Genomic DNA, 288,358 nt, shown 5'->3' with positions numbered 1-288,358 from the left:
ACAGCTGAAAGGAAAAATACAAAATGTCAAAGTGATATTAAGATGACAATTGCTCAAGCCAAATATTTGTCTAAGTAAAAGAGACAAAGCACTAAAGAAGACATCCTAAGATATTTGAAGAGAAAAAGAAAAGTTAACTTGTGTTGTGTAATGGACAAGTCACAGGGACTTGGATTGTAAAATAAATACCCTGGGTAGATTGGGGATGAGTGGAAGGGAGGGAGCAAGATTTGAGCAGAGCCATGGGCAGAAAAACCTCATACTGGCTTAAATCATAATGCATAAGGCAGAGCCCCACATTTTCACCTGGAAGCTGAGAGCACATAAATGGAGATGAATCGGGGCAGTAGTTACTTGGTATAATTGTGTGCTCTTGGTTCAAAACCTTCCCAGAAATAAGCTACTTTCATAAAGTTTAATTTACATCTTTGTTGCTGCCCAGATTTCCTTTTGTTTTATATTTCTGACTCAAAGTTAATAAAAATCACTTTCTCTCAACATTCTGATCACTTCATCACAAATTGGTTCTTCGTTAGAATTAAATTCAAACAGTAGCACATCCCTTTTTCAGGTTTAGTGGGGGTAGTTTATGGTTTCTCAGATGGATCAAATTGGGAACAAAGGAGAAAGATAAGGATGAGAAGGAAGAGAATAGAAAATAATCTAGACACAGAGAGAAGAGAGAGGAGTCACTTTTCAAAGTGAACAGGTTTTATAAATTAAGGATCTTTAATAACAAAGGTATGTAGATCTACAAATTTTGAAGAGGAATTGTCAAAGTCCATGGACAACTAGTTGGGAAGCAATGTTCTACAGTTACAGTTTGCTAAATGGACCTTTACTAGTCTGGATGACCTAATGGAAAACATCCATTAACTAATATGACCAAGTTCAAGATGGCTAAGTACAGCTCTGGCATTTCTCATGAATAGTAGTCTCAAAACATAATCTAGCTGATGAGTAGCAATAATTTTGTTTTCAATGTGTTGAGTGGAAAAGCTATTTAATGCCCTGTGCCCTCTAGGTCTTAACTCTATGGGATGATTCCTACTAAATATCTTGCTGACAGGTCACCATCATGATGTAAGTCTTCTTTGCTCTCATGTTTTTTCTTCTCTGCATCTTCAAAAATGTTTCATCATCTTGTTTTCTTTCTAACTGTGGAAATAGTGACACAATTTAATTACATGCTTATCAAGAAGTTACATAAGAAAAACTGTTAGAAGCAGCCATGCTGCTGGGTTATTCATAGACATTCTATATGTAAATATATATATACATATATATATATATATACATATATATATATACATATATATATATATACATATATATATATATACATGTATATATATATACATATATATATATATATATATATATATACATAGAGAGAGAGAGAGATCTATATATATAGCCACATACCTATACACACATATACATACAAACACATACCTATGTATACACATGCATGTGTATATGTATATTTGTGTTATATATGTATATATGTGTGTATATATGAAACATAATTTTTAAAGACTGGATCTACATAAATAAAAAAGAAAAACCATCGTGATCCAAACAGAACTTGTATCATTTCAAGTGACAAGGGAGTCTCTTGAATCTAATTAACTTATATATACATATGTGTGTGTGAATATATTACACATACATCATGGTACAATTTGAGATTCTAAATGCTTTTTACTATTTTGAGTCATTAACATAACACTCAGTCTCATTATTTTACTCCCTAGCCTGATAGCCTAATTTCTTGAATTCATATGGTAGTATACTCATTTTTTTAACATCAATATGTACGTTGTTTGACATAAATTTGGAAATAGCTAGGGAAGAAGAAAAAAATAAATTAGGCTGTAACAAAATATACACTATTAACAAGGATTTATGGGTTAGGCAAGGCAGGGCTAGAATCCTCCTTCTATAAGTTGGGCTGAGCAAATTTCAGTGATACAAAGCCATCAAGCCTAGTTTCTTTGGTAGCTAGGAGACTGGTTCCTCTTCTCTCATTTAAGTACCATTAAACATACAAGTGGCCCCATAGATTAAGTATATGCCCAATTATTTACTGGGATAGCACAAAGGAAATGGGACATTATAGAAATTAGGTATTATTTTAATAACAGCAAACCTTTATATTTCCATAATACCATTAAGACTTACAAAGAACTTTGACTCATCAGTCCTCTGAGAATAAACTGGCTATGCAAGTATTATTATCCTTATTTTACAGATGTTGTTTTGTTGTTCAGTCATGTCCAAATTTTCCTGACCCCATGTACCATAGTACTCCAGGTTCCTCTGTCCTCCACTGTCTCTCAAAGTCTGTCCAAGTTCATGTTGATTGTTCCCATGAAACTATCTATCCATCTCATCTTCTGCCATTACTTTTTCCTTTTGTCTTTAACCTTTTCCAACATCAGGACCTTTTCCAATGAGTCCTGTCTTTTCATTATGTGATCAAAGTATTTAAGCTTCAGCTTCAGTCCTTGACTTGCCAGTGAATAGTCTGAATTTTTTTTCCTTTAAGTATTGAATGATTTGACTTTCTTACTGTCCAAGAGTCTCTCCAAATTCTTCTCCAGCATCAAAATTTGAAAGTATTAATTCTGCTGCACTCAGCTTTCCTTATAGTCCAACTCTCATAGTCATACATTGCTACTAAAAAAACCCAACTTCGACAATACAGACCTTTGTCAGCAAGATATCTTTGCAATTTAGCATGCCCAGATTTGTTATGGCTTTCCTTTCAAGGAGCAAGTGTCTTTTAATTTCGTGGCCACAGTCACCATCTGCAGTGATCTTTGAGTCCAAGAATATAAAATCTGACACTACTTTCATTTCTTCTCCCTATATTTTCCAGGAAGTGATGGGATCAGTTGCCAAGATCTTAGTTTTTTGATCTTAACCTTCAAGCCAGCTTTTATTCTCTGCCCTTTTACCCTCATCAAGAAGCTTCTTATTTCTTCTTCATTTTCTGCCATCAGAGTGGTATTGTCTCCCTATATGAGACTAGAGATATTTTTTCCTGGCAGCCTTAATTTCAGTTTTTGATTCATCCAGTCTGGCATTTTACATAATATGCTTTGCACAGAAGTAAATAAAAAAAGGTGACAATATGTACCTTTGTCACATTCCTTTCCCAACATTAAACCAATCAATTGTTCCATATTCAGCTCTAACTGTTGCTTCTTGCCAACATACATACTCCTCAGGAGATAAGTAAAATAACCTGGTACTCCCATCTCTTTGAGAGCTTTTTTTGCCACATTTTTTTTTTGTGATCCTCATACTCAAAGGCTTTATTGTAGTCAATGAAGCAGTAATAGATCTTCCCATCCCCAAACTCCCTTGCTTCCTCCATAATCCAGTGAATGTTGGCAATTTGTTCTCTAGTTCGGATAACATTTCTTTACTGATCAAGTTTGCTCTTTCTCATCAACCAAATTGTTCGTGTGATGACACTTGTAGAAGTAGAAAAATAATTTTGTAAAAATACAAAAGTAAATGGTATTATTAAAAAAATGATGCTGGTCAACCCAAGGAGAAAGTATATTCAAATGTAAAGATTTACTAGGGAAATATTCCTAAATTATACAAATTAGGAGTGGTCTCTGTGGAATGAATGAAATGGGTTATGCTCTAAAGATCATAATTCAAAGGATCTCCTATTATATTTACATGGAGGTTACTCCTCTGTTACTTCCATAGAGAAGGGGCCAGCCATCTTCATCAGTGTCAAACAACTCCAACTCATAGGTCATGTAAACCAGTCTAGTTGAAGTAGCAAAGCAACTTTAAGGAGAGAGTGAAGTCAACATGTGCCAGGCAAGTCAAAACCATCTCCTGGTACCATTCCCTGTAAGACTGTATTGGAAACTGCCTAGAATCTATAACCCAAGGTTCTTGGGAATTGTAAAGTGATTAACCCAGTGCCTGCAGCCCTCATCCTGGGAAGTAATGCTTTGGAGATACACCCTGGCAAATTATTTCTGGAATTACTATACCATAATTCCTGAGAAACCAGCAAAGAAAGTGCTTGTCACCATCATCCTTGGCACTGTCAATGGTTCAGCATCAGAAACTGATATGATTTTATCAGTGAAAAATCACATTTACTTCTGTTGTGCTGCTATACCTTAAGAATTGTGGGACATTTCCATCTGAGTTAAAGTTGAAACCTTTCAGGTGCGTTATCTCTCCCATTAGAATGTGAGTTCCTTCAGAGCAGAGACTGTCTTAATGTTCTGTTTGTATCCCTGCTGCTTGACCCAGTGTTTTGCACATAGTAAATGTTTAATAACTACTTTATTCATTCATTAATTCCTTGAGGCAGATTGTAACTCCTTTATGACCAATAATTTCTTCTGTTTCCATGGAATCCAAATTTTAAAAACAAATAAATAAAAATCACCACTTGGAAGATGCACTTCTGATAACAACTTAAGTAGAATACTCAGATGATAGAACATTTTTCTCATGCTGGATACATGCTCAGATTTCTTTCCGCTTTGGTAAGACCTGCCAACAATTATATATTGCTACATTATGATAAGGCCTCAAAACAGAGTTTTTAAAGATTATTGAACAATGAATATTTAATTACTAGCACAATGTTTCAAAGCTCAGGTTTAGGGACAGGCATATGCATTTATAAACAGATAAAATTCATTTAAAAAGTAACTACACTATTCAGAAACTATATACTAAAAGTTCTTTAAATGAATTTAAACTTTTGAATTTTGTTTATATTGCTAATTCACCTAGGAAAATCTTTTATCATAGGTAGAGAAAAATTCAACATGACCCATAATGATTAATGCAATATTTTGAATTGCTGAATTTGGAATTTATGATGTTGTACTGAGCATGAATTTTATGGCCTTATTACAAATCACATTCTCCACTAATTGAAGAATGCAGTCTTATTCAATGGAATGAGGATAGGATACAAATAATATGAGTCATTGCTGCCTTTGAGTCTGTCCTTCAGGTTATTTTATTTTTTCAAATTAAATGTTTTAACTTAAGTAGACATCTAGCATAATGTGAATACCTCAAAACCTAGATACAGGCAGGTGTCCTTAACTATGTTAATGCACAAATGTTCCAAACACATTTTTTTTTTTTTAAACATCTTGGCTCTACTTTATTCACCATCTTTTGCTAGAATAAGACCAGAGTGGAATCTAATTTCAAAATTAGTTTTCATATTACTTACACAGTTCTCTTCTATTAATTCGAGTGGCAAGCAGTAAACCTGTATATGTGTGTAAGTACACACACATATGTACACATATACATGCATACATATATCTGTGTGTATGTATATATATATATATATATATATGAATGCATGCATGCATACATACACACATACTATACATAAATATAGAGGTATCCCCTCCATCTTGTCCTGACCCCTTTTGGATATTCCTCTCCCTTCCCAAAACAGGACATTCTCAATGTCTTAATGTAGTTTAAAGCTTTTAAAGCTTAAACTTAATGCTGTTAAAGTTTAAAACTGCACAACACTTCAGGGACACCCTGTATCCCTGTCTGAAAATTTTCAGCTTCTTAATTAGTGCCCATTTTATAGTGATATAAGAAATGGAAAAATGATCAGAAGCATCCGAGTAAAGTCCAATCTCGCTCTATAAAACAACTGACCTTTCTGTGCTGCTTTCTCTGTGTCCTCAAAATCACCTCACCCAAGACCTTGTTTCAGAGGTATCCTTCACAAGTCTTGAGATCTGGTTGTTTTCTAGTCCAAGCAGTAACTATAATGCTAATGTGTCTTTGCTGTCCCCCCCCCTCTCCCTCATCTTGATAAATGTCTATAATTAGATGGTTTCCTGGTGTGAGGTAAAATACACCCATCATAAAGGGCAATTGCTCCCAACATTAATACATTAATAGCCAGGTCACTTTTTCTGTGGATGTGTCATCTCAAAAAAAAAAAAAAAAAAAGACGTGGTAGCCTGGGTCAATCACTTTCTTATTAAAAGTCTAAAGTGTGTGAGTGTGTGTGTGTGTGTGTGTGTGTGTGTGTGACAGTCCTGATCAATGAAAAACGAGGCACGTTGATTGCTTCATTTAGACCATATTAAAATCAGTAAATCATTTAGATTTTGTTACCTACTGCACAGTGAATTTATCAATAAACATTTGTGAAGTACTCGCTATATACTGTGCTATGTGAAGGGGATACAAAAAGAGGCAAAATAGAAATCCTGCTCTCAAGGAACTTACAGTTTAATGGGGCAGAAAACATATGCACAAATATGTAAAAAGCATGCATATACAGGATCAATAGGAAACAGTTAACCGAAGGCACTGGAATTGAGCTGTTGGAGAAGATTTCCTGTGGAAGGCAGGATTTTAGTGGAGATTCAGATGAAGCCAGGGAGGTCAGTTGTTGGAGTAGAGGAGGGAGAACATTTTAGGCAGTGGGGATAGCCAGAGAGAATACTTGGAGCCCAGGGATGAAGAATCTTATTTATGGAACAGCAAGGAGGCAAATGTCACTAGATAGAAGAAGACCTATCTGGAAGTAAGGTATAAAAAGACTGGAGAGGTAGGTGTGGTTGTGAAGGGCATTTTGTATTTGCTACTGATGGCATTAGGAAACCACTGGACTTTAAGGAGATGACGTGATCAGACCTGCATTTTAGAAAACAAACAAACAAACAAGGAAACACTTTAATGACTCAACAGAGGATGAACTGAAGTGGGGAGAAACTGGAGGTAGGCAAACTCATCATATGCTATTGCAATAATCCAAATGTTAGGTAATAAACATCTACACTAGCCTGGTGGTACTGTCAGAGGCATGTTCAAAAGATGTTTCCAAGGTGAAATTGATAGCTCTTGGTAACAGCTTGGCTATGGGCAGTAAGACATAGTGAGGTGTCCAGGATCCAGTTTGAGGGACTGGAAGTATGATTTTGCCCTCTAGGGCAGGTGGGGTTGAGTATTTTGGGGGAACGATAATGAGTTCTGTTTTGGATATATTGGACATCAAATTTGAAATGCCTGAAAGGCAGCTGGAGATATGAGATTGGAGGTTGGCATAGAGATCGAGGAAGGATAGGTAGATATGAGAATCATCAGGATAGAGAAGGTAAATATCCTTGGGAGTTGATGAGATCAGGAAATGAAGTAACATAGAAGAGAGGGACCATGACAGAACTCTAAGAGATAGCTACTATTAGATAACATGATCTGAAAGAGTATCCAGCAAAGGAGACAGAAAAGAACTGGTCAGACAGGCAAGAAGAAAACCAGGAGAGAGTAATCCAGAAAACTCCCATAGAAGAGATTGTCAAGAAGGAGAGAGTGATCAACAGTACTACAGGCTGCAGAAAGATAAAAGAGAATGAAGAGTGAGACAAGGTCGTGGAACTTGGCAACGAAGATATCACTAATGACTCTAGAAAGAACAGTTTTTGGGGAAAGATAAGACTAGGACCTAGATTGTAAAAGCTTAAGAAAAGAGTGAGAAGAGCAAAAGTGGAGGCAGCTATTGTAGATGATCTCTGAGAAGTTAACAACAAAAGGTAGATGATATATAGGGTAATAGTGTGGGTGGAAGGAACAAGTGAGGGTTTTTTTGTTTGTTTTTAGGATAGGGAGACATAGGTTTGTTTTTTGTCAGTAGGGAATGAGTCAGAGAGAGAGAAAAATTGAAAATAAGTGAAATATGGGGATGAAAGAGGAGCATCCTGTTGGAGGAAATGGGATGGAACAGGATAACTTTAATAAGTAGAGAGGTTAGCCTTGGAAAGGCAGAAGGCCACTTCATTATGTGAGACAGATGTGAAGAAGGAGAAAGTAGCAGAAAGAACCTGAGTTATAGGACATGAAGAAGGAAGAAAAGGGAATTCACAGTGAAAGCTTCATTCTCTAACCCTTTAACTTTTTTCTGTGGCATTTTTTGAAATGACGAATCTTAAATTTGGTAATTTATTGTAAATTTGTGAGTTTTTTCCTGCATTGAAATTTTCATGATGCAATATTGCATTATGTAACTGTATAGTATCCTGTTGTAAACAAGTCATTACACACACACACACACACACACACACACACACACACACACACACACACACACACACTCATTCCTGCCATTGCATGAACTTCCTGACAACTTGCTACACATTCACCTGCTAACACTTACTTGTTAAGTTCTGTTGAGGGACTTGATCACTGATTGGTTATAACTTGAATTTTGTGTGTTCATTTGGCTGAAATTGGTTGACCTAATAGCTTATGAAAGCTGAGTAGACTAAGGTTTTGCGGGAGTAGATTGAAGGAGAATCTATGTGTTGAAGTTCCCTAGCATGAGGACAAGAGTTAGGAAAAAGTAAAGAATTGTGAACCAAATATAGAACTCACTGAGGAAGAAAGGGGAGTGGTCTAGGGTCTACAGACAACAGCTACCAGTATTTGGGTGGTAGAGATGATTAACATGAACCTCAAAGGAAGAAAGGCTACTTGTTGATGGAGGAAGGGGAAGAACCTTGAAGTGGCAATTGGGAGCAAGAAGCATTCCACTTCCCTTGCCTCTAGGAGAATGAATAAGTTCAAGAGAATTAATGAAGGTACAGGTAGTACTAAAAAAGGGTTGCCCTGGGGGCTGTGTCATCAGGGGGAAGCTAGTTTCCTTCAAGAGCTAGTAGATGGAAGGGGTGGGAGAAGAAAAGAGTTTAGATGAAGAGAAACTTGTACACTATAGAACAGGTGCTCCAGAGAGTGTATTGGAAGGACTGGGTGGAGTCAAGAAACTTTTGAGTGGGAGGGTTGAGGGGGATGGGAAATGGTTTTTAGATGATGATCCACAGGAGTTCCTAGTAAGTGGCATATGAAGAGTATGACCAGGTGTCAGAATATTCATTACTGAATCAAGTGCCCTATTCCTCTCCTCTCAGAAGGCAGGTACAACAGGAGATGGGAGGTTTAAATTATAAGGGAGGGTTGCTGTTTTTTTTTTTTTTTTAGTTTATTTTTTTGCATTGGAGGCTCTTCTCATCCCATTTAAGAGAATGTGTTGTCACTTGCAGGTGGAAGATGCCTTTTAATGGTACAGAGGGAAGTGGTTGATTTGGGGCAGTTAGAAGATGCCTGGCCCAGTTCGTTGTAGTTTTTCCTCATTTGACCTAGCAAGGATGGAAGGCTCAGGGTGCAAACACACTCACAGTCCAAGGTCTTCTCACCTGAAGAGGCTGGCCATGAGGCAGCAGCTACAGGAAATGGGATGTCAGCACTGTTACAGGCACTGCAAGTCAGTCAGATAATGAGCACTTATTAAGTGCTTACTATGAGTAAGCCACTTTGCTAAAAACTAGGGATACAAAGAAAAGCAAAAACGCAAACAACTTGCAAACAATGCTATATGTACATAATATATGCAGTGCATATAGAAACTAAAAAGAAATATTGGAAAGGGTTACAGGATCATACGTTTAGACTTGAAAGTGACCTTAGAAGGGCTGAATCTACCCCCACCCCCAAAGCCCAAAGCCAGATAGCAAATTGAGCCATAGATTGGTTAAGTAACTTGCTCTGGATTTCCCAACTAATCAGCATCTAAGAAGGATTTGAATCCAGATCCGACTGATTTCAGACACATTGTTCTATCTTTTATACCACAAAGTCCCTTACCTAAAACAGCTAGGCTTCAGAGAAAATGAGAAAAATGCACATGAAGCAATTTTTCCACAATTTAGTAAAATTGAGCGCCTAATTATATGTCCCTTCTCATCTGAATGTTCAATGACACAGAAAATTCTCAGAAACAGTCTGTTAAATCCACAACAGTTAAAGCGAGTTCAGATTTATAGTATTTACTACTAAAATATGAAGAAATAAGAAAGTTACTTAGTATTCCTATTCCAATAGGGAGACACCAAAATTCATTAATATTATTGTTCTTTTCCCGAGTTACCAGCAAACAACATAAACAATGTAAACTTCTTTCTAATTGTTGCTCCCTGACTCCCCAACCTCTCATGGTCTCTACAGTTGCAGAGAATTATGTAGAGGAGCCTGGATTTATCTGAGTACTGAACATACGTAGTTCCAACTAAAGCTAATTAGTTTCCTGAATTTATACAACCCAAGTCCAAATCCTTGCTTGGATTCCTGCCCTTATGTACATCAAGTCACTTCCCATTCTCCTCTGACCCTATGATGTTGGTAAATGTGAGGCATTATCCTTGTATCTGTCCTTCAGACATCAGCCACACCCTCAATTCAGTTGTTTTTTATTGAAATTTGCATAGTCTTACACATGCCCATTCAACCTTCAGTGTTTTGGCAATTAAAATCTGATTTCATCTACCTATCATTACCTAGGTTCTTTTATCTTGGGTTCAAGTTCTGGCTGTTTTACCTGTATTCCACTGGTACTCCACTCTTGTCCCTCTTGTAGCTATCCTTCCATACTTTCCGCCATGTAGATGTCTGTTAGTTTCTAAGATAATCAATTTTGTTTTTTTCCTGTCCCATCTCCTCCTGTAGTCTAGAGATGATATTTTTAAAATTTCACATTATTAACATGAAACAAAGAACAGGATATGCCCTCTTGCTTCCATTCTGATTGTGGGCCATTCTTTTCTTACATTAGGCCTTAGGGTAGAAGAGATAGATAATTAGAAAGATGGTTAATCAGGAAACAGAGAGAGAGAGAGGGAGGGAGGGAGGGAGGAGGGAGAGAAAGAGAGACAGAGAGAGAGAGAGAAGAGAGAGACAGAGAGGAGAGAGACAGAGAGGAGAGAGACAGAGAGGAGAGAGACAGAGAGGAGAGAGACAGAGAGGAGAGAGACAGAGAGGAGAGAGACAGAGAGGAGAGAGACAGAGAGGAGAGAGACAGAGAGGAGAGAGAATTTATTGAATACTAAATCTGTTAAACGCTACGTGCATTTATTAAACATTATAATGTTCTAGACATTTTGCTAAGTACTAAGAATACATATACGATAAAGAAAAAATCATCTTCACCTTTAAGAGACTTCCATGCTAATAGAGAAAGGGAACACATTAACAATTGTAGAAAGTTGGTGTGAGGGCTCGAAAACTTCTTTGGTGTCATGGTAGGGAGATGGCTTAGGTGATATGGAGGGTCTGGGCCTTAGTACGCTAAGGCAAAAGCTCATTTACTAGAGTCTTGGTTTCCAGGGACTATGTCCAAGACTGAGGTAGAAGGAAGCTGAGGATGATAGCTAGAGGACAAATGTCATGGGATAGTACTGACTGAGAAGTGGTTTGGATTAACTTCAGTCCCAGCAAGATAATGTAAAAGCTCAGCATTTCTTTTTTCTCTGAGGCATAATCATCATCACTATCCTAATAATAAATAAAATTAAATTACATATTATTCTAAATAATAAGAAAAAGAAAATATTAATATTAGTATATCTAGTTACTAGCTTTTGGACAGGTTGTTATAAATTAAGTGACATCTCAGGAATAGAAATCTCTAGTCTTCAGATGCAAGTCCTAGATACTATTCATATTGCAACAATTCAAGCTGATGGTAACTGAAGGCTAAGAAGTTTGAGTTAATCAATAGTTTGTGTCAAATGGCCTGGATGTTTGGGTTTTCAGTAGGGTTGTTAAAATGATACCTGCCCAGACCTAAGAAATGTTGATGTGGGTGAATGACTCCAGAAGACTTTCATCAGTTTTCAGCGTGATAGTCATCTGATCCAAGGTTCCCATACATAGTATGATTTGAAGGACTCTTCATACTATATTTATAGGTCATTTCCTAGGTAGAGAATGGCTAGGAGTCCAAACAGAACATACCCTTACCATACCATGAGAGTCTCTATTTAGACTTTAAAATTGTGTTTGAGATAATCTACGGTGCAAATGAAATTAAGAAAAGAAATTTAAAGTAAGAGGGTAGAGGTTTTAGGGCTGTAGTCTACAAGGGAGTATGTCAGTTTATCACTTGCAACAAAGAAGGGGGAAAACATTTACTTAAATAAGCATCTTTTTCCATGTTCCTATGTTATTCTAATAAAATATTTTGCTGCAAACTTATTCGAAGCCATAACTGAGCACTGCAACTTTATAATGCCCATAAAATCTATTAAGTAATATTTCTGTCTCTAAGTCTTCTTTAACCTAAGCCCTTCAGAAAAATGAGTTGCTTTTTTCTAAACTTACCTTCTTCTCAAGACACTTAGCTCAGCAACCTCTGAGTCCACTAGACGTTGACTTTAAAGTTACTTCCTTCAGCTCCACCATTAACAATATTGGCAAATGAAAGCTTATATAAACACCTGAATAATGCATCTTGTATAGTCATTAGTTTACAAGTTACAGGTGTCCAGCTATCAATCAGCTTTCACTCTTTGCAAATCCTTCTTTAGCTTCTGAGCTTATCATGGGTATCTCTCCTTGATCAGAAGGATATGCAGAATACATATGCCTCACATTTTGTAATGTATTATATGTGCTTTTGAAAAACAATTCATATCTCTCACAGTGTTTAAACTGATTCCTAATTTTTACACAACTTCTTTCTGGTGACTATAAATTCAGGAATTCTTATGTAATCATTCTCTATTTTACGTTATATTTATATCTAAATTTTTAATAGTATATTATTCATATGGTCATAATATCTAAGTTATAGAGGACCTTGGAGGTTTTCTATTTCAACTTGACACCAAATCTGGTCCTATGTGGGCTACCCGTAACTATCATTCAAAATGAAATCTATTTGACAATCATATGAAAATATTTGAATGAATCTATCATCTCATTGATTTGGGTAATCCTTTCACTAGTACAGACCATAGCTCAATCTTGTCTGTCATGCCTTTCAAACTCCTTCATATCATCCTAAAACCTCCAATTTTCCTTTCCACATGCTAGGGGCATATTGTATCCCTTTGTGTGGATACACATTTGCTATCTTCCTGACTAGGTCCCTTATGCACTGTATCACTAATTCATTGTGGGAAGAGAGGGTGTCATAGTAAACCTGGAGTCAAGAAGACTTGAATTCAAATCCTTCCTCAGACATATACTTGCTTCATGACCCTGGGTAGTCACTTTTATCTCTCATTTTCAGGTTTCTTATCTATAAATGGGAACAATAAGAGCACTTGTCTTACAGAATTGTTACAGGGAGCAAATGAGATAAACCAAGGACTCCTCATCATTGAAGGAAATAAATGCCCAATTTCAGTTAGAGGAAAAGTGATCATGAAGATTTAAAAAACAATACAAATTCATGATCCCCTTGAAATCTAACCACAGACCCTTAGGTTAAGAATTCTTGATTTAAATTCTTTTAGGCAATTGAATAATGTATTTGGAGCAGGAGTTAAATGTCATTGAATATATAGAGAGAAAGGGCTATAGGGGCTATCCCATGGAAAATGTACTGGGTTGCCCTAAACACTTCTGCAGAAATGTGTTCACTTTGGAGGGGCTTATTGCTTTGAGATGATAAAGCAATTATTTACTAGTCATTTGATTTTTTCCAACCCATGATAATGGGGTGGGAAGACTGCAACACAGATACAATAGATAAGATTGTCCATTCGGTGAGTCTTAAAAAAAAAAAAAAGGGATGGTCTTCTGTCTTTCTCTTCCTTTAATTCTGACTTCCTTTGGCATCAACTTTTGGATGTTCCATGAGAGGCAAAAGAAGAGTTGCTTCTCTACCTCAGAATTATGGTGACTGTTCCCACATGGTGTCTAAAGCCAGGATTAAACTATAGGAAATCCAAGATGGTGATGTCCAATCTTGAAGGCATTCTTGTAAATATAAGAGATTGGGAAATCCTGGATTGTCATCTGGTGCTCACTGCATTGAAAAAGATGCCTTTTCTCCATCAATGATAGTTCTTCTGGAACAAAAAGTTGACCATTGACAGGAAGATGAGGGCAAACCCTAGCCAGGCTGGCCAGAACACAAAGGCAAGGAGGGAACTCCTTAGGGCATAAACAAGATGTTATGTTAAATACCTATTAAACAGTAGTGCAAATTACATCATTCCTTGCTGTTTCAAATAGGTATCTGTAAGGAGAATATATGATACTGGTTTAAAGTTGCTGCTGTTTGTTTTTCAGTCAGTGCACACTTGTATGTGTTGCATGCATATACATATTAAGAATTTATTTTAGAGGAAATGAATAGTTTACTTATACCTGTTCAACACTGTACATTAAAAATCTTTCAGCTGCACTCTTCTGGGCTGCTCCATATGAGACAAACTTTAGCTTTAAGTAATTCCCCTTGAGTTCCCAAGGTGAGTAGATGGAGAATTGAGCATTAAGAAGAAGAAAAGGAGATTTTTCTTCTTTGTTTAGACTCCGGAAAGACTAAAACTATTTTGTGTGTGTGTGTGTGTGTGTGTGTGTGTGTGTGTGTGTGTGTGTGTGTGTGTGTGTGAGATAGCCTTCTTTTTCCCATCCAGAAGCATTTGGTAATTTTTACACAGTCATTCATACACACATACACTGAAAATAATTATACAGAATTATGTATCCATCCATCCATCCATCTGTCTATCTATCTATCTATCTATCTATCTATCTATCTATCTATCTATCTATCTATATCTATCTTTCTCTGTCAATTCATCCACCATCTCTCTTTAAGTCACTGAGTGAATTATGCTCTGAATATTCTCTTTATAGCTTGTAAAGAGTTAGGAAGAATGATCCATTCACAGTTCCTAAAGGAAGTATAAAGAAATATTTATATTTCACTGCTTCTTATGGAGGTATAGAGAAATTTTTATTCCCATCAAATTGATGGAATTCTAGAGTGACTAGTCATTATGTGACTGCAAGATAATTTGTACCCCTAGTTGCCTATATGAAGCCAGACTGTTTTGCAGACAGAAAATACCTCCTAAGAAGTCAGCACAGGTCAGTTCTTAGAAATGCTTCTTATAAGGTTCATCAGACAAAGGGATTTGTTTCTCTCCATTCATTTCTTCCTTTATGTCAGTATTCAGTAAGGCAGAATCATTTCTGGGAATTAAGAGAGTGTTAGCTCTCAGTCGAGAGCTGACCTACAGAAAGGAAGTAGGTCCAGGGAGCCCAGCCAAGTGACCTACCTAGTAGGAGTTTGGCATCCAAGGAAGGGCAGTATAACTATACCATGGGAAGAAGAAGGATATTAGGATGATGAAGAATTAGAGGGATAAGTTTCATTCAAATGAGAGTTCATTGAGGGCAGGAGCTATTTCTGTCTTTCAGTGCAACCTCAGTGCTTAGCAGAGTGACTGGTACATTAGCAAGAACTTAATAAATTCTTGTTGACTGACAATTCTTTGACACATCTGCTCCCTAAATATGTACCTCTACATTAGTGTATTCTATGTGTATATTCATTCTTCCTAGTGATGCTATGTGCACATTGAAGAGGCATCCCAAGTTTATGGAAAGGGAGGGGTGAAGTTTCTATTTGCAGAACTACAGAAACCAATCACATTTCTCTGGCTGAAGAGTTAGCCAATTTTCAATATTCAGCACCGAGCTCTGAGCCAAGCACAGAGAAATTAAGAGAAAGATGGTCCTTGTCCTGATGGGTCTTACAGTCTCAGGGGAGGATATGACACACAAAATGAGGCAGAAAAAGTAAGGATAGTGGGGAGCAGGGAACACCAGGGGCTACCCAGCATGGGAACATCTTGTTTCATGGAGTTGAAAACAGGCAGAGGGGCAGATACAAAGTGGAAGGAGCAGAGAAACCAGTGTCTTCTCTCTATAAAGGAAGGCATTGGGAGGAATTTGATAGTCTGCTCTCCAACCCTCTAATCAAACAAATGGTAAGTTAAGGAATAATGAGTTTATCCTGTGCTCCCTCCCGCCCCCACTCCCATCTTGTTAGGAGGAGTTGAAACCAGGGAGAGCAAGCAGCAGATGCAAAGTGGAGTGAATTTTAGGAGTGTGGAACTATGGAGGTTATAGTCATTCTCTGGGGAGATGGATGAGAGAGGTATGTTATACTTATATATACGTATTTGTGTGTGTGAGTGAGAGTGAGAGTGAGAGAGAAAGTGAGAGTGTATATCCAATGGCAACTAGCAAATTTAGTAAAGTCAGGTGAAGGGAATGAAAGCGATGGATAGCAGTCTCTATACTCAATATTAATCTCTTACCATAAAAGGCTAAAAGTGGGGCAAACAAAATCTATTTTGAGAACAATGACAGTCATATTAAGGGAGTGTACAGTACAGCTCATTTTCAGAACAAAACTATACATTATATAATTTATATTTGTCTATTGTTTAGAACTTAATTGGATGATTATTCTAGGCCATAGTTAACTTAGACAGAAAAAAAATTGGTTTACAAATCAGAATGTATCTGGCTGCTAAAAACCAATCTTTACCCTTCATATTTCTTTCTCTAGTCTAATCTTTTCTTTTTTTTTCCTTAATGCGTTCCATGACTTATTTACTTATTTAGGCACAGAACAAAAGATAACATTTGTGTGACTTTGTGTAGGCCTTGTGTGTGGATATTAGTTCACTGTTACTTAATAGATATGGAAATGCACCATGGACACTGTAGATACTGCTCATTTTCCCGAGGCACTTAGAATTTTTATGGCTGCTACCTATTAAGTCAGGGTCAAAGGATTGACATCCAGAGAAGCAATAAAATGGAACTAGTTATAAATGATCTGCAATGAGAAGAAGAGAAAAAAATATAGGAAGAGGAGAGAAATGACTGGTAATTGGATTTTGCTTGACTCACTGTCATGGGATACAAAATGGGCAGCTGTTAGGTAGCTCCTGTTTGCATTGGTTGATTGATGGAATATGTTAATTGACAACCCAAGGCAGCAGGTCAGTATCATCCTTATTAAAAAGAAAGGTGGGAAGCACACTATAAATAGGTAGAAGCTCAGCAGATTGGAGAATTTGCACCACCATTGTAACGGACAGATGTGGCAAAAACACAACGTAATCCAGTAAATCCCAGTAACAACTGGCCATAGATATGCCAAATGGGACAATGCCATGGTATGCCCTTGCTGACAAAGCTCTACTGGCTCTTTATCCTTAAGGTAAAAAAGAAACTCCTCTGACTGGACTTCCAAACCTTTCACAATCAGGCTCCAACCTGCTTTCTACTGTGTTGCTCTCTTTCCCACCCTCTATGTTATGTGAAGGAACTGGCACCTTGGTTAGTCCACCTCCTGTTTCTATGCATCTGCACAGCCTGTCTTCTGCATATGGAATGTGCTCCTTCCTTACATAAGTTTCAGAGAACCCTCGATTTGGTTCAGGGCAGCCTTTCACTAGAAGTCTATTGTGAGGCACTCAACTACGAGTACCTTCATCCCAGGAAATTACGTGATTTATATTTTATACTAAATTTTCTGTGCGCAGATCACTTCCCTCCATTTGAATATAAGTTCCTTGAAGGATGAAGTTGTTTTAATTTTGGCTTTTTAGTGCCTAGAATAGAGCATGGAAATTAGATGATAGTGACTGAAGTCCTTTGAATTAAATTGTTCAGTAGACGCAACGCTGAGACTTTCATTTCCAGGAAGCATTTAGGAACAGAGGAATTTTGAAGTAGTCTCTTGCCAGTGTATTTTATTTGTATTTCTGGCCATGATAACTACAAACTATGTAAGTAATTACATCAGAAATAGTCTCTTTTTTTAGAGGATGAGAAAGGCATGGGGGTGTGCTGTCCTACTCTCCAGATTATTTGAAAGAATAAAGCCTCTTTTGGAAAAAAAAATGAGAAAAATTACCTCAAAAAGAAAACAAAAAAGAAAAAGAATTTGAAGTAGCAGAAAAGAATATTAATCTGTGTGAGGAGGGCAGAAGAACACAGGAAGAAAGAAAAGATACTGTCATAGAAATAATTTAATGAACATCTGAACAGAAAGAAAAAAAATAGTTCTTTTAAAACATGTAAACCTGTCATGAGGGTACTAGAAAACTCTCCCCTCTTCACCCCCTCTCCTTCTCTACCTTCTGATGCCCAGAAATGAATCAGACTTATAGGAAGCTAATATGAGAAAACAGGTGAAGGAGAAATAAATCCTCTCTCTTTGATGAACTTTGTTAGAAGCGTTCCTAAAAGCTGACCTTTTGTGATCACTTATTAGAAGTTGTTTTCTGTCTGCAGAGCTGTCTGGTTTCATGCAGGCAACCAGCATTACACATTTCTCCCCATCCTTTCTCTTTTGCCTCTCCCTCCTCCCTCTCCCCCTGTGTTTCTGTGTGTGTGTCTCTGTATAGCTGATCAATTATTGACATGCTATAATGATAATTTGAGTCTTCAAAAGATGAAAGAGAAAACAAAGAGAATTGTTACTTTTGACTTGAGCCTCACCACAAAGGACAGAACTGTTTGATGCCTAAAGTATCAAAATATAAAATGCAGGGTTTCCTACTCTAAAATATTACAAGGTAAGTCCATGAAAGAGGAATGGGAAATTTCCAAAAATGAATTTTTGATGGTGCAAGCAGAAGCAATTCTGCTAAGAACGAAAAAAGGGAGCTGTTGCTCAAACAGGCCAATGTGGGGATATGCATACAACTCACCAAATTACTTTGATTTTTAAAAGACTTAGTTTTTAAAAGTTGAAGAGAAGGGTTTGTAACAGCAGGGATTTTATATATATATATATATATATATATATATATATATATATATATGTACACACACAGATATGTGTGTATATGTGTATATACACATGCATACACGTATATTTGTATGCATGTATTTATATATGTATACATACACACGTATGCATACATATGTATCTTTTATATACATATGTACATATATGTATGCATGTGTATGTATGGTACAGTTCTCAAAGAATTGTCAGTTCTGTATTTCAAAATTAATTCAAAGTGCAGTACAGTGGGTTTTGCTGTAGCTTCTCCAACCAACCCTGAGCTATCATGCCTGTGAATCATGTCCATGCCTTCCCTTCTAACTAGAATACCAATTCGTCCCTGTCAAGAGATTACCATGCTTGCTTTTTTCAGATCACATTCCATTTAGATTCTTTCAACTGGATGCAACCATTTCCTCCCTGATAATATATTATGCAGTCTTTTGGTTCTTAGCACATTTCCTACTGCTCCCCCCCCCCCCCCACATTAGGCTTATTTGTGTACTTATCTTATTTTTTCTACTTGAGATAAGGAACTGCTTGCATCCTCCAACATGTCTATCACAATGACCCATATAGTATCCGCTTAAATGATCACTGAAACTGAATTGAATTGAACATTTTAGCTAACTCATCACTCCTTCTGTTTATAAACTTAATTCAAGATGTTATATAGAGCAAGCTTTAGGGAAAAACAAAACTTCAATCACATCAGATAATTTTCAGTCTCTAAATTTAGCTTTAATTTCCAAATTTTTGCATTGATCAGAAGCTTTTTATTATCCCTCTATATTTACTTTACCTTTATTTGGGGAATCAGAATTCCTATAATTTCTGTTTTTTTTTTTTTAAGCAACATTTTCAGAGCAACATTTTTTTTGAATATTTTGATGGTAACCCTAATTACCTTTCTGGAAAACAAAACAAAATATTTACCTGGGACTGTACCTTGTAATGTCCAAAGATCTAAAGACCTGGTATCTTTTTATGCTTTTAATGTACTTTTTCCCTTTCCATTTAGCTCAAATAAAGTGGAAAAATGCACTCCATTACTATAAATATCTAAGATGCTATGTAGAACCTCAGAGCAATCAATCAATAGCTGCTGAGACAACTCTACTTCTATAATTAGTCCCATTCAGTAACTCACTCCATCTTTATCAATATTCAATTACCATTGAATATTTCTTTGGAAAATTCTAAAATTTATTACTGGCAGACCAATTATGATTATTTTCCTTTTCCCTTTCCCTTTTAAAATTTAAATAAATGAATTAAGAAGCACTTATATGACAATAATTTTTTTTAAAAAAAATGTTAGGGATATGAACAAAAAAGTGAGATAGGTTTTTGCCCTAAGATTACCTAAATGGAACTAGAGGAAAAAATTTATGGAAGATATGATGAACACAAGGTGTTTTGGATTGGAAAACCATAGAACACTAGGATGTTTAATTTTGGGTATTGCTTATTAATTCATTTTTTTGTGTTTTTTCTTTTAATAGATTTGAGATTTGATTGTTATTACTTCCCTTGATATCATTAACATCTTATTTCTCCAAATGAATTTTATTATTTTGTCTAATTTTATACCAGTATAATTTAGACAATATCATCATCTTCTTATATTTTGGCAGAATGGAACTAAAAATGTTGATTATCTCTACAATTATTTGTTTCTAATTATTGTTGTGAAAATGGTTTTATATTTGTATGTGTATAAATTCTATCCTGGATTTGGTCAGAAAATTCATAAATATTTAATGGATTTTGTTGTTGTTATTTCAGTGGAATTTTATTTTTGATCTCTTCCACTTCTGTTGCTATGCCAAACAGTAACTGGAGTTGACATCTTTGATTAGTCTACATTCCTTGTGGGAGTCAAATATTTCCTTACTAGTTGGATACACTGGTATTAAATAATCATATTAATAGTTAGAACAAAGGTCTTTAAATAAAAAGTCTTTCTTTTCCTATACATTTTAAATGCATGTATGTAAGTGCTTTATTTTGAGAAAAAATATTTTTTCAGCCTCTGCTTATATTTTATGACTTTTATTGCAGCCCAAGCTATGACAGGGTTTACCATGATGAAAAGATTTAGAGTGGAGATAAGAAACAGTGTTTTTTTTTTCTTCCTATTGCACAAGGTCTTATCTAGATAACTAAATGTGAAAAGACTTATCACAAGAAGACTAGAGGTGATGAATTATTTAGCTATGAAAGCAGCTGAAACAAAGAAAATTACAAAATAGCCCTTGATCTTATGTGGTCTACTTCTGTTTCTGCAGATGACTACAGTTTTTAAATTACACAGTTTTTAAGCTATCAATAAATTCTAATTGAACTAGTTGTATTCTGAATGTGAGATCCATGTCCAGCAAACAAGGAGCTTGAAGGGCTGAATCATATAAATTTTTATCTTCTCTTTATAAATGAAACTAGAAGACAAAAAAAGAAAGTTAGTTAACTGAAAGAATGACTCACTGGTTTTCCTTGAAGACAAAAATAAATTTCAAGTAGTTAGGTTTATTATATTAATAATATATAATAATTACATATAGAGAGATTTTGTTGTTTAGTCATGTCTAATTCTTTGTGACGCCTTTCTGGGATTTTCTTGGAAAAGATTCTGGAGTGGTTTGCCATTTCCTTCTCCAATTCTTTTTGTAGATGAGAAACTGAGGTAAACAGGATTAAGTGGCTTGTCTAATGTCACATAGCTAGGAAATGTCTTGGGTCAGACTTTACCTCCAGTCTCCCTGACTCTAGGCTCTGCTCGTTATTGCATCACTTAGCTGTCCATGGTATACAGATTTATAACAGGACTAAAGACCTTGGAGATCACTTTGTCTCAACTTCACAGGCAGTGAGGTGGCTTTGTGGATTTGGAATCAGGGGTATCTGAGTTAAAAACCTTCCTACAGCACTAGTTCTATGATCTTATTTAAGTCATTTAACCTCAAGCCTCAGTTTCCTTATGTGGGCAATGAGGAGCTGGGTACTGATTAATTCTAAGATCATTTCCAACTACAAATCCACAATCCTATGAAATTTAGATACAAAGGCAATAAGAAACATTATTTCAGGGAACACTTGGTCACTTCACGTACCAGTGGTCATGATAACCACTGGAGAAAAACAAAGCAAAACAAAACTACCATGCAAATGACTGGAACTTATCTTTCAATATCTGTTACAGAGGATGAGAAATAAAGACATTTTTTATGAAGAATCTGATAAGAGACTCCGAATTACATCAACTTTCATTTGAAGTTTCGAATTGACTGCAGTTGAAAAAATAGCCATGGGGAAGATGGCAAAGACTATATCAGAAAATATGGTTCATGACTCAGTGACAAGAGAGGTGAAAGGCTTCTAAAGCTTTAAAGAGATATCTCACACCTCCACACATCACAAATACTCTGAGAAGAGGGTTAGGAGGCATATGATGTGTAAAGCACCAAGTAAGACTCTCCAAAAAATCAAATTGATTTCATCTTAATAGATGGGAAATGACCATTTGCTGATGTTCCAGCCACTCATGAATCAGTTGTTTATGTTCAGTTAATTAGAGCAAAAATAAAAATCAATACCAAGGTCATATGATCAGCAAAATGGTAAGGTTGTTTTCAGCATATATTTTCAATGTAATAATATGAACAGATGGAAATAGGTGCCAAATGTACAGTAATTAAAAGTGAATCAATATGGATAGAAGACTGAAGTATTATATAAAGTAAAAGCTGTACAAGTTACACCAGAGAAGTGAAATATTTAACCATCACATTTACCCTTCTCACTTGCATTCCACCTTGCATGACAGGCTTAGCCAGCATAGGTAATCTGAATGACTTGAATATTTGGGGCCGTCTGTTTTTGCCTCCAATAGCAGTGACTCATTCTGAAAATTTCATTTCACAAGGATGACAAAAAATTAGTTCTACCTAGCAATACAAATGTATACAAAGAGGAAGCATCATGAATCTGCATGTATGGGTGGGAAAGGAGTGTGAACACAAGACATAGTAGACCCAGTTCTGGAAAGGAGGAAGAAACTTCCATGCCCACAAGAAAAAGAAATAGATAAATATTTCTATTCAATCTTCCTCTATATGGAGTTTACTTAGAGCAAGGACCAACTCTGGCCTCCAGATCACACAAATGAAGGTAGCTGAGAACATTCACCCTTACGGGTGAAGCTGATCATCATAGCTCTCAGGAGAGAGGATGGTGATGAGATTTTTACTAGAATATAAGAAAAATACCAAAAGATAATAATAACAAAAAACGGGTAAATATAAACTTAAATTTGAAGAAAATAAATCTAGGTTGAGTTTCATAAAGATAGAAGAAAAAATAAGATTAAAAAAGGTTAAAAAAGATATTATCAAGAAAATACCAAGTAATTCAATTCTCTTCTATGCCTTATTGTAACCCTTATTAAAAGTTTAAAGAACATACATCACCAATTGAAAAAGAAAGGTCAAATAATACGAACAGACAGTTTTCAGAAGAAGAAACTAAAGCTATCTACAATCAGGTGAAAATCTAAATTACTATTGATTAGAGAAATGCTAGTTAAAATAACTCTGAAGCACCACTTTACGTCTATTCAATTGAATAATATGACAAAAAAGAAATATGTAAATGTTGGAAAAGATGTGGGAATACTGGAACACTAATACATTGTTGGTGGAGTTGTGCATTGATCCAATCATTCTGGAGAACAATTTGGAGCTATGCCCAAAGAGCTATCAAATTGTGCATACCCTTGATCCAGCAACAGCGTTACTAGGTCTGTATTCCAAAGAGATCATCCCAAAGGTAAAAGGACCCACATATGTAAAAATATTTATAGCAGCTATTTTTATGGTGGCCAAGAATTGAAAATAAAAGGATGCTCTTGAGTTGGGGAATGGCTGAATAAGTTGTAGTAAATGAATGTAATGAAATCCTATTGTGCTATAAGACATGATGAGCAAACATTTCAGAAAAGCCTGGAAAGACTTATATGAACTGATGCTGAATAAAGTGAGCAGAACACAGTAACATCAACATTGTATGATAATATATTTTATAGACTTAGATCGTCTCAGCATTACAATAAGCTAAGATAATTCCAAAAGACTCATTATGGAAAATTCTATCCACATCTAGAGAAAGAACTATGGAGTCTGCAGATCAAAGCATACAATTTTCTCTTATTTTTCCCTTTCTCCTGTTTCCTTTTTTTTTTTTTACCTTTTATTCCTATTCTTTTTTCACAACATGACTAATGTGGGGATATATTTATTATGATTATATAGCTTATCTCAGAATACTTGCTGTCTTTGGGAGGGGAGATGAGAGGGGAGAAGGAAGGGAGTATAATGTTAATTCATGTTAATGAGAGTTAGAGATCTTCCATGACCATTAGTAGGCCTCATATACCTTTTGTTAATTTCTAATGAGACACTGTGTCCAGTGTGTCATGCTCTCTGGCTCTGAAAAGTGAAGTTTTTGCTTTGGAAGAAGGTTCATGTGCCTGACGAGACTGAGACTGTGGGGATCTGTGCCTTCCCCGCCTCCTTTGAAAACCCAGAAGTTGTTATGTTGGTGTTTCTCTCTCTGGCAAATATATATATATGCACACACATATATATACATACATATATATACATGCATATATATGTGTGTGTATATGTATATAAGTATATATGTATGTGTATATATACATACATATACACACACATACATATACATACACATATATGTGTGTGTGCATACATATACACACATACCCACATACATATATATGTATATATAATGGTTAGCCATTTAGATCTGTCTGTTAATTTGTAATCTATGATGTATGTATTGCTTCTGATTAGACAGTTGGAAGCCCTGTCTGTTGGTCTTTATTTCTCTGCCTTTATTTCCTCTATTGGTATATGTGATTAAAGAAGATTGTTTATCCCTCAAGTTATTTTCCTTTTAGAAAAAAAAAATATCAAAGAACCTATGCAGTAAGCCCTTCTGTTTATGCCAGAGTGTTTGTCGCTACAAGGAGGGAGGGAGAAAAACATTTGGAACTCAAAATCTTTTAAAAGTGAATGTTAAAAACTATTTTTACATGTAATTAGAAAAAATACTATTAAGTGGGGAAAATGAAATAAAATAAAGAACAAATAAGAAAGAACAAATGTATTGACAAGGCACAAAATAGTTGTAAGAGGCTAGCTATTCTGTAAATGGGAAGTAGGAGGGAAATATATTTAGTGGGAGGTAGCAGAAAAATCCAATGGAAAGCTAATAAAGTTGAAAAATGAAAGCAGGAGACAGAAGGGAACTGGAGATACTTTTATCCTCAATTTCAAAATGAGCAGAGAAGTAAGAGTGATTTCTTTAGTCTTTAAACAAGCTTTTAAGAGGGAAAGTGGGAAAGTATAGCAAGAGCAGTAAAGGGGAAGGATTATACAGGATTGAAAGAGAGGCAACTAATTCAATCGCAAAAAGGGAAATAATAGGGGGTATCAAAACTAACATTCCCATGGTAGGCAGGAGGGTAGGAGTGAGTACTATTTTCTCACTTATGTCTGTAGTGAGAGACAAGAGTCTCATATGTTTCTGATTTGACAGGAATGCATGACACAGCGGTTTACTTTGTTTTACTTCCCAGGACTGTATGTCAGAGTAGGAAAAGGTATGTATGGGCTCCTGAGTGTAGCTTCACACACACTTATTAAGCACCTATTCTTTCCCAGGCACTACACTAAGTGCTGGCAAACATGAAAGTAAAACATTCTCAGTCCTCAAGGAGTATACATTATTTTGGAAGAGATACTATATGTGCATATGTATATGTACATGCTATATGCATATATGCTAAATACTTTTTTATTAAATACAAAATGTATTTGAGGTGACTATTGGGTAGAGAGAATTAGTACTTGAGGTGTATAGAAAAGTATGTAGAACTTGGCATTTTAGTGAAAAAAAATGAAAGAAAATAGGAATTCTAGCAGGTAAACATGAGGAGACAGTGCATTTCACTCATGAAAAGGCACTGAGAAGGGCAAAGGATTGTGATGTATGAAGAGCAGTATGGAGACAAGTTTGTTGGGACTATGGCATGTGTGATAGGGCATCATATACACCAGCACTAGTATATATACACACGCAAATACATATATATCACTATATGTATATGTTTATGTGTATGCAAAGGGATCCATATAATACTGTGCATGTATATGTATATATACAAACACACATATTTGTGCATATATGTGTACTAACATATATACATGTGTTTCCTTTTATTTATTTATTTATTTATTTAATTTAAGTTTTCAACATTCATTTTCACAAAATTTTGAGTTCCAAATTTTCTTCTTATCTCTCCCCTCCCCCCACCCCAAAATGCCAATCATTCTAATTACCCCTATCACCAGTCTCCCTTCCCTTCTAACATCTCTCCCTTCCCTTATCCCCATCTTCTCTTTTGTCCTGTAGGGCAAGATAAATTTCTATACCCCATTATCTGTATTTCTCATTTCCTAGTTGTATGTAAGAACAATACTCAACAGTTGTTCCTAAAACTTTGAGTTCCAACTTCTCTTCCTCCCTCCCTCCCCACCCATCCCCACAGGGAAGGCAAGCAATTCAATATAGGCCATATCTGTGTAGTTTTGCAAATGACTTCCATAACAGTCATGTTGTGTAAGACTAACTATATTTCCCTCCATCCTATTCTGCCCCCTGTTTCTTCTACTCTCTCTTATGACCCTATCCCTCACCAAGAATGTTGACTTCTAATTGCTCCCTCCTCCCATTACCCTCCCTTCCATCATCCCCTCAACCCTGCTTATCCCCTTCTCCCCCACTTTCCTGTATTGTAAGATAGGTTTTCATACCAAAATGAGTGTGCATTTTATTTCTTCCTTTAGTCAAATGTGATGAGAGTAAGCTTCATGTTTCTTCTATCACCTTCCCCCCTTTTCCCCTCTACTGAAAAGTCTTTTACTTGCCTCTTTTATGAGAGATAATTTGGCCCATTCCATTTCTCCCTTTCTCCTCCCAATATATCTCTCTCACCGCTCAATTTCATTTTTTAAAAGACCTTATTCAATTCACCCTGTGCTCTCTGTCTTTCTGTCTCTCTCTGCCTCTGTGTGTGTGTGTGTGTGTGTATGTGTATGTGTGTGATCCCACCAACTACCCAGATACTGAATAGTTTCAAGAGTTACAAATATTGTCTTTCCATGTAGGAATGTAAACAGTTCAACTTTAGTAAGTCCCTTATGACTTCTCTTTGCTGTTTACCTTTTCATGCTTCTCTTCATTTTTGTGTTTGAAAGTCTAATTTTCTTTTCAGCTCTGGTCTTTTCATCAAGAATGCTTGAAAGTCCTCTATTTCATTGAAAGACCATTTTCCCCCCTGAAGTATTATATTTAATTTTGCTGGGTAGGTGATTCTTGGTTTTAGTCCTAGTTCCTTTGACTTCTGGAATATCATATTCCATGCCCTTTTATCCCTTAATGTAGAAGCTGCTAGATCTTGTGTTATCCTGATTGTATTTCCACAGTACTTGAATTTCTAGTTGCTTGCAATATTTTTTCCTTGACCTGGGAACTCTGGAATTTGGCCACATTGTTCCTAGGAGTTTCTCTTTTTGGATCTCTTTCAGGAGGTGATCGGTGGATTCTTTCAATATTTATTCTGCCCGCTGGTTCTAGAATGTCAGGGCAGTTTTCTTTGATAATTTCATGAAAGATGATATCTAGGCTCTTTTTTTTTATCATGGCTTTCATGTAGTCCCATAATTTTTAAATTGTCTCTCCTGGATCTATTTTCCAGGTCAGTTGTTTTTCCAGTGAGATATTTCACATTATCTTCCATTTTTTTTTCATTCTTCTGGTTTTGTTTTGTGATTTCTTGGTTTCTCATAAAGTCATTAGCCTCCATCTGTTCCATTCTAATTTTTAAAGAACTATTTTCTTCAGTGAGCTTTTGAACCTCCTTTTCCATTTGGCTAATTCTGCTTTTGAAAGCATTCTTCTCCTCATTGGCTTTTTGGACCTCTTTTGCCAATTGAGTTACCCTATTTTTAAAGGTGTTATTTTCTTCAGCATTTTTTTTTGGGTCTCCTTTAGCAAGGTGTCGACCCACTTTTCATGCTTTTCTTTCCTCTCTCTCATTTCTGTTCCCAGTTTTTCCTCCACCTTTTTAACTTGCTTTTCAAAATCCTTTTTGAGCTCTTCCATGGCCTGAGTCCATTGAATATTTATTTTGGATGTTTGGGATACAGAAGCCTTGACTTCTGTGTCTTTCCCTGATGGTAAGCATTGTTCTTCCTCATCTGAAAGGATGGGAGAATATACCTGTTCTTCAAGAAAGTAACCTTCTATAGTCTTATTTTTTTCCATTTTTTGGGCATTTTCCCAACCAGTTATTTGACTTTTGGGTCCTTTTTCAAGAGTAGGGTATACTCTGGGGATCTGTAAAATCCCATTTCCTCCCAAGTGGCACAATCAAATGTGTACACTTGTCTGGGAACAGAGAGAGATTTTTGTGCCTCGAATCTTAGGAGAGTTTCCTCTTCACAACCACCTGGCCTCCAGTTCTGCCAAGTCAGCATTGGGGGCTGAGATTCAGATAAGCTGGGGGGGCAGGGCTGTCATTCAGTGTGAGATAAAGATCAGTTACTGCAGGGCCTCTACACAGGGCTAAAGTAAGAATCAGCTGCTCAGTGTCCCCAGAGATTTTGCAATACAACAATGGATGCAGGCTGCTGTAGGGGCTGCTGTGGAAGCTGCTGCATCCTGCCCAATGTGGCCTCTGAGGAACGCTGCTGCTGTGACTGGAGATTTTGCCCCTGAGCCCTGTTTGTATCCTCCTCTCAGAGCCAAGCCACACCACATGGTAAAGGTTGGGCTGTGTTTCGCACTGAGTCCTGTGCAACAGACGTTTCTTGTTGGCCTTTCAGGTCAGCCTGGCCTGGAAATCTCTTCCGCTCTGTTGTTCTGTGCCTTCTGCTGCTCTAGAATTTGTGGAGAGTCTTTCTTTTCAGGTATTTTATGGGCTGTGGGGGAAGAGCTAGTAGTATGTGTGTCTTTCTACTCTGCCATCTTGGCTCTGCCCCTCTATACATGTGTTTCTTGAGTAGAGAGATGACATGATTATATTTTAGAAAAATCACTTTGATACTTTTGTATAGGATAATTGAATAGGGAAGAGACTTGAGGGTAGCGAGACTGATCAGGAAACTATTGAGATAGTTCATTCAAGATTTGATAAGAGCTTGAAGTCAGTTAATGACTCTGTGGGTGGAGAGAAATGGAATAATAGCCATGAGAAGTTTGGGAATTGATTGGTTATGTGGGATGAGTAAGAATAAGCAGTTGAGGATGAAATTGAGATGGTTAATCTGAATTTCTATTAGGAGGTGAGTGATGGATTCTTTCAGTTTTCATTTTCTTCTCTGGGCTTAGGATATCAATGCAGTTTCTCCCCTCCCACCTCTCTCTCTCTCTCTCTCTCTCTGTCTCTTTCTATCTCTCTCTCTCTGTTTCTCTGTCTCTGCCTCTGCCTCTGTCTCTCCCTCTCTCCCTCTCTCTCTATCTCTGTCTCTCTCTCCCTCCCAGCTTTCGTGGAATTTACCTCTTAATTGACCTTTACTTGATCTATTTTCCATGTCAGTTGTTTTTTTTTCCATGACATTCTTCACATTTTCCTCTGTTTTTTCATTCTTTTGATTTTGTTTCATTGTTTCTTGGTGTTTCATTGAATCATTAAATTTTACTTGTTCAGTTGTAATCTTTAAGGAATTACTTTCTTCAGTGAGCTTTTGTGACCCTTTTTCTATTTGGCCAATTCTGCTTCTCAAGAAGTTCTTTCCCAGTTTTTGTTCTTACCCTTTGACCTGTTCTGTTTTTTAAGATGTTATTTTCTTTCATAATTTTTGTGCCTTTTTTGCCAAGTTGTTGACTCATTTTATTATTGTATAGCATAACTGTTATTGCTTTTTCCCAATTCTACCTCTACCTCTCTTATTTCATTTTAAAAATCCATTTTGAGTGCTTTCAGGAATTTTTTTGGGTCTGAGACAAATTCACATTTTTTCTTTGTGGCTTTGGATGTAACTGTTTTTACTTTGTCTTCTTCTGAGTTTGTGTTTTGATCTTTTCTTGCACTATGGTAACTGCTACAACAAGGATTTATTTATAGTTTTTGGCTGAATTTTTCAGTATAGTTCTTGACTTTTAGCTGTATGAAAAATGTTGGAGTCTGTTCTTGGGGTGGAAGGAGCATGGTCCCCAAAATCAGATTTTATGTGTTTATAAATGTTCTAGGAGTCTATAGGTGATATGTTCTAAGGAGATCTGTGGTGGTCAGTATTCTTTTGGCTTGTTTTCTGGTCTGTGAGCAGCCACATGTACTCTTTGCTGCCCTAGAACTGTGACTACGGTCTCTACTCCCCTAATGCCACATGATTTGATATTCTATTACTTGTCCTTACCCTGGGAATGTGACCCAAACAATTCAACAGCATCCTGCACTCAATGCTAACAAAATGTTCCCTGTAATCTCCTTCTGATCAGTTGTCTGACCCCCTTTACCATCTGGGGCTGGGAGCTCTGAAAGCCCCAGCTGCTAGTTCAGTTTCCCCCAAGACTTGCTGCTGACTTATGAGTGTGGCCTGTGATGGATCCTGCTCCACTCTCACCAGAGTGAGCCAAAATTTTTCTGCAAAAGTAGGTTGTCTTGGGCTGCAAAATTGTTTCACCATCATCCTTTAATTATTTCTGCTACTCCAGAATTCATTTTGATGCATCATTTTATAATTGTTTGGAGGGGGATTTGGGAGGGCTCAAGTGACTAAGTCCCTGTCATTACTCTGCTATCTTGAATCCAGCCTCTAAAGACCTTATTTCTCAAATGCATAAAAATTGAGTCAAATTTATAAAATTTATAAAAATAATTTTATATGTGAATTATAATTTATAAAAATAATTTCTAATAATTTTTAAATTTTAATTAAAATATAAAAGTTATAAAAATAAGTCATTACCTAATTGATAAATGAATATGAACAGGAAGTTTTCAAAAAGAATAAATCAAAGCTATTGATAGTCATAAGAAAAAATGTTTTAAATCCTTATTAATTAGAGGAATGTACCACCTCACACTTATCAGAAACAAACAACAAACAAGCTGAATACAATTGCTAGAAAGGATGAGGGTGGGGGGGAGAATAGATACCTTGATGAACTGCTGGTAAAATAGTGAACAGGTCCAATCATTCTAAAGAAAAATTTGGAACCATTCCCAATGGGCTATAAAACTGTGTATGCACATTTACCCAGCAATGCCACACTACTTTGTCTATATCCCAAAGAGATGAAGAAAAAAGGGGAATGAACTTATGTGTGCAAAAATGTAAGTAGTGGCTTTTTGGTCTTGGTAAAGAATTGAAAATTGAGGGAATTCTCATCAGTTGGGGAATAACTGAATAAGATGTGGCATATGATTTTGATAGAGTATTATTATATTATAAGAAATGATAAAGGGATGATTTAAAAAACAAACAAACAAACATGGTAAAAACTTTATGAACTGATTCAAAGTTAGGTGAGAAGAACCAGGAGTTCATTGTGCACAGTAATAGCCATGTTGTAGTAATAATGAATTATAAAAGATTTGACTACTCTAATCAATAGAATGATCCCAAACAATTCCAAAGGACTCATGCTATCCACCTCCAAAAATGCTATCCACTTCCAAAGGAAGAATTGAAGAACTCTGAATGCAAATTGAAGTACATTTTTCTCACTTTATTTTTCTTTGTTTTTAAAAAATGTGTGTATGGCTAATATGGATTTCACAGAGATAATTGATATCATATCACTTGCCTCCTTCATTGCTATGAGAGGGAGTGCGAGGGAGGAAGTGAGTTTGTAAATTAAAATAAAAAAAAAGGATTTTGCAAATATATAATAAGTTATTTTTTTAAATTGCCATTTAGAGTATTTTATATAATAGTAGATAGCTTTAATTTCTTCTTCCAAAAATTGACTTCATATCCTTTGACCATTTATCAATTGGGGAATGACTCATATTCTTATAAATTTGACTAGATTCTCAATATATTTTGGAAATGAGACGTTTATCAGAGAAAATTGCATCAATTCCCCACCCAAATTTTCTGCTTCCCTTCTAATCTTGGCTGTATTGGTTTTGCTTGTGCAAAACCCTTTGTTAAAAAAATTTAATATAATCAAAATCATCCATTTCATATCTTGTAATGTTCTCTATCTCTTGTTTAGTCACACATTATTCCCTTATCTATAGATCTTATAAGCACAATGTTCCATGCTTCCCTAATTTGAATATAATTTCACCCATTTTGTCAAAACAATATACCTATTTTGACCTTAGTGTATCTGTGAGATCTGGATCAGTTTCACTCAATCTATACTACAGCACCACAATCGGTGCCCATACCTCTCAACCATCAAAAAGAGGTGAAATTATTTTGAATGTGCACTATTAACAAAATAGTGAAGTATAAAATACATTTCAGAAAGATGTTCATTTTTAGAGTTTGAACATAATTGTATTTGTTCAGTTAAGTTTCATTTAACAGGAAAATTAATCTATGTGGTATGAATTCCCTAGCTCTACTCTATAGGCAATTTGATACAATACTAGATTCTAATAAACCATTTTGTTAATGTATTATGGAAAATTAAAAAAAAATTACAGAAGTAGAAAGTTTGGAGCTTGGAGCAAGTTTCAATTCTATGCACAGATGCTGTAAAATCTCTAACCAGTGAAGAGTAATAGTTTTATTTTACTTTAATAATTTGTTCCCATTTGATAACCATATTATCAATATACTAAAATCCAAATGCCAAATTGAAAGAGTGAAGAATCTTTTACAAAAAATTTGCAAAAGTAAAACTTTTTTTGTGCATACTGGGGAAGAGGGATATTGCAATTGCATACAAGAACAAATGTAGTTCAATTATGAGAAAATGATGACAAAAACTATTTTTCTTTAGACAGATTTCTTCTGTCTTTTTGTCATTTACATCTGTAGTAGCTGTAGTAGTAGTTGTAGAAGCAGCAATCGTGGTGGTGGTGGTATTCATCATATAATATTCTAAAATTTACAAAGTATTTAATATTTATTTTCTCATTTGAGCTTCACAGCACCCTTGTGAGGAAATAGGCATTATTTGCATTTTTCTTTTCTTTTAACAGATGAAGAAATTGAGGCTCAGAGACATTAAATCACTTGACCACAGTCACACAGTTAGTGTTAGAGGCAAAATTGAACCTGTATGTTCTTGGCTGTATATATTCAATATTCTATGCCACTCTTCTTTCCCAATGACAGCAGAAAATTTCTGTTCTGCTTGGATGTATAGTTTATTAACGAAATAAAAAAATCAACTTGATCCACCTACTTTGGAGTTTTTCTTTTTCCTTTTTTCTTTGCTTCTGTTTTTAAACTCTTGCCACATTTGCACTTATGTCAATTGATAAGAGAGGTAGCATGAAGTAGTGGGGAAACTGTGGATGACTCAGAGCATTAGGGTTCACATTTCACCTTTGTCAAGCTCCAGGACCTTAGGGAAATCATTGAATCTGTCTGGAACTCCTTCCTTATCCTTGAAATGTGAGATTTGGAATGCTCTAATGTCTCTTTAGCTTTCAATCTATGATCCTAGAGGCCTACTACAGAATGGTTTAAAAAAATCCTGTTCTTGTGAATTAATTTTTTATTTTATTCTCTGTTTATTTTTTGTTTTTTTTTTTTTTTTTTACTCTATAAAGCCACTTTTCAGGAAATTATTTATTAGTTGTAGTTGTAAAGGAATCATTATATATAACTTGAATTTTTTAAACTATTATGTTTTTCCAGAAAGGGCCAAAATTTTTTTGGGGGGTGTACAGTTGGATAAAAACAAAACAAGATGACAATAAGAACAAAATCCACTAAACTTGAGACAGAAAAATGAGTGCTAGTGTCCCAGTTGTGACAGCTTGCTAGGGCTGTGACCTCAGTCAAATCATTTAACCCTTAAGTATGAGATTTTTCATCTGGAAAAATAATCACAATTATATGTCTTGTTCCATAGAGTTGTGAAAAGAAAATGTTTTGTGAGTAACAAATTCTACATACAAGATAGATCATCAAAATAAGGTGTGGGAGGGAAACCTTGTAAATTATTTAAATGCTTTCAAATACCTATAGTTGTCATTTTATAATCCAACAAGAATATTTGATAAAAACCCTATTCATTCAACATTGTCCTATCATATTACTCATCACCTTCCTGACAACATTGTCCTCTTTGAGAATGAAGGACAAACAACATCCTATTAACATCTCTTTAACACTCTTGCAATAAGTAGGTACCACATAACTGATAGAAGCACATACATGTTTGTTTTTTTTTTTTTTTACCAATAATGCAATCTGTAATGTACTTAAATGCTAAACATATTACATTCCAACTATTTACAATTTCCCATTTTAATGGAACTCTATTTCAATAGTGGCATTTTAACTTTTGTTCAATAATACAATCCAAATAATTTAGTATTGGAGGGTGGTGATTTATTGTTAACCAATTATTCTGTGGAAATTTTTTAATTAACTCACTTAGAAATGGAAGGATTTAGAATGATCTTATGTGGGACTGAGGAAAGGATTCACATTGAATTTGGCTCTTTATGTAAAAAATACAATGCAAATTTCAGCTTTTTCTCTCTTGCTTGGCCTCTTCCAGTCAGTAGAGTACCTTTTAGTGCAGGCTGTGATGTAAAGATAGCTAAGTCTAAGAACTATACCACCCACAACCAATCATGAAAATGGCACAGAAATAGTATCACAGAGATCTGAATCCCTGAACTCCCTGAAAGGGGCTGACCTCAAGTTTCTGAGAAACACACACTTTGCCAAGAAGCATAACAACAAGGGGCCGAAGAAGATTCAGGCCAATAACATCAAAGCCATCAAAGCCAGAGCAGAGGTCATCAAGGCCCTGAGCACCAAGGCCTCCAAGACCAAGCTCCTGAGGTCCAAGATCCCCAAGGCCAGTGCCCTGCGTGCTGGCCATAAGATTGGCCACAAAGCATCGAGATTCTAGCATTGACATCAAATGCCTCAGGATCATAAAGTCTGACTCTAAAGTTGCCAGAACCACTCACCCCAAGTTTACTCAGCCCACTGACCCTAAGGCTGCCAAACCCATTGACTTCAAGGCTACCAAGGTGACTGACCCCAAGGCTGCCAAGCCAACTAACCCCAAGGATACCAAGTCTGCCACTAAGGTCAGTAAGTCTTATCCCAAGGCTACAAAATCTTGTCCCAAGGCAGCCAATGCCATAATGCCTAGTGATTCTAAGCCTGCTAAGCCTACTGACACCAAGCTTACCAAGTCCAACCCCAAAGATGTGAAGCTAAAGCTGCTAGTCCCAAACCTTCAAAATAGATGCTTCAGGACAGAAGGATGTGTTTAAATCCTAAACCACCATTTTTTCCCCAGTCACAGTATGATTATTTACTATTTTGTACAAATAAAGGAAGTGGTGAGTCATAAAAAAAAAAAAAAGGAAAAAATCTCAAAAGGAAACACCCAAGTCAGGTCATTACTCTTCTAGTAAGCTTTTATCTAGAACCCATCGTGTGAAGCGAGATTATAGTCATTGCTATTATGGGAGTACATAAAAAGGTAAAGAAGTCATAAAGCCTATTTTCAAAGAATCTATGTTGAACTTACATAATAATTTACAATACAACTGGTAAGATATAAATTGAGTCCCAAGATTAGGATCAAAGGGTTTAGATTTTGAATTACAGTATTTACAAAAAGAAATTGTGATGGAATCATGATCAAGGGAGTGACATTATTTTAAAAACACTGAAGAATATTAACTGAGATTGGAGTAGAGTATCACTTTAGAGAGGTGATGTCATCTAAGAAATTCCTATAAAAATGTGTGCAAGGGGTGATAATTGCATTGTCTAAATTCTCCCTATCTCCTGACCAGAAAGAGGTTAAAAGAGTAGAAGGAAAGGGGTAGAGAGGGGTCAGCAGCAGTCTGAGTTAATGCAGGCTGACTGACAGAAGTTTAGGCTGTATACACAGCAATGACATCAAAGGCAAGTTGCTCAGTCTAGGGTCAATATATTATGGTGGTATAGTCAACAAGAGTGAATAAGTAAGAAATAAGGGAGTAGGAAGAATAAATTTGGGGCCAAGACCCAGGTTAATAAAACAAAATAATGAGAAGCTTACAGGAAAGTCCCATTCTCAGGCAAAGGATTCTAATAATTTGTCAATTCAGCATTCCCTTGATATTATAAATTGCGATATGTTGGCATAAGCCCAATCTAATGCCAATATTCCAGATGTGGCCTAGGTATGAAAAGTCTCTATTTCACTGCCTCCTGAATGGAAGGCAGTTGTGTTCAGATGGCATAAGATAACTTCAGACTAGAAATTGCAAAAGGACAAAACCAAAGATATCATTGGAAAAGAATTTTAAAAAATGATAGCTCATTGGATGTGAGGAGTAAAGGAAAGAGAGACAGGTGAACAGATGTAAACTTAGATAAAGAGGAAAGTCATGAATGAGTTCCTGTTTATTTTCTATTTTCCATTCCATTGGATCATAAGTTTTAGAGCTGGCAGAGACCCTGGAGATCACCTGCTGAAACCCTATCATTGGATTGATGATGAAATTGAGACAAAGAGAGATGAAGGGTTTTGTCAAAGATCACATAACAAACAAGTATGAGGGAAGATATTTCAATCCAGATCTCTGAAACTACACTCAGCGTTCTCCTCAGTAAATATCATGGCTAAATGGCAAACCTCATTCCCATCTCCCTAATCTAAATAATTCTTTTTGCTAGCATATGCTAGCATATGTTTTATGTGTTTGAGAAGTTAAATTTTCAGACCTTAGATGACATATAATTATCCAGAACTTGACTAATATTAGTATTATCAGATCAATGTCACCAATAATATTTTTATTTAGTTTTGTTTTATTTTGCTTTTGCTTAGCTACAAGAGTTAATTTCCACATATGTCACTTAGTTGGCAGTACTGCACAAGCCATTTCTTCTTTATAATTCTGAATACCACCGACCCTCAGCTACTGTCGACATCATCTTACCCCTTGGCTAGGGCTAGAGCCTCCCAATTGGTCTCCCTGCCTCCAACATCTCTTTTTTGTAAACCATCTTATTGATTGCTGCAATTGTGTTTCCTAAAGTACCATTTTTATACTACAGTATCAAAAATAGAAGTACACCCTCCTCATTGCCTGTAGAATTGAGTCAGTCTCTATCTTGTAACAAATAGAATCTAGTGTAATGCAACCTTTTGAGCTGCTTTATTGTTCACTTTTCTCTTACACAAATGATGTATCCAGTCTTGCCAATCAAGTCTACTGAAAAGCTTTTTATGCTCTCAGGTCTCCATGGTTATATCTTCATTTATTTCCTCTCTTACCTACATAGCCTTCAAAACCTCCCTCATAAAGTCTGTATAGAGTGCTTCAGACTCTGCAAGCATTTCTCTCCCATGCAATCAAAATGGTCAGTAAGTACTACAGCGTAAAAGAGAAGTCAGAGAAACTGACTTCAAATCCTATGTGGGTTACCTAATACCTATGTGACCCTGGGCAAGTCACTAAACCAATCCCAATCTGGTTTCCTCATTTGCAAAATGAGAAGGTTGAACTCCTTGGTATCTAAGGTGCCCCCTGCTAGAAAGCTAGGATCATAATTGCTATTTTTTTGCTTTAGGCTTCTCCTGTATTTTTTATTATTTAACTCATTGACATTCTTTAATGATTAATGCTCATTCACTGACAACTATTGTTTTAGTGTCCATTGTATTTCAGACCCTGTGAATGGCAGAAAGAGGAATAATATATTAATCTTTTCTCTCCAGGAACTTCTGAACCAGTGGATTTTTAATAATAATTTAATATTGAAATTATAATTCACTTTTATATAGGACTTAAAGTTTTATAAAGTTCTTCCTATCAATTAACCTGTGAAGTAGGTAATATAAATGTAATTATGCTTATTTACAGATAAAAAAACAAAATTAAGACTAGAAGAGGATAAGTGGTTTGGTGCCAGAAATTTGCCTTTTTGGAGAGTTTTAGAGATATTATTTTTATTTGTCCTCTCCCACCACAAATTTGTGAAATAAATGGCATGGGCATTATTTCCTTTTCAATGATGAATAAACTTTTAAGTTTAGTATTTATTATTATTTAAGAAAATTTTAAGTGATTTGTCCAAAATCCTAGGTAGGAAATGAGAGATTTTTAGACTCAGTGGAAGGTTTCTTAGTTAATCTTGTATTTTTCCTTTCTCTATACATGTTGGGAATAATCGAAATTCATGTTCTAGCAATATTTAGAGAGCAGAGGTAATGGAAAAGATAAATGAAAAGGAAGAAAATGGGGGGCTGTATGCCTGGCAATGTGGTATGTATTGGTATATTGCATATAGATACAAGCAAGATAGTTTCTGCCCAAAGGAGCTTGCTTTATATATATATATATATATATATATATATATATATATATATATATATATATATGATATAATATATATATGAGATTGGTGGTCCAGAAGAATGTTTTGGTAGCATTGACCTAGTAACCTTTGTAAGATTTGAGGATCCCCAGCCCATCTAACACTGACAAATTTGTTCCTTGACAGAGGCTCTGTCTCCTCCTCAGGATCCTAAATGCAGCCCTGGGGAATAGGGATAGGGGTGTGATTGAGGCAATTCTAACCAGTTTGCAGGAACAGATTATTATAAGTATATATATATATATATAATGATATACATATAATACATATGCTTAACATATATATAAGCAGAATATGTTTAATAATATGCATGTATATATACACACATATGTATATATTTTTCCTCCCTTCAGAGTCTGATTGTTAAACATTTACCAGTATACGCCTGTATATTTCTATAAATATTACATTAGCTCAGCAGAGTACAGTAAAAGGCACAGGGAATGTTGTTACTACGTGACTTCAAGTCAAAGATCTTTGTCAAATTTATAAGAATAGGAATCTTTCCCCAACTGAGAAATTATGAGTGGATATGAAGAAGCAGTTTTCTAATGAAGAAATTAAAAGAATTCATGGTCATATGAAAAAATCCTCTAAATCATTACTGATTAGAGAGATGCAAATTAGAACAATCTTAAGATATCATTTCATACCTATCAGATTGGCTAAAATGATTGAAGAGGAAAGCAACCAATGCTGGAGGGGATGTGGAAAAATTGGAACTGTAATTCATTGTTGGTGAAGTTGTAAACTGATCCAACCACTTTGGAGAACAATCTGGAATTATGCCTAAAGAGTTATTAAGCTGCCACTACCCTTTGACCCAACAATACAATTATGAGGTCCATTTTTCATGATGATAAGGGAAAAAGAAAAATAGTCTACATGTTCTAAAATGTTTATAGCAGCTCTCTTTGTGGTGGCAAGAACTGGAAATTGCAGGGATGCCCATCCATTGGGGAATGGCTGAACAAGTTATGATATATGATAGTGATGGAATACTGCTGTGTTATAAGAAATGATGAGCTCATTGGTCTTAGAAACACATGGAAAGACTTGCACAAAATAATGAAGGTGAAATGTATGGAATCAAAGTAACACTGTATATAGTAACAGCAATATTTTAAGAATGACTTTGAGTGAACAAAACATTTTGACTATTATAGATAGCCAGATTAACTACAAGGGACATGTAAAGGTACTATCTTCATCCAGAGGAAGAACTGATAAATAGAAGTATAGAGTAATTTTATACACACACACATATGTGTGTGTATTTGTGTTTGTATGTGCATATGTGTGTATTAGTGTCTAGTGGTAGACATCTCTAGGGTGGAAGGGAAAGAAAAAGAGGAGAAAAATGAATAAATAAATAAATATATTTAAGTGGAATAGCAAGTTCTAGATAATAGATTTTCAATTTGTTATGGAAATTCTTGTCTCATCCCAATAATTAAAAATAAAATAATTTTTTTAAAAGTGTACTCTCATTTTCTGCTCAGTAGCCAGTTGAAAAACATCTCTTCTTTGCCCAGTTATGGTATCAAAACAGTCAAAATAATTGTCCATGCGATGAACTAGGGAGGAGGGCTCCACTAATAAGCAGTTATGTTTTTCAGGAAGAAGAATCCCTAGTCTCTTACATGTGGAATGGCAGTAGGAGGAGAATGCTTCATGTTTTATGAAGATGAGACTTAATTGATAAAGTCTCCTTTGCAATTTGATTATTGTTCTTAGAGCTACAATAGGAAAACAGAAGGAAACGTGTATTTGGAGATGAGGAAGGGGAAGTATTCCCTCTTTGGCATGCAACAAAAATGACCAGGAATTAGTGGTGGATCTGAATCTAGGCTACATATGATAAATATGAGAACTTGTAGTGAAGTGGAAGAAGGCTTGGGGGTGAGAAAAAGAGAAGACTAGAAAAAAATGAAAAAAAATGAAGACAAGAATTGGGAAGAGAATATGAACCTGTGATAACCGGAAGTATGTAAATTCATAGAGTTAGCACCATGATGCAAAAAATTCTAAGAAAATGTGGAAAATTGTTTATCTTGGAAATAACCATATTAAAGGAAGTAGTGAAAATATTTGTTTATCCATTCATCTATGCATGTAGTACTCAAGTAATTTTAAATAGTCATTAACTTATTTTTAGGACATTTATTATAATCATATTTACTAAGCACTAAGTACTAACAAAATATGTATCAATCACAAATCAATATCTATCGTGTTGTGAGGCTGAATATCAGAGACAAGAAGTATATTTTCAATAGCAAATTATTATCACTATACCATAAATGTCTTACTTAGCAGGATAGATTTTGAAACACTTTCTTCCTAAGTGGTGAGTATGTTTTTTAAAAAAGTTTAGGTTATTTTTGGGGTAGACTTTTAAAATTGGACTGCTAAACTTTTAATGTATTATTTCTATCATTATATTAGTAGATCAAAATCAGGGTTTATTTTTATAACAGTAGAAAAAATGATCTATGGAAATAAAACGTTGATTTTAGTAAGCCCGAAAAGAAAAAAAAAATCAGGGAATCTATTGGCTAGGTTTGAGTAACTGTCTAGAAAGGTATCACATTCTTTACACATATGTTGCCAATCAACTAGTCTTTGAGAAATAGCTGTACTTCTGCTTCTAGGACTGTATCCCAAAGAGATTATAAAAATGGAAGACTCATATGTACAAAAATGTTTATATCAGCTCTTTTTGTGGGGGCCAAGAAATGGGAATTGAGGAGATACTCATCAATTGGAGAATAACTGAACAAGTTGTAGTATATGAATACAAAGGAATACTATTGTACTACAAGAAATGATGAATGGGTGTACTTCAGAAAATCCTGAAAAGACATGAACTGATCCTGGGTGAAGTGAGCAGAACTAGGAGAACATTGTTCACAGATACAGCCACAGTGTGAGTTGACTGATTTTGATATGCTTAACCCTTCTCAGCAATGTAAGGACCTAAAATAATTCCAAAGGACTCAGGATGGAAAATGCCATCCACACAGTAAATGTTGAAAATTAAAAATTAATAAATTAATTAAAAAGAATTAAAAAAGAGAAATAACTATACTAAAATCTAATGGAGGGAGATGTAAACATTTTCCGTGCTAGTAATAGTAACAAAAAGTCAAGTAAAATTTATTAAAATTGAATGCATACTAAAAAAATAGTGCAATTAAAAAGCTATAATCTGTGTTTAAGTAAAGAGTAGCAGCTACATGAATATTAAACTTGGGTGTAAATGCAGTTGATGTTGGGGAAAAAATGATAGACACTACAAGTACGAATATTCAAGTTGTACTGAAAATAAGGAGAGATCAAGCACATTCAGGGAAGTATGGCACAATCATCTGCCTTTTGATCATCTCTAATTGGATGTTATATAAGCATTTCAAACTCAGCATATCCAAAACAGAACTCATACTACCCCACCTTTCACCCTGCAAACCTGCTGTCTTCTAAATGTACCCATAACTATTCAAGGATCAGCAGGCTCAAAACCTTCATGTCATTCTCAAATCCTCACCCTCACTTAAGTCATCTAGCCAAACAGGTACCAAATAGACATTTCTTACCCACAAATCATGTCTCACATTTTCTCTCCACTCATGCAATCAGCATTTTAATCCAGCCTTTATTAAATTTCAATAGCCTTCTGAAATCTTTAAAACTCTCCCCACTCTAATCCATTCTCTATGTAACTGCCAGAGTGATTTTTCTACAGCTTATATGCCCATGTCAACCCCCATTCAATAAACTCACAGGGTTCCTTATTAACTCCAGTATCAGAACTAGAGTCCCCCCACACTGAGTCCCCTGAATATAAAGTTCATCATGACATGATCCTTTCCTACTATCCCAGTCTTCTTGGACCTTTATTATCCTTCTGCATCCTGAGGCAGCCACACTGGCTTTCTTACCACTCCTTTATCACAGCCCCCAATCTTAAAACTCCTTGTCATTTCACAGATTATGCTCCCCTTCTGGAATGTTTTCAATCCTTGCCCCGCCCCCCACCTCCCTCCCCATCCCACCGCATCCTTGAAGACTCAGCTTGTGAGAAAAAATTCATTTGGACTCCTTACTCTATTCCAATCAACATCAATCAATTTGGTATGATTCCACAGGGGTAGTGATTATAAGTTCTGTCTCTAAATGTTACAGAATTCATGTCAGAACTGTGAGGTGCAGATTGTAAGATTGCTTGTTTAATCATAGAAAGCTAACCAGAAACCCTCCACCCTTGTTTTTCCCTGTCATAGTGACCAAGTCTAGCATGATGAATGTGACTCAATTACATGCAAAGTCTTCCAATTTATTTTTGCATCTCCAGCACAAGCAGGTGACCATTTTATGACTCCTTGGTCAGTGGAGATGCCCCATGTTTCACGCAACCTATAACATATATCCCCTCCTGATGATATGTCATTTTGTGCCCTCAAGAGGAAGGTCTGTCAACAATTGAGATTCTGTATTTTACTATGTATCTTTTGTATTTGGGGGTATCAAACCCTATTAAACCAAAGAACTGGCAGAAGATGGCATCTCAGACTGTGAGAAATATCTGAGGTCCATTTCATGAGAAAGGACACGGACCTTTTCTCTGTCTCTGTCTCTTTTACTGTAGCTTGGGCACTTTTAATCCCTGCAGCTGAAGCTCCCCTTTCTCAAAAATATTTCATCTATTCCTTTAGCTGCAAGTGATTTCTCCTTTTATATAATCTCCTACCTACTCTGTATATATTTCATACATCTCTAATTATTTACATTGTATCCCCCATACCAATATCATCTACCAGAGACCTGATAATTTTTTGTGTGTCTATGAGTGGTAGAAAGGAATTAAGATCTGATTAAAAGTACTTAGGTCATTGACAGCAATGGTCACTGATAACTAACTTCACTTATGTTCAGTTAGATCATGTCTGAGACTGTGATTCTGAGGCCTCTGCCTCACCTAAAGACAATGAGGAATGAGGAATAGGGAGTACCTGAAAACGTCATTGTTCTACTAGTCCATTCAGGCATAAGAGCCTAATTCCTGAACTTTAGTCTCAAAGGAACGAATCCTTATCCCTTTCTGGTGAATTTTGCTAACATTCTCTATTTTTGTTTTCTCTTCTATAAAATGACAAATTTTGCTAGCTCATATCTATGGACTCTTCCATTTCTACTATTCCATGAGGTTCATCCACAAATTATCTTGATTCCTTATCAGTTAACAAGCATTTATTAAGCACCGACATTGTGTCAGACACTATGTTAAATGCTGAGCATATGAAGAAAGGTAAAATATACTTTCTATTCTCAAAATATTTACACAATATTTTTAGTGGCTAAATTTAACAATTTAATTAAAACCTAACAAGTTCTACAACACATTAGGAAGAAGACATTTAAATTCAAAGGAAAAGATATTAAAACAAAGTAAGACTTATCTGCATCATCTAACAAAAGGAGGAAGGGAAAGAATATTGTATTTCTTTTTTTCTTTAAATTAATATATTTAATTTTGATTTTCAACATTCACTTCCTTAAGCTTTTGATTTTAAATTTTCTCCACCACTCTCTCCTTGCCCCTCTCCAAGACACCAAGCAATCTGACAAAGGCTCTACATGTAAAATCTTGTTAAACATATTTTCACATTAATCATGTTGTGAAGAAGAATTAGAATGAATGGGAGAAACCATGGGAGAAAAAAATACAACAAAAAAGAGAGAACAAATGGTTGCATTCTTTTTTTTTTTTTTTTTCCTAAATGTGGTTAGCATTTTCTATCATGCATCTTGGAGTTGTCTTATATGCTTGCATTGCTAAGAAGAGCTAAGTCTATCAAAGTTGGTCATCTTACAGTGTGGTTGTTACTGTGTACAGTGTTCTCTTGTTTCAGCTCATTTCACTCAGCATCAGTTCATTTAAGTCTTTTAAGATTTTTCTGAAGTCTGCCTGCTTTATTTATATATAAATTTATTTCTTATAAATTTCTTATAGCACAATAATATTCCATTATATTCATACACCACAACTTGTTTAGTTATTCGCAATTGATGGGCATCACCTCAATTTCCAATTCTTGGCCACCAAAAAGAGCTACTATAAATACTTTTATACATGTGGATCATTTTGCCATTTTTATGAGCTTTTTGGGATACAACCCTAGAAGTGGTAGTGCTGGGTCAAAGGGAAAATTTACATAATTTCCACCAATCGCTCGTGTTCATATATGTGTCTATAACCAATGTACATCACAAATTACAGAAATTGAACAGAAATAGTTGTTTCCTTATTGAACAGAAATAGCTGTTTCCTTTACAATTTCTTGAGTGTCTGGTATAAATTATGAGAAGTCAGAAATTGGTGAGATCCTTAGGATATAAATGTTGGCTGATATGTAGGTATATATATATATATTCTGTAGTTTTATGTTTATATCTTTTCTAACAATAATAATGGCTAGCATTTACATAATGCTTTAAGGTTTGAAAAGCACTTTATTAATATTAACTCATTTTACCTTGTAATAGGAGATTGGACAATTGGGAACAGTCCTTAAAGTAGGCTTACACATGCTTTTGCTGGTTTCAGTGTTTAGATAGTGTTCAGTGTTCTAGATAATTTCTTCCTGATTCTAATGAAATTATATGTGATGGTTTAGTGGGCCTGTTTCTAGTCATGAATGACTGAAGGGTTGATCCTATGATGTGACAAAGAATTTTCTAGTTGATTGTTGACAAATTTGTATGTTATTCAGTTGGAAATGAGTATGTACATAAAGAGCGATCTGTCCCTCCATCAGCCCTTTTGTTTCTTTTCCTTGACATAAGTATGGCAGGACTACTGTGAGCTGCCAGGTGAGGGGAAGAGCTACTGCATTCTCTCTCATTCCTTTGCCATGTGTCTATGAGTACATGTCACTTTCATTTCTTTTGTGTTTATTGTCTCTTAATCTTAGGTGTATGAGTATTCTGCGAGGACATTAACCAAATATCTGAGAAATCAATTATAGGTCCTATAAGCCTTTTCTTCTTTAGGCTAAAACTTATTCATTCAATTCTTTTATGTAATTGTCTGTAGATCTCCAAATATAACATCAAATTTTGCCTCAATGTATTGCCCAGTTTGCTAATATCCTCCTTTAAAAATGACTTTCAAAATTTATCAGAGTGATACTACTAATAATGAATATTGTGAAAATTATTGTGGATAAATATTGTTACATAGTTGAATTGAATTTTATAAATCAACGTCATAAATATAGAATAGGGAAAGAGGAGAAGAATGGTCAAACAATATTTCATATGAAAAAGAAAAAAAGAAAACCTCCGTATGATTTAATAGTGTTGCATGACTAACAGTGAAGCTAATGGGATCTTAGGATGCATAAAGAACTTTATACACACTTATAGAGTACTTTAAGGTTTGCAAAGCACTACAGTAATTAGGTCTTTTATTCTCACAACAACCCTGAGAGGGAGGTGCTTTTATTTCCTCTATTTTTCAAATGAGAACACTGAGGCAAACAAATCTTAAATTATTTACTGAGGCTCACATAGTTAATAAGAATCTGAGACCAGATTAGATCTCAAGTCTTCCTGACTCTGGTTCCAGTGATACAACCAATTTCCCAGGACTTAGTGCATTGGAACTATAACTCCGTCTGGACCTTATTTCTGTCTTTATGCATTGTAACATCCCATCAGCTCTGTTACCAGTGGTGTTTATTACCCATAGTTTATTCTTTTGTGCATAGACAGTTGATACCATGAGTTTATTGCTAACCCTCCTCTTGGATATTATCTTCTGTGAATTATGGCTCCTTTCTGACTATTCTTCTTCCAAAGAAGAATGCCTGCTATTCATTATGGCATAGGGTTTGGTGGATATATGAAGGCAGTCTGTTTTTCTTTCCTTAACGTTGTTAGTTTAGAGCTCTCTTGATGAGAATCACAAGACTTTAGGCAAATATATGTTCATCAAACCATGTCGTTCCATTGCTTGCCAAAAGTCCATAATTCCTATATTTTAAGCTGTCAGAAAGGATTGCACACCATTGTCCACAATGGTTCACTTTCCAGTACTTTTTTTCTTATTATCCATAGGGAAATAAGTATCAGGATAGTATATATAAAACACTGGACTTGGAAACATTGGAGTCAGAAAGATTTGGATTCAAATCCCACTTCAGACACTTACTACAGCTAGACCTCAATTAGTATGAATAATGAATCATGTGGTTGTGTGCATTCATTCAAATTTTACACTATTCAAAGATCTAATTATGTAAATATGGTCATTGGTCCCAGCTCAATAAAAATATGTAGTGATATTTTCAACAATGTGATCACTTTACAGGATTTGAGACTTAGCTCTATTTGTGCAGCCACAGGCAAATCACCTAACATCTCTGGACCTCAGTTTCTTCATTTGTAAAAGAATGAGGATGGACTTGATTATCTCTGAAGTCTCTTACCATACCATGACAAGTTTTTGATCATAGTATTCTTTACATATTTTCTCAGGACTTTAACATCCTTAGAAATGTCTTCTTGATTCCATTTGGAATTGTCATTTGTTTCTATGTATCAGGAATTGAGTTCGTGAGTCATTGAGGGTGGATGCTTTAGTTTTGATAGGACTTGCGGAATCTCTGCATTAGTTCCTGGTTATATGTCTCAGGACATCAGCAGAGTTTTCTATTGTTCTTTACCAGGTGGATGAATTTGAATCAAGGTAATAGACACCTTGTTATCTCTCAGCAGTCACCAAGAAACACTATTGATTGCATCTTTCTCTGTCCTTTATTGAATGATCTCTTAAAGCTGCTTCCTCAATTATCGAAAGAGACGCATGCCTATTTCTTTGTTTCAAATGTTCTTTCCTTCTTTCTTAATGTCGCATTCTAACCCTCTAGCTCCCTGACAGAATTGAGGATCCCTTTCTTTTTTTATGTACCATTTTCCCCCTCTATGTTATTCACTTGAAGTAGTTTTTACATGCTTTCAAGGAAAACTGCATTCCTCCTTTTAACACAGAGAGTAGAGATGTGATGCTGTAGCCTTTTCTGTTCTCATTCTTCTCTTTCTTCTTCTTCTTCTCCTTCTCCATCTTCTTCATCTTCTTTGTCTTCTTCTGCTTCTCCTCCTCATCCTCCTCCTTCTCCTCTCTCTTCCTGCTCTTTCTCCCTCTCCTCCTCCTGCTTCTTGAAACATAGCAGACTTTAAAAATGCAGATGTAAAAATCCCTATTTTCTCCATCTATATTGCAAGTGAGACCCTCATCATTCTATTTTCCTAACTCCTCCTATCAAATCATTTATTCACTCCATTCTTTCAGTGCATGGCAGTTATAGTTTTTTCCTAATGCTTTATGTATTTGATTCAAGACTTAATGAATATTTTGAGAGATTGTTCAATATTGTTGAATAGTCCATGATCTTGAAATCTTCGACAATCCTTCATCAGCAATTAGCAGCTTCCTGAAAAAGTTGCAATGTAAACAGAAACTTCCAACAGCTATTGTTGGCATGGATGTCTCAAACAGGGTCCAATAAGCAGCCACTTGACATTTCTTTATGGATTATTTATGCCTTTTCACTGATAGGATGTCAGAAACGTCCTTACTTCTTTGATCTTCTCAGCCACTACTACTCTTTAAATTTCAAAGGAAAAATTGATACATATGTGTGATAGAAAACAACAGAATATACTCATATGTGTCAGAATGGTAGTGACTGCATGTATATATGTGTGAAGAAAAGATTTGTTTTTACTACTTAATGACTCATGATGAATGTATGGTACATTTAAGGCTTTTGAACTAATTTTAAGGATTTAGATTTCAAATACTAGACAAAGGTTAATACTTTTGAGAAATATACCCAAATACAAGAAGTCAAAACGTTAGGCCTAAAGGCCTAATTCCCTTGCAATTTCAATTTCTGACTGACAAAATATTAGATTTAAGCAAGTGCTGACAACCTACAAGTACAAAATAAATTTCACTTAAATTAACTCAGAAGGACATGTAGAAACTAAGCTTTTTTTTTTTTGGCAATTAATGGATGATAAGAACGCTATTCTAAACTCAACTGTTTTAAACTTTCTTTTCCAAATTCTCTCCCTTCCACTACTGATTGTTGAAAAGGTAAGAAAAAAAATTATAAATATGTAAGTCACATATAGCATTAGCCTTCATTAGCCATGTCCAAATATGAAGAAAATATGAATCAATCTGCACTGTCATATTCACAATTAGGATTGCTAATTGTGTATTTTTGTCTTAGTTTTTCTTCTCTTTTTCCCTGCCCCCTCTTTCAGAATCTATTTTGCTTCTAAATATTTTTCCCTTAGCTTATCCTCCCTATAATTTTCCCTTTTTTTCTGTTAACTCCTTTCACTCCTATTTTTCTGTAAGATGTATTTCTGTATCCAAATGTGTATACATGTGTACTATGCCCTCTTTGATCACTTCACATGATAGGGAGATTTAAGTGTTGGACCACTTGCTTCTCTCCCCTGGCAGAGCCTAACTTTTAACCAAGAATCATAATGAGCACATACAAGAAAAAAATTAACTTGCTAGCTTCTGTCAGTAAAATACCAACTAATCACCAGAACTCAGTGATGAGATCAGACCAGGAAACCAGGTTAGATGAACTAATTCCTGCACTCATCTGATCAAGAGGCAAAGAATAAAAATAAGACTGTACTGAAAATCTAAAATTGTTATTTAGTTAGACAAAACATTTACAATTTGACCCAACAATAATAGGCCTGTACCTTAAAAATATCAAAGTTAAAGCAAAAAGATAAATATGTACAAAAATGTTTATGTCACCTCTTTTTTTTGGTGGCAAAAAATTTCAGATTGAGGGGGATGTCCATCATTTGGTGAGTGGCTAAACAAGTTGTGCCATATAATTATGATATAGTACTATTGTACTACATGAAATTGGAAGGAGAATGGTTTCAGAAACAGACATGGGAAGACCTATACAAAATGATGCAATGAAGTAAGTAAAACAAAGAGAACATTGGAAACAGTAACAGCAATGTTGTAAGGATGATCAACTGTGAAGACTTAGCTACTCTGATCAATTCAATGATCTAAGACAACTCCAAAGGACTCATGATAAAATAAATTCTGTCCACCTCCAGAGAAATAAGAGATAAACACTGAGTACAGATTGAAGCATAATTCTTCTCTTTTTCTTATTTTTTTTTGCTTTCCTGTAACATAGGTAATAAGATAATTCCTTCGTTTTACATTCATAACTGATTTCATACTACTTCTTTCTTAGTGGATGAGGGAGGGGGTTGGAGGGAGGAAGATCATTTGGAACTCAAAATTTGTAAAATAGAAAATGTTAAAATATATAATATTTTAAAAAAGAAAAGATGAAACTATTGTATAAGCATTGTAGACAACCTACAAAGGAAATAATAAAGACTATATTGTAAAGAAAAAAGTGAAAACACAAGATAGTACTCACATAGACCATAAGTTTATCTGTAGATAAGAAAAGACATCAATTTAAGTGTGTAGCAATAAAAAGTAAATAAAAAAGAAGATTAAAGTAAGAGTTCAAAGAAATAGAGCTGTATGGATATTAAACATATGGTGAGTGATTTTATGGTATACCCTCTGGGTACTATTGAAAAACCCACATGTAATCTGATCACTTGTCCCATCTGGAAAATCACAAAGCTTCAGGTTAGTTGCTGTGTACTTCAATGCATCCCTGCAAAACAATTTGAGTTGTCACATTTTTTCCCCCTCATTAGCATTCTGTATCACTGCCAAGAATGGCATGGGGAAAGTACAGAGAGTGAATACCTAATAATTGTATTGCGCTCTGGAAGTGCCTCTCAACTGTTGTTGTACGTCTCATCTAGCCTTCTTACTGGGTGTTTTTTTTTTTTTTCCGGAAAGAAATACTTCTTAAAATATCCCTTTGTTGTTGTACATTCTTAATATGTTTAAAATTATGTGTAAAAAGTAGATAGGCTTCGGTACTACCTCCTGCCTCTAGATAGATTATAGTATTACTAGATGAACTGAACGCAACAAATAAATGAGTAGATGGGAATATAGTTACAAGGACAACTGTATGACCTTTCCATATCTGAAACTTGAAATTATGCAGTGCCTATGAAAGCTTTCATGTAAAATAGAGGAATATCTATGCTGAAGTATTTGGATCAATTGGATGTTTACAATAATTTAGTGATTTGTGTTTACTTGGAGTAGGAGAGCTAATGATTGATTCTATTTTGATTCAATTTGACAAACATTCATTAAATTATCTAATAAGTATAGAGCATTATGCTTGATTCTAAAGAAGGGAATAATAATAAAGGCTCGCATTTATATAGTTGTCGAGGGCTTGCAAAGTGCTTAAGTATACATAAATACACACATTGGGGCAGTTGGGTGACACAATGGATGGAGTTCTGGACCTGGAGTCAGTAAGATCTGAGTTTAAATCTAGTCTCAGATACCTACTAGTTGTGTGACCTGACCAAGTCACTTAACCTTGTTTGCCTCAGTTTCTGTAAAATGAACTGGAAAGAAAACGGCAAGCCACTCCAGTGTCTTTGCCAAGAAAATCTCAACTGAGGTCACAAAAAGTCAGATGTGACTGAAACCACAGAACAAATGCACATATTTGAAACATAGCAATCTCGTGAGGTAAGTGGTAATATTATTGCCATTTTTAATATATGAAAACTGTTTAGTGGTGCATTCAGTAGGATATAATTAACAATGATTTCATGTGGGATTGGAATATATATTAGGCTGACTTCCTTTCTAGCGCTTTCTAGCTCATCATCTCTTTTATCATGAAGCTTCCACTCTGGTAAATGGGATATGGCAACTTCATGAAACATAAATGTCTTTCTTTTCTTTGCTCTTGAGAAAGCATCAACATCTTGCAAAATAGAATGGCCCTGCTAGAGCAAAAAAACCTGTAGAGTGGAACTGGAGTAAAAATAATGATACTGCTGCTGCTGCTCGTTATAATGCTGATGGCTAACATTTCTATAACACTTTAAGGTTTATTCAGTGCTTTACCTATATTATCCCATTGTGTCTTTACAATGATCCAATTGAGTAGGTATTCCTATTATCTCCACTTTACAGGTGAGGAAAATGAGGCTGAGAAAAGTTAAATTTCTTATTTGGTGTTACACACCTAGTACATTTCTGAAATAGATTTTTAACTCAGCCCTTCCTGATGCTAAATCCTGAGCTCTATCCATTAACCCGTTATACATTAGTCAATCATATGAAGATTAACTTAATTATATAATGATATCTAAATAGAAAATTTAGTCCATTAAGTATTTTCTTGGTGAATTACTCAAAATTTATGCAATATAGATAGGTAGATGACAGACATATCCATACATGTATAATTAAACACATAGGCTTTAATCTGTATTTATATATGTGTTTTGCATATATATGTGTGTAAAAAATCTATATGTTGAGACAGATTCTATTGCATCCCAATGACTGTCTTTGATATTTTTGTTAAGATACTAGTGAGTTGAAAGACAAACCTGTTTGGCTAATAGAGGTTGTACTACCGTGGTAAAAGTAGTCTTTTTTCCTCAGAGAAATAGTTTTGCCAGGATAAGCAATGCTTCTCCTCCAAAGACTTCTAAGGAAGCTCACCCAACGGGACTCATTATTTTCTTCCTTTTAAAACACATATTTTTATCACTAGAAATGCAAATGGAAGTCCACATGATAAGTAGCTTACATAGTGGATGGGGAGTTTGGAAATGTGACTCCTATCATCTCCACACTAACTTCTACAGTTGAGGTCAGCCTTGGAATTACTTTGTTTCAATATCTTCTTGTAACTGGTAGGAAAAAGGATTAAGATTTGTAAATATAAAATTATCTGACAGGAAAAGAAGGTTGGAATTTGTCTTATCTCCAAACTACCTCTATCTTCAAACTTTCAAGAAAGTTGGTATAGTTATAAATGATAATATGCTCAGAAAACAGATGTTTCTTTATAAAATCATAACTGTGTATAGCACAAGTAAAGAATGAACACATGCCACTCTAAGAAATTGTCAGCAGGATAGTTTCAGAAAAGCCTGGAAGGACTTAGATGAACTGACGCAAAATGAAGTGAGTAGAACCAGGAGAACATTGTGCATGGAAAAAGCAGTATTGTAATGATGATGAAGTATGAAAGACTGACTCTGATCAATATAATAATCCAAGATAACTCCAAATAATCCATGATGAGAAATGCTCTACACCTCCAGAGAGAAAGAATTGATCAAGCCTGAGTGGATATTGAAGCATACTTTTCATACAAAAAATAAAAACAAATTATGTCATATTTTTGAAATTGCAGACTCTCAAACTTGGAGGGGAACCTTCATAGGTCCTCTTGTTGAACTTATACCCAAAGAAGAGTACCCTTTATAACTATATCCATGAGAAATGGTCATCCAGCCTCTCCAGAATGCATCCTCTTGAAGTAACCCATTACACATTTAGTCAGTTCTAATTGTTAGGGAATTTTCTCTATATAAATCCTATAATTGTTTCTCTAGAATTTCCAAACATTATTCTGAGTTTGCCTATCTGGGGCCAGCTAGAAAAGTATAATCCCTCTTTCACATAACAATGCTTCAAATACTTGATGGTTACTAACATTTCATATTGTTTTCTCTTTTGCATCCATCACTACTTCCTTCAACTAGCATTTGCATGGCAAAGTATAAAGTTCTGTTACCATTCTGGGCATTCTCCTCTGGATTCAGTTAAATTATCAATCTGCCTTTTAAAATGTCATATGCAGAACTGAACACAATACCCCAGATGTGGTATAACTAGAATACAGTATATCTGTAGTGTATATTGTAACTGTAGTGTACAGTGTATGTACAGTCTATCATACTATATATGACCTAATGCATTCTATATATTCTTCCTTTCTTAATGGAGTTAAAGAAGACCTTAGTTTTTTTTTTTTAAATGATATATCTTCTAGTGAATCATATCATTCAGACTGAATTTTTATTCCGTTGAAACCTAAATATCTTATTCATAGGAAGAAAAAAAGACACCCAACTATGGACGCGCTACCTCATGCTAGTGAAACTGATTTTTTTTTTTAAACTCAGGTATAGCCCTTTGCATTTATCTTTTTAAAATATCACCTTAGTTCTCTAGTGTCTCTAGATATTTAGGGATTCTAATTGTTTTATCCAACATGACAATTATCCTTTCCAGTTTCATATGATCTAAAATTTGACATCATGTCTTTTAAGACTTTATCTAAGTCAACATCTGCAATGTTGACACCAACAGGCCAAGGCTAGATGCCCATGGCATTGAATAAGAAATCTCCCTCCAATTAGACAAGAGCCGATTAATGACTACTCTCTCGGTCCAGTCACATAATCAATTTTAAAGTGCCCCAACTATATTATAATCTTGCCCTTCTCTTTCCATCTTGTCCATAAGAATACTGTGAGGGCCCTTGTCAAAGCCCTTGCTAAGATCTAGGGATAATATATCTACAAAATAGATATGCTATGTCTACAGTGCTCTATTGATCTGCTCATCTAGTAATGCTGCCAAAAATCAAAATTAGGTTAAGCTAAGATCAACTGTCTGGGTTTCTGATTGTGGTAATACTTCATTCTGGCTTGGTGAAAAGTAGATTGAATTTTAGGTTGGAAGTCAAGAAGGGTTGGGTCTGAATTCTATCTCAGTCACTAGAAAATGCTGTAAGCTTCCTAGGCCTCAGTTTCCTCTTCTGTAAATAAGGAAATTAGATTTAATGGTATTTAAGGGCATTTCCAGTTCTAAATATATTCCCTCTAGTTTTAAATGAATCCATGTTGACTTCATTACTATCCTTCTGAAATGCTAATAAATCATTCCATCAACAACATATTAGAATTTTGCCAGGAACCAAAATTAAGCTTGCTGCCCTATTGTTTGTAGACTCAAAGGATAATAGGTTTAGAATAGGAAGAAACATTAGAGGCTTTAAAATCCAACCTGATGATTTTGTATGTGTGGACACAGCCACAGAGAAGTTAAATAACTTGTCCAGGTTCACAGAACAAGCAAGCATCTGAGCTGGTATTTGAATCAGAACCTTTCTAATGTTCAGTCTCTTCACTATTCCACATTACCTTCCTCTCAAATTTGTTTCTTTCTGAGGTTTCTCTGTAATGAGAGGGTATATGCCTTTTTTTTCTTTACAAACTTAAAAGTGCAATATAAATCCTACTTATCAATTTTGGAAATGTGGACAGCATTTGTCTCATTCTTGTCCTGGGGCCATTCCTGTCTTCTATGAACAAATTAACTCTTGACCAAGTGCTTTTTGCAAGGAAATAACTAATAAATGAAATCTGTTTGTTTATATCCAAATAGTCAGGTGTTGAAATACTCATTATAACAGGATATAGTGTCGTGCCTTTTAGAATGAATGAGACAATCTTAAGTGAAACAGAAACATTCTTTTGCCCTCCCTATCTCAAATCAGAGTTTCTAGAAAATGAACCTCTAGGAAAACCAGAGTTCTGAATACTTTTCAGAAGGAATAGGTATGAGCACAGTCAAGAAGACAGAGCAGCTATTTCTGAAACAAAAGTAGCAGTTATTGTAGATAGATCTAGACAGGATATCAACCTTCCTCCCGCTTTGAGGCTGCATGCAGGTAGTATGTAAAAGCAGGGCATGGCCTGGTCTCTGGTCTCTTATGTGGCTTATTGTGATTTTTAATGTTAGAATAAATAGCACCCTGTGACATTTCGATTCTGGCAGAGCATTGTGGTCTAGCCTCTAGAGAGACTAGTTAGCTGGGTAGACATTCCTGTGTTTGTCTATGATAAGTACATTTCTGGAAACATCTTAAGCCTTAGTCTGGGCCACAAACTGTTTAAGGTCTCAAAAGAAGAAAATATCAAACAATTTGTATGAGGATGATGCTTTCTTAGAAGATCAGATATACCAATGTCTTCCACATCCTTTCTGCAGAGGATTCTGGGGAGATGGTAGAGTAGGTCAGAAAATTCCAAACTCTCAAGATTTTCCCCCACAAAAGAGTAAAAAAACACCTTAGGGAGAACAAAGTGTGGGTGGAGATAAATAAGATAGGGACACAACTAGCGTCTTCCTGAGACAATTTGAGATCAGAAGAAAAGTCTCAGGATGAGGTTTGGTCCCTGTGAAGAATAAACACCTCCAGGTTAGGGTCCCTTTTATCAATTAGGGGCAAGTCCTGGGGTTACTTGGTTTGTCCCCAGGCACAGGGACTTTCACCCTCATAAGGAGTTGGGTCTTTGAGCTCAGGAAGATTGAGAGAACTTCTGCTGATAAGGAACACCAGACCCCACTGTGTTGTGAAGAGCAGTGGGGATGACAAGGATCCAGTACTCATTGAGTACAGAAGCAGTGAAGCAGAAAACCTCTGGCTGCAGGCACTTATACCAGTTGGAGATTTCCCTGTGGTTCCAGGCTAGAGGGGAGAACTGAAGATCTGGGGCAAGAGGCACCACTTCCCCTGCCTTAGGATTAGAGGTGATTGTAAAAATTAAGCTATTACACAAAACAATATGCACAGGCAAAGGAGAAAGAATCCAACCATAGAAAGCAGTTATAGTAATGGAGATGACCAGGATTCATGTCCAGAGGAGGATATTGAAGTAAAGAAATTTCCAAAGAGTAATGCTGAATGGTCAGCAGCCCAAAAAGAATACTTAGAAGATCTTTAAAAAGAGTTTAAACACCAAATGACAGAAATGGAGGAAAAACTAAAGAAAAAAATAACTCAAGAAAAACAAGAAGGTTATGAAAGGAAAGTCAGCCAATTAGAAAAGAAAATCTAGAATCTTAAGGAAGAAAATGACACCTTGAAATTAGAATTGGGCAAAGTGAAGCTAGTGAAATTATAAGAGATCAAGAAATAATTAACAAAAATATGAATAATGAAAAAATGAAAGATAAAGTGAAACATCTTATAGGCAAAATAACAGATTTAGAGAATAGATCAAGAAGAGCAAATATGAAAATAATCAGACTAACTGAAAGTTATGATAAAAAAAGAATCTTTATACAATAATATAAGAAATAATGAAAGAAAATTGTCCTAAAAAAATAGAACAAGGGAGGAAAGTGGAAATAGGAAAAAAACCCATTAATCGCTACTTAAAAGAGACCCTATGAGGAAAACTCAAACAATCAAATTCTGAAACCTCCAGCTCAAGGATAAAATATTAAAAGCATCAAGATTAAAATAATTTAAATATAGCACTGGTACAATTAGTCTCATGCAAGACCTAGCAGCAGAGATATTAAAGGACCACAGATGTTGGAACATAATATATCTAAGAGCAAAGGAACTAGGGCTCTGTAGAAAATACCATATCTTGCAAGGTTAAGCATTATCCTCAATGAAAAAAAGAATGAACATTTGATAAACTCTCAGACTTTCAGCATTTTGTTAAAAAAAAAATCCTGGACTTAATAGAAGATTTGACATGCAAGAACCAAAAGAAATATAAGGTATTTATAAAGGACTGACTATAAGGGATTCATAAGGTCTGACTGTTTACTTATATGTGTATATATATATGTGTGTGTGTGTGTGTGTGTGTGTGTGTGTGTGTGTGTGTATACATATATATGTCTAAGGTTCTTATTAATAATTGAGTAGCTCATAAGTAAGACCAGGGAAAACCTGAGTAGAATATGAATTTAAAAAGTAAAACCATTTAGGAACAGTTAAAAAGAGTAATTGTTTTATACAAATGAGATGCAAGTGGAAGAATTGATGCAGAGGAATTAGATGGGGGTGGAGGGTTGGTAGTTCTGGTAACCAGCTTTCGTTGGAAATGAGTTTAAGAAAGAACAATACATACATATTTAGGAGAATATAAAAGTCTTCTAAATTTAGAAGAAGTAAAACAGTAGAGGCATAGGGAGGGGGGAGAGGAAAAGGGAAGTATCTTTAGAGAGGAGGGAGAGGGAATAGGTAAAGGGGGGGTATAGAAGGGTGTTGAGATTTATGAGAATGGGAGGATATGGGAGAGGTCCTTGGAGGGGGGTGGGTAAGTAATAGAAGAGCAAGGTAGTGGGTGGAAGTTAAGTAGAGGGGGCAGGAGGGATGGGAAACAAGAGATATGCTTAAACATAAACAAAGATCAGGAGTAGAATATGTTTGAGTAAGTATATGTCTATATATGTATGCATATATGTATATGTGTATGTATATATCTATAGCTATAGAGAAACATATCTAAACTTTATTGCAGACTTCTGGGAGGTTGGGGGAGAGGAAAAAGAATGAAGTAAAAAGAAATACACAGAGAACAAAAAAATTCCCAAGGAAGCAAAGAAAAGATGGACAATTTTCAAGACAAGTATTATTTATCATATAGGCTTTCTTGAAATGAAAATTTATTGTTACCCAATTTGAATCCTCTCTCATATTCTGCTATGCACATGACATGCTTTTATTTCTCTTTAACTTTGTATTTAAGTTCCAATATTTAACTTTTTGATACGTTTTTGGTTCTTTATTTTTCTATTTTGTATTTGTGTTCTGGCATTTGAGTCATACTTTCTGTGTCCTTAACATGTCCACTGTATGCACTTCATCAAAAATCATGAGATTCTGACATAGAAGAGTCTTAGACCACTGCTTATGGCAATGTTAACCCTCTATTTAACATGAAGAAAAATATAACATAGAATCCATCCATCAGATATTTAAAACACACGAGCACTTGGAGTGTTCCCATTGCGTGAATACCATACCTAGACTTCTGATTGAGGGTTTTCTTTTCAATCTACATATTTTTGGCTTGGTGTAATGAGTTCAAATTAATTAAAATTATAGTGAGCAGTGATTTGCTTTTTAACTAAGCTATCCATTTTTGTTGTCCTTACTGTGAATAGACCATGGATTTGAAGGGGGACTGGCCTCATCAACAGGCATAGAATTCCATGACTCAACCTTATCCACAGGAGTATTGCATAGCTGTTTGGCCAGAATTGACTTTCAAATGCTTTGTAATTCCTTTTGTTGTCCTATGGTAACATAGTGAGTGAGAATGTTAGAAACTGTTGGTGACACTAATTCTGTTTGGATCTCCTAGATCAGAAGTGTCAAACTCAAGGAGAAACAGGACCATTTAACTATACATAAGAATCCCTCTGGGATGTATATTCACTTAGAAAATCATAAATTAACATTATTTCCTAATGTATTCTTATTTATTTTGTTAAATATTTCCCAATTACATTTTAATCTGGTTCTGACCAAAGTTAGGCATGTTGTGATCCCCATTGCAGCCTGTGGGCCATGTATTTAACATCTCTGTCCTAGATGACCTGATAATCAGAAGTTGAAGAAGCATACCAGTCCTGCCCTTGACTAAGAGAACAGTACAATTTCTTCGTTTTCCACTGAACATGAGAGAAGGCATATTAATTTTCCACAGTCTCAATATGTAATTAAAATAAGCAAATAGTATGACTAAATTAAAGAACATGTAAGATATTTCTAGTAAATATTGGTACTTATGTTATTCTTTTTTTCCCCAATTGCTGAATATAAATTTTAGTCCAAGCCTGTTTTCATTGACATTAAGGACGATTTTCAATCTTTATTTCTTTTTATAGGCAAAGATTAAACCTAAAAGTTGCTAAACTATAAAACCTAACCACTGAGCAAAGAAAGTGAGGTGATCTTGATTTTAGCATGAATATCACTTCTACCCTGTTAATCTGATATTACCCTGCAAATATCAAAGTGCAGAGAAAGAGAGAGAAGGGAGGTAGATTGGATTTTGGGGGGTGAATTGGTTACTTCCCAAATCTACACTAATCGGAGTCCTAATTGTAAAATCCCATGCCTCGCACCAGCCCATGATTACTTACAGAATCTCAGCTGCATTATTTCTTCACTTTAAGAGGATTTAATTTCATTATATAGACACAATACTTTCCTGTCTGAAATGGAGCTTTCAGATTTTGAATGGACATACTTTTATTTGACACTGTGGCAGAATATGATTTTGAGAATAAGAAGCACTCATATAAACACCAGCAAATATTTGAGGAGGGTCACAATCTGTGAGCCCCACATACTTACTGTAATGTCAGAAAACTCTCCACTCAATCAGATCATTCAAACAGTTACTCCCTTGGATTTCAAATGACAGTGGACTTTGATTTGTCCTTGGAGTAAAAGAAGCATTCATAGCTGTTCACAAGGAAGAAACTCATTATGAGATTGAAAACTAATTCAAAAAGGAGAGCACAGACAGTTTTGAGAGACTCATCTATTTGCTCTGATTAACAGTAAATAGAAAATTTGGTTTCAAAGGAAATTCCTAAATAGAAACAGTGAAGTGATGCTGGGACAAAATAAATGCTAATTTTGCAGTAATTTTCCTTCTCCTATGTTATTTCGGCTATCTGAAATCCCTTTTGTTTGCCTATTTAATTCAATTCATTTGAATAATCATTTATTAATTGACTGCTATATACCAGGAACTGTGCTTGAAATTGGGAACAGAAAGGAATCCTTTCTCTCAAGGAGCTTATATTCTCCTGGGGGAAACAACATGTCCATACTTATGTACATACATACATACACGTATATGCACATATACATGCATGTGTATATATGTTTATATATCTGTATCTTTGTATATACATGTACTGTGTATACATGTATATGTACACAATATGCCCATGTGTGTATATATACATATATGCATATACACGCATATTTTAAATGGAGGGAAGATATTAATAACTGGTGAAAAGAGAAAAGTCTTGTAGAATGTGGCAATTGAAAATAGAAGGAAGAGACAATTTATGAAGCACTGATGGAAAAAGAGTACATTTCAGGCATGTAGAAAAGCCAGTGCAAGTGTACAGAAATAGTTGGATCACAGAGTATAGGATGTATGAGTAGACTAGGTAAAGGCATGGAAGTAGGAGAAAGAATGTATGGGATTGGAATGTATCAAATGAATCAAAGGAATATGCCAAATTCTCTAATTTGATTAGAATGTAGAATGGATAGGTCTATTAATTTATTAGTATATTTCTTCTTATTTAATGTATATAAATTCAACTCATCATTGTTATCTAGTAATATAAAATAAATGTTTGAACCCTCTTGCAATAAATCAAATAACAATTTCACTGTAATAACTTTTAAAAGGTATACAGAGAGAAAAAATAGAAAACAATTTTCCTTAAAAGCTACCTTCGAAGTCTCTATTTGGCGAACAATGATTAGTCCAATAATGAGTTGAATGTAATTCAGAATTTGTGTCTTTAAACAGGAAGGACAAATCCCCTCACCTTACAAGCTCAATGTCATTCAACTGGTAGGCTCTATCTTTATTAAAAACCTAGAAATGTCACAGCAAAAAGAACGTCCAAATTAATTACTGCAATCTTAGTAAAGTTTAGATCTGGTTAGAAGAAAGGTCAAGTTTAGAATGAAATGTCCATGTCATGATCTCATTTTCTGCTTGTGATACAGGGAGAGGGGCAATGTGACCTTGAAGTTGCAATAGTGACCCAGCTATGAGCGAGAGTGAAAAAAGAGGAAGGGAGGCATACATATAACCTAAACACGTTCATGTTTGCATTGCAGATCTAAAGATTGTGACAGGAAGGGGAAAAAAAAAAAGCTTGAAAGAGTGGTTAAAAAATATTAATTATTAGAGATAAGCAGTGTTTTGTGATAATATTTAAAGAAACTTATTAAATACACTCACAAAGTTTCTATCGATTTCTCTTCTTCCCCCCCTGCCTTGTGGTTCACACTGGTGACCTATAAGAAAAACACAGGTATAATTCTTTTCAAATCTCATCAGCTGTTAAAGAGACAGAAAAGCATGCCTTCTACTTTGCAGTAGAATGGCAGCTAGGTGCTGAAGTGGATAGAGCACTGATCCTGAAATCAGGAAGACCTAAATTCAAATTTGGCCTTATAAACCTATTAGCTATGTGACCTTCAGGAAGTCACTTCATTGCTATCTGCCTTAGTTTCCTCATCTGTAAAATAGAAGTAACAATAGCACCTACCTCCTAGGGTTGTTATAAGGATAAAAGGAGAAATATTTGTAAAGTGTTGTATAGGCCTTAAAGTGCCATATAAATGTTTCTTACTATTATTAATAATATTATTCTGGGATGGTTGAGGATAGACACACATGCATGTAAATCTAATGCCCCCCCTAGTAAACATTTCTGCAACCCCCAATATTCTTCTTTCTATATATTTTAATGTATTATATATAAGGATGGATGGATAGACAGATAGATATAATTGTTTTTGCTCTTATGAAGTACGCTCCCTGCAAGAAGGGATTGTTTCATTCTTTGTCCTTGTTTATTTACTGTCTAGCACAGTGTTTGGCACAGAGCAGATGCTTAATAAATACTGGTTGATTGACTGGTTGTTTTCTTTAGACTAAGCTTTTTTCCACTGATGTTTTTATTGCAAGAACTCAAGTTCTTTAAGCATTTCTTCTATCTCTTCTGGATGTTCTCTAGTTTAGCAATGGATTCTTTAAAATTTGGTACCTAGAACTGATCACAGTACTCCAGCTATGGCATGACTTGGGCAGAATACAAATGTATCCATCAATCCCCTGATACAGGCTACTGTGTCCATTTTGATACAGCCTAAAGTCACAGTTAACTACCGCATCATTGGATCATAACAGGATCGTAGATCTAGACCTGGAAGATACCTAAGAGGTCTTGTGGTACAACTCCCTCCCTGCCACATCACACTGCTGACTCTGGTTACACTTGTACTCTACCAAAACCTATAGGTCTTTTTCAAATGAACTGCTATTGTCATGCCTTGCCCATGTAACACTTGTGAAGTTGAATCTTTAACTCAAATGCTGACTTATTTACATTTTTTTCTTAAATTCCAACTAAATCTGACCTCACCCATCAAGAACTGTAGATATCCTTACTTAATTGGTTAATATATTATCATTTCTTCCTAAATTTTTGTCATTTGCTTTTTGATAACTGTGAAATCTCTGCCTTCATTGCAGTCATTCATCAACCCACTAAACAGAACAAAGATAAGATCAAATGTCTGGGTCATTTGACTACTGAGACTCCTTTTAAATTGACATTTAACCATTTGCTCCACTTTGGATGAAATCATTTGATCGTTTCTGAATTTACTCAAAGGTAGTACCACTTGTCATGTGCTTTTCTAACTTGTCAATAAGAATTGTATCAGAATAGCAATGATGACAAAAAAGGAGAATGAGAAATGTTGCTTGTATTGTAGAAAACAAGGACAGTAATGCATTGTTGGTTGATCCATTAAAGAGCTCAACCACTTTGGAAAACAATTAGAAATTATACACAGGAGATATTGAAAGGTGCATGCTTTTGACCCACTTATATCACTACTAGACCTATACTCAAAAGACATCAAGAAAAAGGATCAGTCCTATATGTATAAAGATATTCATAGCAGATCTTTTTATGATGGCACAAAAGACAAAACTGGAAACTAAAAATAGGGAAGGGATAAATAAATTGTGCTGTAAGAATGTGATGACCTGTTATTGTTCTATAAGAAATAAAGAAATAGATGATGTGAAAAAAAGACATGGAAAGACTTACTTGGATTTTTTTGCAATGAAATAAGTAGAGCTAGAAGAATAATCTATGCTATCACATAAATTTATAAAAAAATAACATTAATGAGTACTGATAAACTGATGAAGAATAAAATGAACAGAACGGGAAAACAATTTCTACCATAACAACAATGCTATATACATAAACAATTTGAAAGATGTAGGAAATATAATCAAAATCATTACCATACATATTCTGAGACCAATGATTAATCCATTAGATTGTAATTTCCTTGAGGGAAAGGACTGTCTTCTGCCTCTTTCTGCATCTCCGAAAAGTAGCACAATGCCTGGCACATAGTAGGTATTTAATAAATATTTATTGATTGATTGGTTGATGAGGTATACTCTCTATTACAAAGATGTGAAAAATTTAAGATATGGAATTATATATATGTATACATATATATGGATATGTATATGAATATAGTATCAACATATTTATACGTATGTAACATTTTTTTCAAAGTGCTTGATTTTATTTTAAATGGATATGCTTTGATTGCAGAAGAAAGGTCACCAATTCTCATTCTAGAAATTATCCTCTAACTCTGAGATAAAATATTTGCTTTGTGTTATCAAATACCTACCTTTTAAAAGCTGCCGGATTAGTTCTTGAAGCTTCAATAGTGATAAATCCCTAAATATTGGCAACTAGAATGGTTTTGAATATTTAATTGTTTGTGTCTCAGTAAGGATCCCATGTTGTGATGGAAGGGATATAAATATCACCCACAAAATGCAAGATAATAAGGAACATTCATTCAGAAAATTCTGCATGGTAGAACATTTTGTTTCCATCAGTATAAGGCTGATATGTCTGTTCTAACCAAAGGCATATCACAGAAATGAAAATCAAAAATCCATATTGAGATTTCGTTCTTAATGTAAAACAATGAGAATTATAATTACAGATTGCAAGGGCAGGTGTCATCCTAGATGTATTGTAAGAAATAATTAGTAAGAACTTGGCTTTTTTTGTTAGGTTAAGTATAATATTAATGATATTATTGTAATCTTGAATAAATTAAGACAATTCAATGTCTCTTTGGAAGAATTAAATAATACTATTTATCTGAAATATTTTTTGTCCAGGTATTTAAAAAGTAATCTTGGAAAATGTATTAATATAAAAATTTTGCAGCAGGGGTGGAGATGGAGAGTCCAGTCAATTACTGGGTGTGTTATATGCAAAATTCATGGTTAAAGGTTGACCTGGCTGACATCTAAGTTATTTTCAATGCTATATGAGTCCATAATATCCACGTGTATCTATAAGTCTTATTAATGTTCATCATTTCTGGTTAGTTCATTCAGTTGGTTAAAATATTGATGAATGGTTGATCTGATGCTGAGACAATAAAAGCAAGAAAGTCATGGGGACTGACAGAAAGCTAAGAAAAAACTTGAGAGCAGAATACAACCTTTGAGAAGAAAAATAGGATCAATATTTAGTGTTGTAGTTACTTTACTTTTCTGTATTATCCCAGAATAATCAGGAATTATGAAACTGTCCCCACCCCTTAGTCTCAGGTTAGATGGATATATACAATAAGTTTTAGTGTCCCCACGCCTTCTTTTCTGTCTTTGCTTTTTTATCTGATAGTGGCAATCTCAATATTCGCTGTCATTTCTGTGACATGAGAAATCCTTGTGTCATAGTCATAGTATTCCCAAGTCCTATGCCATGAAGGCTAGGCTAGTTTTAATGTAAACAGTATTCAAATTGTCCTTATGTTTTAATTAGCTCAGGGGACTAAGCCTGGGGCCATTATCTAGTTTGCTAGGGGGTTTGTATGAAAAGAAAACAAAACAAAAATCAACAAACAAAAACTCATAACAAGGGGAAAAATCCTTCTTCAGTCTTCTGATGAATTACCATGGGTAACATAAGGCAGGAGAACTATACTCAGCTGAGTCCATGTTGCACCCTTGTTGAATGAATGTTTCCTTGCAGTGACTTAGTAAATTTCCCTCTGCTAACCATTGGTCAGACTACATATGTCTCATTTAATTTCTTTCCCTGACCTTAGCTACTAGTGTGATTTGAGTCATTCTAGACTTGCCACTTCCTGGAGAATTGGAGCCCAAGTGACTGCTATGTTTAAACAATGTCTGAGAATTTTCTTCCTTATTTTTATTTCCACCTGTAGTTTTATTTCCAACTGTTCTTTTACCTTCTGCTTTGAACTCTAATAAACATTTAGAGATCAGCTGAACATTATATAGAGCTTGAGTTATGGAAAATAAAAAAGTATAAATTATTACAATATGAAGGAGAAGGAGAATTCTGCATTGTTTTATCACAGTAACCCAGATGTGGCAGTGATGTCAGAGGACATCTATCCCCACCTCAACTTGAACAGAAGGGGGTGTGGTACAATGGAAAGAGCACAGACACTGAATTAGGGGGACTTGGGTTAAAATATCCCTTCTCGTGTTCTCTAGGCTCTGATCTTGACTCGCTAGATATTATGATGCCACTAAAACTCCCTTCCCCTTGGAAGTTCACGCCATCCTTAGACATCTTGTTTTGATCTGAAATTTTGTTATATCAACCTAAATATGTTTTGCTATGTTTAATAATAAAATTAATTTGCATTTCTTGAGAACATACCAGATGATAATTTGAAAGCAGGGATTATCTGACTTTTTTATTTGAATCCCCAGTGTTTAGTTCAGTGCTTTGCATATAGTAAATATTTGATAAATGCTCACCCCTTTCAATTATTCAAATGTAGTGAGCAGTGACTATGGGCAATGGGAAAAAACAAGCTTGGGATTAAAAAATCTTGGGAGAAAGTTCATAAAAGGAATAATCCGCACACAGTTAGTGAGAGATCATGTGTACTTTGATATTATGGCTGTGGCTATGTCAGTATGAGCACACTCTCTACCAGGGCAGATTGCTAGCCCTGTAGGATGTAGCATACAATATTCTAGAATTGTTGAGATAGTAAAAAAAATCATCGCTACGTAGCCTAGTTAATGATTAACTTCTTCAAACTGGGATAGGCCCTTCTGAAGGCAGCAGATGTCCATTGAACTCATGGTTGAAATATTTTGGCTTGGTCAATCCTGTCAGCTTTTTTTTTTTTGCTCTTCTAGAAGAACATTTGAGCACTCAATGCCATGTCCATGTTATATAGAGATATGAGAGGAGGATTTACCTTATATGACCTGTAAACTTATACTTATTTTGTGTATATTGAATTTTAGATGCAAAAAATGTCTTCTTGTATTACCCTAAATGGCACTAGCATGGGCACAAAGAGTTAATGCAGCTGAGGAAATGAGTGATTTTCTTCTTAGCTGCCAATATTATATTTTCTCTTCCATGTTTTTAATAGGATGGTAACTAAGACTTTCTTTTCTATGTAGGTAGAGTTTAACTAGTGAGTAGCAAAGCCACAAGATTTAAGATTGTTATAGAAATAAAATTGAGATGTTTTGTTGATAACTTGTCCCTATGTTTAAATCATTTATTTTCTTCTTCTTTAGACATATTCAACTGTAATCTTTACAAAAGTCATGTCAGTTGTTTTTAAGTTCCCCTAAATTCCTTAAGATGCTAACTGGCAGTGCCTAATGGAATTGCTACAGATAAGTCACTTCTTACACAGCTTTTCTGCTAGGGCTATTTAAAAAGAAAATAGATCATCATAACAAGAATGTTATATTATGTTCTATCAGAGACAGTTCATGTAATTTTCATTCTTTAACAACACAAAAAATACTTGCTTGTGATTCTTTCCTAATAAATGTAATTTGCTACTTGTACTGTATATCATTCTAATTGCAACCCTATCTCTTATGCTAAAGACAGCTTCAAACTATTGGTGAGAGGGGGAAATTCTCTTTCATGAAAGGCTTTAATTAGGTAGCTGCAGTTGTCTTTGTTGTTCAGTATGTGCCTTCCTTTGAAAGCACAATACTCCAATTCTTCAAGTAATCATCCTACCTGCTTTTCTATCTGTAATTTCCCTTATTCTCCGATTTTTCTAAAATTGATGGTGCTTCTATATGTCCCTTACCTCCAAATAGCCTACCTGTAGCTAAATATTTTAACTTTCAAGCCCATCTGTTAGTAAATGCAATGAGCCTCCTAAGCACATGAAAATAAAAATCCATTACAAATGAAAGACCTTCTAATATATACACATACATACACCCCCCCCCTCCCACGTACAAATACGCACACAGAGACATGACAATTGCACAACTCCAGAGATTTGGAACTGAAGCTTAAAAGAGTTTGACAGTGAAGTTATTGGTATGAAATGTCTAATGTAATAATAGATGAAGATAAGAGGAAGCACAAAGCGATAAAATAGCATTTTTTTTTGGAAACTGGGAAAAATGACTATCATTTAGTGTTTGCTACAATGCTTAAATTTTCATGATTGCAACATCTGAAGCTTGTGGTATCTCACTGGGCCTGGAGAATTTACTTTTAGAACATTTTCTGAAGGGGCTGTAAGAGGCACAAATACCTGGTACGTAGGGAACACTTACATACTTTTCCCCATTCATCCATTCATGTATTCATCTAGAGAACACCAATTTTTTCTTTCAGAAATTTGGTATACAATTAATACTATTGATTTTTTTCATATGTTCAAGTGCTTAAAATAGCTTTTTCCATATTACATATCACATAGATTACAAAGAGGAGAGAAATGAGAGGAAATCAATTATAAGGCACATAGTTGGTACTTAATACATCTTTGTTACTTTAGTTTCTTAGATACAACCATAACCTTCCTTCTCTTTTAATTCTCCAAGTGAAATTATCATTCTACCAGTCATGTAGTCTCCAAATCTAAGGGACATCTCCTTGATACCTTTCTCATTCCTCATTGGTCATGAAGTCCTATCAATCCTTCCTTAGAGAAGTTTTACGTATTGATATATTCCACTCAGTGCTGCTAGATGGTATAGCAGATAGAGCAATGGACCTGGTGTCAGGAAGATTCATTGGTGAGTACAAGACATTAATTGTGTGGTTCTGGGCAAGTCACTTAACCTTGCTAGCCTAAGTTCTTCACATGTAAAATGAACTGGAGAAGGAAATGGCAAACTCTTCCAGTATCTTTGCCAAGAAAATCTCAGATAGGGTCATGAAGAGATGAACATGTCTGAAAGACAACTGAACATCTTCCATTCAGGACAGCTAAGTTGCACAGTGGATAGAATACTGGGCTGAAAGTCAGGAAGAATCAATTTTGTTAGTTCAAATCTGACCTCAGATACTTACTAACTGACCCTGGACAATCACTTAAGCCCATTTGCCTCAATTTTTTCATCTGTTACATGAGTGAATGAAATGGCAAACCACTCCAATATTTTTCCCAGCTGTTGCTTAAGTGTTTTTTCACTCATTTCCATCTCTTTGTGACATTTTGGGGGGATTTTCCTGCTAAAAAAATTGGAGAAGCTTGCTATTTCCTTGTCCACATCTTTTTACAAATGAGTAAAAAGAGACAAATAGTGTTAAGTGACTTGCCCAGGGTATAAAGCCAATCACAGGCAGCACACCTGAGAACTGCTGCTCTGAATGATTTCAAGGGTCCAATTGCACAGTTTAATGAACTCTCTATTTAGCAACAAACTAGGCACTGTTCAATAAAGTCATGATATTCATAGCAACATCCTTAAGTAAAACACATCATTCAATCCGTATCAAGTGTCCAAGTAAAGTCCTTTTTCAAGTACCCCACTATTCACCCATAGGTCACTGTAAGAATAATCTTAATTGACATCGAGTGTCCAAATAAACTCCTCTTTCATCTTAACTTGAGGTTGTTTTCCAAGTCCCATGACTCTTCCTCTGTGGGCTGACCACTCCCAACTCTCAGCTGGATTCACACATAGGCAGCTCTCTATGGCCTGCTCCATGTCTCATCTCATGGGACCTGCTCCACTCTGCAGATTCTATCTCCAAGAAAACAAAGCTAAGCAGGGCAACAACAATACTCACACACCACCAGCATCATCATGTCAATTCATTCATAAAAAACCAACAAACAGGACTTGTGTCTGAGAAATTAACACAGGCGAACAGACAGGACTTTTTCCCAGCTATCAGAGGTCTTCCTCTCCTCTATCAGAGATCTTCCTCTCAGCTATAAGAGCTATCAGGGCATCTTCTTCTCTGCTACCAGAGGCTTCCTCTCAGCTGTCTTCTTCTCCATATTGGCTCTGTTCACATCTGCTTCTCTCAACCTTGGCTGTCTTTATATACAGTTCTAGTCATCATCTGATTGGCTATAGCCCACATGTATCTGATTGGTGAGAACCCACTTGCACATGCCTGATTGGTTAAAATTTTCTCTCTCTCTCTCTCTCTCTCTCTCTCTCTCTCTCTCTCTCTCTCTCTGTCTCTCTCTTTCTCTCTCCAGATATATATATATATATATATATATATATATATATATATAATTAATCCAAGGGAAGATGCAGTCAGAGGCATTTGATTGTCTAAAATGACAACTAAAGATCCTACTTTGCTTGCCATTACAGAAGGTCACACAGATAGTGAGTATCTGAGATCGGATTTGGACTCAGGTCTTCCTGATTCCAGGTTTGACACTCTATCCATTGTGCTACCTACTTGCCCCTTAATATCTTTGCCAAGAAAATCCCAAATGGGGTCACAAAGAGGTGAAAAAAGACTGAACAAATCTTCCACTCAAACTGACCCAGTTCAACCTCCTTTATCAAGCTTTTCCTATATTGTATATTGCTTTGAATCTTAATTTTATCTTTCCAATAAAACTACAAACTTCTTGAGTGTGAGAGCCTTCCCTTATAAATGTCAAGCATCTTCCATGAGGCTTGGAACAGCACTTAGCTCATTGATCTGTAAGTGCCCCTCAAATGCTTATTAATTGATTTATTAGCTGTTGTTGGCCAGTGTTCCCCAGTAAGATATTTAACCATCAGTGCGCCTTAAAATCTTTTACCCTGTTTTCCATAACTATAGTTACTTAAGTTTTTATTGGTCATCACAATGCGCAGGCACAAGGCTACTTTCCAGGGTGCTTTGCTACATTTTTGTATGTCAAGGATTTTTAGTAATAGAAATGTAATTGAACCAGAGGTATAGTGGAAATGAGACAACAGCTGGATAGTTATTGTGCTATATTATATTCTACAAACACTGAGTATCCTAGGGAAATCCTGCTTAGAATGAAGAGTTGTGGATATGCATTGATCTGTGGTGGCGCCGCAGCAAGGAAAGCATAAAAATTGTCTAAGTATACAAATTTATGGCTGCATCAATTTTAAAAGCTAAAGCATAGTTGTTTTTTAAAGTTCTACAATAAAATTTTAATTGATTTACATGACCTCCTACCCACCTTTCTCCCTTCTTACCCTAATATGTTAGTTTTCCCAAATTAGTATAAGAGAATGATTTATGAGATAAATCAATATATAGCCTCAAAGAGACTGGACTGGGACAAGGAAGGGAGGAAATTTTCTTACAAAAATATGTTGATGGACATTACGCACTGTCACTTGCCATGTGGATCAGAGGGTTACTGTCCAATGTGGACTTCAGCTTTTCACATTTCTTACAAATTTGTTACAATCAAACTGTCTCCAAAGGTTAAGGCATTAGAAGCAATTCATGGAATCACGCCAATAACAGCAATAATAGTAACAATAATAATAATGGTATTTATATAGTGTTTTAAGATTAGCTAAGCCCTTTATATGTTATCTCATTTGATCCCCAGAACAGTTCTTGGCAGATACATGCTATAGTTCTGTCTACTTTCACAAATGAGAAGAGTGAGGCACAGAGCCTCTAAGTGACTTGACCAGAAACATGAAGTAATTTAAATGCAGAGTAAGAGATCCTAGACATGGCAAATATGGGAACTGATTTTGCATAACTATGCATATTTATTACATTTTTTTTCTTTTTCCAGTCTTAAGAAGATGTCGTGGAGAGAAAATAAATGATTATTTATTGAAAAAAATAAACACAATCGACTACTTGATTTTCCCCAGTTTCTATTTTTCTTATATCCCTACATTTAATATGATCCTGCCACCATAAATGCCAAGTCCTCCCCCACTGAGTCTCCCATCAAACACTGTCCATTCCTCAAGGAATATTTCAAATGACATCCCTTTCATGGAACTTTTCCTGTGCCTTCCCCCACTAGTCGGGAGTAACTTCTCCATCCTATGTGTTATTGTTACATTAGGTCAATTTCTGCTACTATTTCCTATTAAAAATAGTCTAATATGAGATTGTGAGGGGGAGAGGATTCTGTGAAGATGGCAGAATAGGTCAGAAAATTCCAAGCAAGTCCCCCCACCCCACCCCCTGCCAAAAGAGATAAAATATCACCTTAGGGTGAACAAAGTTCAGGTAAAAATAAATAAGAACAGGAGCACAGCAGGGGTCTTCCTGGGACGTGACATCAGAAGAAAAATCCCAGGAAGAAGTTAGGTTCCTGTGAAGAGTAAACACCTCCAGGCTAGGGTCCCCTTTAATAACAAGCAGAAATACTGGAGTTAGTTGGTGTGAGAGGCTACCTGGCTGAGCCACAGGAAATTTTACCCCTGGGATAATGAGGGGAATTGGGTGTCTGAGCTGGGGAAGATTGAGGAAACCCCTGGTGACAAAGAACACCAGCTCTAACTGTGCTGTGAAGAGCAGTGGGGGTGAGAAGGGATTAGCACAAGCCAGGTGAGAACAGAAGCAGTGGGGCAGAAAGTCTCTCACTGAAGGCACCAACAGGAGGTTGGGAATTGGGCTTTAGCTCCAGGCTGGAGGAGAGAATTGAAGATCTGGGGCAAGGGGCAAGAATCCAAACATAGAAAACTATTATGGGAATAGGGAAGAATGGGGTTCATCTTTAGAGGAGGATATTGAAGCTAAGATAGTCCCTTCTACCCCAAAGAGTAATGTCAAATGGTCATCTGCCCCAAAAGAATTCATAAATGATCTTAAAAAATATTTAAAAATCAAATGACAGAGATGGAGAAATAAATAAGACACAAGAAGAAAATAAGAATAATAGAAAAAAAAAACAAGAAAAGATTATGAAAGGGAAGTTAACCAGTTAGAAAAGGAGTTCCAGAATCTAAAGGAAGAAAATAACACCTTGAAAATCAGTATTAGGCAAGGCAAAGCCAGTGAAATCATAAGATATCAATGAATAATTAAACAAAATATGAATAATAAAAAATAGAAGAGAAAGTAAAATATCTTATAAGAAAAACAGTAGATCTGGAGAACAGATCAAGAAAAGAAAATATAAAAATAATCCTATGAACTGAAAGCTATGACAAAAAAGAATCTTGAGACAATAATACAAGAAATAAAGAAAATTGTCCTGATGCATTAGAATAAGGTGTGTGTGGGAGGAATAGAAATAAGAAAAAATCCATTGATCATCCTTAAAAGAGATCGTATGTTACCTAGAGAATCCCAGAGATTCAAGTAAAAAATTACTAGAATTAATAAACAACTTTGGCAAAGTTGCAGGGTACAAAATAAACCCACACAAATCTTCTGCATTCCTATATATTAGCAACAAAGTCCAACAGCAAGAGATAGAAAGAGAAATCCCATTTAAAGTTAGGGTAGACAGTATAAAATACTTAGGAGTCTACCTGCCAAAGCAAACCCAGGGATTATATGAACACAATTACAAGACACTTTTTGCACAAATAAAGTCAGATTTAAGTAAGTGGAAAAACATTAGTTGCTCATGGGTAGGCCGTGCTAATATAATAAAAATGACAATTCTACCCAAATTAATATACCTATTTAGTGCCATACCAATTAAACTATCAGACAATTACTTTCTAGAGCTGGACAAAATAATATCAAAATTCATTTGGAAAAACAAAAGGTCCAGAATATCAAAGGGACTAATGAAAAGAAATGCTTGGGAAGGTGGCCTAGCGCTACCAGACCTCAAACTGTACTATAAAGCAGCAATTATCAAAACCACTTGGTATTGGCTAAGAAACAGAGAGGTAGACAAGTGGAATAGACTTGGCACTCAAGATGCAGTAGGCAAGGAATATAGCAACCTTCTGTTTGATAAACCCAAGGACCCCAGCTTCTGGGATAAGAACTCATTGTTTGACAAAAATTGCTGGGAAAACTGGATAACAGTGTGGCGGAAATTAGGCATAGACCCATACCTGACACCGTACACAAGAATAAAGTCCAAATGGGTACATGATTTAGGTATAAAGATTGATACCATGAATAAACTGGAGAAGCAAGGAATAGTGTATTTATCAGATCTATGGAGAAGGGAAGAATTCTTTACTAAAGGAGAGATAGAATGCATTATGAAATGCAAAATGGATAACTTTGATTACATTAAACTGAGAAGTTTTTGCACAACCAAACCCAATGCAACCAAAATCCGGAGGGATGTAGTAAATTGGGAAAGAATTTTTACAGCTAAGCTCGGGGATAAAGGCCTCATTTCTAGAATATATAGAGAACTGATCCAAATGTATAATCATACAAGTCATTCCCCAATTGATAAATGGTCAAAGGATATGAACAGGCAATTTTCAGAGGAAGAGGTTAAGGCTATCTATAATCATATGAAAAAATGCTCTAAATCACTATTGGTTAGAGAGATGCAAATCAAAACAACTCTGAGGTACCACATCACACCTATAAGATTGGCAAACATGACAGAACAAGAAAATGATAAATGCTGGAGAGGATGTGGGAAAGTTGGAACACTAATTCATTGTTGGTGGAGCTGCGAGCGCATCCAACCATTCTGGAGAGCAATTTGGAACTATGCCCAAAGGGCTACAAAAATGTGCATACCCTTTGACCCAGCAATATCGCTACTAGGACTATATCCCCAAGAGATCATAAAAATGGGAAAGGGTCCCACATGTACAAAAATATTTATAGCAGCACTCTGTGTAGTTGCCAAAAACTGGAAGTCAAGGGGATGTCCATCAATTGGGGAATGGCTGAATAAATTATGGTATATGAATGTAATGGAGTACTATTGTGCCATAAGAAATGATGAACAAGAAGACTTCAGAGAGGCCTGGAAGGACTTATATGACCTGATGCTGAGTGAAAGGAGCAGAACCAGGAGAACTTTATGCACAGCAACAACCACAGTGTGTGAGAGTTTTTTCTGGTAGACTTAGATTTTTGTAATAACACAAGAACTTCTTACCAAAAAAAAAAAATCCCAATGGAGGATCTCAAGGCAAAATGCCTGCCACACTCAGAGAGAGAAATATGGAAGTCACTCACATATTGTAGCAGATCATGTTTGTGTATGTTTATGTGTTTGTGTATCATGTTCTGATTTGTTATATGATTTCTTTCATTTATCTTAGTCTGACTACATAGCATGACTATAGTGAAAATATACTCAATAGGAAAGTATATGTAGAATCTATACAGAATTGTATGCAGTCGTGGGGAGGGAGGGGGGAGTGGGGGGTAGGTGGGGGGGATAAAATCACAATTGTATGGCAGTGATTGTTAAACATTACAAAATAAAAAAAAAATTAAAAAAAAAAGAATATTTCACTTCAGACCAAAAAAAAAAAAAATTATATTGGCTTTACCTATCCAGGATCAATAAATATTACTTCAATTACTCACATCTGAGTTTATTTCTATAAAGTGTTTTATGTTTATGTTCATATGGTTCCTGAGTCTGTTTTTGCAGGTATATTGTCTGGGTATTTTATATTGTCTAGGCATTTTAAATGATTAAAAACAATATTGAATAATAAAAAAAAAAAAAGAGATCGTATGAGGAAAACTCATGGGTATATTATAGTCAAATTCTGAAACCCCCAGCTCAAGAACAAAATATTAAAAGCAACAAGAACAAAATAATGTAAATACGAGTGTGCCACTATTAGAATCACACAAGAGACATTAAAGGACCACAGGCTTTGGAACCTTATATATTGGAGAGGAAAACAACCAGGACTCTAGCCGAAAATACGCCAAACAATGTTAAGCACAAAACTGAATAGAAAAAAAGGATATTTTATCAGTTATCAGACTTTCAAAACTTTGTTTAAAAAAACTGAACTTAATAGAAGATTTGGCATACAAGAGCCCAGAAGAAATATAAGGTACATACCAAAGACTGATTACAAGGGATTCAAGAAGGACAGACTGTTGACTTTTTTATATACGTAAAAGGCAAAACTTACGTCCAAGATTTTTATTAATAACTGGGTAGCTCATAAGAAAAACTGGGGAAAACCTGAGTATGATATGAATTTTAAAAGTAAAGCCATTTTGGAACAGCTAAAAAGAGTAATTATTTTATACAAGTGAAATGTAAGAAGAAGAATTCATGCAGAGTAATTAGATGGGGGGAAGACTTGTAGTTCTGGTAACTTTTCATTGGGAATGGGTTTAAGAGCAGAAAATACATGTATATTTAGAAGAGTATAAAAGCCTTCTAAATTCAGAAGAAATAAAATGGTAAGGTGATAGGGAATGGGGAGAGGATAAGAGAGGAATCTTTAGAGGGGAGAGTGAAGGAACAGGTAAAGGAAAAGGTGGGTATACAGGATTGCTTAAATCAATGGAAATGGGAGAGTAAGGGATGGATATCTGGAGGGCAGGGTAAAGGAATAGGTATGAGGGGATATAGAAGGGTGTTTAGATTTATGGGAATGAGAGGGTGGGGGAGGTATCCTTAGAGGGGTGTAGGCAAGTAATAGAAGGGCAAGCAGGTAGAAGTAAAGTAGAGGAGGCAGGAGGGATAGGAAACAAGAGATATGTACAAACATAAAAATAAAATTCAGAAGTAGAATGTGTTTGGGAAAGCACATCTATATATGCATATGTATATATGTATATGTATATATCTATAGCTATAGAGAAATATATCTACACCTAATTGTAGCCTTTGAGGAGTGGGGTTGGGGAAAAATGAATAAAGTAAAAAAATGCACAGCACAGAATAAAAGAAAACTTACAAAGAAGCAAAGAAAAGATGGATCGTTCTCAGCATGTAGCAGTTATCGTACAGGGATTCTTGAAATGAAAATTTCTTTTTACATATTTTGAATTCTCTCATGTTCTACTATGCACATGATATGTTTTTCCTCATTTCTTACTTTGTATTTAAATTCTTGCATTTAAGTTTATGATATGTTTTGGTTTCTTTTCTCCATTCTGTAATTGTGTTCTGGTTTTTGAGTCTAAAGTAAAATTTTAAAAAGTGAGATTGTAAACTCCTTAAGGGAATGAACCTTGTTTTGTTCATTTTTTTTATATTCTCCATTCTTTCTAGAAAAAAAGCATCACATGTAGTGATATTCAGCAAATGTTTGTTGAATTGAATTTTTATCAGGGACCAAAGCTGCAATAAAATTGTCTTCCTTAACCAGAAGTTCTGAGTTGACTTTTTGCACTCCTAGTCTGTCCTTTGAAAATTGGTGGAAGTCTAGAGCAGATCAGTTGTTATGGTTCTTCAGGTATTGTGGGTGATTATGGTTTTATAGCTATAAGTATAGGTTGCATGAGAAAATATATATTTCCTGTAAGCAGCTTTACAACACAGAAAAAAATGATGAAATTTGACGTTACTTAATACTAGATTTGATTTTTAAATTTCTGGTTGCAAACTCATACCCTGCTAAGCTGAGGAGAGTCACTAAATAGTAAACTTCCTAAGGGCAGGAACCATGTTTTATTTAGCACTGTGCTGTATGTACATTTGTATATATGTATGCATGTGTGTATGAATATATGTATCTGTCCATCCATATGTCATCTATCTCTCTTTCCATCTATCTATAGATTCATATATTTTAGTAAAATAGCTAAATTTTATTAGCTTTTATTTGTGAAAAGTCCTCTATTACTATTCTCTTCCTCTACCTTTTCTGAAATATCAGTGCAAAATATTATCTCATGCATAAGGAATTCCATGAAAGACCTCTCCTACAGATCTACAATAAAAACTCAGTTTAACTAATAGTATGCCATACTGCAGAATTTGGTAGAATATGTTTAATTGTACAATTTTATTAATGCTTGACTCGATAGGTAATCTTATTCCAACTTTCTAAAATGCTATTTACATTCATTTCAGCAATATTCTAATTTGTGTGATTTTTTCCTTTTTTCTTTTAGTCACCAAAGGCTCATTTGACTACAGGCATTTTTAAAGGTAAAAGATGAATTTGTTTTTTAACAGTAGCAAATAGCTTCAGGATATCTTAACCTATCCAAAAAAGATTTCCACTGCAATACGTTCTTCTGCTGAATACTAATAGTAACTAAACAAAACATTTCTCTGGGGGCACTGACTGATGATTATCAACTGAGGATTTGTTGACATCTTTAAGAGCCTTATTTTAGTCCTTAGTTCTCCAGACTGTTAATGATAATTCTACATTTAAATAAAGAGTTTTATTTGCCTCTAATGATCCTAACTTGTAAATGCAGCCATTGTAAATAATTTCACAGGATGTGTTGCATTTCTCCTTTCTTCATCTTCTTTTTCCTTGATAGTGGAAAGAACTCCACAAAATGAAGTTTTGCATGCTACTGATAAATGAAAACCAGAGCTAGTTGTTCCTACAAAATTGATATGTTCCCAGTAGATATTTAATGTTAGTAAACAATAAATCTGAACAACTTGATGATTGCATTTTGATAAGCCACAAAATGTGCTGTTTAGTTATTGCAAAAAGTTGGAGTTAATCAATGTTGCTTAATTCTTATAAATAAAGGAATTAAATAGTTTTTGATGTCACTTCACCTATAAAGGTATTACTACACCAGTTTCCAAAGTATCAACTTTAGGTTCACTTCCTCAGGGTCTCCAATGTAGATGCACTACGGGTCCATGTTAGACCAACAATGATTGTGATTCAGATCTTTTATTAAAATTTTAATCAACATTAGGCACTTTTTCGATTCAGTATCTTTTGTCCATGTGTTGATCTTTTAAATCTTAATGAAAACAGCCATAACTGGTTGAGGAAGGGGCTACCAGTATTTTGCCCATGAAAGGGAAAATATAAACGGAGAACAAAATTCAAATTAGTACTCCACCAAAATAAAAAGAGGTGAAGGGAGTGAGCCCATATCCTAGGGGAAGGGTGGAGAATTACGGAGCCTGAGATTCTGGGTAGTTGTGAAAAAAAAAAAATGAAGAACCTGTTCTTTCTCTTCTCTTCTCCTTCTGTTCCATGAAGAAATTCCCAGTTTGCACTTCTTAGTCCTTCTTGGCAGAGCACCGTTTTCCTTTGCTCTTTTCTGCACAAATCATCCTGTTTTATTTGCCATCTAGAACTTTACCCAAGCATGAAGAACTGATAATCCTAGTGTCTCCTTCTCTCATGCATACTGTCTATGGTAAGGAGCCTCAGAAAAGCCCCTAGTGTGGAGAAGAGAAACACAAAAACTTAAAATTTGTGATTTGCACCATGTGACATCTGAGGTTCCTTCCTACTCTGAGTAGCTAGACTCTAACACAGTTATTCATTCTGGATCCCACTTACTTGAATTGTTCTGACTTTACTTCTTTTATTATTTTCACATCATGAGTTATAGAGTTGACTTGAGGGCTTTCATGATGTTAGTCATGAACAGAGGTTGCCCTGGGCACTGGAATTGTTAGTTTTGGTTCTGTAAAGTTATGATTCTGTAAAGGAACACATTTTTACTTTTGTTTCTTGTGCCACCAAAAGATATATTTGGAGAGATTGAGTTCAGGTACTGTTTCACTTGTATTCAAATCCTTTATTAATATCACTAGTGAAATATCCACAATGTCTACAGAAGATGAGAGCACAAAATATATAGTCAATTATTTTCACAGTTGAAACTATGGTTTCACGATTTTGCTAAAATTCTGATCTGCTGAATGAATGAGTTGGATCACTCTGAACATTCATGAAATTCCAGAAAGATACATTAAAAGGCAATGTCAAGGACATCAGTTTACCTTTTTAATTCTAATGAGTATACCCTCTGATTCTATCTTAAAACAATGTATTTCTGACTTTTGGCTTTATTGGAAATTCAACAATAATTCAAGAGTTTGTTTGTTTTTTGTGTATGTGTGTGTGTGCGTGTGTGTGTGTGAGCGTATTTGATAAGGGTGCCCTAAATACTAACACAGCATACAAACTCTCTATAACTCATTAGGTCATTTTTTAATAAATTACTTTAACTGAAATTGACATTATTCTACTGCTAGTCTGATAATGAACATTGTCCAATTTAGCAAAGCTGGTCATTTGGCAATGGGCATACACTCCATCAATTGGACTATGGGTGAAGCTTTATCAACTGGTAGCACTTAGAAAAGCTTGCCTTGACTGAAGAAAGCCTTTAAAAAACCAAGTCATTTCCACTGAAAGATAAGCATTAGAGGAAGGTTTTATCTGAGGTTAATCTGCTGTCAATAATGGACAGACACAATGGCAGGCTTCTGGAGCATGCCAGAAATGTGGCAGAGGACTAGACACTCTTCCCCATTCTCATGACCTATCAATCCTCTCCAAAATGGAATTAAGCATAAGATATAAAGCAATTTCAGCTAACTCCACTACTACTCTGACACCAAGAACACTGAGTAAAAACACAATGAGATAACACTGAAGAAGGCCTATCCTAACCCCTAAGAAATTCCCTTAGTACTCCACCTCTTTGCATTCCATAAGAGCAGCCCAAGTTGTTGCAACAATTTGCAAAAGAACCTTTTCCCTTCCTTCCCTTACTTCACTGTCTCTCCCAGAAACCAAATGATATTTGCTATGATGAAGACAGAAGCATGGCAGTGCTCTGTACTACAATAGTGTTTAGCCAAAGAACTGATAATAGATTTTGGATCTTTTCCTTCATGTAAGTCTGGTGAATCCATATTAAATGATAAAAGAAAGGAAATTCAAATAGCATAAGATTATTTTGAATCCACCAGAAATCACAAGAGAGAAGATAATGTTTCAAAAAGTAAAAAACTCAGGATACAAATCAAGGTGACATATTCTGCAAATCTGACACAGATCATTAATGGGGGAAAAAAAGGTGGACATTCAATAGAGACATCAAAATATTCCTAGGTAGAAACAAGATGTGAACAAGTCATTTGCTTTTCAAACACAGTGGACAGCAGAAATACAAGAAAAAAGAGCAAACAAGGAACAGAATGGTGAGACTATTAAAAGGTTTTCTTTCTAAAAGCATACATGAAGAAGTATGAAAGCATAAGTCAAATAGAGGGAATTACAAAAGATTCTATAATTTTGATTCCATGAAATTGAAGAGTTTTATACAATAAAATTAATGTTCCCATATTGAGAAAGGAGATGACAAATGGGAAAATTATTAAATGTAATACATTTACCTTGTATTTGGTATCATATTCATATACATATAAAAACAATTCACATGTATATACATATGCATTTATATGTATGCACATATGTATATGTGTGATAAAAATCCAATCTCTAAAAGATAAGTGGTCAAAGGACATAAAAAAACACTTCTGAAAAGAATAGCAAACTATTGACAATCACATGAAAGAATGCTCCAAATTATTCATAAGAGAAATACAAAGTAAAACAACTTTCACTTTCATCTCACACCTGGGAAATTGGCAAGATGATGAAAGATAGGGATAATCAATGTTGGAAGAGCTGTGGAAAATAGACCATCTAGTGAATTGTTGATGGAATTGTGAATCAGTATAACCATTCAGGAAAGCAACTTGGAATTATGTAAATAACATATTCATACTCTTTCATCCAGAAAAAAGGCATTCATACATATATGGGTGTATGTATATGTATATGTGTGCATGTATATGTATATATGTATACATATGTATATATGTGTGTGTATAAATGATTTTTGTGATAGTAAATAATTGGAAACAATTGCAGAAATAGCTGAACAAATTGTGATACATGAATGTATAGGTGTATTACTATGCTAAGAGAAATGACATATTTTGATAACAGAGAAGCATGGAAAGCTCTATGTGAATTTATGTAAGTTAAGTAACCAGTCAATAAAGGAACATATATATATGCAATATCTACAACAATGTTAATGGAAAGAACAACTATAAGAAGTGAATTGTTGCAAAATTTCAAAGTACAAGCATAATTTAAAAGAAAATATATCTAAACTCTCTCTCTCACACACACACACACACGCACACATGCACACACACACGCACACACATTACTCCTTTGCAGATGTGGAAGATCCACAAGCATTGTGTATTGAGCTTTTTTTTTCAAACTTTTGAAGTATCAACCAGGAATGCTGATTTTTCCCCTCAAAAAAACCCACAAAACACAGCACCATTTGTTATATGTAACTGCTCTCTGGAAGAGGGGGCACTAAAATTTATTTTTTTAAAGGGTAAAATAAAAATGAGCTCTTGAATACCTAGTTTTCAAAATGCTGGGACTCTAGGTGGCATTGAGTCATGGATGAATTGTTTGTGAAAGCTACGACTGAGAGGATCTTCTGTAAATCTGAGATAATAGAGAATAGGCACAAGAGAAAACTAATCCAGATTAGGGATTAGACCTGGAAGATTATGCTCATATTAAGAACTGGTAGATCAAGAACCAACGTGACATAAATGAAATTGCATCTAGGTACAAATACAGAGTTGGAAACCAATCACATGTCTGAACCGGATAGACGAAGTAGAGTCAAGACATAAATGAATAGTAAAAGTCATAGCAAATAGTGGATCAGAGCAAGGGAGCACAAATCTGGCCAGTGGAATAAAGAGGATGGTCATAAATTCAGTTATATAGCGGCGAAAAGGACATGACAAGAAAAGTAGAGGAAAGCACAAGACAACAGAAACTGGAGAATTTGAAGTTGAAAAAATAGGATCAAATAACAAAGATTTTTATATCTGAAATAGATTTTTACTTCTTGGCCAAGGAATGTTTATATGGCTCCTATTTGGCCCCTAACTAATCACAACAGTCAGTATATACCCTTAGTATATCCTAGGTGTAACAGAACTAGGAAGGACCTTGGTAGGTGCATTTCTTACTTACCTCACAATAAAGAAGCTAATAAGGTCAGGACTGGAAAACAAGTTTTCTCTCAGTAGAGAGAGTGTTAAGGATCTTTTGGAAGAAATGGAGGGGAAAGAACAGGGAGAAAAGAAGGTGACATTTCTGCCCCTCATACCTACCCCACACCACACACACACACACACACACACACACACACTCGCACACGCACACGCACACGCACACACACATACACACATCATTCTACACTATTAAGCAGCAAACTGGGCAACTAAGGATAATAAAACCTGCAGTCTTTTATGAACTCACACTTCTTCAGAAGACCATGAGAGAGAAACTTTAAATGAACATATTTATGACTTTTTTTGTTTAATTTTAAGTTGGATCTGGAAAGCTGAAAGACAAGAGAATTTAGCAGTCCTTGCTGTGCTCCTTGCCTAGTTCAGTTTCTAATTATCTTTCAAAAAACTATCCTAAAGACTGTATTTGATGTATCTAGACTTATTTCTCAAAAACATCAGTGGTTGACCCTGTCCTTCCCTTGCCTCACGTCTCTTTGCTTGTGGCTTGAGGGCATCAGACAGTTTAGAGAGACATACAGGAAGGGACCTTTTTTAGATCAGGAATAAGGATCTACTTCCAGCCTAATGTTACAGCCTTTTCTTTCTCATATATCATCACAAGCTATTTCATAACTACACTTCCATGGGCAAAACTGCCCTCGTCGTGGGCCATTATCAATAAAAATCTGCCTCAAAGACAGGAGCTTAATAGTGACAATTTTATTTTTCTTCTTCAGGCAATTTGGGCAAGGAGTTCTAATAGGCAGATTCTGACAGTTTCATTCTCCTAGGTGGGCACTGATAATGTTAATCCTAGCAATGATCCATACATGTTTATATTTCAAGCCAAAGTTATCAGTTAGCCCTTCCCCTTTGAGCCTAAACAATATATGCAGTACTTCTATGAACAAATCTCTAAACTGGGGCAAACCTTTCTAAATAACATGACTGTTTTGATATTGAGATCTGTGAATTCAGAAAATTGAAATTAAATATTTAAATACAACTAAATTAAAGATCCTACCCCTTTAAAATGTCCTCATACTACTTATGGGCTATGTTGTAGACTCTGTTAATATTTTATATGTAAATATATTTCATTGTCTTCTCAACTATTATTCCAAAAATGGCAAAGTATTTATCATTCTCCACAGCGGTATTCTTGAAGGTTTCCCATCTGTTCGTCAATCTTAGCTGCTTTTCTGACTCTTATGACCTTACTTGGCATGTCTTTGTGTCTAAAACTCTCTTGACTTTTAGCATTGTTTATTTAACCCCTTTCAGTAGTTATTTTTCAATGTTTGTTGATGTAACTCCTCTCATTCAGTTAAAAAAAAAGACTTTATTTTGAGTGATATTTTGCCCAAATGCATAGATGTCAGCTGCTTGTAGTAGCAAATTAAGTGGTGATGAATGTGTTAGGTAGGCCTTTGAAGTAAGTGGGGAAGAAATTCATATAAAAATACAGTATGTACTTTTATTGATTAATTACAATGATTTAAAAATCAATATTTAAAATATTGGTGGAATCAACCAATCATTAGGGATCCGTGTTAGAACAAGGCCTGAATTATATAATAATCAATCTAAAAGTTGACCTATTATAATTAAAAACGTGTGGAGAAATGGGGAGGAGGGGTATTAGTTTCAGCAATGTAATGATTTATTGGCTTTCACTGTCACAAATCTTAGCTGATGTTCAGCCTAAGGCTGTGCTTTCACAGTATAGGAGATGAGCAGCACATCACACACAGTTGAAAAGTAAAGATTTAGCCAGTTGTTTCACTCACCTGACAATTGGTTTAAATACCTCTTTTTTTCCAAGTGAATTGAATAAACTTATCAATTAACTTAGCATCTTTCAACAATCCCATGATCTTTGATCCCCAACTTCATTAGATTATTCATACCATTGTATATTGTGTCCCCCCATTCTCCTTTTTTCTGTTGTTGCTTATTTTATAATTTATTTGTTGCCTATTCAGGTTAGGCATTCTTATTCCAGTTCAGATGTCTGAAAGAACCATTTGTTTGAAGTTTCATTTCCCCCTTTCCAAATACGTTAATATTTGTAATCAGCTTTTCTATGTTCATAACCTTGTGTCTCATTTTTGTGTGCTGTATATATGATTTGCTCATTTTAAAAATTGAATTCAACTATATTCTGAACTTAGGTCTCTATACTTTACTTAAACAAAGATTCACTGAGATATCTTGGCTTAATGATGGCCATTTTATATGGTAGTCCTGATCTAACAATTATTTTATTCCTGATTTATCTCACTTATATTTTCTTAGTGAACACTTACTATAAATGTAGAGGCTAAATACATAGACAATTTAACCAATTATAACAGTGATACTGGGATTTAAAAAATCAGTGATTTATCTATCAATCAATTATTAGTAATCATTGATTATATAGGTTCAATATCACATGTACCAGAAATTAGAACTGATTTAAAAAAAAAATGAATCCCCTTGGTTTTTACACATTCAATTTTATGTATTAATTTGATAAGATTCTTTAATATAGATGGTTTTTAAATTGTTCTTAAGGTGCTGTTTTCTGAAGAACTTTTATTTTGTCATCCCAATTGGACTTAAGCTCTTTTTGTGATGTCGTCTATTATTTTCATTACATTCATGTTGCATAGCTATTATGGTTTGACTATATGATTTCAATTCAACAAGTATTTATTGAGCTCCTACTGTATGCCAGGGATTGTGCTAGGTATTGAGATGTAAATGTAGCTAAGGAATGGTCAATAAACCCAATCCCTATAAGCTTGCACAGATTAAATTATTGTACTTAGCTGATGTAATTTTCCACATCCAGGAAGCTGATGGGGATCTTGCTCCTGGAAGAGTCATGATGATTTGTAATGCCAGTGCTTTGGAGAGACTTTGAAGCATGGGGAGAGATTCTGTAACTGATTCTGATCTGTTATGTACATGATGGACAACAGCTTCTTTGATTAGCTTCAGATGCTTACCAGAACTAGGGTTCTTTTCAAATGTCTTAGCTGGCCTTGGAATCAAAATCTCATTTTCTGGATTTTTCTCCTTACTGAGAGATAGTGTTATGATAAGAATGATCTTGGGACCTTCCCCTGAGAGGTCAATGCATATTCCTGTGAATACTGGCTTCGGTTTCCCAAGGCCAGGAGAGTGATCCTTTGGAAGTATATTCCTGAGAAGTTTCTGGAGAGTTTTAAAGCATCAGTGCCCTGGGGATTGATGGGTGACCTTAAGGTCCACCTAGTCCAGTGTCACTGAGACTAGGTTTATCTAGCAGCAATGCTATTTCTAGATGTGAACTTGTTGGGACTAGTGCTATGTAAAAATTGTTCTAAGAGTAAACTCATTTCCTCCAGAAACACTCTGAAGTGTTAGAGGAAAAATTTATATTTTTGTTACGGCTATGTCTTCTAAATAAATATTCATTTGTAAAAGCTAATTAATGTCAAGTGGTGAAATAGATAGTTGGCCATAAGGGGAACACACTTTGAATGACTGCTTGATCTTGACACCAGTGCAGAAGAGACACCATATCTCCCCAAGCATACCCATAATCCTAACTAATCCTGGGTTAGACATAGTAGCCTAGATCTGCAGTTGTGAGCTAGAACATATTTCCTACATAAAAACAAAAATAAAATAGGGCTTGTCCTCAAGGAGCTCACATTCTACTAAAGGGGAGAAAAACATGGACATATAAGTATTTGCACAATATAGAAAGATTGATACAGAGTACTTTTGGAGAGAAGAAATGTGTTAGCATCTGATGGACCACAGAGAAGAGCTGACATTGGAGCTGTGCTTTAAGGAAATTAGGCATTCTACAAGGTGAAAGTGAAAAGGAATAGGATTTGTAACTAAGGGAAAAGGTACAAAGGTGAGACATGCAATATGTATGGAGAATATCAAATAGCATCTTTTTGCTGGGGCATTGTATGCTGGAAACATAAATTAAAAGTAGATAGGAAAAGTCTTAAATATTCACCAGTTTGTGTTTCATACTAGAGGTGACAAGGAACCACCGAAGCATCTTGAATATAGTAGTGACATTAGGGAAGTGACAAGTATATGGAGGATGGATAGGAGGAGGCAGAAACTTGAGGCAAGGAGACCAATTAGAAGGCTATTGTGATAGTCAAAGTAATGGGTATTAAAGGTCTAACCTATTGGGTTGAGTTTAGGGGAAATAAACATAAGAGATTTCATTGGTGAGTTGGTGGCAGTTACGCCAAACCACTGGAGAAGGAGATGGCAAGTCATTCTTGTACCCCTGCCAAGAAAACCCCAAATAGGGTTACAAAGACTTAGATATGACTGAGAAAGCTGAACAACAACAAAAACTCAAGACTGTGCCTTGCTTCACATCCAGGAATCTACCCTAGCCATCTTGCCATACCCTTTGCCTCTACTAGTCTCTTCATTTTTTTCAGCACATCTAGAACAAAGGAGAGAAATAAAAGGGTCCCCAGACTGAGGTGAAGTTAATTTACTCAACTTTAGAACTTCAAGCTAAGCTGTGTTAATTGATAAATGATTAATGCAAACTCAACTAGTCTACTATATCTAGCCAAGTCACCCCAGAGTAGCAGAACAGATCACGTTTCATATCCTGTCCACTCCAACCATCTTGCTATCTCCATCCTGACACCTACATATTCATCCTGTCTTTTTTTCTACATTCAGTAATCAAATCATTATTACCATGCAGCAACTCTTCCTGAAATTTGTGTATTAATTGTTTATCCTATGCTTATATTCATCATCTCAGTTATTCCTTAGGCACTCCCTTTATTGACCTCAATTCCCATATATATGTTTTATCTTTTTAAATTATAAGTTTCTTGAATGTAGAGATGCCTCATTTTTGTATTTCTGTCTCCCAGCGCTTAGCACAGAAACCACCACATTAATACGTACTTAATAACGTTTTCTCATTCATTGAATTAATTAAACTTACCATCGGATTCAATATATATGGTGCAGGAGAGTAAAGACTTGAGGATGATTATGAACTTTGCAAATGTGGGTGAATGGAAAGTTTTCACTGACATCAAGAGAAATAAAGAAGGAGGAATGGGTCAGGTTCTTAGAGAATATAGAGTGTTTTAGTTTGGACATTTTTGAGAAAGGCTAAATTTCTCTTTGAGACTTGTACAAAAGAGGAGAGGAAGGAGGAGGATGTTGAATAATTTGAGACATAAGAGTGGTAAAGAGAGGGAGCTCCTAATGGACGCCTTTTTTTGGGTAGCAATGTAAGTTGAGGCTTTCTATTGGAAGGTACAGAAAAGACAATAGTATAGGTAACTTCAGGAGACAAGAAAGGAATAAAGCAGCTGGAATTGCAGTGTAGAGAAGAAAATAAGATTAGGAAGGAGTGAAGCATAGTGAGAAATTATAGAAAGTCAGAAGAACACGCTCAGAGGAATTTCAGAGTTTGGGATAATGTAAACAGAACACTTGTGGGTGATGAGACTGAGGACATGTGAATAGCTTGGATAGAGTGGAGGTGTAGGTAAATGTGAATTCAGGAGTATAATGAACTGGGAAGCCAATGTATTTGAGAGGACATCAAAATATATCTTGACATCTTCAAGGATAAGTACAGGAAGTTAGGGTATCATTCTGGGACAGATACAGTTAATTTCAGTCGAGTGATTCAGTCTCAGGACTGGCAAACAATGAAATACACATAGAATATGTATGAAATTTATATATACAAGTACAGATAGATATAGGTATAGATTTATAATAGGATTTAAAAAGATAAAATTACATTAAAAATAGATTCTGACCCTCTCTGCCACAGGCAATAATACTGAGTTAGAAAGACATATGTGGTAATAGATTCTGCCAGATTGCATGGACAACAACTCCCCATAGGATGACTTTTTATCCTTCTAGCCTTCTGGACCAATCAGATTCTGAGAATAGCCTCTGTATTTCCTTAAAGGGGAACCATCCAAGCCCAAAACATATATTTGACCTGCTATGTATGGGGAGGAATATTGTGAACCAGAAATAGAACTCTTTTTCTCTCTCTTTTTTAGTCTTTCAGCAAGAGATAAGTACAACCAAGATCAGAATAGAATGATGAACAGGATGGAGTGTATCTTGAAAGAATAAGGTATATGGATGGAATTTGGAAGTAGTAAATGAGGAATAAGGAGTAAAACCTCTTCTTCTCTCAGCATGTTATGTGGGGCATGAGAAGAGTAGCTTACAATATTGCTAGGGTAGCCAGAGATGCATTGTTTTATGCAGGAAGCGAGATTTCCACAGTTACAAGAAGGAGGAAAGAGTGGAATGAGTGAAAAGGTCTAATACAAAAGACAGTTTGTTGATAATAGAACACGTATTCAAGAAAGTACAATGGAAAGGAGAAGGAAACATAGATATGTACATAGAAGGGTAGTGCTGTATGAAATGTAAAAGTAAGAGGAGAAAATATATATATTTTAATGACCAACTTTCAATTGTCAGATTGCAAGGGTTCGGAGAGAAGGAGAAGAAGCTTTATTAGCCATAAGAGAATAGTTTATTATACTCTGCTCTGCAAACAGCTTCTTAGCCCCAGGAACAAGCTAGGGGGTTTATATAATTGATTGGCTTCTTGGTTCCACATGGTCTGAGAGGAGAGTGTGTGTGTGTGTGTGTGTGTGTGTGTGTGTTTGTGTGTTTTCAAGGTCTGGACCTGTGCTTTTATTAGCATACAGACTTAGCAGTGTGGAATTAGAAGAATCTTGCTAAGGCAGAACTTCATCTTATCTGTAATACATAGTTTTAGAGAGCTACTTAAGGCACTGAGTTTAAGTGAGCTGTCCAAAATTGCACATTTATTTCAGGGGGAGGACTTGTATTCACGTTTTTTACTCAGAGCACATCCATCCTACCATGCCATATTAATGTATTCCTAGAATATCAAAATTTTCATTGATGGTAGAATTATTTTATTTTAAATGTACCTGGAATATTTTTTCTTCATTAAACCAGCACTTGTGTCATTACCTTTAAATTACTGCAGTGCCATATTCATTGCTGGATTGGGACTCTACCTAAAGTTACACCTGAGATTATGCTGTACCTAAGGTATTTAGAGATGTTTAGCAACAATGTGTACAATAAGCGATGGGAACATTTCTTAACTAAAGAAAAAGCAATAGAAATACCTCAATACAGTCCATCAGCATTACTCTCTAATTTAGCATTAATGTTTTCTAAGTTGTTTTCTCTCTTGAGCATCCTGTGCTTTGAGAAACAATTCCTAATCTAAATAAGTTACACAATGACATTCCTGACCATTTCAGTTCTCTGAAACATGTCTCTATCCAAAATAGGGTTTATCACATCTCTCCATTTGGATTCATTTATAGGTTTCCTTCTTGTGCCATTTTCTTCTTCTTCCTAATCATTAATAAAGATGTTTGAGTACCCAGATCTGAAACCAGCTTTTATGGAACATGATTGAAATTCTCCTTTAAATGCATGGAATCCCGCTCATACAACATTTCTTATTTAGTATGTAGAAGACAATTTTTCATTGATGGTATGGCACTTCTATCTAAACTAATTTGAGCTAATTTTGCAGGTGTAATGAGGGCCTACCAGAGAAGATCTGTTCCTGGTTTTACCCAATTACATGGGAGCTTGGAGACTCATTCATTCATTCGTATATGTGTGTATGTATGCATGTGTGTATTTATTTATTTATGTTATGTGGGGCATGAGAAGTCAGGGCTAATGGACTTGAACTTTGAAATTATGCTGAGTCCCCTTATTGGCTATAGAACCATAAGAGCTAGTGACTATTGACTTCAAAAAGGAGTGAGCTCATCTTCAGGTCTGTTTTCATTTCCAATCATGTCAAGGTCTTCAAGCTGTTGAGGTCTGCAGGTGAATGGATGGTTTGTTATTTCCTCACTTCAACCTCCACATGGCCATGAGTACTTGGTATCTAAAGCACACGTCCTAAGCAATCTGGACTCTTAAATTTGGGCTGCCCTATTTCTGTTCATTACTGATCTTAGTTGAACTAGTACCTATCCCACAATGGATATGTGTAGGCTTGGAGATGGTCCCGTTAGTTCAAGATATTCCAGATATTCTGGGTCCCTATAGATCAGAGTGAATGAGTGGTATAGGAAGAAGTATTTGGCAACTATTCTTGCACTCATGGAGAGAACGCCCACTGATGAGAAGAGTGACCTATGCCTTGCTGTTAAATTTCACATATATAGAAAGAATTGGTAAGACAGTGCAGGAAGGAGTCAAAATGCAATTTGCCTAATGAGAAATCCCACAAAGTGCCTTATATTCTGATGGAGTTTAAATATTTCCCTTTGAGAGTTAACCTAGATGGCCTCCAAGACTATATTTAGTGTTAAATCTGTGATCTCACTAATTTGCCTTTCCCTCATTGGCTTTTTGAATCTTTCTTAGTTGCCCAAAACATTTCTAAGAAAAATATTTTGACAAAATAAACATGAGAGTGGTTAGCAGAGACCTCTCCTGAAATTGTAGTGACAGGATATACACCATTGTTTTTCCACTTTTAAACATACATGTGTCAATAGAGAGGGATGTGATCAACTCTCTCCAGTTCAGAAAAAATAGCATCATATCAGTATTAAATATGGCTTCCAAATACCAATTTGAGGTCAAATAGCCAAAGAACTAAATCAGATGGTAAACTTTTGATGAGAGGGACATAACACCTGGAAGAAAATACTTGTTCACCAAGAAAGCAGCCTTCTATAGTCTTATTTTTCCTCCATCTTTGGCTATTTTCCCAGCCAGTTACTTGACTTTTGAGTCCTCTGTCAAGAGGAGAGTATACTCTGGGGACCTGTAAGTTCTCAGTTCCTCCAAGATGGTACAATCAAGGGAGAGGAAGAATTCCCTCTTCAGAGCCTTCACCAGCTCTACCAGTCAGTGCTCCTCCTCACCCCAGGGCAGCTACTCAGGGCTGAAACCTGATCAGCCACTAAATTCCATCAGGATCTTTAAGTTGAGGGCTCCATAAATGAATACTGCTGCTACAGTGGCTGCTGCTGCCACGGTCAGACTGCGTTCCCCTTTTACCCAGGTGAAAGAACTTTCTCACTGATTTTTGAATCTGTCTTTGGTGTTTGTGGGTTCAACAGTCTGGGAACTGCTGCTGCTGTTGGTGCCCTGAAGGCTGCTCCAGTCCTGACCATACCACGCCACGTGGCTGAGGTTGGACTGCACTCCACTCCGAGACTGGTGAGATAGACCTTTCCTCTTGGCCTTCCAGACTGCCTTGGACTGGAAACCTGTTTCACTCTGCTGTTTTGTGGCTGCTGCTGCTCTAGAATTTGCTTAGTGTCATTTTTTTACAGATATTTTATCGGCTATGGGGAGGGAGCTTCTGCACGTCCATCCTTCTACTTTGCCATCTTGGCTCCACCCCACCTTGGGATTTTCTTAAGTCACATAGCTATTAAGCAACTGGTTAAGGTTCATATAGTTAATGTTCCAAAGACAGGCTTTTGAACCAAATCTCTCTCTGACCCCAAATGCAATTTTTCTCTACTATGTCACACTACTTCATAACTGTTTTATAAAATAATTTTTAAAAAAATTATTAGTTGTAAAACTATGTATGCCAGCTCACCCCAAGAATTACTTAAGAAGAAATCCAATGATTTAAAAAAAAAAAAGAATGTTGGGGGTGGAGCCAAGGTGGCTGAGTAATAGTGGGGTTACTTGAACTCTCCTCCAAACTCCTCCAAATACCAGTAAGAAATGACTCTAAACAAATTCTAGAGCAGCACAACCCACACAATGACAGAGTGAGACAAATTTCCAGCCCAAGAAAACCTGTAAGGTTGACAGGAAAGGTCTGTTCCACTAGTTTGAGAGAAGAGCACAGTCCAGCATGGGCTGCACCAGCATAGGCAGGGCCAGAGCAGGCCTCAGGGGACTGAATCACTGGCAGCTGTGATGATTTCCAGACTTCTCACAATTCCCACAAGTGCCAAAGACAAATTAAAAGGTCAGTAGGAGGTCAGTCCTGATTGGGAGTGGAGTGTGGTCAGGTCTCAACCCCAGAGTGGCAGCAGTGGCAGTGCCAGCTCCCAGAGCTCTCAACCCACAGACATTGGGGGGATCAAGCTGCTGATCAGGGAAGGAATACAGGGATCTCTTTACTGATGTTGAGACAGGATTCTCTTGCTTTGCCAGTACCTTAGTCTGGGCTGTATTCCTGGGTGGTGGTCTTGGGGCAAGGAAGAGTGCTGGTGTGGTGTAGTTTGTGGCAGTGGTGGAAAGGGAATCTTCCTCATAGTTTCAAGTCAGAAAAAAGTTCTTGTGATCACTCATAGACCTGAGCCCAGGCCAGGAGAGGAATAAATACCTCTCCTATGATCATTCAACCTTGGAAGAGTTGAAAATTTACGGGTCCCTAGAACTATCTCTGAAAAAAGCAGCACAAAATCCCTGAAGTTTTGGACAGTCCACCCCGTACACTGGAACCTAAGACCTGCTTTAACAAAGAGCTAAATTGTCAAGTAATTAGTTAGAAAAATGAGCAAACAGTGGAAAACAATATCAGACTATAAAATTTTTCTTTGGTTATTAGAAAGATCAAAATATACACTCATAAGAAGACAACAAAGTTACAGCTCCTACATCCAAAGCCTCCACGAAAAATATGAAGTGGTCTCAGGACATGGAAGAATTCAAAAAAGATTTTGAAAATCTGGTAAAAGAAGTAGAGGAAAAATTGGAAAGAGGAAAGAGTGATGCAAGGAAATCTTCAAAACCAAGTCAACCACTTGCTAAAAGAGACCCAAAAATACTGAAGAAAATAACACTTTAAAAAAGAGACTAAGGCAATGGCAAAAGAGATCCAAAAAAGCAAGAAGGAGAAGAATGCCTTAAAAAAGCAGAAATGACTCAATGGAAAAAGAAGTTCAAAAGCTCATTGAATCCAATAATTCCTTAAAAATTACAATGGAACAAATGGAAGCTAATGACTTCATGAGAAATCAAGAAATTATAAAACAAAACCAAAAGAATGAAAAAATAGAAGACAATGTGAAACATATTATTGCTAATAACAAATGAACAAACAAACACACAACTAACCTGGAAAATAGTTGCAGGTGAGAAAATTTAAAAAATTATTGGACTACCTGAAAGTCATGATATAAAAAAAGACCCTAGGTATCACCATTAAAGGAATTATCGAGGAAAACTGCCATGACATTCTAGAACCAGAGGGTAAAATAGGTTTTGAAAGAATCCACTAATCACCTCCTGAGAGAGATCCCCAAAGGAAAATTCCTGGAAATATTATAGCCAAATTCCAGAGTTCTCATGTCAAGGAAAAAATATTGCAAGCAATCAGAAGTAAACAATTCAAGTATGGTGGAAACACAATCAGGATAACACAAAATTTAGCAGGTTCTACCTTAAGGGATCATAGGACTTGGGATATGATATTCCAGAGGTCAAAAGAGCTAGGATTAATACCAAGAATTCTATACCCAGCAAAACTGAGTATGATAATAATAAAAAATATACATTCAATGAAATAGAAGGCTTTCAAACATTCTTGGTGAAAAGACCAGAGATGAATAGAAAATTTGATTTTTCAAACACAAGAATCAAGAGAAGCATGAAAAATTCACAGGGAAGAGAAAACATAAGACATTTAGTAAAGTTGAACTGTTTATATTCCTACATGGAAAGATGATATTTATAACTGATATTTGTAACTCATGAGACCTTTTCTAGTATTAGGCTCCTTGGAGGTAATACATACATACATACACACACATATATACACCCATATGTGCATGTGTGTATGTGTACGTGCACACACATACACATATGTGTATACATATGTACATATATATGCATGTATATATGTGTGTGTGAGTGTGTGTGTGTATAGAGAAACAGAGGCAGACAATGAGACAGACAGAGATTGAGAGACAGAGGGCACAGAGTGAGTTGAATATGAAGGAATGATATCCAAAAAATAAAATTAAGGGGTGAGAGAGAAATGTCCTGGGATAAGGAGAAAGGGAGTGGTAGAATGGGGTAAATTATCTCACAACAAAGAGGCAAGAAAATACTTTAACCCTGGAGGGGAAGAGGGGGGAATTGAGAGGAAATGGGTGAACTTTGCTCTCATTGGATTTGGCTTAAGCTGGGAATAATACACAATTGCTCATGAAAATCTATCTTACCTAAAGGAAAGTAGGAGGGCAAGGGAATAAAAGAGTGGGAGATGATAGAAGGGAGAGCAAATGGGAGGAGGGAGTAATAAGAAGCAAACATATTTGCAGAGGGATAGCATCAAAGGAGAGAATAGAATAAATGGGGGGTGGGATAGGATGGGGGGAAATAAAGTTAGTCTTTCACATGCCTCTTATGGAAGTATTTTGCATGACTACTCATGTACAACCTGTATTGAATTGTTACTTGCCTTCTCAATGAGGTGGTTGGGGAGGGATGGAAGTGAGAGAATGTGGAACTCAAAGTTTTAAAAAAAATGTTAAAAATTGTTTTTCCGTGCAACTGGGATATATACACACACATACACACATACACATACATACATATATACATCTGTATACATATATATGTATGTATATATATATATATACACACACACAAGAAAATAAAAAGAATAGGGATAAAAAAGACATGGGGGTCAAGAGAAGGGAAGGCAGATGGGGAGAAATTTAATTGGAATGTATGCCATCTTGGGATAGGGAGAGGAAGAGATGGGAAGAAAACTTTGAGCTCAAAATCTTGTGGAAGTGAATATCAAATACTGAAAAATGAATAAATTAATAATAATGATAAAAGAGTAGGTGGTAGTATAACCAGGGATTACTCACTTTGTCCCAAGTGTCCTTAAGGAAGACTAAATAATGCTAATAGTTGTTTTTGCTGGTTTATGATGCAGATTAGGAGAGGAGAGGAAAATAAAATAGAACATGATGGATATGTAGAGTATTAAACCTGTGGATTACTAAGATGTCACTCAATGGTACGTCTTTGGTTTAAAGTATTGCTATAAATCTCAAGCATAGCTCTCGTCTTACAAGGTATGGTTTCCTCATATCTCCAAGAGTATTCAAGAGTGGTTGATTTTCATTTCATATAAAAATCAAGTTCTATGACAATGTATATTTTAATTATGATGTAATTTGAGTTTATGTAGAAAGAAAGATGATTATGCATTGGTTAAGATGTGGCTTGAGAATTCAGATGAAACTGAGATAGAATAAAATAAGCAACTTGAGGGGGCAACTGCTAAACCAACTTTTGATCAGAGTTAGTTCTTCTTTCATTTATCCTTGAGTATTTAAGTATTTGGGATGCTAGGTGACTTCAGACACTTGCCAGCTGTGGGATCCTTAAGTCACTTAACCGTGTTTGCCTCAGTTTCCTTATCTGTAAAATGAGATGGAGAAGAAACGGAAAACCGTTCCAGTGCCATTGCCAAGAAAACTCCAAATAGAGTTATGGAAAAGTGTGCAAGAATGAAGCAACTGAATGATACCAATTTAACTATTACATTCTATCTGCAAAGTCAAAGAGAAATTGTTTTATAGACTACTACACTGATGGACTAGAGAAGATATCCAAAGTACCTGATTATTTCTTATTAAACATATTTACTTAAGATTAAAAAAAAACAACTTTTTCCTGAGATACTCATACACGTTTTTTTCTGATAAGTTATTATGAAACGTTTCATATCAAGTAGAGTGTAGAGTACTTTCAAATTTCCTAAGTATTCTATTACCTGCTTTTTATCAATATACATTTTTGTCAAGCTTCATTACATTGCAATCTCCCTATTTTATATTTTCATTTTTCTTATTAAAGACAGGTTTTAAAAATGACTCTAGTAACTTAGCTGTTTATGTAATCATCAATTTTGTGTCTCTTCATTTAATCTTAGTAAGCCTCTTTTCCCTGCTACCCTTTTCCCCCACATGTATTTGTAAAAGTCTGTTTTGTTCATCTAATCAATTTTACTATTATTAAAGTTTCTGATTTTGTGACTAGGCTCTAAATTTTCATCTTAGATAACTTGGTGTGCTTTTTATACGTGACATTTGAACCTAGATACCTGCAACCCAATTTCTAAGTAGACACACTGTAGTACTATTTTCATTAAGTCCTCAGGAACTCTTTCATTAGGTCCTATAATAGTTTAAATGATTCTCTACTAAGGGTGATGTCATATGGGGAATATGCCCAGAAATTTGGTGATATATGGTGATATATATGGTGATATATGGTGATAAAGTGGTTTAAGACTCTACTTAGATGTAAGGAAGGATATAGAGAAAAGATGTCCAATAGATGGCAGTTCACAGCAGTCCCAGGGATAGTGGAACCAAACTAAAATGTAATTGGGAAATATTTAACAAAATAAATACAAATAAAAGAGAACATATGTAATAATAGTGTGTAGTTTTCTGTCAGTTCGTGCCCATAGAACTCTTTACATAAAGTTTCATGGTCTCAATTTCTATTGAGTTTGACATCACTGGTCTAGAGAAAGATTGCATAGCTATATAAGTCAGAGTAATTTTCCTAAAGAGTGTCTGACCATGTCACTCAATGATTTCCTGTAAGGTTAATGGGATATAAGATCTTCCTCTCCACCCCCACCCCCACCCCGTTAATAGGCCTTACATAGAACCCTGTCCCAGAGTCAATTAGGCTCTGGACCACAGGAATTCCCACACCTTTCTGGTTAAGTGCTGATACTAAGCCAATCAAGTGTAAGTCTTTGAATGGAAACTGTACATATTGTGTTGCTTGGAGGAATAGGGGTGGGAGGAAAGAGAAGCAGGTAGAGAGAGAAAAGGGTTGAGGTAAGAACTTGCCTAGGGTAACCTGCTTGCAATGTCTATGTTCTCTGGATTGGTGATGAGTACCTTACTAAATCTTGCCTTCTTGTATGCTAATAGAGATATTCCAAATATTTTGGTTTTGTCTTGGAGGACGAGAGCTTATTGTATTTTATGAACAAACCCTGAATACGTGTGCATATTCATAGCCACTGATATGGATATTTCATTGGTGTTATACTTCCTAATCTCCTGTGGTTTCCTGCTATCTCTGGTATCAAACATAATTGCCTGTTTCCTTTACTACCTCTCCCCAACCTCCCTTTCCAGTCTTACTATGTTATGCTCTTCCTACACTCTATAGTCTAGCTAAATTGTCTTTCTTGCCTTTCCTCATTTGCAGTATTTGTGTGTCATACCTACATATCACACTACACTCTGTTCCATGCCTATAATTCATTGTTTTCTTCCTCTTAGAATCCTTTTTGCCTTCACAATTACAAAGAAACCTTTTTTCCAAGTCAGAACTGATCCTCCCAGCTACTGATTTCCTTCCATTTTCAATTGGCTAAGTATTTATTTTTAATTCATTGTGTATAAACTTATTGATGTAGATATTGTCATTTTCTATCTAACTCTCCAATATAAAGTACTTGAGAATTGGGATTTTTTGTTTTTGCTACCTTGTCCCCTCTGTTCCCTTCCTCTCCATTCCCTTCCCTTTCTTTACCTTCCCTTCCCATCTTTTATTGATATCTAAAAGGTTGAAAAATTATGATGTTCAATATGATCCCATTGTATTGTGAAGTCCACACAATAATAAAATACTTCTCACACATTTAGTCGTACTATACCCACCCTGGTGCACATCCTTATTATCTCTTATGCAGACTACTATATTAATCTCCCTTTTGGTTTCCCTGTTTGTCACTCCTCTTTTCTAACCCAACAAAAGTGACAAATTGATAGCCCTAAAGACCAGGCCAGGCAGTCACTCCTCATCTTAAGAAATTCCAGTGGCTTCCTATGGCCTCTAGGATCAAATAAAACATATATGTTTATATTCCCAAGAGATCATAAAAATGGGAAAAGGTCCCACATGTACAAAAATATTTATAGCAGCACTCTTTGTAGTTGCCAAAAACTGGAAGTCAAGGGGATGTCCATCAATTGGGGAATGGCTGAATAAATTATGGTATATGAATGTAATGGAGTACTATTGTGCCATAAGAAATGATGAAGAAGAAGACTTCAGAGAGGCCTGGAAGGACTTATATGACCTGATGCTGAGTGAAAGGAGCAGAACCAGGAGAACTTTGTGCACAGCAACGACCGCAGTGTGCGAGAGTTTTTTTCTGGTAGACTTGGAATTTCGTAATAACACAAGAACTTCTTAAAAAAAAAAATCCCAATGGTGGTTCTCTAAGGCAAAATGCCTTCCACACTCAGAGAAAGAAATATGGAAGTCATTCGCAGAATGTAGCAGATCATGTTTGTGTATGTGTATGTGTTTGTGTATCATGTTTTGATTTGTTATATGATTTCTTCCATTTATTTTAGTCCGACTACATAGAATGACTATAGTGAAAATGTACTCAATAGGAAAGTATATGTAGAACTTATACAGAATTGTATGCAGTTGTGGGGAGGGAGGGGGGTAGTGGGGGGTAGGTGTGGGGGGAATAAAATCTCAATTCTATGGCAGTGATTGATAAACGTTAAAAATAATAAAAAAAAGAGAAAACAAAAAAAACAAAAAAAATATATATGTTTAGCATTTAAAGTCCTTTGTGATCTGACTCCATACTATATTTCTCAGCTAATAATGCATTACTGCCCCTCATATTTGCTATATTCCTGGCAAAGTGTCTCATTGATTTTTCCTGCTCATGATATTCTGTCTCTGTGCCTTTATAAAGAACATTCTCTCTCTTTCCCTTACCCTCTCTCTCCCTCTTTTTCACCCTCTCCTTCTCCCTCACTCCCTCCTCCCCTGGTCCCTTTGACTTTACTGCTTAACTGTTTGGAACCCCCAGTTCTCTTCAAGACTCAACTTGTGTCTCCTTCTTCAAGAGATCTTTTCTTATTGTTAGTATATGTCCTCTGAATATGAAACTTTTAGGAATATATTAATTAAGGTTTATTCCAGATTTCTCCAGTAATGGATTCACTTATTTTCTCAAAGTATTCCTCCTCATCAGATGTTTATTGGGAAACTAATAACCTATAATTGAATTATTTGTATTTTTTCATTTCAATTTTATCTTAAAATGTGTGTACCCTTCTTAACACTTTAAATATCCAGTAACATTTGGAAGTTGGTATATTTTTGGAAGGATTTAAGAAAATTTCATGAATTTTAATGTTGACTATTGCTATAAAGCATATTTTAACAACACATTAAGAGACTCTCTGTGAATTATCTCTAGAGATTAAAAAAAAGATATGGTGGCATAGAAGTTTTGCCAAGGAACATTACATGCCTGTTCCTGGCTCCTATTTTATGCACTACTATGCAAAATTAAGCATCCTCCTGCCAAAAAGATACAGGTGTGGAACTACATCTCCCAGTCTGTTGAGCTCTTGATGTTTGCATCAGAAGGTTATATCTTATTTTAGAACAAATACTGACAGTATATAACACAGAGGAGTAGGATGTTCTTAGAAGAAGGAATTAGAAGGGAAGCAGATGTCATATGATTTATATATTTTAAAAAAAGGGGAGTGGATGTATATTCAGGTTCAAAATTTTTCAATGCATTATTGGGGGCAGTGCTCCAGATACACATGTTGAGTGTTGAAAAATGGATCTTAAATACAATCTGTAAAACCTGCACAACATTATGCTAGTTCATCGGGATGTGTGGAAAATCAATGTTTCTAAAGTGACTTGCGCTTTATGTCCTGCCAAGTGCAATTATATGGGATGTTATGGTATTTTTGAGAAATAGCATAAAAACACACCACTCTAGGAGAAAGGATGGGTATTAATAATAGATGCTGACACAAGGAATGAGGAAATAGCCATATCAGAAGCTGACACTAATCTAAAGGATAGCTTGATGTGTCTTTGTCTGAAAAGTCAAATAGTTCAAATGCCAAAATGATCATTTACAAATTAATTTAACTCAGCTCTTAAAGAGATATTTCCAAAGTAGAGCTTTCTAATTATTGGACCTTTCAAAGATATCATACCACGTACGTACTGAAGGAATTTATGGAGGAATATTTTTTGAGCACCAGCACAATGAAAACCACTGTTTTAGGCAATAGATGTCTTATTAAGTTGTTTAGGACAATATCTGCTTTCAAGTAACACACTTCATAGGAAAGATATTATATGGAGAAAAATTTGTGCGGGGCTGACACAACAAGAGCTTATAAGTGATAATTCATTTGTGCTACAGCATGGAGCACAGCTAGGGGAGTGGAATGAGATAAGCTGGAAAAATAAGGAGGTACCAGGTTATATGTGGCTTGACAGATGAAGGAATGTAAAATTTACTGAACAGGTGACAGGGAGACATTGAAAGGTTTTGAGCAGGGAAGTACCATGATCAGATTTATGCAAGACACTGCAGGGTACTGCTGGAGATGAGGGATTAGAGTAGAAAGAAAGTAGAAACAGAAATGACATAAGGAAAACCCAGAAAATGTTGGATATAGTAATAGCAATAATGCTAAAAAACTACCTCTAAATGACTAAACTGTCTGAGAATTACAAAGTTCAAATCAATTATAAAGGGCTTATGAAGGAAGATGCTATCCATCTTGAAAGAAATAACTGATAAATAGGAGTATGCATAGTATGGTTTTACATATTTATATTTCTGTGTCAAATGGTGGCCTTCTCTAGTGTTGGATTGGGAGGGAGAGAGCGAGGGAGGGAGGGGGAGAGAAAAACAGCTTGGAACTTAAGATATAAGAAAAAATAGTAATTTAATTTTTTTAAAAAGCCATTTGGGATAGTCAGATAGATCTGAATAAAACTTATACTGGGGCAGTGGAAAACTGGACAGAAAGGGAGCAACACATATGAGAAGCATTGTAATGATAGAATCAATGGATGTTGGTAACTGGTGTCACGGTCTCTTTTTTTTTTTTTTTAATTCTTTCCAACGTTGACTTCAGAAATTGTGAATGAGGTTTTCATTGACTGAAGAGTGAATGCAGAAGGAAGACGAGTATTTTTTGGGGGGTGGGGAGAAGAAAATAAGTATTTGGGATTATATTGAGTACAGGTTGTGGTAGGGCATTTAGAAAACAACAGTAATTAAATATAGGTTTCTCTAGCTAAAGGCTTAATGGTATAAGCATAGAAATGGCAAATGGAGTTTTGAGAGACAAATGTGAATGAAAATGAAAAGAGTGTAAGGACATAATAGAAATGGACAGTCATAGAACTTGAAAAGTATCTGATCTACTGGAAAAAGAACAGAAAACCAGAAAAATAGAAAGAGGAGACAATTTGGAAAGTAGGAGCTAGAGAGTGTGACATACCTGAAGAAGCTAGGTGACAATATCCAGAAGGAGGGATAATCAATAGTACTCCAGAATGTTCAAAGATAGTTAAGCCTAAAAATAAAATATATTGAATTTTGGATATGAGGATATCATTTGTGACCTTTAAGAAAGCAGTCTCAGGGCAATAAGAGCAAAAGTAAGTGTATGTATTATGAATATTATAAATTAAAACATTCAAAAGATGAGATAAAATCATTTTTAAAAAAGCTTACTGGAGGGGTGGAGCCAAGATGGCGGAGTGAAAGCAATGACTCACCTAAGCTCCTGGACAAACTCCTCTGGATATCTCTGAAAGGAGAATCTGACCAGACTTTGGAGGTGTAGAATCCAGTGGGTGACAGACTTTGACAGATTCGGAGCCCAGGTTGGACTGGAAGGTCCACGGGAAGGATCTGTTCCGCGGGGGTGAGCCTCAGCACACAGCGCAGCGTAGTCAGCACAGCAGGGCGGAAGCGACCTGAGAAGCCTGAGAGTGGCGGGCGAAACCAGCAGAGCAGGAGACAAGCCAAACCGAGCCGGTGAGCGCCAGATATCAGCGCAGCAGCCCTTGAAACCTTCAGCCTGAAGACTAAACTTCGGTAAGTCACCTACTGGAACTTCCGGGAGGTAGGATGGCGGAGTGATCAGTAAATGCTCTCTCCTCCCCCCTGATGACCATGAAAGAACCATAAAATTCTCCCCCAGATAAATCCTGGATCAGCGGGAACAGCAGAAGGGGGCAAATAGTCTCATAACACCAGAGGCTAGAAAAATAGCAAAGGGGGATTCTTCTTACTGTGGCGGAGGCGATCTGGAAGGACAGACGACCCAGGGCAGAGAAAATTCGCACTGAGACCCAGGCAAGCCTCAGAGCCGGGAGACAAGCCCCAGGAGGGGCGGGAACACGCATTAGCTTCTAGGTGGGCCCCAGCCCTCCAGAGGAAAAGGGAAGACAATAGGGAAGCTGGGATCACCATCCCCTGACCTTGCCTTTGCCTCAGGTCAGCTGAGGAGATCTCCTGAGACCAGACCACCCCTCCCACACACCTAACAAGCTAACCCCAGGGTTGATCTGGGAAACAAAAAAAAAAAAAAGCCTGCTTTTAGCCTAGACACACATCAGCTCACCTTAAAGATCTGTACCTTCTGACTGAAAGAACCAGAAGCTACAACACTCAGCCAACATGATGAATTGGAAAAAGCAGACGAAAAGTGAAAAAACCATAGAATCTTTCTATGGGGATAAGCACCAAAACACAAACACCAAAGAGGTCAGAGCTGAGACTGTGCTTCCATCTGAAACCTCAGATGGGACTATGAATTTCTCGCAAGCACAACTAGATTACCTGGAACATCTGAAGAAGGATATAAAAGAAAAACTGGTCAATGATTTTAAAATTATAAAAAAAGAATTCACTGATGAGAACATCACTCTGAAAAAGAAAATTGAACAAATGGAAAAGGAAGTTCAAAAATTAACTGGAGAGAATAATTCCCTAAAAGGAAGAGTTAATCAAATGGAAAAGGAAACCCAAAACCTAATTGGGAAAATTGATCAGATGGAAAAGGAAACCCAAAACCTATCTGGGAAAATTGGTCGAATGGAAAAAGAAGTACAAAAATTAAATGGAGAAAATAGCTCCTTAAAGGGAAAAATTGGTCCGATGGAAAAGGAGATGCAAAAGATAACTGAAGAAAACAATACGATGAAGATTAGAATTGGGCAAGTAGAAACTAATGACTCAATGAGGCAATAAGAATCAGTCAAACAAAATCTAAAGAATGAAAAGATAGAAGAAAATGTAAAATATTTAATTGGAAAAACAACTGACCTGGAAAATAGATCCAGGAGAGAAAATTTAAGAATTATTGGCCTGCCAGAAACCCATGATGAAGAAAAGAGTCTGGACAATATCTTCCAGGAAATCATCAAGGAAAACTACCCAGAAGTACTAGACTCAGAGGGCAAAATAGTCATCGAAAGAATCCACCGTTCCCCTCCCAAAAGGGATCCCAAACTTAAAAAAGCTTACTGATACTTTTGCTAGAGCAATGTGACTGAATAGAGTTTCTGTTTTTACATGATGGTTTAAATCTTTATGACAAAACAATTTAAAGATCTGGTTATTAGTTCATTGTATTTTGTCTAGTTTTAATGACTGTCAGTTGAAAAAGTTAGTTGCTAAAATATGAAGACTGAAATGGGATATATACATCATTAGCTTGGCTTACAAGGTCATGTTATGTTATTTTTCAGTCCAATAACACTGAGCAGAAAGTAACCTTAAAGTCACAATATCCTGGGTTCAAGTCCTGATTCTAGAGCATAATAGTTGTATGACCCTGGGCAGGTTACTTTATCACTCAATGTTTTAGGTAACTGTCCAAAATTATAAATTTCAGAGAAAGTGCTTAGATACGTTAGTAGAGAGAGTTTCTTTACTTGAGATCTGTATTCCAATTAAATTCCAGATCCAGTCCTTATCCCTCACTTATTCACCAACTATACAAAGATTTTCTGTTGAAATTTGATTAATCAGTTTTACTCTTTGATTTTCAACAATTGTTAACTCACCAAGGGGTGCTGCATGTTTCACATTTTTACAGAATGCATTTAAAAACCAATGAGTCCCTTCAAATGGAAAATGTTAAGCAGATTAGAGAATATTTCTAAGTTATTAAAGTTAGTAAATATGGAGATTTCTTTTCATGATGGGCAAATGCAAAAGTTTTGGTTAGAAATGGTAAATAATAATGGGAACAGTTTTGAACATGCATTTGCAAAATGCATGGGTTTCTTTTGGCAAAGCTTGTTTGTCCAATGATTATTAAAATGTCACATTTACCTTGAAATCACATATTAAATGCGTTTATTTATTTGGAGGGAAATATCTGTTAGGTAGAATACTAATAACAACCAGTAGTCATCACAGTAAATCCACAAAATTTGGGATATTTATCTTTTTCTAACATAGAAATGCATTATTCATCCTTGGATGACAACTTGTTAAATAATTTTGCCACAATATATACAGCCAACTTCCTATCTCAATGAAAAGTATTGTAAAGATCCCATTATTTAAACTTTCTCTCTTCTTTTTATAAAATAGACTACATTAATCATATACTGTAGCACTTTCTGGAATTTTGGCTCCAGCACCTTTGCTGCAGTGTCTTGTGTTTGAATGATGCAATAAATGAATTTCATGTGTGGTGTTATCTCTGTAACTTACTCTGGAAAACAATGACTCCAACAATGGGCACACATACACTTTTTTCCATGAACCACTGCTTTTATTAAAGAAATTGTTCACTGTTGACTATATATCTTCTTTCTTCCTTTCATCTGGTAGCTCATAAAAAAAGCAGTTCTTCGTGCATTTCATCATTGAAACAGAATCTAGCAAACACTATAAGCTGAGGCATGTAAGGAATAATTTGTAGTTTCATTCAACTGTGGAGCAAACCTCGCACACTGTAATTTGTTCTAACTCCTGTTTCTTCAAATCTTCAGCAATGTTTTCTGTACACCTAACAATAGTGTTTTCTCACAAAGGAATGCATTTTTAGTTTGTCACCATATTTCTTCCTATGTATTTTTTTAGCCATTTTTATTTCATGGTAGGAAGAATGGTGTTTAGTCAACACTATGTGACAGCTTTGTGCTATTAAAAAAGAAAACCTAAAAGAGGCTTTGAAATATTTGTTGTTAAATTTAGGGAAAATTTGTCAAGTGTCAGACTGGGCCATGATTTTCTTTGAAGATATCTGTCTTCATTCTCTACATGCTTATTGTTAAAATGAGATTATTTATGATGGCTTAATACTATCGTAACTTCATATCTCAAGGCTCAGCATATACTTAATGCGAGGCTCAGCATTAACAATAATTGATTTAATTCAATATTTCAAATAATATTCCTGATAATTTTGAATTTTTTTGATTGTATCTTGCCAGGTCTGATTAGATTGCCATGGATTTTACCTGGTAATGATCTCATACCAGGAGTCAGAGAAGTGCTGGACAGTGCTCTGTTATTTTCTGGTTCACTCATGTTCACATTATTGCTATTATCTTCAGTTTTGCAGTAGAATTGTGGGATTCTTTTTCGTAGACATGCATTTTGAGTAGATTAATTTTGTAAGGAATAGAGAACTGGACCTGTGACTTTATTTACAAGGAAAACCCTGGTTGAAGAAACTGCCTCCATCAAAAGAGGTCAGCAGTTTCTTTGGAAATCACTCTTAGAGTTGCCTAAAGTACTGAGATGTTAGGTGATTTGCCAAGAGTCATACAAGTAGTATATTATGAAGCAGAGCTTGACATAAGATACACACCTGCTACTCCATATAGAAAATATAGTAGTTACTTCTTATGACGCAAAATTTCATTGAGTAATCCTCTTGGATACATGTGTTCCAACTTTGGAGACCATTAAATTAAGAAACTGAGCTAATGGCAATATGAATGTGAATAAAGGAAGGAAAAAAATGGGGGAGGGGAAGTCTCATGTATAGATTAACTGTGTCTATATCCATAAACCATTTGAGCTTTCAAACTAAAACTGAAAAAAATTAAATAAACTGAAAAGATACATTATTTAAATTTTAATGATTAAAGCTATTGGTGGGGCAGAATACGGATATTGACATATAAGTGTGGGCTCAAATCTAGTTCATATGTGAGAATAGCTTTGTATACATTATAGTTAAGTTTCAAAAACAGATTATTTTCCAACCTTAACTGACTAATGTCAAACCCTCTAATCCGTATTGTATTATTATTATAGTGAAAGGCTTTAATAGTTACAGTGTTCAGTAATGCTGATTTCTGAGGACCTTTGATATCACCTAAAAGGTTTTCCTTGGCATCCAGCTGCTCTCTCTGTTATTTATTTGACATAATTGCCACCTCTCAGGAACATGGTGCTTGCCAGAATAAAATTGGATGTCAGCTGTGGCAATTTGCTTTTGTGATTCTTCAACTTCCACTGAAATCACTTGTACTGAATACTACTGTAGTTGAGGATTATACCAATTCATTCATTCACCAAATATTTATTAAACACCTACTATGTGTAATACCTATACAGAAACTGTGGAGGATAGAAAGAGTAATAAAAAAATGTTTGCCCCAAAGAAGCTTAAACTCTTATAAAGGAAATAAGTCATTAAGTAATTATAATTAAACACTGAGAATAATAAATGCATGCAAAATCAAAGTACTATGAGAGCTGGAGGGCAGGGAGGTCACTTCCAGGTGGGGGAGATCAGAGAAAGATTCATGGAACTGTAATTGGCAAAGTTTCCAATGTAATCCTGAAAGATGACTAGGATCAATTCAGGTTTAATAATTATAATTTATTAACTCTCAAAATCTATTAATGGATCAATGAATGTTCAAGGTTAATTGATGGTGCATGAATGTTCACCTTGATTACAGAATGTTCTTCATTTGTTCCTTATGATTAATTTATATGTGAAAATGATTATTTTCTTTTCTCACCATATTTATTCCATATAATACTCACACACACATATTTCTCTTCCATTTCTAAAGTTCAAAACTTTTATGCACTTCTAGTCAATCATTTACTTTTCTCTATTATCACTGATTTTTTTTCCCATAGGAAGTCTTTTATGTGTAGTTTTTGGTTGTAGGGTCAATGATCTGATTATATCCAGGCTGGACTCATTGTCTCTACATCTACCCCTTTCACCCTCTTCCAAACTCTCTACAATATGGCTTCCAACTTCATCATTCCAATGAATGATAACTTTAAAAAAAAAAGAATTATTATTATTTTTTTTAGTTTTCAACATTTACTTCCATAAGATTTTGAGTTTCAAATTTTTTCCCTATCTCTCCCCTCTGCCCAGCCCAAGTTCTTACAATTCAAATTACACCTTCCCAAAATCTGCCTTCCCTTCTTTCACACCACTCCCTTCTCTCATTCCCTTCCCCTCCATTTTTGGAGGGGATAGATCTCTGTACCCCATTGCCTTTATGTCTTATTTCCCAGTTGCATGTAAAAACAATTTTTAACATTCATTTTTAAAACTTTGAGTTCCAAATTCTCTCCCTTCCTCCTTCCCTGCCCATCCCCACTAAGAAGGCATGCAATTTTATGTAGGTTATATATGTGTACTCATGCAAAACACTTCCATAACAGACAGGATGTGAAAGACTAATTATATTTCCCTCTATCCTATCCTGCTCTCCATTTTTTCTGTTCTCACTTTTGATCCTCTCCCTCCTCAAATATGTTTACTTCTAATTACCCCCTCATGCCATTTGACCTCCCTTCTATCATCCCAGACACCTTCTTATCCCCTGCCCCCCTAGTTTTCTGTAGTGTAAGAGATTTTTGTAACCAATTGAGTGTACATGTTATTTCCTCCTTAAGTCAAATCCTATGAGAGTTAGATTCATTCTTTCCCTCTCACCTCTTTCCTCTTCCCCTCTATTGAAAAAACTTTTTCTTGCCTCTTTTATGTGAGAGATGGTTTACCACATTTTTTTCTTATTCTCTTGTTTCTTACATCATTATTTCTTATATCAGCAGCATAGTGCGATAGAAGCTTCCTGTTGACTTCCAGAATGTCTTGGATTGGAGATTTGCTTCATTCTGTCATTCTGTGGGTTCTGCAGCTCCAGATTTTGTTTAGAGTAATTTTTACAGGTATTTGGCTGGGCTTGAGGGGAGAGCTCTAGCAACTCTCTGCTTCTACTCTGCCATCTTGGCTCTACCCCCTCTTTTCAAAATCACCCATGGCCTTTTAATTGCCAAATATGATGTCCTTTTCTCAATTCTTATCCTTTTTTTAAGTTTCTGCAGAATTTGACATTGTTCACCTTTCTTTCTAGATATTTCCTCTTTTCTAGGTTTTCTTTTGTTCTCTTTCTACTTCTTTAACCATTCATTATTACTATACTTTGCCATATCCTCATCTGTGTTATGGTCCTGTACAGTTTGGGGAACTTACATTTGGGACACCTTAGAAACAAGCTATATTAAATTATATTTTGGAGACATTTTTGCATTAATCTATGTGAGGACAAAAAGCCAAAAACAGGAAATTGAGTACGTAGTTCCAAGTCCTTAGAATCATATCCAGGCCTCTGTCAAGGTCACCCTCAGATTTTTATCTTAAATTCTCAGTTTCCTTCAGCCCCGACAAAAAGCCAGTTGCCAAGTCCTGTTGATTCTACCTTCACATCATCTTCTGTATCCTCTTCTTTACACTCATACATCCATCACTTTAGTTCAGTTCCTAGTCACCTTTTACCTGGATAATTTACATAGCTTTTTAAAAATAGATTTTCATTCTCAAGTCTCTTCTTTTTCTAATTTCCTTTCTGTACAGTTTCCATTGCACTGCAGAGTGTGGGAGAATTACGAATAATGAAGTGTAAATAGTAGGATCATAAGTTCATAAGAAAATCACAGATCCAGAGCAGAAAAAACCCTGGAGGCCATTTAGTTTAACCCTTTCATTTTGTAGTTGAGAAACATCATGAGCCCCAGTGACTTACTCAGTATGACACATATAGCAGCAATGGTAAAGACTTGGATTCCAGAATCAGTCCTCTTCCCATCACGCCAGACACCTATTATTTTTTTTCCCAATTCTTTGGTACCATAAAAAGTGCTGTTATGAATATTTTTGTACTATCTTTTGCATGACTGTTCTTCATGTAGCCATGCAAATCTGTATTACAAATACTTCATTTTCTAAATATTCCCTAACCTTACCCCTTGGGTAATATATTCTAAAATTTATCAAGGAACCAAACTAAAGCTTATAGATTTGTAGTAACCAGACTGTTTTTTTTTTTTTTAAAAAAAGTGTGTGTGGGGATGATGTCATTTTGTCCTTTTCTAGCTTTGTGGTGCTTCTGCTGTCTTTCATGAGATTTTAGAGATTGGTGAGAGGGCTTCAGCAATGACATTGTCCAATCCCTTAACTTCTCTGAGTTCATCTATGAAATGTGAAGAAGAATACTAGCTTTATCTTTTTCACAGAATTGAAAGGCTCCTATAAAATGGCATAGAAGAGAATGCTTTGTTATCTATATTGCAATTAGTGTGTCTCAAAAATCATTATCTATACACATATGTACATATACATACATACATATATACATATAACATTTCTCAAGGTTTTTATGAGAACAACTACTGGTTTAGATAAGTATCATTTAGTATTAAAATAATAAATAAATATGAGAAGGATCTCTGATTTAATTAGTAAATGCTATGTAATTTCATTGGCTTGGAGAAAATGAAGGATCACAAGTATGTAACTTAGCCCTAGAGAGGCATCATGGAATGGACTTGCCCAGGATCACAAAACCAAAAAGTATTGCACATAGAATTTTGGATTCAGGTTTTCCTGATTCCAAGCCCCATATTTTATCCATGACACAACACTGCCCATCAGTAAAATTCCAGAAAAAAGAACTTATTCTGTACCTTTGAAGTTCCATAAAAATATAATCTTTCTTAATGAAGAGATAGGAAAGGATTTGAGAGGTCTTGGGGTTTTGTTGAAATTGCTGCATACATAAGTAGATGTTTGACTATGATCTTGATTGCTTTTCTCTGAAAGCGTGGAAGCAAGGGAAATTTAAAAATATATATATATATTTAGTTTACAATATTCAGTTCCACCAACTTTAAGTTCCAAATTTTCTCCCCTCCTTTCCCTCCTGCCTGCCACCTCCCCAAGACAGCCTTGAATCTGATATAGACTTTCTATATATAGATTCACATTTAACAGATTTTCACATTAATTGTGTTGCAAAGAAGAATTAGAATCAATGGAACTGACTATGAGAAAGAAGAAACTAAACAAAAAAGAGAGAGAAAACAGTTTTTTTCAATCTACATTCACATTCCATAATTCTTTCTCTGAATATGGATAGTATTTTCCATCATGAGTCTTTTGGAGTTGTCTTAGAATCTTGCATTGCTGAGAACAGCTAAGTCTTTCAAAGTTAATCATTGCATAATGTGACTACAACTGTGGACAATGTTCTTCTGGTTCTGCTCCCCACACTCAGCATCATTTCATATAAGTCTTTTCAAGTTTTTTCTGATGTCCACCTATTCATCATTTCTTATAGCACAATAATATTTCATTATATTCATATACCACAACTTGTTCAGTCATTCCCCAATTAATGGGCATCCCCTCAATTTCCAATTCTTTGCCACCACAAAAAGAGCTGCTATAAATATTTTTGTATATGTGGATCCTTTTCCCATTTGTATGATCTCTTTGGGATACAACCCTAGCAGTGCTATTGGTGGGTCAAAGGGTATGCATATTTTATTAGCCAGCAAGGGCAATTTTTCAACTCGGTATTTCATCCATTGGATGTGTATATATCCACTACCTCTAATTATAAGGAAGATATGAAGGCCATGCCTGCTTATATTATCTGAATCTTTATGATCCCCATGGCCATTACAAAGAGAAACCAAAAGAAAAACCTTGATGATGAAATAAATCTTTAATAATTTTAAGGAAACACTCTTGTCTTTTTCTATAGATTACCTCATCCCCAGCTTAAACAGCTTGCTTTATATGGGAAGACACCTGCCAGAAGAGGAACAGGATGTTTTGTTTAGTGACCCTAGGGAGTCCTGATCAGAGAGTTAAATTTAGTTGTTCAGAGCTATTTGTCATTGTCTCTGCTATCAGACTAGGAGTTCCCTGAGAGCAGGTACTATATTTTGTCTTTATTTGTATTCTGAGGACTTAGCATGGTGCCTGAAACGCAGCAGAAAATTTGTAATTTGTTAGTTGACTGATTGTCAATCCAATGCTAATCTTATTTCTATTTATTTTAAAATGAAAACTAAAAGCACACCTCATAATGTACGTCTTTGCAGGAATCCCTATCTAAATTGAGAGTGGAGTTGTGAATTCATTTAGAGGTGCTTTTGTATAGATATTACCACTATTTTCAGCATTGGTTGATCAGTAATTTCAGTCATGTTTGACTGTTCATGGCCCCATTTAAGGTTTTCTTGATAGAGACAGTGGAGTGGTTTGTCACTTCCTTCTCCAATTAATTTTACAGGTGAGGAAACTAAGGCAAATAGGGTTGTGAGTTGCCCAGGGTCATATAGCTAGTATCTAATGTTAGCTTTGAATTCAGACCATCCTTACTCTAGACCTGACACTTTAGCTATGCTACTTAATGATGAAGGACAGAATGTAAAAGCAGAATAGAATGTAAAAAGAAAAACATCTTCCTTAAATTAATAACATTATTAATTCTTTTCTTTTACAAAGTTTGGACTTCTGCCAATAATTTCACAGAATTGAGACCAGGGAAGCACCATGGAGAAGATCTAATGTAGGGAGGGGAACCTGTGGTCTCAAGGACACATGTGGCCTTCTAGGACCTTGGGTGCAGTCTTTTGACTGACTCCAACTTTCACATAGCAAATTCTTTTATCAAGATTTGTTGTGTGAAGTTTGGATTTCAATCAAAGGGCCACACTTGAGTAATTAGAGGGCCACATGTGCCATCTGGGCCACAGGTTCCCTGATATAATGTTTCTTACTGGTCAATGGAGATATTAATCTCCTTCCTCTCTCCCCCTGCCAAGGATCAAACAACTTGTCCCAAATGAAATAGTTTGTTAAGAAATTTACATGACTCCTAGAGGATTGTTTTTTCATTTGTCCTCATGTTGTCACCTGAGAAAGATTTTTTAGAGTCTGAAAACACTCTGATTTGGTTATTACTGGTTAAAACATTTCTCCAATAAATCTGCAAATTTATTTATTCAATTATGTAACATAATTTTAAAAAAATATAATCTCAGTGTTTCTCCTTTCATTTCTTTTAAGATGCAGATTTCCTAGCTGTTTTAATTTGAACTATTTTCTTTGGCATAATCGTTTAGAATATGAGGATGCTGCTCCCAATTAATCTAGCAAACTCACGCCAATGTTAAAGCTTTAATATTTAAGTCAGCATTAATTATTTATTTAATGTGTGCTGCAAGGATTAGTAACATCACTAATAGTCCTAAAGCCCTTTTGGAACATTCAAATTAAAAGTGTTCATACAGAGTATTATTTTTTCTTTTCCAAACTCATCTATTGGACTTCCAAAGATCAGGGATTTCAAACAATAATGAAATCTTACAGCTCCAAGAAACCTCAAAAATAGTATAGCTCAGTGACCTCATTCTATAGATGAGAAGAGAAATAGAGCCACTTGTTCAAGGTCATATAAATAAGAGGGAGATGGTCTGGTACTAGAACATGTGTACTCCTGATTCGTTTTCAAATGTTTTTTGAATTTGTGGACTCTACACAGAGTGATAGAAAGTATATTGTATTAGAAGTTAAAATGCTCAGAATTCAATTCAATAATTCAATTCAATAAACATTTATTAAGTGGCTACTATGTGTCAGACACTGTGATAAGCACTGGGAATACAGATAAGAACAGGAGAGATGAACCCTGCCCTCAAGGAGCTTCCAAGAGGAAATGACAATGAGTACCCAGAGTAAGGGTATGGAGTTCCATGGAGGCAAACCAAGCAGAGTTGCTGATGGAAAATGGAGTTACCTGGAAGGTTATGAGGCTTAGGGAGGAGCTTAGTGCTTAGTCCTCCAGCCCTTCAATCGGAGGGGAAGGGGCAACTGAGAGTAAGTTAATGAGATTCAGGTGATCAGCTTATCAGGAAATGGAGCATGATATACCACAGAGGAGAAGCCCAGAAGAGCTGCTGATACCTTGGTTGCAATTTTAGTTGTGCTATTTCTAATTTTGTGTCAATGAGCATATGACTTTGCCTTTTGGCTTCTTCCATTTCTTCATTAATAAAAAAAAAGGGGATTGAAAAAATGATCAAGTTCTTTCCAGTGATTCTGAACAGGACACAAGAAGGTTGAACACAGAAAGGGGATTGGATAGGGGGTGGGGAGGATACTAGCATGACTGGGACAACTTAGGGACTTGGCAAAGAAGAGACAAAAATTCTAATCTATGGCAAGGTATGGCAAAGTCCTGGACAATGGAATGGATTCATAGCCTGGATAGCTGGTACCTATCTGAAAAGTTTGACTGCCATGCTTCTTTTCATTGCCTTAGAGTAAACCCCACACATAAATTATGGGCCAAAAGAAATCATCAAACACCTGTATACCTTCCATCATGTAAGAATGACTTCAGTGCACATTCATCTTTTTATATCACATGATGAATCAAAGCTACTTATATGTGAAAAGTAAAGTTTTGATTTATTAAAGATTTGAGTTCCTTTCCCCCTGCCCCTATTTTATTTGTCATGTAAAGTGGACAAATGTTTCATGGAATCTCAAATTTGAAATGGAACTTATGTTTCTAGTTCAGGGATTTGTTCTGTAAAATTTGGATTCAGTCAAAGGGCCACTCGAGGACCAGAAGGCCACATGTAGCCTCGAGGTTGCAGGTTCCTTAGTCATGATCTTGTCCATATTCAAAATATGAATATCTCCTACCCACAGACAAATAGTCTAACCCAACCTACAATCACTGCTCCTTGGGGAGGTACATTCAATTCTGGAGTAATTGAATTGGTAGGAAGTTCTTCCTTATATTGAATTGAAATCTGTCTTGCTGATTTTTTAGTTCATTTGGTCCTTATTTTGCCCTGTGATACAAAGCAGAATAAATTTTATCTTTTTTCTAAATGAAAAGATTCCTAATACAGAGGTACCTCCATCTGAGGAGGATTCTCAGGGTAGATATCTTTTCATTTCCTACCTGGCTATGCTCAGTTGGACTTCATCATTCCCCCTCTCCCAATGCTTCCCCCTTCTCTTCAGCTTCTTTCTATGTGTTGTCTTCCATCATTAGATGGTGTCCTAGAAGGCAGGGATTGTTTCTAGCATAGTGCCTGACACATAGGAGGCACTTAATAATTATTTTTTGACCAACTGAGGACAGCCTCATGTGGGGAAAAAGAACCTTTTTTCTCCTATTAAGATTTAGATTCTTTTAGGACAGATAACTTTCCATTTTGTCCTTCTACCCCTAGTGCTCAGCACACTGCCTAGCACACACTAGGAATGTAAGTAACTACTGAGAGCCTGCCTGCCTATCAATGAAACCAGTTCCAAACCTACCTCTGACATTTGCTGGCTAACTGATCCTCAGAGAGTCAGTTCTCTCAGCCTGATTTTCCTCATTTCTAACCTGGGAAGGATAATGCCACCTATTTGACAGGATTGTTGTGAAGATCAAATGAGATAATCTCTAGGCAAAGTGCTTTGCAAATCTTAAAGCTAGCTATTACATTTGAAGACAGTAATCTTATCTAATCCACTTTCCCTGCTTTCTGTTGGATTTACATACAATGATGCAACTTCCATAATGGCTATTACATTTATTTAACCAGTCACCTCCCTTCAGAACTTTATGTATTAGTACTCTATGCATTCAGGAGTAAATGGTGTTTACTTCATACATCAGGGATCTCTGATGATAACATTGTAGGCATTCCCACCATTCATGCAGTTTGAAACCTCTCTGTAGTTTATTCAGTTTATATAAATTGCATACTTGAAAAAGGCAGAAACATTTGTGCTATATTTTCCCTCAATGTCTCCAGAAAGGTACGTGGGCAACAGCTGTAGAGTCAATCCTTGCACAGGCCCATACTTGAATTTTTTTTTCTCACTTGATAGGACGTTAAAGAGCTTGGACACCACTGGATAACCCAGGGTCACTACCATATAGTGATATGATATCAGAATCAGAATTTAATGGAGTCTATAGGACATGTTGTCATTCAAATGGCACAGTGGTAGAACAGCTGCGCTTGGAGTCAGGAAGACATGAGCTCAAATGGAGCCTCAAATACTTCCTAGGTATGTGACCTTGGGCAAGTCACTTAATCTTGATCAGCCAAGGGAGAAAGAAATGGCAAACCACTCCAGTGTCTTTGCCAAAAATCCCCAGGGAGAGATGTTCATTGGGTCAAGAGTCAGATGCAACTGAAATGACTGAACAGCAACATAGACCATGTGAGGTGATTTAAGGAATTTTGTCAAATGTTGTAGGAACACACCAGATAATAGCCTAGCACATTGTGACAGTTTAAAATCATAGCCTTGTGTGGGATGTGAGAGTCATAAAATATAAATGTGAATCTTAATGGATAAATGTACAATAGTTAGGGTACTCAATATCCACTCTGAAAAATTAGTGGTTGTTCAGAAATCTGGTCCTATTCCAGGAGGGGGAGTTTTCAATTATCAGAGGATAGATCAAATCCAGTGATAATTTAGTGTCAGCACATTTCTGACTGAAAGGTCTCTCCCACAAAGCCCCTGACAAGGTCAAGGCATTTCTTTCTGTGCTGTTTCCTCACAATTGATTTCCTTCCTCACTTTGCATTTTCTGGTAATTAATATATCTTCCCCCCCTTTGAATTTGCCTCAGTGCACTTTTTTTGCATGTTTTCTCTCCTTCAAATTCTTCTCTCTCTATGTAGGTTCCAAGAAAAGAAAGTCATGTCACTACATATATTGAAATGCAGAGCTCAACACAGTTTTCTGCAATGATTAAGGTAAAATATTTTTACCTAAGTTTTGCTTTGGAATGCTTTAAGGAAAGATGTTTTATGGGAGCAGGATTGTCTGAATAATTGCTTTAATTTACTCTATTAATTTATGTATATGGAAATGGCCTAAGTTACTCAAACCTTGTATCTGTATTTCCCTGATTAGAACTTTACATTGTAAGTAGCATTATATTTGGTGCCCTTGTTAATATGTATAGTCAAGGTCCCTTGTATTTTTTTTTAAATAGGTAAGCATGTTTATCTCAGAAGTGACATGAAGAACTGTAGCTAGCAGTTCTGATACATGTGAGATAACATAAAATAGGCTCTCAGGCATACATCTTAGAATCAACCCACAAATCAGCTTTTTTTCATAATTATTTGTTTTCAGGTTTCGAAAATCACTTCCATAAGTCTTAAATTTTCTTCCCCTCCATCCCCCCTCCCTCCCTGAGATGTCATGCAAGCTTATATGGGTTCTACACATACATTCTTATTAAACACATTTTCACATTAGTCATGACAAATCAACTTTTTTTTAAAGGCAAATTTTATTATGGGGGAGTAATGCTTGAGAGAGAACTCCAGGAATAAATTCCATAGAGAGAGTAATTCAAAGTACCATCCCTTGGAAAGGAGTTAGAGATCTTGGTGCTATGAGGGAGTAGGGAGGACTGGGACAGGATGGATCATAGTTAAAGTGCAGGAACAGTGAGAGGAAATATATAAGCTGTTAGTTTTCTATTTTAAATAATTATTCTTGTCATCTAAATACTAAATTCATTTGTTTCTACTTGTGGATGTATTAAAATATTATCAGTAACTTTTGAATTTAAGAACCTTTGACAAAGGCCAGATTATCCTGCTTGGTTTTTGTACAGAAAAAAAAATCTTGAAAGATAAAGCCCACAATTGAGAAAAATATTCAAATAAATTGAATTACTCAATTAAGATGGGTAGATTGAGTAGCAGATTTGTTTGTTTATAGACCAATGGCTAGAAAATTCTGAACATAAATCAAGTTTCCTCTAATAAAGACCTGCTCAGATGTTGGTCATGGTAAATGACTGTGGGTTCTCAAAGGCAATATTGGCAGAGTACAAGCTCAAGTAGAGATTACCAAACTGGAAAAGTTTTGAGTATGAGTCCAGACTGCATTTCTGTCACTCAAATATCAACAAAGTTAAGCTTGGAGAGACTGATCACTTGCCATGTGATGATTTTTTATTTAGCTTCAATGATTCATGAAACTGTGTGATAAAGTCTGGAGGGATCATAATGTTCATAGGCTAAAATGTGTACCCACCCGGATTAAATCCTTGAATATTTGAATAAGTGTAGTCACATGGACCATAGTGAATGTTCAAAGCCTCCAGTGAAAGGTAACCCAGGGAGTGCAATGTCAAACCTTGCCTCTGGCTGAAATTCTTCTTCAGTATCTCTGTTCATGGTATGACTATTCACTCTGATGAAAAGTTGTAAGAGTTAAATTCTTATGTCTCTTACAGAAGGCAAGTGTGTTACCTAGTCTCAAAGTACTTTTTTGCCTATCTATTATTTATTCAGAAGATGCTAGAGAATAAGATTTGTCTTAGAGACAAATCTTATTATAGACCGTTGGCAGATAATCATAGAGATTTTGTATGAAAAATTTATCTGAATTCACAGAGAAACTTTTTTTTTGGAAGTTAAATGGTTTTAGTCAAAGTTTCTTAGAATGGGCCCAGTTTCCACTTTAACAAACTTAAACACCTCCACATGAATACCCTAGTTAATTTCTTCCTCCAGTCTTTGATTACTTTTGTACATTCATGCTGTGCTTACTCTACAGCATATTTGGATGAAAAATGAAAATTTTTAGTTGATTCAGAAAAACGGTGGGATATCTGTAATGACTACACTGAATTAGTCAGTTTCAACTGTGATCTAATGGAATGATTTTTTTTTTTACTTAGGACAATTTTTAATCCCACTAAGATGACTCATTCAATGAAATTGCCTCTCTTCTAGTCTCTGTGTGATTGGTTCCTAGTTTTGTTGAGTCTCAATGGATAAATTTACGTTTCTTGCATCTTTCTTTTCTTATTTTTCTATAATTCTTTGTACTTACTATAAACTCGTAGTTTTAGTTTCCTGATCAATGAAGAATGTGTGTGATTTAAGATTCTTTTTTTTTTTTTAATTAATTTTTTTATTTTTTTTAATGTTTAACAATCACTGCCATACAATTGCGATTTTATCCCTCCCCACCCACCCCCCACTACCTCCCTCCCTCCCCACGACTGCATACAATTCTGTATAGATTCTACATATACTTTCCTATTGAGTATATTTTCACTATCGTCATGCTATGTAGTCAGACTAAGATAAATGAAAGAGTCTGTATAACAAATCAGAACATGATACACAAACAGATACACATACACAAACATGATCTGCTACATTATGTGAGTGACTTCCATATTTCTCTCTCTGAGTGTGGAAGGCATTTTGCCTTGAGGTCCACCATTGGGATTTTTTTTTTTTTTCAGAAGTTCTTGTGTTATTACAAAAATCTAAGTCTACCAGAAAAAACTCTCACACACTGTGGTTGTTGCTGTGCATAAAGTTCTCCTGGTTCTGCTCCTTTCACTCAGCATCAGGTCATATAAGTCCTTCCAGGCCTCTCTGAAGTCTTCTTGTTCATCATTTCTTATGGCACAATAGTACTCCATTACATTCATATACCATAATTTATTCAGCCATTCCCCAATTGATGGACATCCCCTTGACTTCCAGTTTTTGGCAACTACATAGAGTGCTGCTATAAATATTTTTGTACATGTGGGACCCTTTCCCATTTTTATGATCTCTTGGGGATATAGTCCTAGTAGCGATATTGCTGGGTCAAAGGGTATGCACATTTTTGTAGCCCTTTGGGCATAGTTCCAAATTGCTCTCCAGAATGGTTGGATGCGCTCACAGCTCCACCAACAATGAATTAGTGTTCCAACTCTCCCACATCCTCTCCAGCATTTATCATTTTCTTGTTCTGTCATGTTTGCCAGTCTTATAGGTGTGATGTGGTACCTCAGAGTTGTTTTGATTTGCATCTCTCTAACCAATAGTGATTTAGAGCATTTTTTCATATGATTATAGATAGCTTTAATTTCTTCCTCTGAAAATTGCCTGTTCATATCCTTTGACCATTTATCAATTGGGGAATGACTTGTATGATTATACATTTGGGTCAGTTCTCTATATATTCTAGAAATGAGGCCTTTATCCCCGAGCTTAGCTGTAAAAATTTTTTCCCAATTTACTACATCCCTCCGGATTTTGGTTGCATTGGGTTTGGTTGTGCAAAAACTTCTCAGTTTAATGTATTCAAAGTTATCCATTTTGCATTTCATAATGCATTCTATCTCTTCTTTAGTAAAGAATTCTTCCCTTCTCCATAGATCTGATAAATACACTATTCCTTGCTTCTCCAGTTTATTCATGGTATCAATCTTTATACCTAAATCATGTACCCATTTGGACTTTATTCTTGTGTACGGTGTCAGGTATGGGTCTATGCCTAATTTCCGCCACACTGTTATCCAGTTTTCCCAGCAATTTTTGTCAAACAATGAGTTCTTATCCCAGAAGCTGGGGTCCTTGGGTTTATCAAACAGAAGGTTGCTATATTCCTTGCCTACTGCATCTTGAGTGCCAAGTCTATTCCACTTGTCTACCTCTCTGTTTCTTAGCCAATACCAAGTGGTTTTGATAATTGCTGCTTTATAGTACAGTTTAAGGTCTGGTAGCGCTAGGCCACCTTCCCAAGCATTTCTTTTCATTAGTCCCTTTGATATTCTGGACCTTTTGTTTTTCCAAATGAATTTTGATATTATTTTATCCAGCTCTAGAAAGTAATTGTCTGATAGTTTAATTGGTATGGCACTAAATAAGTATATTAATTTGGGTAGAATTGTCATTTTTATTATATTAGCACGGCCTACCCATGATTCTTAATCATAAAAACGAAAGGGGAGAGAAGAAAACTGAAAACATAAATTATTATTTAAGAAATAACAAATAAGACAAAGAAGAGACATAGGTGTCCAGGAATGCACAGGTGATATCTGGAAAAAAGAGACAATAATTGTTCACAGAGCTTCAGGAGTTTATACACCAATATGCAGAATATTTGTAATAAACATGAAATGAAAGAAAAAAAGTAAATGAGTCAGAGAGAAACAACTGAGTTTACTTCTAACAAGTTCTAGCTAAGTGACTCTGTATAAATCACTTACTCTCTCTGATTTTAGTTTCCTCGTCTGTAAAATGGATATAATAGCACACTACTTCCCTCAAGGAATTATTACAAGGAAGACATTTTATAAACTTATCAGTACAATAAGAATGTGAGCTATTATATCTTAATACAAGAAGGTAAATTACATCACCAAGACAATGTCATGTAAACTGCTGGAATAGAGCAATAGAATGATGTATACTTTATGGAGAAGGAATTAATTAGATAAAGGGAGAATGGAGTAGATCCCTTGGAAATGATCAAATTTTCACTTCATTCATACAAGGATATAAAATAAAGCATTAGCACAAAAAGTTGAAATTGTCCTGGCTTATATTAAGTAACATTTAACTTGAATATGATGCTATTTAAGTAACTAAGGGCAGAAAATATTATAAGGAACAAAGAACACTTATTTAATCATTAAGCTGATTCTTTAGAAATAAGTATTTTTAATGAGAACTTTAGAAAAAAGTTTTTGCACAAACAAAGCCAATGTACCCAAGATTGGAAGGAAAGCAGAAAGCTGAGAAACAATTTTTACAGTGTCTCTGATAAAGGCCTCATTTCTCAAATATATAGATAACTGAGTCAAATTTATAAGAATATAACCCATTCCCCAATTGAGAAGTGGTCAAAGGATATGAACAGGTAGTTTTCAGATGGAGAAATTAAAGCTATCTATAGTCAAATGAAAAAAGTGCTCTGAATCACTATTGATTAGAGAAATGCAAATTAAAATGATTCTGAGGTACCACCTCATACCTATCAGATTGGTAAATTTTACAGAAAAGAAAAATGACAAATATCGGAGGGGATATGGGAAAATTGGAACACTAAGGATCTGTTGGTGCAATTCAGTCTTCTGGGAAGCAAATTGGAAGTGTGCCCAAATGGCAATCAGACGGTGCATACCCTTTGATCCAGCAATATCATTGCTATATCTTTATCTCAAACAGATAACAAAAAGGGGGAAGGACCTATTTATACAAAAATATTTATAGCAGCTTTCCATGACATCAAAGAATTAAAAATTGAGGGGATGCCCATCAATTGGGAAATGTCTGAACATGTTATGATACATGAATGTAATGGAATATTATTGTGCTATGAGAAATGATGAGCCAATAAATTTCAGAAAAATTGCAAAAGATTTACATGAACTGATGCAAAATAGAGGGAGGAGAATTAGGAGAACATTGTACACAGTAACAGCAACATTGTATGATGATAAATTATGAATGATTTAGCTATTCTCAGTGATACCATGATCCAAGACAATTTCAAAGAACTCATGATGAAAAATGCTATCCATGTCCTGAGAAATAACTGATGGAGTCTGAATTCAGATCAAAATATATTATTTTCACTTTAAAAAAAGAGAGAAATACCAATTCTTATATTTCTAAGCGAATATGATGGGATCTTGAGTTCATGTCAGTGGAAAAAAATGAATTTGACAACTCATGTTATTGAATAAAGTTGTGATGCCTTAGCCTAATTGTCCAGGATAAATGGATAAATAGGGGAAAAATAAAATGAGATAATATTTGTGAAGGAAAGAGAGAGAGAGAGAGAGAGAGAGAGAGAGAGAGAGAGAGAGAGAGAGAGAGAGAGAGAAAGAGAGAGAGAGAGAGAAACGAACATAACACAACACTTTAGGAGGACGGTATTTGGCTTGAAAAATTGGGATTATATTGTTTCTGTGGAAAGATGATCCAATTTTCAGCCAGGATAGTGGCCATAAATTCAACCATAATTTTTGTTCTCTACTTCAGCAATGCCTTCTCATACCCTGTGACCTTTTACCCTCAATGATCAAGTCAGACCTATACGAAAGTAAAGTTTAACATCAGACATACAGATTAATTTGAGAAATACTTCAAGATTCAATCTGATATGAAGCATCTTATCTGTTGTCGCTAGTGGATTAAATGCCATGTTCTTAGTTAACCTGGCCTACAACCTAAATTGTCTTTGACTCTTCCCTCCATCTTACTTCCCACATCCTATCTATTTTAAATTAAATTAACTCTATCATCTCCATCTTTATATCCATCCCCTCTCTTCTTACTCAATATAATTATACTGGTTCAAATGCTTATCATGTCTTACCCAGACACCTGAAATAAACCCCTAATTTTTGTCTCCAGTCTCTCCTTCTCCCAAGTCTATGCTCCATCATGTTGCCAAAGTAATTTCTTTTTTTAAAATTTTTTAAATTTTTTTTTAAAATTTATTTAACTTTTAACATTCATTTTCACAAAACTTTGGGTTCCAAAATTTCTCCCCATTTCTCCCCTCCCCCACCCCAAAACACCAAGCATTCTAATTGCCCCTATCACCAATCTGCCCTCTCTTCTATCATCCCTCTCTTCCCTTGTCCCCATCTTCTCTTTTGTCCTGTAGGGCCAGATAACTTTCTATACCCCATTACCTGTATTTCTTATTTCCTAGTAGCAAGAACAGTACTCAACAGTTGTTCCTAATACTTTGAGTTCCAACTTCTCTTCATCCCTCCCTCCCCACCCATTCCCTTTGGAAGGCAAGCAATTCAATATAGGCCAAATCTGTGTAGTTTTGCAAATGACTTCCATAATAGTTGTGTTGTGTAAGACTAAATATATTTCCCTCCATCCTATCCTGCCCCCCATTTCTTCTATTCTCTCTTTTGATCCTGTCCTTCCCCAAGAGTGTTGACTTCAAGTTGCTCCCTCCTCCTATTGCCCTCCCTTCCATCATCCCCCCCACCCTGCTTATCTCTTTATCCCCCACTTTTCTGTATTGTAAGATAGGTTTTCATACCAAAATGAGTGTGCATTTTATTCCTTCCTTTAGTGGAATGTGATGAGAGTAAATTTCATATTTTTCTCTCACCTCCCTTCTTTTTCCCTCCACTAAAAAGTCTTTTGCTTGCCTCTTTTATGAGAGATAATTTGCCCCATTCCATTTCTCCCCTTCTCCTCCTGATATATTTCTCTCTCACCACTTAATTTCCATTTTTTAAGATATGATCCCATCCTATTCAATTCACTCTGTGCTCTCTGTCTCTCTCTCTGTGTGTAATCCCACCCACTACCCAGATACTGAAAAGTTTCAAGAGTTAAAAATATTTTCTTTCCATGTAGGAATGTAAACAGTTCAACTTTAGTAAGTCCCTTATGATTTCTCTTTGTTGTTTACCTTTTCATGCTTCTCTTCATTCTTGTGTTTGAAAGTCAAGTTTTCTTTTCAGCTCTGGTCTTTTCATCAAGAATGCTTGAAAGTCCCCAATTTCATTGAAAGGCCATTTTTTCCCCTGAAGTATTATACTCAGTTTTGCTGGGTAGGTAATTCTTGGTTTTAGTCCTAGTTCCTTTGACTTCTGGAATATATTCCACGCCCTTCGATCCCTTAATGTAGAAGCTGCTAGATCTTGTGTTATCCTGATTGTATTTCCACAATACTTGAATTGTTTCTTTCTAGCTGCTTGCAATATTTTCTCCTTGACCAGGGAACTCTGGAATTTGGCCACAATGTTCCTAGGAGTTTCTCTTTTTGAATCTCTTTCAGGTGGTGATCTTTGGATTCCTTGAATATTTATTTTGCCCTCTGGTTCTAGAATCTCAGGGCAGTTTTCCTTGATAATTTCATGAAAGATGATGTCTAGGCTCTTTTTTTTAACATGGCTTTCAGGTAGTCCCATAATTTTTAAATTGTCTCTCCTGGATCTATTTTCCAGGTCAGTTGTTTTTCCAATGAGATATTTTACATTATCTTCCATTGTTTCATTCTTTTGGTTTTGTTTTGTGATTTCTTGGTTTCTCATAAAGTCATTAGCCTCCATCTGTTCCATTCTAATTTTGAAAGAACTATTTTCTTCAGTGAGCTTTTAAACCTCCTTTTCCATTTGGCTGGTTCTGCTTTTGAAAGCATTCTTCTCCTCATTGGCTTTTTGAACCTCTTTTGCCAATTGAATTAGCCTATTTTTAAAGGTGTTATTTTCTTCATCATTTTTTGGGTCTCCTTTAGCAGGGTGTTTACTTGTTTTTCATGCTTTGCTTCCATGTCTCTCATTTCTCTTCCCAGTTTTTCCTCGACCTCTCTAACTTGATTTTCAAAATCCTTTTTGAGCTCTTCCATGGCCTGAGCCCATGGTATATTTATTTTGGATGTGTGGGATACAGAAGCCTTGACTTCTGTGTCTTTCCTTGATGGTAAGCATTGTTCTTCCTCATCTAAAAGGAAGGGAGGAATTATCTGTTTACCAAGAAAGTAACCTTCTATGGTCTTATTTTTTTTCCCCTTTACTGGGCATTTTCCCAGCCAGTGACTTGACTTCTGAGTTTTCTTTCCACCCCCACCTCGCCTTCAGTGTTTGAGGCCTGACATTCAAATGCTGCTTCCCAGCCTCAGGGCTTTGGGCGGGGGCGGGACTGCCATTCAGTGTGAGATTAAATTCAGATGCTCAGGTGGGGGCATGACTGCCACACAGGACTCAGTTCCCTCAGGGTGTTTATGCAGAGACCTTCAACAATGGATCTGGGCTCTGGCCTGCTTTGGGAGCCCCTGTCTACCGCCTCCCCTGCTGCTGCGTCCCGAGGGGGCCCGAGCCACAGGGACACCCCACTCCTCTGTTGGCCACCCAAAAAGACTCTCTCACTGAGCCTTGTCACCTGTGGGTGGAGGGACCTGCGTGGCTGCTGGAGATTCTGTCCCTGAAGCCTGCTGGGATCTGCTCCTCTCGATGCAGCATGGCCAAGGCAGAGCTGGGCTCTGCTCTGGGTCCAGTGCGAGACAGACCTTTCGCGTCAGGTTTTCAGGGCTCTCTGGAACAGAAATCTCGTCTGCTTTGTTGTTCTGTGGCTTCTGCTGCTCCTAAATTTGTTGGGAGTTCTTCTTTACAGATATTTTATGGGCTGTGGGTTTCGGAGCTAGCATATGTGTGTCTTTCTACTCCACCATCTTGGCTCCTCCCCCCACCAAAGTAATTTCTTAGAGCAGAGAAAATTGTTTTCCTGTTGGAAACTCTTTAGTGGATCCTCATTGGCTACAGGATAAAATGAATGTAATAGAATATTATTGTTTCACAGTTCACAATGTATTGATTCACAACATAACTGAAATCACTCTGTTCAGTTTTATTTTATATTGCTACTTCTGCAACACTTTACATGGCTGCAAAATTGGACTATTGAGTTTTCCCAGATCTTTTCCTATCTTTTCTATTCTCTATATATTCTTTCACTAAAGCCCAGGGTGGATGTTGGGTTGATCGAATTCTCATCTATATTAAATTGCATTTCAGGTGTTATTTACCTTTAACAAATATATTCTACCTGATCTACTGTCTTATCATTCACTATTGAACAATTTTTATTGGTTTGTCTTATTTCACCTTACATTTATTTGCATAAATGTCTTGATCCTCTAATGCAGGCTGTCCCAACTTGTATGCCTGTGGGCTAGTTGCAGCATGCCAAAGAATTTCCTGCAACAGACTTTGTATGTGGATGAAATCCTTTGGCTTGATGTGAGTAGCCCAAGGGCTACAAGTTGTGCAGGACTGCTCTAATAGTTTGCTCTTAAGGACAGAGAATATATTCCCTTACTTAAATCTTTTTCATCCACAGTGATTAGCACATTTTAAAAACATTTGTTGAATTGAACAAAGATAGGATCATTTATCAGTAAATATGAATTAAAATCTTTCTATCTACCTGCTCATAAGTAAGTGTATATGCCATGCCATGATGATTTGTGTGATCTACATTGGGACTTTTCCTGAACAGGAAATGTACCCCTTCCCACTTAACCTCCACGACCCTGTTCCAGTCAAATAACAAGAAAAACAAAACACATATATACATACATATAAATATGTATTTATACACATATACTTATATGTATATACACATAAATCTGAATACATGCAAATAGATATCTACGTATGTCTATCTATTTGCATTCAGCTTTATTTTCTGTTTGCTTTTAGTATGACCTGCCTCCTCTCTTCACCTCCTTTTTTTTAAGCTACCTTCCTAAATTACTGGGTAAGCTGGGGCAAAGGGGATAGCTGTCATTAAATCCACTAAAATCATCTGATTTGCTGTATCCTTTAGACTAGCTCAGCCTGCCATGATAGACTACATAACAGATTAGGGGAAAATGCCAAAACAAAAGACTCCAGTGAAATCACGCTTTATCTTATTTGAGATATTCAGGAGTTTAGAGAAATAAAATAATCAATATATAGTTTGATTGGGAGAAAATAAAAGGAATGGAAGATATCACCAAAAAACAAACAAAACAAAATTGGGAAAATAGAGAAAATCTAAGGGAGAAGATACCTCTCTTCCCAGAAAGTTGGAGAGAATCAGGAAAATTGTCGGAGAAAATAAAAATTAGAAACTTCTTTTTCTTTATAAGAGAGGAAATGTTCTTTTTCCTTCTTGCCCACTCCCCAAAATAAGACTTCTTGATAAATCACATTGGCTCTAAATCCTATTGATGATTTTTTTTTGCGTTCTTTTTACTGTTGGTGAGGCTAGAAGTAGTAGAATTCTATCTAAATGTGAGTCTTTTGAGGGGATGGACTGTTTGCACTTTTATTTTTGCATCTTCAATACCTATCTCAGTAGATGATTCAAAAATAAATATTTGCTGTTCTGCAGTGGCCAAAGTGAACAAATATATCAAGGTAATGGCTAGTCAAAAGCCACCAAATGTGATTTAGCACCATACTTTATAAATATCATTTTAAAAATGTGACAATTAAAATAATATGTACAATTATGAGTGATGAAATACAGGTTTTATCTACTATGCTGTGGGGAAAGGTTCATGGCATTTTTCTGAGGCTTGACTTGATAATGGTAAGCACCCCCTCTCTTGACAAATTGAATAGGAAGGTGAAGAAAGATGATGCCCTAATGCCCACCTCTGCATACATTTTGTTTATGCTTTTTGCAAATTCATGCTAATTTCATAGATAGAATTGTTCAGTTTGATGGAAGATAAGTGAAACAGATGGCATATGCATTTATTAAAAATCAACAAACCTTTCATATAGTGTAGCTCTTGGTTCATTCTTTAGGATTTGCATTTTAAATGACTAGGGATCTAGTACACCAGCATGGAACCTCATTAAGAAAGATATATCTTCAGGTCTCTACCTGAAGGGAGAGAGGTGATTTTTCTACCTCATATCCCTCAGTTTAAGTACCTGCTGGCTTGTTTTATCTCTACTTACTTGAAAGTTGTTTTTTTTTTTTTTTTCCCAGCCACATTAATGCAGCTGTTAACAATAGAAAACGGATGGAATACAAAATCAGGCTTTTAGCTACATCCTAAAATAAACATACTAGAATATTTTCATTTATGAAGTTCCTGCCTTTTCTTTGGAAGTGTGTCATCTCTTCGTGGTTAACCAAAGATCTTCACTTGATGCTAAAGGAGAAAGGGTAAACAAATCTACATGAGTTAGCAGTTCATTCTGGGAGCCCAACATTTGATTTTGCTTTTAAGCAGACATGGTATCTTTAACTACTGCTTTGATGCAAGGTGCTGAGAGCAATGGGGGAGGCAGAGTCCATCCATTCTCTCTATACTGTAAATCAGGTGCGATGTAATAATTAAAGCATAATCAGACCATCCTCCTGCTGCTTTCCCAATCAATATTCAAGTAATAATAGCTTTATGGATTAAATAGCAACTTGCAACAAAGTTAGGTAACTACAACATAAAAAAACCCCAACCATATTGATGTGTTAAAGAATTAGGTAAACTTAGTCAATGAAGCAGAGCATCTCATTCATATTAATCTCCAGCAGGGCCCTCACAGTTCCAGTCATTGATCAAATCATTTGCTTGCCTAAGTATTTTACTTCCCTCTGTGCAGTCTCTCTTACCTCTTTATTGGAGCTGGACTGTCTTCCTTGCAGATGCTCCTTGGTCTTTCTCCCCCTGGAAAAATTCCTAGGAAGAGACTGTAGAAAAAATATCTGAGCCAAAGTGGGAAGTGATGGTGGTGATGGTGGGAGGTCATTAGACCCACAGCTTGGTTATCCTCATAATGCTGAGTTAATCTAAAACAGTGAAATTCGCATGAAATAGAAAAAAAAGTATTCTGTCATCTCCTCATTTTTTTTCAGTTCTCCTGTATTATTCAGGCATAGAAATCTCCTTGATTTTAAAGGAATGAATCAACTTTGAAGAGCAATATGAATGACTAGTCTTGAAGGCTTATGCCCGTACAGGGAAAATAAAATCTTGTTAACTGTAACTTTTTTTAAAGGCTGCAGTCCCTCTTCCTTACCTTATCCTTACCTCTAGTGGGTTTGTAGCAGGAAAGAGTATATTTAAAAGTTTAGGGGAAATGAGTTCAGGGAAAATAAATCAAACAGGAGAACAAGTTCTCAACTATTTTCCACCATTGTTACAAATACATCTCAGAAGATTGAGGGAGTGTTTAGTTTGATGAAAATCTGGGAGTTTTGGTAAGTGGTAGAAAGAGAAGCTTTCAGTGTGTGAGGATGAACATTCTAGTCCTCCAGGAGGAGAAAGGTTATTCCTGTCCTCTGACAGCTAGACAGATTAAAAGTCAGGCTAAAACTCTTATTTAGTGAAATTATTGCCTCAGGCTTTGGGGATAATGTGGACAAAAGTTGCATTGAACGCATAGATGAGTTGTTCTGTGTCTCACTAAAGATAACATTCACATTGATGACATCAGAGATCATTTGACTGTTAGCCGTTGCAGATAAAAGCAGTCACAGAATATGATAATCACAAGAAATCTTAGAGGTCAATTGATCAGCTTATTCATGTAGCATGAATCCCCTCTACAACATTCCCGACAAGGAGCTTCAGGCAGAAGACTTTCTGTAACAGAGAGTTTATTTCCTGAGTAGCAGTCCATTAAAACCAAATGTTTTACAGGTGCCTTTTCCAAAATTTGTCATTTACAGATACATCCCTGTCTTGATAGGGATGTATAAATATGCATTGACCTGCTCCTAACAAATACCCAGTGGGCCAGAGAGAAAGCAATTAAGCAAAATTCAGCAGATATGAGGAAGATATCTAATAGCATCTGTTTGTAGTATTGCACATCCATAGTTCTTTATTTCTCCAGTCAAGGGAGGGTGGCCCATTTCTGAATCTCTTCTTCTAAGCCAAGACTAGCCATTACAATATTCAGGTTCTCACTTCTGTGCTCATCCTTCGTTTTCGAAGAAGACCATGGCTTCAGAGAAATGGAGGCCAAGTCACCCTAGTGCATCCTGGACCTTCTCCAGCCATCCTGATGAATATCTGGTCATTGGATTCAGATGACTCTGGAGGAGAAGTGAGGCTGGTGACCTGCACAGCCCTCCCTCACTCAAAACAAAGTCAAGTATAAGTCATGTCATCATCTTTTTGATGACATGACCTTCTTTGAAAATGAAGGATGAACACAGTCATTACAAAAATAAAGCATTCTGCTTTGTTTTATTGTTTTTGTCATTACATTATTGCAGTCATGTGTATTATTTTCTTTATTCTGCTTATTTTTCTTTGCGTGAGTTCATGTATCTTCCTATATTTCTCTTAATTTCTCCATTCTAGTCCTAAATGGTTCTAATTGTAAGGAAGATATTCTATAGAGCTGAAATTCGTCTTCCTGTAATTTCCACCTTTTGCTTTTACTTCTACTCTGGGACCAAGATGGGGGCAGGGGACGTATAATACTTCTTCTATTGTAAATCGCTTTACATATTTGAAATACCACTTTCTCAAGATTCTGGGAAATCTTCTCTTCTCTTTTACTCTCACTTTCTTCTTAACTCTCATCAGACTGGTTTTTGACCTTATCATTCAACTGTTCCCTCTAAAGTTTCCAATGATCTCTTAAGTGCCAAATTTGGCATCCTTTTCTCAATTCTTATACCTCTTTACCCTGTGTGCCTTTTCCATTTTTCCTTAATACTTTCTGTTCTTGAGGATTATTCAACCTACTTCACTGAATAGTCATCCAGAACGTTCCCATGAACTTTGGGGTTCCCTCAAGGCTCTTCTCAGGGTCCTTCTCTCTGCTCCCTCTTTGCTATTTCCTTAGTGATCTCCTGCCCATGCATTCAATTATCATCTCTTTACAATTGATTATTAGATCTGTTTGTGTAGCCCTAATCTCTCTCCTGGTTTGCACCTTCATCTGCCTTTTGGATATCTTATACAAGCTGTCTCATAGGCATCTTAAATTCAGCATGTCCCAAACTACACTGCTTATCTTTCCTCTCAAACCTTCCCCTCTTCCTAACTTTCATATTATTGTGGAGTATACCAGTATCCTCCCAGTCACCCAAGTTTCACAATCTAAGAATCTCCTTGCTCTGTTCATTGTCTCCCAAAGACCACATCAAATTAGGCATTAAACTTTATCAATTCTAACTTGATAATGCCCCCTTATTGTATACACCACACTATGATATGAGCCAGGGGTGGGGAATCTGAGGCCTTGAGGCCATGTGTGGCCTTCTAGATCCTTGAGTGCAGCTTTATGACTAAATCCAAGTTTTACAGAACAAATCCTTTTATTAAGAGGATTTGTTCTGTGAAGTTTGGATTCAGTCAAAGGGCTGCACTTGAGGACTTAGAAGGCCACATATGTCCTCAAGACCACAGGTTTCCCACCCCTGGTGTAAGCAGAGAAGATGTGCTTGGACAATAGCCTTCTCCCATTTGCGTTCTTCATCCACTCATCTGTCAATTTGATCTGCCTAAAGATCTGATCATGTCACTGTCATTCAATAAACCTCAGTGGCTTCCTATTACCTCTAGGATCAAATATAAAATTTCCTGTTTGTCATTTAATGTCCTTTGTAATCTGGCCCCTTCCCACTTTCTGATCTTCTACTTTACTACCCTCCATGTACTCTGGGATCCAGTGACTGAGACCTCCTTGCAGTTCCTTGTACCTGACACTATATATTTTGACTCCAGATATTTTCACTGACTATTCCCCCTACCTAGAATATTTTTCTTACTTAAGGTAACCTCTGGGCATTCTCTCAAGTCTCAACTAAATTTACACCTTCTGCATGAGACCTTTTCTAAACTTCTTTTATTTTAGTACCTTCCTTCCCTCTCAGATTATCTCCAGTTTATTCACTCTGTATCTTATTTGTATATGGTTTTTTGTACATCATCTTTCCCAAGAGATTTTGAGCTTCTTGAGAGCATAGTCTGATTTTTTTTGCTTGTTTTCTTTCCATTGTTTCCTCAATGACTGTCATGTCGAGGGCACTTAATATATCCTTGTTGATTTGTTGTTGACTCTAGGCTGAGTTTCCCACCTCCTTTGATTTATTCTTATGTGACACAGCTAGATCCTCTTCCTCTGGACATACTCTAGCTTCTCAATGTCCTTGTCTCCATCTTCTATTAGTTTAAATGCTTCTATATCAGATCAGTCTATCTCCTGGCTGACTACATTTTTTCTGCTCTCCTTTATATGTCTTTCACGGTTTCCAATGAACCCCTTTCAAGCATTTGAACATTAAAAATTGTCTTTTAATTGTGAAGATATAAATACAAAATGGTATGATTTAACAACGTGTAAGTTAAATCTCTTAATTTGGTCAAATTAGGATCCCACTCTTTGGTGTCAATATTATTCCCGCTGATGCTGATTACAACCTCACCATGATTGAGAAGATGGTCTTAAAGAGTTCCTGTGGCTGAAAAATTAATCAACCAGCTGCAAACCTGGGGAAAAGCAGGTGAGAAATTAGCTATGCTAGCATTTGGAAAACAAAACAAAACAAAAGATACGTAGTCAGCAATTGAGACCACACTTGAAAGCTTTCTAACTTAGCAAAGCTTGTCAGAACTTATGCCCTGTTAGAATAGCTTCTGAGACACCAGGGTTGCCAACAAATTACAGTGAATTTGCACTTTAGTGAGGTAAAAAAGATAGTGATCTCCCAACATCTGCAAGTCTTTTAGCTAGAAATTTCTTGGTATGTTTGGCTGAATGGATATAACCAGAATCATTGAGTGCAAGTTATAAGGAGACAGATTTCAGCCCAATTTAAGGAAAAATATTAACAAGAATGAATAATAGACATTCCCTTAGAACTTTAAGGTTTGCAAAAGATGTAAAAGTACCCCTACCCAAAGGAGTACTCTTCCCCAGTTCAAACTCACATTTGGGGTGTAGTTTCCTCAGAGTGGTGACTATCCTCAGGTACTTGGGTACTTTGTGGGTCCAGACTCTTAGAATCAGTTTATATCTCTCCAATATTAAGGTTACCTTTATAATCAGCCATGATGCACAGTTAGTCCAAATCAAAGATATTTATAAACTAAGATGTCCTAATAAAAATGGTAGCTATGAAACATTTGACCCACAATCCTAAAGTACACTTTCCCGTAAATATAGATTATTATTCATCTTTCATTTCAAATAGGACCAGTGACATCATGGGGTGACTTCTTGACTTGCTAGAGAATTGGATTCAAATGAGGCAGAGATGTACAAAGTCATCATTCTCACTATTTCTTTCATGGTCATCAAAGTCCAGTGGTAAGACAAAAGTCAATATGATTGGCCATGGCCTGGGAGCAGTGAAAGACCTTGACATCTCTCATGTCAGACCAAACTCTAAGTTATTAACAAACTTTAAGTGCTCCACAGCACCTGCTTTAGTCACCTTCATGGCTATTGGAACAAATTGTTCTTATTGATCCACCCTGCCAGGAAAAGTCTTCACATGGTTGGGGTAGACATCCCAGCAACTCCAATTCACCAGCATGTTTGAGCTCTAGTGGTTTCCCTCAGTCTGGCTTAGCCTATGTGCCAAGATGGTTTTACCAGGGTGTTACAGCTTCTTGGAACCACAGATGGGAGTTGAATGCCAGATGGACATCACAAATGGATGAACAGCCATGTAAAAGGCTTGGCAGTCTCTCATACCAGAGGCTCTAGTCCTCCCTTGAACACCATCTACACTCGAAAAATATAGATAGCATCAGTGGGAAGAGTGGGTCCAAATGTCAAGGACACTGGTAGTGAGACTCGTAGAAAGAGAACATATCTGCCTAAGGCAATTCATGTTTCTATTACTGCAGGTTCCTGATGCTTTTTCTTTCTTCATCATATCCTTACATTGTTTCCTCCTGCACTCAGTGCTTTGGCTGAGTGATTCGCTCATTTAGATTCAATGGTTCAGCTTTTCACCATAGCTCGACTTGGACTTCTAGAGCTTTTTTTCTATGACTTAATCCTCTGTTGCTGGGGATTACACTCCTTGAAGTCATTGTTACAACTATCACCATCCCTTATAGAGATGATTTCTTCTGTTGGATGAATAATTCTACTGACGATGTCATGACTAATGGGACTGGAGTAGAGAAATCCATTCCTCTCTTTTCTGCTCTCTGATGAAGGGCAAAAAGATGGAGAACACTCCACAAAAGCTATGTCAGCCCGGTATTGATAAGTTTAACACTTTAGTGGTCAAGAACGTATGACCAAATCAGGAATACTTCTTCATACTTCATAAAAGAATAAGTAGGTATAGAGCAAATATTAACATCTAATTATCTCTGTTGTCTATTCCTTGCTTTCTGTGGTTACTTCAACTGAGCTGAGGGAGGGGTCGACTCTTTCCTCTCTGACTGCACATAGATTTACTCATTTGATTCTCATATCATCCTTTGATATAATTACTAAACGTACTATTATTTACATTCTACAGAAAAGGAAATGGAGGCTCAGAGTGATGCTACCATGATTCTACCATGAACCAATAATTTCAGAGACAAGATTGGAATGCAATTCTCTCCCAACTCCAAGTCCAATGTCCTGTCTTCTATATCATGTTGTCTTTCATTAAACCAATACAGAAATCAAAAGTACTTCATACCTACTTATAGTTTGTGTGTGTGTACACTCTCTTAAACAGGGATATTCATGACTTCCCTGTCAATGAAAGTGTTTAAGAAGAGATTAGAAGACTACTTGTCAGACATATTGTAGACAGAATTAATTGTTTGGAATGGCTTGGTTGACTAGTGCTGTCCTTTCTACCTTTATTTTTTCCATCCTAATGACATTATCAGATCTTTACTTTCAGGAGTATATGGATTTGAGAGGAAAGAGAATGGAGTCAGGAAACTAATGTAGAAGTGTTTTATAATAGTTCATGTGAGAAGTTTAACAAAGGAGCTGAGTTAGGTTTCTAGCAGTAGGAATAGAAAAGGAACATATGAAAAATGGATGAAAGAATGAAAAGACTTGGTCGTCTGGGAGAGAGTACATTTAGAGGAAATCAACTAGTTTAATTCAATGTTATTACAAAAACAAACAAACAACAAAAAACCCCTTTTAAAATCCAAATGAGAAGTATTGATAAATAATGCTTGAAAAACCCTTACATGCAGTTTCCAGTGTTTCTAAAAAAAGGCCAATAAAAATTAATTATCATAAATGTGGTTTGCAAAATTGATATTTAAAGCTTGTTATTCATTGATTTTGACATATAATCTCAATCAAATACACATTTTCCTTGCATTTGGAACCTTTGAACTTCTGTTCTTATAATGAAAGCATGAGGTTCTATCAAGCAGGTCATGTGCAGTAATAAGAAAAATCCTGTATATAAATTATTTCTCAGTTAGAAAATTACAAAAAAAAATGTCAAGTTAGCCTTTGTTAAGGGGCACAGCAAGGAAGTAGAAAAGGTACCATGGAAAGTTCAGGTGTTTTCTGCTTTCTTTTGTTTTTCTGCTTTCTTTAATGTGGCAAATATTTCCCTAAACTAGAGCAATTGTTTATTTAATACAATCAATTTTTTAATTAATTATTTAATACAACAATAGAGCAATTCATTTTTTAATACAACACATATTTAGTGAGATTCTCTGTGCAAGAGATTGTTTACAGATCAAAAGGAGAGTGAGGAATTGAGAGAATACGAAGATAAATAAAACTTTTCCTTACTGTCAAGAATCTTCTAATCTAGTAGAGGAGATGAGACAAGCTCATGCATAGCCATAGTCCAAGTCAGAATATTCAAGTACTTCAAGAGAAAGATAATGTGATAAAAGGGTTCAAAAGAGGGGATTCTCACAGAAGATGCAATGGTGAAAAAAACAAACAAAAACGGTTTTATGGGAGAGGTACTTCAAATATGGATAAGGTTTTAGCAAGTACACATAAAAACAATTAGCAAAGAGATGGAGGTTGGAGAGTACAATGAGTCTTAGGTACCAGTGAGAAATGCAGCTTGAAAAGGGAAAAAAGATATTAGTGGAAGAAGAGTCAGAGAAAGGCTGAAAAGTTTAGTTACGTGTTGCATTATGGAGGCATTTGAATTCCAGGCTGATGACTTTCCACCTCATTTTGCAAGTATCAGTAACCGAAGAGCAGTTTTCTTTCTTTCTTTCTTTCTTTCTTTCTTTCTTTCTTTCTTTCTTTCTTTCTTTCTTTCTTTCTTTCTTTCTTTCTTTCTTTCTTTCTTTCTTCCTTCCTTCCTTCCTTCCTTCCTTCCTTCCTTCCTTCCTTCCTTCCTTCCTTCCTTCCTTCCTTCCTTCCTTCCTTCCTTCCTTTCTTTCTTTCTTTCTTTCTTTCTTTCTTTCTTTCTTTCTTTCTTTCTTTCTTTCTTTCTTTCTTTCTTTTTTTAACAAGGTAGCAATGGGGATGCCAAAATAAACACCATGCTTTAAGATTAATTTGTAGTCTGGCAGCCTTGTATAAGATAGATTGCAAAGGAAAGAGGCACAAGAGGGAAGAAGAGTCAGGAGGTTATAATGATACATATAGATTACATGAGATATTATAAGGGCTTGAATGAGTGTAGAGGCAGCAGTAAGCTGGTTTATAAGAAAACCCTAAGAAGCAGGTTTTGTTTGTTTTGAATAGATAGAAGGATGGTGGAAAAAAAGGTAAATGCTGCATTTCCCCCCATTTCTTTTGGGAAGAGAATTTGGAGGTGTTTGGCAAATTCACCTTGGGACTATTTTTCATTGTGCTCTGCAGAGTCACACAGCTGATCTGAATTCAGAATGAGCTTTGCTCCTGGCTCTACTGTGCAAGCTGTGGAGCAAACTAAGAAGCTGATCCTGATGGAATTCATTTCCCTTTAGGATACTTCAAGGGAGTGAAAGTCAAGGGACACTAGGAAGTTGAGCCTTTTGAGTCACATACTTTTTGTACTGTACTTTGCATAAGAGAAAGCTTATGCTGAACTTCATTAATATGCAGGTAAACTTGAAAGTTAAGTGGATATCTATTTGGCAGAGCAGCTAGAACTCCTTTATTAAAAATGACTGAATAATGAAGTGATCTCTGATAACCATGAGATTGTCACATGATTGTCTTTGCAAACTTCCTGATTTAGGCAGAGATCTTAATATTGAGATAATAATAATGATCATATTTATTTATATAATTTATATAATGTTTTCTAATTTATACATTGTAAAAGACTGTATAGTGTTCAAGTGAAATCTTTTTTCAAGAGAGCATACAATTCAGAACTGGAATTCCACCTTTCTCAGCTTACTGCATGTCACTTGTCTCCGCACATGCTACATTCTGCACAGACCAACCAGCTCCTTGTTCCCTGCACAAGACAATCTCCCTAAAATGTTTTGTATTTACTTATCTGAGGTCAGTGTCCACCCCCTCCCTGCCTCCACCCCAAGACTTCAACTTCTTTTATATCAGGGACTATTTCATAACTGTCTTTGTATCACTGTCCTTTTGTACCTTGCACATGGTAACTCATTAACAAATATATCTTGAAATAGTATGTAAGTGTGAAGTTCCATCTGTACTCCAAGCAATCAATTAATTGGATATTAAATAATTTATCTGAGTGAAAGAGAGAGGGAGAGAGAGAGAGAGAGAGAGAGAGAGAGAGAAAAGAAGAAGAAGAAGAAGAAGAAGAAGAAGAAGAAGAAGAAGAAGAAGAAGAAGAAGAAGAAGGAAGAGGAGGAGGAGGAGGAGGAGAAGAAGAAGAAGAAGAAGAAGAAGAAGAAGAAGAAGAAGAAGAAGAAGAAGAAGGAGGAGGAGGAGGAGGAGAAGAGGAAAGAGGAGGAGGAGAAGAGGAAAGAGGAGGAGGGAAAGGGACAGAGGAGCAGAGCAGGGAGGAGAAGTAGTGGGCTTGGTTCAACAATCAGTCGAGAGATGGAGGACTCCTCATCCTGGTTAGGAAGCACCTCAAGGAAGCTTATACTTGCACCTGTAAAGGAGCAGATGGGAGTGATCCCAGAGGGCTCAATTAATCTGCAAACATCTATTATGCCCGTACTAGGTGCCAGACACTGTGCTAAGTGCTAAGGATGCAAACAAAAATCAAAAACTAGCTCTTGCCCTCAAGGGGAGGCACCATGTGCCTAAAGAGATCCATATGAGATAGATACAGAATAGATGGAGGGGGGCATTAGAAGGGGAGGTCATAGCAACTAGAGGGGCTGGGAAAGGAAAATTGTAGCTCCTTCCATCCCATATTGAATATCCGATCCATTTTAAGGCATACTGTAATAGTGTAATGACATAGGGATAGACTGATTTGCATGGCACAGAAAACTTTCTTATTTTTAAGCACATTCCATGAATGTGTTCAAAAATCTGTGATCCTGTGACTGAGTATGATCTGAAAATGGTAGGCTCTTAATTAAGCCAATAGGATATAAGCTTTAAAAAAATGCTGGGATTCTGATATATATCAATGCAAAATGCAGTGATAGGTGCCCTGTGTTGTTGCAAGGAAAAATTCTTTGTGACTCAATTTGGGGTTTTCTTAGCAAAGATACTAGAGTGCTCTTCCATTTCCTTTTCTAGCATATTTTGCAAATGAAAAAACTGAGGTAAACGGGGTTAAGTGACTTTCCCAGGGTCACAGAGCTAGTAAGTGTCTGAGACCAGATTTGAACTCAGGAAGATGAGTCTTTCTGACTCCAGGCCCAACACTCTATGCATTTTACCACCTAACTGCCCCATTAAATGTCATATTAATCCTTTTTTATTAAACATAAAAAGATATATATGTATATACATACATGCATATATGTATATATACATGTGTGTGTATCTTTTTTGTTAATTTGTCCTTCATACTGCCCCCCTCCACATTAAAAAACAAACAACAAAAAACCTGAAAAATCAAATCTCTTAACATATGTCTGCATAGTTCAGCTAAATAAATTCCGAAAATGTAACATCCTTGAGGCAGGCACTGTTTTATGTTTGTCACTGTGTCCCCAGTGACTGGCAAAGGGCCTGACACACAGTAAATAGCATTTGATAGGTATTTCTTGATAGTTAAACTCTTATGATTCTAATAACCTCAAATAAATATATTAATTACCAGAAGTGAGGAGGGGTGGGAAGAAACCAGGCTTTACATAAATGAAAAAACAGTAACCCCATACCTCTACTCCCAGGTCAACTGAGAGTATGCTACACTTCAAACAGAGTTGTGCTCCTGTTCGAGTTTTTCCTTCAGAAATACAACTATGTACACATAGATGGAATTCCAGTTATTAGAGCTTTAATGAGCTTAGGAAAAGCAATGTCAAAACAGATTTCTAAGCATATCCTGAACTTCTGAAGTTTCATGAAAGATTTAAGAAGGCTATTGGACAGATCCAGTTCATTGGGGGAATTTACTTATTATTTTTGTGAGAGGTCAGGCACCTTTAGCTATTTGCTTGCTATGGTACATAAGCCCTGTTGTGAATCAAAGGAAAGGGGATAATTAGGTCAGTGGGGAAACCTAACCATGTCTACTTGTGAGAGGGAAGACAGCAGAGTCTGAGCTTTATGATCTACTTCCCAAGTCAGTTCTTAGAGCATGGAGCTACAATCCTTTACTTTATGAATTCAAGACCTTTTATAGAGAAAATTGAACATGGTATTGGGAAGGTAACGCAACTTCCTTTTAGACCTCTCCTAGATTATTGTTTTGGCTGAAATAATGACATTAACATTATTGAAATGTGAACCTATAAATCACGTCAGGAACAACCCTCTTCTCCCTCCCGTCCCCAGAAAAAGAAAAAAAAAAAGAAGAAAAAAGAGGGAACCAGCTATTGTTTCTTGCCCAGGGTCATCAGAATGCTTAATACTAATAGCCTCATAAGCCACCTTAAAAGGTTTCTTCTGACCTACCATTAATGAATGCCTTGGTAAGGTTTATTGTTATATTCAAACTCATATTTAAATTGCCTTGGTAACACTTAAAGCTTTAGTAATAATTTATCTAACAAGAAAATTACATATTTTTTAAAAGTACCATATATTCTGTTGCCAGAACTAATCGTTGTTATAAGCATAAAATCAATTAAAGCTTTGATCCCAGGACAGCAGAAAGAACCTTGGATTTGGATCCACCTTTTCCATTTATTATGTGCAGGAACATGGATAAGTCATCTAATCCCTCTCAGCCTCAGTTTTCTCATCTGTAAAAGCAGGATGTTGAACTGGATGATCAATAAGAGAACTTCTATCCTATGATTCTCTGAAAAGTAAGAGCAACCTTCTAAAAGGAACTCATCACAAGGAGTGCAACCGAAGAATGAAAATAAGACCTTTCTTCCTTTGACCCATTTGGGATAGCCTCTTTATATCCTAAAATCAGAGAAACTTAAAAAACCACCAAGTCAGATGATTTCCCTCCTTTCAAAATTCAGGCACTGGTTTTCAAAGTACTTCATGTACTTTGCAATTTAAATCTTGTGTAATTTAAACAAGAATCCTGGGAGGTGGTCATAGCAGATATTTTCATGCCCATTGAAACAAACAAACCAACCAACCTGAGCACCAATGTAGTGAAGTGACTTGACAAAGTTTACACAGCTGAAGTCTTTGAACGATGACTCCGGGTTGGCTCTCCTATACCATGTTGATTCTTTTAATTATTTTCTTTCTTAAAAGGAAATAATATATTGGGCTCCATTGAAGAGGATTAATTGATAGAAAATAAACAGCAAAAACTAAAAGCGCCTCATAATGTGGAAGTTTCTCTTAGCCAGCTCCTCAGGCATAAAAACTGTGATGCTTGTGGTCATTTTCTATAGGCTGAGCTTGTTGGACATGTACTGTCTTTTGCTAAGCCCTGGGGACCACTTGTCTAAGATGCTAGAAAGTCACTCCTTCCTAGTATCCTTGTTTATTTTGGCAACATTGGACCAGATATTCCTCACATTTCACAATACATGAGACTATACTCCCTGGTAATTGATTTATTGATAATTGTGGTTATAGGCATGTAATGAAATGAAATTGATTTGTATTCAATAATTATAAAGACATTTAAAACATCTAGACATACCATTCTGCTGCACACACAGAGATACCCACTAATGCATACTAGTACACAGGAATATACACACTTGTGCTTGTTACTTGACAACAGTAGCCACAGCAACACCAACAACAATGTCAACTTTAGATCCATTTAGCCAAAAAGAAGCATTTTTATTAAGGGTTTTTTGTGTACCAAGCACTTGTGCTAACCATTGAGAATACAAAGGAAAAAAATCCCTACTTTTAGGGATCTAACTTTGTAATACGGGAGAAGACATGCAAATGACTCTATATATGTTAGATAGATAGTAAGTTGATCTATTTATCCATCTAGAGATCTCTCTTTCTTTAGATATAGGTAGCTATTGATAGAGTTCTATAGATCTACCTATTACAAAGGGAAGATGATCTCACATTTTGCCCCATTTACACATTTGCTTTCCTCACAACATCTCTGTGTGGTAGTTAATGCATGGATCATTATTATTTTCATTTTGTAGAGAAGGAAACTGAAACTCAGTTAAATGACTGCCAGTTATTTAACTAGTCCTATAGCTAGCAAATGATGGAGAGCAGATTCATCCCTGTCTCCTGCTTCTGAAGTCAGCACACTTTCTATTACCTAAACAGACCTCTAAATGACTTGTCCAAGGTCACATCAGAACCAGACCTTGAAACCAAGCCTGTCTGACTCCAAATTTAGTATCCTTTTCACTACAATCTGCTTCCTATACCATATCTCCTCATTCTTCCATTGAAGGACCTTGGAAATTGAACAGGATGTGGCTGAGAGAAATCATTTGTAAGAACTGGGAAAATCACACCCCAATAAGTGTTTGGAATAATTTCACCCAGGAGCTAAAACACAATAGGGATGTTTGATAAGTTCCAGAATAGTGCGGAGTGTTCCCTTGGATAAAATTAAACAGACACACACACACATGCACACACACACAAATGATTGATACTTAAATAGCATTTTGAAATTTACAAAGTATATAATATGCATGGGCTCACTTGCCCAATTATAATAAACTTATGAACTATGTGGTGAATGAAAGCTGAAATGACCAAAGGTATAAAGGTTGGCACTTCCAAGGGTTTTGATTTATTAAGCAATGCATGGCAACTGCTTAACAAAATGTGACCAGGCACTTTCCTTAGCTTACTGCTAAAGCCTGAATATGGAGGGAGATGGACTTTTGTACATCAAAAACAATCAAATAAGACCAATTAATTAAAAGGAAACAATATAACATTAGGCAATCTGATTTCTAATTAGATGAAAGATTAAGGACTCTCCAAATTGGGAGGGAGAGAACAAACAGATACAATTCCCGGAATCCAGAATAAAAGAGGTGTCCCAGTTCCCCAAGTGTCTGTGAACAAATACAACGACTGAGGCCAGTTTCAAGATACAACATATGGGTTCATAAGTTGTATAATTGTGGGAAAACTCCGTGTATCAACCTTTGGATCTGACTGAGTTTCTGGTCAGCATAATATAGGTCTTTAGTTAAGGGTCTCTAAACAGCAGATAGAGGTGGTCCAGCTTCCCATCTACATGGAGCTAGATTCAAATAATAAAGTAGGGTTTTCACCCAGTTCTCACAATTAAATAGTTTTCTCACGAGACTGAAGTTGGACTAGACCCATAATAGAAAGGGAACTGAACTAGTTCCAGAATTGAGTTGATAGGTGGAGTCAGTGTGATAAATTCAGTTTCCACAATTATTCATTTGCTGTCCTAATCCACTAAATTCCCTCAGCTTCCACAGTTCTTATTATCTCCATTTTTATTATTTTATTTTATTTTGGGGTATGGACTTCGTGATTTCATGAATGTCTAGAACTTCCCCCACAGAGACTCTTTTCACCAATGCAGACTGGTGACTCCTGTGTAAGTTAAAGTGTCTAAGTCATTGAGAATTTAAGTAACTTTCCCATAGTTACATAGAAACCATATGTCATATATAAGACTTCAAACTAGTTCTCCCTTTCTCTAAGGTAGGTTCTTTATCCACTGTCAATATGGCTCCCTATTCCCATTTGCAGATGAGGAAACCGAGGCACAGTGAGGTTAAGTGACTTGTCCATTGTCAGAGCCAGTGAATATCATAGGCAGACTCCAATAAAAGCCTTTAAATCAGTCAGTCAGTCAATCAATAATTTCTTTTTTTACTGAACACCTTCTATATTCCAGTCATTTGGGGATTCCACAAAAGAAAGTTCCATTCATTGTTCACTGGTCAGGTGTGAAAGAGAGTTAAAGAAATAGAATTTATAATAACAAAGGACAAAAGAATTTGTAGTATCTGTATTTAGATTTTTAGAAAAGTGATCCTCCTGACATTAGAGAAAGGAGCCTGTTTCTGGACAAGTTTTTGGGTAGCCATAGTTGGATAGTAACAGTGGTTGAAGGCAAATTAAGGTTTTTGGTCCTGTACCATATAGCTAAAATTGTGGTGAGGGCAACTGTTTCTCCCTGTCAATTGCAGAAAACTATTAGAAAGTTTTCATTTGGTGGTAGACACCTAATGGTAAATAAAGTTTCTATCCTGACCCCTTCCAGCCCAAAAACGGAGTATATTTTTCTTTGATACTGAGTGACTGGGATAGAAGCACATCTGAGAATTCCGTGGTCTTAGGAAAATGGAACTGTAGAATGAACTAGCACAGAAGTCTCCAAATTTTTGATTATATAATCTTACTAAAATAAAATAAAAATGAACACATAGCTCATAGCTTTTTATTTAATATTTACTTATTAGCAAATCACACGCAGGTATTGCTATACTAGTAATCATATACATTATAAAACTGAGATAAAGATGAAATAATATTGAATTCCAGAATCTATAAGGAGCCATTGGAGTTTATTGAGCAGTAGAGTGACATAGGGACAGAGGTCACTCTGGTTTATTCAGGAGCTGGTCGATAGGCTAGGTATCTGGTTGACAAGGACAGCAAACCTTGACTTAATAGTTGCGGTGGGTATGTCTATGCTCTGGTTAAATGATAACTACCCTGAGAACCCAATGCCTAGTGCAGTCATGGGGGTGAAGGACAGAGTACAAATGGGGAGGGAATGGAATGTTGATCAATGGTAATAGGTAAAAAAAAAAAAAAAAAGGAGCAAGGTTAAATTAGAAACAAATCATGGTTGGTTTTCAAAAGGAGGGTAGAATTTGATTTACTTTCCTGGCCATCAGATCAATTGATCACATAGCCCTCAGGATATGTATACAGCACCAATTTGGGGGTCCATAAACGAATTTCACTAACAGACATTATTATTCATAGAGCAAAAAGCAACTGAGATACACCTGAAATCTTCTATGGAGAAGTAAGAGTGAGAGAAGATTCAAGAATATTAAACAATGAGGGACGGGAAAATGAAGTCTTTAAGATAAAGGGAACCTGGATTTGAGTATTGCCTATGTTTCCTACTACCTATATGATCTTCAGGAAATCATTTAACTCGTCTAGATTTCTGTTTCATCATCCGTAAAATGAAAGAGACCTTTAAACTCAAGTCTTTCCCATTTTTAAATTCTGTGATCACAAAATTTGGAGGAAAATGCCCCCTTAAGAGCACAAATGTAAAAGAAATAAAAATGTTTGAGCTAGTTGAGATTTTTAGTTTCCATATTCTTTCTATAACTCTAGGAGATACTAGTGTTCCTCCAGATTAAATTTGGGTAGTAGGTGATGCAGTGCTGGATCTGGAGTCAGGAAGACGAGTTCAAATCCTGATTCTGATACTAACAAGCTGTGTGACTATAGACAAGTTCCTTCACCCTATTTGTCTCAGTTTCCTCTTCTGTAAAATGAAGAAATAGGATAGAGGAAATAGAGAAGGAAATAGCAAAGTACTCCAGTAACCTTGCTAAGAAAACTCCAAAAAGAGGAGATAAAGAGTCAGGTACTGCTGAATAGCCAATTTAAGCTTAAATTTCATATTTAACTTGAAACTACATAACTCATGTGCTTACTGTTCCCTAGGATTTTTCATCTAATTTTTTGTGCTTCAGCACTGAATTCTTCAGAGATTAGATGGCCACTAATCAGAAATGGAGATGTTATTGAGATTCTTGCCCAGGTACAGGGTTGGACTGTGTGGTCTTTGAAGATTCTTTGAACTGAGCATCTCTGATCTCACTTGCTTATACTGGTAGGTGGTATAGTTGATGGAGTACTGTGTCTAGGGAATGGAAGACCTGAATTCAAATGTGACCTCAGATTCTTACCAGCTTTGTGACCCTGGGCAAGTCATTTGACCTATTTCCTTGAGTTTCCTCAGCTATAAATGCAGATAACAGCACTTATCTCATAAAAGCACTTGGCACATAGTAGGCTCTTTGTAAATGCTTATTTCCTCTCCTCTCTCCCCTCTGTTCACAATTTCACCTAGCCTTGTGAACTGGAGGCTTAGCTAGATCCTTTTACTTTTTTATTATTCATTTTCAAAGTGAGTCAGAATAATGATCAAAATCATTTTCTTTCCCCTCTTCATGACGTTTTTTTATCCTTTCGTAAAAAGAGCTGCTTGATCCATTATGTATTTACGCATACCCTAATTCTATGTAGGGCATATAAATTCAAAGGATAAATTCCATCAGTGGCCAATGGTTTCTGCTAAAGCTTTCCATCATTATTTTTCAGACCTTTTCCTCATGACAAGAAATAAATTTAAAAAAATAATTAACCAGTTTTTGAACAGGTCTTGGTGTGTGTTTCTTTGTGAATTCTGAGAACAGCTTTCTAATAAGGTTTTGGCACCATGTACAATAATTATTTCATATGTATTCAGCACTATCCAGAGCCATCTCAGAATTTAGATATTATGCCATTTATCTTAGATTTCCTACTTATTTCATAACACGGTCAGCACAGGGAACTATAATGTATGCAATCAAGTGAACAACCTATAGGAATTCTAACTTCAATCCAGCTCTACAGCTAGAGAAACCTACAGAGCTGCCAATTTTGGGGAGCTTTTGAGAGAACAGACAGCTTCCCATTTTTAAATCTTCCAGACAAACAGCAGTAAAGCAGTTAGCCAATCACAAGTGAAGTTCCTTTATTTTGAGAACCAATATGGTGTATAGCTACCTCCACCCCTCCCTACCCTGGTGATATTTCTGTCTTGATTTTTCATGAAATGTGATTTAACCTTGTGTTTGGCTTCCTAGAGATGGAAGATGATAAACTCCTCACTTTACTTTACTTGGTCCTGGAGCTACTTTTAAGCATTTGACAACTTGTGCTCACAGCTTGATATTTGTTATGTCTGGAGTCAGGATATAATACCTCCTTTTGAGGGATTTATTGCCTGCAGCATCTATAACACTTGGGCAAAATGAGGAGCGATATCATCGGAAGCAATCACTCCTCTTGCCTATCACCACAGGCAAGGATGTTGAAAGAAGAAGCTGGGCAATCTTGGGATGCTCAGAATGTTATTTTTATTTTGCATTTTTATTGGGCATGGACAGTGTTGGAGGAAGATTCTATTGTCTAATATAGCTTTGGGATGTTTCCCCCTAAATGAAGTAAAGGCAAACACAAAGGGACAGGCTCAGAAGAATAAAATTGTGATAAATACAAATAAAAGGAAAACGTACAAGAGAACAGTGTCTGAATAAAAGGCAAGCATGTGGAAAATAAGTAATGAGCAAGGTTTATATTGGGGGGGGGGGTGAAACAAGAAAAATGCCAACAAATAATTTTCATTTCTTTTATATAACTGTAATTAATTATAACTGACATTTGTACAGCACTTTAAATATCTTCTTTCATTTGATCCTTATTACTTTGTGAGGTAGGTGCGATTATGACCTATATTTCATAGATGAGGAGACTGAGGCTCTGGGATTTTAACTGATTTACCCAAAGTCACAAAAAGTCCAGTTTCTGAAGAGGGACTTGAACCCATTTCAGTCTTTAAGCGCTTAGTGATAGTCCATGTCCAGCTGTTCAATCAGTTATACCATGCTGCCTGTCAAGAAAAACAAACTGTAGAGAGAACATCGTAGGAAGACAATAGGTAATAGAGAAGTAAAAAAGGCACTGAAATGAGAGTCAGAAGGCTTGGATTCTCTTCCTAGTTGGTCTACTTCTACTGTCTAAAGTGAATAATTACCCTTGTGGCTTCAGTTGCCTCATCTATAAAGCAGAATTATCAGATGATTTCTAAAGTACCTAAAAGCTCTAAAACTTTATTATGCAAGTATGTTTTATTTAGTTTTTGACTGACATTAGAGTTCAAACACTTATATTATGGACACATTTCTGAAATCAGGTGGTACTTGGGTTTACCATAGATAAATAATGCTGTCCTAGATATGTGGGCATGCATAATCCCTGTTGTCAAAGATTTTACAACTGAATGGCCTTTAAAGTATAACATGTATACATATAGATATTTGTGAGGGTGTGTGTGTGTGTGTGTGTGTGTGTGTGTGTTCCAACTCAACTTCACTCTAATTCTCTGGACTTTTTTTTAACCTTGTTCTATACCTCCCTCTCCCATTCCCAGCTTCCTTTTATATGTTATCTTCCTTCATCAGAATGTAACCTCAATTAGTTGTCTTTGTTTGGGTGTATACTTGTATTTTCAGTGTTTGGTACTGTGCTTTATCTAATCTAATCTAATCTAATGTAAAAAATCCATTCAGTTTATAATTATTTACTGGACAGTGGTATTAAGGAATATATGGTGGAAGATCACAGTATAGGGATATGTGAATTAACTAGGGCAAAGTAAAATAATTTAATTTATTTGCTTAAAGATTAAATTTTATAACATTTTTACATCTTTATAATTTTTTTTTAAATTTTGTATATCCTGTTGCTATAATCCTTGTTTTAAATGTTTTGGCATTGAATTCACATGTTTTGACACATACCATTTAATTATTCTTTGTGAAGCCACATATCACATGGAATAGTAAGTGTGCTTTTAACTAATAGTCTATTTTTCTAAGTCTATCCTTGATTATGACCTTCAGGTTTTCAATGAGGTTCAAATCCGGGGAGTTCCTATGCTACTGAAGCATGTTTATCTATCTCTCTATTGAATAAAAGACCTAACCCTTCATGACGTGGCACAGTACAAGGAAATATTATAGTATTCTGTCTCCATTTGGGAATTTCTCTAAACTCCCACTTTCTCAATATTGAAGCTACCTTTCAGGGTTTTGTCTGCAATCAACTTTCTCTCTCTCTCTCTCTCTCTCTCTCTCTCTCTCTCTCTCTCTCTTTCTCTCTCCTCTGTCTTTGTTCTGTTTGAATCTGTCATATGAGACTAAATATATCTATTTTACAAATTAATATTTTAACCTATAATCAATAAGCATGTGCATATGTTAATGAATAGAATTTTAAAAAGTCATCTAAAAGGAGAGTAGATTAAGACACATTTGGAGAGTTTGAGAATGAGTGGAATTGAAAAGATATGAATTTAACCTATGTCTCAAAATATGGTTTTCAGGTTCTAATATAATGCCATATTCTCTACATATGATGCAAGTCAAAAGTGAAAAATGAATTTTATTTCATAGCATCTGTATAACTGATTTTCTTTATTGAAGATCATTGAAACTTACATAAGCTTCTTTTTTTTTTTTGGTTGGAGAAATGTACACTTATCTTTATTATATCATACTACATTATGCCAGATTCTTTCTTGCTAAGTAACCCACTTTACTTTTATCTTCATTGCATAATATTTAATTGACTTTAAGTAATTTATTCAATATATCTATCCTCCTAAGTACTATCATTTCAGTGCCTCCTAGATTCATCTTTTCCACAAATGTGATTAGTGTGTTCACTACTCTGTCTTCTAAGTCACTAATGAAAATAGATTATGCTATTTATCTCTTTATACATATTTGTAAACACACTGTGAATGAGTTATTTATATTTCTATATAATGTTCAGGGCTTCACATAAGATTGTTGTATGATTAGTTCTTGAACATAATGGTGATCGTTACTGCAATTAGTTTTAGTGTTAATAACGTTACCCCCCTCATTTCTATAATGAATGTATTTTAATTCAACTTGCGAATTCAATAAAATGCCAGAAATAATAAACAAAGAGATATGTTGCACTGAAAGCCTACAGGATTTTGTCTTTGTTTTTAGATATTCAAAGATCATGACGTTGAAACCTACATGACTAAAAAGTCGATTGCCTTTGTGCTCATAACTGTGTAGCAGGTTGCAAGCTTATTTAGGGTAGAGGCCATGCCTTTTAGAACTAAAGAAAGGATGTATATTCAAAATACTTTATTCATCTTCATTTAACGGGTGCCTAATAAATGGCTAATGATCAATTGATACTTACTTTTATATTTAATCAATTCTAGAGAAATTCCATTGAGAAGAAGAGTTTTTAAACTTTTACCTTTCCTTTTTTTTTACTCCACCCCATATAAATAAACAGAAAAACAAAGTTGTAAATGTATACTTGTGTGTGTGTGTGTGTGTGTGTGTGTGTGTGTAGAAATTGCAATCATAGATTTTAAAGGATATCAACATTTAGCATAATAAAGTTAATAGAAATTACAAGCTATTTTATGCATTCAATTCAGTATGAGTCAATTTTTATAGGTAGGTAACTGTGACTCTGTCCGTACACCCAAATACTTTACATTCTAATAAGGGAATATGCAAAAATATTTTGGGAGAGTTAGGTGGTAGCTTAGCATGATGCCTGGTACATAATAAGTACTCATAAATGCTTTTGATTGACTAATATGTAATACCTTTTCATGATACAATTTAATACAATACCTGACTTTCAGAGCTTAAAAAATGAATACATATTGCAGGATTATTTTAGGTTTATTATAATTTATAAATTTATCAAATTAAATTAATTAAATAGTTAATTAATTTAATTCTCTATTACTGAACTAATATATTAATTATATTCTCAACATAGCTCAAAGAACTTGGAATTTTATTCTAGAGTCAAAGTTGTCATAATCTTAAGGATTTCTTCTTATTTGTTAATAGGTGTATGATCTCATTGTTGAGATTCTTTCCTACATTCTCATTCTATATGATTTTTGCCCATCTTTCCATTAATCCTTGATAGATTATCTACCCAATGTGCTGAGGACTTCTTTTTGTCTTTTGTAATGTCTTGTGGATATCAACCAGTACAGCACTTGAGTTGTCAACTGATTTATCCTTTACTTTTGCTACATGACTCACATACATCCCTTTCATGTCCATGATGGTATCTTTTATGGCACTTCTAGCACGAAACTTAAACTTAAAATTAGATTAAGTAGACAGTATTGATGTATGTCAGGAATTTGCCTTCAATCTAAAACGCCTGCATTTTCTAGTATCAATGTACATACAGGACTTGGTTTCGAAGTTTAAAATAACATATACATTGTCAACACATTTATATTTTTTCCTCCTAAATCATGAGAAAGGTATAGGACAATTAGCTCATTATACATCAAAATGAAAAAAAAATCCTCCCATATTTCACCTGAACAGGAAAACATGCACTAGACTAATATAGAGTAATAGTAGCTGATAACAACAAAATTCATCTGGAAGAAAAAAAGGTCAAAAATATCAAGAGAATTAATGAAAAGAGAATACAAAAGAATGTGGTCTAGTAATACTGTGTCTCAAACTATATTATAAAGCGGCAACCGTAAGAACAACCTGGTACTGGCTGACAAATAGATTAGTAGATCGATGGAATAGATTAGGTACACAAGACACAGTAGGCAACCACCACAATAAAATAATGCTTGATAAACCCAAAGACCCCAGCTTTTGGGATAAGAACTCACTATTTGACAAAAATTGCTGGGAAAACTGGAAAACCATAGGACACAAACTAGGTATAGACCAACATCTTATACCGTTTGTCAAGGTAAGATAAAAATGCATACATGATTTAGGCATAAAGGGTGACATCACAAGTAAATTAGAAAAGCAAGGAATAATCTACCTGTCAGATCTTTAGGGAGGGGAAAAATTCATGACCAAACAAGAGAAAGAGAGCAGTACAAAATGTAAAATACATAATTTTGGCTATATTAAATTAAAAAGGTTTTGTACAAACAAAACCAAAGCAACCAAGATTAGACAGACAGCAGAAACGTGGGAAACACAATAAAAAGTAGTGACTGTTAAAATTTCTCAAAAATACAGAGAACTGAGTCAAATTTATAAGAATACAACACATTACCCAATTGATAAATGGTCCAAGGATATGAACAGGCAGTTTTTAGGTGAAGAAATAAAAACTACCTCTAGTCCTATGAAAACAAAAGCCCTAAAATACTTTTGATTAGGGAAATGCAAATTAAAAGAACTCTGAGGTACCATCTCACACCTATCAGACTGGCTAATATGACAAAAAAAGGGAAAATCTTAAGTACTGGGGAGGATGTGCAAAAATCTGGCCACTGATGGTAGAGTTGTGAACTGATCCAACCATTCCAGACAACAATTTGGAAATATACCCAAGGGCAACCAAATTGTACATATCTTTTGATACAGCAACAAGACTACTAAGTTTGTATTCCAAAGATCCAAAAAAAATGAAAAGGAGCTACATGTGCAAAAGATATTCATAGCAGCCCTTTTTGTGGTGACAAAAATATTGGAAATTGAGGGGATGCCTATCCATTGGGGAATGGCTGAACAAGCTGTGGTGTACATCTGTAATGGAAAAATTTGGAACTCTAAATCTTATAAAAATGAACGCTACACATTTTCCTGCCATGTAACAGGGGAAAAATAAAACACTATCAAACATTAAATAGTAGTAGCTGATATTATCTATCAATCATCTACTTATCTATTATAGAGAATAAAACTGGACAATATAGTTCACAAGTTATAGCAAATGATGTATTTAATATTGTGTAATATGGGTTGCCTGAATTTTTACTTGTGAATTTATTTTCAAATTCTGAAAGCATAGAAACTTCTATAGTATGTGAGAATTATTTTTACTACAGTATTTTTTCAGAGAATAAATATTCTTCATTTTATATTTGATATTATACAGAGTTTATACATATAATATTTTACATATAAAGAGTTTATACATATAATATTTTAGTAGTGATATGTGCAGCTTGTACTTCCTCACCATTTTACATGAAATTTTTATGTTTTAATAACATTAGTTTAGAGAGAAAAGTTTATCCAGTGAAATGTGAATTTTAAGGCAGTTTTTAAGCTTTCTGCTTCATATATGAAATTGTTTTCTATTTATCTAGAAGTATCTGGGGAAAACAAGTTAACGTTTCATTGCCCTACAAACTCCATTTTTAATGTAGATTTCTTCCCTGGAAGTCAAGTTGACTTTCTGATACAAGGAATTTTAATAGACACATGTTTATTGGAATGAGAAACAAGCCTTATAAATTTGCTTTGCTGTTAATTTAATCTATCCATATTGTAGTATCTCCAACATTGAGAGAGAGAGAGAGAGAGAGAGACAGACAGACAGACAGACAGACAGACAGACAGAGACAGAGAGAGAGAATTTGACATACTGATTGGAAGAGTAGCCCAAGAAGAACTGGATTCAGGTTCTGACTTTGACCCATACTACTTATAGGACTAACACTAAGTCACTTAACCTTTCAAAGGCCAAGATTTCTCTAGCACTATGTTTTTGAAAGTGAATTGAGGATTCTAATGAACAAAAAAATGTTTCCAGTAGTCATGAAATTACATGTCTAGACAAAATAATTAGGTTAAAACTCACGTAAGCTGTCTACTTGTGGAAGGGGAATACCTTTATTAATAATATTACAGCTCCTAGGAACAAAAATCAAGGAAATGGGTGCCATATAATTACAGAATCAGTAGAAAGTAGCCTTAGACTGACATTATATAAATGCATGTTTGAACAAAATTATAGCTCCTTAATATTTTTCTATGTGTTTACTCAGTGAAGGGAAAACTTCTTAAGATTGGAGAGTGTTGATTGACTAGTGAACCAAGTGCTCAATAATTTAAAATTAGTTATCCATTATTCATGGGAAGTTTCTTCCTGTTTATCTTCAATTCACAAAAGGCAGGGATTTAATAAATCAATATATTTCTAGGATGCACTTTGTTACATCTTTCTTTTGGAACATTTTATAATTCAAAAATATTAGATGTACTTTTTTCCTCTAAAAATGCATTAAAATCTACTGTTATTGAGATTTCTATGTTAGACCCTTACAAATATATTACAATTGGATGATTTGATGAAGCAGATTTTCATGATTATTTCTAAAATGTATATTATCAAATTCTAGGAGGAAAAGTATAGATTAAACATTTAGAAACTTATTTTAGAGGTAAATTCTGAGATACCTTTGCAATTAACAGTTACCAAGCAAATAAGCAAACAACAAAACCTTAAACCCGGCTTTGATATTGAATTTATCTCTCTCATCATGTAACTCATTCCATTAATAATGTAGCAATGAAATGTGGTTACATCCTGGCTCCATTTCCTATTCAGATACACCAGCACAGTGATGTCATGCTTTCAAAGACATATGTTATAATTCCACACCCCCATCCCTTAAAAACACCACAAACATTTCTCCATTCTTTCTGAAAATAATTTTCAACTGATATGAGAATGAGATACTGCAGATATTCTCTCTCTCTCTCTCTCTCAGTCTCTCTCTTTGTCTTTCTCTCTGTCTCTGTCTGTCTGTCTCTCTCTCTCTATCTCTCTCTCATGAACCCACTGCCTCATTCCCTTTTTCTTTTTTTTCACTCTCTCTATCTCTGTTCTCTTCACAGCTTAACCAGTTAGTTCATTGTTTATCCCTAACTCTATTTTCAATATCTTTCTTTTACTTCCCTCAGGGAAAGATCCAACTCAAAAGTCAATTATTTACAATATAAGACATTGGCCAATCAGAATGTAATGCTCCCACTGATAAGAGCTGGTCCTCATGCTGAGCCCATTATCAAATCCTTTCTATTTCTTAAAGTCATCCTATTAATTTGTTATTACAGTTACACTGTGTCCTTTGCACAGACTATGTTTCTTTCTGACTTCTGCCTTTGTTAATCAGATAGCTTTCCCCTTATTTCTCTGATAATTTTATTTTCCAGAAATGACAAGCTACTGTTGGTTGGGGGTGGACACTAATAGATTTTGTCTTGGCTTTATTACTTTTTGTGAAATGGAGATTGTGTAGCAATATAACACTGATATGTCCTCCATTGAGGGAGGCTGTTTATTTCTTACCATAATATAATAAACTTCATTCACTTGCTGCCACTTGGCTTTTGGTAGTAGAATATCTCATTTCTACTACCTTATTTCAGGCTTGCTTCTGCAAGAAATATATGGTTTGTGAGGTTTCCTTTAACACAAAAACCTAAAGAAATACAATTACACATACAATTACATGTTTGATATTAAATTAAGTTGATAGAGTTTAGTAACAGCTTTATACTATTGATTTCTTTGATACACTTGGATATCTAAAGACAAATAATGTGTAAAAATTTCTTGGTAGTCATACAGGTGGTTCATAAAGGGACATTGGAATAAAAAATAATGACAAAAACTAATGAAAATGGTCAGAAATGGAGATTTGTAAGAAGCATTATTTATATAGCCTGATGGAGAGGCAACAATGACATCTGAATACAAAGAAGCATCATATACAGATATGATGACAAATTACTTAATGTATACACTGGCATTTTTTAAAATAAATTTTTAAAATGGCTAAATATCACAAGAGGAAAGATAAAAATAATTTATTAAGGTCATTCAGCATGCATCATTATTCTAGATGTCAACAAAGAATATTTTATTGGGGAAGGTGTAGATAGATTTTGTCTTGGGTTAATTATTTCATGCTTATTATTATCGTTTTTGTGAAGTGGAGATTATGTAGGAATGCATTTTAGCATTCCTTGCACCAAACATTGAACTAAAATCTTGTTTTACATTCTTTTGCATATTGTTGATTCAGAAGAAATTGTTTTCCACATTCCTGTTACTTAACAAAATTCACAGTGGCCCATTATATCATCTCCCAATTGGGCAAGACCTATCAAAGCTTGGGCTGTGCTATTACCTGTGCCATCATAGGCATAGGGAAGGTGGCTTGGTTGAAGAGTAGCTCCTGTAGGTTTGCACACCGTCATTGAAATGAGATGATGGCACAGAGGTAAAGAATAGACATGTCCAGAGAACATGCATGAAGACTCATTGGAAGAACACAACTGACCAGGGCATTTTACACATCTCATGCTTCAGAACTATCAATACCTTCTATTAATATGATCATGATGCCTTGTGTTCTTCTGTGATGCTCTGTATTAGGCATCATGTAGTCTTTTTTGGGATCTCTGGTTCCTGAACTTCTCTATGGTGTTATCATAGCTTCCCTATTCCCAAATCCTCCTGTTCTACTGGAGCAAAATGAAGCCCAGAAAAGTTGCCTCTAGTTGGTGAATGCACAGTCAATAGTGAGGGACCTAAGGCTCAAATTTTGACGTTTTGATCCTTGATCAGTGCTCTTTCCCAAACACCATTGATGCTCATTATTTTTCAGTGCCTCTACCATCTTACTCTGCTTTTCTGCCAGTCTTGGCATAGGCCAATGTAGTTGTGTTTTTCCAACTTTTAATCACCTCTTATTGGTTCTTAGTTGCCATCTTCCACAGGTAACGAGCTCATTTCTGTTTCAATCAGCAGTGCTTTTTCCCACCTGTCCTATATTTTCTAGCTCTGCAGGTTATTCTGTGTAGAAAGTCAGAGAGAGAGGCAGTTATATAGAATCACTGGAGCCAGGAAAGGCTAAGCTCTCCCCTAAATATGTGACACTCCTTGCCTCTAACCCCCAAGGTAGCTTTGTCCCAGGTACTACCACACGGGCATCTGCACTCAGATCTGAGGCTTAGGGACTAAACATGAACTCTATTGAAGAACCAGGTGACTCATATTTTTAAAAGAGTTACAGCAGTCTAGGCTGCAGATATTTGTGGAAACTCAGAGTCTCTTTGTTAGGGATCTATTCGTGTTTTTCTCTGAATCCTAAAATCACCTCTGCATGTGGTGTTTCCATTGACTTCAAAGGGAGCTCCAGGCTGGGACAGATAGGCAGGGTGCAAGGGAAAATGAGAAAAGGGCCCCAAGGTGGCTGAAAGTTGCATCCATCTAGGTCTGCAGCTTTGCTACCCAAGAAGAAAGTACAAAGAACAACAAGGACAGGTGTTTGAAACAAAGTGAAAATAAATGAGGGGATAGACAAGGGGACATAAAAGGGAAAGCAGGGTTTGTTGGGTGAGTGGGGTTGTATTTTATGTATTCTTGTCCCAGTTTTTAATGTTTTTCACTGACAAAGCTTTATAAAGGTCCTTTCCTCCAGTCCCACATGATGCTGATAGGGAAGGGCAAAAAATCATTGTCAGTGATAATATTTATGTGTTAGATGTTCAATTCTAGGGGTAGTTATGTTACACAGGCAAAGCTGCTTCTTTGTTCTTTATAATTAGGTTAAATTATTCTGCATTTTGCAGCTAAATTCTTATTGTTGCCTCATTTCCTAACTCTGAATAGCTTGCTTAATTATGATAATAGGCATTACATTCCAGTATCTACAGAAACCATGAAAAATTTCAAACTTCATTATCAAAGGCATTCTTTATATCCTGAGTGAAAAGCCTACATGGGTCAATAAATCTGGGAAATTACACACACACACGCGCGCACACACACACACACACACTCACTTATCACACAGTCTTAATCACATGCACCTCTCAGTCTCTAGCATTTTGTATAATGAATTATTGGTGGGCATAGAAAAGTATGGAATGAATGGTCTCTGGCACCCTATAAATCTTTGCATTCTGATATCCTGTATTAATTTACCTTCAGGAGAATCTGCCCAAAGTCTTTCTTATTGGAAGCACTTGCTACCAAAGCAAGTACTGATACATAATAGAATGAAATAATATGTAGTAATAAGTATATATCCTAAAACCTATTTTATTAACATGCTCAATATAGTGAGGAGTAGTGATGTTGCTGGTTTTAGATGTGAAAAATTTGATCTATAAAGGTGGTCCAATTGTACAATAAGTTGTTTAACCAGCCTTTAAGAACCTGTCCATATATATCAGAAAAAAAATACAGAATTTGGTTAGTCTTGTCAAATTATTTCATCCTACCATCATAATCATGGATATGAAAATCGTAGTAGATTTAGATATATGCACAGAAGCACATGGTGCACGTCACCTCTTTTGAACATGAAGAAAAAAACAATTTGAGCATTTGAATTAGTTTCATGATGGCCTATGCAAATCAGTCAGCAATGTTAGTTAAAGATATAGGTTGTGCAAAAATTTTTTTTTGCCCAGATTAAAATGATGAACTTTTACAATATGTTCCAGATTTTAGTTAGAGACATATCAAGACATACAAGAAGAAAATATATGTCTTCATTCACTCTATCAGAGAGGAAAACATTTTCTTACTCTTATTGTTTATATTATTAATTTTATAAGGGAAGCATAAACAGATAGATGTCCAGTCATATGATCAAGAAGCTTTAATACAACTTCTATTAATAAATTGTAAACTCCTTGAGAACAGATCGTGTTTTGTGTTCATATTGGTACTCCTAACCCTTAGCTTAGTCTCCTATATACAGTAGACAATAAATGTTTGAATTGGATATTCTTAAGAGTTTTGATATTGTAAAATATAGTATTGATGTTGTAACTTGAAACATGAAAATTTTGCATGCAAAATGATAGTCAGATGAAGTAAATAAATGCCCTTCTGGTTCAGTTAAGAAAGTAAGAGTAGAATAGAGGTTTCTTGACCTTCCCGTTCTTCCACCCAAACCTGTTTAGTATTCCCCTAACTTCAACACATTCATTTCTCTAGATAAATCTGCTTCTTGTTGCATGAGGAGCACTATGAAATGAGGCTACAGATAGACAGAAGTCACATTTTGGAGAGCCTTAAATATGAGGCTAAGGATGTAATATGGATAATGGGAGCTACAGAGGTTTATTGAGGAGTGACATGGCTATTCCTTAGGAAGATGATTTGCCAGCTTTGCAAAGAATGAAACAGAAAAAGAGATAAAAAATAAGTATTTATATTAACAGACTATTTCAGTATTTTAGTGTTTCAGTTGAAAAGTTTATTTTAAAAAGAAGTCCTAACTAGGCTAGTGGCTATGTCTGAGAAGAGAAATAACATATGTGAGAAACATTGAGGAAGCAGAATAAATGAAAGCAATAAGCATTGGTGAGTGCCAACTATGTATCAGGACTATATGCTGAGGCTACAAAGACAAAAATGAAATGGTTACTGTCCTCAAGCACCTTGTTCTTCTTGTTGTTTGTCCTTTGTTCTCAAAAAGGATCAAGGGCTTCAGGAGGGTGATGTCTTGACTTGGAAGTGAATTGGATTTAAGTGAGGCAGAGCTGTGCAAAGTCATCATCCTCACTGTCTCCTCCAGAGTCATCTGAGTGCGGTGGCAAGATGTAGATCAGAACAATTGCAGATGACCCTGGATGCGGTAGAAGACCTTGACCTTTTTAAGCTAAGGTTTTTCCCAGGTCTCAGTTTGTCTGAGGCAACACCCATTCATTCATTTAAGGCTAGGTAAGAAATGAGGCAAAAGATGGGTAGCTTGCACACTCAAAATAAAAAAAAAAAAATCAAACTGGGAGGGGAATACCCTCAGGGTTTCTGGCCAGAACAGAAACAATTGCTATTTATTCTCACTCTGAGTCATCAATACCCAAACAGTGACCAGGTAAGTCATGGGCTGGGACATATTAACGACCAAACAGTTCATTCCATAAACCCAAATCACTCTAACTCTTACTGTTTGGCCAATAGCAAGCACCTTGTATTTTACTAGGAAAGACACATGGTCTCAACGAATTGGAAATGACTGAAGTATTGAACAATAACAACAAAATATGTACAAAATAATAACCAAATTATCATTAGGGGAGGAGTGGAGAAGGGAAGGCACTAAAGGAATTTTTGATTCTAAATCAATTAAGAAAAGATTCATTATAGAAAGTCAAACTTAAGTTATTAGAAAAACTATGGGTTCAAAAAGACAGAGGATAAGAGGGAAGAGATTCTAGGTATTAGGAATACCAGCACAGAGCTGAGAGATAGAGTATCATATGTAAGAAATAGCAAGAAGGTGAGTTAAGATTGAATTTAGAAGGAAGGGGAATAATAAATTTTTAAAAAATAATTTAAATTTAGTTAAAAATACTGGAAAACTCATTTGGGGCAAATCTGAGGGCTTTAAATATCAAGCTAAGACATTTATATTAGTTCATAGAGACAATAGGAATCACTGGAGTTTAGAATAGAGGAGTGATTTACACCTTAAAAAAATCACTTTGGAAGTTGTGTGGAGGATAAATGAGAAATTTAGGGAGATACTTAGGTCAGGGAGACCAAATATAAATCTCCTGTGCCATTCCAGAATAAAAAAAGTTATGATATGTAAAAGTTGTGACCATGTGAGTAGAAAGAAGAGGACATATTCAAGAGATGCTTTGAAGTCGTAAAATGAACAAGAACTGGTAACATTGCTTATATGGGGTGACAGTCTTCGTGAATGATGATTCTGAGATCGCAAATGTGGGAAGCTGGAAGGGTGGTGATACCCTTAAGAGAATTAGAGAAATCCAGAAGTTTTAGAAGAGGGATGATTAGAGTTCTGGGAAAGGGAATATATGGAGTTCACATTGGAATATTTTGAGTTTGAGAAATCTATGCACTGTTATATTCAAAATGTTCTTGATGAACTTGGTGGTATAGGCCTGGAGTTTGAGAGAGAAACTAGGGTTGGATATATAGCATTAGTTGGCATCTGCTTATATACAATAATAAAACTTCAGGGATCTGATGAAGACATCAGGAGAGACTGTCAAAAAAGAAGAGAGTGTAGGACAGAGTCTTCAGAATTACAGACAATCAGAGCACATAGCATGAATTAAAGAAAATGAGACTGAGAAACACTCATGGAAAGAAGAATATCTATGAGGGGAGGGTGGTCAATAGGTAAAATTTAGTAGAACAGGCAAAATGGATGAGGATTGAGGAAAGTCCATGCGATCAAGAGAACAATGGTAATTTTTAGTTGAGAAGGGATGACACTATAATATTGCAAAGGGTTGAGAACTGAGTGAAAGGAACCGGAGTAAAGGCAATGAATGTGAATAGTTTTGTTTTTTGCTTTTGGAGTGAGCTGAAAAGGAATGAAGAGTTATAGGAGGCCCCAAAATTTATGGCAAATTTAAGTGAGGGTTTTGAAAGATCCTGGGGAACATGGTGAGGAAGTTTAGGCAATAGAAGTATCTCTGGAGGCGCTGTGGAGGAAACAACTGCAGATATTTATTCTAAGCCCTGAAGCTCAGTCCTCTCTCTCCCATCTTCTCTTGGGGTAAAGCTTGATTTGAAAGCAGCAAGAAATAGTTTGAGTGGCCAACACTCAGGGCTAAAGGACTTCTTTCTCACTTCCAATGCAGCTTTTCTTTTTCAGTAGGTCACAAAATTTCAGGGATATGTTGTGAGTTCTGAGAAACTTTGAAGATGTTGAACCAAGAAAGTAATACCTCTGTACTAGTCCAGCTCCAAGACTGAACACATTTACCTCTGAATCTATTAGGAAAGATGTCTCTCTTTATTTGCTGCACCTCCCCCCAAAGCTATAAACCTTGGTGGCAGTAGGTCACATAGCAGATGGAGTGTTGAACTTGGAATCAGCAAGACCTAAATTTAAATTCTGCCTCAGACACTTACCAGTTGTGTGAGCAAATCACTTAACCTCTCTCAGTCCCAGTTTCCTCATTTGTAAAATAACGTTCATGATAATATTTACCTCACAGTGTTCTGATGAGAAACAAATGAGATAATATATAGAAATAAGATAACAAACTTTTAAGTACCATGTAAATGCTAGCTTTGAGAGAAGTAAATAAAATCAGAAGTAGAGAAAAAAAGCTCACATATATGGTTAAATTTCAGAAAAGTTGTTTCTCTAGGAAGTGAAAAAAATCACTTGGACTCAGAATAATGAGAGGTGGTAAGAGATGGACATAGATACTATTTATTTTTGATTTATGGAATGAAACAAGCATTTCCAGAGTGCAGCCAAGATGCTGAAGTAACTGCATGGATTTTCTACAGCTCTACCCAAATCTAGTCAAATATCTGGAAAAAATGACTCTAAACAAAACTGCAGAACCCACAGACGGACAGAGTGAAGCAAGTCTCCACCCCAAGACAGCCTGGAAGGTTACTGGGAAGTGTATATTGCTTCAGACAAGGAACAGAGTGCAGTCCATCGTGGGCCACATGGGCACAGATGGGAACTGAACAGGCCTTGGAGGAACAGAATCTCTCCCAGCTGTGGCAGCTGCCAGACTTCATGACCCCAAAACACAGAGGACAAATTGGAAGGTCAGTGGAAATACCTGGTGTGAGAGAATAGAGTGGTTAGGCCTCAGTCCCAGGGCGACAGAGTGGGTGGAGTAGCTTCCTGAGGAGGAGCTAGCAGCAGGGGCAGGGGCAGCAGCAGTGGCAGAGACTGTTTCTGGAGCTGTAGGCGCACAGATTGTGGGGGTATCAAGGGGCTGACAGTACACCATCCACCCCAACTGGAAGCAGAAAATTACCTTGACAAAGCACTCAAAAGTAACATAACTACCTGGCAAAAGGAGGAAAAGCCAGAAAAAGAGTCAGACTATAGAATCCTAGTTTGGTAAAAAAAGGAATACCAAAGTATACCAACAGAACACATCACAGTCAAAGCGTCCATATCCAAAACCTCCAAGAAAAATATGAATTGGTCTCAGGTCATGGAAGAGCTCAAAAAAGATTTTGAAAATGAAGTAAGAGAAGTAGAGCAAAAACTGGGATGAGAAATGAGAATGATGCAAGAAAATCTGGAAAATAATTATAGGAGGATGAATCAGAGAAACGTGAAGTTGCTATTTGTTGAAACCAACATGTGCATAGTAACTCTCTCCTGTTGTCGATGTTGATATTGTTGAGTTATTTCTGTCATATCCAACTTCTCACCACATTAAGGTTTTCTTGGGAAAGATAATAGAGTAGTTTGTCATTTTCTTCTCCAGCTCACTTTACAAATGAGGTACTGAGGCAAACAGGGTTAAATGACCTGCCCAGGATCACCCAACTAGAAAGTGCCTAAAAGACAGATTTGAACTCAGGAAAAGTCTTCCTGACTCCACATCCAGAACTGTATCCACTGTGCCACCTAGATGTCCTCTACATCATAACTAATATGTAGTCAACCAAAATCACTTAAAGAGACCATTATCTTCCAATACAGTACCAAGACTCCACTTAGTTGGTCCTAGGTTAAGGAAAAATTGGAATTAAATCTTCCACATAGATGCTGTTCCTCCAAACCAGATGTTGTCCAGGGAAAGGGATAACACAACTCCTGGGAAGCTGGAGGATATACAATTGGAACTATCTCAATCATAACCCTCCAGAGCAGGACACCCGAGGGTCCTAAGTCCTTCAGGGAGATAGGCATGTTTTCCTAGACATATGTGCAATTGGGGAAAAGTGGCTCTTTAAGGGCTTCTAAACACTTGATATCAGGGTAGAAGCACCTCTTCATATCTGGAATTTCCAGGATGGGGAACATACTCTTCTACAGTATGTTAATATTTACTTTTGGAAGATATGTACAGCAACTACTTGGTGGTGTGCTCCATATTCTCCCACCCCCAATGAATTTGTTCTAGGCATCAACATTCCTAATGATGGCTCTGGAAGTCATTTTACTTCATGCATTCTGGACACAAACTTGGTAATTCCTTATAAATGTGTAAGTGCTGACTCCCCAGAATCCATGGTCCACAATTCCACCACCCCTCCCATCTTGGGTCCTGTGATGCTGATCCAAATGTATTTCAGATCTATTGGAAAGCACCACTCGCTTATGTTAAAACAATTGAAGATATGGATTTAATAAGAACTAAAATGAACTTGGATATGATATTTGACGCCTCAGGGAAAATGGATTTGTAAGCTTTCATTTGAAAACCTTGGAATAAAATGAAAATATTTCAAACTTCATTTTTTCCTAGTTACAGTCACACCTTTTGATATGTTACTATGTTTTTATAGTATATCATCTTCTAGTTGCAATTTCCTTAGTGACTGTGCTGGATATAACCCAGGGTAGGAGGATGGAGTTATCAGATAAATAATTTAACTGAGCCTGAAGATTTAGAGCTCCGTTCACAAATATTTAACTTTTTCATCCAGTTGTAGTTTAAATTAAAGTGCACTTTATACTACTTTTATGCTTCATAATGTTTCAAAAAAGGTGAAATGGTTCCCTCATATAGATCCATTTTAAAATAATATACTGGAATGTATAATATCCAAGACATTTCTAATATATGGTGAAAAGATGATTCTGAGGAAAATATGTATTCCTTTGTTGAGGAATCATTTTATTTATTGCACCATTTAATCAAGAAAGTTATAAAGTTCAAAATTATAATCTAACAAATAGGAAAGTATTTGTAGGAAGATTAAGTTTCCATTGTGGACATACCCAAATATTATTATCTGTTTAATGCTTGCTGATAGTGGTAATGGATGTGGAATATAAAGTGCTGTTTACTCTTTGTCATTGAGACATGGCTAACGTATCATTTTGGTAAGTGCCATTAAATACCACTGGTAACATTTGTTGTATAGGTTTTCCTTTCTTTATAGGTTTCATCCTCATATATTTTTTCTGTGAAGAGCAGAGATCTACCATGTAGATGACATATATGATTCATTATTTTTAACTTATATTGAAAGGAGTGTAATTGCTTATTTAATATATAACTCATGTTGCACTGCCTATCAACTTATCTTAGTCTATACAGTACAGAAATAGTTGATTATCAAAATTTACTATTCAATATGTCTTTTATTTTAATTAAAAACTCATTGAGAAGTGGCAGAATAAATAATGGCATATTAACATAAGGAAATATAATTGCATTGTAAGAAATGATGAAAGAGACAATTCTAGAGAATCTTGTATAATATGAAATGATCAAGAGTGAAGTGAACAGAAATAGACAAATTAATAACATGGAAGCAACATCGAAAAAAAAAAACTTTGAAAGGTTTAAAAACTCTGACATAAGCAATGAACAAGCATATTTCTGTAGGACCCATGATGAGACAGTGTTGTCCACAAGCTGATAAAGGTGATAGACACTAGGTAAAGAAATATATGTTTTGCATATTCATTTTGTTTGATTATGCTTATTTATTACAAGGAACTGTTCTTCCTTTCTTTCTCGAGGAATTGTGTTGTCAGGGGGAGTTTTAATTAGCAATTAGAAATAATAATTCTTCCATAAAAAAAGAGACCCATTGTAATATTTTAATATGTGGAAAAAAGTATAGAAGGAAGTACAGGCAAGGAGAGTAGTTTTAAAAATAGCATGTAGAATGTAGTACATACAATTTTAAAGCAAATGGTATCAAATTGAAATGTTGTTTCATATAAAATTAGCTTGTGTTCTACTTTAGATATAGAAATGCTTGATTTTTTTGGGGGGTGTTTTAGTTCTGAATTACTTAAAAAAAGAAAAAGTTAAAAACAACAACAAAGAGTAGGATGAATTAGAAAGCTGCACACTTGTCTATTCTTTCAGGTATGTTTGACTCTTCTTGACCCCCTAGACAATAATGTACTGGACTTTTTCTAGTTTCCACCATTTCTTGAAATCTGTTTGAGCTTGTGTTCATTACTTCCATGCCTCTTTCTATCCATCTTATTCTCTGCTATCCCATCTTCCATTTAGCTTTAATTTTCCCAGCGTCAGGGTCTTTTCCAATGAGACCTCTCTTCTCATTATGTGGCCAAACCATTTGAGGTGCAGCTTCCATATTTGTTCTACCAACAAGTAGTCTAAGTTAATTTATTTAAGTACTGTCTAATTTGGGTGGAGCCAAGCTGGTGGAGTAGAAGCAGATACCTGCTACAGCTCTCCCCCCAAATCCCTCAAAAAACCTGTAAAATAACTCTAAACTAATTCTAGAGAAACAGAAGCCACAAAATGATAGACTGAAACAAATTTCTAGCCCAAAACAATCTGGAAAGTCGATGAGAAGGGACTATTGCAGCAGGTTGGGAGCAGGATACAGTTCAGTGTGGGCCACACTAGCATGGACTGATCTGAAGAAGACCTTAGGGGCCTGAATTGCTGGAAGCTGCTATGGATTACAGACTTCTCAACCCACAAATGCTAAACACAGCTTCAAAGGGCAGGGAAGGGTCTCTCACCTGACTGAGAGGGGAGAATGGTCCAGGCCCAGGCCCAGCCCCTGCCCTGGCCAAGCCCCAGGGCACCTGCAACCACTGCTAAAGCAGAGGCTGCTTCTGGAGCCCTCCATTTCACAAAGCTCAAAAGTCAAGTAATTGTCTGGGGAAATGAGCAAATGGGGGAAGAAAACAAACTATAAAATCTTACTTTCTCAATTAGAGGTATTTTCTTATGTGACATCTTAGGTGACAAGGATGATCATAACATATAGTCAGAAGATAACAAAGCCAAAACTTCTCCTGCATTGAAAGCATACAAGGAAAATATGAATTAGTCCCAGGCCATGAAAGAGCTCATAAAGGATTTTCAAAATCAAGTAAGAGAAGTAGAGGAAAATTGGGAAGAGAAATGAGAGTGATGCAGAAAAATTATGAAAAATGAGTCAACAGCTTGCTAAGGGAAACTTAAAAAATTGCTGAATAAAATAACACCCTTAATATTAGACTAACCCAAATGGCAAAATTGATCCAAAAAAGCCATACAGGAGAAGAATGCCTTAAAAGGCAGAATGAGCCAAATAGAAAAAGAGGTTCAAAAGCTCACTCAAGGAAATAATTCTTTAAAAATTAGAGGGGAGTCTAATGACTTTATAAGAAATCAAGAAATTATAAAACAAAGTAAAAGAATAAAAAAATAGATGACAATATGAAGTATCACACTGGAAGAACAACTGCGCTTGAAAATGGATGCAGGAGAGATGATTTTAAAATTATTGGACTACCTGAAAGCCATGACAAAATAAAAGAGGCTAGACACATCTTTCAAGAAATTATTAATGAAAACTCCCCCAATATTCTAGAACCAGAGAGTAAAACAGAAATGGAAAGAATCCGCTAATCAACTCCTGAAAGGGATCCTCAATGGAAAACTCCTAGGAATATTGTAGCCAAATTCCAGTGTTCCCAGGTCAAGGAGAAAATATTACAAGCAACCAGAATGAAACAATTCAAGTACTGTGGAAACACAATCAGGATAACATAGGACTTATCAACTTCTACCCTAAGGGATAGACAGGTTTGGAATATAATATTCCAGAGGTCAAAGGAGGTAGGATTACAATCAAGGATCATCTACCCAGCAAAACTGAGTATAATGCTTTAGAGAAAAAATGGCACATCAATGAAATAGAGGACTTCCAAGTATTCTTGCTGAAAAGACCAGAGCTGAATAGAAAATCTGGCTTTCAAACACAAGAATCAAGGGAAGCATGAAAAGATCAACAGGAAAGACAAACCATAAGGGACTTGTTAAAGTTGAACTGTTTACATTCCTACATGGAAAGAAGATATTTGTAACTCATGAGACCTTTCTCAGTATTAGAATAATTGAAGGGAATACACACACACACACACACACACACACACACACACACATACACACACATAGAGGCATATACAATATGTGTATACACACATATCTATATGTATGTGTGCATGTGTATATATATATATACATATATATGCATATGTGTATGTTTATATGTGTGTGTGTATACAGAGAGAGGAGGGGAGAGACACAGAGACAGAGAGAGAGACAGAGAGATAGAGGAGAGATGGCACAGAACTGAATATGAAAGAATGATATCTAAAAATGAAAATTAAGGGTTGAGAGGAATGTACTAGGAGAAAGAAAGGGACAGGGAGAATATAATAAATCATGTCACATACAAGAGGCAAGAAAAAGTTTTTACAATAGAGGGGAAGAAGGAGAAGGTGAGAGGGAATAAGTGAGCTATCCTTTCAATCAGACTTGGCTTCAAGAGGTTATAACATAAACACTCAATTGGGTATGCAAGTTTATCTAACTCACCAGGAAAGCAGGGAATGAAGGTCATAAGAGAGATAATAGATAATAGAAAATAATAGAAGGAATGGCAGATTGTAGGAAGGGGGAATCAGAAGCTGATGCTTTGATAGAGGGACAGGTTAAAGGAGAGAATTGTATAAATGGAGGGTGGGACAAGATAAAGGGAAATACAATTAGTATTTCACAACATCACTGTTATGGAGGTGTTGTGCATTACCACCAATATTTAATCTTTATCAAATTGCTTGCCTTCTCAATGAGGGTGGGTGGGGAAGGGAGAGAATGTGAAACTCAAAACTTTAAAAATGAACGTTAGAGGTTATTTTTACATGCGACTAGGAAATAAGATATATATGCAATGGGGTATAGAAATCTATCTTACCCTACAGGAAAATAGAAGGGAAATGGATAAAGGGGGGCGTGATATGAGTGGTCAGATTAGAGGAAAGGACAATCAGAATATATTTTTTCCTGGGTAGAGGTAGGGGGGAAATGGGGAGAAGATTTGAAATTCAAAATTTTGTGGAAGTGAATGTTGAAAACTGAAAATAAATAAATTTATATATATATATATAAGAATTGGCTGATTTGATCTCATTGCTTAATCATGGGTAGTACCATATTCAAATTTGTCAGTGCCATTTTAAGCACTGTATAGAATCAAGGATTTTTGTATTAATTATTCACAATCAGGTGCATGTATTAGTACTGATGCTATTTATTTCTAAGGATCTCCAAGACAACCATAACTAGGCCTCTGGGAAAACGTTTTGTTTTGTTGTTGTTTGGTTTTCATTTTTCATCCTTTAGAAATGGAAAGATAACTACCTTCCTGTGAAGGAATTCTTAATATTCAATTAGTTATAGTGTTTCATTGATTCTACCTTAGCAATGTCTTACATCCATCATCTTTTTCTAATTCCCCCTGCTATTATCTTAATAAGCTTCTTATCAACATTCACCTTCAATGTTATCAGAAGAGTTTCACAACATATTTCCCATCATTAATGTCTTCATTCTTCTTCATACAATTATCAGACTTAACTACTTTTTCCTGTCATTCAAGGCCCTCAGCACATTCCAGTTCCACCATATTCTTCCTGCCATTTTTGATGTGCTGATATGTGAAAGCTCAATTTATCCTAAAGGTTTTCAACAGCAATTTTTTCTGCATATTTTGCAAGTATTTCTTAATGTTTCATGATATATGATGGTGGAAATTTGTGTTACATTATCCCTTTTCCATTTGAGAATTTCTGCAATTCTGGAAAGACAGTGCTCTCAGTATATCTATAAGATTATTAAGGTTCATTATCTCAACAATAGAATAAACCATCCAGTCTCATAAGAATTAAAAAAAAATCTTCAAACTTTTTTGGAAGGTGGATGTTTGATAAAGTTCTAAGATCTTTCAATCTGACATGACCTTCTTCTGACAGATTGGTAGAATGTTAAATGAAAAATGAGTTTCATCAGTAAAAGTTATATTTTTCCAATCTTAAATAATTCAGTAATTGCCTTTGTTTTATTTTGTTCATGATACACATTTCTTCTTCATGGACACAGCAGCTATTTTTATTTTTTTTAACCTTTCTTACTTCTGATTGTTGTTTCAGCCCATATAACTCTATAGAAGATTCAAAAGAACTCCACTCCCAAGCTATCAAGTTGCTTTAGAAGTTGTTTGCATTCCCCACTCCCCCTGAACAACAATAATTATACTATCTTGTTGCAATAGTTTATCAGTTTAAGATTTTTTTTAATTTTAGTTTTGTTTTCTACCTCATTTTCCTTAGCACTTTAGCATGATTTATCCCATTCCATTGTGGACTTCAATGTTGCGTTTTGAAATGCTTGACTTTCCTATACTAATAGTGGCTGCCATAAGCACAATTAAAAAGTGCTTAAAGAGCTACAGTTTTTGCACACTTCCTTGGAGTAATAGTCATCCTTAAAAAATCACAGAATTGAAAACACAGTAAAAGAAAGCAATGAATCATTGGTATGGTATGAAGTTTGGCATTCACCTAATAGAAAACTGTGGGGAAACTAACTCAAACCAATTTTATGTGATCAAAGTCAGTTCTTCTAAAATAGAGCTCCATGGTGTTATATGCTGTATATGTTATATATTAGATAAGTTCTGTCACCAATGGAAAGCATATCAAAATAGTTACTTTTCCTTAGTAAATCACAGCAAATTTTATTCTAAGTTCCAATCAAATTGGACTACTATCCATTAATACTGGATAGCTAGGTGGAGAAGTGGATGGAGTTCAAATCTAGCCTCAGACAATTAGGCTAGTAGTGTGACCATCAACCCCGTTTGCCTCATTTTAGTTATCTTTGAAATGAAGTGGAGAAGGAAATGGAAAACTACTCTGACATCTTGAACAAGAAAACTCCAGCGGGGTCACAAAATATTGGACATGACTGAAATGAACAAACAATAACAACTGTCCCATTAATATGCTCTCCATATTTCCACCCCCATGTTTTTTGTTTCACTTTTCCCATGTGCTTAGAATATCTGCCCTTCCCTTCTTCGTATTTTGAATTCCTAGCCATTTTTTTGAATCTCAACTGAAATAATATCTCATATAAAGCATCTTTCTTGATTTCTCCCTATTTGGTAATTATTGTTGTCTCTTTAGATCTCACATAAACCTTTGTTTTGTATCTGTATAAAGAAATTATCTTGGTTTTTTTTGTCCTATAATTATATGTGTAGATCAATGAATATCATGGCATTTAAGTTAACCCTCTATGTTGAAATCATGGTAGATCATGAGCAAGAGTCACATAAGATGAATAGTCATGGATCCATTGCAAACTGTGATGTTGGAGAAAAGATCCCAATTGTTGAGAGTACAGATCCTTTTTTGTATACTGACTAGGATTACATGTATCTGTATCATGACTCCCTAGCATGTTACAGTGCCTGTGAAGGTAAGCATCATACCTTATCTAAAATTTTCAATTCATCCAGATCCTAGACAGGGCTCTGCACATAGGATGAACTTAATACTTTTTTTTTCAGCTTAAATGAATCACTCCAGTTCCTTTCATCTTCTTCACTCAAGTTTTGTTGAACAGTTTTAATAATGACTTTTCTCCAGAGTTTAATGGCATTATTATCTAACTATTTCCTGCCAAAGAGGAGGACTTCTAAGGCACTGAGTTGTGATTTTAACACTATGTTTTTCAGCGAACATTGGGTTTTTTTTTTTTGGGGGGGGGGGGTGGCCAGGACAAGGATGCCAGTAAGTAAGCACATACCTTTCAATGTTATAGATTTTGTCTCCAAATCATCAGCTTACTTTTTCTTCTTGAACAAACTGATTAACATCTGGAGAATCTGATTTCACTGGACATTCCATTCCAATTATATTGTACAATTTTGCTTAACAACTTCTCCTCATTAATAAATCTGTTTTACATTTTGAACTCTTTACTGACATGTCTCTAGATACTAATTTTCTACTAGATAGCATAAATTAGGTGGATATTAAAGTTCTCTATCTTTTTATCTCTGAAATTTTAGTTTTTAATTTCCAAGTTTCTCCTCCACTGCCATAAATTATATGTAGACCTTACATGAAGGGTTCCTAGTTACTGTTACAAACTTCTATACATGTCAGTTAAAGAGAGATTTAACAAAGTCACCACAAACTATAAGGTGTTTCCACAAAACAAAACAAAATGGCATACGAGTTTAAGGATCTCATCATTATAAATTTGGCAAGAAAAGAGACTGAAAATCATTTAATGCAAACCCTAATTTTACAAATGAGGAAACTGAGAACCACAGACGAAAAATGACTTGCTCGAGTACATATAGCTTGTAAATGATAGAACATATAATAAACCCAGATCTTTTGAACTACTACATAATACTGCCTCATGCAAAAAAAATCTTTCCATAATATTCAGAATTGGTTGGATACTTTTAGAACACCACATCCAGTTCTGGACACCAACACAAGAGAACAGGTTGATGTGTACATTGAATATTCAGAGAAAAAAAGGATAAATTATTAAAATACTGGGATAGGATCTAATCTTATCTAGAAATAGAGGTTAATGAAATGGAGATCATGTAACTGGAGGAGAGACAATGATGAATATTAAAATTTTCACCATGTAAACATAGGTAGTTGTTCTGCACTAATGGGAGTGGGATACTAGGTAGGTTTACTTATTATGGAACTAGAAGAATTTGAAGACATTTGGAAGAACAATAAGTAACAAGAGTAAGCACTAGTAAAGGAATCTACCATCTCCAAAGCAAGTTGATAGAAAAGCTATGGCAGTACCTGAGACGAGGCAGGTCCAGTTTCTCGTGGAGAAACCGATTAGATAATACAAAAGGCCTTCAGGGACCTTTTAAAAGACAGCAAGGGGAAAGTGACGTTACTGTATATAAGCCCATGAGCAGTAATATTGAAATCCTTATTCTAGCTACATTTTTCTTTAGGTTCAACCATTCTCCAATTGAGGGACATCCTCTCAATTTTCAATGCTTTTTCCATTTCTCCTTTTTAAAAGACATTTTGGTGAATATGACTGTAGCTTCTTCTATTTCATATCTTACACTAGAGCTGGAAAAAAAAAGATGATTAAGCTGAGCTTCAGATCTAGTCTAATGGGCTTGTTTGAATTATAGAACTGTGTTAAATGCCTATTCTCCCTACCCCTAAAGAAGCAGTGTTTATTAAGTGGTCATTAAGACTGTCACATATTTCAAAACCTATAAACTTAAAAAAAAGATTTTCTTTTGTAGTACTCCCTGCATTTTGTTCAGGCCATCATCCTTGGCTTTTTCCTTTTTTTCCTGACTTTGTGTCTCTTACTCCTTAAGGATCTGAAGCTTTCACATTGGACCTTGGAAGAGAATTGAGATATGTTACCAGTCAAAAGAGGAGAGAGAGAGGCAGTGTGTCTCAAAAGATAGAATTGGCTTGAAGGTGAGGAAGATATAGGTTTAAGTCCCACAAATCTCTGTAACTGTTTGGTTGAAGGTAAGGTATTTAACTCCTTTCTAATATTCTAACTGTATAATGTAGGAAAGACAATTGTAGAGGAGGTCCAGACCTATATTGGTAGAGTGAGCTTCCTCATATAAGTGTTCCCTTTGCCAATTAAATCATGCTCCTGACAACAGTGGGAAGACTTCCTACTAGTCAGAAGTGCACTTTGAGATGGTAAACATTGTCCTAGAATGTAACACAGGTCCTTCAAGTCTCAAGTACAAGGTAAACTTTATGTCTTTATGTAAAAATAAACACATATGCATGTACTCACATCCATAAACATATACTTGTGACATTTCATAGCCATGTGGTAGCTATGTAACCAAAACAGAAAAAAAAATATCACTTTTTTAAGACAAGGCAAAGTTTGGGATATTTGGAAACACTGAAAAACATTCCAAATTAAATAGTCTTTTCTGTTCTTCCTATTAAATTCTGGACCAGATTCATTATCTGTCTTCAATGTCTGTTCATGATATATGTGCTGATGAATGAACTTTTCAAACAACTGTGTTGGATTCTATACAATATGTATTCCTCACCCATTCAATTTTTCCTGTGTGGATTTGTTACATATTTTAAACTGTAATATCCTTTGAATGATTGACGTGTCTACAAATCATGATACACCATAATCTTCAAAGAACTAAAATTGCAAAGGACCCAAAGGGCAATGAAAAGACCTATTGTAGCTTAAGTAAGCAGCACCTAGATGGCACACTCAATAAGTGCTGGATTTGGAAAACTGTAGCAAAAATTCTGCCTGATAGGTCTGGGTGACCCTGAATAATTTATTTGACTTCAGTAAGCTTCCATTTCCTTCTTTGTTCAATGAGGATAATAATAGCACCTACCTCACAGAGTTTGAAAAGATCAAGTGAGATCTTCACTCAGTTAATAAATATTTACTAAATAATTTCTACCTGCCAGGAGTTGTACTAAGTGCTAGGAATACAATGAAAGGCACAAAACTGTATCTGCTTTCAAGGGCTCACAGAATAATGGAAGAAACAACATGAAAGCAACCAAGTGCAAATAAGCTGTATACAGGGTGAAATGAAAATAATCCACAGAGAGAAGGCACTAGAATTAAAGATTGACATTCTTTAGAGGGTGGGCTTTTATCTGGGATTTGAAGAAAGCCAAGGAAGCCAGGAGGTAGACATGAGGAGAGAGAACATTCCATGGATGGGGGACAGCGACAGAAAATAACTATCATTGAGAGATGGGCTGTTGCCCATGGAAATGTTTGAATGGAGCAGTAAAGAAGCCAATATTGCTGGATAATAGAGTATGAGCAACTGGGACAGGGGAGTAGGGATAAGGGGGAGATATAAGAAGACTGGAAAGGTAAAAGTGTTGGGAAAGGGCACCAAATAAAGGATTTAATATTGATTTAAAGGAGCATTTATGTTAAGCATTTTACAAACCTAAAAGCTCTGTGCTGACTGAGCAAGACTGACTTCATGTTATTGAGTGAATCATTTTTGACTCTGGAGGCAACTTATCCAAGGTATGTAATATTCTTTCTCAAATATGCTCTTTCCAAAAGCACATCTCTGTGCCTTGCTGCACATACCTATTCCTTGTTCCTCTTGATACTGGACTGGCGAACTCCTGGTGGAGTCAATATTTTCTCCACATTAACTGAAACCTCATGTAAGTCCTCGTGTTGTATATTGAGATTTTGCCTATTGGCTGTCAGCTTGCTACATGCCCAGTCACCTCAAATACTGTCCTTGGGGTATCAAGGGTTCTAGGAGTCTCATGAATTGCAAACTGTAAACCTAATACATGTATGGCTTCCTGGAATCCCAGGAGCATGGGGGCCAGTTCTCCCATATCTCCTCTGGTTCTTCACCATCTGTCAAGTGCTCTGTAACGACTAGTTGTTGTTATTACAGCAATTATGACTTGTTTACAAGAAGTAGCATAACATTCATCTTCATGAATAATCAGAAAAGAAGATGGACTGTTCCAACAGCAAACATGTGGGGGCCAAATAAAAATATACTCCTGGATGGTTTAAAGACCTGCTGGAAACCCTTCATTGCAAATAGTATCTCCTCAGTAAAGTATTCAAAGGATGACCAAGATCACATGGGATGTGCATGTGCAGATAGGTAATGATCTACAAAACAAATCTACTTCAGATCCACTGAAGTATTTACCAAAGTGTAGCTGGGCAGCTTGGTGGTGGTACAGTAGAAAGAATGCCAGACCTGGAGTCAGTAAGACTCGTCTTCCAGAATACAAATCTGTTATCAGACACTTACAAGCTATGTAATCCTGTTTGCCTCAGTTTCCTCATCTGTAAAATGAGCTGGAGAAGGCAAATAGTAAAGCACTGTAGTATCTTGACCAAGAAAACCCCAAATGAGGTCACAAGGAGTCAGACTAACTGAAAAGGACCAAAAAGCAGGTATGACCTCCTTTAGGTAATATATTTGCTTTTAAATAATGGTTTTCTTGACAGCATTATTAATCCAAATTAGATCCTTTGTAGATGGAAAGTTGAAGCCCAAAGATAGACTCTGAGGTGTTATTTTAGGGTAGATATTACTTTCTAAGGCCCTTAAATGCTATCAGATATATCTCTGTTTACTCCATTTTTGGCCTTCAATATTATCAGATAAATAACTGCTCAATCTGGAAATACCATTTTAGGGGTTATCATGTTTGTTTTGTTTTATTTTGTTGTGTTTTTGCCTTTCTGTAGATTGAAGCCCTCATCCAGAAAGCCCTGAGGATAAAGATCTCTGTGTTGTGTTTGCCCTTTCGATACTTCTACGGACCCAGTGCTAGTGAAGCTTCCTGTGAAACACTGCATTTTCCTACCTACTTCATGGGATTTTTGCAAGGATAATTCTTTGTCCTTAGCAGAGAGTGCTATGTACATGTGACAGGATTAAGGCATGGAGGTATTTCAACTGTGTTGTTCCTTTTTACCTATGTTACTGTGTTGGCCTCAGGAATAGGTCCTGACTTAACAGTTTCTAAAGCCATACTGCTAAACCTTCTGGGATTTATTTATTTTTTTTCTTGTAGCTATACCTTATTTCTTTTTAATTGATTCCATTTTTCTCTAGATCCATTAATATTCAAAAAGAGTCTATCACTGTACTGCCTTCATTTCCTTTTTTAGATTCTTAGATGAAAGCTTTCATAAAACTATAAAGAATGAGGAATCGTTTCCATATTGTTTAGTTTACAGAGAAAAAATCCACAGTCCTGCCATTCGTATAAGAAATCTGGTTTTCTTTGATATCTAACAGCTGAAAAGTCACTTAAAAGAAAAGGCTGTTTAGTTCAGGGCCTTTTACCTTTCTCTGCAAAAGCATGAACGTGTCTATTTTGTGTGATATTTTGTTCCCAAGGATTTTCTTTTTTATTCTAATCATATGTAAAGTTCTGATGCAACAGTTATGTTTTAACTGTGATCTCTGAAATTCATTAGCAAACTCTGGCCTGTCTTTTTTCTCCTCTCCACTCTTGTCCTTTTTTTCTCCTTTTTTTTTCTCCTCCTCCCTTTTTCTTCCTATTTTCCTCCTTCTCTTTTCCCCTGTCTCCTTCTTCTCTTCCCTTCTTTAACTCTCTCTCTTCTTCTCTCTGTGCATTGTATGCTTCTGGATTTATACAAATTGTAACATTAAATTTCTTGTTTTTAAACTGTCATTTCATCTATTCAAAATATCTTTTAGAGAGATAGTGCACAATGTTTAAAGCACAAATGTAAGGATTAATGATCTCATACTCATCAATTGCTTTGATTTACTTCTATAAAATTATATAAATTGAAGATGTATGCACATATGTATGTATACACATGATCACATATTCATATATATGTACACCCTCACCTACTCATCTACACATATATATGTATGCCTTGGTGGCAATATATATACACATGTATACATGTGTGTATATATACATAACTACATATGCATACATATATATATTTCTAAGTCTACTAAAAAACAACATTACTGATAGATTCAAAGCATTCTGTTTGAACGCACTTTGGCAATCTATCAAGTTATCTTCAGTCTTTACCTGTGGCAAAGAAATGCTCTATCTAAAGGCAATGAACTTGAATAAGTAAAGAAGCATTTATCTACTGTACCTGATTATTTTCAATTCTTAGCAAAATACTTCTTGCCCAAAACATGATGTGGGTTATAAGCTGAGTCTTTGTGTTTATAAGATGCTGAATTTTATGAGCATTAATGAACCGTATCTAATTTTTGACATATTGATTCTTTAAAAAACTTAAAATTGACAACACTCTCATGACACTGGTCATGAGGGTATTTAATAGTTTAAATCAACCTGAAAATTCATACGTATCCTATACTTATGAATATATTTATATCATATAGAGAGTGATTATGTGTCATTAGTCGCAAAAAGATGTTAATAATATCTTTAATTTCTGCACCAACATTTCAACACATTAAAAGGCTGTTATGGCATTTCATTTAATAATAAGATACATTTGAGAGGTAAGAAAAATTTGGCCTTAATATTATCTGTATTTGGCCAGATTAAAGAGTCTCAGGCTGGGAACAGTTTTATGGCTTGCCCAAGGATATAGACAAGTCAGGTTGAGGTCCTAAATCAAATACTTAATTTATTAACTAGTCTACAAAGTGATGTATGATTTTAATCACAATTTTATTGACTTAATGCTGTAAGAAAAAAATGCAATATTCTGTATATGCATTTTGGTATGATGGCAATGCCTGGAGAAAAAGAAACTAGGCTAAATCAATATTACCTATGCAAAAATGGTCTAAATTGCATTATTGAATATTAGCATTGCTATAGTCAATATATATTATACTAAGAGAAGAACTTTAAAAAATGATTTCAACTTCCTATCCCTCTTAGATCACTTTATTTTTCTCATGAATTACAATTATCCTTCACTGAAGATAATGCCAATTGGCTTCAAAAATATTAGTGAGCAAGGTCTTAGAAACTAATTATTGACTTTGGGTACCTTAAAATTTTTTGTTCCCTATCAAATTGCATTAAAAACATATTCAGACATCTTAAGATTCTATCACATGCAGTGAAGGAAGTCCAATATATTTCTTTTGCTGGCCACCCAATAGAATCTAGTCATTTTATTTTCTAGAAATAATTATACTTGATTCTTCTGTATTTAAAGATATAAGGAAAGGAGTCAAAGGAGTGAAATAGAAAATAGGCAGGTAGGTCGGATAAGAAAAAAAATATAATATCAGGATAAGATTGCAACAGGGTTAAAAGGTCCATTGTCAAGTTTTCCATCTAGCGTCATCAAACAGTGCCTGAATTCTAAGGACTGCCATTTGCAGAGCTCAGCTAAATCCTAAGCAAACTAAGGAAATCAATCTAGCAATTTACTTCAAACCAAAATATGAGTGACTGACACGTTAATTGTGCTAACCTTTCCCAAGAGAACTCTAGGTATTGGTTTGGATTACTTTATCCAATGGAGTTCCTCAGTATGACAGCTAGCTGAAAATAAGTCATTGAGGGAATGGAAATTTTGAGGAAAAAGTTAGGATATCTTTGGAACTTGGGCATTGCCCAGAGAAAAAAAGATCTGAGCGGGATGTTATAATGAACAACAAAGAACATTGAGGAGATAAGGAAAGAAGTAGAGAAAATAGGGGATAGATAGCAAGTTGAGAGATAAATAGACGTATTTGCTTATTCTCTTATTGTTCCTGAGGCTGACCCCATTCGTGTATTTTATAGTGAGGTTCCCTGAAATGGAGCCATGCTATAGACAATGGACAAAAATGGACAAAGAAACTTCATTGTAGATTCTTCTGCTCCCTGAATACTCAGTACAGTGGCTCTTAGCAGGTCAAGAGATAAAGATGTACAACCACTGTGTGCTAGGAGAATTAGAGTCTAGGAAAGAGAATGAACTCATTTCTCTAAGAAGTGATGATACTTGGCAGGAACTATTATTGAATAAACAGGTCACATTAATCTAGAAAACTCCACATATGAAAGGCATCATAAAGTGGAAAAAGTCCCAAATAACAAGTGATTGGGGCTCTTATCCTGGATTTGTCCACAACTTGGTGATTTTTGTAAAAGTAATTTATCCACCCTGGTTTCAGTTTCCTAAGTGTAAGAAAAAAGAATAGGAGTTCATCACATACAAAGAGATTTCCAACTCTTAAAATCAATTTCTTAAACTAAGGAGAAAAAAGGAGAAATAAAAAACATACCAGAATTTTGTGGAGGGGAAAGACCAGACAAAATTTTGCTTTTAAGCTTTGATGAATCAGTCATAAATCGCATTATTATTGATCTTTTGGGGCAATTTTACAGACTGAAATTAAATGGTGTGTGGGATGAGAAATGTAAGCAGCCTTACAGGTTAGCAATCAGTTTTGTAGAAATGCCTCCCTTGTGCCAAGCCATGGTAGTAACCTACTTTTGCATGGAGTTTTGTAGTTTCTACATTCTCAGCTTTTTGAGGGGACAGCAATAATATATAAAAAACTGTGTTTCTGACACAAAGAATATTTCATACAACTGAAAATTAAAGATTCCTTTAAGTAAACATCCCAAAGTAATTTTTATTGCAATGCTTTTATCTTATTGTGTGAAACTTAATTTTTTTGTATATTTAAACAGTTGTTAAACAGGAAATAATATAACAAAGTTTCAAAATGTCTACTTTAAAATTTGGCATGCCAGTTAGGAAAATCCTTTTTTTTAATCCAAGTGTTTTTTTTCTCCTCCTTTATGTTGGAGTAGTTGAAGCACATATGCTTCTGGCAGTAGTGAGATGCAGCTAAATTTTCAAAATAACAGGCTTTCAACACCCCTACGCCCAAAATATACTTTTAAATTTAAACTGTAATCCCATTATTAATATTTTCTTCACCATTTTCATAAGTTGGGACCAACACCAAAATAACAAACCAAACCCTGATTTGTAGCATTTATGAATTTTTGAGGTATAAATACTCACACTGAAAATTTAACAATCATTTCTCATAAGCTCTAGCACATTCCTTGATTCAATTCTATTTTACTGCAGGAAGCATACATATATGTGAAATTTATTCTTTGATTAAAATGTGTAATAGAAAGAGCACTTCACCTGGAATCAGGAAAACTTGAGTTAAAATCCAGCCTCAGATACTATGAGACTCTAGATAAGTCTCTCTCTGCCTCAGTTACCTGAAGTATAAAGTGAGAATGATAATAATACCAATATTCCAGGATTTGTGAAGATCAACTTGGACAAAATGTAAAATTCTTAGCATGCCACATAGTGCTTATTCTCTACCCCACTTCAATCGTAGTTAATAGACTGTTCTACTGAATTAATTAATTGAATTCATTGATGTGATTATTTGATATACACAGATGGCCACTCCTTCAAACTTCTCTTCCTATGATCCCATAAACCTCTTTTCAAGGATCTATTTAACTTATTGGAGGTCTTCATCTAATTGTTTTCCTATTTCAAGGATTCCATCACAGAACTTGAGCTGTATAATGCTATCCTTCACTGTTGCTTCATGACTTGCTCAGTTCTTGTTCCAATCACATATGTCATTGAGAATATCTTCTTGCACTCAGATGATAATAACAAAATAATAATAATTATTATTATTTTTATGATTTATGTAGTGCTTACTATGTTCCAGATACTATGCTTACTTAACACTTTGTCATTATTATCTTTTTTGATCCTTACAGCAAACCTGGAAGGTCAGTGTTATTGGTATCCCCATTTTAAATCAATGGTAATAGGCTAGATTCTTATATCACTGGACTGGTATTAATTCTGCATCTGAGTCACCTAAAGTGTTGATATTTTTTCCGAGATGTGTCATGATTTACATACAACTGGCACTACAAGAAGAATTCTTGTATTAAAAAGATAGGCTTCTAGTCAAGTGGCTAGGAAAGAAGTTGTCTCCATCATTTTGAAATAGTAATAAAGATACTAAATAGAGTAGAAGGAAAGCAACTAAAGTAGGGTAAAAGGAACAAATATTCACAGGATAATTTCCATAGAGAAGAGAAGAAGAAGAACTAAATTTTTAAAAAGACAATATTTTTCTAATACAGTACAGATATATTCAAGGATAATTGAATATGGGGAGATAACTATAGAAGATAATAATTCTGCAATAAGTGTAATTCAAATGTCCCCAAAGTAAATGAAATGATCATAAGAAAGCCCAAGATGAAGGGATTAAAAATTTAATGAAATAATCAAAGAAGACATAAGTTGTGAGATTATAGCTCTAAAAAGAAAACAGCAGTTTTGAATAGAATTGAGGAAAATTTGTTAAGGCTATGGACCATGCAAAAGTGAATGGAAGAGACAAAAGTTTAAAATATAGTCAGTCAAAAAGAAATATTTGAGCAAAGTCTGATGTGGACAATTGATAGACATCTTAGGACTTTTTAGAGAATATTAAACAGTCTTTGAGAAGGAAAGTTAACATAGAAAAGAAATTCTAAAATGGTATTAAATCCAAACAGTTCAAAAAATGTTAGCTCAATGCTTAGATACCAAAAAGACGAGTTGTGGGGTGGTATGGAGCCAAGATTGTGGAGTAAAGCTGAGGCTTGCTTTAGCTCTCCCTGAAACCCCTCCAAATATCTGTAAAAAATGACTCTAAACAATTCTAGAGGAGCAGAACCCAGAAAATGACAGAGTGAAACAAATTTCCAGTTCAAGACAGCCTTACTGGTTGACAAGAACTGTTATACCAGTCTGAGAGAAGAGTGTAGTCCAGCGTTAGGTGACCGAATCCCTGGAGCAGCGGCAGTTTCTAGACTTCTCAACCCACAAACATCAAAGACAACTTGGAAAGTCAATAAGAAAAGTCTATTGGACCTGGGTGAGAGAGGAGCACTGTCTGACTCAATCCCAGGGTAACGAAAGTAGCAGCAACGGTGGCTACTTGTGGATCTCTCTGCTCATAGGTAGTGGGAGGATCAAGTGGCTGATCAGAAAGAGAGTTCAGGGATCTCTTTACTGACACAGAGGCAGGATTCTTTTGTTTTGCCTGTGCTTTGATCTGGGACACAGTCCTGGGAGGCAGTCCTGCAGCAAGGGGCAGCACTGATGTGGTAGAGCTTGTGATAGAAGTGGAGAGGGAAACCTTCTCGTAGTTCCAAAGCAGAAAGGAGTGCTTGTGGTCAGTCACAGACAATAGTACAGACCAGGAAAGGAGTAAACAACTCTCCTTTGATCATACAACCTTGGAAGAATTGAAAATTTACAGGTCCCTAGAAATATCTCTGAAAACAACTGCACAAAACCCCTGAAACTTGAAACAGTACACTTTCCACTCTGGAAGCAGAGTCTTACCTGGAAAGAGAGCTAAAAAATCAAGTAATTGGCTGGGAAAATGAATATGTAGCAGGAGAAAAATAGATTATAGAATCTTCCTCTGGTGACAAGGAACATCAAAACAGAAGAAAACAACAAAGTCAAAGTTCCTACATCCAAAGCCTCCAAGAAAAATATGAATGGGTCATAGGACATGGAAGAGCTCAAAAAGGATTTTCAAAATCAAGTGAGAGAAATGGAGGAAAAATTGGAAAGAGAAATGAGAGTGATGAAAAAAAATCATGAAAAACAAGTCAATATCTTGCTAAAGAAGACCTAAAAACTGCTGAAGAAAATAACACCTTAAAAATATAGTAACTCAAATGGCAAAAGAGATCAAAAAAATTGTTGAGAAGAATGCCTTAAAAAGGCAGAATTAGCCAAACAGAAAAGTAGTTCCAAAAGCTCACTGAAGAAAATAATTCCTTCAAAATAAGAACTGAGCAAATGACTGCTAATGACTCTATGAGAAATCCAGAAATTATAAAATAAAAGAAAAAGAAGGAAAAAAACTAGACAATGTGAAATACTTCATTGGAAAAACGACTGATCTGGAAAATACATCCAGGAGAGATAATTTTAAATTTATTGAACTATCTGAAAGCCATGATAAAAAAAAAGTCTTGACATCATCTGCTCGGGGTCAGGGCCTGAGCCTCCTGGATCCCCCTGACCCACGGGCCTCTAATCTGTGGGCCCCGAAGGAAGGAGACCAGAGACAAGATGATCCAGGCAACAACAACTTTATTCAGCTGAGGGTTAGGGTTTATAAAGGCTGTATCCACCAGTCACATACATGCTGAGCTCATCCAATTACTTCACCATCTCATGACTATTCCACATCCTTACACCCGCAGTAAGGAAGGAAGCTTATCTTGTTCCTGCAGCTAGTTCCTGGGTTCCCAGGCTCACTTGTAACTTTACTGTACAGAACATCAGGTTCCAGTGTCACACAGAGCTTCTGCCAGGGTGTGCATCAGCACCATTCCCACGGGAACAGGCTTTGCCTATGAGTTGCACCCCCTGAGACCCTCTGGGCCCCTTACAATCATCTTTCAAGAAATTGTCAAAGTAAACTTCCCTGATACACTAGAGCCAGAAGGCAAAACAGATATTGAAAGAAATAGAAGACTTTCAGACATTCTTAATGAAAAGGCCAGAACTGAATAGAAAATTTGACTTTCAAATACAAGACTCAAGAGAAGCATAAAAAGGTAAACAGGAAAAAGAAACCATAAGGGACATATTAAAGTTGAACTATTTACATTCCTATATGAAAAGATGATACTTATAATTCATAGACTGAGGGAACAGGTTGAGTTTAATCTGAAGGGAAGATATCTAAAAAATAAATAAAGAGGCGCGAGAGGAATGCACCGGGAAAAGGAGAAAGGGTGAGGTAGAATGGATTAAATTATCTCACATAAAACAGGCAAGAAAAAAGATTTTACAATGGAGGGGAATGTGGAGGAAGTGAGAGGGAGTATGTGAACCTTACTCTCACTGAATTTTGCCTAAGGAAGAACAACATTCATACTCAACTGGGTATGAAAACGTAGGGGGGAAGGGGATAAGTGAAGGGGGATGAAAGAAGGGAGGGCAAATTAGAGAAGGGATTTATCAGAAGCAAATATTTTGAGGAGGGATATGGTTAAAGGAGAGAAAGAATAAATGGGGGTGGGATAGGATGGAGGGAATTATAGTGAAACTTTCACTATGGATGTGTTTTGCATGACTTCATGTGTGTAACCTATATCGAATTGCTTGCCTCGTCAGTGAGGGTGGGTGGAGAGGAAGGAAGGGGAGAGAATGTTGAACCCAGGTTTTAAAAGGTGAATGTTAAAAATTGTTTTTACATGCAACTGGGAAATAAGATATACAGGAAAATAGAAGGGAATGGGATAAGGGGTATGTGTGATAGAACGGAGGTCAAATGTGGGGAAGAGGCTAATTAGAATCACACTGTACTGTGGTAGAGAAAGCAGAGAGATAGAGAGAAGATTTGGACTCTTGAAAACTGAAAATTAATTAATTAAAAGGAGGAGTTAAGACTATTCTTCCCTTTCAAACTCCATGTCTAACTAATTGAGAGATAAAGTTATCAACAACTTTTGGGCTTAGATGTTCAAAAAAGAATATCATAGAGGAGAGATAGGGGAAGGAAGGCACTTAATAAGCCCCCCTTTTTTTAAACTGGGGCACTAATTTCACTTGTGCCATGAAAGCTCAGAATCAGGAAAGTGGAGATGAGAGGAAAATTCATATTCTTATCTAAGATGGAAAAGATATGTTTTAAAAATACTAAAACATAAAAAGTAGAATGAAATGATTAAATAACTTAAGGGTAGTGAGGATAGAGAGGGAGACATTTGAGTCAAATAATTGGAATGAGAAGCAAATTTCCTAAAACAATAGAAAAATGAATACAATAGCTTAGCAAGACAGATTTCAACAGGAGATGAAAGCAAGGCCCCACTATTTGAATCTGGAGTAGGCAGAACAAGAGAGAATATATTCTAAGCAAAACACTATAATTTCTCTTCCTGAAAAAGAGAATGAGAACATAAAATGGATTAGAAAGAGGGAAAATTTTAACTGTAACTCTGAATGTTAATGAGATAAGCTTCCATATAAAGCAGAAGTTTTGAACAATGAATTAGAAAAGAAAACCAAACAATTTGATTTGTAAAAGAAAAAATAAAACGTACATTCATTTAGAGTTGAAATAAGTGCTTATAGTAGAATTTATCACACTTAAATTGATATAAAAAAGTGAGACCAGTAATTAGGGTGTTTAAGGTAGTGGTTAAAAAAAACTGCCATAGAATACAACAAACAAAAACTACTTTGATATAATAGATACTAAAAGGATATCAAATATGTGTAAACACTGAATTAACAAAATATTTAAAAGATGATTGAATGTAATTTGCAAAATAGTCAAATATATCTGAATATATAAAGGAAGTGAACAGTATGTGTGTATGCTTATTTCTCAGCATCTCTTGATCATGATACAATAACTCTTCATTTATTGTGAGCAAATATATACATATATACACACACCCACACAAATGCTAAACATACCATTTCTCAATCTTAACAGAATAAAATTATAATAATAAAGAGCATATGGGCCAACAACATATTCAAATTATACTAAATAACTTCAGAAATAAAGATTTTTTTCCCAAACTCCTCCTAAGAGAGAGATATGGTTCTGATGCCATGAACTGGAAATAATAAAGCAGAGAAATTAAATTCATGGTAATATTCCTAATGAATATTGAAGCAAAATAATTAAAATATTCGCTATGCTTCTAAAGTAAAATACACACTTCTGGATCAATCTGAGTAGGTCAGATTAATACTAGGACTTCAATGATGGTTAGACATTAGGAAAACTATAAATATAAAATTAAAAACAAAAATAATTGTCAATAGAAATTTTTTTTAAAAATCATAATTTTGTTATGTTAAAAATACTAAAAAAGAAAACAAAACACATGAGTTACAGAGATAGAGAGTGGACTCATTACTCCATTGGCAGTGAGAATTCCTGGATGAAAAATTTTCCTTCCCAATGGATGTTAGTATTTTGACATATTAGAGTTTCCTGGAGCTCTAAGAGTAACAGTGACTTACTTAGGCATTAGTTGACCACCAGTCCTTTTGCCTTTGATTTTAAGATCCACTCTGCCACAATGGTAAGACCTTTCTTTAATAAAATCATATGAAACCATCCAAATACAAGAACCAATATTAATGTAATAGATGATTGCTTGGAATTTTACCAGCAAAATCAGTAGTGAAACAAGGATAAATACTTTTTTTTTTTTTTTTTTTACCATTGGTTGACAAAATGCTAGAAATGCTAGTTACATCAACAGGACAAAAGAATTAAAGGACCAATTATAGGTAAAACAGAGTTCAAGTTATACCTATTTAGAGATCACATAATGATTTATTTACAGAATCTGGGAAAAACAACAACACCAACTTAGGAAATGGATCAATTCAGAAATGTAGAAAAAATTCTTTAAAATTCTTTAGCTTTTCCTTTTATTCTTAAAAAAACAGGAGGGGAAGTTCAGTGTAAGATAAAATACATTCACTATCTGGACATTAACATTGGACTAATTAGATATAATTATTAAACATTGCTTAAAGATATGAAGGAAAATCAAAATAATTAAAATATATTTGTAGTCATGGTAGGTCTTATTAATATATTAAAAGTGTCTATGTATGTTAGTTTCATATTAATCAAATTGTGAAAGAGATACTTCATAGTTTTAAACAAAATGTTAATAAAATTAATTTGATGGAGTAAAAGTTCAGAAACATCATGAGTAAAATGAAATAAAAAATGGAAGAGAGGAGCATAACATTACATGTTTATAAGTTTATGTTTCAAATGCTATAAATATTTAAAGTTATCAGGCTCTAGATGAAAAACAGAAGGCGATTAACTCAGGAAGGTAGACAAAAAAGACTGTGGTCATGACCAACTAATGTTCGATAAAACAAAGGCCTCAAAAATAGAGAAAGAGATCCTTTATCCACTAGGCATTGCTATGAAAATTAAAAAGTATTCTGTTGAAAAATCATCTTAGTCCAACATCTTATACCATATATCACAGATATATTCATACACTTTTCTTTTTTTAAGTCAACAAAAGTAAGACTAGAAATCTTACATTCTTTGCATCTTTGTCAATTGTATGAGGGCAAAGATATAGTCTGCTGTTGAATGTCACTTGTCAAACCTTGGTTCTTTTGTTGTACCCTTATCAAGGATTATATCAATGTGGATATATAATCTCATAAGAGTTATAAATAAATAGGAAAATAGGCATTAATTATTAGTGTTCTCTCCATTGTCTTTTTTCATGTATTTTCCCCCGCTTTGAATATTTTCCTTCAGATACTTTCTGAATAGATTCCTTATTATTCTCACATGTGTCATCTCAGCATGGCAATACAGAGATAATATATAGAGTACTGTGTAATTCTTGGCCTAATTTAGTTGCTTTTTCTGTCTTTATTTTCTTTTAGACCTTTTCTGTCTCCCCTAAAAGCACATCTCTCACCACAATATTGCCATAGAATATGTATTATATTGTCCCATTTTCTCATTAGTAACTGTAGATTAAATCCGGAAGGTCCTGGGTAGTGGTCTGCGGCCTAATGCAATCAGATCAATAATATTCAAAGATGGGATCTTCAGGAAAACCTGGTCATTGGTATGGAATCTCTTGCCTACTTGCACAAGGCAAATACTTTTGACAGTGGTGAATATCTTTAGGGAATATGTCTGCCTATTGATATGCAGTGGATTATTCTTCTTGGTCATGTTTGTAGAATAATTTCATATTGTCTTAAGCATATACACAATAGATCTCTTATTGGTGAAGACTGGTTACATTTTGTTCTAACAAGTTAAACTGTATTGTTTATTTTATCAATAAACAATTTGCAAAGCATGAAATTATTCTTTATGTCTCTAAGTATTTTTTTTTATTCTGAAGGTGGAAATCTCATGTTTTGGACAAGTGTACTTTGTATATACCTGAACCATTCTCACAAAAATGAAAATGAAAGTAATTCCTTTTTTTTTGGAAGTATCTCTTCCCTTTTGTCAGTAACAATACTTTCAGGGATTTTTTCCATCCTTTATGTGACTAATTCACATAGTTATAAAACAGAAGTCTTCATTCCCTCTTCAGTGTCTGATAATGTATATGTTGGGAGGTGGGGTGCATTTCGAATATAGGAAGTTGAATGATATAAAAGAAGTAGTACATTGACTCTGGGAAAATGGTTAGAAGTCTCTCAATTCTGAGCTAACTTTCCAGAAATTATCCCTAACTGCTGTCCTGTGACATATTTGTGCATTTAATGAAAATTCACCTCAGAGTTGATTTCAAGTTTCCTTGGAAGGTCATTATGATGTACCTCTCCTATAGCAATGCTAGTAACTATAGGGTAGAGTTTACTGTACCAAGACCTTTTCGGGTATAAATAATTTTTAGAGTAATTTAAGAATACTTAGAAATGACATATTTTTTCTGATCGATGTGATGACTAATCTCAACTCCAGAGGAGTTAGATTTTATTTGTACCATGAGGTACATGTGGTTACGCATGGTCAATGTATTGATTGATTTAATAATACTTCTTTGTTACCAGGGAAGATTCTAGTTAGGGAGTTACAGTTATTGGAAAGTGACAGTGATGTAAAAAATCAATAAAATGAGAGGAATTTGAATCTGCACTATATGATCTCTATTTTCCCTTAGAACTTAATAAGTCTATGAAAAGAAAAGGTAGGGCATGTTATTTTTTATCAAAATGGCACCATTTAGGTCTTAAGCTGGAGAAAAGTGATATTATATTGTTTTACCTCAATGCTTTGTTAATCCTCTATTTATTAACATTTCTCTGCTAAAGATCTGATAAGTCTGTTAAATCAGGCATGTACATGTAACCTACTTGGAAATAATCCATTGGTATCCAATATATACAGTTGGAAACATCATTTTGAAAGGGATTATTTTATCATATTTAAAATCTGACATCTATAGGTATATGCATTGCAAAATGGGAATCTATTCCTCCCACCACCGACAAGTATTGACTAAGTGAATCCAACAAGTCACTTAAACTCTCACTATTCTAGGTAACTCTTTAAATGAATTGAAATCTAGAAAAACTGCTGACCTGTATTAGCATAGTAAATTTCCTTACCAATATGTCCTACTATTAATGATTCATGTGTGTAGGCTTGATGCCTATTACCAGACTGCTATAGGTGATGAGAGTGTGTCTGTTATTGTTTCCCTGTTTGTTTTTGTTTGTTTTTATTTATTTATAGAGAGAAAGAGACAGAGAGATTGAGATAGTGAGACAGAGATAGAGACTGAAAGAGACAAAGACGAACACAAGACAGAGTTATACAGAAAGAAAAAAACAGAGACATAGAGATAAGCTTAAGTTGCACTAAAACATCATTTGACTGTTGTTAACCTCATCCCCCAAATTTCAATATATTCAAGATATTCAAAGAGTTGTTTGCTTGCCACATGAATCTAATTCAACAGCTCACACTTTAAAGTTGTATGAATTTGCCAGCTTTTACCTGGGAGACAGATCTTTGGAAAAAATAAAAGGCTCTAATATTTTGGTTCTGATTTTGTAGTAGTTACTGCAAAATTACAGTTTCAAAGGAACGCTTTCCTCTTTACTGCATCCAGCATTTACTTCCAAATTTCATGCTGCAAAGAATTTTGAATATATTGTCTTAAGGGTAGAAAGGTCAAAGACCAATTCAAACTTTTACTTTTAGATTTTTTTAAAGAGAATTATGAGTCAACATGTGAAATGGAATGTGGTATACATATAAAGTGCAGCACCTTACATTCCATAAGGATAAAAGCAAAGGATCCAATCAAAGGGTATCTGGAACTATAAAGGGAAGAAATTATTTAACTTTGCTAAGCAGGCAGAACATATCTGCACATGGACAACTAGAGAAAATTATAACAAAAGTGTTCTTTTGATTCCAGTTGTACTCATCTTCCCCCTGACATGCCATACAGAATCATTTGAACATAAATTGAGATGTTCACCAACCAATATCTGACATGATCTGGGAGTGAAAATAAACTATCTGCCTGTTTAGAGAGACTTAAGATGACTAAGACAAAGTGCTCTTTCAAGGGTATGACAAAGGAGCTAAGGAGAAGATATCAGATTAGATTTGACCAGTAACAAAGGAAAATTCATACTTATCATTGTGTAACGTTACGGTATACCATAAAAATGAGAATATGTAAGAATTATATGACATGAAGTTATGATACAAACATGAGAATATTTCATTTTGGTTAATTATGTAGGGTATTACATGAACAAATGAATATGAACAAGTATCCCACAAAATGATTAAGTCTGAATCATTTTTGATCTGTAAAAACAGAAGGAATGCACACATTGTTGAGATCACAGTTTCATTAAAATACTCATGTATAGCATTTTAAACACTTTTTAGCATGTTGCCTTGATTAGTAATGGAAATGAAGAAATCTGTTTTCTTAGGAATTGCTAAGCATTCATCAAACAAATTCTAAAGCAGATGGGCAAATTCTACACTTCCAGAATTTTGATTCCAATTGTATTTACCTAGTAATCACATGGTCAGACCACATTTGAAGCATTATGTTCAGTTCTGGCACTCCACTTTTGAAAAGTCATTGACAAATTGAAGTAGAGATCAAGGGTAATCAGTGTAACAAGGGGACTAGACTATGCCTTACAAAAATCAATTCAAGGAACTGGGGACATTTATCCTGGAATTCTCAGAGGTTACATTCAGAAGCAATGGGTAGTAATTTGAGAGAACCATATTTAAATTTGATGTCAGTAAAAAGTTCCTAATATTTAGGGCTATGGAACAATGGATTGGGCTAATATAGAAAATAATGAGTCTCTACTTCCCCCACATGTCTCTTGGAGGTCTTGAGACAGAATGAAATGCTAATTAGGGATGTTAAAGAGTAGATACCTGTAATAGGTATGGATTCCTCTAGCTGACTTCTATATTGCTCCAAACGTGGTGATTCCAAAATCCTATAAAATAAAATTGGACTTTTATGTGTGACTTCTAATTATATTTTGAATTAGATCATTTATCTATAGCTATTTATGTAATTTAATTTTAGACTCCCCTAGGATTTGTACTTGTTTGTACTTAAACTTTGCAGTAGCAGTTAGAAAAAATTATCTAGGTCTTATTTTAATGCATTTAATCAATCCATTCTTTATCAGTGATAAAGCAATAGTGCAGGTCATATTAAACTTGAGATTGGGTGAAGCTTTATAAAGATTTCATCTTTTAAAAAGCTCACTATAGCAGTTGAGCCTTCATTCCTTCAATCTTCCAATTAAATTCCTGAACAAAATATCCTGCTAAGAAACATTGGAAGCTTTAAAAAAAATCCATAGTTTCTAAGGAGAGTACATATAATTGTATTCTGTTAGATTTTTATGGAAGGTACTTGAGCATTTATTGTTATCCAGAATATAACAGTTGATGGCTGTTTTATTTGGAGTAGGATTTGGATTCAGTCCAATCTATCTTCAATTTCTATAAAAGCAGTGAAAATTACTACCATTACAATCACTTGATTGGAGTCCATTATAATGGAATTAACATAAAATATCTTGAGAAGCATTGCAAAGTAGTAAGTTTTACAGAGTAATCTGATTTGATGCTATTATTCACTGTAGAAAAAACGACTCTGATCAACCTAGAGTATTGCATTAGCACACGAATATAAACATCAGTATATCTGCTTAAGTGTTCCAAGAAATGTTCGCTAAGTACATTTGTCTTAACACATGTTGATGTGTTCAAAGTAAGCACAAAAAATATAGGTGAAAGTGAAACTCAACTTTGGAATAGATTCAATAGCCTGCCTCAGATATAATGAGATATTGAGGCAGATTGTGTCACAAGAGATGGAAAACCTGTGTTCAATTCCTGCTTCAGACATTGACTAGATGTGAGACCCTGAGCAAGTCACTTAAGCTCTATTTCCCTTCCAAATGGACATAATAATCACAGCAACCTCACTAGTTTTCTGCATCAAAAAAGATATTTATAAACCACTTTGGAAATCTTAAAGCACTATATAACTGCAAGCTATTAATGAGCTGAAATTTGTTACACCTGATATATTTTCATGAGCACAAAGTCCGTTTTAAAATATGCCACAGAAATAAAATTAATATCAAAGAAAATATTGCAATGTGGATATGTTAATGGGCAAATGGAATATACTTCATTTTTTTCAATGGATACATAATCTCATTAAGTCTTTCCTCTCTTTAATGATGCAGACCATAACCTAGCCACCCCTTATTGTCCTGAAAGCCTATTGCGTATGATCTCCTGATAATCTTCCCACATGGGATCCACCTAACTTGTTGGTAGCTTTTCTTTACCTACCTGATATTACCTGATAATACCACTTCAGCTTGCAAGCTGCCCTTTTCTCATTCTCAAATGTGACTGATTACACTCTTTTTCTAGTCATATCTTTTTTTTAAGGTTGCTTCATATATGAAATTTCTTATATACAATGTGTGGAAACATGACTATCTTTTCACTGCCTTTTAAGTGATTCACAATTTTTTACTTCTAAGAGATCATTTTATGCTATGATCTGTAGTCATATAGCATCACTGGAAAATTGACCAATCTATTATTTAATCATATGTTTATCTATCTATCTATATATCCATTCATTCCTTTATGTAGTTACTTATTTCTGTCTAGAGCTCTGATTTCATTGGCATAGAGAATATTCATTGGGGAAGCTATTTCTGCACATGAAGGAACTGTTCTACAATCTTTAGTCTTGGAAAGTTGTCTAGGATATTGAAAGATTAAGTGACTTGTCTAGGGTCAGACAGCCACTATGTGTCAAACTGGTATTAAAACTTTTCTTTTTGAGGAGAAAAATTGAGTTCATTGCAAGGGCTGTTTAATTTTCCAAATGCAATCCAAGGTACTTTCTTCCTCTTATTAAGGGCCCAGTTCATTCCTCCTCTGCTATGTCTGTCCAAGATAACAGTATTGGTAGTAGTTGCACTTATTTTTTACTGGGACTAGTTTAAAGTAGTCCCAGATAAGGGCTCTAACTAAGGTTTTATCAAAAGTTCCTAACTGAAAATTTGAGACTTGGGGATTGAAGACTGAGATCAATCCCAGAATTCTTAAGCCATGTGACTCAATGGAAGAATTAACATACTCCCAAGTTCTAAAATACTTCAACAGCTTGAAACCCCATAATGTCCAAGCTGCAGGATATATATGAATTCTTGATTGCCCCATCTAGAAGTCATCCTACCTTCTTTGAATCTTTTAGGACCTTTGACCTCTTATGGAATTTTTTTAAACTTGTATTTGCATACATGTGCCATACCCCCATTTGAGTGAATGATTCTTGACAGTCCAGAAAGTCCATTTATGTAATTCCAGAACCTAGCACAGAGCCACAACACAAAATGATTGGTTAATGTGTTTGCTGAATGAAACTTTTGATTTAATTACAATATCATGGATGTCTACAGCTCATGAAAAGGAAACATTGTAAGACGAGTATAAGCATTTAAAAGCAATGAATTTTTTTGTCTTAAAGAAACTGAGTAAATGGAAATAATATTAAAAGACCCTTTTTTTACAAAGTTTTTACACTTGCTCTTTCATAAAATTTATGTCTCATTGTCTATATCCTTTCTACTGAGTATGTATATACATATGTATAGTTCCATATGTATATATGTGTATGTATATATACATATATGTATATACATATGTATAGTTCCATATGTATATATGTGTATGTATATATACATACATATTCCTCTGTGTATGTATTTGTATGTGTGTGTGTGTGTGTGAGAGAGAGAGAGAAAGAGAGAGAGAGAGAGAGAGAGAGAGAGAGAGAGAGAGAAAGAAGAAAACTATGATGCATTAATAAATACTTTTGTTCAGGGGAAAATCTAAATGCAATACTCTAGAATGATTTTTTTCTAGAATCTTTAAGAATAATTGTCTGTTAGAGAGTGGGGGCACGTCCAAGCAAGCTAACAAAGACATTTGACTGTCTAGATTCAAGTTACCAAAACTGAAGATATATACTTATCATAGTTCCATGACCTCATATCCAAGCAAATAAAGAATTCACATAGTGTTGTTGAGTACATAGCTGTTACTTATCTTGTACTAAAAGTTGATCACTTCCCATACCCTTTGTTTGCCGTGAAATTTTAAGTGTCTCTCTTGACTCTGTCTCTTGTCTCTCCTATTCAATTATGTGCTTATTAAGCTCATATTATTACATTGTAAGCTTATTAAGGACAGGGACTGTCTTTGTCTTGGTTTATATACCCATTGTTTAGAACAGTACCCAGGACATGGTAGGCACTAAATTAATGTTTATTGGTTGGTTCTTTTAGTGTGGAGAAATAAAAACTTTGGAGCATGGAAAGGAAATTGACTACCTTAAGTGGTTAAGTAAGAATAAAATTATTGAGATCTCCTGGAGACCTGGAAATTTCTTCATCTTTGGTGACATAAACACAACTTATTTGCAATGCTTTGATGCTTTCATATGCTCTAAAATATAAAAGTCATCAGAGATGCATTGCATAGGATGATGGCATTTACATAAAAACTTTACCATCTGCATCTTATTTCTTTTGCAAATTCTGAAAGTGCTATGATGTTCATTGCCCACATTGAGAATACACGTGCACACACACACGCACACACACACACACACACTCAAACATATATGTTTATTTTATATGAGTATCTCATAAAAACTTCCTTCTTTGAAAAAAAATACTGCAGTGAATATATTATAAATAAACTATCAGTTTTATGGCAAAATAGGCTCAAAATAAACCCTTATTGCATTTCAAAAGTCCCTTTGCTCTGAAAAATTCATCATACCAATAAAAATGTTATTTACTGTTATGAGGTATAAACTATCAAAAGAATGACATCTAGTAATTCAAACTAATACTCATCTGCCTTAACTTAAGGGGTTCAACAGTGTAATAGCGAAGGGTGGCAGGATAAGTTTCCTGCCCAGATTCTGAAGAAAATTTTCCTATTCATAATGAGGTTTATTATTAGATGCTTTTATTTTAGTATATTATATGTTGAGGATAGAAGTGCTATACTTGAAGGACTGCAGTTTCTACCCACTAGATAAATGCCGATATATGTTACTTTACAGTTTTATATCTATGCATCAGGTACAAAACCTGATGTATTTCTTAAAGGAGCAATAGTCCTATGGCGTTAAACTAAAGATAGGTCCAGTCACCTAATCTATCCTACTTCATATTTCTTGCTTGAGTGTATGAACACTAATTCTGGTTTGGCTCCCTTGCTCCAATCTCCTCTCACATGAGCAGTTTTCAGTTCCTAGATGAAATGAGGCAATATCGGCAAAAAGCTTCGCACTTAGACTGGTACCTAATTGGCACTCAATCAATGCTTATTCCCTCTTTTTACTGTCTCCCAGAGAAAGGTCATTCCCATATAGTTAAACTCAAATTCTCCAGGGATAATTCTCTGGAGAAGCTAGGGGGCGCAGTAGAGAGAGCACTGTGCTTGGAATAAGGAGGTCTTATCTCCATGAATTCAAATATGGCCTCACACACTTACTGTATGACCCTGAGAAAGTTATATAACCCTCTTTGCCTCAGTTCCTCATCTGTAAAATGAGATGGAGAAGGAAATGGCAATGCACTTGAGTATTTTTGCCAAGAAAACCCCAAAATGGGGCCATAAAGAGTTGGACGTGACTGAATAACAAACCTTGTCAGAGGAAAACATATTTCCTGACTCACTTCCTTAGCTCTCTCTCTCTTTCTTTCTCTCTCTCTGTATACACACATGTATATATGTCTGTATATACATGTGTATGTATGTGCACATGCATATGAATATATGTATGTATGCACATATACATACATGTATACAAACACATGTTTCTTTTTACATCTTATAGATTTTCCCGATGTATCCCTATCCTGCTTCTTTTTGAAGCAGAAAGAAAAAAAAATGAGCAAAATCAATCAACACACCAAGAAAAAGCTAATAAATGATATTTCCTATTCATAGAACTCCAACTGTGTTAAAGAGGAGTGGGGAGTTGACTTGACGTATCCTTTTTTATTTCTGGAGCAGCTTTGGGTTTCATTATTATTCATCCTACAGTTTGTTTTGTGGTGGTTGTTATTCTTGTTTACATGATTGTTTTGCTAACTCTCCTTATTTCATTTAAAACTTTGAGTTCCAAATAAGTTTTTCTAGTCTTCTCTATAATGTTCATTTTTTTTTCTCTTTTATCACATCAATATTCTTTCATATTTACATCCTATAGTTTTTAAAATGTATGTTAACATAATTTTTAATTTGAATTTAAATTCCCTCCCTTTTTTCTGTCCCTTCTCCACCCCTTTGGGAAGGCAGGCAATATGATATCAATTAGACACATGAAGTCACACAAAACAGTTCTATATTGTCCATGTGGCAAAAATAAACAAACAAAACAATAACATGACTGAAAATCAATAAAGAAAATGAAAAAATATGTTTCCATCTGCACTCATAGCTCATCAGTTCTCTCTTTGGAGGTGGATTACATTTTGCATCAGGTATCCTTTGGCATTGTCTTGATGTGCTTAGCTAAGTTTTTCACAGTTGGGCACCTTTACAATGTTGCTCTTGCTGTGTATAGTCTTCATGCTCTGCTCGCTGCACTTTGTAGCCACGGCTGCCATTGATTCAGTAGCCCTGAGGTTTGCTGCTGGTTTTCGGGGTTCGGTGCTGGACTGTGCTCCTCTCTCATCCTGATGCAAAGTATCTTTCCTGCTGACCTTCTAAGTTGTTTTGGGATGCAAAATTGTTTTACTCCATCCTTTTGTGGCTTCTGCCTTACTGGAATTTGGTCAGTGTCGTTATTTGAAGGTATTTGGAGATGTTTGAGGGAGAGCTCAGGTGAATCCCCACCTTTATTCTATCATCTTGGCTCTGCCTCCTAAACAAGGTATTTTCTTATATGATTCAGAATGTGATTCAGATCTTTAGGTTTATGTCACACAGTTCATTTTCTTTCCCAAACTGCTCAAATATGATATTCAAACCTTCTTCACACACATTTCAGTACATTTTATGAAGCCCAAGTTTTTTTTTTTTTATTCTTTTTCAGTATTAACATGTTCATCTCTGAAATAAAGACAATGTTTTATGTACTTTTTGGTTGCTATTCAGTAGTTTTTCAATTGTGTCCAACCCTTTGTGATGCCTTTTGGTCTTTTTTATGGCAAAGATACTTCAGTGTTTTGCCATTCCCTTCACCAGTTCATTACCAAATGACTTAAGACATATCTTTTTATAAAAGTACTTTTTTATTACTGCATGTGGTAACAGCAATGAAAGATTTACCTCTTCTGATGGATGATAATCCAAGACAATTCCAAATGTTCTAAGAGTGCAGATAGAAGCATACTTATTCGCTTTCTTTATTTTTCTTATTTTTGTATGTGTTTCCTTTTGCAACATTTCTAATGTAAAAATATGTTTTGTGTAACTTCACATACATAATCAGTATCATATTACAGGTAGAGAATTTGGAAATGAATATTTTATTATTTTGATTGTTAATTTCTTTCCTCAACTTTTTTCTTTTATTAATTAATAATTTTTTTTAGTTTTCAGCGTTCATTTCTACAAGAAAATTTGGAACTCAAATTTTCTCCCCATCTCTCCCCTCCCCCCACACCCCAAGATTGCATGCATTCTGATTACCACTTTCCACAGTCTTCCCTCCCTTCTGTCACCTGTATCCTCTTATCCCCTTCACCCTTACTTTATTGTAGGCTACGATAGATTACTAGACCCCATGGCCTGTATATCTTATTTCCCAGTTGCATGTAAAAAGAAAATAACATTTGTTTTTAAAACTTTGAGTTCCAAATTCTCTCCCTTCTTCCCTGCCCACCTACCCTCATTGAGAAGGCAAGCAATTCAGCATAGACTGTACATGTGTAGTTATGAAAAACACATCTATAACAGTCATGTTGTGAAAGTAAGTATACTTCCCTCCATCCTATTCTACTTCCCACTTATTCTATTTTCTCCTTTGACCCTGTTTCTTCTCAAAAGTGTTTGCTTCTAACTACCCCCTCCCCCAATCTGCCTCCATTCTATCATCCCCCACCCTGCTTATTCCCTTTTCCCTTACTTTACTGTAGGGTAAGATATCCAGCTGAGTGTGTATGTCATTCCTTCCTTAAGCCAAATCAGATGAGATTCCTTCATTTCATCCATCATCCCCTCTCACCTTTCCCATATCCCCCTCCATTGTGAAACTTTTTTCTTGCCTCTTTTGTGTGAGATAATTTATCCCATTCTATCCCTTTCTCCTTCTCCCAATATATTCCTCTTTTACCCCTTAATTGTATTTTTAGATATCATTCCTTCATATTCAGCTCACCCTGTGCCCTCTATCTATCTATCTATCTATCTATCTATCTATCTATCTATCTATCTATCTATCTATCTATCTGTCTGTCTGTCTGTCTGTCTGTCTGTCTGTCTATCTATCTATCAGTCATCTATCTACCTATCTAATTTCCTCCAAGTACTCTAATAATGAGAAAGGTCTCATGAGTTACAAATATCATCTTTCCATGTAGGAATGTAAACAGTTCAACTTTAATAAATCCCTTATAATTACTCTTTCTGTTGATTCTTGTACTTCAAAGTCAAATTTTCTATTCAGCTCTGGTCTTTTCAGCAAGAATGCTTGAAAATTCTTTATTTCATTTAATATCCATTTTCCCCCAAAGGATGATATGCAGTGTTGCTGGTAGGAGATTCTTTTTTTTAATCCTAGTTTTTCTGACCTCTGGAATATAATATTTCCATCATTAATGTAATAACTGCTTTAAGGTAGAATCTGTCTTAATGTATAAGATCCCTTAATGTAGAAGTTGCTAGATCTTATGTTATCCTGATTGTATTTCCACAATACTCAAATTGTTTCTTTCTGGCTGCTTGCAATATTTTCTCCTTGACTTGGGGACTCAGGAATTTGGCTACAATAATCCTAGGAGTTTTCCCTTTGGCATCTCTTTCAAGAGATTGGTAGATTTTTTTCAATATTTATTTTATCCTTTGATTCTTAAATATCAGGACTGTTTTCCTTGACAATTTCTTGTAAGATGATGTAGAGGTTCTTTTTTTCTGATCATGGGTTTCTGGTAGTCCATTAAGTTTTATATTATCTCTCCTGCATCTTTTTTCTAAGTCAGTGATTTTTCCAATGAGGTATTTCAAGTTATGTTTTTTTTTTCCCAGTCGTTTGGTTTTGTTTTATAATTTCTTGATTTCTCATAAAATCCTTAGCTTCCATTTGCTCCATTTTAATTTTTAAGGAATTGTTTTCTTCATTGAACTTTTGGACTTCTATTTCTATTTGATTCATTCTTCTTTTTTAAGTCATTCTTTTCCTCATTGCCTTTTTGGACCTCTTTTGCATTTAGGTTAGTATATTTTTAAGGTATTATTTTCTTCAGTATTTCTTTTTTGTTTCTCCTTTTGCACACTGTTGACTTATTTTTCATGATTTTCTTGTATCACTTTCATTTCTCTTCCCAGTTTTTCCTCTACTTTTCTTATTTGATTTTTAAAATGCTTTTTGAGTTCTTCCATGGTCTGTGACCAAGTCATAGTTTTCTTGGTAGCTTTTGATGTAGGAGATTTTTTGTCTTCTTCTGGTTGTATGTTTTGATTTTCTTTGTCATCAAATTAAGATTCTGCAGTCTGAGATTTTTTAAAAACTGTTTGTTCATCTTCCCATCCAAATATTTGACTTTATAACTCTTTTTCAAGGTAGGACAGTGATTCCAGTAGGTGTGGGTGTGGATATGGGTGTACTGTCCCAGACTTCTGGGGTTTGGCAGCTGCTGCTGCAGCTTCTGCTGCTGCCACCAGTTGGACCACACTGCTCTTTCATCTACGTCCCACAGAGTTTTCCCATTGACCTTTTATGCTTTCTTTGGTGTTTGTTGGTTGAGAAGTCTGGAAACTACCACAGTTGCCAGTAATTTAGTCCCCTGAGGCCTGCTCTGGCCCTGTCTGTGCTTATGTGCCCCACATCAAACTGGACTCTGCTCCAAACCTGGTGCAATGTATCTTTCCTGTCAACTTTCAAGGTTGTGTTGGGCTGAAGATTTGTTGCACTCTTGCATTTTGTGACTTCTGTAGCTCTAGAATATGTTTATAGTCATTTTTACAAGTATTTGGAGGGATTTGGGGAAAAGCTCAAGCATGTCCTTGCTTTTCTCCTCCATCTTCCCTCCACCCTGGGAATGAATATTTTAAAACAATGACATTTAATTGGGAAATATTGGGCAAAATAAAACAATGTATCTTTTTTAAATAGAGAACTTCAAACCCTTCAGGTATTTGAGAACCCTGATGGAGAGATATAGCTTTCCTGACTTTGAGAAAGCTAGCCAAACCATCATATAAAGGATACCTAGTAGACTATCTATGCAATGAGACACTGTAGTTAGTGCTGTTTTAGAAAATAATAAAATCTTTATAGAGAAAATACCTTTTCTGCTCATGTTTTTACTAATTGGAAATGTCTTAAAGGGACAAAATATACATATCTATGTTGTAATTATATGTGTTCATCCTTTATTGCCCAAGAAGACCATGCCATCAGAGAAATGATGATATGACTTGCACTTGACTTTGTTTTGAGTGAGGGAGGGCTGTGTAGGTCACCAGCCTCACTTCTCCTCCAAAGTCTTCTGAATTCAGTGACCAGATATTCATCAGGATGACTGGAGATGACCCAGGATGCACTGGGAGAGCTTGGGCCCTTTAGGCCAAGGTCTTTGCAGGTACTCACTTAGAGTGAGGCAACTCCCATTCATTGAATAGGACTGTTTAAGCAGTAGCCAGGGCATGACCCCTTTAATGAGGCCAAGAAAAAGAAAGACATCAGGCTGGGAGGGAAACAGTGACAGTTATTATTGATAATCACTGTAAATCTAGGAGATTCCAGAGGAGCCCTTAGGCAGGGGCCGATTGGTATCCCAGCTTCATAGTGCAGCAGGTCTAAGGTTTTGGGAAAGGACAGGATGGGAAATGAGAGGAGAGGAAAGGAGGGGAGAGGAGCCAGTAAAACCCAAGTCAACTGCACATCTTTTGACCTTCCATATTTACCTTCCTTTGGAGAGGAGAAGGAAGGGGAGAGGGAGGCAGATAGGAGAGGAAGAGTTGAGTTACTTAGCTATATGGGTCCCCATTCAGCCAGGGCCCAAGGTCTCCAGTGCATCCTGGGTCATCTCCAGTCATCCTAATGAATATCTGGTCACTGAATTCAGAAGACTCTGGAGGAGAAGTGAGGCTGGTGACCTACACAGCCTGCCCTCACTCAATTATATGTAATCATTTATACAACACACATGTATATGTATATGTGTGTATATTTCAAATACGAACACCAATTGATAGACTCAATGGGTTACCTTTTCTACTACATGTTATAATCTGAAATCTATACATTTTTTCACACACTTTTAAAATCCTGGTTAAAAGATGTTTCCTTCACTATAAGAAAACTGGGATACTATTTTACTTTTTCTGAGATTAGTTAAAGAAACAGCATTGTTCAGTATTCCTGGCTCTACAATATATTATGTGAAGAAATGTTTTTAAAACAGTCAGAGTATTAGCAAAATTACTTTGCAGAGGAAACATTCATTGAAGCAAAGAAGGAATGATTCACTTTGAGGTCCAAGTTCATAGAGTTGAAAAGATCCTTTATTTCTGAAAACAAAACGATGGATAATTCCAGAATTTCATTTGGGATGTATATTGATTATTTTCAGGGTTCAGAGAAGGTTATGGTATCTAGTAGACAAAATTTTTTTCCTGTTCCAATGTGAAAAAAGACAACATATATAGCACAATAATCAATAAATGAACTATTAAGGCTAAAACCAATGATATTCACTCTAAGATTAACTCAGAGATGAGTCACTGAAGACATAGCTAATTCACAGAAAAATGAGATGTACCCAAAATAAACTAAATCACCTCCTCACTAAAATTTAACATTTAAGATTTTTAAAATGGCCACTTTATAATCACAAACTAATTAAGCCACAAAAAGATCTATGAGGTATATATAGTTTTTCCACTTGAATAGATAAGTAAATAGAGGACAACAGAAATACTATATGTAAATTAGCTATAGAATGCTGATTAAAATTGATTCTAAGGCCTTTTCTTGGTCTACTAAGCCATAAAGTCTGAAGAGTCCATGAAAGAGCAAAGAGACAGTTTTCAAGGCTGTAATTCAAAATGAAAACACAATTTCATTTGCAAAGGAATGCTCAGTTCAGGTAGATCATACTGCTCTCAAACAGCTGCCTTTGACTTCCTAGGCACTCAGTAAAATTTAGTTGAATTGAAATGAAAAAAAAGAATTGCCATTGTACTTGAGAAGCTAAAGACCACTTTGGGAAGAAGAAGAAACACACACTTCAATGATCTCATCTTACATTCTGGTACTTGGCTCCAAATGGGAGTCTAAAGCAGTGGTGCCAAAATAACAGATCATGTGTCATCTATCCTTTTTGTGGATATATGCTACTTGAGTGCAAGGAATGGCATTTTATGATTTATTAATCCTAGTAACAAGTACTATGCCTTGCTTATGTAAGAGATTTAGTAAATATTTGTTGAATTGAATTTTAAGACAAATTAATAATTAGAAAATATTTTATACTGTGAATGAGAAATGGTTACACAGTATAGTTCAGAGAACACTGGATGGGACCTGAGTTCAAAGCTTGCTTCAGACATTTTCTAGCTGAGAGACACCTAATAAAGTTTCTTAATCTTCTGTACATCAGTTTCCTTATTTGTCAAATGGTTATAAGAGCACCTACTTCCCAGTGTTCTTGTGAGGATCAAATGTAAGGCATTTTGAAAAATTTGTAGCACTGCATAAATACTAAATTAATTAATCTTAATTTAATAGTCGTAATCATGGCATAGTTCTGGAGAGTTGGTTGAGTTTCTCAGTTGTAATTTGAATGCCTGTTGTCATGCAAACACAAATATGATGTCAGAACAAAGTCATAAAACCATCTGGGCAAGTTAAATGTATGGTAATTGCTTAAATCACTGATACTATGTTAATTGACTAAGTTGGTTTTTTTCCTTCCCATTTTCATCCAAATGTATTGTTTCAAACATTTATTGAGTTGGAAGACAACATAGGAAATCTTCTAGCCCAACCCAGCAAATAAGTAGTTACAACACCTGCACCAGGTAATTATCCATTTTTTCCCTGAAAACAAAGAAACAAAAATATGTCTGTATACAAAATGATCTAGGTAGTGTAGGCTGTTTAGGTAAGTCTAAACAGTTGCTTTCTGGTCACTCAAAGGCTTAAAGTGATCCACCTACATGGAGTCAGATTATCTACAACATGGAGATTTTTAAAGACCACCTGAGTCACTATACCCTGCCTTATAGACCAAACTCAATTCTGTGTAGACATAAGGAAGTCTATGTCCAGAGAATCACAGTGCCAAGAAATCCTCGTTGAATATTTTTGGTTCTTTAAGACAAAGGAAACCTCATTTTTGTTTGCTGTTTAATGACTGGCAAGTGCTTCACTTCTTCCCAGTGTCAATCCTGAATAAAGAGGTTTGTGATTATAAAGTGGCCATTTTAAAAATCTTAAATGCTAAATTTTAGTGAGGAGGTGATTTAGTTTATTTTGGGTACCTCTCATTTTTCTGTGAACAAGAATACATTGTTGGGATCAGAGAGAAAAATCTCCGTCAGAAGGGCTCATGTGCACCACTGTTTTGACACCCTATCATTCAGGCCTCAATATTTTCAGTGACTTGTTACCTACTCAACCAGAATATGTTCCATAAAGTCATCGAATTTTGTCACAATTAAAAAATGTTAAGGGCAAACCTAAGGCATAGTTTCAAATTGCTCTTTGGAATGGTTGGAGCAGTTCACAATTCCACAGACAATGCATTAATGTTTCAATTTTCCTATATCTTCTCCAGCATTAATCATTTCCCTGTTTTGTCTTGTTAGTCAATCTGATAGATGTGACATGGTATCTGAGTTCTTTTGATTTGCCTTTCTCTAATCAATAATGATGTAGAGTATTTTATTTTCATATGACTTTAGATAGTTTTAATTTTGTCATTTTAAAGCTTCGAGGTCATATCCTTTGACTATTTATTGATTGGTGAATGACTTGTGTTCTTCTAAATTTGACTCAATTCTCTATATATTTTAGAAATGAGGTCTTTATAAGAAACACTGGCTATAAAAATTGTTTCCCAGCTTTCTGCTTTCCTTATAATATTGGTTGTATTGATTTTGTTTGTGCAAAAAGCTTTTTTTTTAAATTTAATGTAATCAATATTATTCATTTTGCATTTGATTACATTTTCTATCTCTTGTTTGGTCATAAATTCTTCCCTTCTCCATAGATCTGACAGGTAAAGTGTTCTTTTTCTCCTAATTTGCTTAATCATCCTTTATGTCTAAATCATGTGCCCATTTCAACCTTATCTTAGTAGAGGGTGTGAGATATTGGTCAGTGACTAGTGTCTGCTATATCACTTTCCAGTTTTCCCAGTAGTTTTGGTCTAATAGTGAATTCTCATCCCAGTAGCTAGAGTCATTGGGTTTATCAAACAGTGGATTACTATAGACATTGACCATTCTGTCTTGTGTATCCAACCTATTCCAGTGATCCACCACTCTATTTTTTAGCCAGTACCAAGTAGTTTTGATGATTACCACTTTATATTATATTAACTCCTCTTCTAAAAGAATGGTAAAAGACAATGAAGAAAAGTGCCAAATCCATCACTCTATGTTTGTTGTTGATTAGCTGGCAGAAATTGAACTGCCAGCGTAATAAGAATGCAAGTGAACTTGTCCAGCACATTCAGGAACTAGAAATGTCTCTGAGCTTTCAGGGACCATGTAATGACAACCTAACAGAAGCCAATGGAGCTGGTACACTCAAAAGTGAAGGGATTTTTTTCTGAAGGGTATACTGGCATGCCACTGGTCTGGAACTCACCCTGTGTTGGTTTTTGACTCAAAGTTTCTACTTCTCACTAGATCAGAGTGTTGACATTGAATAATGAGAATGGACGTGAGGAAGAGATTTGACCTATAGCTCCAAGTTCATAGTATTGCTCCCAGGAGAGGAGTGGTTCTTAACCTTGAGGGAGCAGAGGCTAAGTGGATCTTTCAACCTTCTCCACCAAGGATGTAAAGTAGTTGAAGGAAAGATTCAAACAGGAACCTGATGAGTCATGGGAGCAAAGGCTCCTGTGTGCTTGGTCTAACTGAACTATGCTGAAAGACTCTGTAGATGCCCTTCATGGGTTGGGGGAGCTCTTTGAATATTTACTTTTACAGTCAGCTAAATTTATTAGAGCATTATCCCCAGTGGGAATTCATTCAGCTGTAGCATTCATTCTTCTTTATGGGGCCCAGTACAAATACATCTTCATCTTAACCATCTAAATATCTAAAAAAGGACAAAATGTGTTCCAATAGATGCTAAAAGTGAGGCTGGTGACCTTGCACAGCTATCCCTATCTTAAAACAAAGTCAAATGCCAGTCATGTCATCCTTTCTCTGATGTCATAGTCTTCTTCGCAAATGAAGAGTGAACACAGCACCTACAATAACAACAATCTGAACACTTAGTGGAGAACTTGCAAAATCTTTAGGCACACAACAAGTTTGATTTGAGAATATAACCTTTTAGATTTTCTGAGCTAATGATTCTTATTTAGTCTTTTCTATATAACGAGAACCAGGCAGAACTGTCTTAAAAAATGTTCAAGTATTTGAGTTGGTGATAAAGCTACTTATTGCCTGAATTCCTTTAACTTTATAATAGGATTTTTTAAAATATCATCAACCATTTTTGTTATTCTCATGAAACCCCTGGTTTTGTTTGTTTTCTTTTGTTGTTGTTTTCTTTTCTAATAGGGCTAACCAAATGTCCAGTTTAGGATTCCCAACCTGTATGGAATATTTTAATTTTCAAAAAAACTGAAACTATCTTGTACAATAGGAGTTTGAGAGCTCTTTTGAGGAGGTATTTGTTTAGTATTCAATGAATTTCTTGACCAGATTGAGGGAAAATGGGGACAGGCATAGTGTTGCAGTGCTAGCTGTATTATTTGCCCAATGATAAACCAAGAAACTATAGATATGTATGTGGGCATGACAGCAGCAACACTTGGTCTGTAGATCTACCAGAGACATCCCTAGAATCCATCTAGAGATATCAGTCTACTGAACGGGAAATGCTGTTGGACATAATATTCTGAACATTTATTTTTTCTGACTTGTACTGTAGGAAAAGGGAATTGTTACCTAGCCTCTTGTATGTAATAAATGTTAATTGAATATTCATTTTAATATATCTCAGAATAAGGTTTGATGATTTTTTCCAATCCATACTGTATGGATAAGTCAACTTTTGAGTCTTTCTGTCCTGTATGAGTGATTGGTGAATACCCCATCCCCAACTATATTTATATTGTTGCTTTTTATCCCTAAATGAACCATCATGCATTTATATTTATTGAATTTCACTCAGGTGTTATAGAATCTTTTCCTCAATTTGTCACAGAGCTTATAACCCAGCATGGTTGAGTAACATTTGGTAGCTATGCATACCAAATAATCTGAAGGCAGGACCCAAAGGGAAATGACCATTAATGACTTCTACTCTTTGTTCTTACAATCAAAGTCATTTAACTTAAATTTTGTGGAAAGACTACACTAGAGAGAGAGATTATAAACTGCCATTACCATAAAAAACAAAACCTTTAATTAGTCAGTGTCCTTCAGGGCTGTGGCTGAGATGGCCAAGTAGAATGGATAGAATAATTCTCATTCTTTCAAAGTTCATAGCCTTAGATCTCAAGGCCAATCTCACTCCAGGCTTACTATCTACACTAATATTACTGAATGAAGTCCCAACTGAGCACAAGGTTTCAGGTTCAGTAAATGTTAATTCAATCTTTAATTTTTTTCAGACACTTCTCAGAATTAATTGCTATTTTATAGGTAATTATTATTTATGTAATTAAGGAAGTATGGTATTTGAAAAATATTTGAAGTTTAGAAGTGACACCAGGAGGATTAGTTCTCCAATTGAGCTTCCAAAGATATTGAGGTTTAAAAAAAAAAAAAACTGCTTGGAGAAACGGACAAAGAGAGTGGGAGATATGAAGTATTTAAGTTAACATATAATTGATAGGCAGTGTAGTTGAGTGGTTAGAGTATAAGACTTAAAGTGAGAAAGACTTAGGTTGACATGTCAGGCACATCGTGACCCTGTAACTATGGACAAGTCACTTTATCTGTCTAGGTGACTTTTTAAAAAATGTACATAATGTATTTATTTTTCAGTTTTCAACATTTACTTCCACAAGAATTTGAATTCCAGCCTTTCTCTTCATCTCTCCCCACTGGCCACCCCAGGACTGCATGTACCCCATCCACACACTCCCCCAGTCTGTCCTCCCTTCTATCACTTCCTTCTCCTATCCCCATCCCCTCTATTTTCCTGTAGGGTAAAATAGATTTCTATACCTTTTGCCAGTACATCTTATTTCCCAGTTGCAAGCAAAAACAATTTTTAACATTCATTTTTAAAGATTTGAGTTCCATATTCTCTCCCTTCCTCCCTCTCCACCACCCTTATTGAGAAAGCAAGCCATTCAATGGATGTCATACATGTGTAGCCATGCAAAACACTTCCATAATAGTCATGTTGCAAAAGATTAACCACATTTCCCTCTGTCCTGTCCTGCCTTCCATTTATTTCATTCTCTCCCTTGACCTGTTCCCCCACAATAGTGTTTACTTCTGACTATTCCTTTCTCCAATTTGTTGTCCCTTCTATTATCTTCCCTCCCCTATTGCTGGGGATGGAAGCTCAATTCCATGTGGACAGTCTTGGGCGGGTAAAGGTGGGAACTTCTAAATCTTAGAGTTCTCACGAGGCCCCCCAGGAAACGACTGGGAATCGAGGTGAACCGAGCTATCTAGTGTATTTCCGCCTCTTCCCGTGAGAAACGTGATGGGAGAGAGCTCTCCCTGCCCTCGAGATTGTCCCGGATCTGGGCACACTATTGTTATCTAACAGCACGGTATTCAGATGCAAACTATGCGGCTGGAGAGCTTAAGTAGGATCAGGAAAGCCTGAAAGCGCTCTTGGGAGGAGGGGCCACGTGTGTGGACAGAAGGCTCCGCATTTCCTCTTTCTTCTCTCCCCTCCCCCTCTCTCCCCACTTATACTTCTACTTCCAGTCTCTTATTGTAAGATCTTTGCCTACTTGGGAGATCTTTCTCTCTCCCTCCTAAGGAAGAATTCCCCTGCACTTGTAACTAGACCCTGAAATAAAGCTCAACCCTTGTTCGACTCTGGAACGTCCTTTCTCTCATATGAGCATCTGGTTTGGCCAGCCGAAGACCTCCGATAGAGGTAAGGTAAGACTCGGGTAGCCCTCAGGCCTCTAGGCCTGGCACCCTATGTCTTTCCCCCCACCCCTACCCTCCCTCAGGGTAAAATAGATTTCCATACCCAGTTGAGTGTGGGTTATTTCCTCCTTAAGCCAAATCCCATTAGAATAAGGGTCACTTATTCCCTTTCATCACCCACTCTTCCCATCCATTGTAAAAGCTCTTTCTTGAGTCTTTCATCTGAATTGATTTGTTACATTCTATCTTTCCCTTTATCTTAGTACATTCCTCTCTAAATTTTATTTTGTAGGTATTCTCCCTTCATATTCAGCTCACACTATGCACTCTGTATATATCACATACACAAATATATATATATATATGTATATATATACATACCTACAAATATACACAAATATAATATGTATACACATGCATACACACCTACACACACATATATATTTTCAGGTAGGCCAATAATTTTTCAATTACCTCGCATGGATCTGTTTTTCAGGTTTTAGTTGTTTTTCCAATGACATATTTCACATTGTCTTCTATTTTTTTCATTCTTTTTGTTTTGTTTTATAACTTCTTGATTTTTCATAAAGTCATTAGCTTCCATCTGCTTTTTAAAGAACTATTTTCTTCTGTGAACTTTTGAGCCTCCTTTTCCATTTGACCAATTCTGCTTTTTAAGGCATTCTTCTCCTCATGCACTTTTTGGACCTCTTTTGCCATTTGGCTTAGTCTATTTTTAAAGCTGTTATTTTTTTCAACATTTTGGGGGATCTCCTGTAGCAAGCTGTTTACTTGTTTTTCATGATTTTCTTGCATCACTCTCATTTCTCTTCCCAGTTTTTCCTCTGCTTCTCTTATTTGATTTTCACATCCTTTTTAAGCTCTTCCATGACCTGAGGCTATTTTGTATTTTTTTGGAGACTCTGGATGCAGGAGCCTTGACCTTGTTGGTTTCTTACAGGTGTATACTTTGGTCTTCCTCTTGTTTTGTGCTTTGATCTTCCTCTTCTGAAAGGACAGAAGAAAATACTTTTTCACCAGCAAAGTAGCCTTTTATAGTCTTATTTTTTCACCTTTTGGATCATTTTCCCATCCAATTACTTGACTTCTAAATGCTTTGTTAAGTGGAGGGTATAGTATTCCAGGTTTCAGAGGTTTTGTGCAGCTGCTTTCTGAGATATGTCTAGGGACCTGTAAGTTCTTAGTTCTTCAAAGTGGTATAATCAAGGAAGAGGTGCTTATTTCTTTCCTGGCCTGCACTGTGATTTGTGATCAACCAGAAACATTCTTTTCTGTCCTGGAACTGTGAGTAGGATTCCTTCTCCACAGCTGCTACCACCTCTGCCATACCAGTGCTCCTCCTCACCTCAGGACATCACTCAGGATTGAGACAGTGATCAGCCACTCAATTCCCCCACTGTCTGTAGGCTGAGAGATCCAGAAGTAGCAAATGCTGTGGCAGTTGCTGCTGTCACTCAAAGGCTAAGACTGCAGCTGGACAAAGCTGCCTGTCACCCATGTGAGAGCGCTTTCTCACTGACCTTTGAAGCTGTCTTTGGCATTTGTGAGTTAAGAAATCTGGAAACCACAGCAGCTGCCAGTGCCCTGAGCCCTGCTCCAATCTGGTCTGTACCATCCTGGCCCTTGTTGATCTATGCTCCACTCCAATCCTGGTGCAGTAGACCCTTCCTATCAGTCTTCCAAGTTGTCTTGGACTGAAAATCTTCTTCATTCTGCTATTTTGTCACTTCTGCTGCTCTAGAATTTCTTTAGAGTAATTTTGTACAGGTATTTTAAGAGGTTTGGCAGGAGATCTTGAGCAGGTCCATGCTTCTGCTCTGTCATCTTGGCTCTGCCCCCTACATCCAAGTGACTTTCAAAGCCTCTGTGTTATGAATGAGTTGTTGATCTCTGTGGAAGAGGGGTGTTTCCAGTCTGGGGATTCTTTATGTCAATGAGATCAGAGGTTTGGATAATTTTTATCCTCATTAAAAAATAATAATATAACATGATTAGATAGCTGAATAGTGAGAAGAGACAACCATCAAAAAACAGGAAAGTTAAGTCAGAGTCTTCTAAATTCCTTGATTTTTTTTTTATTGTACTTTGAGTATAAACTACCCTGTTAAATTCAGACATACCAGAGTGGATCCATTCTTTGTACCCTGGCCCCTGCTAATAATGAATTCATTAAGAAACCAAAACAAACAAACAAAAAACTCTCCTCTTGTGAGCTAAATCTTACTATCCAGGCTTTTAATTTCACAAGAAACTGTTACCAACTTCTACAGAATAGTAAATGGTGAAGCTGTCCATCTGCTTCCTTATCTGCCTGTTTGCTGACTGATATGGCACTCTTGTCCTCCCATTCTAAATTGACTCCCAAATGTTGTTTCCCCTGGAGCTCCTTCTGAAAATGTTTGCTTAGAAGGAAGGAGGCTATAGGCAGGTGAATTTTGATATTCTAGTGATAACATTTTTAGAACTCAGAGTGTTACAGTATCCTTTCTGAGGGGAGTTGGATTTTGAATTTCACACTTATAGATGTTGAGTACTCATGTATCTAAGGGCAGCTAGGTGGCTTTGTGAATAGAGTTCCAGGCCTGTAGGCAAGAAGACTCATATTCTTGAGTTCAAATTCAGCCTCAGACACTTACTAGCTGTGTGGACTTAGGCATATCACATAAGGCTGTTGGTTTCAGTTTTCACATCTGTAAAGTGAGTTGTAGAAAGAAATAGTTTTGGAGTAATGTTTATGTGCCGGATAAGACTCTGAGAAGCCACTAAGCAGTCCCTCGGTTTTGAAAACCCAGATATTGGTGCTTCCCTCTCTGGTAAGTGTGTGCGTGTGTGTGTGTGTGTGTGTGTGTGTGTGTGTGTGTGTGTATGATGGTCAGACAACTGGAAGCCTATCTGTTGGTCTTTATTTCTTTTTCTTGTATTTTTCTCTATTGGTGAATGATATATGTGCTTTATTAAAGGAGACTGTTAATCACCAAAAGTTGCATTTCCATTTAGAAAATCAGATGAAAGATCCTGTGATAGCAGCACCCCCCCCCCCTGCCCCATATATGTCAGGGTGCTTATTATTACATTTAGGCAGCTGGAAGCGCTGTCTGTTGATCTGTATTTCTATTTTCTCCGATGTTTAGGGTGCTGACTTTTTCCCCTGAAGTAAGTGAATGATACTTGTACTTGACTAAAGTGATTGTTGACCCCCCCTCCCCCAAAAATGCCTTTACTTTTAGAAAAGAAGATCAAAGAACCTGGGATAGCAGGCCCTCCTGTGTATGTCGGGGTCCTTGTTTTTACAAATAGGTACCCAGCCCCTTGGCTCTGGTCTGATAGTAGTTCTTTTGAATGGTAAATATGGCCCCCAAAAGTGGAAGAACTTCAAGGGACTAAAGCCATAATAAGGATGAGCAAAGACACCCATACTTTCTAACCATACTATAATACATGCAATTTAAAAAATCTTAAAGAGTCCAATAAATGTCTATTATTAGAAGGCTAATAAAAAGTTTTAAACTGTCATATTATATGTACATTTTTGCTAAGGTGAAATGAAAGCACATATATATTTAAAACATGTAGAAAAGTACCAATTGAAAAGCTAAAGGTCTTTGAAATTATTAAGGAGTAAAATGTCTCTATATTTGGAGGTGTATCTGCACAAAGCTACATAAATAAATGGTGAGTGAAAGTCACCATTTAAGGTTCACTGAGCAAGCCATGCACCATTCTGATTAAGCTGTATCCAGACTCTCATTTAGTACTGAACTTTAACATATCTTTCTTAATGAGATGAGCACTTTTTTTTTTTCTTTAAAAGATCAAGAGAGGGAAACTTAACATAGAGGCAAAAGGGCTGTGAGGTAGCATGACAAGGTTAATAATGACTGTGGATCTGGCTTTTTTTCCACTTACTTCCATGAAAGATTTTGATGAATATTAGTCTTGCCCACACAGTCATACTGCTGGGTTGTTTTTTTTTTTGTTGTTTGTTTTTTTGTCCTTTCCTAAATCTTGATCTTTTGCTTTTGAAATGTGAAACTCTATTGCCCTCTATTTCAGCATGAAATAACCCTATTTTGAGAGTGTCAGAGCCAGCCCTGTGTGTAAGTTGAGAATGCTAGAAGATATAATTTGACAGACAACAAAAAGTCCTGCTATCACCCTTAAAGACTTCGTGTTAGTATTCATTTGACTTAAGGCACTATTTCCAGAAATCCCCTTTGAAAGGCAAATATACCTGGGCAAGGCATTTATTAGCAAGTATTATTATTGTTTCTGATCATATGCATAGTAAGGCCTGGTAGATTATGAAACATAAGTTAGAGACAACTTAGGAATGAGCTTGTGTATTTCATTTCAGTCAAGGTGAAAAAGAACTCACATGGGCATATGGGATGTCTTCAAACCTAATGCAATTTATCCAAGGATATATGTGGGAATCTCACAGGATAGGCAGGCATAGATGGGTTATGATTTAGGCTGTTGAAACAAAAATGAACATATGTGCAATCAAACATCCATTGAAATGTTGTAGAGTATAATTATAACAGTGAAAGGTAGTTGGGTTTAGTAGATTGAAAGCTGGCCTTCAAGTCAATCAAAATTCCCTTGAAATTAAAACAAAACAAAACAAAAAACCCAAACTAATCAAAATTCTGGAAGCTGTTGTCTACCAACCCCCAGGACATTTAATGAATTTAGAGAGTGGCTCACAGTCTTTTGCTCCTTTTCAACTTCTGCCCTCATACAAAGGGACTTCGAAATACAAATTGATACACCCTCAAGTACCCTTACTCATTTCACATGAACTATTCCTTCACCTACCTCAACCATACACAAAGATGGTCATGTCCTAGAGCCTATAACCCACAAATGTACCACTTTCATACTCATCAGCTCTGAAATTCCCTCATCTGATCATAATCTATTATCATTCCATTTCTCCCTCTAGGGAGAGCACCAATTGAAAAACTAAAAGTATTTTAGTTCATTCAGGAACAAAAGGTTTCTTTATACTTGGAGGTGGTCTTCAAACCCTGTTCTTTATCCACATCACCTCCAATATCTCAACCTCTTAGTTCTGTCCCAGGCACTAGAAACATTCTCCTTCTTTCCCCATCTTGACCCCTTGGTGAAACAATTTAACTCAACCCTAACCTCTTCTTGAGTCCTTTGCCCCCTTGTATCTCTGACCTTATACTGCCAGACCTCAGCACTAGATTACTCCCAGAATCTGCTACCTATTGTCTCCTTGGTATTCTCTTTTCTAGATTTTGAGGATGCCACTGTCTCCTGGTTTTGCTTCTACCTATTTGACCTTTCCTTCTGTCTCCTTTTCTGAAGCCTCATTCATATCATATCATACCATTCATATCTTTCTTGCTATCTTTTGTGAAGGATGTCCCAGCACTCTGTCTTGAACCTCTTTCTTCTCCCTCTAATAAATATACTTCCCTCTGGTAATATCAGTTCCCCTGGATTCAGTTATTATTTCCATAGCAATGATTCTCAAATTACTGATCATACTTTAAATTCCATGGTGATCTCCCTTATATATACACTTTCTTATTGGATATCTCAAATAACCGGATGTCCCATAGCAACTTAAACTCAACATGTCCAAAACTGTACTCATTATCTCCTTCCAAATCCTCCTTTCTTTCAAACTTCCTTATTGCTGTCCAATGTACTACCTTCCTCCCAGTCATCTATATTTACCACCTAAGAGTTATCCTCAACTCCTTACTCTCCCCAGTCCCGTTCAATCTAAGTTTTATTGATTTTTGCCATTGTAAGATCTCTTAAATATACTCCCCATCTCTCCTCTGACATTTCACTATGTGGGTGCAGGCTTCCATAACATCACACCTAGACTGTAGCAACAACTTCATCATCAATCTGCCTGGCATAACTATCTCCTCTTTCCTGCTATCTTCCATTCAGCTGTCAAAGTGATATTCATAAAGTACAGATCTGACACTATTATCTACCTACTTGATATGCTCCAATAACTTCCTATCACTTCCAAAATCAAATATAAAATCCTCTCTTTAACATCAAAGCCCTTCATAAACTGCCCATACCCCACCTTTCCAGTTTTCTTATGCCTTACACTCCCTGGAGTACTGTTCAGTCTAGTCACCTTTGTCTCCAAGCTGTTCCTTCAATACACCATCTCCTGAAGCTTGTATTTCTATGTCTGTCACATGTCTCTGAAATGTTCTCCCTCTTCCTCTCTATTCCTGCCTTTCTTTAAGTTTCAGCTAAAAGCCCACCTTCTATAGCTTTTCCTGCTGCCTCTAATTCTAGTGTCTTCCCTCTGTTGATAATTCTAACTTATCCTGTATATAACTAGTTTCAAAATAGCTATTTGCATATTGCTACCTTAATAAATTATAAAATTATTATGAGCAGGAACTGTCTTACATCTCTTTGTATCCTTGGCTCTTGGCACAGTGCCTGACACATAGTAGGTTCTTAATAAATGCTTATTGGCTAACTCAGTGGCTATTTACTTATATGTAAGTAAATACATAGGCTATTTACTTATATGTAAAATGAAGATGAATATATATGTTTTATCTTGAAGGGAGAAAAACATACTTTGGAATTATATAAACATAATTTTTCCTGTCTAGTTTAGCTTTACAATAATCATATAAGTTAGTAGTTTGACTTCTCCCCCCCATTTAACAGATGAGAAAACTGAGGCTCACTTGATAGTGCCTCAAAATTTCCTATCCAGAACCAATATCTTCTGGTTTCTGCTCCAGTGAGCTTTCCACTATACCATGCTTTAAAACTATTGAAAAAACATAGTTTAATTAATTTGATTAAATAGGTAAGACATTGAAATACTGAAAAATGGGATATGAAGCAGATAAATACTGATGGGGCTTGCACAGATCTCTAAAGTGAGGACAAGAGGATCTTCTTTCTAAAACTAAAAGTTCCAGATTTATTTCTCTGCATTCATATAGTGAGCTCCCTCGACAGTTCTTCACACCAATGCACTTATAGGTTTTCCCCTATGCTCCCCTGGGGGGAAAACGTCCTATATACATCACCATTTTTGTTTACTTAAATATATGCACATGTTATATATAACAACTTTGTGTATATGATACTATATCATAAAATAAAATTTTATGTGATTGCTTACTCTGTTGCCCTGTTCAACTAATCTATCTCCACCATAAGAAGCTTTATACTCTACCTTGGACATGTATATCATTTGCAATTGATTAATTGTGGTGTTTGTGGTAATTTCTATAAAAAGCTGGGCATTAGGCCCTTGGTCAGAAATGTTACCCACTATGATAATAGTGCTTTTATGGGAAAAATCTGATTTGGCTTACATCATTGCAATTCACTGTGCCATTTCCAGGAATGTAACCCACTGCAAGTTCAAGGGCTGCCCATGCAAGGGATGCCCTTCCTGGAAGAGAGACTTGACTTGGGCCTCTTGGTGTCTTTTTGAGAAATGGATCCAAGGGTGTTTCTTTGGCACCCCTCTTCTGATCACTTAAGTTTTGTTGCGTAAATAGATGCTAGAGATTGTGTCGTTGGCTTTTTTGTTTGTATGTTTTGTTTTTTATTTTTTGCTGTATGTGAAATTGGAATTTGCTTCCTCAAAACTAGATTATTCATTAGTTTTGTATACATGTATGTGTGAGGCAACTAGATAGCTTAGTGTATAAAATGCAGAGCCTAGGTTCAGGAAGATCTGAGTTTAAATTTGACCTCAGATACTTAAGGGTGCGACTCTGGGCAAATAACTTGACCTTTATTTGCCTTAAGTTACTGGGAAAGGAAATGAAAAACCATGCCCCAAGAAAAGAGTCAGCTATAACTGAAACATATTATTTATGCACACACACACACACACACACACACACACACGTATAGCCCTATACATATATATGTATAGAGACAGATAGATCTATATCTCTATATCAACATAGATCTATGTATCTATAGATCTATATATTCATACATGTGTTATTTAAGATGAAATAACGTTCTACTTTCTATCAGCAGCTCTGCTTGATTTTAGGCTCTATGGAACAACCTTTTTCAACCCTTTCAGCTTCCTTTTGTTTGTTGTCTCTCCCTGTGAGATTGTAACCTCCTTGAGGGGCAGGTACTATCTTTCTTTTTTCTTATTTGTATCCTCAGAGCTTAGAATAGTGCATTACATATGATAGGCTTTCATAACCATTCACAATTACTGAATTAACATGGATTAATTAATTTGATTAGCTAGATAAGATACTGAAATATCCTAAAGGAATAAGATTTAAAGTAAATAATGGAGTTGAGGAAACAGGTTTCTAAAGTTTCAAAATATGGGGAAGGGAGGATAGCCTCTTTCTAAGACTATCAGTTGAATATGATTTATTGATCTGCATCAGTGTGATGAGTTTCATCTTTGGGAATTTTGCACATAAATGAAATCACAGATTTTCCTCTACCTTCCCCAATAAAAAAAATAATAATCATATATTATATAATCATCCCTGTACACTTAAATATATGCACAGATTATAATTAACAACTTTCTGCTATACACTATGACCCAGCATCATAAAATAATTGTGATTGCCTACACTATTACTCTGTTCAATTAATCTATGTCCACCATAAGAGGTTTTATACTCTATATTGATAAAAAGCTAATTGAGTTGATTTGAAGTATGTATGTGTAAAACTTGTATATGTGTGACTGTACCTTTGGTTTCATTGGCATAGGGAGCTCCCGGTAAGGAAACTCTCTCTGGCAGTGAAGAGGAGCACCCATCCTGAAATTCATAGTTTTAGAGAGACTGGTGCTGAAAGATCAGGTGACTTATCCATGATTACTTGACTAATCTTTGTCAGAATTGGGACCTGAACCCAGATTTTCCTGACTTTAAAGCTGATTCTATGTGTACTATATCACATTCTTTCATGCATGCGTATTTGTACATATGTGTGAGCACTATTTGTGTGCTTCTTGACATAATTTCCAGAAGTAATAGGCATCTCTTCTTTCAATATTCATGATTAGCACTTGCAAAAATTCACCACCATGGAGAGATAATAGCCAGTTATCTAATACCATCTTTTGGGGCTAGAGAGATAAAGGGTTTTGACAAAGATTTCAATAGGACGCTTCAAAGTAAATCAATATATGGAATTATCATTTGGATAATGTTAACCAATTTGTAAGTACAATAAATTTTGAGTTAGGAGTTCTGTTTCCATCTGTAATTCTACCATAATCCTTATATACCATTTAATTTCCACCCCCCCCAATTATAATTTCCTCATATATAAAATGGCAGCATTTACTTTGTCTTTGAGATAAATATTTTGCTAGGTCTTTCAAACTAAGTTTTTTAAAAAAATGATGCATGAAGAGGTAAAATGTTTGGCAGCACTATAACTATTTCATTTATTTATTTATTTGCAAACCAAACATCGTACCATGCATGAGGTGTTGTGCAAGGTAAATAAATATAAGCTAATTTGTTGGAAGAAAGTGTGGTCAAGAAATTCCTCATGTAGGAGGTGGCATTTTAGTTTATCTTTGAAAGAAACTAAAAAATATAAGAGGCACAAGTGGGGTGGGAAGGCATTCTAGTTTTGGGGAAAAACCCATATAAAGATAGGAAAATGAGAAATAAAATTTCTGTCTAGATTGTGATGTAAGAATTTAGATGGAAAACACTTAGAATTTAGTCCTTCAAGGTTTATTGACTGACTCTATGCGTATGTGTATGCAGTACCCACTGTACATAACAGAGCAAAATATCAGATGTCTGTGCAAAAATTTTCATTTTCTACATAAGTGACCAATAATATAAATACTATGAAGCAACTGGAATCTGGGGACATTTACCACAAAGAGCTACTAAATTGGATAGAAGAATTGTTATGGACCAAGAAAAAGCAGATACACTAGTAAATATTGTACATTAAAGCCCTAAAGGGTAATGAAGCCAGACATTGCCTGTTATTCTCCTCAGGCAGGATTCTTGTTGGAGATAAGTACCTCATCATTTAAATATCCTATATTTTATTATAAGAATTGTAGATAATATCTAGCAGTGAGGTGATGTTTAGGCAATAAAAATCATTGGAATACAATCAGTTAAAAAAGTGAGCATCTGTGCCTTTATCTAAAAGTCCCAATGTTGAAAATTGAAAAACTAATGTAGATGTTTGTTTTTAAATGCTGGGAAGGCAGAAGGAAAGAATATATTTGGGGGAACTAAATTCAGCACCCTTCTAGAAGCTCATGGTTTCTGTGTTCTTTTTTCTCTGCTTTCTTGGCCTCTGACTTTTGAGACTAAAATAATTCATTATATTCAAAGTTTATTTCATTAAAAATAACACTAGTCACAAAGACTTGATTTAATATCTTTCTTATAAAGTACAGTCTCTGATATATCCTGAATATACATCCAATAGCAATTCAATTTGTCGATGGTGCACAATGCATTTTAAAGCAGTGATTTACTTTGATGTTTTCTCAGATAATACATGCAACCACACTAGAGAAATGAATTATGATTGAGTTATTTTATCCACCAAAGTAATTTTACAAGGTGTTGGCGGAGTCCGTAGGAGGTGATTCATCTCGCTTCAACAGGTTAATGAAGGCTGGGCCTGGCTAGAGTAGATGTGTTCACTTTAAACAATATATGTTTAAGTTATTTTCTTAAATCAAAACAACAAATTCATGCCAGGTGGGGACTACATGTCTAACTGTGAAGATTATATCAATGGGGGTTGAGGAGGTCGTAAATATCAGGTCCTTTTGGTAAAACTAAGAAAAAAAAAGCAGAAACGATCTCTCATCAGAACAAATGGCCCAGAAAAGTGAATGAGGAACATTAAGATGCAATTTGCTTACCTAAGATGCCTTTAAAAATGGTTCAGAGCTCAAAAAAAATTAAAAAAAATAGAGGCAAATTTAGATGCAGATTTTGGAACAGCAGATGGTAAGAGAATTGACACAGGCCAGCAGAAGCCAAAGCCACTTGGGTATATTTAGTGCTCACAGTTGGTAACTGTGATACCAAAGAGGGAACACCTGTATTCTATGTAACTGGGGAGGATAAGTTGGAAGAAATGAGGCCAGAAGTTATGAAAATATTCTGGTAGACAACAAAAAAAGGAAATAATTTGAAGGGTAAAGGTTGAAATAGTTAAGATGAGACTAGCATATTTAAATAGAAGGTGTATTTTTAAATCCTTGTTTTCTAATTGGGTTATGGTATGGATTTCAATAAAAATAGTAATTAATTCATGTGCCATTATCTAAATAATTAAAATTTCAAGATTATCATGGATCTTATTATTATCAGAGAAAAGGCAACTGAGAGAATATCATAAGTTACAGACCTCTATAGCTAACATTTTTTAATGAAAATATAGTCTTCAGGAGTTGAGGGAATGCTCAATAATAGTATTCAGAGAGAAGGGTCAGATTTTCCCAGGAAATATTTCACAGTAGATGATATATGGTGTGTTACAGGTCTTCATATAGTTTTAAGCTTTAAGCTTTTGGGATACTCTGTATCTTTACCATCATGTAATTGAGTAAAAGATATAGAGAACACAAACTCTCATTGTAATTAGTATTAGTGACTACAAATAATTGATTCAGTAGAGCATATCTATAGACATATGCTTATATTGTTGAAAATAGCATGTTATAAACACATACAAACATATATATATATACACATGTAGGAAGCAGTGCATGTAGAAGAAGTTGCATTGCTTCCAAACTCAGAAGACTTTTGTTCATACCCCACCTCTGGCACTTCCCTGTTTCCCTGCAAAATTGATCATTCTTTAAAAATTTAAGGCAAGTCATATAAACCCCTTTAGCCTCAGTTTCCTCATCTGTAAAATGAGGAAGGCCTCTGAGGTCACTTCCCACTCTAAATCTATAATCCTATGATTTTATTGGACAGTATGCATAAATGGACCAATAACTTGAACCCCAAATAAAGCAGAGGAATGGGGCCTTCCTGAATAGCCTTTTGAGATTGTATGTTTTTTTTTAATGACTTCAAACTTCTTTCTCAAACAAAGATCCAAATATTTAATGCCAAAAGCCTTTCAATATTTTAGAGAATTAAGCAACTCTCTTAAGACTATTTGAAGAACAGTTGTTGATCTCCCTCTTTAGAGGGACTCTAAGTCCCCTATTCCAACTGAATCAGAGGTCTGGAAAAAAAAAAAAGAAAATTAGAAAAAAATAGTTCTTCTGGTGATAAAAGTCAGTATATTCTAGTATCCAGAGAACTGAAGCTAAGAATCATCCAAAGGGCAGTAGAAAGGTGCAACACAAAAACCAGGTAATTTCACAAAAGAAATGGTGTGAACACTATCGCATGATCAAAAAGAAAATGCATTAATCGTACAGTCACATAGCAAGAGTAAGTAATAGCTGATGGAGAGGTCTCACAGAATACCTATTGTAGTGAATTTAGGAAACAACACAGGCTAAAGTTGTCATGGTGTAGACATCAATGGATTGTTATCTTTATTGTAGAAATAGCCACATTGATGAAGCCACAGATGCCTTTGAACACAAAAGTCACTAAAGAGCATGGTGGATAGCATACATAGGCATACCTTATTTCATTGAACTTTGCTTAATTGCACTTCATGAGTATTATATGTTTTTTTTTCTTTTTAATGTTATACTGAAAATTTGTGGCAACCCTGTGACAAGTCCCTTGACTCCATGTGCTCATATCATGTCTCTATGTCACATTTTCGTAATTCTTGCAATATTTCAAACTTTTAAATTATTATTATAGTATATGTCATGGTGATCTTTGATCAGTGATCTTTCATGTTACCACTGTAATTGCTCTGGGGAACCATGAACCTCCATAAAAGACCACGAACTTAATTGATAAATGCGTATATTCTGACTGTTCCACCGACTGGTGATTCTCCCATTTCTTTTCCCTTTTTTTGGATTTTCTGATTCCCTAAGACCCAGTAATGTTGAAGACTATTGCATAAATTTAGTTTTTAAAACAACAAGTATGTTTGAGAGGACTGACTCCAATCTTGAAAAAAAACTCTTCGAACCTGGATAAAATGCTGTCAAACAGCATCACATGCCACAGAGACATCTTTCAGGATAGGGAGAGTCAATTGATGTGGAAAATTCACTGTCTTGTTTCAAGAAATTACCACAGTTACCCCAGCCTTCAGCCCCCTGTGCAGTCAATATTCATCAACACTGAGGCAAGACCCTCCACCATCAAAAAGATCACAATTCATTGACGCCTCAGATGATGGTTAGAAATTTTTAGAAATAAAGTATTTTTAATTAAGGTGTCTGCAATGTTTCTTTAAGACATGCTGCTATGGCAGTTAATTGACCCCATTAAGTGCAAACAAAGCTTTTATATGCATAGGGAAACGAAAATAAATGGGTGATTCTCTTTATTGGCAATATTTGCATATTGTGGAGGTATCAGATCAAAGCTGCTATCTCTCTAACATATCCCCGTATAGTCACTACAGGTTTTTCTGCAGGCTGCTCTGCAACCGTAAATAACTACAATATTCCTTAAAATTCAGACATATTCTACCCCGCATTTTTTCATGTCTGGTCTTCCTCTTTGCTTGTATTCATTTCAAGATTCTTCCATTCACAATCCACTCTGCCACATTATACCTTTTAATATATGACAAAAAATTTATCTGGAATTTTAAAATTTTAATTACCTATGCTACAAAGACTTCTAATTGAAGTATGTAATTATAAAAAAATGATCTTGCTGTATATAACATAAAAATATGCGGGATGGGTTAGTCATATGGTAACATAGCAAGAAAGAATAATAGCAATGGAGAACTCCACTGATATCCTCCAAAAATCACAGAAATACAAATCAGGCCAACAGCATATTGGAAAGTCCCTTTGTGGATGAAGGAAGAATATCCAGACTATGATTTACAATTGGATGGATACATAAAAGAGAATGTACTTCCCTTCCTATCTCGTATCACAGATGGACACACATAGCTATATGCCTTGAATAAATGCATTGGAAGTGGACAGTGACTTCATTTCAACATTTAATGGAAGAGAGGTGGCTAGATCGCCTTTAGGATCACAAAGTCAATTTTTGACTCTAAGCTTCTCCCTGAAACAAAGGACATCTTTTTAACAACAATATTGCTCCAGTAATTACACATGACTGGATTGTGAAAATTTCTAGCATCAAAGAATTGAAATTGAGGCTATCCTAAAGGGCAATAGAGTGGCACATGGTCAGCATAAACAATATAAGAACACATTGCCAAAAAGAAAGTACAAAGGATGTCAATGTGTGCAAGGATGTAAATGAAGAGGATTTCATCAAAAATGTATGAACACAGTTTTTGATGGGCATATTATGTGGTGAGAGGGAGAGATAACTGATAGTCCTTATAGAACATTTTCAGAAATTCAAGGGAACTTGAGAAAGCCTTGGAGAATTTTGAGTGAGTTTCATGTAGTAAAAATATGGTGAGACATAGAGGAGACTTGTGCTGGATTGGCCAGCTAGGATAGATAGGCAAGTATGGCTTGCAATGCACACCATTTCAGGGAAGACATACATTGATTAAGTTAGAGTTCCATATGAGTACTTCTTAACTAAAATGCCAAGAGTCACAGAGAATTTTTTAAAAAAAAATTAGGGGTATAAAAACACCCTCAAAAATCTGTCTTCAGTCAAAATTACAAATAAGTAAGAGATAATGACACAATAGAAAAAGGCAATCTAAGAAGAGAAATGAAATTTGAGAGAAGAAAATTAGAAGCAGAAATGGAGAAAGAAAAAAAGATCAAAATGAAATGGAAGATGTGTGTGGATTTGTCTCCCTATTTGAATGGTTATGAACTTGAAGGTACTGATATGTTCAAATGACATACAGCTGGCTGTCCCAATGGGGCACCTTTTCCAGCTAGGGATTTGTTATCCAGCCCTCCCACTCTGCTTAGACAGGCAGGCTACTGCTGCTGGCTGTGTTTACTGAACCAAGAAGAGAAAGGAAAGAGTCATCAATTACTCTCCACTCAACTCGCAGAGCTCCAGTCTGCCCTCATGAATGTGTGTATAACTCCTTTTGACTTGAATGAAAGTTGGGTGCATGTAATTGAGGGCAGAGTTTGACCCTGTGTGATTGAGTGAGAAATGATTGATCGTGGTGAACTCTGATAGTTCTTCCTGAACTAATGGACTTCAACTGACCCCAAAGTGGCCCCTAGGGATCTTGGTTACTATTTGAGGACAAACTCTGGTCACTCTTTGGGTCATTTATTTATTTATTTTTTTGCCTATCATAAACAGTTCCTAGAAGTGTGAACCTATTGAATTGTTTAATTGAATGAATATTTTAAGGCCCTCTTTGCTTTTACATAATCTTTTAAGTAAGAACCTATGCTGAGTTCTTGTAAAAAAAAAAAAAGTACACATTTGCCATGGAGTAAACGAGAATGATAAAGACAAAAAAAATACTGGGATTTGAAAAGCAAAGTCTGAAACATCCTTCTATTATGTCTGTGTATATATATATATATATATATATATATATATATATATATACACATATATGTACATGTGTGTGCATATATATGCATATGCATATAATATAATAGCACATATATGTCTACATATATGTAGATAGAGTTAGCATTATTTTATAACTTACTCCATTTCCCTTCAACAGCATGTTAGTAGGAAAGAAATAGATAAATTGTTGGAGAAATACATCTTTAGGGCTGGACAAGACATGATAAAATGACAAGACAAGAGAATAAGGATCTTGAGATTAGAGAGTAGTGTAAAGTTCATCAAAGGATCAATATTTGGAAGAAAATACTACATAGCCAGATGAGGGAGGAAATGACCTGAGTGTACTCATTCCGGTTAGAGGAATAGGAGTTCATGTGGAGAATGAAGCATAGGTTTAGGAGGATTAAGGAATAGAAAGAAAAAGATAAAACACTAAGACCCACAAAAGGAAGGTTTTTTAACATAGAAGCTGAATATTTGTGCGTGATGGCAAGATCAAGGCTATGACCATCCTTATCTATAACTGCAGTAGAAGAGTAGGTGATGGAAGCAGAGTAGTTTGAGTATGAGGGAAGTTAAGATATTTACAGGAACATCAACATGTATATGTAAGTTCTCCAATATGAGAGCATGAGATGGGGTTGAAAAGATTACAAGCTAGTCACTGAATTAAGAGAAAGGAAGGAAAATCTCTTGTGTATGGGGCAGGGAAGGGTCTAGTTGATAATAGCTACCAGAATCTGGATAGTGTGATAGATCTGATTTGCATAAACCTCAAAGGAAAAGAGGTCCTGATAGATGGAGATAGAGAATCTGGATTTGTGATATTTGAGTTGGTTCATTCCAGGTGTTTATGGAAACTGAGCCTATGCAAGACTTGTCATTGACTCATGATTCTATGAAGAAACAGCTTTAGGTCAGCAAAAGGAGCAGAAAAGATATATGGATGAAGGTCCTGTTTAAGAGACAAAAAAATAGATATGTAAAGACCCAGATAAAAGCCTGGAGTGTGGCCAAAAAGCTCATTCTAAGCATTGTCAATGGCATGAAAAGTGATAGAATGGTAAACACCCCAATTTGACAAGAGCATAGAATATGGGATTGGGGAAAATATAGCACAAGGAGAAAAAAAAATCTTGGCTTCAGAGAGTGAAAGACTCAATATTGTATCAAGAGGCTGAGACATTTTTGACTAGGCAAAGGTTATTAATACAATACGAAGGATGTATTGGAAAGGGAGAGCCCCAGAAGCAGAAGAACTACTACGGCAATTATTGGAAAACTGGTGAGAATTAGGGAAAAAATGTATGTGATCTTTTTTTTTTTTTTTTGAGAATAGAGTTATAATTTTTAATTGGATTGACTTCTTTGATACACAAGTATGAGTTTTTTTTTATTTTTCATAATTCTAGACTTTTGTCTATTAGCTCAAATCCATACGAAGGTCCCTTAAAGTTTTCATATGTCTATTTTTTTGCGTCTCTTAAATAGAACCTTCATCCATATATGTTTTCTGCTCCTTTTGCTGGCCTAAAGCTGTTTCTTCTTAGAATCATGAGGCAATGACAAGTCTTGCATAGACTCAGTTTCCATAGACACCAGGAGTGAGTCCCTAACAACTGCTCTCAGGTTCTTTTCCTTGAAAGAGAATGCCACCCCTTGTAAATGAAGTTGTATCCCATTGTTTCCAGAGATGTATAACAGGTGTTCCTTTATTTCCATTTTAATATTGAAAAAGGCACAGAATGTAGTTGCTTGTTCAGAGTTATTTATGCTTTCTCACACCAGCCATCCTTCTCAATTTCAACAGCCCTTATAGTCCAGGGGGACCTTGGCACAGAGTTAACTGATTGTGAGTTATGCAAATACAAATAAATGTCACCCGTCCTCTCCATTCTCAAATTCACTTAAATGCAGCCAAGTTAAGAGCATAACAGCTTTCACCACCAACAAAAATTGAGATAAATGTGGCAATTCAAAAGTGATACACACAAAAAGACAAAGAAACTCACTGTATAGCAACCCAGAGTTCATTTTGTCATGTGCAAGCTGACCTGAGCATCAGCTTACATTTCCCACGGAAAAGTGTATCCCAAAGGAAGAAATTAAAGGAGCAGAGAGAGGTGAACTACTGAGCCAAATGTAAATTCTTCCTGCCCACTATGACACATCAGGCTACATAAATGAATAAATCAAAACTTCTAAAATGTTATCTTAATAAAGCTTCATATCTTAAGCACTTTATAACTAATTCATAAGTTGTTTTGATAATTTACTACATGAACTCATTTGCTTGGTTGTAAACTATAACTTAGAACCATAGCATAAAACTATTCTATATGTCCTAACCAGAAGTTGATACATACATGTATTATATGTATGTACATACAATACATATATAAGTATGCTAATATTTACATATACAAATTTATAAAATAGTATCTGAACATATATAATAGCCATATTGTGCATATATAATATATTTATGTAGTCCTTTCATCATATCAAGAGATATGTTTAAACAGTTCTAATTTAGGTAGGTCATATGTGTGACTCACATAACGGTGGATTTTTGGAACTTCTGGCTGGCCATCAGTCAGACATAGTCATATGACTATTATTTGTACTATTATACTTCTTTAAAAAAGCATTACAGATAGCCTACTTATTAAAAAATGCTTTTGGTTAAGATCTGTGAATTTACTGGTATGGGAAACTTCTGGTGTGGCAACTACCAATACAGATTGACAATGCTTCTGTAACCTCTAATCTTAGTTACTTGGAGACACTGAGAGGTTAAATCACTCGCACAGAACCCTACTACCAGCATGTGTCAGAAATAGGACATAAATCTAGGTTTTATTAATTATGAGGGTTCTCTATCCTGCCTCTCACATATAAAAACAAGATGGTGAAAACAATAGGAGGAACTGTATACATATTAAGCCATTGGCTATTCCCCAGTTCAAAAATTCAAAGAAATTAGCTTTGCCAGAGATAACTGTTATGGAGGTCTTCTTCACAAAACGATCCCCATCCTTGTTAGCCTCTAAAATTGAACAGGTCTGTGTAGGTTTAAGAAAAACTGTGTTTACTAAATATATTAAAGACATTTTTTCAGATTTAAAAGAATAATGGGAAGGAGACTATATCTTTCCAAGTACAGGCTTGAAAGAAATAATTAGGTAAGGGCTACAACAGTTTAGTACATAAATGTTTATAAAATATTATGGAAAAGAATCATGGAAGATTGTGAGAAATGTTGCTTAATAAAACAGAAAGTAGCAATGAATGGGGAATCCCCCAAATTTACTGAAACTTGGTTTATTGGTACCCAAGACCAAAAAAGGGAAACCACCTTAAGGATGTTTAAGGATGAAACTTGAAGAATAAAAAAAAATGGAAAACATCTGCCAAGATATCTGTAACCAACTCTTTTCATCACCAATGACAATAGATCTACCATGTTTGGATGGAGACATCCCAGGCCCTAAGGTGCTACATGAGAAAACAGAAATAACACAGAAGAAAACAGTGATCTAAAGGGTAACCATAATCTAGCAAGTAAATTAAAAACAAACAAACAAACAAACAAAGCACGGTCTATGCCAGAAGAGGCAAGAGTACTTTTGAAGATATTGAGGTATTGCTTCTCAAAATATCTGAAAAAGGAAGAATAACAGAAGTTTAAGAAAAAATGTAGAATATTGATATCTCCAAAGAGACAACCAAGGAAACATTAGTAGATACTGGTACTGGCACATGACTCCTTTCTTATCTCTACAAATTCTTTTTGCAACTATAATTCGACTTTTCTCTACTAACTTTTATGGTTGAGAGTTCTGGATCTTGGCAAATATATTTTTGAATAAATTTAAGCTGGATTAATTTTTGGTAGCATTCTGAGAATTCCATTGACCACTTTATTCTCTGGTTTCAATACTTCTAAACATTAAAAATTGCAATTTTGACTCACAAAATTGATGTTTTTGTTTCATTTTTTCTGAAATACTTTTTTATATTGGAAGATTATTATACTGTTTTATTAATTCTTATTAATTCTTAAAGTTTGCTACCTTTTCATTTCATTCATGTAAGTCTTGCTATGCCGTTGCATTTTAAAAATTCTGTTTATACCATTCTGATTGTCAGTTTGATTTTAATAGATAAATCCTTGTTGATTTGTAATGAATTGTCTGCACTTTTAGTTGTAGTTACTGCAAAAAAAAATCTCCCTCAGTAGGATTCCCTTGGCATTGTTTACCTTATAGTATTTCTTTCCTTTATTGAGAATTTTTCTTTGTTCACTCATTTCTTCAGTGAGTCTGCTAGTCTTTCTGTAAGGATATACTTCCTTTGTTTTCTTTTAGGTTTCTTTTAAATTAAAAAAACTATTGCTCTTGTGTGTTTACTTGGAACATTTTATATATTTAGAAATAACAAGAGGCAACCATTTGATATAAACTTTGATAAAACTTCACATTCATCTTTTTCCTTCTCCATAACTTTTTGCTAGATCTAGGTAGACTAAGGTACTTAAATGTATTTCTGTAATCTATATTTTGTGAGCCTAGTGGTTATTACAGGAGACACTCTATCTCATTCTCCATTCATTGTGAAATGGATCTTCTTAAAGTGCAGATCTAATCATGTCGCCTCACCGCACTCATTTAGTGAACTCCAGTGACTTCATAATACCTCCAGGATCAAATATAAAATTCCCCAGTTTTCATTCAATACTCTATACTCAAGACCTCTCCTACCATTCCACTCATCTTACACTTTCCTCAGCTCCACCTACTCTGTGACATAGTCTCAAAAATCCCCTTGCTTTTCCTCAATAAGGTAATAAATCTATCTAGTATGGGCATTGTTCACTGATTGTCCTCCATTCCTGGACTTCCTTCAAGTACTAGTTAAAATCCCACCTTTTACCAGAAACCTTTCCCAGTCTTACATAAATGGTAGTGCCCTCCTTCTATCAATGATCTACAATTTATCACTTATTTATCTCATTTGTACCCTCTTGTTTGTGTATTCTCTTCCCCATTACACTGTGAGCTCCTTGAGAGCACGGATTGTCTCTCTTCTTCTTCTTTCTCTTCCAATCTCTCTGTCTGTCTCTGTCTCTCCTTTGTATCCTCAGTGCCTGGAATAATGTAAGTGATTAATTTAGAGTTGTTGACTAACAGAATAGATATCCAATTAGTCAAGAAACTTTTTAAAACATCCACTATGTCATATGTGTTGTAGTGGGCATAATTTTTCAGGTGTGAGGTAGAAAAGATGCAATTGAGATCTCTTCAGACTGAAATTCTGTGTTACTGTGGAGTTACTTCCTTAGGTACTTGAACTGTTTAGTGGAAGAACCAGTCTTAGAACCTGGATCTCTTGACTCTAAATCTAGCATTGCTTCTGCTGATCCAGTGAATAATTCTAGATATAGATAATTGGAGAAAAGTTATGCTAAAAGAATTAACTACAAGTTGTGAAACTTTTATTTGCTAATGTCTTAAGATTCAGGATGCATGTATGAGAAAACAACAATCTGAGTATCTTACTTTCAAAGAAATCCTTTTCATTTTCCTCATTAAATTGATTAAAGGCATATGATTTGCATCCAACTACCTTCAATATCCAAACTATAGCTCTCCAAATCATATTTCTTCCACTGCCTACCCACACTCCATGGGCTAGACATTGTAATATATGACTCGTAAAGACCTGAGCGAATTTTACTAACTCAAAAGATCACAAAAATCTCACGAGGATGTAGTTGTCACTTCAACTCAGTAGTTCTAGAAATACCCCTCCAGTTAGATGGCAATATTCCTTCTGGTTAGGCTAATAATTAATAGGCAATTCTTTGTCATCTCACAGAGTTAGCAAATAAAATAGCTTCCCTCAAATCACAGAAACCTGCTCCTATATCTGCACTTGGTTTTTCTAGAGTAGGGATGCTTTACCTTTTTTTTTTTCTGCAATATAAACCTTTTTTTGTAGTCTACTGAAACCCATGAACCCCTTTTCAAAATGTGTTTTAAAATTAATAAAATGAAATACATAGAATTTCAAAGGAAACAAAATTTTATTGAAATATGATTATAGCATTAAAATAGTTAATATTCTCTAGGTTAGGAATCCCTGTTCAGAATAAGTCTTTTAAATAGTTGAAATGTATGCTCAGTTTTATTTAGAGGTTAGTAAAAAAATAAAGATGTATTTTTTCCTCATCTAGATACATGAATCTCCTGCTGTTAAGAATTTCTGCCCTAGGATGTTTACTTCCAAATATCACTGCTCCTCCAGAACTAGAGTACACTCAATCAATGAGGGGGGCGGGGGTGCGGTCAGGGATAGACTCAGTTTCCTTTACTGTTGATGGTAAATTTTTACAAGAATAATATAAATGATTTCCTAAGAAGATCAGCTGCTTCTTGTTCAAGATGAATTATAGATTTTTCTATCTGTCATCTATCTGCCTTTTTCTATGTATTAGATATACAGATGGAATAAAAATGTTTTAAGATTATGTTTTCTGGAGTGTTATGAGAATATATGGAGATAATTACATTTTTCTCAACCTTTTTATAGTATTCAATACCTAAAAATGATTAGAGAGATCTGAGCTTGACCTTGATTAGACAGTCATGGATAACATTATTCCCCTTAGCCTCAATATCACTTTGTTTCATGTCACAGCAAAGTAAAGGAGGTATTATTGCAAGGTAGAGTCATCCTGTAAAATCTGACAACATAATTCACATTCTTTCCACAGAGGATTTTGAAATAGAAAATGGAATTGGAAATTTCCTCACTAAATTAAATAGTGGATGCTTTTAGTTCAAACTAGCCTCCGTCTTAGGGTCAGAAGCCACCATGGTTGGCCTACCTGTCATCTCACCATCTTAATAACCTGCAGCTGCTTTTTTCTGGTTGCTTGTAAAGTCAGGTGTCCCTTTTGCCTTCTAGCTCTAGTTCTAACTCCATTTTCAGGAAAGCCGGTTACCAGCTGGAGTTTCTTGTTCAACACCATTTCCTTGGCTTTGTTTGTTTGGGTTTTTGGTTTGCTTTGTTTTGAATAGACAAAACTAAATGTTCCTTGAGTTAAATTCACTTTTCTCTAGGTCAGAACACAAGAAAAAGGAGAAAAGAACACAATATGACTAGCTTTCTCTCAATCTCTTTTTTCTTTCTTCTATTTAAAATTCTTGTAATAATGTTATTATTTTCTTCCAATGTGGATACTGTTAACCAACCTGCTAGAACAACATATTTTCTACTCTATCTCTAACTATAAATAACTCTTCCATGGATTCTCAAACCATAGTTCACTTACCCTTAAAAGGTCCTATACTTATTAAAGAAACATACATCCCTTTAAATGACTTTACTATGACAAAAGAACTTATATACATTTTTCAGCTTGAATATGCCATATATGTATGTGTATGTATATGTGCATGCACATATATACAGACATATATGCATGTTTATATGTGTATTTACACATATATGTGTGTGCATTGGTACATTTCTAATTTTCAAATGTGCAGACATGCTGTTCTATTTAATAAAATAGAAATTCGTTGACAGTTATTACTAATAGCTTTCTGTCAGCATTTTTAAAAAAAATTCTAATAATAGAAAGAACATTATGATGATTTTGTGGGGATTTTTACATTAAAAAATGGGTTCCTCATACTCTGTCAGAGTCATTTTATTGTTTTCTTACCTTTCTGATGAATCAGACCATTTTCCTGGAATTTCATTTCCTCATTTAATTCCACATTTTGCAGGTTGACTTTCTATCTAAGTTAAATTTTGTTTCAAACAGGCTTTGCCCCTCGCACCTACTATTTTTCTTTCCAAAACACACTATTTTTTTTATTTAACAGAAGACAGAAATATTTTAAGTAGTAATAGTAGTTTCCTCATGGTGATCATAAAGTGCTGCCTGACCAATTTCCCTTGGGCCATTAGTACAGCAAATTAGCCTTCTGGGTCCTAGCTCTATGGTTCTGCTTTTAAGATGACACATGACAAACCAGACAGACTCTTTCACACTCCTGATCATTTTTTTCATGCATTTTTAACAGACTTAGCCAATGTCAACACAAAGGCCATAGTATCTTTTACAGTCTAACATGACTATGCAAACAGCAAAATATTTCTGTTCCAACAGTTCTCAGTGAAAATCTACCAAATAACATTTTTTTTGAATATTTCCCTAGGAGTCTCTGACTTATATCTTTACCTTTGTTGTTACAGCAATCGTAATAAATAGATCATAAACAAAACTAGTTCAAATTGCTTTCTCAGCTTTAGCTTTAAAGATAGTGCTGAAAGGAAGTTAAATGATTGAGATAAGAAGAAATCACTTTGTATGTGAAAAAGTGACTTATTCACAGTCATAAAAATCCTTAGAAGAGAAGGTATCATTCTCAAAAACCTAAGTTTTTTTTTTCACTTTAGCATCTGTAATTTTTTAAATAAAATTATGTGAAAGAAAGCTCGCTTGAACTCTACAGGAATATTGTTGCTTGGTCATTCAGTTGTGTCCCAATCTTCATGACCCAATGGACAGGGCCATTCCTTATCTGCAAAAGTCTGTTCAAACTTATATTCATTGCTTCCATATCTGTCCATCTCACCTTTTGCCATACTCTTGTCACTATCTGTCCATCTCACCCTTGGTCATACCCTTGTGCTTTTGCCTTCAATCTCTCTCAACATCACAGTCTTTCTCCTCCTCTCATTTATATGACCAAAGTATTTAAGCTTCAGCTTCATGATTTGTCCTTCCAATGAATGGTTTGAATTGATTTAAGTATTGACTGATTTAATCTCCTTGCTGTCCAAGGGATTTTCAAAAGTCTTCTCCACAATTTGAAAACATTGATTCTGTAGTACGCAGCTTTCTTTATAGCCCAACCTTCACAGACACACATTACCAGTGGAAAAAACATAGTTTTGCCTATATGGACCATTGTCAGCAAAGTGATATCTCTGCTTTTTAGTATGCTGTCCAGATTTATCATAGCTTTCCTTCCAAAGAGGAAGCATCTTTTAATTTCATGGCTGCCATCATCATCTGTAGTGATCTTTGAGCCCAAGAGTATAAAATCAGACGCGGTTTCTGTTTCCTCTCTCTATTTGCTAGCAAGTGATAGGATCCACTGCCATGATCTTAGTTTTGTTAGTGTTAAACTCCAAACTAGCTTTTGCACCTTTCTCTTTCACCTTTATCAAGAGGTTTCTTAATGCTTCACTTTTTACCATCAGAATGGTATTAGCTACAAATGTGAGATTGTTCATATTTCTCCTGGCAGCCATATTTACACCTTTTGATTCATCCACTCTGTATTTCTCATGAGACACTCTGCATATAAGTTAAATTAATAAGTAGCAATATGTAACTTTGTTGTACTCCCGTTGGGATTCACAGTCACAGGCATCACAGATACACATAGCCAGGCAGGGGTGTGCCAGAGCCAGATCAATCCAGCTTTTGAACTGACTGTTAAATTTGCATCATGAGCATTCATGTCTCAAAAATGGCAAATGTTACAAATCAGGGCTTGATTTCTTGTTTTGTTGATTGTTAAGACTCAGAAAAGTAATAGGAAAATGCTAACGATGCAGATTAAACAAAAGTGTGTCATGCTTACGTTCCCCTACCCCTTTCCCTGGAAGAGATCTGGTTGTTACCATTTACCAGGGTACCACAGTAGCTACTACAACATGGCTTGTAAAAATGATAATTCGGGTGAGAATGAAAACAGCATCCAAGGAGAAGGAACCACCCTTTCTGGGGTGAACGCAGGAGATAGCAATCAAGGCAGATTCAAGGAAGATGAAAGCAAACAGATCAGAGGTTAGCAGAAGGTATAAACAACAAGGATGGCTTAGAATGGAAATAGCTCTTGCTTATTGGACACTCCCTGCTTGTACAGGAAACACACACGAACTGTGGCCAGTCCTATTTCTGGTGATGTTACGAAATAAACATTATCAAATAACCTGGATGTGTATTATGTACATAATATGGTGGTAGGCAATAAGGATGCATCCCAACAAACAGTGAACAAGGTCATGTTAGTATTCCTTTTCATAGGTAACCCTGTCTCTGTGATGTCACAGACACAGTACTATCAGGATCTCTGCTTGAAATGAGTTAAGTTAAGGTATGAATATAAGGATAGAAAATACTCCCCTGTGGATAAAACTGCAAAAAGACACTAAGGACGTCTCTCTAGGAATTTACAAAAGCTTACTTCTGCCTACTTAAAAAAGGAAGAAATTGGGCTTTATGTCTCATTGCTGAGATTGGCAACACAAGGAGGGTTTTTTGAGTTGAAAAGAATGTGTTTTCTACTCTTACTATCTTGCTGAAAGCCTGTTTAATGAGACTTACCTATGGAAGCTTGGAGGTTCTGACCTCATCTGTTTAAGTGGAGACCATTTAAATAATTACTTCTCACCACATAATATATTCTAGTGTCTTATGAATCAACGTCATTTTCTTCTTACGAATTTTTTAAAAGGGTATTCAGCATCACTTTTCTCTTTCATTCACTTTCATTCGCTCAGCAGCATGGTACAATGGAAAGCATGTTTGATTTGGAGTCAGAGAACTTGGGTGCAATCTTATTTCTTCCCTGTCAGACCAATCAGAATGTGTAATCCCTTATTGTCTTGGAAGTTTTTCAAAGACTTGAAAACTAGTATGCTCCACTCTACTACTTTTTCTTAGGCTAAATATCCCTATTGCCTCTCCTCTCCTCCCCTTCCTCTCCTCCCCTCTCCTCTAATTTCCTTTCCTTCTTTCCCTTCCCCAAATCTTAAACTTACTGCACTCTGAAGCTTGAACAACACTGGGCTCCTGCCTAAGGCTCTCTTCTGGACCTTCCTGGCTTAAGGGTAATTATCAGTAGTAACTGTTGCTGTTTCCCACCCAGGCTGATGTTTCTCTTTTTCTTTGCCTTCTTAAAAGGGGCCATGCCCTAGCTACTTCTTAAACAGGACTATTCAATGAATGGCTGTTACCTTACCCTAAGTGAGTACCTGCACAGACCTTGCTCTAAAGGGGCCAAGGTCTCCTAGTGCATCCTGGGCCATCTCCAGTCATCCTGATGAATATCTGGTCATTGCATTCAGATGGCTCTGGAGGAGAAGTGAGGCTGGTGACCTGTGCAACCCTCCCTCACTCAAAACAGTCAAGTGCAAGTCATGTCATCATTTCTCTGATGGCATCATCTTCCTTGGCAACAAAGGATAGACACAAGAACCCTCATAAGCAGCCTTACCACTCTGGAAGTGCCTCTGTCCTGAAGGATGATCTCTAGACTGACAAGACTTTAGCTTTGACCACCACTGATGGCTTCATTCCTGGCTCCACTGACTCTAATTCTTTCCCTCCACCTCCCTGTTTTCTAGTTATATGTTGTCTTTCCCCATAACAATCAAGGTTTGATGAGGGTGAATTCTATTGTTTGTGTGTACTTCCATGCCTGGTGCTTAACCCAGTGCTTGGAATAGACTAAGTGCTTTATAAATTATCTTTTTTTCAAATGTATGAACTTGAGGCTTTTTAACCTTCCTAATTGCCCTCTCATAGATGTTCTCAGGTTATCAGTCTTTTCCATTAGATGTGATATCCAGGCCAGAACAGAGCACTTTACTTGTGGTCTGACTAGGGCAGAGGACAGTGGCACAGTGCCATCGAGTTCCGCTCTATGGGTGGTGGGAATAAAAAGTAAGGAATAGATGGAAACGTTCTTATAGAAATAGTAGCACAAGGACTTATCAACTAATTGGATATGGAAGCTGAGAGAAGGAAAAACAGGAGATGGAACCATTTCAGGCACGAATGACTAACCTTTAGGATCAAATAGAAATTCCTCTGTTTGACATTTAAAATGCTTCACAACTTGCTTCCATTCTGACCCTCCTTCTCAAACACTTTGGTCCAGCCAGACTTTCTTATTGTGGTTCCTCATATATGATATTCCATCTCCTTTCTCTGTTCCTTTTCTTAGGTTATTGTCAATACCTAGAATTCAATCTATACTCATCTCTTCCTCTTAGGACCTGCAGCTCCCTTCAAAGCTCAGGTCAAATCTTAGCTCTTACTTTAAGTCTTTCCAGAACTTCCCAGCTGAGGGATATAAAACATATCTTTGTATGTATTTTGTATATATGTAAATGTTTATATATCTCCATCCTGAGAATGTATCTTCAGGACATGATCAGTTTCATTTTTGTCTTTATATTCCTAAAGCCTGGCACAGTGCCTGGCACAGATGTTTATGTATCCACACCCAGAAAATCAATATCCTTGAAGTCATTATGTTTGAATTGGTGTTAGAATGATAAGAAAACAGAAGAGCCCTATGATATATGCTGTATCCATGGAATAAGAAATGGGTTATCATAGACTCATATACATAGACTACTTAAGAAACAGAGACACATATTATTTTACTTGTATGCATGTGAATGCTTCAAATCAGAAATATATCACACATATGTGTTATTCATGTGCATACTATAAAGGCAAACTGCCTATATTGAATATATAAGCATGCATATTCAATAAATTGAAACAAAGATAATATAGTGCTAATATTAAATATTATCCTATCTTTAATTTTTTTTCATGTTGCAAAATCTTGTCCCAAAGCCTTTATATTCAATATTAATCATTCCCATATCTTACATTTCAATTTGTAGGCTTTTATATTTGACATATGAAACTCTTTTAGCCCTTTGTATAAATTTAAAACATTCCCTTACTTATGAGATTCTAGACCTAATAATCCATATTCTTTTATGAAATAGATGCATTGCAGGAGAGCTAGCTGTAAAGTGAATTTCTGTAAAACTAATCCAATTTCCCCAAAGTTTTCTACTACACATTAATTTTAAATAAAATAATAATTGTATTTGATACATAACATAAAAGCATTTTTCTGGATTCTTTCCAGGTTTCCGAACACCACAGTAGCTGCTTTTTTGTGATGTCATTGGATGTAAGGGATAAAATCAAAGACAGAAATGCCTAATATCAATTTTACATCGATATTTTCCCCTACCTTATTATTAGGATATGCTCCAAAGGAAAGAGAAATAGTGGTATGGACAATGGAGCATGTGAATGGTAAAGACTGTTCCCTTTGTAGGGGAAGTCACTAAACCTCTCTAGATCTATATTTCTTTATTGGTAAAATGATGGGATTGAAGTAGATGAACTTTGCATCTCTAAGTATCTAATCCTATGATCCTCTAAGGAAATGTATTCCTAAGAGGAGAAAAAGGTTTATTAGTTTTGAGTGTGTGTGTGTGTGTGTGTGTGTGTGTGTGTGTGTGTGTGTGTGTGTGTGTGTAATTTACAGAATCCTAGAACTTCAGAGTTGAAGGGACTTTAGAGACTACTTCAGCCCACATCAGAGAAGAATCATTTCTACCACATTCCCATCTAGTGGCTATCCAGGTTTGGCTTTATTAACACAATGGCTGACACAGTAAACAATTAACTGACTTTAAAATTTCCTGCCCTTATTCTTTATGCAACTATGTCTAACATAATTCTGGAAAAGCATTGGGGAGATCAAACACGTCCATCCCAATCAGAAAGTGTTTGAATTTTTTTAGCCACTAAGTAGCTGAGTATTGTACTACTCTGTTGTTTAATTAAATAGAACATTCATTGTGAGAGGGAGAAAGATAACAAGCAGCATTTGTTCAGAAATGGCAAGCACTAGGACTTATGGGACAAAAGCAATACAGTCATGTTTAATCATGGCCCTAAAGACAAAGGAACATAAGATATTCATAGACAAAAGACATTCATGAAAATAGGATGGAAATAGATGATCTCGTTTATGACTGACTTATGCACTACCAGAACAGAAAGGCTAAGCTCTTAAAAATAGAGCTTTGGTCTCTGACACAAAGGAAGAAAGTGAAGGGAAGAGCTTCGTGAACTTATGTGTGGGTTTATTTGCTCTCTGCCAGACAAGAAACGGTCAGAAAACTGCAACTACTCTTGACATCAAGTCACATATATGCTCATAGGTATAGAACTATAATTGTGGCAGTGTCTTTGTAGGTGTTTAACAATGTCTCTCTCTCTCTCTCATTATATATATTTTTAAATTTGACCTGCATTCTTAATATTTTCTATATCATTGTAAGTCTAGGAAATCAAATAATAAATCAGTCTCTGATTTTTAACAGTGACTGATTTCAGATGTACAAAACTTTATTCTCAAATTTTAACAATTGCTCTATCGTGAGTTGGCTCTAGCACACCACTAGCAATAAGAGACCTTATTGCTATCTAGCCCACCCCTTTCTCATTACAGATGAGGAAACTAAGGTGTGGTGAGTTAATTTCATGATACCCTACTTAACTACTTATCTCTTTTGTTTCCTGGACTCTGCTATGTTTATTCCTCAGCTCTCTCACGTGGTTGGGTCCAGGAATGCTCTATCTACTTTACCACCTCTCTGACTCAAACAAGAATCAGAGAGGCCCTACACTTTTAGCAAGAGAACTATACCACCTCAAGCCAATCACATGATTCATTGGTTCAACCCCCTTTTCCCACCGCAGATTTATTTTTATGGAGAAGAGATGGGAAATACTATGATATGTCAACAAACGATGATAGTGTTATCATGCTTAGCATGTAAATATGCCACCTCCTAACACACAGTAAGGTTGGCCATCATGCAGTTACTATTTAGGAGGTTAGAGTAATTTGCAAGCACCATTCATCATGTCATAAATGTTGTGATCTGTGTTGGTGCAGTTACGACATGAATCAAAATACATGCCTATGAAGTATCTACATGCAAAAATGGGAAGTATATTTTTTAAGTAATGAAAGAAGCCATAAGATAATAAGAGGACTGCAGAGGAAAACCTTTGGCACTTTATAAGGTAGCATTGGAGAAATCCTTCTAAGACATCTCCCTTCAAAATGAAGACATCTATATGATTCAACAGCATAATACAATAAACATTTGCTGAGTACCTGTTATGTGGGTGCTATGTGGACATCAGAGGGTAAAATATAGAAATCAGGGTCTAGGTAGAAATGCTATTTATTATACCTCCAACTTGCAGTGATAGTAGAGATAAGAGCTTACAAAATAATATTCTTTTGAAGAATTTTAATACCTTAATTTGTGCATACCATGGTTTTAAATTCCAAAGAGGGAGTATGCACAAGGCAGAGGATACTTGTCTATCAATATTCATGTGATTTCATGCAAGGACATGAAATGTGACTTTGTGAATAGCCTTTAAAAGTGGTTTCAAAGGAAACCACAGATAAATATCAGCTATCTAAGTTCCTTGTAGTTCAGAGCAGGTCAGAATGGCATGGAAGCTTGGTTAAGATGGAAATGAATTCTTTTAAAAGTTGTATCTTAAAGGTATCTCAGACTTATTATGTAAAAGTGGACCATTTGAAGATTATAACACTTTCTTTCATATAATTTTATGGAACTTCAGACAACAGAACTATAAATATCCATTCTCATTGTCCCTTCAAACAGAAACCTTTTCATCATTAGTGGGGGGAAAAATCATTTGAAGTCATGTGTCTCATCCTGGGATTGGCTGGGGCTGTTCGTGGCAATATGCTTCCAGGTTCTGCTGCTCCACATTCTTATTTCATCCCAACCTCCATACATCTCTATATCTAAATTTTTAAGAATATGCTTAGGTAGGGTTTTTTTCTACCTGCTGAACTATTTCTTCTAACTTTATTTTGGGAAAGGGAGGAGACTGGAGGATAAATGGTACATTGAGGCCATCTTGGATTTAGTATCCACCTATAGATTGAAGAAAATTTGAACCCATAAATTTTTAAAGCTGAAAAGAATATTAAGGATAACATATAATATAAGATAATACAAAATAAACATGTATGTATACAATTTATACTATATATGATACATAGTAGATATAGTATGTATATATAGTATATTTAATATGTATAATATATGAATATAATAATTAATATTATAGTCTAACATTAAATATAAGGACTTGAAAATATTATAACTTATCATTTCCTAAATTGATTTCTCTATATCTATCCTTCAGAGGGGAACCAAAAATATATTAGTAAGGGCTGCCATATTTTAGAAATGACCCTGAAAAGCTGGAGAGTGCTGAGAGGTGGGTAACAAGGGTGGAGAGGGGGCTCACTATCATACTATTTGAGAATATGTTGATGGAACCGAGTCTATATATTCTAGAAAAGAGAAAAGTAAGCAAAGACAAAATGGCTGTTTTCAAGCATTTTAATGGCTGTCCTGTGGAACGGTAATTAGATTTATACTCCTTCTCCCCAGATGGCAGAACTAGAATCAGTGGATAGAAATTACAGACAGGCAGATTTAGACCTGATTTAAGGAAAACAAACAAACAAATGAAAAAAAAAAGCAAGCAAAAGCAAAAACCTTTCTAGAGGATAGGATAGAACCATCCAAAGTAGAATAGACTGTTAGTCTGCTGTTAGTCATTTCTGGTTCTTAACCAGAGGCAGCAGGAACACTAGTTGAGATATTTTATAGTGAATTGTCATTTAAGTATATTATCTAGATAACATAATGTATCCCTTCTAACTTGTGAAAATCTGCTCCTGATTCTGCCATGCAGACACAGACATAGAGACACATACAGAGGCACACACAAACAGGCACAAAGACACGCGCACACACACACACACACACACACACACACACACACACACATACACACACACCCCTCTCTACTGTCAAGTGTCCCTCTGTCTTTGCCGCAAAAGGAAATGAAATTAGCCTCTTACGGTCTTTGACACTCATGCTGGTTTTTTGAGAGTATCTTTTTAAAAGTTCCCAAAACTTCTGTAATTTTAAAAAGCATCTGTAGTATAAGTGTATTGTAGCCATAATATAAAATAACTATTATGAAATAATTGTTGAATAAACATCATTGGGTCCATTGATAACTTTCCCTCCTTAAAGCAAAGGTAGCAGTATATCCAATTGTATAATGATTAATTATTCTTTATTCTACTCACGATTAGTAAATAGTGAAATACCTTGACACATCTTCCAATATTGCAGTTTATATTCAAAAGATCTTTCAGAGAAGTAATGGCTTCTAGCAATGCTTTGAAAATGGCCTTTCACATCTTAATAGCATCACCTTTATCTTCTTCTTTCCTACCTTGCTTACTTCCTTTTTCTACCTTCTTTTCCAACCATTTAGCCTTCCTTTCTTCCTTTCTTCCTTCCTTCCTTCCTTCCTTCCTTCCTTCCTTCCTTCCTTCCTTCCTTCCTTCCTTCCTTCCTTCCTTCCTTCTTTCCTTCCATCCTAAATAACCAAAATACTTTTACATATATACACATGCTTTCTCTCATTCTGCTTTCAATGCTGGTTGCGTTTAACATTATCCTTTGAACCATGTTCAGTTTTTGAAACTTCTCCTCATAAACAGGTCTTCTAATCCCCGATAAACCCACTAGCCTTCTTCTGCACCTTTTAAAGTACCCTGAACTCTATTCTCTATTAAAGGCAGTGTATATTGCTGGACATGATGTTTCAAACCAGGTTTTATGAGGACTTTGTGTAATGGAAATATTATCTCCTCTGATTGGTTTCTAATCCCTGTGCTTATGTAACTCAGGAGTTTGTCAGCATTTCTCCTAGCGGACTTGAACATATCAGCTTTCATATATCCATATGCTATGACTCCTATGTTTTTATTTTCTATGGCTTCTTTAAAGGAAACATTTTGCCAAGTTATTTTAAAAGTGAGTTAAATGTTCAGAAAAAATTTTTAAAAATGAAATCTTATAGATATTGTCCTTATTTATTCACAGTACTATGTTATCAGGTAGAAAGTATGCTGAACTTTCTAACAGGCTGTTCCGTAAAGGGCTGATAAAGATAGGTCTAAGAAACTGCTAGTTTTAGTGGAGCTAGATGGCAAGGTTCATGAGCATATTTAATAAATACAGATGATTGCATTGGAAAAATAACCTACTAGTAATCAAACCATACCCACTTTTAAATGTGATTGAAGAATCATAGATTTAGAGCTAGATGGCATCTTAGAAGCTGTCAAATTCAATCCCTTTATTTTATATATGAGGATATGTGACTTGCTCAAGCTCACACAAGAGGTGACAGTTTGAATCCAGGTTGTCCAACTAAAATCCCAGTCCCCTTTCTAACAATTATGCTACCTTGACTCTGGAATGGGCCCAAAATCATTGGAAGCAGGAGCATCTTTTCCTAGCCTAACCACTCAACCTTTTCTTAGAAGAGCTTGCATCAAAACAGTAATTAGCACAGTTGAAACCCCCAACCACAGCATTCACCCTGACCAGTGCCTTGGGAGGTTGAGATCAAGGACCAGAAACATCTTTCAGCCCCTCAACTAACCCCCACCAGGCTTGTTTATAAGGGTCTCTTCCCCAGTTTAGAGCAAATCACCTGCCCCATACTTACCTATGTGAGGACAGGACCTTCATTAATCTCTTTTGAATGTTATAATGAAGGGACTCCCTAGAGCACAAGTCAATCCTTTGATATCCCCTTGGAACTATCTCTCTGGGCATGTGTGAGCTCAGACATCACCCCTATCCCCTTCTAGAGGTGTAGACCTACCTACCCACTTTCCTTGGCAATATAAGCCCTCTGTCCTCACACACAGGAAACCAACCGGTGCTTGCTTTCTGACATAGTAAAGCTCTCCTCCAAATCTGAGTCCGGGCAAGTGTTTAACTTGATAGTTGAACCATAAGGGTTCTCCTAATGCAACTTCACATACATTCTTTTTTTCTTATTGCTGTTTAGAAAGTAATTTGTTCATGGCTTTGTCTTTTTTTGATTTCTGAATTGAAATTATTTATCTTTGCTTTGATTTCTTCCTTTTTTTCATATTAAGTGCTATTATTTCCCAGGAGTCCACATTAGTGAAAAAATTTCTTATAGTCTACTTGAGTGTAGCATTTCTGCAATGTTATCTCAGGCTCTGTGCCCACTAAGATTCATGCCATTGAATTGCTATCCAAAGACATGTGGCCATTTATTGCTGTTATGTTCCCACAACATTATAAGCAATACGTTTGAACTTCAGACTAACCATACTAACCATAACTCTTGTATCGAATAGAGGTGTGAAAAACACTTGGTAAGAAAGGATAATTCTTGAACTTTGTTAGAACTAAAGCCAATAGAGAAGATGTTTAATAACTAGCATTTCATTTTGCAGCAGTTATTCATCTAGAGTCCATGAACTTAAAAAAATACTATGATAACTCTTTCAATATAAATGGTCCCCTTTGTAATGCCATATAGTTTATTTTATTCATTTAAAACCATTATTCTGCCAAGTAGCCCATAGGTTTCACCAGATAGCCAGAGGGGTCCATGTTGCAAAAAAAAGGTTAAGAAATCCTGATTTAGAGAATGGATCCAAATAAATATTTCTTTGTTGCTGAATTTAAGTTTTCATTCAGGTCTAAGACATCACTCAGGATACTGGAAATATATATTTCTATATACCTTGAACTATGCCCTCCTGCTCTTGATTTGTAATTTTTTTTAAAAGATAACTACTTGTCATTTGCTAGCTTATAATTGATAATGATGTTCTGATTTATGTCTAGTCAAATGATTGTATATTTTATGTTTCTATAAATTCTCGTGACAATCATATGCATAGATCATTTCTTAGATAATGTTGAGGTAATAAGGATTGCTCATGGAATACCTTTGGATTTTATTCTTAGGTCTTAGGTGCTTTGCAAACTCTGTTCAGAGATGAACTACTTTGGATTGTATTTGATGAATCTATTGGCACATGCCTATTTTCAGTCTTTGTTTTTGCTTTATGAAGTCTATTTATTCCAAAAGTGTTTCATTGCATTCCAAGTCCATTTATCATGCACAAAAATGTTAAAACAGAATTTTTGGGGGGAGCAAAGAATTAGAATTAGAAACTGAAGGGATACCCATTAGTTGCAGAATGGCTGAGCAAGCTATAGTATATGATTATGATGGAATACCATTGTGTGTAAGAAATGATGAAAGGAATGTTTTAAGGGGAAAGACCTGGGAAGGTATATGAAATGATTGCAAAGCTAGAAATATTTTTGTACATATAAGTCTTCTTTCTTTTGATCTCTTTGGGATACAGAACTGGTAGCAGTAATGCTGAGTCAAAGGGTATGCACAGTTTTATAACTCTTTGGGAATGATTCCAAATTGTTCTCCAGAATGACTGGACAACTTGTCCACATCCCCTCCAGCATTTGTCATTTTCCTTTTCAATCATGTTATCCAATCTGTTGGATGTAAAATGGTGCTAAAGTGTTGTTTTAATTGGCATTTATCTAATCTAAAAATTAATGATTTAGAGCATTGTTCATAAGACTACTGATAGCACTAATTTATTTGTCTGAAAACCACTTGTTCATATTCTTTAATCATTTATGCAATTGTGAATGACTTTTAAAAAATAAATTTGACTCAGTTCCCTATATCTTTGAGAAATGAGGTGTTTTTCACAGAAACCTGCTATAATCACCAACCTCCCCATACACACCCAGTTTCCGCATTTTCTTTCTAATTTTGACTGGATTGGTTTTGTTTGTGCAAAAAAAAAAATGATTTCATGTGATGAAAATCATCCATTTGACCTCTTGTGATTTTCTCTCTTTTTTTTCTTATGATAAAGAACTCTTCCTCTATTCATGCACGATAGGTATTTTTTTTTATACTCCCCTAATATGCTTATGGTGACATCCTTTATGTCTACAACATTTTAAGATTATCTTGATATATGAGCTAGTACTCTGTTTCTGGTATAAATCCCAGCTGGTGATGGTGTAGGATTATTTTTTAATTAAAAAAAGATAAAATTTAGAGCTACTCTAACCTGAATTGTTCTTTTTTTCCCTATAAATTTATTTTCAGTTTCCAGCATTCACTTCTACAAAATTTTGAATTTCAAATTTTCTCCGCATCTCCCCCCTCGCTCCACCCTAGGACTGCATGTATTCTGATTAGCCTTTCCTCCAATCTGCCCTCCCTTCTGTTCCCCCTCCTCCCCCTCCCCCCCCACATATCCTCTTATCCCCTTCCCTTCTATTTTCCTATAGGGCAAGATAGATTTCCATACCCCATTTACTATATATCTTATTTCTATTTGCATATCAAAGTAATTTTTAACATTCATTATTAAAGCTTTGAATTCTGTATCCTCTCCTTTTCTTCCTCCCCATTCACCCTTTTTGAAAAGGCAAGAAATTCAATATAGGTTATACATGTGTAGTCATGTAAAACACTTCCATAACAGTCATGTTGTGAAAGACTAATTATATTTTCCTCTATCTTGCCCTTCCCTCAATTTATTCTATTCTCTCCTTTGACCTCTCCCTCAACAAAAGTGTTTGCTTCTGATTATCCCTTCCCCCAATCTGTCTTCTCTTATGTTATCCACCCTCTCTTATCCCCTTCCCCTGCTTTCCTTTAGGGTAAGATGAACATCAATACACCATTGAGTGTGTGTGTTTTTCACTCTGAAGCCAAATCCAATGAAAAGAAGGCTCACTTATTCCATCTCACCTTTGCCTTCTTCCCCTCTATTATAAAAGCTCTTTCTTACCTATTTTATGCAAGATTTACTACATTCTACCTCTTCCTTTCTCTTTCTTATAGTACATTCCTCTCAGCACTTAATTTTCTTTATGAGATATCATCCTTTCATATTTAGCTCACCCTGTGCATGCTCTCTCTCTCTCTTTCTCTCTCTCTCTATATGTCTCCATACACATAAATATATATGTATATATATATATATATGTGTGTGTGTGTGTGTGTACATATGGATAGATAGATATAGATATACACATATATATATTCCCTCCAACTATCCTAATACTGACAAAGGTCTCATGAGTTAGAAATATTATCTTTACATCTAGGAATGTAAACAGTGTTTCCCCAGTGCATGCATTGTTTCTTTCTGGCTGCTTGCAATATATTCTCCTTGACCTGGGAACTCAGGAACTTGACTCCAATATTCCTAGGAGTTTTTCTTTTATGATCTCTTTCAGGAGGTGATCAGTGGATTATTTCCATTTCTATTTTACCCACTGGTTCTAGAATATCTGGGAAGTTTTCCTTGGTAATTTCTTGAAAGGTGATGTATAGCATCTTTTTCTGATAATGGCTTTCAGGTAGTAACATAATTTTTAAATTACCTCTTCTGAATCTATTTTCCAGGTCAGTTATTTTTCCAGTGAAATACATCATATTGTCTTCTAATTTTTCATTCTTTTGGTTTTCTTTTATAATTTCTGGATTTCTCATAAAGTTGCTAACTTCCATTTGCTCTATTCTAATTTTAAAGGAATTATTTTCTTCAGTGAGCTTTTGGACCTCTTTTTCCATTTGGCTCATTCTGCTTTTTAAAGCATTCTTTTCCTCATTGATTTTATAGACATCTTTTGCCATTTGGGTTAGTCTAATTTTAAAGATGTTGTTTTTTTCAGCATTTTCTGAGGTTTCTTTTAGTGAGCTGTTGATTCATTTTTCATGATTTTCTTGCATCTTTGCAGTTTCTCTACCCCAATTTTCCTCTACCTCTCTTACTATATTTTCAAAATCCTTTTGAGTTCTTCCATGGTCTGAGACCATTTCGCATTTTTCTTGGAAGTTTTGGATGCAGTGGCTTTGGCTTTGTTGTTTTCTGGTTGTGTGTTTTGATATTCCTCATCGCCAATGATGTAAAAAAATGCCTCTTCACTGAGAAAGTAAGAATCTATAGTCTGTTTCTTTTTCCTGTTTACTAATTTTTTCAGCCAATTACTTGACTTTGGAGCTCTTCTTTAAGTAGAAGGCTCCAGAAGCAGCCTCTGATTAAGCAGTGGCTACTTAAACCCTGCAGTTCCCCTTTCAGCTAGGTGAGAGACCCTTCCCACTGACTTTCAAACCTGTCTTTGGCATTTGTGGATTGAAAAGTTTGGAAACCACAGGAGCCCCCAGCAATTCAGTCCCTTAAGGCCTGTTCCAGATCTGTCTGTGCCAGGGGTGGTCCACACTGAACTACACTCATTCCCAGCCCTATGTGATAGACCCTTTCTTTTGATCTTCCAGATTGTCTTGGACTGGAAATTTGTATCAGCCTCTCTTTTTGTGTGTACTGCTGTTCTAGAATTTGTTAGAATCATTTTTACAAGTTTTTTTGATGGGTTTGGGGGAAAGCTCTAGAAGGTCCCTGCTTTTATGCCACCATCTTGGCTCTGTCCCCCCCAGATATTTTGATGTTTTGCTGTAGTCATTTTGTTAGTCTTTTATTTGCAGCAATATTGATTAGGAAAATTGTTTTATAGTTTTCTTTATCTTTTTTTCCCCTCTACTTGATTTAGGCATTAAAATTATATTTGCGTCACATGAAATTTCCTTGGACTCCTTTATCTATTTTTTCAAACACATATAATATTAGAATATTTTTTTCTTTAAATGTTTGGTAGTATTCACTTCAATATTCATCTGTTCCAGGGAACATTTTTTCTTTCTTTTCTTAGAGAGCTTATATATGACTTCAATTTACTTTTTTTTCTAAAGTAAGTTTATTAAAAATTTTCTATTTCTTCTTCATATTTTTACAAGTATTCATCCATTTCATTGTTCTTTTATTGGCATAAAATTGGGTGAAATCACTCCTAATAATTGCTTTAATTTTATTCCCCTTTATGTAGTATCTCCTATGTGTCAAGCACTGTACTAAACACTTCGTCAATATCATTTAATTTAATCTTCACAACCATCCTTGGGAAGCATGTATTATTATTATACATATTTTGTGTTGCAGAACCTTACTGAAAGTCACAAAGGTGGTAGTAACTGATGCCAGATTTGACTTCCTCACTTAAGGCCCTACTTGTTATGTACTGGATAAATTGGAGATAATCACCAGAAGGAAGTTACTAGCATTGAGGGAAACAGGGAGATTTCCTGTATCAACTGAGATTATGTTGTGATATTTCACATTCTGCTTGGACACCTTCTAGATCCTTTGCCACCCATTTTTAACATATCAAGGGTTTATACTGTTAACAAATGATTCCCTTGGGTGTTAATTGTTCTAAATGTGTTGTTCCCTTTAAGCTTTGATTCTAAGATGCCTTCAAGATACCTCTTAATATGCACAAACTCAACTTCCTTCCTTCATAACTTTATGCTCAACATGTCTAATTTCATCCAATGCATATTATATTTGATGAAAAAGAAGACAGAAATAAAAATATTCCAGGTTGAAGTTGCTAACCTAATGCTCTTTTATTTTTAGTATTTGTCAGATTCATTGAAAGGAGCAGAAAATTTGTTTTTTGTTATTATTGACTATGTATATATGTGTATATGTATATGTAGGTAGGTAGGTATGTGTACATGTGTATATGTTATATATATATGTATGTATATACGCATATAAATACACTTATACACATGTGTGTATATATACATATACATACATATTTATATGTGGGTATATGTATGTGTGTATACATGTATATATATATGTGTGTGCACATATATGTATATGTATGTGCTCATATATGTGTGTGTATATACACATATACATACATACATACATGCATGCACATACATATATATGTATATACACACACATATAGTGCTGTTGAGTTCATGAATCTATTACCTTTTGCCCTGTTTTATCAGTGCCTTTTGGTCCCACTCTTAATCTCCACCTAAGGGTTTAACCACTTTCATTTACATTTGATAAGTCTATTGGCTAATACCAAGTACTTACTATTGTTTGGTGAAGAGGTGTTTATTTGTTTCAGAAATATTTCTGGGACATCATCACCATCATCTTTATCCTCATCCACTTTCTGCCACTTTTGCAGCCATTATCCATCACTCATCTTGTTGCTGTATATCGTTCCATGTTTCCTCTTCTGCAGCTATTGTCTACTGCTATTGCTGCCCCTGTCATTACCTTGGATTATGCAGTGCTGTTGTTCTAGCCTCACCAAGGTCTCAACCCCAATGTCAGAGACAAAGACTTCATCTTTTCTTTCTTCTGTCCTTGTAGATCTTCTATCTCTTTTTTCTTATTTTTTCCCCAACTAACTCTTTCTCTATGTTGTCTGTCAAGTACTTTCAACTATAGACTTTTGGAAAATATGATCAATAAGTATCATGTCTGTTACACATATGAAAGGTTCCAAACAAAGTTTCAAGTAGTTTCAGCAAATAACTGTGTACATGAAAATTCTAAATATTCTGAAGGAGAGTAAGAACACAGGTGAAGGAAGCATATAGCTATATTATCAATGTGTTTAATTACTTATAAATTAATGTCATCCAATTTTTTTTCTATTGTTTTATAGGAATCTGTTGGTAAACACATAACATTATAAGATCTATGATATGTCTGGTTTATATATATATATATATATATATATATATTTATATATATATACACACACATATGTATGTATGTATGTATTTCCTTTAATTTAAATATACTTTAATATCAGTATTTAAATTTAATTTTCTTTCCCTTAAATTTCTAAAAATCAAAAGCTTAGGATAATTTTAAAAATCAATCATTAGACAAAATACTTGGCATCATTAACCTTTCAAAATCCTTTGGATTTTGAATTTTACTTACACTTTATTAATGAAAAAAATGTTAGATTCAATTATAAAATTTGCTGTATGACAAAGATCTACTTTGTTCAAGCCAGAATAAATCCATTCAGTCAAAATTTTACAATTTTATGATCTGGTATCTTTCAGAATTTATTCATGATGGCCAAAGGACAAAAAAAATCAGTGACATCTTTTCATAGCCTTGAGACATTCTTCTGATTTCATTTTCATGGTACCATAGTTAGTTGAGGTACTCTATTACTCTGTTTTGTATACTCAGTGTTCCATCCAAACTGGTATACTAGTTTTTCCTGAGATCAACATTTCATTTTAGCCTCTTTAAACTTGCCAATCTCATTCACTATGCCTGGAGTTCAATTCCTCTTCATCTCAACCTAACAGAATCATTTCTTCCTTCAAGGCTCAGGTCACATGCTTGTCCTCTGTAAAGGCTCTCCAAATGCCTCTCAGTTATTGGTTCTCTCTGCCTTCTCAAATTACCTTATGGTGCATTTGGTTTGCACAAATATCTACCATGTAGAATGTAAGTTTCTCGATGAAAGGGACTGTTTCATTTTTCTCTGTATATCTCCAGAAACTAATACTATGCCTTTCACGTAACAGGTTATATACTTAATAAATGCTTGTAAAGATTAATGAAATTAAATTATAAGGAGCATCATTGTGAGCAGTGGAACTATAGAAAGGAAAAATTCTTTGGATATTTTTAGAACAAAGGGAATTGCTATGGGACACATTCTTCTGATAATTTATGAGTTCAATTTCTGAATTATATTAATCAAATCACTGAGCTCCTTAAGCCCCAAATATTTTCTGAATAATAGTTCTCAGTTTTATTTAAAAAGGGTTATGTCACTAAAACTTCAAATTGATATGGACAAAATGACACTGTTTAGTAAAGTTTGAATATTTTTTTCTATCTTGAAGGATCACTTATCTATTGTCCTCATGAATTTGATATGTGAATTTAAAGATTTATTGCAGAATCACAGCTCCAGGAAAACTTTGGATCCAATTTAATCTCTTTTTAAAGATTTGAAATTGAAGGCCAGATATATCTCTTGTCCAAGGTCAAGGTCACAAAGCTATTCACTGGAGGACCCAAGATTAGAACCCAGATTGCCTGTATTTTTAAAAAATATATCATTTTACTCATATTACAGAATTTATATGACAGATATTCTACTTCACACTAGTAATCATCAATCAACAAGCATTTATCAAGCACTGCCTACAATTTATGGAACAGGAAGGAAGGAGACCAACACCTATTAAACATTCAAGTACTTATCATGTGCCAGGCACTGTGCTAATTGTTTTACAAATGTTATCTTATTTGATTTGCCTAACAAACCTTGGAAATAGAAGCATTATCATCCCCATTTTTTTACATTAAGGAAACTGAGGCAGAAAGAGGTTAAATGACTTGTGCAAGGTTATAAAGAAAATAAGTATTTGTAGTCTTAATTGAATCAGGTCCAGTACCTTATCCACTGCATTATCTAGCTGCCTTTAGGCATAGTCTTAGATGCTGGGCATATAGAGACATATATGTGTGTGTGTGTTGTGTATATATGCATAGTCATACGTATATACACATATATATGTATATATGTAGGATATGTAGATATATCTGCATATATATCTACATATCTATATATGACATATATAGAGACAAAATCAAAACAATCTCTGCCCTCAAGGAGCTCATATTTGAATGGAATGCAAAAATCCCAGAACTTTCATTGACTCAGACAGCCATGGGCATAGAAACTCCTTTCACTGACTCGCATCTGGTGTGTACATTATAGTTTTAGAGAGCTAAATGACATTCTTATGCTAGTATGTATAAAAGCTAAAGTTTGAACCCAGATCTTCCAGAATCCAAGTGTGGCTCTCTATTGGTTGTACCATTTAAAATTTATAGAGCATAAAAAGCTGCAGATTTAACAAAAACAAAACAAAACAAAACAAAACTTCTCAAACATTTCAGTTTTTTATCTAAAATTTCATTATCCCACAGAAATTTTTGTAGAGGGCTTGTGGGAGAACATAAATAAACTTTTACATTGGGAAGTAGTAGGTCAAATAGCAGTGACTTAGTAACATAGGAATATGTCCAAGTCAATAAAAATTCTTATTACCAAAAAAAAAAAATATTTGTTGAAATGATCAAATTGTCTAAAATGATTTTAGGGGGAAATGACAAAGTTGGAGGGAATGTGGAAAAATTAGACTGCTAATTGACTGTTGATGGAACTGTGAATATAAAATCTTATTACTGAGAAATATTTCTAATCTTCCTTCTCTCTCTATCTACTGGATGGTATTCAGTTGACTATAAACATGCCATGTTTCTCCTCTCATTAAAAACTCCTCTCTTCATCTGTTTATTCCAAAGGTGGGGAATCTGTATCCTCAAAGTCACATGTGGCCCGTTAGGTTCTCAAATGTGGCCCTTTAACTGCATCCAAACTTCATAGAACAAATCTCCTTGATAAAAGGATTTGTTCTGTAGAACTTGGACTCAATCAACAGGTTGCACCCAAGGACCTAGAAGGCCATATGTGGCCTCAAAGTCACAGGTTTCCCATCCCTCATCTATTCCCAGTAACTATTATCCAATATTTCTCCTTCCTTTTGTCACTAAACTCCTTGAGAAAACCATCTAAGATTGATGCCTCCACTTCCATTACTTCCATTCTCTTCTTTGCTCTCTTTAGATTGGTTTCCAAATTCATCATTTAACTGGCAATTTTCTCTCTGAAGCTTCCAATTATCTCTTAATTGTCAGATATGATTTCCTTTTCTCAGTCTTCATCCTTCTTGATCCCTTTGTACCCTTTGATACTGTGAATCACTATTTTTTTTCTTCTCTAAGTTTCTGCAGTGCTCCTGTCTCCTGATTCTCCTATCTGTCTAAATATTCCTTTTCGGTCTCTTTTGCTAGATCTGATCTTAACAGCTCTCATGGATTCAATCATCATGTTTGTGCTGAAGATTTTTAAATGTATGTATTCAGCCCTATTCTCTCTTGGGGATCTCTAGTTTCACATTTTGTAGTACCTATAGGATGTCTCAAATTGAATGACATATAGACATCATAAACTTAAATCCAAAACTGAACTCATCATTTCCTCCATCATTTCTCCTCTTCCTAACTTCCCTATTATTTTATATTGTTTTCAGGCTTTTGATCTAAGTCCCATTCTTACCTCCTCTCTCTCATCTCCCAAATCCAATCAAATATCAAGTTGACAAACTTTGGCAACTGATTGGATTACAGGTTAGATGAAAGTAAATGAACAAGAATTACTCTTAAGAGTGGAAGAGCAAGTTGTTTCAATTAAAATATTACTTTTATTGATATTATGCTTTGTATTTTAGCAAAAGACATTTAAAAAGAACAATCTAAATCTATTTATTTTTAATGTTAGATGTTTCCATTTAGTTTGCTAGTTGATTTATCCCATCAAGACATTGTCCAATGAAGTTTGCTTTTGGGAAACCAGAGAAGATTTATATTGTGTGTAATAAATTACAATATGAATTTGGAACAAACTTTAGCCATTTTTTATTGGAGACACATAACTGTCTCAATTCCTTGTCCATAGAAGGCACTTAAAAATGTTTCTTGACTTCAGTTGAATTGGAATTCCAGAAAGTCTCCAGAGCATGATGGCCACCATATCATTATATGAAAATACTAAGTGATTCGTAGTAAGGGAAGAGAAAGATTTAAAACAAACAAAAATATAGGAACCTTCTAAATTACATTAAGTATTCTCATTTTTTAATAATGCTATTTGAAAGACTAAGAGAGTTCAGAGTACTTTTGAGTACCTTATGAAACCCCCTGAGATAATGTTTGCAAATTTTCACTTACATTTATTCAGAGAAAAGTTGGCTACCCACTGTTCATATTTGCATATCAAGACTTTAACATCATGTAAAAGAAAGAGAAATGGTTTTAGATTTACCATATGGCAAATTGTTGATACAAACTTTCATAGAAACTCAAAATCATACTTTGCAGATATATTCATGAAGTCCTTTTGGACAAGACTTGCATCTTACATTCCATACCTGCCCTTTATTATGTAATAGAGTTTAAAATCATATAATTTTCTAGCAGAAAAGGACTTTAGAATTCATTTCCTTCAACAAATTATTTTGTTAATGAGGGATATGGAGGCCAGAGAAGTTGTGACTTGTTCAGAATTACACAACTATTCTATGTTACTATCAGTCAAAGCTAAAAATACAAGTATCTGATTGTCAGTCACGTTGCCTATCACATAATAGGAGCTTCATAAATATTTCTGATTTGCCAGATTTATCTCCCTTCTTGACCTGCCTCAAGCTCAGCTCTCTTCTGCTCAGATAGATCTGTGATCAAATCAGTGAACTTTTTTTCCATTGATCAAAATGCTATCCCCCTTCTGTTTATTCTGAACAACCTTTGTCTGTGTCATCCATAATTTCAGCAAACCAACTCGATGTTTTGAGACTCTTCCTCCCTTTTTCATGACAAACTAAGGATACAAATGACATATGTGGATTGTTGATTGGTTATGTTTCACTCTCGATTCATCCTTTTTATGGTTTATGTAACACTTTGATGTCATTCTTTATACTTCTTTTCTTAAAAAGTTCCTTGTTTGTGATATATTTCAGTCAGCTCCCTCAATGTTCATTTATTTGACCCTTAATTTCAAATCTTTGAAGACTACAGAATTTTATGACATGCAGAATAAAAGAAGTTAATATTAATAACCTATACCTTTTTTATAGGAAAAAAAAAGTAGAGGGTCCTTAAAAGAAGTTTACAGTGTCCCAAAGGCAATGCAGACTCTTCTCTTCCTATTCAATTCTGGTTCCAGTTCATTGTCTGCCAAGACGTAAACACTTTCCATTCAACTGCATATTATATTCTGGATAATATGTATTCTTTATCCACTTATTATTTTCTTCCTTGAATGATAAGATCTAATTCTTGACCTTCTTACATTTTATAAAATAGTAATTTGCTTCATCCTAGAATTTTTCAAACTATTATCCTAATTCAAATTCAACAAATTTTAAAGTGTCAGTACAGTAAGTTCAAGGCACCATGAGAAGTGCTAGAGAAACAGACAAAAACAAAGCAACTCCTGACCTCAAGAAGAATTCTGATCAAATAGGAAGTGTTTTAAACTTTCAGTATTAATTTTCTATACTTACAAGACATTTTTGTAGAGAATTTATCTTTGAAGAAAGAAGTATAAAATATGGCTGAATTTCCTATGTAACCCAAAGTTAACCCAAAGAATGTTAAAATACTTAAAGGGAATACAAATTATACTCATGTATATTTACTATGGAAATGAATATTGAGCCTTTGATATTCTGGGAGAAGTTCAGAACTTAAAAGGTAAAGTTCCCTGAATTCGAGTCCTTATACTTCTCCTAACTACCTGGCTGTTTTTGAGCAAAATTTTCAACGCAAAGGACTCAGTTTCTCTATTAAAAATAAAGCATTTTGAATCTCTGATTGCTTCCAAAATTATAGTTCTATCACTTGTGATAAGATGTAGATGTATCTACTGTCTGTCTCGTGTTGCAGCATGGTATACTATGCTTTCCTAACCATTTGTTTTGAGAAGCAGTGTGGCATAACACTTGGAGAGTCACTACACACATACAGTGTGGTTGTAGGTATAATACTTAACTCTTCAGTGGTACAGGCATCTCTCTAAGATAACAGTTGCTAATCTGTACTGGGAATTTAATACAAATAAAAACAAAGCTCTAGAGGAAAAAAAAACCTCATTTTAATGTCTTCTGTTCCTAAAATATGCCGATTCTTTTTTATCTTAAGTATTATTAAGTGCAACTTATTTCTAATGATGAGCCCCAAACCACTAATTACTCAATCAACACGAATTTAAGAAGTGCTTTCTATGTGCCAAGCGCTATGCTAGGCATTGGAGATACAAAGACCAAAATGAAAAAGTCCCAATACTCAAAGAACTTACACTTTATTGAGTTAGACAGCATGTACCTGTATATGTGGAGATCAGGCTTTCCATAGGAGGAAGCTACTGGAATTTATTGAGCCGGAAAGTGAAACTCTCAAGCTTGTGCTTTAGTGGAATCCCTATGACAAGAGTGTGGATGAAATCCATGATAATATAGCCAGAGTAAAATTTGACTTACACTTCCCCAAGCCCCCATCCTTATTCCCATTCAATTAAACTCATTGGACAGGGAAAAAAAGAAAGAAAAAAACCAAAACAGTGGAAGACTAAATACCCACAGAGCTTAGTAAAAACTACACTCAAGTCAAGCCTGTGTGTTTAAACATTTGGGTCAGTCAGCCCTGAGGCCTTGTCAGTGTTCATTATGAATAAAATAGAGGAATACAGTAAAAAGATGCTATAAGAATTCTCCCACATGGCTCCCTCATTTATTTCTGTTCCCTTTTTTGTGCAATAGAAGTTTTAAGAAGCTGCATTAAAACTGAAAGAAGACCCCAAGGAGACCACCAAGGGCTGAAGAAGATACAATGGCTTTACATTTTGTTGTTCCAAATATATTAGGTGCTAAGAATTGAAAATAATGTAATAATTGAAGTTATTACAGTTATGGTAAAACTCCACTTCAGCCCCAGTGGTACAGTATTATAGAAAAAGGAGTAAGATCTGTTTTCCAAAGGACAATATAACATTGCAAAGTATCATCCACAGTATTGAGATGGACTTATTTATTTCACGTTTATGAGGCAACAAGGAAATATTTACAATAACTTCATGAACTGCTCTGAGATTTTTATTTGACAGCAAAGCTAGTGAAAGTTAAAGCATATCAGCACCCTGTAGTAGAGAAGACCTCACTTAATGGCAAACTGTCAGCAGCAATTATTTACCTTACCACCGCCAGGAGCAGTCTAAGATAGCTGGTTGCTCATACTTCATGGTCATTTCTTTTAACTCATGATATAAAATTTTGGAAATTGAAGGTTTTTTAAAGTTTGCCATTGTTGTTGTTTCAGTTTTGTATGACTCTTCTTGACTCTCCCTGAGGTTTTCCTGGCGAAGATACTGGAGTAGTTTGTCATTTCCTTCTCCAGCTCATTTTCTGAATGAGGAAATGGAGGCAAACAGGATTAAGTGACTTGCCCAGGATCACATAGCTATTAAGTGCCTGAGGTTGGATTTGAAGTCAGGTTTTCCTGACCCCAGGCCCAGTACTCTATCCACTGTACCACTAGCTACCTTTTAAAGGTTATACAACAATAATTATAAAAAAAAATTAAAAAATACATAATCATATATCTGAAAATATTTTCAAAGTTTTGGAAAAAAATATGTTGGAATGTGCTTCAAAGAGTCAATGTGAAATGATTTCATTGTCATGCACTGACTAGAGTCCTTGCAGATCTTGGAGCTAAGTTCAAATCTTGCTTCTGTCTTTCTGGAGTTGAGTGACCCTCGACACTTCCCCTAACTTGTAAATATTTTAAGTGGCTCATTAGTACTTATATCTTCATTATTAATCACCTTCTCACCCCTAAGAAACTGACCTTTGGGCCTCTCTGTCCTTATCTCTGATTGATGATTACCTTTCCCAGATGAATATTTCAATGAAGTCATAATTAACTTACAATTCTCTAGCCATCTTGCCCATTCTTTGGAGTCCTTCCCTTCTCTTCTGTTACCTCCCTCTCCACCCACTGCTTTCAAAACTTAAGTTGTAAATACATCAACTCTGCCATTGTTTATGGGTAGGGTTTACCAGTATACCTCCCTATTCATAATCTCAACAGATTTCTAGACCAATATATCCCTTCCTTGTCACCCTTTTCCTTTGCATATTGGATAGAAATGAAATTATTTGGTGCATATAATGTAAATGTTATCTCCCCCCCTCCTTTAAGGGTGATCACTGAAAACTAAAAAAATTGAGGGATTGTAGATACATACAATTCTAGGTCAAGACCACTCTTAAAAGATTCAAACATTAAAATATTTATGTTCAGTGATAATAGTTCTTGCCTCCCTTCTTTCCTCATCTGTACTGCTGGCATCACAGTCCCTCATAAAAGCCTTTAAAAAGAAACAAAGTAGATAGGGAAACCCAGATCAGATCTTAGCTCATATCAATCCTTGCTACTCAATATATATATATATATTGTACACACACACAAACACACACACACACGTACATGTGCACATATACACACACACACATATATACATGTATACACACATTATATTATAAATGTGTGTATGAGTGTGTGTAGTGTGCCTCTATACGGGTAGATGTACTCAGTTTTTGAGTTATACATACATAAAACATACATATTCATACATTTAGCCCATACACATATATGCTACATAAGACAATTACTAAAACTGGAGGAAATGTTGGTCCTTTCATAGGGAAAAATACAATGCCAGGGTTGAATTAGCCACAATGCTGACATGATTCTTAGATTCTCAAGCTATGGAACCATAGATTCTTACGTTTTCCTCTATAACATCGGATAGCCCAAGAACCTTAGTGGGGGAACTAAACTGAAGTTTAGATTTAAGTTCCTTCAATTGTGAGGGTTTGAGGTCCCCAGGAGAAGGTAGCAAGAACAGTCATCATCTTTAATCAGTGTGAGTGATGGATTTTTTGTCCTTATTCAGATAATTTAAAGGAATCAGAAGACTTTGATTTTAAATCTGAACTCTGTTAGATAGGACTTCAGATAAGTCATTGAACCTATCTGGGTTTAATTTTCTTCATCTACAGATTTAGAGAGTTGGGCTGCAAAATATCTCAGTTTAGATGTTATTAAATTTTAATTTTTTCCTACTAAATTTTTAATTAGGCTTATTTTCCTTCTAATTATTTACTAAGGAATTCATGTTACTTTATCAGGGTTAAAAACCTGATTTTAGCCAATCTTAAGGGAATGAAGTCCACTGAAATAGGGAAATAGTGAGATGTACTTCATAGTATTTAATCCCTGTGGACGCTGAATTAGAAAATGACAAATTAATATTATCTATATTTTATTGTCTATTTATTTTGTTCAAAATTTCCCAATTCTACTTTAATCTGAGGGAGTAAGAGAAACTTTTGCTCCAGTTTGCTGCATGAATCCAAGACTGATACTTCTGGAAGAGAATTATCTCTGGATTTTGGCTCTAAAGACCTGGGTTTCAATCACAGATTTGCCACTTAATGTCTGTGAGACCTTAGTCAAGTCATTTAAACTCTATGGGTTTCAGTTGCTTCACCTACAATATGAGAAAACTGGACTGATTTATCTCTAAGAACCCTTCTAGCTCACAATCCCACAATCCTATGCAATCCTCAACAATTACCTATTTTTCATGTCCTGAAACTGCCACATTCCCAGTATCTGAGAATGTTGTGAAAGAGAACCTGACCTCTTCGACTTTGCCAGTAGTAGTTGTCTATGATTCTGAAACTTATAGAAATGCAAACTAGCTAGATGAACACATTTATCTCTTGACAGAACCTATTCTAGGAAAATAGATCGTAAAAAAAAAAAAAAAAAAAAAAGATGGACATAAATTTGTAAGAATAACAATGCAGCATTCTGTGTAAATGCCAGTGGTTTATTTTTAACCCTTATCCAATAAGAGAATTGTGAAATGTGATAATGTGAATTTGTACTTGAAGCATCTATATTAGGAAAGCTTTGGACTCGATGGAAGATGTGAAAAATATTTAGTGCATTATTCCTAAATTTGTCCTGATCTCTGCTTCTTCTGTATCATGGAAGTTCTTTATAATTATTTTGAGAGATTTCGTTAGTATCCAAGTCAATTGTCTTAAAACTTTAGGAAGCATAACATTGTTATGGGCTGATTTATGCATGTTCAAATTCATTTTCTGTCATAAAACCAATAGGTCTTTTTGAAACATTTTCCTTTCTTCCTTTCCCTTCATTTGTTTTTGTTAATGACAAATTTAAAAACAGTTTAGTAACTCAGTTACTTTAGAATTAAAGAAATTAATTAGAATTACAAATAAACTTTTTGACTCTTCATTTATTAGGAAGCTGAATTTTTCTAAACATCTTTTTTCCCCTCAGATTATTTGTATAACTATGAAAGAGAAATTTTGACCTTTGAAACAGTAAAATTGGCTGCAAGGCCCTTGCTTGACATATATTGGCTGTGTGTGACCCTGGAGAAGTCATTTGACTTTCAGTGGTTCCATGCTGCGGGCCACCCATGGGGGCTGCTGATTGTGACTGCTGAGAAATCCTCAAAGAAAAGTAGACACGGGGCCAGGCAAAGAGTTGTAAAGAATAGTTCTCATTTATTAACCGGATAGCCAAGATTTATATAGATTATTATAGACAATCAAGCAGAGTTGTTCATTGTGCGAACATTCAAGCAACCAAGGTCATTCCCATGAGAACATTTTTAGATTATTTCTTATACTCCCTAATCTAGTTCCTCCTGGTGGGACAGCCTCAGGGAGGCACGGCCTTGGGGTGCACCTGCAAGGTAAGGATGTTCTCATCCTTGCATATCAAGAGTGGGGATGGTGAGCCAATTGTCCTGGTAAAGTTAGCCACTCATGTTAGTAAAAGTCTCAAGTAAAACCAGGACAGTACCTCACATTCCAGACCACATCAGCACTGGCCCTCTACAGTTCCAGGCAACACTCTAAGACTCCAAATTACAGAATAGATGCTTATATTCACAGTCAAAGGGGATGTCTTCAGTGGGGATTCCCTATATCAATGAACTTGCAAGTCTAGTAAAAATAATATGTCTATGAAGTGCGATCTCCTCTCTTTGTCAGTCTTGAGCCCTTTAAGCTTTGGTACCTTGACCGACTGAATAAGCTTGGGTTTGCTCTTCTTGTATATTTCTTCTCATCATCCACTATAACCAAAGACTTTGCACTGTAGTTTTTATTTAAACTGCAAGTAATTATGCTTGATCAATACATAAGTCCCCATTGGGAGTGGATTCAAAGTACCGTATAAACCATGGAAAAAAGAAAAATACTTCCCAGCATAGCGTTTTCCCCTTTTATTGAAATTTAGTAACAAATGGCTCACACAGATGTTAAATGTAGGCTGTTCTGCTGACAGTGAAACTTAAAGAAAGCCCCAATACTATTAGGTAAAAGTCAAATGATTCCTTGAGAAGAAATTTCTCTATTGTAGAGATAGTTGAGCTTTGCAAAAAGTAAATTGACTAGGAAAAACTCAATGAGGTGCCATCTAAAATAAGTAGCTAAAGTGAAGGAAGTGCTTTGTAGAACCTGGGAGAAAGCAATTTAGATATTTGGGGAGATAATTCCAAGGCTTGGGTGCCTGGAAGTAATCTAAATCTGAAAACTACTTGAAGGAAATAGAACCAGGAACACTCTGTCTTGGATTATTTCTGTGTTTATCTTTGCCTGTTGATCTGTCATCACTGTTAACTGTTCATGATTTAGTATATCTTTCTATGAAACGGGTGGAAGAAAATAGTTCAGGGAGTCAAAGGTCTAACAGAGAGTACAGTATGTAGTATAGGAGCTGCTGTGTAATTTTAGGCTCAGTATTCATGAGGCAAAAGATGGAGTCTGTTTAGATTGTTAATGGGAAGATTAGGATTGTGATGTTTGAAAAGTTCAAGAGATGTAATTTCTGGGTAACTAACAACGTTATTAGTTATGGCTAGCAGATAATTAATAAAAATAATGGACATTTGACTCTCTCCAGTAAACCTAAGACTAACCATGGAGGTTGCTCAATGCTTATATGTCCTTGGAAGAGTGGGTGTTCTCAACAGGTGGAAATAAACTCTATTGGTTAACAGTTGGGGAACTGGAGAATGAACATTATAATGAGAGGTGGCCCTTTTCTAACAAGAGATTGGTTACAGATTCAACAAGGGAAGAGTGAGATGATAGGAATGAAATCAGGAAAAAGTGGTGTTATGAAAACCTCTGGGCAGTGTTATGTTGGAGTCAGCTTCTGAGAGCCAATTATTGAATTTTCCAGGTGAGCATAGACACCTCAGACATAAGCAAACTCTATAAATCAGTGTTAATTAGTTATGTTGCTTATCACTGTAAACTTAAGAAAGTAATGGAGAACATTCTAATCGTTCATACTAAACTTGAAACTGTGTCATGCATGCTTTTTTTTAAACCATCACAACTCTAAAAGAGAATATCAAGGAGAACAAGGTTATCAGCCTTGTCAAAGCTCACAGAGAAGTTAAAAATTGAGTATTGAGAAAACACACTAGATTTGGAATCTAAGAGAATACTGGTAACTTCGGAATGAGCAGTTTCTTCTAGGTGAGAAGCTCGATTTCAGAGGGTTTAGTAGCAATTGAGAGGAGAAGAAGTGGAATCAAAATCTCAGGGAGTTTAGCAGAGAAGTATAAGAGAAGAGGAGGAGAAGTATAACTCAGGAATGGTCAGATCAAGTAAGGTTTTGTTTAGGATGAGTGAATCATCAAGTCCTAGTTAAATTCCCACATTCTTCAGGAAGCCCTTGTAAAATTCCCTTAGTTCATGAGCCTCCCTACTGTTATTTACAGTTGATCCTGTGTTAGTTAATTTGCATATGGTTGTTTTCATGATTTCTCCCCCATTAGACTATGAAGACCTTGAGAGGAGGGAAGATCTTTTACCTTTCTTTGTATTCTCAGAGTTTAACACAATACCTAGTAAATAGTAGCTGTTAAATACACTTTATTGAACAACTAACTGAAGTGGTCAAATTGTTAACAGTAGGTATCTATTCCCAGTAGCTAGTGAGAGCTCAAAAATTGTAGAGTAAATAAAGAGATGAATCAAGCATAAATTTTTAAAGTTTTAATATTTTGTTTTTTTCTAATTAGATGCAAAAAATGTTTTTTAACTTTTTTTTTTTTTTTACGATTTTGAGAAGGCAAACATGTTAATAAAAGTTATATCTGTACAGTCAGGCAAAACATATTTCCATATTAGTGATATTGTGAAAGAAAACACAGAACCCCCTTTCCCACAAAAAAAGGAAGAGAAATGGAATTTTTTAAAAAGGATGTTTTGATTTGCATTCAGATTCCATTAGTTCTCTCTCTTGTGATGGCTAGCGTTTTTCATTTTAGGTCCTTCAGATTTGTCTTTCGTCTTTGTATTACTGAGAATACCTAAATCATTTGTAATTGATCATTCCACCTTACTGTGTACAACGTTTTTCTGGTTCTGCTCACTACTTTGCATCAGCTCATGTAAGTCAGTGTAAGTTTTTCTGAGAGCATCCTGCTCCTCATTTCTTATAGCATAACAGTATTCCATTACAATCATACACCACAACTTGTTCAACCATTCCTCAATTGATGGGCATACCCTCAATTTCCAATTCTTTGTAATCATAAAAATATCTGCTCTAAGTATTTTTGTACATTTAAGTCGTTCTTTTCTTTTTTTACTCTCATTCATTATAGATTTAGGAGTGGTATTACTTAATCAAAGGGTATAATCAGAGTCTGATTGCCCTTTGGGCATAGTTCCAAGTTGACCTCCAGAATCAATAGATCAGTGCACAGTTCCACCAGCAGTGCTTTAGTGTCCCAATTTTCCCAAATCCCTTCCAACATCTAGATTTTCCCTTTCTACCATATTAGCCAATCTGATGAGGATGAGGTGGTACCTCAGAGTTATTTTAATTTGCATTTCTCTAGTCAATAGTGATTTTGAGCATTTTTTTCATGTGTCTATAGATAGCTTTGTTTTCTTCATCTGAAAACTGCCTGTTTGTATCTTATGACCATTTATCAATTGGTGAATGAATTTTAGTTCTTATAAATTTGACTCAGTTGTCTATGTATTTGAAAGAAGAGACCTTTACCAGATTATTACATTTTCTTTTGCCAGTTTCTTGCTAATCTGATGTGTATTAGAATGGTTTGTGTAAACCTTTTTCATTTAATGTAATCAAAGTTATCCATTTTATATCTTGTAATGTTCTCTATCTCTTTTTTGGTAATAAATTCTTATTTTTATCCAGAGATCTGACATATAAACTATTCAATTTGCTTTTGGTGTCACCTTTTCTGTCTAAATCATTTATCCATTTTGATCTTATCTTGGTATAGGTGCTTCTCTACTTCTAGTTTTTGGGAAAAAACTTTCTAGTATTCCTAGCAATTCCTACTGCCTCCTGGGACTGGAGTTGGGGGCCAGAGCACACCCCCCTCTCACCCAGTGAAAAAACTTTCTCACTGACCTTTGAAGCTGTCTTTAGCTTTTGTGGGTTGAAGAATCTGGAAACTGCAGCAGGTGCCTGTGATTCAGAACCCTGAAGTATGCTCCAGTCATGTCTGTGCCAGTGTTAGACACTTTGCTCTGAGCCCAGTGCAATAGACCCTTCCTGTCAGCCCTCCAGGTTGTCTTAGGCTGTCATTTTGTGGCTTCTGCTGCTCTAGAATTTGTTTAGAATCATTTTTACAGGTATCTTAAGGGCTTTGGGGGAGATCTCAAGCAGGTCTATGCTTCTACTTTGCCATCTTTGCTCTGCCCCCCCCATTAGTTTTCTAAACATTAATTTATTAATCTCTCCTTTGATTTTCAGGATTTCTAATTGGTGTTTAATTAGGGATTTTAAATTTGTTCTTTTACTAGTTTTCTTTATTTTAACTGTATGACCATGTCATTGACATGGTTTTTCAGTATTGTATTGATGTAAGCATTTAGAGATTCCCTCTCTTCCTCCCTTTCTCTTTCCCTCCCCCGTTTTTCATTCTGTTCTTTCTCAAAAGAGTTTTACTTCTGATCACCACCTCCTCTATTTTTCCCTCCATTCTTTGGTCTCTCCCCCTTTTATTTCCCCCATCTCCCATCCTATTTCCCTGTAGGGTAAGGTAGATTTCTATACCCAACTGAATCTGCATGTTACTCCATCTTTGAGAAAATTCTGATGAGAGTCAGATTTGGGCATTGCCCACCATGCCACCTCTACCTTTCCTTCCACTGAAAAGCAAAACAAATCAAACAAAAAACCCAAGCTCTTCCTTGTCTTCAAGAGTGCATCATGAGGTATTTATAAGGAAAAGGGGTCCCTTATTGAGGTGGTCATTCCCTTTATCCTTAACTTCCATAATGAGTTAAATGACTAGTTCAAAGTTTTTAATTTATTTTTTTCCTTCTTGCTACCATCCTATATCTCTCAGTCTCTTTTCTGCAAAACTTCTTGAGAAGGCCATCTGTACTTCATGACTCTATTTTCTCTATCTCACTCTTCAATCTACTCAGTCTAAAGTTTTGAAGTTAGATAATATCTTGGTTCTGGAGAACTTCAATTCCAGGCTGTGGAATCCACTGAAAAATCAGGTTGACAAGATCTGAGAAATGCAGAGGATACTTCAGGGTACAGGGATGGGAGGTGAGGTGAAGACTAAAAGGATATTTCACTTAGAGAAATGGGATTATTTAGAAGAGAGACTAGATAGGCCATGTCTCCTCACCTCAGGCTTGTTAAACATTTGGCACTCATGAGATTTCTTAGGCAAGCTGCAGGTAATAAATACTCTATTGACTCTGGCCACAAAATCTTTTTTCCTATTCACCTATGTCAGTTTTATGTCTTAGACACAGGTGGCCCAGCCTCAAGTAATACTATTCTTTCTAAGTGTATCCCTGGGAAATACAGTCAAAAAGTTTGTTGTCATGTATAGGTCAACCATATGGCCTCTGTTTCTGAGCACAATTTACAGTAGATGCTTAATGTGGTATTCCAGAATTATATTTGCCCATCTCTGTAATGACGTGAGAGGAAAGAAGAAAGGAGTGTACATTCTCATATATCTTATCTGAGCTCAAGCTTGGTTTTTATATTTTGCAACATGCAGTTTCAATTGTTTTGTTGTTATTCTGTCCATTTATATTTTTAGTTATTGCTTATATGACTTTCTTGGTACATTTATTTTACTTGGTGTTAGTTATATGTCTTTCCATGTTTTTCTGTATAGATCATTTCTTACAGTACAGTAATAATCCATTGCATTCACCTACAGACACTTGTTTAGCCAATTCCAAAACTCTGTGCATCTTCTTTTGCCCACATCTTTACTACTACAAAAAATATTGCTGTAAATATTTTGGTATATGTACTAATTTCACTGACATACTTGGTATATATGTCTAGCAGTGAAAAATCTGGGTCAAAGGGAATGGTTTATATTAGTTTCTTCCTTCACACAATTTCAAATTGCCTTCCTGATTGATTGAAGCCATCTGTAGCTTCACTATCAGTGTTCCTCTATCTTTCTACCACCCTTCCAACATTGACTACATTCTCATCATTTGTCATCTCTGCCAACTTGATGGGTATGAAATGTGTTGTTTGCAAGAACAAACCCCCAAATCTGAAGCAGTTTTAGAAAGAAATGTATTAGATCATTTGGTGAAAGGAAAACAAACTGGAAAAGAGATGCCAGGGAAGCAACCAAGACACACAGAGGGCAAAATGACTTTCTCAGGATCATATGGTTAGTGTATCTGTGGTAGGATTTGAACCCCAGGTATAGTCTTGACTCCAAGGGTAGCACTTGATCCACTCTATTTCTGTATGTCTCTCTCTTTCTCTGTCCCTCTCCTTTTCTCCTTTCTTCCTTCCAAAAGATTGTTCAACTGTGTGCTTGTGATTGTGTGCAGATACCCTTGTCAAAATCCTATATAATATAAACCTTCCAGAGACTGGGTAAGAGGGAGAGACACCTCCTTTCCCATTCACTCTCTTTTACCAAATGAGCTAATACATTTCTTTCTAAAACTAGCTCAGATTTAAGAGTTTTGCAAACCTCAAGCGAAACATCAGGGTTCTTCTTATTTATGCTTCAATGAATGTTTTCAATTGGATTTATGATCAAATCATATCACCTGCCTGACCACTCAGTGATTATATAGTATATCTGTCTGTCTGTCTGTCTATCTATCTATCTATCTTGGTAGAAATATATTGCCATGTATATGCACAAAGCCAGCTTCAATAATATATTCACTGCCAGATTTTCATTAGCATCTCTGTGTAATTCTCTTTGGGCTGTCCCTAAAGATACTCTTTTTAAAATCCTGATAACTTAGGTTGAATTTCCATTATTGTGTTATATTTTGGGAATATGGATCACTAAATTTACAAAGGCAATTTTCTTGCTGAAATGCTTTAAGAATGTATTTTTTAAAATTAATTTTCTTAAACACTCACACAGATGTGGCTTTCTGTAGAACACTACCCACATAGTGAATTTGAATTTCTATGATTCGGCTATTTTTCAGTCATCCATAAAAATAGGCTTGCATAAAAGCAGAAAAAAATTAGCTCATTTTCTTATGGGTAGAATTATTGAAAGAATGGAATCAAATGATTCAAATTTGAAAAAAATGCTTTTAGAAAATTCAAATATTTGATGAAAAACACAACTAAGCTTCTCTAAATGAGTATGTTTAGCTCCTTTACCTTTCACATTTTCTTTTTGAAATTAGTCATCAAAAGCATTCAGCTAACATACGCAAGCATTGTTTTTAAGCTATACAACTTAAGCACAATTGGATTTTCATCCACCTTTTCCTTGCAAATTGAGATTGGATGAGGGAAAACATTAGTGATATGTTATGTCTTCTGGAAGAAAAGTTTTTAAATGCATGAGTTTCCCCATGTTGAATGAAATTTGAAGATCTGTAGCTATTTACGCTTCTCCCCATATGTGAGTTTCAGTCCATGTTGATCATTTCTCTGAAGAATTTATTAATAGAAACTAGTTATTTATTCAGTGATTAAAGAGACAGTATGTTGGATGAAAAAATATCTTGGATTTGGAAAGACCACTAGGGATGCTTTGTTCAAAAAGCTGTGCACTTATTCTATGAAAGAAATGGAAAACGCATAATGTCAGACCTTGTAAAAGAAAGATGAAAACTAATCAATCAGTAAACAAGCATTTACGAAGCACCTACTAGGTGATAGTCACTGTGCTAGCTTCTAGAGATGAAAATACAAGTGAGGCAATACTCACTCTCTAGTAGTTTATATTTTGCTAGGGAATTCAAAAGAATTGGTTTATAAATATATTTAGGATATAAACAAAATAGTATGCACTGGTGGGAGGACAAAAACTTATTCATTTGTTCTTGTCATTTGTACTCAAAGAGGACCGAAACTCTATCAGGTTGTTGGGATCAATGTATAGGTTCTGATTGCAGCTGATCAATATGAGCTTGGAGCACTCTACCACAGGTTGAACACAACATTTGGAATGGAGATGTCTCTAAATTTTCCCATATCATGTTTCTTTTGATCTACTGCAATTCTACTTTGCTCATAGCACATAGACCTGTCTTTGATGTGGGCAAGTCCTGTACCAGTGTCTCACAATCAATTTTTAATGCTCCTCAGAGAAACCTTGAAAATCTCTTTGCATCTCTTCTTTTGACCTTTGTGTGAAGGTTTGCTTTATGTGAGTTCTCAGTAAAATTTGAACAATGTGGCCGGTCCATAGGGTTTGTGCTCTGCAATAGAGTTCAAAGGCTTGGCATTTCAGCTCAAGAAGGGACTCATTGACTGGTATCTTCTCTTGCCAGGTGATCTTCAGAATCTTCCTAAGATAATTTGAATGGGAGTGGTGCAATTTTCTGGCATTTTCTGTCTATGTTTCACAGGCATGCAACAATGAAGTTAGCACAATGTAAACCTTCAATGTGGTAGGCAACCTAATATTCTTCTCTCCTACATTTTCCTTCAGAGCCTCCCAAAAGCTGAGCTAGCTCTGGTGATGTGTGCATCCACCTCATTACCTATGTGTGTATCCCTGGAAAATATACTGCCAATTGAAGTGATCTTATCCACAGCATTTAAAAATTGTCCATTTACTATGACTAATGATCCCATGTGAAGTGATGCTAGCTGATGAAGAATATGTGTTTTCCTACTATTGACTGTCATGCCAAAAATAGCACAAATAGCAGAGATTCAGTCCATACTCTGTTGCAACTTAGTCTCATGGACCTGATTAAGGACACAATCATCTGAGTACAAAAAGTTGTACACCAACTATCCCTCCACTTTAGTCTTGGCTTATAGACTTTTCAAGTTAAATAATTTACTATTAGTGCTGTAGCTGATGGGCAACTACACTGTGCTTAGAATCAGGAAGACCCATCTTCATCAATTTAAATCCAACCTCATACACTTACTAGCTGTGTGATCCTGGGGAAACTACTTAACCCTGTTTATCTCAGTTCCCTCATCTATAAAATGAGTTGGGGAGGGAAATAGCAAACCAGCCCAGTATCTTTGCCAAGGAAACCCCAAAAGCAGTCAGTCAGACATGACTGAAATGACTTCACAACAAGCAGTGGCAGACTTTAATGCTGTTTTTGTCCTTGCTGAAGGTGCCTGATAAGATGGCTAATAATATCAGGCTAAAAAGCATGGGAGCTAGGACACACTCCTACATGACTTCACTGGTGACTTGGAAAGCATAAAAGCATCATTTTTTATCCAGAACCCATGCAAGCATGTCATCATGTAACTGGTATGCAATACTGATAAAGTTCTCCTGAAACCAAGTTTCACCATGATCTTCAGTAAGTCCTCATGACTGACAGTATCAAAAACATTGGTCAGGTCAATGGACATTGTGTACAGACCTCTGTTCTGATCTTGGCATTTCTTCTAGAGATGTTAGACAGTCAACATTACTTCCACCATTCCTTGGCCCTTTCTGAAGTTGCACTGACTCTCAGGTAGATGGCGATCTTCCAGGTGAAGAATCAGCTGATTAAGGAGGACTCTGGCATGAATTTTCCTGGCAATGACTAAGAGAGGGACTCTACTGTGATTGGACTAACAGCTGGGGAGGAACTCTTGAAGGTTTGCCACTTCAGCTTAGCTTAGAAGGAAACCTACGATTTCTAAGAGGCAGACATGAAGAGGGACAGTATTGTAGACATGGAGGACAAATTTTCAGAGCCAGGTTGATAAGATATGTTTAAAAGAACAAGCCAGGAAATTTGACTGGAGAGGTTGAGGAGGTTATGAATGAATATTCATGTTTATACAATGTACTATGTGCCAAGAACTTTGCTCATCACTTTATAAATATTATGTCATTTTTTCCTCACCAAAATACTGTGAAGTAGTTGCTGTTATTGTCCCTACTTTTTTTGCAGTAGTAGAAACTGAGGCAAACAGAGGTTAAACGACTGGCTCAGAGTCACACAGCTAATGAGATAATATTTGTAAATAAGATTTTTTTTAAAGTGCTTAGTACAGTACCTGGCATGTAATTAGTGTAACATAAATGCATTACCACCCCCTCCCAAGCCACAGTAAATGTTTGAGGCTGGATTTGAACTCAGGCATTCCTGCATGCATACCCAGCACTCTATGCCCTATACCACCTAGTCACCTCAGTAGTTGAAAGACTGGAGTGGAAGAGGGGAGTAATCTATACCCAGCCTAGAAAGGAAATTTGGAGTCAAATTTTGAAGGGCTTTAACTATGACCAATAGAGAGAGGAGAATGAATATGAATGGTATTGAGAAGGCAGAATTGACAAGATATGGTAGCTGATTGCAATTGTGATGTGAAAGTGAAAATTGAAGATTACTCCTTAATACTGGGTATTAAGAATGGTGATGAGTTCTGCAGAAATTAAGATGGAAGTTAGGGAGAGAGATTATGTTTAAGGGAACAAATAAAAAGCAGAGTTTTAGGGGCATACAGAACTGTATATTCTAATGTGATATTCAGATGTAGATGTAAAAGATAATTGGAATGCAGGAGAAGCAGGAGAACCAGATACATAGATAAGAGAATCATCTGCATAAAGTTGATAATTTAATCCCTGGGGTCTCATGGTAAGGGCCAGTATGCATTAAGGGTAGTAAACAAAATGTATTGTATGAAGAAACTAAACCTGCAATAATATTTCAAAGTTTTTTGAAGTAGATTTCTTTTCAATTTGAAATCATTTGCTTTTTTAATTACATCCATAAAAACAAAATTTTCTGCTTTCAAGAGACCTTTTTTTTCTTTATTAGGAATGACTGAAAAGCAATTGAATCTCAGAAATTGACATTTGCTGTTTGTAAAGTCATTGCATTTAAAAACACTAAATATCTGAATACTGAAGGACTTCAGGTGGGAAGAGGCAACAGAAATATGAAATGAAATTTCATTTTCTCCACCATTCTACTCAATTTAATAGTGAACAGAGATGGATTTGGCATAAAGTTTTCATTTTATTTATCCTTTAAGACCAAGACATTTTTGGTCCTTAGTATCTGAGAAATTTTCTCTCATCATGAAAATAGTCTTAGTGTCTTACCTGAGTCTTTTTTTACTACTTAAATAAGAACTTTTGCTTGGTTAAGGAAGTACATTTGAAATTTCATCCTTATTGGTTACTAGAAATATTTTTTTCTTTCATTAAGTGATCATTTATCCAGCCAGTGATGGAGAACTTTAAGGAAAAAATGAAAACTTTTCAATTTTTTTGGTTCTTTCCCATTTTTTTTTTAACGTATTCCATTTCAAAGAGCCATGGTCTGTTTAGATTTTCATTAAAACACCTTTAAGGTCATGATACTTTGTTCTGAAAACTAAGAGACCCTAAAAATGGAGGTCTTGAATTTTCAAATTGTTCTGACAAGTAAAAATATTGTCACTGAGAAGCATATTTAAAGATGAGGTTGGTCCTTGTAATTAGTGCACTCATCTTTAGCAAATTCAGGATTGAATAGTGTTATTCTGAACTGACACTGTACTTTTATGCAGTTCCTTGTAGTAGCAAAGGATTTTAGAATATCTTTCACAGGCATTTCTGTGAAGTTATAATTACATTTCTGTTTGTAGGGAGATCAAAATGTTAATACAAATCAAAGCCACAGAGCAAGTTGAAGCATTTTTAAAAGCCTTCATTGTATTTATTTTTAAAGTAGTTTAATTAATCAAAATAATTGACTTGTATAACTTTGTTTTCTTCTAAATTATCTATTTCATATTTTCCCTAGCCTAAATTTAAGGAAGTGTTTTATTGCCTTATCTAGCAAATCTTTGCCCTAATTCCACCTCAACTGAGAGATCAAACTCAATTTCAGAAGTGTCATAATCGTGATGAGATCATTTGCACATGAAAAATTAAAAAAAAAAATGAACCTGTGTCCTATATTTCCAAGATCTTCACTTACCCTAAAATTCCTAAATAGAAAGGACCAGCTTGGACTTTAATTAAGTACCAAATGTCTTCCCTTTGGGTTATTCAATTATTGTTTTTTAATATGGTAGATTATTAAGTTGCCTAGAGTCTGTGAATGTGGGTTTTATGGAATTGAACTGTTATGAAAAATGTCTATTTTGTCATTTGCCATAATTCTACCTACTAGATGAAACCCCTGTGCCCCTCTCTTAAAATCTATACCTTCTTTTCGAAAAGACATAGTACATACAAACTCAAAAGTTGCCCAGGGCAAAATCTCTAGTAGAAAGTGGTAGATATTGTACTGTACCTCCCTGAGGTTTTTATTAACGCACTGCTGGATTCCTAACTGCACTGGGAGATGTTGCTCCTAGTGGTCCAGCTGGCCAATTTATTGAAAGCAGGACAAAACCCCAGTTTCTATTTAATTATCTGTGACATTGCTACAACCCCAAGAAACTGGGTTGCCTGGTACTTTTGCTGCATTGCTAAATCTGCTACAACATGACCCCAGTGAGCCCATGAAAATCATGGATTCACAAGTAGGGAATGGAGTGTAAGATGTCATTTCAATATCCCTGCTTCAATCCAAAGGCACAGAAGCAATCAGAAAAAGATAACTGCTTTTCCCTTATATTTGAATAAATAATCACCAAAATGTAGAATTTCAAAGTTTATAGGTTGCTCTGCAACTTTCTAGTCCAACCTATACTTGAACAGAAATCTCTTGAACAACATCTCCCTGCAAATGGCCATTGAACTTTTGTTTAAACATTTTCAATGAGGGAGAACCTACTGCTTTCTCAGATAGCAGTGTGTCTTATTTTTGTATTAATTTAATTTTTCAGAAGGTTTTTTTTCCTATTATCTATGCTGCTTATATTAAATTTATCTTTTTGCAAGCTGTTTGCCCTTTGCTTCTACTTCTACCCCATGAGTCTAAGCAAAACAAATCTATCCTCTTTTTTGAATGACAGTTCTTCAAATATTTGAAAAGAGACATCAGGTTCTTTGCCCTTAAAAAAATAAGCCTCACTCAGTTTCTTTAATGAATCATCAACTGCCATGATATAGAGGCTTTTGACCATATTGGTTGTAAGGATCTAGAAACTTTCCACTTCATAAAGGAACAGAGTCTCCTAGATATGGTCTGATGATAGCAGAATACTGAAGGATTGTCATCTCCATAGTTCCAGGCATTTGGCTTCTATCAGTGTAGCTCAATTATGCTTTAGATTTCTTGCCTATATTCTTAAATCTGTCACATCATGAGCTCTTAGTATGTTTTCAGTCCATAAAATACCCATTCTTTTTTTTCCCAGAAAAAAAATATTCCCTAGTAGTCTGATGTTTCATGATCATCTGACAGTCTTACCACCTTATAGTCAAGAGGTTCTTTCAGTTTTCTGACCTAATCCATTTTGCTACTGACTGATACCATTTTTAAAAAATGCAAGAATATCAAATTAGGCACGGAGAAAATTTATTTTGTTATTCCTAAAATATCTAAAATATATCTCCTAACAAATAAAAGAATTTCTTATAATACTTTCCTCATTCTTTTCATTGCAAATTTTAACTTTGGGACATTACCTTAAATATAGATAAAATGACTAGCTAAATGACACTTTTAATTTTTTTCTTTCTTTTTGGATTATGATTGGGATGAGCTCAAGGAGGTAATTCTATCCTGAGAGTATAGAATCTCAATAGTCTTGTCCCAGAAAAGGATTCATTACCATCCAATACAGTACACTACCTTTGATTCCTTTTCAGAAGTATCCTTGTTTGCTCTTTGACCTGAAGTGCCTTCTCCATTTCCAAAAACCCTGGGCTTGATGAACCAATCAACCAAACAACCAAGAAGCAAACAAAAAATATTTTCCTACTATTTAAGTACACTGAATTGTGGGAAGATGGAAGTGTGTTTGGACCCAGAGGATCCCAGATCCTCCACAAACATATAATGGTGTTTATAAATGTACCACTCTACTAGTACCACTCTACTAAGTGATGGAAAGGATGATAGACAAGCAACAGAGGACAGAAACTCCGGATAGTTGTTCTCATGACCATGGAAATAGTACCAGTACTCCCCAGCTAAATTGCCAGAGTCCAAGCCACGCCAGGGAAAAGCTTTTCTTGAGGTCAGCTGTCTGTTTGATCCAGCTTGGTAATTCATGCCCAAGCTAGGCAGGGCCTGTGACTTCTTTGACTTTTTGGCTGTTTGCCTAAATCCAGGTTGGAAAGGAGCAGTCTTGGGTATTATGAGTGAGTTTTGCTACAGCATTCTCTGGAAAAGGTCCTAAGGTAAGCCTATTCCCAAGAATGCCTGGACCCATCTTTTGTCCATTAGAAAGAGAAATCACAAGAGTCCAATGCGGGGTACCACCGGCTATAACTATGTCTTAAGTGAAGGACCCAGGCAAGATCTAGCCTGAGCAATCCCTGAAGCCTGTGGTAGAAACCTAGCACAGGAGTCCGTTAAGTACCATGGAAGAAATACCCCAGGTTAAGTGTACAAGGAGAACTTCTAGTTAAAGCCCTCTGAGTCCTTTGATAGAAAGGCCTACTCTGGTCTACTAAAGACAAAGAAAGGCCCAGACCATTGCATAGTTTGAACTAAGCAAAGGTTCCACCATGAGAACTCTCAGAATTCTTAGAACTAAAAGGAAAAGGAAAAATAGAAAGAATTTTCCAGATACCTCTAGAAAGAAACCCCAGAATGAAAATGATAAACTAATAATAAAAAGGAGAACTCTAATAGAATTTGGGAATACGCAAATTGCTACAATTATTTTGGAGAGTAATTTGGCATCATGCCCAGAAAATTACCAAGCTGTGGAAAGTTTGGCTCACATGTCAGTAACTTTGCCTATATACCAGAGAAGAGGAAGCAAATCTCAATGTCCAAAAATATTTATAGCAATTATTTTTGTGGCAGCCCCAACTAGGAAACTAAGGACTTGTTTTCTCAGTGAAAAATGGTTAAACAAATTTTGTCATATGAATATGATATAATATTATTGTGTCATAAAGTGATGAAATAGATAATTTCACAGGAAACTAGGAAAACATTATGAACTGATGCAAAATGAAGCAAGCGGAACTAGAACAATTTATGCTATTATAACATTATGAAGAAACATCACTTTGAAATACTTTAGAACTCTGGTTGATGTAATAATAAATCATGAGAGCAAAAGAAGGAAATGAAACCCATCACCTGGCTGATGTGCAAATTTGTTCTGCCAGATCATATAAATATGTTTCAAGAGATTTGGTTTTAGAGTTTATGTCTTTAAAATTTGGGTATTTGGAGGAATGGACAGATTGATTAAAAATGCTTGTTACTTGATTTTTTTAAAATGTAAAATTCTCTAAGAATTAATGTAAAGGAAATAGGAAATTGTGAATGAATCAAGGTTCATTTTTCCCTCCCTGCTAATCCCAAAGGAGTCTAGAGATTTTCCAAAATTTTTCAACTTGGACTGATTTTTTATCCATTCCTATTCATTTATTCAGCTTCCACCTCTGCATCACCAATGTGGCATCTGATCTATAAAATATGAAGACATAATTTAGTACCTTTCTTATGACTGAAAGGAAATGACTAAGATCTAAAGTAAAACAAATATGCTTATTTCTCCTTCTGTTACCCAATATTACTCTAGAAAAGCTACTTTTAATAATAAGAAAAGAGGGAATATTCATGGGCAAAGAAGAAACAAAATGAACATTTTTACTGCCATTTTATTTTTGTAAATGATATGATGGTCTATTTAAAGAAAGCCATAGAGTGAACTTAAAAAAAATTGAAATACTAAGTTCAGCAAAGTAGCAGAATATAAAATAAACCCCCATACAGCATCAGTCTTCACAAAGAAAGCAACAGGAAGAGATAGAAGGAGAAATGCCATCCAAAATAACTAGAGAATGTGTAAAGTTTTTAAGAGTCTCATTACCACTAAGACACATAAGAAAACTGAATAAATACTAACACAGATAATCTTGACAGAAATAACAGATAGACTTAAGTACTTGGAGATATAGACATTTCTCATTGATTAGGAAGGGCAAAAATAAGAGGATTAACAATAGAACATTAACAATTATTAAGTGCCATATCACTCAAACTATCAAGGAATCTCATTATAGACTTCGATAAAATTCTTCTGTAGAAAAAAAGATCAAGCATCTTAAAAGGAGTAATGGGTGGAAAGTAGAAAGGGAAGGAGACTACTCATACTTATTCTCAAAATATAATATGAATAAAAAAGATTGATCAGTGGAAGAAATAAAGAGTCAGGCATAGAGAAGGAAATGCACCTAGCAGTATTGTGTTTGATAAACCTCCATAACTCAACTTCAGGAAAAACAAAAGACGATTTGATAAGAACTACTATATAAACTGGGAAGTGATCTGACACAAATTGGCTTTAGGAAAAAACATCTCATACCATATATTGATATAAGCTACAAAATGATATGTTGACCTACATAGAAAAGATCATTTTATGGACAAATTAGAAGATAGAGGAAGGGAAAATAATGGTTGCAACTATGGAATGGAGAATAACTCATAGTTAAATCAGGGATAGAGATGATCACAAAAGATAAAATTTAAAAAAATATGTAAAATTGAAAAGACTTTATACTAGTAAAATCAATTGAATTATATTGGAATGGAAATAGATTAGTTCTCACTTCTCTGTCATCTATTGACATTGGATTGTCTTTGACAATTTTGATTGCATAAATTATTATTATTCACACACATCCAATGTAACTAAGATTAGAAGGAACACAGCTATCCAGGAAATGAATCTTTGCAATTTTTTTTTGATAAATGTTTTATGTTCATATAAAGAACTAATTTAAATTTATTAGAATAAGAACCATTCCCCAGTTGATAATTGGTGAAATTATATGAATAAAAAGTTTTCAAAGGAAGAGTTCTAAGCTATTTATAAGCATATTAAAAAAGCTCCAATTTACTGGTACATATATATATATATACATATATATGTATATATACATACATACATACATAAAGAAATGCAAGTGAAAATAACTATAAGGTTGTAAGACATATCCACTGATTGGCAATTTGGAACTATCAATTTTTACAAAAATGAAATCAGCATTATCATTATTAATCTTATACCTACAAAAAATTTTAAAGAGGATACCCCAATACAGACAAATGATCTATTTATATGATATGCATATGTATATATGTACATGTAGATATAAGATTATATCATATATATATAATTAAATATTCCTTTTGTAATAGTAAAGGACTAAAAAGTAAGGGAAGTGCAGCTAGGTGGTGCAGTAGATAGAATGCCAGGTCAGAGTCAGGAGGACCTGAGTCCAAATTCATTCTCAGACCCTTACTAAGCTGTGTGATCCTGGGCAAGTCAATTAACTCTATCTACCTCAATTTCCTCATCTGAAAAAGGAGATGGGAAACCACTCTCTTCTCGAAAGTCATTTTAACCGGTGAATTATTAACTTTGTGCTCAACTAACAACTTTGGAAATAACCATTTTATTTCAATTGTAGATTTTATCAGTTAATGTTTTATCTTCTTAAAACCCAAGCTATTGGATAATTCATTGAAATTGATTCTTGCTTAAAGAAATATAACCCCTTCTCATGAGACTAGGTTTTCAGTGTTGATATCAATGCAGCTCACTATAAGCCATAGTGCAAATCTAGAGTGTTGCACAATCCTAACACTATGTTAAATACCTGTCTGCTTCTGAAAGGATTTTCCTCATGCAGTGACAACATGTTACCTAGTGACAGAACTTGCTGTCTAGTGGCAAACCACCAGAAGCTCTAAAATGTCTGTGGCAACAAGATTGGAATGCCACTTACTACTAAGTATCATATCAATGGTTCCCTGGAAGGAAGAGAGGTTGCTAACCTTCAAGCAACTCTTTTGTCCAAAGAATATAGTTGCTTTGATTTGATTTTGATGACTCTTTTAAATGACTGTTTTAAAGAGTATATACTAAAGGCTTGTTTTAAGCAACTTCTCTTTCTGTAAAGTCAATTTCACCCACTCTCCAAAACATAGACATACATTTGAAAAAATTGAATGTCATATTGTCTCTGTTCAGTTGCTAGGTTTCCTCTTGTACTTGAGGAAGAGATATTTTTGCTTGCGAAGTCTTAGATAAAGGATTAACAATAAACATATAAAGAGCTCCAACTTCTCATTCTTGTATGTTTTTGTACTTCTATGTGATATGTAGTCTCTCATAAAGATAATTAAAATATTTTTCATTTACATTACAGGATACTTAAGTAAATGGATATATAGAAAAACTGGAGATTTATGCATATTGTTCAAAATATATTTTAAATATATTTGTTTTAAAATGATTTATGAATAATTTCTCATTCCTGTCCATCTCTAGCCTGAATCTCAACTTAATGATGACCTTTGGATGTTTTAAATCTGAAATTTTTGAAATTTCCTACCTTTGAGTTCATGAATATACTTTTACTAGTTCTTGCTCCTGTAGTTTTATCTGAGAAAACTGTCTTAAAAATTATTTCATCCTTGAAGACATGAATATAAGAAAGATTTTTTTACTAAGAGTAAAATTAATTAGTTCTTTGAAAAAATAAGAAGCTAATTCTTTAATAAAATGATAGGTCTATGGATTTCCTGATAACTTTTTTTTAAGTATAAACTCTTCTATGAATAAATTAAGAATAGAAAAAGAGCAAGTATTTCATTACTTACTTCACTCTTCAGCTATTACTTGCAGACTCAACTCTTAGAGATTTCCTTGGTCCTACAAAAAAGTAAGATATTTTGCCAAAATTCAACATGTAGTTCCTTAGACTTATTTACAGAAGTACATGTAGTTCCTTAGACTTATTTACAGAAGTATGGTCCATTTCATTCAAGAAACTGAAAGCTCTCTGAAATACACACAAACATACACATTAATTTGTTTTCATTGTAACTTTAAAACCAACTTAGTTGAATTTAAAAAGAATTCATTAAGATGTGGAAAATTATCTTAACATATGATTTAGTGTTATTGTTTTCTTCGTTAATAATTTTCATTCCTTAAAATTATTTATTGCTGTTTCTTTATGGTATGGATTATGGTTCTTGAAACCTTTACCAACAAAGAGTAAGTCTGGCACATCCTAGAATGCTGACTAGGATTCAGGTATGGATAGAAGGATGGACTATGTACCTTTCATCTGAGTGAAGTATGAGAGGCTTATCAACAATGACTACCAGCTATTTTTTATAAATTTATTTATTTATTTTTGCTTTTCAACATTCATTTCCATAAGATTTTGAATTTCAAATTTTCTCCCCATCTCTCCCCTCCCACCACCCCAAGGTGGCATGTATTTTTATTGCCCCTTCCCTCAGTCTGCCCTCCCCTTCTTATCCCCTTCTCCTTTAGTTTCCTGAAGGGCAAAATTGATTAATATACTCCATAGGCTGCATATCTTATTTTCTAGTTCCATGTAAAAACAATTTTTTTTTAACATTTGCTTTTAAAACTTTGAGTTCCAAATTCTCTCCCTCCATCCCTACTCTTCATTAAGAAGACAAGCAATTCAATATAGGTTATACATGTTGTAGTCATGAAAAACACTTCCATAATTTTCATGTTGGGAAAGACTATATCTCCCTCCATCCTATCTCACCTTCCAATTATTCTATTTTCTCCTTCCACCCTGTCCCTTCCAAAAATTGTTTGCTTCTGAGTACCCCCTCCCTAAATCTTCCCCCCTTGTATAATTCCCCTCCTATCCCCTTCCCACCTACTTTCTGTAGGGTAAAATATCCAAATGAGTGTGTATGTGATTCCCTCTTTAATCCAAATCTGATGAGAGTAAGAGTCACTCATTTCTTCTCACCTCCATCCTCTTTCATTCTTTATTTCTAGACTTTTTTTTATCATGGTTTTCAGGTAGTCCAATAATTTTTAAATTATATCTCCTATAACTACTTTTCAGGTCAGTGATTATTTCAATAAGATATTTCAAATTGTCTTCTTTTTTTTTTTCATTCCTTTGGTTCTGTTTTATAATTAGCTTCCATTTGCTCTATTCTAATTTTGAAGGAATTATTTTCTTTAGTGAACTTTTGGACCTCCTTTTCCATTTGGCTAATTCTGCTTTTTAAAAGCATTCTTCTCCACATTGACTTCTTGGACTTCTTTTGCCATTTAGATTAGTCAATTTTTAAGGTGTTATTTTCTTCAGTATTTGTTTGGGTCTCCTTTAAGTAAGCTATTGACTCGATTTTCATGATTTTCTTATATGACTCTCATTTCTCTTTCCATTTTTTCCTCTAGTTCTCTTGATTTTCAAAATCCTTTTTTGAACTCTTCAATGATCTGTGACTAATTCATGTTTTTCTTGGAGGCTTTTGACGTTGGTACTTTGGTGTTTTCTTCTGGTTGTATGTTTTGATCTTCTTTGTCACCAAGGTAAGATTCTGTAGTCTGAGTTCTTTTATGATGGTTACTCATTTTGCCAGCCAAACACTTGACCCTCTAACTCTTTGTCAAGGTGGAACTCTGCTTCCAGTGTGGGTCAGAGCAGGGCTGTGTGTACTGGACTTTAAGGATTTTATATCAGTTGCTCAATTCCTCAGTGTCCATTGGTCCAGAGCTCAGGAAGCAGCATCTGCTGCTGCTGCTGCTGCCACTGGCCACTCCCGTTCCTACCCTCATTGCCCTGGAGCTGGGTCTGGACCTGGTCAGACTATGCACTCCTCTTTCACCCAGAGTTTTCCCACTGACCTTTTTTGGCATTTGTGGGTTGAAAAGTCTAGAAACTGTCAGAGCTGCCAATGTTTCATTCTCCTGAGGCCTGCTCTGGCCAGTCTGGGCCAGTACAGCCCATGCCTGATAACACTCCACTCCCTGTCCGATGTGATAGATCCTTCCTGTTGACTTTCCAGGTTGTCTTGGGCTGGGGATTTGTTTCATTCTCACATTTTGTGGGTTCTGTAGCTCTAGAATTTGTTTAGAGTCATTTTACAGGCATTTGGAAGGTTTTGGGGGAGAGCTCAAAGAAGTCCCTTCTTTTGTTCTGCCATATTGGCTCCACTCCTTAATTTTTTTTTTTTTTTTGCTGTTGTTATTTTTTTCTGCCATGGTTACTCAAACAGACTAATTTCTCAGGCCTGAAGGATCTGTGATGTGTGTTGGTAGGACATTCTGGAGGTATTTTAAAATATAATTAAAAACCTGATGTCTACAACCATAGTGCTTGTGAAACAATAAGAATTCAGAGACATATTAGTTACTGACTTGAGATAAACTGGTGCAGATGTGTAATTGAGTATTCCAAATCCCAATCAATGGATTGGCCATACTTAACAGGCCTCAGAACTATGGTTTCAGAGTCTGACACCTTTTTGAAGTTATTAATGTTGGTACACAGATCCTGATGATGTTAAATATTGCAATAGAATGTTCTCCTGTTTGCTATTTGCCATTTAAAAAAATTCCCTTAGATACAAAGAATCTTGAATTCATGACATGAGAAATATCTTAAGTCTACCAAGCTCAAAAAAATCATACCACTGCAATCTCAAAGTCATAACTCTTGCCATTACTGTAATGAATACTGGGTATTTAAGCTTTTAAAATTATATTTTCATTTTTGTGTATATGATGACAGAGAAAACGGATAAGGTGGGAGACATAACATTGATGATTAATTGATTGATATACCACAGATGATTAATGACAATTCTGAAAAATGTGTATTTTCTATATGTGTATCAAACAGCACAGAGGAACACTCAGGCATCTATACATGTGAATAAAAGCTTTGTGTTCCTGTGCTTCTACATTCAAACAGTGCTCTGTTTTCATGAAACAAAAGCTTCATTATTTTAATTGCATTCTTCTTTTTTCCCTGCTCAGGGTTAGACTTTATTTTGCTGGAGGATGATGAAGATGAAATAAGACAGCTTACCATCCCAAATCAGTGTAGTCCCAGCTTACCATCCCAAATAAGTCCTGTCTCAGGAATTCTTTGGTCTCTAAACAACCTTTAATTTCATTTAAATAATAGTGCAATGTGGGTGGCTGCCAAACTTCTGGGATGCCTTCAGTCTAATGGCTCATCTGACCAGTTTCATTGTCAAGGCCATTTTACTCAAAGCCTGAGGACTCCCTGAGGGCTAGTGTGCTACAGTGACCTGTGTGTATGTACAGACAAGAGGATTGTTTCTCTGTGGTTACTATGGTAGCTTCCTACAGTATTTGACATCATTGACCACAACCATTTGTTTAAAGAATTAAATGCTGTACTTTCATTGATTTATCTGGCGTGGCACTTGTCCTGGTTTAAATCTCATTATTCCTAATATATGCAGCTTGTTGCATTAAGTGCCATCTATTTGTGTGTCTAAAAATGACTTTGGTACATATTGCCAAATCATCTGGGTGAATAGAAATTAAACAAATTTATAAATAATAAAGTTGCCCACTTAGCTAGAAAATCATTTCCACCCTATATAATGTCTGTATCCTCTTGGTAAAAAAAAGACTACTCACATTTTGCCTTCTAAAATCAGCAAAGACCTTTATTTTTTCTGGCCTCAGTCCTCTTGGCCTTAGTAGTCATGTCTTTACATACCCAAGTAGGGTAAAGAATACCAGTACCAATTCTTTGCTCTGTCAAGTGACAGATTGAGAAAGTATGTTCCAGACTAGTTTGTTTCCCTGTGGGTTTTGAGTTCCAGGATGGAAATCTATGGGAACCTGACACAGAACTTGGGAAAATGCTCAATCTTGATGATGCCACCTTTAAACTACAAGGAATATCCATGATGATGTTTGGTGCAATGCTTATAGACTCCTTGACAGCTTTTAAAGAAAATTGTCCTGTCTATAGTGCTAACTCCTTATAGGGCCCTCACATTATAAAGAAAATTTTACAATACCAGTTTGTGGTTTCTTTTCATGCTCTATAGTACCCTACATGATTCAGGGTACTCATCCACTGGAGATGCAGCTATAACAAAGAATTTTTATTCTTCACACAGAATTAGACCATTATGTTTATGCATCTACTTTTGCATTATTCATTTTATATTACAGTTACATGAATGTGTTCTTCATCTTGACTATTAGTTTAGAAGATTAATGAAGTCAGAGTTGTATCCCTCACAGCACCTAGGACAGTGCCTTATATAATGAGAGTTAATAACATCTAATGTTTATGTAGCAGTTACTATGTACTAAAGCTGAGTGTTTTAGAAATGTTATCTCATTTAACACAACAAATTTGGGAGGTAGGTGCTACTATGATCCTCATTTTCCATAGGGAGAAACTGAGGCATTTTTTCCCATTTAATTCTTCTTAAACTATTTTTAAAATTTATTTATTTTCAGTTTTCAGCATTCACTTCCCTGAAATTGTGAATTTCAAATTTTCTATCCATCTCTCCCTCCTCCCACACCAGGGCAATGTATGTTATAATTACCCTTTAGTCCAATCTGCTGTCCTTTCTGTCACCCCATCCTATCTCCTGGCCTTTAATTTTCCTGTGGGGCAAGATAGATTTCTGTACCCCATTACCTATATATCTCATTTCCTAGTTGCATGTGAAAACAATTTTTTAGCATTAATTTCTTAAAACATTGAGTTCTATATTCTCTTCCTTCTCCCCACCTCACCCACTCTCATTGAGAAGGCTAGCAATTCAATACAGTTTATATATGAATGGTCATGCTAAACACTCTCATAACAGTCATGTTGTGAAAGACTATATTTCCCTCTATCCTGTTCAGCCCTCCATTTATTCTATTCTCTCCTATGACCTGTCCCTCTAACCAAAGTGTTTGTTTCCAATTACCCCTTCTCCCAATCTGCCATCCTTTCTATTATCTACCCCCACCCTTTTCCTCTTCCCCCTGATTTCCTATAGGGTAAGATAAACTTCCATACTCAATGGAGTATGTGTTATTCCCTCCTGAGGTCAAATATGAGGAAAGGAAGGCTCATTTATTCCCTCTCATCTTTCCATTACTCTCCTCTGTTATAAAAGATCTTTCTCACCTCTTTTATATGAGTTGATTTACTACATTTTACCTCTCCCTTTCTCTTTCTCTTAATACATTCCTCTCAACACTTAATTTCCTTTTTTTAATATCATTTCATATTCAGCTCACCTTGTGCTCTTTCTCTCTGTATACATATATATGTATATTTACACACATATACATACATACATATATATATATGTATGTATATATATTCTTTCCAACTATCCTAATACTGAGAAAGGTCTCATGAGTCATAAATGTCATTTTTCCATGTAGGAATTGTAACCAGTTCAAATTTAATAAGTCCTGAATGGTTTTTCTTTCCTGTTTTCATTTTCATGCTTTTGATTCTTATATTTGAAAGTCTAATTTTCTATTCAGCTCTGGTCTTTTCAGCAAGAATGCTTGGAAGTCCTCTGTTTAAATGAATTTCCTTTTTCCACCCCAAAGTACTGTATTCAGCTTTGCTGGGTAGGTGATTCTTGGTTTTAATCCTATCTCCTTTGACCTCCAGAACATCATATTAGCCCTCTGATCCTTTAGCATAGAAGCTGCTAAATCTTATGTTATCTTGATTGCGTTTCCACAGTACTTGAATTGTTTCTTTCTGACTGTTTGTAATATTTTCTCCTTGACCTGAGAACTCTGAAATTTAGCTACGGTATTCCTAGGAGTTTTCCCTTGGGGATCTCTTTCAGGAGATAAGTAGACTCTTTCCATTTCTATTTTACCCTCTGGTTGTAGAATCAGGGAAGGTTTCCTTGATAATATCTTGAAAGATATCTAGGCTCTTTTTCTGATCATGGCTTTTCAATAATTTCTAAATTATCTCTCTTGGTCTATTTTCTAGATCACTTGTTTTTCCAATGAGATACTTCACATTGTCTGCTATTTTTTCATTCTTTTGTTTTTGTTTTATAATTTCTTGATTTCTCATAAAGTCATTAGCTTCCATTTGCTCCATTTCCAATTTTGAAGGAATTATTTTCTTCCATGAGGTTTTGGACATCTTTTTCTACTTGACACATTCTGCTTTTTAGGACATTCTTCCCCTCGTTGTCTTTTTGGACCTCTTTTACCCTTTGAATTAGTCTAATCTTAAAGCTGTTATTTTCTTCAGTATGTTGTTTTTGTTTTCCTTTAGCAGGCTGTTGACTTGTTTTACGTGATTTTTTTTTTCATCACTCTCATTTTTTTTCCCCAATTTTTCCACTACTTCTCTTACTTGATTTTCCAAATTCTTTTTGAAGTCTTCCATTGCCTGGGACAAATTCCTATTTTTCTTGGATGTTTTGGATGCAGGAGCTTTGACTTTGTTGTCTTTTCATTGTATGTTTTGATCTTCCTTGTCAGTAATGTAAGAAAATGTCTCTTCACTGAGAAAGTAAAAAATCTATAGTTGGTTTCTTTTCCCCCCTTTTACTACTTTTTCCAGCCAACTATTTGATTTTTTAGCTCTTTTTAAAGTGTAAGGCTCCAGAAGCAGCCTCAGTTTCAGATGTGGCTGATGTTGCCCTGGGGCTGCGTCCTGGATCCTGGATCCTGGGCTGAGGCTGGGGTTGTACTAAGCTCTCTTGTTGGCCAGGAGAGAGACATTTCCCACTGACTTTTGAAGCTGTCTCTGGCTTCTGTAGGTTGAGAAGTCTGGAAATCGCAGCTGCCACCAGCAGTTCAGTCTCCTAAGACCTGCTTCAGCTACTCACTCAGTGTGACAGACCCTTTCTGTAGAACTTCCAGATTGTATTGGGCTGGAAATCTATTTCTGTCTGTCATTCTGTGGCTTCTGCTACTCCAGAATTTGTTCAGTCATTTTTAGAGGTTTTTTGAGGGGTTTGGGGGGAGAGCTCTAGCAGGTCTCTGCCCCCTTCCATTTAATTCTGTGCCTAATTTATTATCTATTGTCTATCTGAGAAACCTTGATGGATGAACTCTATAGTCTGAACTGTGAACCTAATATTGTAATCTGAATAATAGACATTCCTTATCTTGGTCCAGTGTATTTAATTAAGTCAATCTCTTTTAGATGGCTATGTATCTTATTCATTGGATTCTGGAATGTTTCAGGGCTTGATAGAACTACCCCAATTTTATCTATAGAGAATAAACTTGAGTGACCTAAATATTTGAAGGGAATCCCTCTTCAATTTCAACTCTGTGATGGATCTCTTCCATTTCTATGGGCAACACCTCTGGTGAGCACACATTGTTATTAATGATTGGAGGGTCATTGAACAAGATCTTCTCTATTATTATAACACTATGTTATTTTGCATATTCTTTTTGAATGCATGGGGGAATGATATTTTAAAATGGGTTTTTTTCTACTGAATCAAAAATTTTTATAGCCAACAGATATTATGTACAGGGATATCTTTTATTTTCCCTACATGCCAATTTTCTAATGATTAATAGTTAGTCTGATGTATAGAATTACTTGCAGAGTCATGCTTATTACCCATTACATCCTTATCAATGATACTCTCAATAAGTATAAAGTAGATTATTCTCATGATGAATGATAGTTATAGTTATCTGAGGTCCTATAATTTCACTGGCTATTAATTAACAATAGTGGACACTCGTACCAATTAATTATTGTTTTCAACGCATCATCTATATGACATTCTCCTCCTCCTCCTCTCCCTTCTCCTGCTACTGTTACTGCTACTACTACTACTACTACTACTACTACTACTGCTGCTGCTGCTGCTGCTGCTGCTGCAGCTGCTGCTACTATAAATTATATAGCACTTCAAATTTCCAAAAGAGATTTACTTATATAAAGATTTCCAAAAGTCTTAATATAGTTTTAAGCTATTAAGACTTGAAATTGCATTAGTGTTAGTAGAATAGTTTTAAGGTATTACAACTAAAAGTTTTACTAAGACATTTGGGACAACTTGTATTATATCAACAGATCTTCATAATAGACGTCTGAGATACTGCAATTTTTGTTGTGATTTTGGAGTTTATGTACCTAGACAGAGGTGGGAGAGTTGAGAGTTGATGTGATTTTTCATAGGATCCCACAGCTAGTGTCTGATGAAAAGAACACTGTATTTCAAATGATAAGAACTGGGTTCAAAGTTCAGCTTTATTACTCATCAGTGTGACTTTGGGCAAGTCAGTTAAATGAGCTATGCTTAAGTTTTCTAAGCTGTCAAATGAAATTCTATTAGATTACTTCCAGAGTCACTTTCAAGTTTAAATCTATGATTCAGGACTCATCAGAGTAGAAAATACTGGGTGTGGGACTCCTCACCAAAGTAATTTCTGGACATGTATAAATCCTAAGAATTTGATTTGTGTGCATTGAGAATCAGATATTTGCTTAGTTACACATCTAGTAAATGTCAGAGAGGATTTGAATCCAAGTTTTCCTCTCTCAATCCCAGCACTGTATCTATTCTGTCCCTAGAAGAGACATTTTAAAATTTGTTATCTAACACATAATTTTTAATGAGTATCCTAGGCAATTGAGACTCATTAGCATGCTGATCAATTGAGCATTGTAAATGGATTTCATGGTCCTGTGTTGGTACATCTATTTATCTTTAGTCATTTAATACCATAAAACATAATTATTTAGCATGATAGGAGTTAACTTTGTTTAATAGCATGGTATTGGATGTCCTCATAGTGATTAGGCAATGCAGAAGATATCATCATGGTGTTTATGGCTGACAGTACTGAAGAGAGGTGGTGTCTAATAGTGACAAAGCAACCTATCACAGGACAACAAAGTTTAGAAAATGAGTGTGTCTGTGCAGAGGTGGACTCTGTGCATATTCATATGAAAAAAATGTGTCTAGACATCAAAGGGAAATAGACCATAAGGTTTAACTATGAGGAATGAATTAATGGGTCTATTGTGCATGAAATCCCATTTTACTAAATGAAGCAAGCCTATTGGTCTTTATTGATCTTGCTGCTCTTAGATTGGTTATGCCTCTTTGGTTTCTTTTTATTTATCAACATTATTATGCTGATGTCAAAAGTAAATAGTCTTGAAAATTTCAGATTATCAATTACCTTAAACTGAGTCTCTCAAATCTAAACTGTCCTCAAATGTTATTAGTGAAACAAGTGGGCTTTGTTGTGGGAAATGAAATATTTTTTTCAAATGATTAACACAATATGTAGAAAAAATAAAACAGGATCTGATTATGTACAAATAATGCATCATTTTAAAGTATCGAATTTCCATTTTAAGAAAGCTGGCAAAACTGTTGAAGCAATTTGGAAAAGAAAAACAAATTTATGGTTCCACAAAAATCAACCTGTGTAATTTCAGCACTTCACATCATGAGAGTGAATTTACCCAAATGCATTTCTATATTCATAATACATAGAACTGTAATGTAGAATTTTTTTTTAAAATGAGGGACTGTCCACAGTTATTAAAAATTAGCCAATATGAAGTAACCATCTGCCACTTTCCCTAATGGACCTTCATTTCCCCCCCCCCCCCATTAATTCAGATTACTGTATGAAACAACAAAAGATTATTTTTTTCATGACCCTTATTTTTCTCAAATTCAGACTTGTTCACAATCTAGTGAACATTATTTTGCTAAACACAGAAGACTGGAAGAAAGGTTTTTTGAAGTATTCATAGGCAGAATTAATTTCCATAGAAAAGAAATGCTATAAACTCTACTAACATTGATAAGATAAAAAAAAAATTAACAGCAACAACAAATCAATTGTAGGATAATAGAATCATACATTTAAGACCAGAAGGAGCCTAAGAGGCCATTTAGTCCAGGCTTATGATTTCATAGTTGGAAAAGTGAAGACCATAGAGAGTTAAGTGATTTAACCAAGGTCAAACAGGTATTGTTCAACACAGGAGGAGATTTAAGCCTACATCTAATGATATGGATAGATGGATAGATGATAGACAGACAGACAGATAGATGGATAGATAGATACACACACACATATATATATGTGCTTATATATATGTATACATACATATATATACATATACATAGATAGATAGATTCTAGTCATTATACCATTATATTTTAACTTGTAATTTACTTGTCTGTGTTCATCACAGCCTCCTCTTCCATTTAGATTATTAACTCTCCAAGGGGAAAGATTGTCTTGTAAACTTAGCACAGAACCTTACATATTTTATAAGCACTTAATAAGTGATTATTGAATTTATTTAACTCCCTCAGTTGTATCAGGCATTGAAATTTCTCCCATTTATATCCCACTGGAATTTAGTGAATACTTCTTGATTTTATTATATATTCTTGTGAATATTTACCATTCCAAACTTTGACAATTTTTTCTGTTCCTTTTAACAATAATTTATTTTTAAATATAAATTATTTGATATGTTGCATTTGATCTG

The 288,358-nt window shown here is 35.4% G+C and overlaps 1 long non-coding RNA gene and 1 pseudogene across 1 annotated transcript; one reads left to right on the top strand and one right to left on the bottom strand.

Annotated features, from left to right (window-relative positions):
* Nucleotides 1-710: 710 nt before the first annotated feature.
* On the bottom strand, nucleotides 711-12,317 carry LOC140511683 (uncharacterized). The gene is made up of 3 exons (XR_011969628.1): nucleotides 12,196-12,317; nucleotides 10,415-10,543; nucleotides 711-1,158 (listed from the first exon to the last, which is right to left on the bottom strand). It is a non-coding gene; the product is annotated as an uncharacterized lncRNA (long non-coding RNA).
* A 22,012-nt stretch (nucleotides 12,318-34,329) lies between these two features.
* On the top strand, nucleotides 34,330-35,140 carry LOC140512104 (uncharacterized; annotated as a pseudogene).
* The last annotated feature ends 253,218 nt before the right edge of the window (nucleotides 35,141-288,358 follow it).

This window comes from Notamacropus eugenii, chromosome 6 (genome assembly GCF_028372415.1).
Source record: "Notamacropus eugenii isolate mMacEug1 chromosome 6, mMacEug1.pri_v2, whole genome shotgun sequence".
In the NCBI taxonomy this organism is placed as follows: Eukaryota; Metazoa; Chordata; class Mammalia; order Diprotodontia; family Macropodidae; genus Notamacropus; species Notamacropus eugenii.
Note: the sequence above shows the minus strand (reverse complement) of the source record. Positions and strands in the feature narration are given on the sequence as shown.